Below are 288,358 nucleotides of genomic sequence, written 5' to 3' on the forward strand. Positions count from 1 at the left end.
TCTGAGAAACTCATCCATCTTCCCACAAATTTTTAACTTCATTTTTCTTTAGAGCTAAGTATTATTCTACTTTACATAAGCCAAATCTTCATTATCTAGCTGGGGTGTGGATGGGGGATGGTGGCACACGCCTTTAATCCCAGCACTCAGGAGGCAGAGGCAGGCGGATCTTTGTGAGTTCAAGGCCAGCCTGGCCTACAGACTGAGTGTCAGGATAGGCTCCAAAGCTAAACAGAGAAACCCTGTCTTGAAAACCAAAAAAAATAATAATAATAATAATAAAAATAAATAAAGAAAGAAAGAAAGAAAGAAAAATAAAGAAAAAGAAAGTAAAAGAAAATCACCTATTCATCTGTTGATGGATAACTAAGCTGATTACAATTCTTTACTATAGAAAATTAAGCAGCAATAAACACTGGGGTATAGAGAAATTTCCAAACTGGTTTCTATAATGTATTAAATTATATCCCCACCAGTATTCAATAAGGTTCCTTGCTCTCTTCAACCTCCCAGGTATTTCTCAGATTTGTTGATGATAACCATTCTGACTGGAGTGAGGTGATATCGCTAAGTACTTTTAATTTGCATTTCTATGAGGATCTAGTACATTGGAAACTTTTAAAAGTGATTTTTGGCTTTGTATATTTCCTTTTTGTAAAACAAAAACAGAATCATTTTTCAGTTTGTTCATTCACTTGTTGATTGGCAGTTTTGCTCCCTTGGTACTTAATTTCTGTGACTGTAAATTCTGGATATCAATCCTTGGTCTGAAGTGTAGCTGGTAAGCTTTTCTCTAATTATGTTGACTGTTAACTGCTGACTCTTTCCTTTGATGTAGAGAAACTGTTTATTTCCATGTAGTCTCATTTGTTGATATTTGGGGTTAGATCCTGTGTGGTTGGTACTCTATTTAAAAAGTTCTTGCCTACCCCAGTATCTTAAAAGGGTATCTCTTCAATTTTCTTTTAAATTTTTCAGAGTTTCAGGCTTTAAATTAAGGTCTTTGATAAATTTTTAATTGATTTTTGTATAATATGAAAGATGCAAATAAAATTTCATTCTTCTGCAGTTAGAAATCTAGTTTTGCCAGCATCATTTATTAAGTTGGCTATAATTTTCCAAAGTACACTTCTTTTGTCAAAGTTAAGTGAGAATAGATTTTTTTCTGTTTTATTTCCATGTCCTTTATTCTATTTCATTGATCTACCTGCACGTTTTTTAATGGAAGTACCAGGCTTTCTTTATCACTGTTACTCTGTAGTATAATTTGATGTTGGGTCTTATGATACCTCCAGCAAATGTTCTTACTTTGTCTGTTCATGATCTTTTCTGGTTCCATATGGCTTCTTTTAATGCTTTTTCTAAACCTGTGAAATATGTCTTGGCTATTTTTAATAGGTATTGCATTAAATCTGCACAGTAATTTTTATATTACAGAATTTTCACAGTATTATTCCTGCCTATCTAGGAACATGAAATACTTTTCCATTGTCTAGTATATTGTGTGAGTTCCCTTTTCAATGTCTTGAAACTTTTCTTGTAGAGGCCTTCCACTTCTTTGGTTAGATATATTTATACATACTTAGTTTTGGTGAGAGTCATTTCAAATGGAATATTTTTCATAATTTCTTCCTCAGAGAATAGACTTATAGTATAAATTAAGGTCACTGATTTTTTATATTGATTGTTGTACCCCTCCAACTTCACTATATTTATTAGGTCAAATACTTTTCCAGTGAACTTAGTAGGGTCTTTTAAGTAAAGAATCATGCTACTACAGATATGGCTAGTTTGACTTCTTTCTTTAATATTTGTATCCTTTTTGTGTCTTTCTCTTATCTATTTGCTATAGCTAAGGCTTTGGTCACTGTATTGAATGAGAAATATACCCATAATATACTAAGTTTTTCTATAAAAAAGTGACAAACTATTTATTAGATAAATGAGTAAACCTATGAAAATATAATCCATTAAAGATATACTAATGGTCAATGAACATATGAAATGATGTTGTTTCTCAATAGTAACCAGGAGATTGCAAAATGAAACAGAAATCAAATGCCCAATGAGTTGATAAAAATTGCTGATAACATGCAATGTTGCCTAGAGTGTGGGAAACTTACTACACATTATTGGTGGGAATTTAAATACATATAACCATTCTATTGGATAATTTGGAACCATTATATGTAATTCTAAAATGCAAATGTACTTGGATACAGTAATTTGACTTACAAAATGCTTGCACATCTGTACAAGGATGTTTATAGTTTTAGAAGATTATAAATAACCTAATGGTCCATCTGTAGTAGAAAGATTATATAGACTATTATCTTTTGGCGGTGAAATACTACTGTACCACTGAAAATAAAATATATTTCCATGTCACAGTTTAGGTGAATTATCTAAGTAGCATAAAACATAGGCTATGACCTCATTTTAATTTAAGAAATGCCTCAAACACTATGTATGTTTTATGTATGTGTTTGCACATTCATAGGAATATTTCTGGAATGATCCACAATGCTCTTGGCTTTGAAGTTGCCTCTGAGGTGCTGGTAGAAAATGGAAAGCACTGATGAATAAAAAGCTTTCATTTTTCTTCAAATACATCTCTGTGGTTGGCATCAATGAAATTGTATTATTTTGCTGTTTGGGAAATTTTAAAAGTTTGAAATAAATATAAGGTGATGGTTTGGGAGCTTTTATTTGGGAAATGAGAAACTGTAGGTAAGGGAGAAAGCAGTACCAAAAAAAAATCAAAGGCAAGTTGAGATTATTTTGATACCTTGGGTTCTAATTTCATTCCTGTTGCTATGATGAATGCCATGTACAAAAGCAGCTTTGAGGAGAAAGGGAGATATTTAGTTTACAATTTCAAGTTACAACCCATTGTGGCAAAGCAGTAAAGGCAGAAACCTAAAGCATCACACCTGTAGTCAAAAGCAGAGAAAGCATAAGCTCATCTTTGATTCCTTGCTGCTTACACTTAGTTAGCTTTCTTCACTCTTGTCTACTTTAGGGCCCAGCCCATAAAATGATGCCACTTTCATTTAAGAGATTCCTACTTCACCTCATAATCAAGTCAATACTCTCCAGTAATCTCCACAGGGAAACCTCATCTAGATAATTCTTTATTGAAGCTTTCTTCTCAGGTGATTCTAGGTTGTGTCAAGTTGACAACTGAAACTTAGACAGCACATCTTGGCATTATAGGTGTGACTTTAAAGACACAATACATCAATGCAGGAGTTTGTGCAGGCTCTTGTGTCATCAGGGCAGATAGTTTTGCAGTACAAGTATATATATGAATTACACCTCTTACAATTGCAATTGGTAAATGAGAGAGTTACAATGGTGTAAAAGACAGCAGTGTGAAAATCGCCAGAAAGACCATCAATCCACTGTGACCTGTTGGAAAACCCAGAGCTTACAGGGAAATCTGGAAGGTACTAATACCAGGCTACTGAAACTGGACTGTTAAACATTTATGATGTAGTAAACAATGGAAAATGGTTGGTTTTGCATGGCTCCACTGATTCTGTGAAATTTCAGTCAGGCATCTGGTGGTCACCATGTTTTTCTTGGTCAGCAAGTCCAATAATAGAGAAGAAGAGACAGAAGAGGAACAGGGGAAAGTGAATACAACATGGAGACTGTCCATACATTAGTACTGTCTCCTCACACTCTAACCAAAGATCACAGAATATGTGTGTGTGGGTGTGTGTGAGATGAATGGGTGTGATCAGCTGTTTTACTTTTGATACATTTTTCTGACACCTCACTTTTGGTCAATTCTAAGTAATTTCCATACAGAGAAGAGGATTGTTGGGAATTGTGATTCCCAGAATATTCAAGGTGACAAAGAGAACAAACTAGCACAGAGCCTACTCAGTCATTACTAAAGAGCAGTAAAAGCACTGCCTACTGAAGGGGAAAACTATTCTCTTGTTGAGGTAAGACTGGAAAGAGGTCTCTATTTTGAAGCCTTCTTTAATCTGAGCCAAGTCCTAAATTTCTTGGTTTAGCTTTAGGACTGTCTGGGCTACAGACTCATTTCTAGATTTCAAGGTCTTGAACAAAGTGATTCATAATGGTAATTCATTCCTGCCATTTATCAGCAATTTTTCAATGAAGTACTGACAATATGAATGGTGCTGAGCTAATGCATGGATACAGATTAGGTAAAACCAAAGTCTCTGCCCTCTACAGTTCTCATTCTTGTGACTGAATCACAAACAGGAAGCACACATTTACAGAAAAATGTAAAAGTTGTCTGATGTGGATGAAATTTGAGAGGTCAGGAATCACTTTGAGCTCCAATGGACAAATAAATAGGACTGAACTATGTAGGTGACATGAAATGTTGGTGGTTTTAATGAAAAGAAATTTGCAAGCCAAAGAAAAGGCAGGGCCTTCACTGACCAGAGGTGAAAAATTAGGAGAAATCTTTGTATTGGCTGATAATTATAGTTCAATGGAGGTTGTGCTCAAAGGTTACTAGATTACCTAGATAATGGTATATTCATTAGGTTGGCAGATTGTATTGGTTGTATTGGCAAATAGGGTGTTTGGATCAAGAGTTGACTAGGAGTGAAAGCCTCCTACTTATTGTTACATGGGATCTCAAAATGTCTCCCTCTCCTGTAATTGGGGATTGAGATATAGGTCAAAGCCCAACAAGTTGTACTTTATCAAGTAAGAGGGTTCTGAAGCAACAAACGTGGTGGGTAAGTGCTTGCATGTTAGAACGTGTGCAAAGTACATGACAACATAGTTTCTTTTCCAGTATTAACTTGAGGAGGCTTTAGAGGGCAGAAGGACAAAATTCCACTGTATCTCTAACTTCAGCCAAAATATGCAGATTCTTAATGCTGGCTGAGTGACAAAGTGTCACCAATACCAAAGGCTTTGGGCAAGATACTGTCAAACTCAGTTTCAGATAAAGATTTGAGTGGAATTTCTGTGTTAAAATGTGAGCAAAGCTAAAAAACTGTGGGTCAAAACGGAAGAAGAAACTGGGGTGCCTGTCATTGACAATGACTCTTGCATGTGCAAAGTTGCCAAGTTCCTCTCCTTAGTTGGTAACTTCTGACATATGATATCATGGGTCAGAAGGACTCCTACATGAGCACTGAACCTCAGGGCAGGTGAGGTATCTGTTTCTGAAGTATCCCCATACAGCACAGTCACCTCTTTGGATGACATGGAGAAGATCAGGCTATTTGTCTTCCTCGATGAGACACACATGACCTCCAAGGAACATCTGGTGCTGAATGAGTAACCTTGCATCACACCAGAAACAAAAGGCTAAGAGAAAGGTGATGCAGATTATATTTGAGACCTCCAGCACTCTGAATATCCAGGCCATGCTGTTTTCATATGCCTCTGTGTGTACCACTAGCACAGTCATGGACTTTGGCAATAAACGTCACCAATGGAGTTCTGATTTACCAGGATTGTACCCTTCCTTATTTACTCCATCTTGTGTCTGGACTTGGCTGTCTGGGAGGTAACAGACTACTTCATGAAGGTCCTGACAGAGCAAAGTATGCCTTCATCAACACTGCTGTGTAGAGAATTGTGCTGTCAACAAGGAAAAGAAGTTCCATGTTGCCAGAGACTTGGAGTAAGGAATGGCCATGGTTTTCTCCCTGTCGAACCTGGTGAAGAACTGCAAGCTGCTTGATAGTTAGGTGACTACCAGTGTCAAAGAGCAAGCAGTCTCTGTGTCCAGAATCTGCTTTGGAGTTTTGATGTATCCATAGATCATATTCACTTTGATGATAAGGTATGATGTGTACATCAACAAAGACCTATAAACCAACTCTGTCCTGGCTGATGGCACTACTATGTACTCAGGGTATGACAGCATGCCAGCAGAGATCACAGTTTTGGCACACATCATAGTGAAGTTCATGATCATAATTGCCCTGAGCAAAGGTACTTAGTGGGTTGTTCCCTCTTGGCCTTGATATCCACCTTTCAGAAGATATGGCTCAGCGAACAGGATTTTAATGAGATGGACCCCTGAATCATCCACTGCAAGTGCTTCTAGATGGACTGAGTGGGTGCCAGACATCTATTGCATTGACCCAATTCTGTAGTATCAATTTGCTCTAGCAAATTTATGTACTTCATGCTAGTGTCATGAAATTTAAATAGGTATTTGAATAGAAATTTATCCTCAAAGTTTGCATCTTATATCAGTTATAGACTGTAAAACTTGTTGCTGATTTTCTGGCCTTGAATTTAGGTTAACTGTTTCACTTGTATATGTCTAATACCATGTCCATGTCTATCTTGGTTTAAACCCTTCATCAGTATGACTTGGTGACTTGGTGGCTGAGAAAAACAGCTATGGAAAAGAAACCCACAGCTTGGAGGAACTGTGTGAGCCAGCAGCGTGTGATCTGTGCAGCGTGTTAAAGTCAGAGCTCACTATTCCAGGATTTCTTGAGGCTTGCAAGATTTTCTCAACTAGTTGGCACTTCCGTTTTACCAATCTGGGTAGGGAAATTCTAGCCTTTGGGCCCACTGCCCATTCTGCTGTTTTTCTTCCTGCCCAACATGAGTTGTTACTTACCTTGAGTTAAGCATGTTTTCATTTACACCTGTAAATGTATTCATCCTTTTAATTTATACAAGGTATTTGGTACTCGATTCTTTAAGTGATGACAAAAATGTTTGTTTTTCTACTATTAAATAAGAGCATTAGGTCTCTGCAACTTGTCATTATACATAGAAAAATAAAGTATTGTAGTACACTGACAGATAAAAGCAATCACTGATAGATTTGAATAAATAAAATTATTCTACAGATAGAAATATCATCCATACTACTGAAGAACCTAGGAAGGCCACAGTCTAAGGTAGGATGTACTTTGTACCAGAGGGGAGAACCTGTACCAAATTGAGCTGCATTGAATATGGCCTTGAGCTGTCAGAGTGCCAGTCCTAAAATACCTTGGTTTCTGGTCTGTGGCTGGAATTTACAAATATATTGTTAAAATGAAAGTGAAAACATAAATATATTACATAAATTCTCATTTAAAATCACACAATAAAGGAAAAGCAAAGATTTTCTTTAATATACCTTCCACCACCAGTTTGATGTTCAGCTTCTCAAAATTTTATGAGTTTTACTATATATATATATATATATATATACACATATAAATAGTACATATATATATATCATCCTACTCTATGCATCGTTTTACAACTTGTTTTATACATTAAACAATATATGTCATAGCAATTTTTGTTGTTGTAATGAACAGATCTCGTTTTACATACTTGCATCCTATTCTATTGTTTGAATAAACCAGATGATATAAATGTTCTCCTTTTTTTCTTTCTCCCCTGCCCATTTTTGTGCCTCCAACTTCCCTTCTTCTGAGATTACAAAGAGTAATACAGTGAGAATGCTTACAAATGCCTCGTTCTGCTCATGAGCAAGAATTGCTCTGGGTAGAAACTTGAAAGTAGAATTTCTTGGCTGAAGAACATGCTCATGTAAATTTTAGGTGACTGCCAAGTTACATAATTAGAGTTAATGAAAGTAGAGAAAGACTATTAATGCTGTCAGCACTCATTGGAGTTTCTGCTTTCGACTCATTTTTGCTTCTTTCAAGGTTGTTTTTCCTTCGCTTCTTCATGAGGTCGCTTTTGAAAATTTTAGCCTATTTCAGAAAAGCAAAAGAGAAAAGTAGCCCTGCGTCCACGTGTTTACATGATTTTGGGGGGGGGGGGTCACTAAGATGCCCCCTAGTGGCCACATGATGTCAATGCAGCCCTGGCTGCCTGGGCTCTGCTGGGGATCCAGGGAAGGCAAGGGTAGATTTGTTCAGGGGTGGGTGCGGTGTGTGTTTGGGGGGGGTAGGGTGGGGTGGGGGTTGAAGTTCATGTTTTTAGACTTAAAACATAACTACACACACTTTGCTCTACTTTGGGGTCTTGGACAGCAAATTATTTGTGTAGTTCTTCATTCTCCCCCCCAACTCAAGTGAAGCAGATGGAAAACCTGTGATTTACAGAGGAATGAAATACTCTGAAGAACTACTGCCATCTACAGACCTAAAAACTGCCCTCCAACTTTTCCTAAAGATTTCCCACAGGCCTCAATTGACGTCTTTATTTATTTCAAATTATCCTTGTTCTTTCTAAAATCTTGAAAGTCAAAATAACAACAACAACAATGTGTGAAAGATTCCCAGTTTTATAATTCAATTATTGGTTAGTGTTTTTAACCTCTCCTGCTGCAATTTTGAGTCTTAGTGTTTTCCTGTGCATATGTTTGTCTATACTAGCACATTCAGTTTGTACATCTTTTACAGCGTGCAAAGCACTTTCATATGCAACGTTTTATTTGTTCCTTGTAGCAACATCTACTGCCACTTATCTCACTGAAAATTGTATTCAGGGAAGTTCAGTTAATGCCTCAAAATAAACTGAACCTTGATGTAATGAATTAATTAGAAATTTTGCCTCTGAATATAAATATATTTTCTTAATTTTTTTTCTCTGAAGACGAGGAAACTAAGTCTTGCATTTTGAGTTCCATAAGGATTATTGTAAACAAACTTTTGGTGAATAAGATAAACAAATGGAAGATGAGGCCAGCTTTGTTCTCCGGTTTTAAAGAGGAGACTCCTTAGGTATAACAGTGAGGACTGAACACTGTCAAGTAGCAAGCAAACCTGTTCCCTCAACAGTCCAGTTCCATCAGTACATAGACTGAGCTATTGGCCAGCATGGTCTGCAGCAGTCTGTCTCTGTGGATGATTGCTGCCTGGCTCCTTTTCCCAAGAGCAAGCTTTCCTTGTTTACTGGTAGTACACTTGCTGGGCTGCAGCCTTTAGGGTTTTTCTTGGTACTGATTATGTCAAAATGGAGTTTAATAGTAAAGTGACCATAAAGCCTTACTCTCCAGCTTTCAAGGTATGTGTTATTTGTTGAGTGTGTGTAATTAGCCCTTTACAAAATTCATATAATCATTAGGGAGCATTATTTCCAACCGATTTTAGAGATGAAACTGAAGCTTGGGCTCTTAAGCGATTTGCTGAAATCCACAAAGCTTATGCATAGCAGAGGTAAGAAATGAATCCAAGTTCATCTGATTTCAAAACTCATTTTCCTAATCATTTGAAGTCTTTTGAGAAATTTCTCACATACACATTCTGATGGTTCCTAAAAGAACTTCTTAACATTTCCTCACCGTGGCCCCAATACCTAGTATAGACAACTTAAGGGAAAAAACTCGTTTTGGCTCATGTTTTCAGAGGTGTTGTTTCATCATGACAGGTAGAATAGAATAGTTCATGCCACAGCAGACCAGAAAGCAAAGGAAAGGTGTGCCCATTCCTGTTAGAATGCTTCTTGTTTCCTTTTTATGGCTTCTTTTTTCCTTTATTACTCTCTGGGGTTCCAAACCCACATTATGGTATTAACTACAGTTAGAACAAGTCTTCTCGTCTTAGATAATTCTTCCCAGAAATATCCTCATTATCATATACAGAGGTATGGCTCAACGTGTCCTAGGTGCTTCTAACTCTCATCAAGTTGATATAGAAGAGTAACCATTTCAAGAACGCATACAACTTATCAGAAAAGCAGAAATGCAAGAGCAACAATTGTCTTTGGTTTAAATGCCAGCTCTTTAACAATGGACACATGCCTTCCAAGTATAAATTGGAATAAGTTCTGGGTTTCTCAAATTTAAGTCCACATCTTAGTTTTACCTCTCCTCTATGCCTTGGGTTCCTTGTCTGTAAACTGAAGATATTCATATATAGCTACCCTGGTAGGTGATTGTGAAATATTAGCTAGTGTATACATGTAACTTAGGAAGTGTCCAACATTTTGATACTATAGTATGATGGTGTGCTCTGAAAATGTTCATAGCTACTTGGGGATACATGCCATCCACGGGGCACAGATTGGACATATCTGAAAATACTTAGAACTTTTCTGGTCAATAGAAGTTATTTTAAAATCCCATTAATGAAGATATGGAAGAAATCTAGGCATTTGTTCCTGTCTTTGAGTAGGGGAGTAAAGATGACACTTGCCTAGGTAAAAAGAATACAAAACAGCAGTAACATTGGCTACTAGTAATGAACTATTACTCAAAAGGAGTAACATAGTGAATGTATCGGCAGCTATTCCTTTTCATTGCCAACCTTGGAAAGGTTTATTATGTGGTGTGTGTGTGTGTGTGTGTGTGTGTGTGTGTGTGTGTGTGTGTGTGGTGTTGAAATCCACTTCATGTACACACCTCAAGCACTCTGTAAAATTGTTCTTTTGCTTTTCCTTTGCATTATCCACTGCTGTCCCTATGAAAGGAACCAGATATTCTTCACTTGTACTTTTGATTCATTGACAAATAAATCTTCCTCCTTGGCTGCTTGCATATGAACTGAGCAGTGGACATTCAGTATAAACTTGTAATTAATGAATCACTAGCATTAATTGCTGGCTGTGTGTTGTAAGCTCAAGTTACCACAATAAAATAACAAAGACAGGTTGACTTGTACAAATGAAATTTATTTTGTCATATTTCTAGAATGGTGGTTTTTCAACCTTCCTAATGCTATGACCCTTTAATATAGTTCCTCATGCTGTTGTGACCCCAACCACAAAATAATTTCATTGCTACTTTATAACTATAAATTTACTTCTGATGTGAATTGAATAAAAATATCTGATATGCTACCACTTAGGGCTGTGACCCACATATTGAGAACCACTGTTGTAGAAACTGGAAAGAGCAAGCCAAAATTTTCCCTTGTATGACTCATGCAAAGAGACCTCTCCTTGGCTTGTATGTGACCTCTTCATCACAATGCCTTCACAAAGTGCAAAGAGGCAGTTCTAGTGTCTGTCTCTCTCATTTTCTGATAAATTCACAAATATAACCATGAGAGTTTCAACTTCACTACCTCATCAGAATCTAATTACCTTTGAAAACCCATCTTCAAATACATCACATAGAGTAGAGGGGTAGTATATGAATTGTTAGTGTTAGGGAGTTTTGATGCATGAATGAAGAGGGAACAAAGTTCAAGTGATAGTAAGTCATACATAAATATATGGACCCAATGACTTCAAGTAGCCCCAAATCAAAACCATGTTGTTAGTGACCTGAGTCACTCTTTAGCCCATGCTAATGCATGGTTCAGCACAGACATAGTCAACAGAACTCCTAAGTACTTTGTTTAGTAAGAAGAAGAAAGTCTTCCTTTTACAGTTATGATTCGGGAGACACATTGCAGGAACAGTCTATTTCACATTACCAGTCTGTCCAGAGCATGACATGTCAGTTAACTTTGCAATTTACTAACATTTTAGTGAAAATATTCTCTTCCAAATAATTAGATGTGGTGATTAGATGCTTAGGAGTTTGCTCTGTAAATACCACTAAAGAGCCTGGAACAATGAGGAAAGCTTCCATTTGAGTTGTTGGTGGAAAGAGAGGGATTGGGCCGTTCCTTAACTTCCAGGACTATTGATTTAGAACAAGCATTAGGTTCCCAGAGAGACATGGGTGAAAAGGTGTTTATAGGAGCCATTAATGAATCCACAGGGGAGATTGAATTATTTCTCTAATAACATGGTCCATTTATTTTTAAGATCATTCGTGGGTTCCTTATATCTTCTAGTATGCGGAGGAAATAAAGGAAAGGAATATTTCTGTCCTCGACCCCACCTTTAGATTTTGGAGAATTTTTGCCCAGAGGAAGACATAAAGACTCCAGAGAAGCACAATCGTGCTGTATATATGGAGATGGCATTTCAAACATGATCATATGAATAGAAAAATTTGGATATTATTATATCATTAGTATACAAAGAGTTCTCAAAGATTAATAAAATAACCAAAGAGATAAGCAGACATTTACACATAACAAAACCAAGGACTAAATAAAACTGGCCAACAGAAATCATTGAAAATAATATTGAACTCGTGCTTAATTAATGTTCAACACAGTAACAAGGCTTAAAAAATTAAAAACAAGCCATCATAGCCAGTTTTGACCAGGTTAAAATAGAAACAAAACCTATTTTTCTTGGAATTATAAACTGTCATAACTTTTTTGAAGAACCCTTTAAGGACATATATTTTAGCCCAGTGTTTTCACTTTTAGCTCTTTATCTTAAGAGAATAAGTGAGGATGCACAAAAGACTTGTTTACATCAATGATTGTAGAGGTGAAAATTTAGAAGCACCTAATTATCTCCAAATTGGAAAGTGGTCAGATAAATGATGCTATAGGCCTATATTAGAAACCTATTCTTCCTTTAAAAATCAGGGGTTTTGATAAAATAAAGCATTCATGATATCATAATATTAAAATAAGAAAGTTACACATAAAGCTGTGTATAAGCCTGGGTGGCAGGGTACCAGATAATCTTTACTTTCTTTTCTCTGGGCTTTTATGTCTTTTCCAAATTTTCCAAATTTCATACAGTGAATATGTGCTGCTTTTGTAATTAGAAAAAAAAGCAACAACAGCAGCACAGAAACTATTAAAAAAAGACATTCAAGCTTGTTTCTGAAAGCTAATCTTTGATTTAATTTTTTTCTCTTCAAATTTAAACACAGTCATTTCCTTTGGAAAATGAGCAGAAGTAGTTTAATTGTCTGGTGGGAGAAATTAGATAAAGGCACTTTTTCTGGGGCATAGGGGAGGAACTATCCTAATATAAAATTGTTCCATTGTAAAGCATATATTCTACACTGGTGCTTCTTTGAAAGACTTCATATTACCAGTTTAAAAAAAGAACTGTTTTATTTAGATATAATTCACATTCCATAAAATCACTCATTTAAAGTATTCAAGTAGGGTTTGTTTTTGCTTATGTCATTTTTGAAATCCTAAAGTTAAAACCTGACCCCGTCATCTACCCCAGGTTCTAATAACCCCAAATGAATTTTGTATATGTATAGACTTATCTGTTGTGGATATTTATTTTAAATAAGATTACATGATGTAAGAGCTTCCACTACACTGTATTCAAGCCTCATCAATACTAACATGTAGAATATTTCTGAGCCATTACTCTTCATGGCTGAGGAATACTTCAAAGTATACAGAATGAATCTGTGTCCAGTTGTAACTCATATTTTGCTTACCCATTATGAGTTGATAGGCATTTCAGTTGATCCCACTTTTCTGGCTTTCATGAATATTGTTGACATGAACATTTGCATGCAAGTTTTACCTGAAAATATGTTTTTGCTTTTACAGTATGTACTTGGAATTGCTATATCATTTGGAAACTCTATGATTAACCTTTTGAGGAAGTGTCATACTGTTCTTAAAGTGATTGCATCATTTTACATTCTCACAAGTTGTTTTTCATTTTGCATTCTCATAAGCTGTCTTTTGTGTAAGAATTCTAACATACACATGAAGAGATGTGTACAAAGACGATTATTTGTAATAGCAGAATATAGAAGAATCAAATACGCATGAATAGGATACCAGTTTGGTCACTTAGATTATGGACTACTGTGTGGCTAATATAAACAATGAATACAATGAATATATTTATATCTATCTCCATCTCAGAAAGAAAAGTTATCCAATAAATACCAAGTTGGAAAACCAAGCTGTAACCAGTGAATTTGATGTTATTTACATTTACTTGAATCAAATATAACTATTATACACCCATACACGTATTTATAGAATTTCTGGAAGAATATCAAAGAGATTATTTGTACTTGCTACCATAGGAGGGTAGGCCTGGGGCATATTGGTTGTACTTAAAAGTATAATCTGTAGAGAAAACTTTCTTTCCAATCTAAAGACTTCTATGAATTAATTTCCAAGTGCTATATATTATTTTACAAAAAGAGAACTTCATAAGAAAGTCTAAATAGTAAACTTAACTTTGTCTCTGCTGCAGATTGTTCAAATTTCATTGTTCCTACAAGTTCAGTATGAAGAAAGTCCATAGTTAACAGTCTCAACATCAAATTATAGTATACAGTTTTCGTTTTTATTTTACTTTATTTTTATTTATTCTGTCTCTTTTACATCATGTATCTTGATCTCTCACCTTCATTTCCTTGTCCCTTTGCAGCTACAGGGTTGGTTGGCCCATCAGTTCTTCCCTCTTCTCACCACCATTGTGAGCTCTCCAGCATTGTCCCGGCTAATTCACCTCTTGCAACATTGAGTGAGGGGTGGGACCAGTTCTCCTGAGGGGTGGGGCCAGTTATCCTGTTTTCATGTCCTCAGAGTCAGCTTTCCTACACCTACGCCATCAGGGCCAGCTCTACTGTGCTACCCCAGAGTGTTGCTGCTGGTGAGGGGCATGGACAGCCCTCCTGCTCTTTTGATCTGACAGCCAACTCCTCCTTCTGTCTTGGGCATGATTGGGCAGGGGATACAGAGAAGGCATCTCTCTTCTGCCCATGGTGCCTCATGTCAGGTGACTAATAGGGACCTATCTCCCTTGCTCACAACTTCAGGGCTGGTTTGATCACACCTCACAATCTGGATTGACTCTATTGTGTTGCTCAGGTGATGGAGCTGGGCCTGTGCTCCCAAGTGTTGCAGCTGGTGTGGGGCGGGGACAGTTCTGCCTCTCTTTTGACTTCTGGAGCATTTCTCTCACCTGCCTCAGGTATTGATGAGTGTGTGTGTGTGTGGGGGGGAATCTCTCCCCAATCTATGATGCCTCATGGAAGATGAGAGGTGGGGATAAGTCTTCTGTACTCACTACTTCCGGGTTGGCTCACCCATACCCTGCAAACAGGGTTGCCTCTATTATGTTGCCCAGGTGAGGTTCAGGGTTTGTTCTCCTGAGCGTTAGTTACAGATGCTTGGAGGCAGGGACAGCTCCTCTGCTCTTATCACCTCAGGGGCCAGTTCTCCCACTTGCCTCAAGCATTGATGGGTGGGTTAGGTAGGACATCTTTTCCCTGCCCAGAATGCCACAATACAGATGAATAATGGGAACAGCTCTCCTATGCTCACAACTTCAGGGTTGGCTCCCCCACACCTGAGCCAACAGTTAGCTTTATTGCGCTGCCCAGGCTAGGAGGCCATGCACAATCTTCTTATGTCATTACTCAAATTACACTTCATATAACAAAATACCAGAGGCTGAGTAACTTCTGGACAAAGAGGTTTATTGAGCTCATAGTTCTATACATCTAAGAACCCAGACCTAGCTTCATGTTAGCTATGGTGAATGTTCCTGGCAGCTGGCACTACAATGGTGGCAGCATAAGGGAAAGAGAGATCATATGGCCAGACAAGGGCTCAAAGAGCAGGGAAGGCCTCTTTTATAGTAACTTGATCTTTTCAGAACTGAATCAAAATCCTGAGAGACCTATCTTAATACATCCTAAGTGTACGTCTAAGAAGTTAGCCAAATCTTAGTAGGTTTCGCCTTTGGTTTTACATCTCACTTCACCGTATTGGGTATTAATGTTCCAAAAACACAAGTGCTTAGGGGACATGCTCAGGCCATGTAAAAATAACCCCCACAATTCTGTATTCCTTCATAACACATTTGGACCCACTTTAAAACACACGTGTCTTGTGGTTTTTCTATTGTACCTAGATATGCATATGAGTGCTCTGTCAGCATGCCTGTTTGCATGCCAGAAGCAGACATCAGATCTCTTATAGATGGTCGTGAGCCACAATGTGGTTGCTGAGAATCAAACTCAGGACCTCTGGAAGGGGAGTCAGTGAGTTCTCTTACTCATTGAGCCATCTCTCCTATTTGCATTTTCTAAATCAGAATAATTTGCTAGTATGATCAAAATCCTAAAATTACTTCAAAGTTAGAAAATTTACCTGAGCAATGTCAGTCAGAGACCACATAATGACATGGGGTTAGGGTTTTATCATTTAAAATGAGTCGGATATTGACCAAAAGATGTGCAGACTGCTTCTTTTTTAAAGGGATTTGTATTTAAAAGCCCTGTTGTTGCAATAGCCTTGATGAAGGCCCTGTTAAGAGCAATTAAGGGAAAGCTATTTCCTTCTGGTTAAGAAAATAGACTCTACATTGGGCCTAGGTAGAGATCTAGAGCTGCAAGTGACCCAAAACACAGAAGAGCTAATTCGGTTTAGCATGTCAGTCACCTGGCCAAGGGACCACTCACCAGGAAGGTGGAATTATCTAATGCCGTGCTAAACATATGGGAGGAATAATTATCTACTTAATGAGATAGCATACTGTTCCTTCACAGAATCCATGCTCTCTGCAGTTGCAGTGGAGCTGCCTTGAGGGATGGTTAAGTATGCTCAGAAACACCGAACTTTTCCTTTTCCCTCTTTCCTGCCTCCTTTGGATACTGGGCATAGCCTAAGTATGGTTTCTCTTGTACTTTGGGCCTTTTCACTCTTTCTGTTCTCCATTGTGAATTTAGAGGACATAACTTTCCCTTCATCTTTCTCCTCTAAGCAACAGCTAAGGTGTATAGTTTACTTGACCTGTGGTTTTTCTTTTAAATGCTAATTAAATTCCTTAAACTTCTTACTTAGTCTGTTCTTAATTTTTTTAATAACTAGACTAAGAGCCCCCAAGGGAACTCAAATTTTGCCAGTGATGTGGCTTCTAAAGTGGGGCTTCCCAAAGTCTCTAGTAACAGTGTGATATGAACTGTGACAGTAAAGAGGTAGTCAGTACAATTGGCAGTTTAGTTGGCCATTCTTGTACTAGGAAAACTTGGGTGGCTTTAGTTTTCAAATTAAGAACTCCATGAAATCAATGATTTGTGCACTAGATATAGTCAGGATGTAAATTACTCAGTAAAATATTTTTACAATTGATTGTTTCTATCAGTTCCTTTCAATTCAATAATAAGTAATGCAATCAAATATGTTTGGATTGCCAGGCACTATGCCCATTCCTGTGGTAGATGCAATTATAAATGAGATAAGGTCCCCAACTAGGGGGATCTAGTTTTGTATAGCAACTTTCTTTAAGTTTTCCCTTTTTAATTCAGTGCATATCTTGCACATTATCAGTTATATTTTTGCTGATCTTTTAAAGGCTTAAGAGGCAACTGGAGCACTAATTAAGTGGCCTAATTCATTTTATAGAAACTGGAGAAAACACCTGGGGAATGGTCCAATGAAGAGCTGAAGCACTGTAAGTTTCATTCATTTGCTTCTAGGTTTTTTCATGAGCCCTGAAATCACCCATACCCTAGAATAGCTATGTTTCCCAGTGCTTTCTAAAAATAAAGTGTTATGACAGGAATACTATGTTCAATTGACCTCTTGTAAAAAGCAGACAAATGAAGTCTGTGTGCTCTGAATGAAAAGTATTGACCTTACCTGTGTTACAGCAGTTAAGTAATCACTGGTTGGCCTTTTGGCAGATTCAGCGTTCTTACCACTTTAACAGTTAAGCAAACCTATGCTTGAATGGATTCTTTACCTCATATCATGTTAATGCCTTAAGTGCAATGTGTTAGTGTTTCTAACACCTGATGGAAATTGATCTTCTTGTGATCAACTGGTAGAGGTAATTACAAAAAAGAGGGGCCTCAGTGTACTTTCCCTGGTTTGCTTCATATAATGTCCCTGCTGGAGCAGTACCTATCCATAAGACTTGGCTGGTGACACCTGTGTGTTTCACTGCAGTTTTGGGTAGAGCATATTTAGGAGCATCCATAAGGAAGGACGCCATTGATTTGTCCACTTTCAGCAATGTTGCTAACTTGCACGTTCTTCTGGGAAAGGACCTGATACTCTGCAGGAAGGCAATGTGAACAGGCTGTTTTATAGGAGGTGCAAAGACAGCATATCTTGGCCATGGTTTTCTAAATGGCATATTTCAAGAGTTCTGAAGTTGGATTTGCTATTGTTTTGTGAACATGTTTTGCTGGGGGACATGACCAATTTAAATGAAAATGGAAGGTGAGCATTTTTGTAAGTTTGAAAAATTAACAGTGGCAAAATATTCTCTGCACCTAGTCTACCTGATAAGTGGGTTGATCATTGGCAACACAACTTTTAGTTACTGAATCTGCATGAAGTTAAGCTGGAAAAAAAATAGTGATGCGGGAAAGAAGGATTTTCCTGCCCAATAATTGCTTTTTCTTGATTAATATGCCAAATTGTGTACATTCAGGCAAGTTACATCTTAACTTTAGTTTCCTTGTCTGTGTAGTGAAGACAATCTTTATCATGAAGAAGTTTTTTTAATTGTTTGCTTGTCTAATTAAAAACATGTATTTGTATAGAATCATTCAAAATGTCAACAAAACAGTTGCACTGTTGCAATTAGAGTGGTGTTCAGTTAATGGAATAATAATTATTTTCATATAAGATGTATCAGGGACAGCTGAAGATGAGAAAATAACTACCATTCTCATATCTAACTACCTTGTGGAGTGCTTTAAATTTATTTGATGAATTACAGCCCCCAGACTGTACCAGACAAGGTTAGTGGCTATTGAATATATTACTAAGACAGGGATATCAAAAGAAATATTTAGCAATGTGTTAACTATTCAAAATAGAAAAGAGAGGGGGTGGGGAGTGAAGAAAGAAGGAAGGAAGAAGAAGGGAAGGAAGGAAAAAAATTGTTGCATGTAGAGTTGTTTTTAGGACTGCTTATATAAATGAGTTTGTGATACAGAGGTGGAATTAGAGACCAGATTTGAGATGTACTGTGTTTGATAGCATACAACACACAGGAAAAGGAGGGGAAGAGAGCACTTCATTATAAGATTCCATATTGTTACCATATAAAGGTCTGGGTTCTCAATATTTGCTCTTCTCTTTGCCTAATATGCTCTCTCTAGAGTTTCCTATGTCAATGACAACGATCTTAAAGAAAATAAAATGATGGTGTGTTTCCCTGACAACTTTGTCTCAGTTGGGGTTTCTATTGTTGTAATGAGATACTATGAACAAAAAGCAAGTTGCAGAGGAAGGGGTTTACTTGGTCTAAACTACCATATCATAGTTTATCACTGGAAGAAGTCAGGACAGGATCTCAAGCAGGGCAGGAACTTTAAGGCAGGAGCTGATGCAAAGGTCATGGAGGGGAGCTGTTTACTGGCTTGCTACCCATGGCTTTCTCAGCTGCTTTCTTATAGAACCCAGGACCACCAGTCCAGGGATGGCTCCACTCAATGGGCTGGCCCTACTGTATCAATCACTAATGAAGGAAATGCCTTACAGCTGGATCTTTGGAGGCATTTTGTTATTGTTGTTGTTCAGTTTATGTTCCCTCCTTTCAGATAACTCTAGCTTATGTCAAATTGACATAAGACCAGCTAACAAAAACTCCTATTTCACTTATTTAAAAGCATTTATTTCTCTGAGAACTGTCTCCTTAAATGCCAAGCTTCTTAGCTTACCACTCAGGGATCTCTATGATCTTCCTACATCTTTATACTTCATGCTTATTTTTATGTTTATGTCCTTTATGTTTTACTCCATTAGTTTTTAGACGATTGAACTGCCCACTGTTACTGGGTCAATAAATATTCACTCCTATAGTTACCCTCTTCTGATGCCAAAGGGTTGTCTTTTCCTCATTCACATACTCACACTGCTCAAAGAGGAGTGTGGTAGTCATGTCCAGGTGATAGTCCCCTAGATTAACTGTTTCCCCTTTGAATGATGAGTTCTTATGCTCACTCATATTACAAAGCAATGTAATACAATTTGTTTCATTGTATGTGCTGGCATTACAGTTGTCACAGAGGCACTTACTAAATATCTCGTATGTTCCAGGCACTGTTCAAAAAACTGAGGATATAACAATGAACAGGAACTGGAAAGAACTCTGAAAGTAGTCAGATGATTTTGAGTACTGAGTTCACCTTTCATCGGAAGCTATGGTGTTTGGTGCAAAAGTTAATTAATCTCTTAAGCCTCATATTTCTCCTTTGGGAAATAAGGATGATTACACCTCACAGAGTTATATAACGTAGATGATGCATGAAAAAATCATCAACACATCATTTTGTACTTTTTAGTATTTTAAAATTTTATTTAATTTTTACTTTATATGTGTGCTATTTGTCCATGTATGTGAGTGTTTTCCTGCATGTGTGTATGTATGTACTCTATGTGCAGTGCCCACAGAGGACAGAAGAGGGCATTTGATCCCCTGGCACTGAAGTTATAGACTTGTGAGCTGCCACCTGGGTGCTGGGAAGTGAACTCAAGTCCTCTGACAATTACTTTTAACTCCTAAGCCAATTCTCCATCCCTAAATTTTTATTTTATGTGTATGAATGGTTTGCCTGCATACATGTGTGTGCACTGTGCGTGTGTGTGGTGTCCCTGGAGACCAGAAAGGGGTGCCACATATCCTGGAACTGGAGTTTTGGAATGTTATGAACTTCCATGAAGATGCTGAGAACTGAACCCTGATATACCAGAGCAGCAAAGGGTCTTAACCACCAAGTCATCTCTTCAGACTCTGTGTTGAACTTTAAGAGATACCCATACTTGTTACAATTACAAAGAATGTGAAAACAATTAGGATAAACAATATAAAATAATTACATTTCCCAAGGTTGTACTTATCTGCAAGTTGTTTATTCACTTTAAGTTACACAGAAGGCAACAGTAGCTATTAGATGCTAATACTTCCTGTATGCTAAATGGCCTTTGTAAATTATCACATATCAGATCATTTGAAACACAGTGTTCTTGTGAGTGTTCAATTGAAACTCTATAAAAATACTTAGCACAGAATCTTACATATATTAGCTCCTCAGTTAATGGATTGTATCAAATAAGCCATTATTTCTACTTTCCAAAGTTGTTCAATAATGCACTGAGTGCCCAGATAGTCAATTTTTTTAAAAGAAAATTTAATATATACACTTAATATATGAAGTAGCCATATTTACATGTAATGAAAACACCTTGGTGAATGAATCCTGGGATTCATATGTGCTTTATTCCTCTGATACCCTCACTAGCATATTAGCTGCATGCCTTGGAAAAAGTATAATTTCCCTAGCTTTTTTTCCTCTCTTATCTCTGTTCTAATTGATAATTGTGCTTTGTTCATTTTTTAGGACAAAGTGAACTATCAATAAGTACATGGATAAATAGTTACCAATGTGTACAAAGGTTCATTTACTTTAAAATTTTAAATCTCTATTTTGCATTTATTTCTCTATGTGGGCATGTTTGTTCATGTGGCATACACATGTATGTATTCACATATATAGGCCCTCCAGAGGTCAATTACAGGTGTCCTCCATAGCTTGCTATTTTACTTTGTAAGACAGAGTCTGTTAACTGGACCAATTGGTTGCTGTTTCAGCTAGAGTAGCAGGCCATAAAGCCCCTACAGTATGCTTGTCTCTGCAGTCCCCAGTGCTGGGGTTATAGGAACACACATCATGCCCAGGGTTTGACTGGGAATCTGGTCTCAGGTCTTCTTGATTGCCCAGCAGGCACTTTATCCACTGAGCCTTCTCCCTGTTCCCTAGAGGCACATTTCCAATAGATCAAATTCTGGATACCATAACAACCCATGTATGCATTACTATTATTCTACAAAGGGGACACTGAATCTGAGGGCTATGAACATCTGATGATGGGATTTTACATCTCTGTGATAAGGTTCAGTATGTATGGCAAACATTCAAAATGCAGTTGAAAATAAAGAATGACTATTGAATTAATGTGTCCTTCACCCTTCCTACTAGATTCCTCCCCTTGGCACCAATTTCTCATCAGGGAAGTCCCTATCCTTTCTTTGTTTTTTAAGTGCTGAGAGCCAAAGGCATTGCTGAGAGGCTCCTTTAGGCAATGACATCCTAGTTGAATGCCATTAAGCAAGTCTCTCAACAGAAGCAATTTGGCCTTTGGGTCATCTGATGCCTCATTTTCTGATGACTGTTCTGCCCAAGGCATCAAGAATCAGAAGCTGCTCAGTCTTAGCTGAGTGGGTTTTTGTGCCTTGAGTAAAGCCTACAGTAGGGAGGAGCAATACTTCCATCTCTGAAGATGATGAGCTATGACTAAAATTGGTAACTTTCATGCACTAGCAAGGAAACATGTTTAACACTGTTAAGTTTGAAGTTTGAAACCTATAAATAGAATTTGGGTCATTTCATGTTAAAAGCAAAAACATTTGTTTTCATGATAACTATGTGTTAGTGGCCTGGACAAGTAGGGGGCAATTCTGTTTTAAGGATGTTAAGCATGATTTAAAGTGTTTTCTATTGCTGATTGAATTTATTTGCTTTTGTAGCTTGTGTGCAAGCTCCTGTTTAGGAGTGTGTGTGTGTGTGTGTGTGTGTGTGACCTTTTTAGCTTTGTAGCACTTTAATGCAAATGAAATTTAAGTGGGGGGGGGGGTTGCAAGCAAAACCAACCTAACGACAATGAAATCATTTTCTAAATATGTTTACAATCAAATATTTCCCTCAATAATTTGATTTGTAGGAAATGGCAGAGTGCAGCATTTTATACAGAAGCTTTTCAATAATTCATCCTCATCTCATTGATGTGCAGGCCTTTGGCTAGGTTGGCAAGTGCAATAGGTGCTCTGGCACAGGGGAGAAATTCATTTGAGCCCTTAAATCAATGTATCCCCTGTCTGAGCCACCTGTCTCATGCTGCTCTAGATTGTGCCTAGATCCTGAGTACCTCTTTCCAGGGTACTGGGGGACATTTGAAATTTGTGGTTTTCTCTTCATTCAGCTTCCTTGGGAGGTTGCATTTGCACAGGCCTTATGAAATTGTACAAATCATGAAATTCCTCTATAGAAATGTCTTTAAAATGATACTCAAGTGTGTATACTTGGTGGGGAGGCACATGAGTAAATGGGGGGAAACCCTGAGAGGTGCCTATTTCAGGAATATCCTCCACCAGCTGAAAACATAGCCTTTTGGTTGGTTACAGGGTAAAGAAAAATTGAATACATAAGTATTGATGGGACCGAGAAACACCCGAGAGTCCCCAAAAAAGAACTAGTGATGGCAGATCTCTCAGGGTTTGAGGCAGCCTGGTTTACAAAGGAAGTTCCAGGCCAGCCAAGGCTGTATAGTGAGATCTTGTCTCAAAAAAAAAAAAAATGAAAAAAAATAGTAGTGTTTTCTTGGGGAGAGGACATTGCACTCTGGTCATGGTTTCTCATAGAGCTTCTGAAAGATGGGCTATCCCTGGCTTTTAGGTAGATATGGGTAAAATGCTTTCCAAGTTAATTCCAGAAGGAGACAGAATAGAAGGAAGAGGTGGGGAGAATATAATCTAATATATGACCTGATCGCAATTAGAGTCCTAGAGTCCTCAGGCAGGAGTGTGCCAAGAATTTGGCACTCAGAGATGCCAGACAGTGATTATATCCTTTGTAATAATAGGCAAGAGACATGAAGTATGCTATTGTGCTGCTGCTGCTGTGAAACTTTGTGAAGCCATTGATCCAACTTCAATGAACCATAATACTATTGATTTGGTGTCAGATTGCTGGTAGGCACTTGAGTGACAGCCTGAGTAGATGTGATGTTACATTTAAATTGTCCTTTTGTTTGCTTTCTAGCTGTCAAAACCCCTTGATAGAATATGTGCTGCCAAGTGCCTGTACAGTCCTTATTAGAGTTCAAGTGCCAAGAGCATGTCTTGCATCATTAAACAAAATGGTGGCTTGTGGCCAAATTCTATTGGTTAAAATGTGTAATATTTGGTAAGACTGATTTTCTCTATCTCAGGAAGGCATAGTGTTATTCCTTCTTAAACTGGAGAGGTTTGATGTAAGCCACTCTTTATTCCTTCATCTTAGTGGTAACTGAGACCCAAGTCCTCTAAGTCGAATTCCTGGTTATGCTGGGACTGAGGAAAACTTTTACTGGGCAAAGAAATCTAGCTGTTTGAAACTTACCTTGAGCTATCACAAGAGAAATGGAGAAAGAATCAGCAAAACAAGTCTGACATTTTCTCCCCAGATTATAAAGACGAAATACACCTCCTATTGGTCAAGATATATGTGGTGATATGTTGTTGTTTATGATATAATAAAGTCACTGAAGATATGAGAAGCAAAGTAGCCACCCATTAGCTCTTACCTCTATATCAGACTTTCAGGGTGATCCTGGCTTTATGGATTATTCTCAGCATGGCTGGGGACTGAATGCTAGAATCTGAGACCCTAATCCTATCTTATATACCTCTCTAATGGTGAGCTCTGTATCTCTTTTAGACTGATTCACTCTCATGTAGCCCTGGGTGGCCTCAAACTCACAGAGATCCATCTGCCTCTGCCTCCTGAGTCCTGGGATTAAAGGTGTGTGCCACCACCACCTACCTTCTATGCTTGTGGCTAGCTTTGCATTGTGATCTCCAGTGGCTTTATTAGATCATAAGCAATGTATCACCACAGATAGTAAACTATTAGTTCAGTAAGAATGTGAAGTAAGAAAAACAAGAGATATGTGAACTCCTGAAGAACATTCTCTGATGGCTTTAAGTCACTCAATGTTTTTACTTAGTGCTCAGAAGACAACAGATGCCATTGCCCTAGAGATGCAAGAATAAATGGCATCATTTGTGCTGCTGGTGTTCAAAATGTAGTGTATAGCTGCATATAAGTCCTTTAATTCAGCACTTATGAGGCAAAAGCAAGCAGATCTATGAGTTGGGGGCCATCCTGTTCTATATATTGAGTTATAAACCAGCCAGAGATAAATAGTAACATTCTTTCTCAAAACTCAAAAAAGAAAAAAACAAAAGTCAAATTTAAAATGTAGTTTAAAATGGATAAAAAGACCAAATAATTCCAATGACAAATCCTAGATGTACTGACATGTAAAGGGACACCATATACTGCAATAGAAAGGACATATTCTATATTTGTGGGCCTGTAATTAAATTGAAATTAATCACTGAATTTATTTGCCCCTTCTGTAAATAATATTAATAGCATGTAAGTTAATGAGTTATTTTTGGATGAAATAATATTGTACAGATTGAGATCCTAGCTTGGTTCCCAACACTATTCAGTACTTAGTTATAGTAATAAAGGTTGGCATAGTGCTGGTATAGGAAAGCCCAGTGACAAGTGTACAAAGGGTGATTAACAATAGTGAAGATTCATTAGCCATTAGGAGACCATGGCAGTAATAGAAGTGAAAAATGATGGCATTCAGGAACAAAGTAGGTATGGAGAGGAAAGGACAAAGTGTTATGTTATAGCAATAGAGATGATGTTACTAGATAGAAATGAAAATAGGGAAAATATTAATCATGTTTCTTACTAAGACAATTCAATAGCTAATGATGCTACTCTTGAATTAAGGAGAAATAGAAGGTTCTTTGGAATGAATTACATGTGAAATATCCGTAGAATATTTAAGTGTGTATGAGATGCACAATAAGCATGCAATTGGATATATGAAAACAGAGATTAGCAGAGAATCAGGCCTAGAGTTATAGACTTTAAAGGCATCAGTATGATTGAAAATTAGACTGTTAGATATCTTACTTTGCTCGGGCTACTATAACAAAATACTTTAGCCTTGCTAACTTATAAACAGCAGAAATTTATTTCATATGATTGTGGTGGTTCTAGCATATTTGGTGTCTAGTGAGAGCCTGTTCCTCATTACTGTGTCCTCAAATGATGAGATGTCCAGGCTTCCTTTTATTCCTTTTATAGCAACACCAATCTCATTCATCAACTCTCTGTCCCTGTTCCCTACTCACCTCCTCAAACCCTCACTATTTAATGCTGTCTCACTTGAGGTTATGTTCTAACATACTAATTTTGAGGCAACTATGAACATTCAGACAAAGAATGATGTGAGAATACAGCCAAAGCTGAATTAGGGAGTCACAGTTTGTCAGCCTCCTTCTATGATCAAGACTCTTCCTGTTTTTTCCAAAGAGAGATTCACAGGGTCCATTACAATTTTTACAGAAGTTTTCTGTTGGCTCAACTGATTTCTAAAGGTGGGTCCTATGAAATGTGTAGGTGGCTTGAATTTCAATATGTCTGTGTATTTTTTTTAACAGATAGTAACAGAGAAGTATAGAGAACTATCATGGAATTGTCAAAGTCACACAGCCGGTACCAAGCTCAGAACTCTTTGCACACCTGCCTATGCCAATTCCTTCTTCAGGATCCTTTTTGAAATGGAGCTAGCTAGTCCTTTGAATCTGATTATGGCATTGTGAAACACGCATGCCTTGATCTCCATGCCTATAATGACATGAATTGTTATTTAGGGCTGTCCATGTTGGAAGGGAAGGGGAAAAGATAGGAGATGGAAGAACTCTGATTTTTTTTTTCAAGCATGAATTGTAACTGTAGACACCACATACAAAAACAAATCTGTGGGAGATGATGACACTACGCTGCTGAAAGGCAAAGAAAGAGGAGTTGAAGTGAGGAGAGCTGAAGAGTGGGCAACTTGTTGTTGGTATAAAAAAAGCATGAGGAAAATACTGCTCAAAGAACCCAGCATGGAGTGAGAATCCCAGTAGACAAGAGAAACACTAGGAGATGTTTTGTGAGCACATGTGTACTCAGCAAGTGGCTTGTTTATTTCCCTTTCTTCCCCTTTGGAAATTTGTTAATGAAGGTCCAGCAGCAGGAGATGTGCAATCCATTTAAGAATGACAAGGATCGCTAATTCAGGATTTACCTGTGCTTGCTGGAGGTGAAAGCCCCTGCTACTATATTATTTCAAGTGAATGCCTTGGATCCATTATGGATGAGTTGTCTGGCTAGGCCAACTCTTGGAGTTAATACTTCAGTCCATGACAGGAGAAGTAAAATCCTGAACTGGATTTCCATATTTGTCTAACATAGAGACAGGCAAGAGCCTGAAGTAAAAATTGAAGCCTTTGTTTAAGGAAGCACGCTGAATTTCAGTACACTTCATTTTCCTGATTGAGTGGTTGAAATGCGACCCCCCCCCCCAATCACATTGTGAGGTTAAATACAATTTGTGCTGGCTGTTTTCAAGGAGTGAACTTTAACCTGTTTGGCATTAGCCATGCACAGGACTTTTCCCATCACTCCCAGTGGATCAAGAAAGCTTGACTCAGCACCAGGAGTTAAAATACTGGTTGATGAGAATGTTTGCTTGGTTTCTTTGCTAATCTGAATGCTGGGAGCAGGTGCTTGTCTGGCAGTTCTGAGGCCATGGACTATCTTCATAACAGCTAAGTCATGATCGTCTAGCCTAAGGCCTCTCCATAGGATATTCCTGCTTGGCAGACCTGTCATGGCCTGGTAAATAGGCTCACAAGCTAGCATCTGAACTAGTCTGCGAGCCTTATCTCAGTCCCTCAACTAACCCGCTGCAAACAGACACTCAACTTCTGACAGAAGCAGTGGGAATGGGCCTTTGATTATAGAGAAAATTATTTAATGCTAAACCTCCAAATTGTATGCCTTCTTCCTCCATCATCTTTTTAAAATTTTCCCAGCTCTATCTGAACCATGTGCTCCCATCATGGTCAGGTTGGCATTTAGAGGTTCTAAGCACTAAATCTAGCTCCAAAATAGAAGGTATAATACACTGTAAAATGAGAGTAGAAAGCCCAAAAATTTGAGCTTGTTTTTAAAATGCCAAATATGAAATTAGCATCTTTTTGGCATATTCACATAATTTACACATGGTTCCAGGTTGGCTCTAACTATAGCAGGGATGCTACACAAAGGCTATCTAAATTACATATGTACAGGTTCAGTATTCCAAAGATCATAAGTACTTTTTCCAACATATTTTAGAGGATACTGTATCAAATAAATATCCCTTATTTGAATGTTCCAGTCTGACCCTAGTAAGTCCATACTATCATTCAAGATAGCTGTATCTCTTTTGGGAAGAACTAAGGAGAGCACAACTGCAAATACTGACCCAGATCCACCAAGCTACCGGGATCCCTTTCAGTGATTAAGAAATCAAGTCAGTATGATTAATCAAAGAAATGGACTATTATGATATTCTCAAATGATCAGATTTACAAATTTCCTTAAAAGTGTGGCCTGACCAGCCAAAAACCTGACAGAGATGAAACAGATGATCCCTGGTCCTATCCCACTCTAAGTAGCTATTGTCAGTGGATACTTATTGAGGGAGGTAGAATAGTTTGTTCTTTATTGAGGATATGACCATGAATAGGTTTTCTATGCATCACAGAATGGTCTCACACCCATGCGCATATGAACAACACTAATTTGGCATAGCTCTATCTATAAAGTACGTGAAGATGGGAGGGGATATATTGGGGCAAATATAGTGATAGGTATAAGTATAAAATGAGGGGTAGATATGATTATATTTCATTGTATGCATGTATTAAATCCTCGAAAATAAAGAAAAAAATAAAGTGATAATTGATGCCCATCTGTTGTTTGGGTAAACCTGTAGTAAATGTTTTGCTTGGATGCCTAATTTTCATAGGAAATGATTATCCTAATTTGAGTGAAACCACTACTGAAGGGTAGGCATTTGGGACTGAAAGAAAGGATGGGGTTTCTCAGTATTGTGGTATGGCAGATCAGTACAGCATTAAGGTCATGGAGTAAACAGAGGAAACTACGCAAGGATTAGGTCAAAGGTGTATTTCTTGATTTGTGTGTGTGTGTGTGTGTGTGTGTGTGTGTGTGTGTGTGTGTATGTGTCTGTGTGTGTTCATGAAAACCAAAAGAGGGCATCAGATCCTCTAAAACTGGAGTTAAAAACAGTTGTGAGCAGCCATGTGGATACTGGGAACCTAATAAGTTTCCTCTGCAAGAGCAGTAAGTACTCTTAAAAACTAAGTCTCTTTGACTTATATTTCTTAACTTTATTTTTATTTTTTCTTTGTGTCTTTCATATAACAAATCTACATGATGTCTCCTGATCTCACCCATCTCCCTCCCCACAAAAATAAAACAAAATAAAATTTAAGAGAAGAAAAGGGGAAAGGGAGAATCTTATCATGGAAGCTGCAGTGTGATACAGTGAGTCACGCCTACCGCCTCCCCCCCCCCCCCATAGATTTTTACACTGAGGCATTCATTCCAAACAATCGTTCCTCTGGTTCGAGGTCCCTGAACTCTGGTATACATAATTGATTGACGCTTGTGCCCTCAATGGGACTCTTCCAGAACATCTTGTTGCTGCCTTCTGTTATGGAAATCTTGCAGTGCACACCTACATCCCTCCTTCCCCGTGCTCCAGGAGATCACAGATGGGATGGATGTTGGGGTGGGCAACACATAAGCCTGATTCTGGGCCTGAGTAGTTGCACAGTTGGTAAGCCTGCCAGCTCTCCCTTGTCTTCGCCACCAGGGTGAGCTCTGCACGGTTGCCTTGGTTAGTTCACCTACTGCAATAATAGCAAGGGGCGGGGCCATTTTTCCTACTTGCCTTTCACCTCCTCAAGGTAGTTTCTCTTACACTTACACCTTCAGGGCCAGCTCTACTATGTTGCCCAGGTGAGGTGTAGGGACTGCTCTTCCAAGTGCTGCAGCTGGTGAGAGGCAGGAACAACACTTCCACTCTTATGATCTTAGGGCCAGCTCTCCCACTTGCCTCAGGCATTGATGGGGGCTCATCTTTCCCCTGCCCATGATGCCACATGATAGACAGTAATGGGGTCAGCTCTTCCATGCTCACAACTTCAGGGCTGGCTCACTCACACTTCTGCCAACAGGGCTGGCTGTACTGTGCTGTCAGGTGAGGTGCTGGGTCTGCTCTCCTGAGGATTGCAGCTGGTAGGGGCAGGAACAGTTCTTCCACTTTTATGACCTCTCCCCTTTGACTTGTATTTTAGAGAGACGAAATAAAATATTTTCCAAACAGCTTGTAGGATTGTAAATGTGGGTGCACAATTTCACAAATATATTCTGTGTTTTTATTTTCCCTAAAGGTACAACTTTTACGTGTATAATAGACAAGGGCAAACACAGGGCTGTCAGTTTCCTGAGAAGGAAGTTGAATCAGATAAAGTGGCATTCCTTGGTAGAATAGGTTGAATGACATCTTCTGCTCTAAATTCCATGCTTACTCAGATCCTGTGAGTTAAGTGTTATCTGGAAAGAATGTCTTTGCAGATGTAATTAAGGTAATTAAAATCAAATATTAGATTAGGATAGACCCTTTTCTTGTAAAGAAAAGGAGGTACAGACACAAAGAGAGCCTGTGATGGAAAGAACTTCATGTGATGGCTGAGGCAGACATTCACCTATAAGAACGCCACCAAGGACTGATGGGAAGTATCAGAGATTAGGAGGGACTCTTCTCTAGAAGCATGATGCAGACTCTTCTCTAGAATTTTCAGAGGGACCATGATCCTTACAACAATTTGATTTTAGACTTCTATCTTACAAAATTGCAAAGAGGTTTTGTTGTTTTAAACTACCAAATCTGTAATGATTTTTATGCTTTATGAAACTCGTTCCTCAAGATTTCACACATACTTTCTTCATGAATTAAGACTGCCATTTCTAAACTCTTATTGCAGTCCTTGTCCTCCAAGGTACTTTGATGCCACCCTATGAATACTTTTCTTCATATTTACTCATTCTCATAAGTGAAAAAATGAGTCTTTATTATTAGTATTCAAAGTATTTTGTGGTTTTAGAATGTGGTAATTGAATAGTAGTATGTGACAGGTTGGAATATTAAGAGGTCAGAGTGTAAAACTCCATAGGTGATGTCCAGAGGCGAAATCTGCTATATGGGGCAATCTATGGTAAGTATCGTACAAATTTTTCTTCTTTGACTTTTCCCCACTGAGACTGACTCTAAACAGAGCAGTAATAAATACTAGCTATCTCTGCTGGTAACCCATAATATAATTATGATAATGATGATGACAAACACTTATTAAGCACCCATAGTGCAAGATATTACTTCCTCAAAATATGTGGAACACTAAATCCCCACTGTCATAGTATTTATCTTAGTGCTGGCACAGAATAGGAGTTGATAGTTTATGATCTATTAATGTTTTTTAACTGATCTGTGCAAACAATAAGCTCAGATAATTCTGATATTATTCTGTGAACTAGTCTTTACCAGTATAGCATGATTACACTTTGATTGGAAATTGTAGAAATTATGGATTCAAATATTTAATATTCCAAAATATGCTGAGCACATAGTATTTTACTAATATGGAAACTGAAGCAGAGGAAGATTACAAATGTTCTCAGTGTAGTGGGTTGAACAGTGACCCTTTTCTGTTTATGTCCACCCAGAACCTGCAAATTTGATCTTAATTGGAGATAGGAACTTTGCTAATACAATTGAATTTAGAGATATCATACCAGATTTGTTGTACTGAATTATTGTAGTTATAAAGTTTTCTATATTGACTCCTTGAAGGTAGTAGCAGTCTTGATGTTTAAAATGCCACTGATAGTCTTAGAACCATATACCAGCTAGGAACAATGACACATGTCTGTAATCCCAGCTTCTTATGCATTTTAGGCCATTCTAGCTCTCTGCTGCATAGACAGACATTGTCTGAAAACAACATGAATAACTTTTAATCTACAACACCCAGGAAGTGGAGGCAGAAGTATCAGGAATTCAAGATCATCTTTACTACATAGTGAATTCCAGGCCAGATTCACTATGTTTCAAAATGCCAAAACAAACAAACAAAAAAGATTCCTGGAATGGAATAAATACACATGGTTACATGGTGGTTTGAGTGAGAATGACCCAATAATTCATATATTTAAATGCTTGGTTACCAGTTAGGGGAACTATTTGGGAAGGATTAGAGATGTAACCTTGTTGGAGTAGGTATGTCTTTGGAGATGGGCTTTGAGGTTTCGAAAGCCCAAGCCTCCCAGCCTCTCTCTATTGTCTTGTGCATGTGGATGAAATATAAGATCTCAGCTACTTCTCCAATGGCATGTTTGCCTGCCTGCTGTTGTGGACTCACTCTCTGAAATCTCTCTCTGAAACTAAATCCCAATAAACTCTTTCTTCTATAAGTTGCTTTGGTCATGGTGTCATTTCACAGCAATAGTAAAGTAACTAAGATTGGCTAGTAGAAGATAATTTTAAAAATTATCCTCTATTTATTTCATTGTATACATGTATCAAATTCTCAAATTACAGAAGAATCTCAAAGATGAAAATAATTTTTTAAAATCCATAATTTTAGTTATTTATGACAGGCATTATATTAGATATTTTTCATGTATAGCCTATTTTATTTCTATGATATCTTTATGAAGTAGACATTCCTATCTTATTTAAGACAAGAAGGGATAGAGACAGAAAAATACCCAAGGTAGTATTGCTTATTGGTCACTTAAACCAGATATCTCTACCTCAATGTATCTTGTCAATTCTCAAACGGTCTCATTTTCAATCCTGTGTTTAATTATCATATTACATTGTTACAATGAATCAAGCTTTTCTGCCTTGGTGGTTTACTGTTCTTAAACCACAGTTCAGGGGCTATAAATTTTTATATACACTAACAAATATCACCTAAATATGTACTTCATTAACATTATTAAATGAATAAAGAAAACATTATTCAGTTGTGAGTGGCTGAAATAAGTGACTTATATAAAAACAAACATTATTTGTAGGAGTCTAAAGTATTTTGATTAGAAAAGAGGTCCAGATATTCATGAGGACTGGTGATCATTTGTATCTTCATTTTATGTAGGTGTCTTAAACAGTGGAAATGTATTTCTCTCATTTTAGGAGTCTAGGAAATATTATCAGATATGTCCAATTTTTAACATTGTGACATGCCATCATCATTTGAGAACCATGAATTAGAATTATTAAGAATTTTAAAAATCCTGAAGAATTTTTATGCTTGTTTTTTTTTAAGTTTATGGGTTTGTACTAGACCACATTTATAGTTATCCTGGAATCCATATGTGTGTAATAGTTAATGGGCTGCATGCTGGACATGAGAGCAAGATACTGGCATATTTTATGTCTCATAGGTATCCTGTTCCAAGCTATCATCAGGTTACCTTCTTGTTCTATCTCACTAGAGAAAGAGATCATCTCTTTCATAAGGGTACTAGCTTCATCATGAAGGCTCCATTCTCATGACCTAATTTCATCTAAAAGTTTCCACTCCAAATAGTTACTTTGATATTAGTGTTTCTAGTGTTTTTCAGTGGGGATACTTTTTTGAAGCAGAAGACCACAAAAGAATAGGTCAGATCCATCTCTGATCTTAGTGACATGAAAATCTCCTGGGACCTTAATGCTGTAGAGTGGCTAGCCAGAACACTCCTAGTGGAGTTGATGAACAACAGTGGGGATAAGCTTGATGGAAGCTCAGTTACCTGTTGTGACTTCACATTTCTTCAATGATCCCAGGCATTTATAAAGGCTGAGATGCTGCAAGGCCTAGCAGTTAGTCTTTACTTCTAGAAATAGATCTGTACTACAGCTGGGGTAGAGAGAATAGGGACTGTCCTCACTTTACTCCCTAGAACCAGTCACCCACAGGTTTATTCTCTTGTCTGAAAAAAAAGTATTTTATTTAAACACTTGTGTGGGAGGAATACTTGTTTTTATAGAATAGGGTTTGGATTTTCTCAGGTACTGAATACAGTATACAAAGTAGACAGTAATGAATCCTTAAGCAGACCTTTTGTACCCTTTACCAGTCATAAAGTTTAATAAAGCAGTAAGTACATTAGTAACCTAGGTCTGACCAATGGTGGGGAATGTAAAATCTAGTGGTCTAATGGCAGTAAATCTCTTCTTATGGACATCTTGCCTGAAAACACGTAGCTATCAAAGTATACTGAGAACCTCTGTGGTAATTTCCTCTAGAATCTAGAGGTATATGGTAAATCTGCTTGGCCTTCAGCTTCCTGTCGTTCCTGTGCTGATGGTCTTGCTACTTACCTTCTTGTATTCTGTCTATGCACCTAGCAACTGGTTTGCGACAACTATGTTTTTGTTTTTTCTTTATATTGAGTCATGGCAGACGATTTAAATAATGCATTTAGTTGCCTACTATACTATATTCTTTGTGATTAGGAAAATCATAATGGTTGCCTTTTATAGATAAATGACTCCTAGTGCAAGATGGGCAGGTAATTTATTTTAGGCCATTTGTACTACTATGACAAAATATCTGGACCTGGACCTGGGCCTGAGCAATTTATAAATAGCAGAAATAGAAATATATCTCCTAGTCTGCCCACCAGGAAATTCAAGACCAAAGTGCTATAGTTTTACTATCCACTGAAGATGATTCTCTTCTTATTATATTATGCTATGTTGTTTGTCTTTCAGTGTACACAAAGGTTGTGTAATCATATCAGAATGGATGAATAGGCAAAATTAATTTTTAAAAAACTTGTTTTTTGATGTGATAATTTCCCCTTGTCAGTTAATTATTTCCCAAAGATTCAGCTACCTCTTCTGACATACGAATGTTGAGGAGCATACGTATTCAAACAATAACACTGATATAGAAAGGAGTGATTCTCTGAATGTTGAAGCTATCCCACCTGTCAACCCTAAAACAACCATGTGGATAGTCCCAAGATTGTATCATCTTCTAGATCCACTGTTCAAGCCAAGCATTTTTTGAGTTCACATGGATGATTGGTTGTCAGTGTTGGTCATTTGGTTTCTTTTAGACATATATTTAATTTTCATTATGCCAAGTGAAGGCTTAAAATGGGATAACTCAGGCTGGGAACATAATATATATCTGATGGAGTTATAAAATCTGACACAAGTAGAAACTTTAGAAGTTCATGGGAGAATTCTGTTCCAGGACCTTCCGTTACCAATATTACATAAATCCTGTAACACAAGGTTTTATAATTATATGTTGGGGTCCTCAGAGTTAAACATTTTTTTCATTGTTACCACTAGGCTTCATACTAATCACTGTCTCCTGATTTTTTTTTTTTATTCTGTATAACCTTTGGCTATGGTCTTATTGTATTTTTTCTTCTAAAATCTTCTTAGTCTAATCTTCCAGCAAACATTCTGAAGAAAATAAGGTCCATTTGACAGGTCATCCCTTGAGATTTATGAATCCTTATCAATGTATCCTGCCTTATGTGATCTGTAGATCTATTATTAAATGTTTCTGCAGCGAGGCCTTTCCTGATCATGGTTCCCTGTAATTCATTTCTACTACCTCATTTTTGGTGTAACATATAAGAAAGCATGCTCTAGAACCATAATTCAGTTTTCTGGCTTTGGCCATCAAAGCTACTCAAAGCAACCTATTTGGTCCCTCCAAACCTCAATTTCCTTACTTTCCTAATGCACATATTAGTGTGCTTTTCAGAGTATTATCCTGAGAAATACAGTGTAAAAATCATTCAGGAAAGTAGCTTACTGAACCTTTATCCTCTTCCTTCTTTTCTTCATCATCATTGTCATCATCATCATTTGTGACTAGTTTGTGCCTTTCATATCATTTGGTGGAAACTGAAATTTCTATAAATTTGTTTGAATCTTTCCTTTTCTGTTATGAATATTGCATTAAAACAGAAGTCACAGTTGCTTTGGTCATTCATTCCATAGTGATTATCACACAATAAGAACACAATGAACATTTACGAAATGAATGAATGAATGATTATGTAATGCAATTTTCCTAAACAATTCGAATATTATAAAACTTGTTTCTCCATCTCCTAGTACCATAAAGTCCATTGCTGGTTAGAGTGCAAACTTGTACAGTCACTGTAGAAATCAGTATGGCAGTTCCTCAGAAAATTAAGAATCAACTTAACGTTGAGACACTGCAATACCACTTTTGGGCGTATACCCAAAGGAGACACATTCACATCACAAAGACATTTGTGCAACTATGTTCATAGTAACACTATTTGTAATAGCTAGACCTGGAAACAACCTAGATGCCCCTCAACTGAAGAATGGATAAAGAAAATGTGGTACTCTTACACAATGGAGTTTTACTCAGCTGTTAAAAACAGGGGAACTAGGAAATTTGAAGCCATATTAATGGAAATAGAAAAAAATAAAAACAAAACAAAAACCATCCTAAGTAAGGAAATCCAGACCAAGAAAGATAAACATGGTATGTACTCATTAATAAGTGGATACCAGACATACAGCAAAAGATACTCAGCCTACAATGTACAATCCCAGAGGAGCTAGAGCCCTTTTCCAGAAACAGATGCAGGAATCCACAACCAACCATGGGGCCAAGCTCCTGGAGTACAATGGAAGTGAAGGAGGAGTAATATATAAACAAAGGAGTCAAGACCATGATGGGGAAACCCATAGAATCTGCTGTAATTCTAGTCTGACAAATGGGGAACATGCATAAAAAAGCAAAAAATTAAAAAGGATCAAATATTGATAGAAACATGAAGGTCAGTTCAAAGCCATCCTTGAATAAACTATTAAAGTTCAGGGTGGGCTTCATAAGGTCCTGTGTCAAAACATACAACACAGACCAAACAAGTAAACACAATTAGTTAAATCTTGCCAAGATAGTTGATACTGAAGGATGTATCACTATGCATTTATAACTTTTTCCATTTATGCTTTTTAAAATAGTTTTCAGAAGTTCTGATATTTTTATTTTATTATGGTCAATGCTAAGAATGCTATTATACATAAATACTACATAGTACAGAATAGCAGAAAAAAACCTAGGGATAGTTCAAAGTTGTTGAAAATTTTGTTTTGATCACAAAACAAAATTAGTTTAGTAATTTTATGACATTCAAGTCAGAAACTCAGGAAATAGTTATTAAAATAAACATTCTGGACAAGCCTGGTAGCACATGTCTGTAATCCCAGGACTTGGGAAGCTGAGGCAGGAGGATTACATTTTGAGGTTAACCTAGGCTACATTGTTACTTGATGGTTAGTTAAGTGAGGCTACACAGCGAGACTTTGTTTCAAAAATGGTAAAAATCAAACATTCTATCATAATAATACAATACAATTAAAAAAGATATTAATTTTATATATGCTGAGGAAGTATGGTAGGAAAATATTAAAAAGCTTTTGCTTTCTGCAAATATAACATTATGTTTCTCAAATGCAAAAATAAATGTTATATGTATACTTATTCCAATGCAAGTCATAACCACTGTGGTCCTGAATGTGAACTGATGTGTTTCAAAAAGCATTCTTTTGTGGTTCATTGCATACTAGTGCATGTATAAAGTGTACATAATGTGTACTAAATGCTATAGGTACAGTAAAATCACAGGTTCCAGCAGGCATGCACTGCTAGAAACACCTCAAATTTACTACACATCTTAATTTCAATTAATTTTAGGTTGTTATGTTATGCATTCAAATATTTTGTCCAATATTGTTCAAATATCTTGCTATACGTTTCATACTGCTGACTTCCGTCACAGAACCCCATATAGGATCATAGGCCATTTTATGAAGCCAGGCCTTACAATATCTGGATGTCAGTGTTCCTACTGAATCTCAGCAGCCACTGCTCATTATGCTGCATTGGTGTACAGGGTACTGGAGTTGGACTTGCAAAAGAAGTGAGCTACTTTAATTTGTAGATGAAACAGACAAAGGTTGAAGAAGCCAACATTAATGCTTTGACATTAATCACACATCAAAGAAATGATACTCAGTTATTTCACAGCACAAAAGTCTTTGATGACTAATTCTTCATCATAGCAATCACTTCCATATAATAGCCTGCACCTGCTCTTACAACCTCAACTTTCATTATCTCTTCGATAAACTTTCCACAAGATCCCTGTGGTCAGAGGCTTCCTCTTTACCAGTAACCTGAAATTTTGAATTTTGTAACTGCCACATTGCATCGTGATGTTCTATGAATAAGACTATAAATCTCAATAACTTTATGCTTTATGTTAAGCATGTATAATGTGAACTGCTTCATAGGATTTATTTTATTGGCATCATCTCTTGTAATCTCACAATTTTATGAAATATGTACTATATTAATTTGCCTAATGCCATGAGCCAGATTAAAGGTAGAGCCTATACATGAATCCTGATCTGTATAGTCACAGAGCTTGTATCCCTAATACCTGCACCACAATACTTCAATAATGTTAGTAGAATAAGTGCTTGAGCCAAAAATTATATTCTTCGCTTCTTCAACACATGACTTATGGTAGTGTATATGACTTCATAAGCACCATTTAACTCATGGGAAAGGCATTCCCACAGCTTCTCTGTTACCAATATTCCCTGTGCATCAATACTGGACATTTCTGCTGAGATAAATATATCACTGTGTTTGTGCTTCATTTTTTTAAAGATTTATTTATTTATTTAATGTTCTGTTTCTTCATGTATGCCCTTATTCCAGAAGAGGGCATCCGTTTCCACTATAGATGGCTGTGAGCCACCCTGTGGGTGCTTGGAATTGAACCAAGACTTCTGGAAGAGCAGCAACTTCTCTTAAACTCTGAGCCATCTCTCCAGCTCATGTTCTTCTTTTTTAATATTGACAGGCAAACTTGAAGCACATGGAAGGCAGGACCCACATCTCCAACTAATATATCTTATCATTAGACAGTATCCAGGGTAGGTAGAGCAATTAATTTTCTAATGAAACTGGCTTAAAATTGGGATTGATAGTTGAATTAAAATTTATAAATAATTACAATTGATAATTGATCTACATCACACATAGATGTATCAGAATGCGAAAACCCTTTAGTGTATTAGTAATGGAATGAACATTTGAAGAAACAGAAAAGTAGTTACTCACTGTCATAACCATTGTCCTTACAAAGAAATTTGTTTCAGAGACTGAGTTATCTTTCCTTGTCTAGATCTTAGACCACATCATGGGAACTTGAAGAAATCAAGAATTACTTGCACAGACTGAACAAATTTACTTTGCATTTATAGAGTAATTTTCATTTATAAAGTGGCTTTACAACAACTGGAGATCAAACACTGAGCAGGAAACCTGGGGGAGTCTTCAAAGGTTTCCTGACAAGTAGAGGCGGCCTTTAGTAGGAAATCTTTGGTTAAACTTTAAGTTGAGCTCCATTTCTCATGAGAGGATCAGATTTCATTAATCTCCAAGTTCCAAAGTTGTCCATGAACACTTCTGTCATGGATGTTGACAGCTATTTATTTCTCTGGGAAAGGAAAACTAAACAAAACATGTTTATTTTACTTCCTTTAGCTAGGAAACTCTAATTTTATATTGGAACAGATTAATGGTCCACTACATAAACTCAGAACCTTGAGTTGCAAAGGGAAGGGGACGTGTGTGTGTGTGTGTGTGTGTGTGTGTGTGTGTGTGTGTGTGTGTGTATGTGTGTTGCCTGAAATGAACAAAGAAAGATTTGAAAGCCAAACACAGTGACAATGTAATTCCAGTGCTTGGGAACTTGAGGCAGGAAAAAGGCAAATTTAAGGTCAGGATGGACTAAATATGGAGTTCCTGCAGGGAAAAAAAAACATAATGAAAAATAAAAGAAAGAAAAGATGTTAAACAGATGTTAAATTTGGTTTTATAAATTCTCTTGAGTCTTAATGGTAATTGTCACTGCTGGGGTCTTACTCTGGTGGTCTCAGACTATGAGATTAAGTATGCTTTCTTATTGAAAAATCTCTTGGTTATAGATTATGAATCTACACATCTATATAATGTTTAATGAAGTAATTTATAATCTTTCTATATTAGAAAGAAAAGTCTGAAGAAGATGTCTTCCTATATACTGGACTGAAGAAAAACTCTTTTAGTTTTTCCCCAAAGATTGCCCTGATCTCTGCTATAGTGCATGCAATTTGATTATCTCACTAGTGTTTGCTTTTAATGCATGAATAACAAAATTATTAATAGCTATAAAATTATTCAAGTCCTTAAAGATGCAGTCACTATCTTCTTATTTATGGTCCTGCACTGTAGTAGATTCTCGGTCGATTAGAAGTTGCATACCAATTTAAATTTTTAAATGCATTTTCTATTAATGTAATTATGTCCACTTTTGTTCCCCTGTACTAACATCAGAATAAGGGTTTGCCTGTCTCTCCCACCACCATGAGGGTAAAAAATTGGATCTGCGTTCTTCTCCTCAACTTCGGGCTGAGTCCAGTCTTTTCCACTTTACACTTTCTTCACAAGTGACCCTGCTCTTGACCCTGTATTTGCAATCTGAGAGCTAGATGGGGGTGGAGAAAGAAGAGGATGTTCTGGAGCTTAGCAGATGGATCCCAAGAGCACAATGGCTTACCAGCCCTCCTGTGATTGTTGCCAAAACGCCTTCCTGTTTTTCAAAAATGTCTCGCCCCATGCTCTTTTGTTTTGTTCTGCTAGGAGACTGCAGTTCTGATTTTGCTAGGAACCAAATTTGCCTTTTCAAAGAAATGCAACTGTATGCTTTGGTGGGTAGCCTGCAAATTTTTTTCTGCTTTCTCTCTTAGTTCTACTTCCCATCCCACCCCACGTGAACTCCACTGGTTAGCTCATCTCATGAAACATTGATTTTAGAAGCTGACTATTTGCTTTTGATTGTTTGGCTGGGGCAGCAACGAAGTCATTGATGGATCTCATTTTGAGCTATCATCCTGTCCACTCTGTTCGGCCAGCCTTCCAGAACTGATTGCCTGTTCCCCCAAATGAAACTGCACAGCCAGACATCAAGGATTTCTGACATTCCACAGTTTCCCAAGGCAGAGAACATGGAGAGCTACACTGGCATCAAGCTGGGCCCACTTCCCACTAAGATCATTAGTTCTCTTACAAACCTATCATTAGGCACAAGACTTAATTTGTTCACTGCTGCCTAGTCTGCCATCTCAGAGCAGATACTGTCTGGTACTGATGTTGCTACATTTTGTGAGCTTTGCTGAAAGACACCAGCTAATCTTAGAGCAGCTGTGGTCTCCTGTATTGCAGGACACTCTCTCTTCCCCCTCTAACCCCTAATTTTTAGAAGAAAAGTCATTGGCCCTCTATGGCCATTCTGGATCCAGCTGCAGGAAACAGATACAAATTAATATGCCTTTTCCCCAAGCCCAATGCACTAGTATGCAAACTCTTGGGCCCCAAATTGGAATGCTTTCCCAGATGGCAAGGCATTGTTTCCCTCACACTCAAAAAAAAAAAAAAAAAAAAAAAAAAAGTGCATAGCTTCCCTATTGCCTAATGATTTTTTTCTGTCATTTCTGCTCTGTTTGTCCTCCTTTATGGTGCTCCCTCTGCCTCCTTCTGGGATCTCCCTCTTTCAGTTACTTGCCACTGCCCCAGGGCTTGTCAGCCTGAACAGATACTGTGCATGGTGCTGTTAGTGGCATACGTGACATGCCTTTGGTACTTAACATTTCTAGGCTGGGTACTGTAACTGCAGCTGTCAAACTGACAGTTCCTCCTGTTTATTAGTTTTTGTTTTTCTCTTTCCCTCTTATGTTAACATTAGTCAACACTAAGTTTCCTTGTTTAGTGAAAAAAAAAAATCAGTTGATGGAGCAGCCAGAACTCCTGGGGAGATACAGGAGGCCACTTCTGAGTTCTGGTAGATGCTTTGGAATAGTGAAGTGAAAAATCTAGAGCCAACTTGGCTATCTAAACTTAAAAAGCATTCAGTAACCTCAGTGCCTTGCTGAAATCATCTTTTGCCCTAGATGTGTAAAGAAGCTCAGGATATTGGCTCACCAGTTTTACTTTTTATTCCTCTTCTAAGTTGTTTTTGCTGTTATCACTCATTTGAATGTAATGTGACCAGGTACTATTGTGTATAATCCACATACTCTTTCAGCTCTTTAAAAGATCTTTTTCCTCAAGTCACGTAAGCATTTTCAAAACAAACTGTAAGAATGGACATAGGTGCACATATGGTTTTCCAAATATATATTTGGAAAGTTGGTCTTCGGGGCATATTTTGTAGAGCCTCTTTCAGCACCCCAAACCATCCCTTTTTGTAATATTTCTGCTGCAGTTCTTACTTTACTTGAACCACCCTGGCAGAAGCAGAATTGGCTTAAAGACAGAGGAGTCTAGGTCGAGAACCAAAAAGCTCTGCTCACAAAAGGAGTTCAAGTCTGAATTACACAAGTACAGAGTCCCTGGGATCCTCTAACTAGGTTGTGGCATCATGGATTTGGAGCAGTGATGAAAATTCTTAAACAAAAATAAAAATGGATTTTTCTTCAAAGGAAATATCCCTAGTTTTTAATTCCCTCTTCTTGGGAAGCATGGTGGTACAATTTTCAATTTTTTGGAGGTCTCTAATTTGGTAACCCCTAGCTTTCAAGGTGTCAAAAGCCTTTTTCCTCTGGGAGGCTGTGGCATGTCACTCTTATCCTCCTTCTTCTAATGGATGAGAGAGGCAGCAGTGAGAAATCTGGGAAGGATCTGATCAGAGTGCCTTTGAAGGGAAAACTATCTGTTTTCAAATGTGCTGGTATTGGTGGGAACAATAACAGTTGGCATGAGGTTGCACCTAGGAAACTGGCGTTTGGGATCTTCTTGGAGAGAATTCACATGAAAAGACAGAGGCTGTGATGCTGAAAGCCCAAATGGTGCTGTCAAAACTTCACAGGTGATCGCTGTAGGGTAGTGCAGAAGGTGTTAGAGAGCAGTGTCATTTATTGAAATGGATCTGCTGCTTTAGCTTTTGCTAATTAAATGGTCCCCGTGATGTGTGTTTATTTGGGGACAGTTATGAGTCTGGCAGCAGCAGGGGTTTGGTCCTGTGGGGAACAGAATTCCTAAAGAGAGAGGGCATAAGGCTTGGGGGTCAGGGTTGACTCAGCTTCTCCAAGGATGCTGGCCTTGTCAAAATGGGAAGACTTGGAATGATTAATAGCCTTTTAGTCTCCACTGTCCATGACCTTTACTGTGTTTCTTGGAAAAGGCAGGCATTAGGACCACAGTGAGCCATTTTAGCACTTAAGAACACTTTCTGTGTTTTGTTTTTGTGCTGCAACTCCTGCTGTCACTATTTTCCTTTGTAACAGGGCAAAGGTTGGGTGAGGCTTGGCAAGAAGAGAAAGGAAAATGTACAACGGACCTCAACATCTTTTCTTGCCTCCCTCCTCTGTCTCTAGCTTTCCTGGTGTTCCAAAAGGGTCAGAAACAGCATGCATCATAGTGGAAGCCACACCTCATTCCTGCTCCACAGGCCCATATCCCTGACTTCTGCTCTTGTTGCCCTTGCTTCAACTGCCTGGGTCAGTGAGGGTGGGGGAGGGGAAAGTCACCACAAATTGAACAATCATTTGGAGTAGAAGGGATTAGGATTTCAGGAAACTGTCACCATGATAAGCCCCAGCTTTGTTCTTTCCCAGGGAATATTTACAGTGCATAGAACTACATGCTGTTATTCAATTAATGAGCTAAATTTTGATCTTCACAGGGACAAGGTCCATCTTTAGAAAACCCGTTAGTTCCTAACACAATGCTGGGCACACATCCAGTACTTGTTATTTCACAAGGAAAGTGGTTGAGTTTTGTATAGTGAGGTCATCTTGGCAAATCACTGGGTTGCTCTGCAACTCAACTTCCACATCTGCAAAGAGTTTTTCCCTCCCAGGGTTACTGTAAAGCTTAAAGAATATGACGACTTTAGTAAGGACACTTTCCAGTTTCCTCCTGCCTACTCACTTTCATTCTTTTCTTCTATGTATTTTTGACAGTGTATCCCAAGCCAGGAGAGTAGATATGAATTCAGGAAAAGTGAAGTTGACTTTGTCTAGCTTTTAAGTAGATTCCCCTTTTCCCTTAGAGAATGTTGCCAGGCAGCCAGTCAAATTATTTAGGAGAATGGGATGCTCACGAGATGAAAAAAAAATCAAGCCAGAATGCATCCAGTGTTCTTCAGCAAGGTCAGAGATGAAAAGAAGGAAGAGATAGAGAGGTGGGGAACAAGAGGCACTGGAGCGAACGCTATTCTTATGGGGGAGTGAAACCAGTAATTTCGTAAAATATATCAAAATGTTCCAGGTATACAGTCTCTCATATCCTGGTATCTTAGTTTCTGCAATCTATTTAAACTTTTCTTAGCAGAATTACCCAACGTTTCCTAAGCAGACTTACCCTTCTGTGTCTTGGGGCAGCAAAAGTTACACTCACACATCAGCTTGATTTAAAGGTAAGGATCTCCCCATTTTTGTTTCTTTTGTTAACATTTTGGACTATTTTAGTGGCATGCATGAGATTCTAAGGACAAAACCACAATGCCTTTACCAATTTTGATTCTGACCTCAGTAGCCTAAGGAACTGACTTGGCCTAGAAAGCTGTGGCAGACTGTGAAGCTTGTACCCAGAGCCTCCTGTTTCTCGACAGCATTAAGATGAAAAACGAAAATACCAGAGATAGTCACTAGATGGCCCTCTTGTGTCTCTAAAGAGGCCGAGGAGGCGGGGATCCCTTCAGTATTAAAGTAAGCAGAAGCTAAATGAACAGAACTTTCTTTTTTTTGTTTTTATTATCTACATGCAGATGCTTTTATTCAGCTAGCTAATAAATTTCCGATAATGAAGGTGGTTTGGCGCCCCTCACTTAGTTAATAGTACTGTTGAAATGCAATATTCTCGGGTATGTATTAGGGGGAAAACACCGAATCAGAAAGCAAAGGGTGGTAGGATTATCTACAGACATAGAGTGGGGGATGGAAGAACTATTGTGTGTGCAGGGGGTTGTAACTATCTCTGTGAGCTTGAGGGTGGAGGAGGTGATGGGAAAGAAGGGAAGCAGATACATACGCCCCCTGCCTCTCTCAGCATTTGGCCTTCTGTAAAAGGAGTTTGGTAACTGAAAGTACTTTGGTGTTCTGCTTGGAATAAGAGGGGTGCCTGGAATGTGAGCAGTGAGCAGGAAGCCGAGGAAATGGTGCCATTGTGCTAGTGAAGAGGTTTGTCTTTGCAAAGCAGAACATGTCTTTACAATGTGATTGCAATTACAAAGGTAACGACATTCTACATGAATTGAATTCTCCTATTTATCTTTAAAAAGACAACATAATATAGACATTCTATTAGCACTCCCCAAGGTAAGAGGTCCGCAGTCTTTGTAGCTTGTTGTGTGCATCTTTTCAGATGCCACTGCAATGTTAATCATTTTACCTGAGTAATTCTTCCATTTCTCATTACCTGGGGGATTGTTAATGGCCGAGACTACTTCTCAGACTCTTTGCTCCCGCTCAATCAAGCCATGGAGGCGCCAGTTTACTTTTATTGATCAGCGGGTTCCTGACAGCCTTTGCCACAAGGAAGCAGCATCATCCTTTTTTAACTTAAAGGGGAACAGATCGCCTTAAAGTTTACAGCAAAGAGCTTCTAAGCATAGCACGCAAACATTTTAGCATGCTGCTAATTGTTCTGTTTAAATAGTCCCAGCAATATTTTAGAAAGCTGCCAAACACGGAACTCACATCCCGTGATCAGATAGCAAACCCATTTCAAATGCCTTTTTAGACCTTTTTAATTAGACCAAGCTGCACTTCATTCCCACTCTCTGACATCAAAGGTAAATAACTATGATAAATCAAATGGAACCCTTCCTTTAGCAGCCCATGATGTGCGCCCATGCCGCCTGCCATGTTGTCATTCTCTTCTTCTACTTGCCCATTTCTCTAACTGTGTCTGCAGAAAACCGGGCGAGCAACGGGACTCCCTGAAGCCACCCTCTCTTCCGTCTACCCGCCGCTCTAAATTATCAAAATGAAATTATTCTCACTGCAGATGCCTCGATTTTCTTTTTGATGCTCTGGGCTGAATTACATTCTAATGTGAAGCAACCCCCGCGAGGCAAACGGATCAGGAGCTTTCCACTTGGCCTTGGCTGCACTTTCAGAGGGTCTGGTCTCAACCTCACTGGCAAAAATAATCCCCCCCCCCCCGCTTTTTGTGGGAGGAAGCTGTCTTCCCCCTCCCCACACCAAGGTAAAGGCTGATAAACTAGCTTTTTTTTTTTTTTTGGATGATATATTCTTTTAAGCAGCTGGGTTGCTCTCAGAAAGAAGATGGCAGTTTTGAAAAAAAAAATCCATTATGTGTTCAAATGCGTTTTTCCTTTTCATGTTTAATGTTTTTTAAAGGGCAAAAGCGATTCTCATTTTGAGCCCCAGGCTTGGGCCAAAGTCGCTGAGCTAATTATGAGTTTGTTCAACCGAGACTCTCAAATAATAGAGACTACTAACTCAGAAGGAAGGTTTGCTTTCCCAAAAATTGTGAATTCAGAAGCTGTCCCCCATCCTCAATCTGTAATAGTAATAATAACGGGAAAATTTGACGTCGAGTGTGCTTTTTTTTTTTTCAGCTCCTGCTCTTAATTAAGAAAGAGCCTTAGATTTGGGCGGGGAGGAGTCCCCCTCGGTCCCTAGTGTGTCTTTGGTTCAGAAGCTTGATGTCAACCCTGGCTACCGCCGGCCTCCCTTTTCCCAGCATTGACATGCTGCAGCTGCCACCGCCGCCCAGGGGGAACTTGCATTCCCCAGAGATACCAGGCCCCAGGGGAAGGTTGAGTGCCCACCACATCAACGTGGGCTCACAGCTGCCAGGGTACTCGGGTGATGGGCGCGCCCACTCCACAGCTTCTATCCCGATCCAGGCTCTCCTGGCACAGTGCGGCGTGGCGTGGCGGCGTCCGCTCCGCTGAATTTCTCAAACGTAGTTTATTTATAGGGAGCTAAATTATCTGACAGGGTTGGGTGAGGGGCGAGAAAATGTACCCAGAACCCAGAACCCTTGGAGTCTCATTTTTGAGCCACTGATCTCATTTAGACTTGACTGAACTGGACTGGACCAAAGCCCCCCTCCCTCATCTCTCTCTCTCTCTCTCTCTCTCTCTCTCTCTCTCTCTCTCTCTCTCTCTCTCTCTCTCTCTCTCGTGTGTGTGTGTGTGTGTGTGTGTGTGTGTGTGTATTCCGGGGAGTGCCGCATCTTTCCAGTGAGGAGGGATAGGGATGATGATTTGGGTGGATGGCGGCCTTGCCCTTCGCAAAAGTGAAGACGCACTGGCCAAGAGCTTGATGAATGACCATCGCGGGGGCGCTTGCTCCTCTTTTTTCCACTACCCGAGAATAAGAGAAAACAAAAACAGAAATGCAGAACGGTGAGACAAAGGAGAGAGAAAGAGAGACAGAGAAAAAGGGAATGGTGCATTTAAGATAAGAAGATACCTGAGGGAGATAAACAACAAGAAAATCAAATCCTCATTTTTTCCCGTATTCTCTGCAAAGAGGAGATGCAAGAGGCTCTCAGTTCCTAGGTGGACTGAGCTTCAAAGACAGCACACCTCAAGTACAGCCCACCCTCCCTTCCTTACTCCGCTTGTCCCGCGCCAGTCAGCCCCCCCCCCCACTCCTGCACTGGCTCTGCTGGGCAGGGTACTCTACTCGGTCCGGCCGGTGTGTAAGTTTCCGCTTGGCCCCGCCTCCCCTCCCCTCCCCCCCTCGCTCCTTGGTCCCGCCCCAAGACCGGAGCCCGCTGGGCGGAGCGCTGATTGGCTAGTGCGTGGCGTAGCCCGGCTCGGCAGCTCCGGCTTTCTCTGGCTCTCTCCAGACTCCGTGGCCAGTAGTTTGCGGCAGCAGGAAGAGGAGCAGCAACAGCAGCAGTAGCGGCGGCGGCTGGCTCAGAGGGGAGACGGACGAGCCAGCGCAGACGGCAGCACCAGCTACTGTTCACCATGCCTGGCTTGCCTGGGGGGCACTGGCATCCCTTTCCCTAGCCCCTCGCGGGCCCACGGCTCGCTATCCTCTCCGGCATTCCAGCTGAGCCGATTCATCTGAGATCGCAAACCACCCACCCTAATCCCATTTCTTCCTGCTCTCTCATACTCCACATTCACACTTCCCATCCACACACTCACTCTTCCTCCCTCCAGCACATCCGCACGCAGTCTGACTCTGACACTCAGACCTCCCTAGCGCTCTAGCGCCAGGGAGGGAGGAAGCCCTAAGCAGGGCGGGCAGACAGCGCTTCTCCTGGAGGATGGGATCCAGACGCTCGGGCAAGTAAACTTTGGAGGCGACAGAAGCGAAGCCATCGACCCTGGCGGCTGCCCAGGCGGACCCCAGCCATATGCAACTGAACTAAGGAGGGTTTCCTGTGGCCGCAGCGGCGGCGGCGGCGGCAGCCGCGGCTGCGGTCCTTGGAGCGACACCCCAGCCCAAACCTGGGGAGGCGAAGAAACCTCGGGTGCCAGCAGCTGCAGCCCCGCCTCTCCTGGCCGGTATTGTAGTAGCTTCTCTTCCTCACCTTCCCATTCCCTGTACCCTTCCCCTAGGGCAATTGGAAAGAGCAGGACTTTGATTTTCTTGGACAAATTGCCATCTTCCCATTTTCATAAACTTGAGGCGGAGGCCTGGGATGCGTAGGTAACTTTGATTTCGAGATATAAACGCGCGTAGCCCCTAAACTGCTCTGTGGGAAGAGCCCTGTACCCATCTCGGATTCTGGGCAGACTCGCCCCCCACGCCCTCGGAAGCCAACCTCCGCGCCAGGGAGAGCTCTCTCGCTCTCCCTTCCCCCTTCCACTGCCCGCCCCGGGACAGCCCTCCAGCTCAGCTAAATCCCTGGGCGCCCAAGGATCTTGCCAGGAACTCAGACTTCTGTCTACGATTTCCCCTTTCCTCCCCAACAACCCTCGAAGAGGCCAGAGTGACTCCCCCCCACCCCCGGAGTCCGGAGGGCGCGTACGGGGCGGGAGCTCCCTCCGCAGTGAGCTGGGCGCGCTGGGGGGAGGTCCTTGCGCATGCCAGGTGCACAGACTCCGCGCTCGCCTGCCCCAGTGCCGGTGCGCCGCAGCTGGTCCCGCAGCGTCTGAAAGGCTGCGCTCCCATTGCCTTAGGCGTCCGCGCCCCAAGTACGGTCCCGACTCTGCAGCTTGTGGCGGTCTGGGGCGTGTAAGCGCCACTCGACCCGCAGCCCTGAGCCGCTCCAGCCAGTCGCACCCGGCTAACTTTGAAGGGGGAAAACTGAGTAGCCGGGCTGGAGGGAGGGGGCTCGGGGCCGCGCGGCGCTCCCTCGGCCCCTCGGAGCCCCCGGGCCCCCAGAAAGCCCCCTCCGAGTCCACTGCAACCTCAGCATTGGAGCCCGCGCGGGTTCATCCTGCGCGCCGCCGGGCCGCCCTGGGCGGGACTCCTCCCGCGGCCTCTGGGGCCCCGGGGCGCGCGCAACAGGCGGCCCGAGCAGGCGGGAAGCTGGAGCGCCGGCGGCGTCGGCCTCGGAGGGGTGTGGAGAGGCGAGGCCAGGCAGAGCCCCGCGCAGCCATGGAGTCTCTCCTGCTGCCGGTGCTACTGCTGCTGGCGGTACTGTGGACGCAGGCGGCCGCCCTGATTAACCTTAAATACTCGGTAGAAGAGGAGCAGCGCGCCGGGACAGTGATCGCTAACGTGGCCAAGGATGCACGCGAGGCGGGCTTCGCGCTGGATCCGCGGCAGGCTTCTGCGTTCCGTGTGGTGTCCAACTCAGCCCCGCACCTAGTGGACATCAACCCCAGCTCAGGTCTGTTGGTGACGAAGCAGAAGATCGACCGAGACCTGCTGTGCCGCCAGAGTCCCAAGTGCATCATCTCGCTAGAGGTCATGTCCAGCTCAATGGAGATCTGTGTGATTAAGGTGGAGATCAAGGACTTGAACGACAATGCTCCCAGTTTCCCGGCCGCACAGATTGAACTGGAAATTTCTGAGGCAGCCAGTCCTGGCACGCGCATCCCACTGGACAGCGCTTATGATCCGGACTCCGGTAGCTTTGGCGTGCAGACCTATGAGCTCACACCCAACGAACTGTTTGGCCTAGAGATTAAGACGCGGGGTGACGGTTCGCGCTTTGCTGAACTCGTGGTGGAGAAGAGCCTGGACCGCGAGACACAGTCACACTACAGCTTTCGAATCACGGCACTCGACGGAGGTGACCCACCACACTTGGGCACAGTTGGCCTAAGCATCAAAGTGACTGACTCTAATGACAACAACCCGGTGTTTGGAGAGTCCACCTACTCAGTGAGCGTGCCTGAGAATTCACCTCCCAATACACCCGTCATCCGCCTGAATGCCAGCGATCCAGATGAGGGCACCAATGGCCAGGTGGTCTACTCCTTCTACGGCTATGTCAATGATCGCACTCGTGAACTCTTCCAAATTGACCCACATAGCGGCCTAGTCACTGTCACCGGTGCGCTAGACTATGAAGAGGGACACGTGTACGAACTGGATGTGCAAGCCAAGGACCTGGGTCCCAACTCTATCCCCGCACACTGCAAAGTCACCGTCAGCGTACTGGACACTAATGACAACCCGCCAATTATCAACCTACTGTCTGTCAATAGCGAGCTTGTGGAGGTGAGCGAGAGCGCCCCCCCGGGCTACGTGATTGCCCTGGTTCGGGTGTCTGATCGCGACTCGGGACTTAATGGACGTGTGCAGTGCCGCTTGCTGGGCAATGTCCCCTTTAGGCTGCAGGAGTATGAGAGCTTCTCCACTATCCTTGTTGATGGACGGCTGGATCGCGAACAGCATGACCAGTACAATCTTACAATTCAGGCTCGAGACAGCGGTGTGCCAATGCTGCAAAGTGCCAAGTCCTTTACTGTGCGCATCACTGATGAGAATGACAACCACCCACACTTCTCCAAGCCTTACTATCAAGTCATTGTACAGGAGAACAACACTCCTGGCGCCTATTTGCTCTCTGTTTCTGCCCGCGACCCCGACTTGGGTCTCAATGGCAGTGTCTCCTACCAAATTGTGCCATCGCAGGTGCGAGACATGCCCGTCTTCACCTATGTCTCCATCAATCCCAACTCTGGTGATATCTACGCGCTACGATCTTTCAACCATGAACAGACCAAGGCATTCGAATTCAAGGTGCTTGCCAAGGACGGCGGCTTGCCCTCCTTGCAAAGCAACGCCACTGTGAGGGTCATCATCCTCGACGTCAATGACAATACCCCAGTCATCACCGCCCCACCCCTGATCAATGGCACTGCTGAGGTCTATATTCCTCGAAACTCCGGCATAGGTTACTTGGTGACTGTAGTTAAGGCAGACGATTATGATGAGGGTGAAAATGGCCGAGTCACCTATGACATGACAGAAGGTGACCGTGGTTTCTTCGAAATAGATCAGGTAAACGGAGAAGTCAGAACCACTCGCACCTTTAATGAGAACTCCAAGGCTTCCTATGAGCTGATAGTGGTGGCCCATGACCATGGCAAGACGTCTCTTTCCGCCTCTGCCCTAATCCTAATCTACCTGTCCCCAGCTCTTGATGCCCAAGAGTCAATGGGCTCTGTGAACATATCCTTGATTTTCATTATTGCTCTGGGCTCCATTGCTGGCATCCTCTTTGTCACTATGATATTTGTGGCAATCAAGTGCAAGCGTGACAACAAAGAGATCCGGACCTACAACTGCAGGTAGAGCCAACTTTTTTTTCTTTTCTTTGGTGTTTTGAATGAGTAAGGTGTGTGTATTTGTGTCTGTGCCAAAACCCCAGTGCTTTTGATTCCTACTTAAATGCATGCAGCATACTCATAGTGCTTCTTTGTGGAGGGTGAAAAGTTTGTGACAGTCCAAGTTTATCAATTCTTTTGATCTGACAATTTGCTGGAAGACAATCATTTACTGTTTGAATGGATTCTGTCACATAATGATGATGAGCAGAAAAGCAATTATCATTTTAAAATTTGCACAGCTGCCTCCAATGAAGTTAAGGTAGAAAAAAATGAGAGAGGTGGAGGGAGGGAGAAGCAGGGAGTGAGAAAGGAGGGAGGGAGACAGAAAAGAGAGGGAGAGCCAAAGAGAGACAGATTTTCATATTTTTAGCAAAAGTTCTATGTATCATGGTTTGAGAGCTTGGTTTTCCTGGAGCAGTGATTTGCAGACAAGAACTGAGGGGAGATGGAGTACTGACAACTGCCTTGTCTTGCTGTAGGGTTATACTAAAAAGAAAGCTGGGGAGTAAGAGTTTATGATGGGAAACAGAGTAGGAGGAAGAGAGAAAGCAGTGTGTGGGGAAGCAGGTCATTAGTGGTTTTTAGTGTATTCTTGGCTTGTTTTGTATGTAGTCCCCAGACATCTGGCTATACAAAGTGAAATTCTGTCAGGCATCTGTATGTTTTCAAATATCTGCTTGGTTGGTGTGTGAAGTCCAAACATTCCAATGAGAGACAAGGCTTTGCATCCAGATGTCTCTTTAAAAATACCAATCTTCTGGAGTTGGCTATTCTTTCCTCTAATGTGGGACTGTGCTGTGGCATTAAGATCTGGTCCCTACCAGTGGATGTCACTATGGGCTATTGTGTTATAGTTTCTCTGAAGTGTGTGTAGGATGTGTGTGGGGGTGGGGAAACAAGAGGAGAGGAAAAAGAACAGAGGAGAGAAGCTTATAAACTTGAATGACATGTAATGTAATATTTTTTTTAAAGTCTTGATTAACACATTAGAGATTCTTGTTGAAGAGTTCTTGCAAATTGATGGAAGAAATAAGTCTAAGAATTTCTAGAATCCTATTTAGGATAATGCATATAATTTTTTCCAGCAGTGTCTCATCGAAACAGTTGAAAAAAGTTATTTTTATTTTCTTTATTTTGCTGAAATGAATGGTGCTGCTATTTCTAGCCAAGGTGTGTGTGTGTGTGCTTGTGTGTGCTTTCAACACACCTACACATCCACTGTATCTTGTGCCATCTGTGCTTGCATGTTAATCAGTCAAAATATGTTCATGTAGGTCCGATTTGTATCTGACACCATCTGAAATATACACTTCTGTGAATCAGAGCTCCCTGAATATGTAACAGCCATGCAATTATTGTTTCCCTTTTACTATTCTCTGCATTACACAAGTTAGTAGACAAATGCTAACCACACATGAATATCAATCAGGTGCCATAAAAGAGCAGCTGCAATGCCTCATAAATGCTTTAATCCTGTTACTAGTGAAATGGCCGTGACTTTTCTTTCCTTCAGTACCAAGTCACTTCAGATGGGAGAAATGGAAATTAATACTGCTCTTACCTTTGAAACCTGTGACTGCCATGGTGATTTTATAGGAGAAAAATGCAGGGTCAATAAAATTATATATATATGAAGATAATGATAGAGGGGGGCTCCTTTGAAGCCATTTTCTCGGCATAAAGTAAATGCATAAGACCCTTTCCATGATGAAAAAGAAATCAGCTTGAGATAAAGATATTGAAGGCTTTGCCATTTCTTGGTGATGTATGACCAGAAGTAAGAGCTCTTTCTGAGAGCTTGCCAGGGAGATCATTAAACAGTGAAGAGAGCATTTGAATTGGGGGGGAAAAAGTGCAAATCTCAGTGCTCTCCAACTTCACCCAAATGTGGATTTTGTAAAGCACTCTTCATTGCTATGCCTTGCGATTAATGAAGTACAGTTTAATTAAATAATTGGTCAATACAGAATGGGCTGTGCAATGAATGCCTCAGCTGAATAATTGGATGGGGTATTGCCAAACTTACCCATCATTGGTAAACAAAATGATTAGAACTTCCCATTGATTCAGTAAACAGATTAGAAGAGAAATGTAACCCTAGTCCTGAGGTTTGGGGGATTTTATCTGTTCTTCAGCCTCTGCATCATCAATTTGCCATCATTTCAAGTCAGACTGGGCAGAGAGCAAAAGGGTGAGATGAAATAAATTGCTTAGCCCTAGGTAGATCCCAGGAACAGAGTAATAATTTGCCCTGCTAGATATGGGTAGATACGCAAACTCACTGTCTGCTCAGACTTCTTAGAATCCTGAAGTTCAGGAGCCTATCTTTCTATGTGATTAAGCAGGGGTTCCTAGTTCTTTGCTTCTGTAGCAGAACCTCTTCCTAAAATGTATTCATTTATGAGACTTGTGAGATGATCTGCAATTGTGGCTTGAAGGCTCTCCCCCCCCCCTTTTTTTGTATTCTGATGATTAGCTTTGTTGAGTGAGAATGCAGTCACACTCTTTCCCTTGTAAAGCCCAGCCTGTATTATTTATTAACCTTATTGTTTTGCTGATTATTGCTTAGAGATTGAATTCTCAAACAATAAGTTGAATTCATTATGTGCAAAGTAATTCATGACATTGAGGATCTCGCTACATTTTAATGTATTTCTTTTGACAAATATCTTAATGCTTGGTGCACGTTCCTGGGTCTGTGTCAGTGTTAATTAAATTGAGCTTTTTATGTTCCAGTTGCAGCACACCTGCTTTTGTAGGTACACCTGAATGGAGAAGGATGCTGAATGCACTAACCTTTAAATTCCTTTGCAGTAATTGTTTAACCATCACTTGTCTCCTCGGCTGTTTTATAAAAGGACAAAACAGCAAGTGTCTGCATTGCATCTCGGTTTCTCCCATTAGCGAGGAGCAAGACAAAAAGGCAGAGGAGAAAGTGAGCCTAAGGGGAAAGAGGTAAAAAGGCATTTCCCCTCATTCAAATGGGTTTGGCTATCAGATTTCTCTAGGAGAGGAGGGGGAAGGGTGGAAAGTAGAAGGGAGCTGGGCTAAGGCAGGGAGGAGGGTGTGGATGAGCACAGCTAAGAGCTATTGGAGGACAGGGTCTGAACCTCTACCCTAGTCTAAAAGTGATCAGTTTAATTGCAGAGGAAGCGAATCCATGGTGTTTGCCCCACTACAAACTCCTGGAGGCTATTCTTACTTCCCTCTGTATCCTTTTATGCTAAATTGGCACTTACTTTTTACTTCACCCAAGATGTCCTTTGGTTTCCAGCAAAGCTTCAGATTTGAGCATTTCCATGCTCTCTCCCATAGGCTCAACTTTCCCCATCCTCCACTCCTGCTCACTGGCCACTCACAATGAAAAATTCTGAATCTAAAATATGAAAATTATTTTGGGAGGGGATGGTGGGAAGTTAGTATGTTTAATATGAAGACTTCATGGCCCTCAGCTTGTTTTCGCATGCAAAAAGCACAAGGAGAAACCCGATGATGTAATGCGCCAGAATAAGGAGCTGGAGCAGAGATGGGGTGCAACCCTCTGGGGTGCTGATTGTTTATTCATCAGTGTATGGTCTGGGAAGGTGTTATCTATTCGTACTGCCTTTTCTGTCACATAGAATTGCTGAGTACTCCTATGGGCATCAAAAGAAATCAAGTAAGAAGAAAAAAATTAGTAAGAATGACATCCGCCTTGTACCTCGGGACGTGGAGGAGACAGACAAGATGAATGTTGTCAGTTGCTCCTCCCTTACTTCGTCCCTCAACTATTTCGACTACCATCAGCAGACACTGCCCCTGGGCTGCCGACGCTCTGAGAGCACTTTCCTGAATGTGGAGAACCAGAATACCCGCAACACCACTGCCAACCACATCTACCATCACTCCTTCAACAGCCAGGGCCCCCAGCAGCCAGATCTGATCATCAATGGTGTGCCCCTGCCTGAGGTGAGTGTGGCTAAGTGGTTTTGTGAGGTCTTCCAAGATCTCCTTCTGAAGCTGCTTGCTATACACCATGGGCCATTTTGGAGGCACATCTCTTGTCTAAATCCATTTCCATACTCAGTATTGGCTAATAGTGCCTTTTGGGACAAAGAGTGATTTAACATAGAGGGCTTTTGTGTTAGGGGTGGTGTTGGGAGTCTGAACTCAAATGATGTGAGCATTGGCATTTCTTCATAATGTCCCTGCATAGTAAAAGATTATTCCACTTGTGGCAGATATGTATGCTCAAAAGCCAATGGTACCAGCTTGGAGACTAAAGCACTTTTGCCTTGCCAAGCAGTGTTGAAAACGAGTTTAGCTCTGTAATGTTTCCTCTCCTGGTTCAGAATCCTAAAGCCACTCCCCACTTTGTGTTTTTCTGCTCATACTACTGTTCTCTACCGTCTTGCTGAGACTATGGTTAAAAGAATGCAAGTAATAAAATTTCAAAGTCACATTGCTGTTTCTTAGTAGGTTTGGTTATAATGTTTGATGGTTGAGGATGTTGAAATGGTCACTAATATGAATATTGTATGAAGTAGCCATGAATTTGAATCTACTGTTTCTCTTCAGTTTGTGTGTTTTCATGGAGGAATTTCAAAAAACACAATCTGGTCAAATGTTTGTTAGTTATTGAAATATTTGGGGAGAGTAGGGTGGTGATAATGCCAGTGATGGTGAAAGAGGCGGAGGGGGTGGAAGACTAAAAACAAGTCCTTAAGTTGGTTTCATTTTCGGTTAATTGCTTAACCCTCCCCCCAATTTGGGTAGAGATTTGATATACTGGGAGCCATGTTTTCTTTCTGATCACTACAAAAGCTATTTTGTAGATTTCAAGTTCACTTGACAGTTTTTCAGTGTACCTTTACTGGCACCATCTCATCAGCAACTTATAATCAGATATCTTGGTAGATTTCTTTGGTGGAAGGGGAAACAAAGGTTGAGAGATGCTGAGGAACTTGTTCAGACTCAGAGAGATCACACAGAAAGGAGGAGTAGATCACCTTGCCCTGTACTTGTTAATGTTTGAGTGTACTTTCTGCCTTTAGAAATGATTCACACTGACAAACCTAGGCAATCATGTGAAAATAAGTGAACTGTTTGCATCAGTTTTGTAGGGCAAAGGGTAAGTAGGAACATTTACATTGTTGCATTGTATCTCCTACTTCCTGGAAAATAATTCCTACCAGAATTAATAACACAGAAAAGCAGTATTTTTAATGAGGAACTCATAACATTCTGCTGTCAATGAAAGCACCAGCATTCAAAGTACCTAACTTGATGAAGAGTAATTGAAAGTCTAGTATTACGTTGTGTAAATTTACTTCTAAGTATTAGTAACCCTTAGTACTACTAGGGCCTCAACCATAAACTGCTTGGAGAGATACTGTGGACCACTTATATAGTTCAGCCACAGAGATAGAGAGGTAAGGTTTGTAGTGGAATCAAATAGACCATGATTTTGAATCTAGGAGTCACCTTTTTCTATGGAACCTCTCTGAGTCTGTTTCCTCATCTACAAAAGTGGCACATCTATTATTGAAAGTTTTTCCAAGGAAAAATAAAACATTATGAATTGTAAAGAGTATGTGTGATTCATAGGTGTCTCTAAAAAGGTAGAATTTCTTTTTTACTTGAAAATTGGAGAATCACCATTGGCAATGGGCTATTCACTGAGTATGTCTCTCCAGGCTCTTATATCTAAATAAGAATTTAGGCTGGCTCTGTGTAGATAATACCTACAAGGTGGTTTAGCCAGACCATTGATTCATAGTGATCATGGAATAAGGAAGATGAGAAGAGCTACCATTGTGTATTCCATTGCTGGTTTGTTATTGCTTGGGGAAATGGACAAAAAAGAATTGAATCCTGAAGATTTAGTGATCATTTTATGATCAATTCTAGTTTTTGAGAAAAGGAAGGCATGCTTTATCTATTAATATGTGGAAGAAGCAGGAGATAGTAACTATGATTTCTTTGTTCACCTTCATCTTGGTTTCCTTTTTGAGTTTCTCCTAAGGGCAGGATAAAACAAAGAATTTCAGAAAGCTAAATTCTCAGTTCTGATGCTTTCCTTGACTCTCAAAGCCAGATATCCCCCTTTTCTAACAAAATTGCACAGATCTGGTGTGTAGTGTTAGGTCGAGGTTATATATATATATATATATATATATTTCCAGTACATAGTCCGAGAGAGTTCATGGCCAAGCATCCACCAAGATATTTAACTTGTATCCATCATGGGGTTTTGAATAGGGAAAACGACATTTGTCTTTTTCTTTTAAACTAGAAGCTGTTAAACGTTGATGGGAAGAACAGGAATGACTCATACTTTTGTTCAACTGGTATTTGTTGAATATGTGTTCCTTGTAAGGTGCTGCTGTAGGGTTTGTAGTTCCAGAGACAAAACAAAACAAAACAAAACAACAATGAATGCAATGAATGCACATTCTAATGAGGCCAGCATGTAAACAGGTAGTTTGCAATATGGAATGTTAAATGTTACTATATTGTGCAGTGGAATTCCTAAAATAATAATGTTCTGATGTATGTCCTACTTTTTTACTTTCCTCATTAATTAACTATTTCATACACAAAACAATTCATTTATGAAGCAGTAATAGTACTGAATGATAAGTGCTATGATATAGTAAGTAGATTATTCTTAAGTCATGGCATTAAAATTATTCTTTATGGTATTTCATGAGACCATTTCTTGTTTGTTCATTAACTCAACCAACTAGCACTTATTGCACGGTTAGACTGTGCCAAATACTGTATCTGCTGTTGCTAGTTATGCAAAGGTAAAACACAGGATCTTTGACATTAGATAGCTTAAGAGAAACAGACAAATAATACGGTTTCAATTCTGGATGATGTCCTTTTCCTAAGCATCTGTGACATTCTTACTCTTCAGATAGGGATCAAAGGCTACTGTGTATTAGATTCATATGCTGTGTTACCTTTTATGACACACACTTCCTTTATTACTTGTACTGTGATAGGGCTTATTTGAAATAGTAATTAGACAAGTGAGTAGACTCAGAACTACTGTGCTTGCCCCTTGCTGCTTTCACTCCATGGAACTTTGAAATGGATCACCAGTGCATTAAATCAAATCACTAAGTGTTTTTGTAACGCTCAGTGTCCCTAGCTATGTAACAGGTAGCTTGGAGATCTAAATAATGTAAGAGGAAAGAAACATCTGCCCTCAAGAGTGTTCACAGTTTAGTTGAGGAGCCAAGACCAAGCAAAGGATTCAACTGCCAAGCAAGCAACACAAAGATAACCGTTGACCACCTGTTCTTTTGTATGCTTCTTAGTATTTCTTCTAAGGCAAGCCTGATACTGTTTTTATGTAAATTTGCTGCTGAGCTGTCTTGGCTTGGTGCAGATTGAAGAATTGTGGCTCAAACCAAGAGCGATGTGCATGTTATCCAGGTGTTCTACCACTAATTAGCCTTAGCCTTTTCATCCATAAACCTAGTTACATTTGAACAGTGTCAGGTCAAACAACATGGGAACATGAGTTTGAATGTGGTTAGGTAGGTTAGGTAAAGGGACTGGAGCACTGGTCTAGAGAATTGGAACTTACTTCTTGTACTGCATAGATGCATAGATAGCCTCCTATAGAACTGAATATGAATATTTTCCTGTCCTCTGCTGTTGTTTTGGATTCCAGCTATGACAATTTTATGGTTTTGTATATGAATATGAAGAGGTAAAGTGGAAGGTGTCTTTGCTGTTTGCAGAAGGCCAGAAGGCTGTTTTTTTTTTTTCTTTACTTTTTGTTTTTCTTTTTTTTTTTTTTTTTTTTTTTTTTTTTTTTTTGAGTTAGTGATGCTGTGCACCTTTTAAATATTTTAACTTGGAAGGTGAGATTCACATTCCTTGGCATCCTAGTTTATTTAGTTTATAGACTTTATGTGAGAATGAGGTGTGTGTGTGTGTGTGTGTGTGTGTGTGTGTGTGTGTAATACAAAAGAAAAAAGTTGAAAAAGAATTGTTACATTTGTTAGTTTGTTAATTTTTTTCTGAAACTATCTTAATTTGTTCTGTGAATCCTCAGTGTGCCATGTTTTTTTCCTTCATCTGATATTATGCTAATGGAAGCATGAATAGTGAGTGAGTGCTTCTGGGTCCTAGAAAACATCATTCCTTTGCATATTATATCAGCATTCTTGTATTGCCCTTTGCATTAGTAGTTGGCTCTGGTCATTAGAGGGAGCAACTAGAACTCGTGTTTTTTCCCATGAAGAATGGGGATTTGGGTAGAGTCTCTCTCTGTTTTCTTTCAGGATGGGTGAAGTGGTCCAAATATATCTAACATTTGTGAGACTTTTAAAAATTTTAGTTTCTGATCTTGAATGATTTGGAGCTGACAGTCTGCATGATGGAAAGTAGGCAGGAACTTCCAAAGCTTCCATCTGGTTGCAGGGGAATTGTGTTTTGATATCCCAAAATCTTGAAATTTTCTCCTTGTGTTTTCAATTGAAACCATTTGCTAGCAAAATGTAGCATCTTTGGTGCAAAATATCTGAATGTGTGTGTGTGTGTGTGTGTGTTTGCTTTAATGCCACTTTTTTGTGCAACAGCTTTGTAAGTAGTAATGTAGCAGAGGAAGAATGTGCAGAACAAGGACATGTATGACCGGCAGGAATGATGCTTCCAGTTATTCTCAAAAATATTTAAATCATGGCTATGTTATGGAAAATACAGAAAATAAAATATCATTGAGGCCTTGAAGAAAAAATTCAAAAATGAAAGAAATAGCTCCACATACTTTGTTCCTTAAAACAAAGAAGTTAGGGATTTGCAATGAGTTGAGAAAAATTTTGAGCTATGGATAACCACAAGCCAATCAGACAGACAACAGAACCAGAAAAGTGATAGAAACCTAATATGGTGAAGCTAGTTTGGATAGTATGGATACCAGAAAGCACCATTTGCAGTTAAGCAAGCCAATAAACCTTTCCTCCAGTGAGATTAATTTTTTTTTGTTTCCTTGTTGTGGGATCTTGGATTCATTGAAGTCAAAGGTCAACAGAAATCCTGAGGCTATAGGATAAAGCAGTGGGGAAAAAAAATGCATCCCCAAAATGCCTTTGGATTTCTCCAAAACTTGAGGACTTTACTTTTACCAGTGGATATTCTTGGGCCACCCATTGCCTACAGTATGTTTACTGGCCTGGTTCACTTCTAGCTGAGGCAGTGTGTTTCCCAGCGGGCATCAGTCAGCAAGATGTGTTCCAGAATAAACTGTTCCTCTGTCGTCTCCACGCAACTGCTGCTGAACTGAGTTAGTTTACATTAGTATTTGCTAATTTATTATTATCATTCCTTATTGGCAATTAACTGGTTACCTGAGAGATCATCTCTCTCCCTGTACACCTTCACTGAAGTTGAGCTTAGCCAGAGTGCCTGCTAATGATCCTGAGATTTTTCTCCCCAGGGGTTTGGAGGCAGGACATTTTCCAGAGAAAGCTCTAGGGCTTTGGAATTCCTCTTATCATGGGACCATTGTGGTCCAACCTGCTTTTCTTCTGTTATTCAGACTTACAAAGGGCTGTCCCATTTCCTCCCTAAACTCACCCTGATTTACGGTTGAGCCAGTGTACTGTGCCCAGATGATGTTGAAACATGGCAAGTAGGAGATAGCTTACCAGGAGTTAGAGGAATGCAAATAAATAAATAAACAAACAAACAAACAAATAAATAAATAAAATAAAAAATAAAAGAAATATGGAGTTACATCCTGGCAAAACTAGATAGTCTTTCATTTATGGTACAGCATTAGATCTGAGGTTCCTGCTTGGACTTTCAGATGTTGACCCATCCACTTTTGGGTCTTAGCTTCCATGGCCTAGGGGAGGTCAGGCTTGGTTGGATAGTGTCTCAGATGTGGATAAATAAAGGCATGTGTATAAGAGTGCTGTGTCTGAGAGGTGGGAGCTGGTGCCAGAGCAGCCATTTCCCACCATGGAGAAGAGGCTGGCTATCTTGATATGTGACTGGCTGGCCTTTAATGTGCACTTCATTTACTTCAAACAATTGAGAGGTTTGAAGTGAAAGTCCCAGAGGGTCGGTTGTTTGCAGAGGGAAATGCTCTTCAAGTTTCATTTCCTGTTGAGTGTGAAGAGTGATTTTTGTTCAGACTGCTTAGTGGGGTCACCAGCTTCCAGTGTGCTCATGCCTTGCCTCCCTTGTCCCCCAGAGAAATGATGAGCAACAGCCTTGTCACTGGTGAGAAGGCTTTGCCAGCTCCAGGAGCTTGGGTTCCCATGAAGAAGCCTTTTTGGCTCGTGTTTAGTGTTTTGCTTAAATTTTTGGCTGCAGCCACAAAGCTCCATAGAATTCCTGGAATAGCGGTCAGAAGGGACTGACTCTAAGGTCAAGAAAATGCGGTTACAGAAAAGGCAAATGTCTTGGGCCTGGCAGCACAGGCTGTGTCATCACAGTTCCTGGGAGCCTGAGACAGAAGACCAAGCCATTCCTGGACTACTGAGTGAATTCAAGCCCACCCCAAGCAACTCACTGAATCCTCATCTCAAAGTAAAAACAAAGGAGTTGAGACTATATTTCAGGCGCACACATGAGATCCTAGATTCAAAGCCCAGTATTTCCCAACCCAAAGCAAATGACTTACCCAGGGGCATATATTTGTGACCAAACTAGACCAACTAGACAGTAGTTCCTGAGGAGTGCATTGTCTCTCAGAACAGAAAACAAACAGTCCTCTCAGGAGGATCTGGAGATAAACCACTGTTCGTAGGTGTGTTCCTGAAAAGCTGAGTTTTTGTTTTGTAAATTCTACCTTTTGCTATCTAACCAGGGTGACCTTCTGTATTTAAAGAAACCTATAGTGGATTCTTTCTTAAGGGAAGGTCCCTGATGTTATATGAACTATCAGCTCTGAACTGGTTTCCTTTGTAAGTCTAGTGTTTTACATATTTTGTTTGCTTAAAACATGGCTCATTACTGTGGCAAGATTTATATAAGTGTTGAAAGCTGGGCCAAATTCTTTATTCCCTTGGAAGGTAACTGACCTCTGAATTCTTATGGGTTAATTCCTGGTTGGATTTCACTTACTTAAAAATGCCATTATGTAATAGTTAAAAATATATAGGATCCAGACCAGACAGGTTCATGCCACATAGATTTAACAAATATTTATATTTATTTGCTACAGATTAAAAAATTGAAATAAAATGTATAGCTTTTCCGGTTTAGTCCAGAAGTTCCCTTCCAGCTGCACTCTTCCTAAGCTTATGTATGGGACAAACTTGCCTGGAATGTTTCTAGTTCTTTTGACCTTCTTTGTCTTCTTGAATTTATTATGTTTCCCTTGAGGATGTAAGAGCTCCTCAGGTCAATAAAGATTCCCTAGATTAGGTAGAACCCAGAAATTACTTTGAAATATGAAAGGATTACTTTATAACTTTTGTTTAAATTGAGTATTTGGGAAGGGAGAGAATGGATTTTCAACAGAAATGAGACTGACAGACTGACAGACTGACAGACTGACAGACTGACAGACAAGTGATAGGAGCAGTTACCTTGAGACCAGTGCATGTTTGGGATTTAAACAGATAAGAAGTTTGATGTTAAGCCTGTGTGCTCCTTGAGCTCAGCATTAGTAGACTAGCACCAGGGTTTCTTACTGTCAGATGCTTAAGCACTGTCTTCATGTGCATAGTCTTCTGATGCTCCATTAAGCCTCTGAGTGCCAGGGTGGCCAGTTTTCAGCTTCTCCCACTGGGCCCCATCTGGCCCTTGTTCTGTGGCAAGCTGCTCTCCTTCAGCACCACCAGGAACTGGCCTTGGCGGCGGCCTCAGCTTTCTAGACTGTTTGCTGCTGAATTTGATTTCCAGAGCATGAAGGGCACCTCTTCTTATATTGTATTTTGTTCTTCTGAACAAAATGGATTCCTTGCATGATCTGGCAGGGGGAAAAGTTTAATAGAAGAGTTAGATACTTCTTTACTGTTTGGTGTGTGTGTGTGTGTGTGTGTGTGTGTGTGTGTGTGTGTGTGTGTGTAGAGAGAGAGAGAGAGAGAGAGAGAGAGAACAAATATTGTTTCTCTCTGCCTTTATGATAAGTTTTTGTGACCTAGGCTGATCATAGACATGTCTATGAATTTTAGATTATCAGAACCATCTTTACTCTCTTACCCTCTGCTAGTTGCCTATGTGACAAAGACAATGCTACACCACTTGAATGTGTGGCCAAGGATAGACCTTTAGGGAATGACTTTCAATTCAGAATTCTGAGTTAGATGCTGACAGATAACCACTGCTGCCCATGAAAGCTCAGCTTAAGTATACCCTATAGTGAATATGCATATTTCTTTGAAAATTATTGGCTGAGGACTTTTTTTTTTTGTATCTTTTGAGTTTGTCTTTGCTTAAAACCCTCCTCTTTCTCACTAATTCTCATTGTTTGATTTGAAGAAGTCTGACTGGTTTAGACTGCCAAAATGTATAGGTATTTTCCTATAAAATCATTTCTGATGAGGATGCATGTGTAGGGAGACCACCTGTGGTCAGACGTATTGGTTTAACCCTTGAGCGATTTTTGAGTAACTAAAAATTTCTTTGTTATAACAGTAAGTTTTCAAATTTGACACCTGTGAACGGGGTGTTTGCATTTGGCTACAGGTAGTGCTTATTGACCTAAGTAGAAGACAGCTCCTCATCAGTGTTGTCAGCCACAGAGACAGTAGTGAAGGCATGGACACACTGTACTCATATGACCGACATTGACTGTGATTTGCTATACGGATCACTTATTCAATTAGTACTTTTCCATTTTCTCAAGTATAGATTTTCACGTGACAGAATATGCTGATGGTCACATTTGTTCCTAAGAGTTCAGGAAAGAGAATATGTTGACTTCAGAATTAAATAATGATTTTAAATTTGCAAAACAATCTGAAGTAGTTACAGCTTTTTAGAAACAAATATCAAATTCTATAGAAGAAACACCAATTTTCTTCATGGCTTGTGAGATTGCTATTGGGATATGTATTCTTACATCCTAGGTCACTCTTTAATTTTGCTTCCACTGGTAATTCTTTAGAAATGGAAAAGGGGGTGTGCTTCATTGCAGTAGCAGTGTGGTATGGGTATACTTGAAGTGGAAAGAAAACAAAACACTTTTTTTTTTTTTTTACAAACTGCATTCTCTGATGATTAGCTAAAGAAAAGTTATTAAAAGCTGCCACATTATCAAGGCTGTGACATTGGGCATTATTGCATTATCTACATCTATCAACAGGTATTCTCAAGAAGAGATCATGGTAAGTGGAGAAAAATCTGGAACTGAAAAGGTTTGTGATTTTGCATAGTCTCATAATTGGGAACACCTGATCAAAAATGTATTGGAAACCTGAAACAACTCTCTGAGCCTGGGAAAACTCCATCAGTACAGTTCTTTCTAGAGTATGACTGACCCTGAATCACTGTATCCCCAAAGATGACAATATAACAATCTGCAGTCCTATGATAAGGGGAAATATACCAGTCAAACAGGTGAAAGAACATTCAGAACCTCACAGAAAGGAGTTTTGCTTTCTTGAAGCATGTTATTAGTAAGAAATTCAGAATAAAAAACATCAAGAATTTTGAAGAAGGCAAACAAATACCAAATTTTACCAAACCTGAAAAAATATGTAAAGGGTCTGGGTCAGTGTATCCGTTTCTCATTCATCTCACCTCTGAGAACAATTTTATAGATTTCTGCAGTATTGGTTTGAAGGGCTTCATAAAGCTGACTGCATTAAGATTTGACATTAATGCCCACTTTGTTGGTTGTATTGAGGGTAAGGGGATTAGCTATGGCTAGTACCATGACTCTTTAGCTTTATATAAATGAGGATATCTTATTCTCTGTGTAGTCAGTGTTGAGTATTAAAACACAATACCTTCATCATCCAAGTATGTCTTTTGGTCCAATGCCATTTCTTCCACAAAGGCATCAACGAATGTCATCATCTTCTTTCTCTTCATATGTATTTTGTTCTAGGGATGAATAGAAGATGGGTCCCTCTTGCCTGACCAACTAGGATTTTGGTGATTCTGTTGGTGATTTTCACTCTACCTAAACACTCATAATCTGGAATCTAGTGGGCTCTCCTTTTAAAGTTAGCTATTCTTGAGAAAGGCTTTATGTATCCTGATATATTATCTTATATTTTATACTAACAAAGGCCAATGTAATGGAATAAGCAGCTTTTTTATTCAATTCTAAGGTCAATCAAACCAAATTATGCAACTTTTAATACAACTATTTGAAGCTTCCACTTGAAAAGTTTTCTCATTTTAATGCCTTGCAGCTGAGATAAATATTTCAGCTACAATTCATGTTTAACAATATGTTTCACCGATTGTCATTCTTTGTGGGATTTGTTGGCACGACACAGTTCAGCTTGGCTTTTCTCATTTTGTTGTTTGCTATAGATTATCAGCAAAGAGCCAGAATTCAATAAAAATGTATTTTTGTTGTTGTTATTTTTAATTTCAGTCCATAGGAGGAGGCTAACTTAGCCTCACAGAATCAATATGGGGCACTTGGGGTTTTACTTGAGAGCCAAAAAAAAAAAAAAAAAAAAGTAGGTTTTCTTGCATACTGGATTTGGTTCCAGAATTATTAAACCTGATTCTTGTTGGAGGCTGGTAGATTGCATTCAGTGGGATTTGGGATGCTGTTTGCCGTAAGACCATTTTTCTCTTTCAAGAGTCAGTGGCTATTTCAGGGATAGGGGAAGTCAGTAGATATCAATTTGGGAAGTGGTGTTCTACTGAAACCCTCTGAAAAATAATTATCAGAAGTCTTTTGGGAGGCAGGTCAACTGTGTACCATTCCCTTTGTCCAGTGTCTGCTGTTCATTGACTATCTTTTGCAACAGATGAATTTAGCTCTTTAGTGGTTAAAGAGCCCTGCTCTTACAGGGTATTCAATTATTCTAGATAAAACCTGGCTTGCTGTGATGATTTGCTTCAAGAATTTAATGAATGGAAGTACTGTTTAGTAGTTAGACACTTTAAAAAATAATTTGGCTTGAAAACATCCACCATTCACCAGCCACTAACTATTTGTAATCATTTTTTCTTTACCATTCTTGTACTCAGATCTGAGAAACAGAAAGAATAGGAAGTATTTCCCCTCATAGCTTAGATTATCAGTGGTGACACAAAAAGGGATGTTACTAGATGGTGTTACATAGTTTGTTGACAATTAAAAACATATTTCCATTATACCACAAAGTAAGTTTTTCTGAAGCTTAAAGAGATAAATATGAAAATGTGATAAAATTACTAGAAATCAAATATCTAATTTTGAAAATGAAGAGGAAGTTGAAATAGGCACAAACCAAAAATACCTAAAGCTCTTACTATATAGAATTTAGTGAAGTCCATGTCTCAGAGATTCATAAGCTATATTAAAAATATAATATATAACAATCAAGAAAGTGTATTTCTTTATTTGGTAAATGGGAATCTTATACATTTAACTTGATATTTTGGTGTCTGTGCACTATGAAATGATATCCATAAACAATCTAATTAATGTATCCACCTTCTCATAGAGGTGTCACTTTTAAAATAATGAGAACACTTAGTCTTACCCTCCTGACAATTGTTAAGAGTATGATGCAGGGTTGTCAACTACAGTGGCTCTTCCAGCATCTCAGACATTTAGAATACATTTTTTATAGTCAAAACTTCATACTTTTTGGCCAGTTTTGTTCCTATTTTCCTCACTCACAACCTTAAGTGACTATCATTCTATTTTGCATCTATGATTAAAAACTCTATATTTATTAATTCATTAATTTTTCAAATATTTGTAGAGTGCATACTATATGCTAGACACTACTCAAAGCACTGGGGAGCTATGAAAGTGAGCAAAAGAAATTTTTGGCTCTAACATAATTTACATGTTTATAAGTAGAAGCAAATAAATAAGTAAATAAATTTATATGATGACATAGGAAGATAAGAAAGCATAAGCCATACATGTTGTATCAAGAAGGACTGATTTACAAAGGTCACAGGAGACATTTCAGATAAAGGAACACTTAAATAATACCCTTATATAAAACTAGCATCAATGAATCAATAAAAAGGTAAATATTATGGTATTTTCTTAGGAATCTATTAGATGGCAATAGATGTGTAAATATTTCAGTTTTAGCAATCAGATAATAGCCATGGCATATGAAAATATTTCAATTATGTTAATCAATAGAAATGGAATGGCATTGTTAATTTTAATTGCAAAAATGATGCACGCTTTTTACCTAAAACATCAAGTAATAAAGAAGTGTAGAAGATATAAGCTAAAGTCTCAACTTTGTCCTCACCAGCTTATTGACTAAAACAACTATAGTGAATAATTTAAAGAGAAAGATTTCAGATTTTATTTATCAAATTAACAAAGATTAAAAAAAAATAACCAATATTCAGGGGTGCCAAGAGCATGAATATTGCCACATAGAGTATAGACAGTGAAGTTCATGTCTTTCTTGAGGGCAATTTGGCAGTGCACATTAACAGTATTTCTACTTTTGTAATTTATCTTAAATCATTTTAAATTTGCATAGAAATTTATGGTGTTACAAGTTGTTAATCTCCATATAATTTATAGAACTTGGACATGGAAAATATTCACGTACCATCTTATATGAATGATTCAATATAATCACATATGTTATGATAATGTGAGGGGCATAAAATAATTTCTGAGGAATATTTTGTGATAGAGAAAAATGCTCATGATCTTCATTAACTGGAAAGAAACAGAAAAGAAAAGAGAACAGTATACACACACACTGGTTCCAATTGTTTTGAAGCAGAGAGAGATGTTACCAAGCATCAATTTATCTGAATATACAGAGATATATTGTATGATACCAGAAACCATGCTAACATTTTCCACAATTTATACATTTATTTGAACATGCAGTTCATTTGGGGGTGAAGCAAATTAGTTAAAAAAATAACTGTTAGACTGTACAGTGAGTATCAAGATCAAAGAGATAACATAGATAGATTATATAAGTTTTTTTGAGGAGACCTTTTGGTTTTGTGAGACAGGGTTTCTTTGTAGCCTGTTATAGAACTTGGTATGTAGACCAGGCTGGCCTCAAACTCACAGACCCACCTGCCTCTGCCTCCCAAGTGCTGGAATTAAAGGCATGGGCCACCACTGCCCTGCTAAAAATATGTTTACTTTCATTTTCAGTAAAATTTTGGCAGTTTTCCTCTTATATTTTTTTCTTTTGGAGGTTGCTTCCAATAAATAACTGACATAAAAGATTACATTTAAAACTAAAGATTTTCTTTAATGTTCACCTTTAAAATGTGGGAAATGATGTTAGGAAAAAAATATTTCCCCTTTCTTCATACCCACATGTATGTTCTTGCAGAAGTAGATTTCTCTCATTAGCTTTAGACCTTTGCTTTAAAAGTTTTAAGTTTTATTTTTTTAGGATGAAAAGCTTTAACATAGGAACTGTTAGCTGCAACCTGTACAGATTTTTAATACTGTAGAAATGCTATAGCATTACAAAGACCATTTTAGGCAAAGAGTTTATAAGCACTCATTTTAGTACCCAAGGGAGAGTTTGTGGATGTGTTCTTTGTTGTATTTTGTATTGTTTGATTTCATGTCCCTGTTCCTTAGTACTGAGACATACAGACTATTTTGACATGATAGTCCAACAATTTCATTCAAAAGAGAGGGATTTAATGAATTGGTGGTCATAAGATGTTGCAATTTAAAAATTCAAACATTTTTCAGTAAGGTAGAGTGAGATCAACCATTTTAAGACAGGCAAAATTTATTTGATTACTTCTCTAACTAGCTGTGCAGTTTTGAACCAGCAATTCAAAACACAACTTCCTTGTGAACAGTTTTTTTTTTCTCCCTCACATGGCAAGCCACACATCTAAATGTAAAATGTTTATTTTCGTGGATCTCTATATATGGATGTGAAAACTATAGAGATATTATGAAAAAATTATCATGGAACAAAGAAAACACATACAGATGCTACACCCATTACCCCACAGCAAATAGAAGAGAAGCCTGCAAGGTCACCCATATTGTGAATGAAGTGTTCGCCATTTTTTACTCAAAAACACTTGCAGTCTAAATCTGTAGACTGCCAATTACATAAGTAGGAAGTATAACTTTCATTAGGACTGTATTTCTTTTATATGCAGCCATTGAACTAAATGACTTAAGATTTGAATTGTAAGTTGTTTTTGTTATGACAAAATGCCATATATTAAAATAGTGATCTATTTTACTTTAGCACTGAAGGGAGTATAAATTGAGAAGAACCCCTACCTCATTTGTAGGTTTCTTAATGTAAAATTATCTGAATTTGAAGAAATGTTGAGAATGTTAAAAATTGATTATAAACTGACTTAAAGAAAAGATTAATATTTTTCTTTGTAATGAGATGATGAAAGACTTTGGATTAGATGAGAATTTCCAGGAAATAAAAATAATTAATTGCTTTTAAGCCTGGATTTAGAATAAGTTAATATAGTAAAGCATAGGATAAAAATATGTAATATTATGTAAGTTTATATCACATGAAAGTAAATAGAAAGAAACCTCTATAAGGTAATGACAAAAATTAGGAAATGTATTTATTCTCTTCATATTTAGATGTGTTACTTACATGTTGATATCTATATGATATTTATGAAGGCCCAATTCTAAACTTGTTTATGGATCCTGGATAGCTCTAAAGTTCTTGCTGTACCATCTACCCTCCATCTTCATGACTGCTGTTGCCCCAAAACAGGCATGATTAAATGTTGTATCTGAGAAATTTTGTTCACTAGTTCTGACATAAAGGAGATGGAGACATATAAGAAATTATGGATATACAAGAGCCCATTACAACAAATGGTGATTTATTAAATGTGTTGATATCTTTCAAGACACATCTGTTAATATCATTAGGGAGTGAATGCATTATAGTATCTGGTTTTCACTTGACAATTATTAAGGAATATGTTGCTCTCTGGGGGGAAGTGGATTGGATTCTAGTGTCTTTTATGATTGTTTTTATTGGTTACTCAATATGAAATCAATTCATTTCACTTGTGAAATAAAATGAAATTTTGGTAATATTTGAAGATATTAAGTCATCCATAATTCTATCCCAAGGTAGCCACATTGACATTCTGTCCAACTCCTGAGACAATACAAAAAAATGTTCAGCAAATGTTTGTTTAATTAATGAGAAACCCTTCAAATCTTCAATGGTTTTAATGTTGAGATATTGTTTCTTTTTACCCTTACATTACATTATGAATATTTTTGAAGCTAGTTCATATTTATTTGCTGATGTTCTGTACAAAACCATTAAACATCTGTTTTATTTATCAGGAAATCACTTTACACAGAGCTGCAGAATCTTTTAAAAACACACATGTTATTTTATAAAAAATGCAGATAAAAAGAATGAGGGAAAGCTACTTTACTAAGATATGGAATCCAGGAGTTATTCATCATTTCCAAAGGACAAAGCAAAGGTGTGAGTTTTGTAGTGCACACTGTATGAACTTTTGTGTTGGACTAGAAAATATCTCTAAGTAAATTTCATAGTTGCTGAAATATATTATAATATATTTTTATATTACATAGGTAGGGTTTGCCTATACTCAGTCTCTAACATTTAACCTTGAGGCTATTTGACTTTTTAAAAATTTATATTATATAAATAAAGCCATGACAAAATCCTTATATGTAAATCATATTATGCACTTTATCTCCTCAGAATAAATTCCATAGAAGTGAAGCTGTTTTCAACTCAAGGTTAAAATGTTATGGTGTTTCCCCCAGAAATGTGTATGATCTGATTTTATTGTAATAATAATATCATCACAATTTTCAGTGTTAGGGATCAATCCCAGGGCATAGAGCCTGGTAAGCAAGCATTCTACCACAACAATATACCTCCTAGTTACATCATTATATTTTTAACTATCACTGCCAATATGGGAAGCTTGGGGAAACAGGTAGTCTCATACATCCTTGGTGGGAGTTAAATTGGTATGAGTCGCAGTGGAAAGCAATTTGTCAATCTCACTCAAAATTGCAAACACACATACCCTTTAACCTAGCAATTTCATGTTTAGGGAATTAATTGTGTAGACATGGTTGACCATGTGCAGCATGATATATGCATACAATTAGCAATAGAAAAATTGGGAACTAGCAGTAGAAAAAAATAAAAACCAGTACTTTATATATTGATATACAAAGCTCTAAATATAATAAATGAAACAAAAAATTAGGAAATGTACAACATTTTAAAACTTCATTTTTAAAAGGAGGGGACCATTTGGAGTCCGGTTTCAACTTGGGTTAGTGTAACTCCTTCATGCAATAAACTGAAAAGAGCCATGCTAAAAAAAATGATGGGAAAAGAGAAGGTATACTTTGTTGGTTTTCAACTATATGAAAATGTATGTAAGAATAAATGGGCAATTAATTAGAGTAGATACCTATTGGAAGAATAACAAAAGAGAATAGGTGATAAGAGTTGGGGGGAGAATGATTAAATTTATAGATGAAAGTGGATCTAATATCAGAGAGACATCCTCTGACAGCATATGAGAACAGATGCAGAGAACCACAGCTAGACATTATGCAAAATGAGAGCCTAAATTGGAGGTCTCCATCAAATTCCTCACCCAGAACTCAGGAAATCCTGTGGATAAGATGGCAGAGAGATTGTGAGAAATCAGGAAAACAAGGCCTTCACAATCAATTAAGCAAGGTTCATGAGAACACAGAGACTTAAGCAGCAAGCACAGGGCCTATTTGGGTCTACACCAGGTCCTCTGCATATATGTTATATTATCTTTATGGGACCATTGACTGTGAGAACTAATGGGTTTCTGACTCCTTTGCCTGTGCTTGGGACTCTTTTCTTCCTGTTGGGTTGCTTTGTCCAACTTCAATATGAAGTTTTTGCTTCATCTTATGTTTTACTTTGTCATTTTTGGTTATTATCTCTTAGAAGTCCATTCTTTCCTAATGAGAGACAGAAAGGGAGTAGATATAGAGGGGAGGGGTGGTTGGGGAGCAACTGGGAGGAGTAAAGGGAAGGGAAATTATAATCAATATATAGCATATGAAAAAGAATCTGTTTTTTAAATTATTTCCAAAAGTTTATTTTCTGCCAAAATCTGTAGGAAATGAGCCCATTGTTGGGAAAGCCCCGAAAGACATCTGCAACTGATGATTTCAGAGATCTTCTGAATGATACATTCCACATTTGGCCTAGGATTTATACCTCATAAATTCTTTTTATATTATTATTTTTATTTTACATATCGATCCCAGTTTCCTCTCCGTCCTTCCCTCTGTCTCTCCCTCTCTCCCTCCTTCCCTCCCTACCTCTCACTCTCCCTCCTACCCTCCCATGCCCCCCAACCACCCTCCCATCCCATTCTCCCCCACTCCACATGTAGGGTGATGCCTTCCAGGAGGGGTCATCTAAATCTGTGAAGTCATTTGGAGTAGGGACTAGGCCCTCCCTCCTGTCTCTAGGTTAAGGGAGTATCCCTCCATGGGGAATGTGCTCCCAAAGTCCTTTTGTGCACCAGGGATAAATCCTGGGTCCACTGTCCGAGGTCTCTTAAGACTGTCCAGGCATTCTAACTGAGACCAATGTTCAGTGGGTCTGAGTCGGTCCAATGCTGGTTTCCCAGCTGTCAGTCTGGGGGCCCATTGGCTCTGCCTTGATCGGGTCAGCTGTCTCGGAGGATTTCTGTAGCCCGATCTTGTCCTCCCTCTCTGCATCTGGATTCCAGTTTGGGTCAGTGTTTATTTGTTGGTGTTCACTTCTGTTCCATCAGCTACTAGATGAGGGCTCTGTGATGGTGGATGAGTTAGTCATCAATCTCATTATCAGGGAAGGGCATTATTTTCACTGTTGCTCAAATTGTTAGTTGGGGTCAGTCTTGTAGATCTCTGGGCATTTCCCTGGCTCAATCTTCCTATTTCAACGTGCTTTCCTCTTCTCCCTTTCTCTTTCTCCTAGTTCCCTCTCCACTCAATGCCACCCCCCCATATGCTCAGGAGATCTTGTGTGTTTCCCCTTCTGTGAGGGACCTTATATGAATCTCTTAGAATTCTTGTATCCTAGTTTCTCTGGTGGTGTGAATTATAGGCTGGTGATCCTTTGCTCTATGTCTAAAATCCATGTGTGAGTGAATGTATACCATGTCCCTCTTTTTTTGACTGGGTTACCTCATTCAGGATGGTTTCTTTAAGTTCCATCCATTTGCCTACAAATTTCAAAAAAATCTCTTTTTAATAGAAGAGGAAAAATAAGAAAATGTATATCTAATTTTGGTTTAAATTTTTTGTTTAAAAATTGCTTTGTTGTTTGCTATTTCTAGTAACACATCAACAATGAATAGTTAATGTAAATAAACACACACACACACACATAATATGTGGTAAATCCTTTGTCTTGTTTAGTACAAATTTTTTTATTCAGTTTATTGTGTGACTTTTTACTGTGTGTTGAACCCCAGGGCACTGACCATGCTATACATTTTCAGAATGAACACATAGACAACATTTTGTCTTTGAATCTGTTATTTCTGTTGCGTTTAAGCCACAAAACTCATTCTTAATTCATATACAGTGTTTCTTTGAGTACTTTTATGAAATTTATTGTGCATATGTACAGAATTAACAATTACAGCTATTTGTGCCTGATTAGTTGGTTGATTCAGTAGTATTTATGACTCTTTACCCTCCATTTTCTGGTGCTTCTTAAAAACATTGTATTTCAAGTTTGTATATATGCTAGGGGCATTTTAAACTATACATATGCTTTGCATGGATCTATTTGTGTAGTCTTGTACTGCCACCATAGTGTTTTAATTATTAATAACTTTTAAGAGATTTTTAATTGATCACATGGAAAAATTTTCCTCATTCTTTGTTCTTTTAAGTACATTTAATTTTTTGGTTTAATTATCTCAGGTGAAATTTGAAATCTTGTTAAATTAAAAACTATTTTATTAAGGTTTTGACTAAAAAAAATGCCCAACAAATGAATAATTGGGAGTATCAGATCTTTTTATTTGTCATGTTTGGTTCTAATGGCATCAATATGTTCCCATAATTCTCATTACTTTTTTGTTAGGAATTTTGTGTGTTGAGCAGCTGCTTTCCTCTTACATCTCATCCAACAGAGGTGGCAGAGTCTGGAGGAGAAGTCTTACCTTATGCATCTCCATTTTGTCTTAAGCACTTCTTGGTTTTAGACATGGCTTGCTACATTAGGTGTACATGTAATAGTTACTTTGGTTTATTGTGTGTGTATGTGTGTGTGTGTGTGTGTGTGTGTGTGTGTTTAGAAGTTGCAATTGGTAGCTGAGTATACTCCCTTTGCCTCAGCTTGCTCACTTATAAAATAAGAACAGTACTGAGTACACTGCAGATCCATAGACTGTTTCAATGTGAGTGTTTAGGTGGCATTCAATAACTGTTTTGGCAACATCTCTCTTTCTCCAGTGAGCAATACACGCCAATGGTTCAACACCATCCACTTGTGAAAATAAGGAAACTTCCATTTATTTTAGTACTACAAATAAATTCCACTCCAGAACACCTTCCTATATTAGTTAGAAAAATGTCTTTTTAAATAACAGTATTTATTGTGCTCATACTGATTCCTTTAGGGTTTCTCATTGTTCTTCACTGTAAAGCTTTTTGATGGTTTCGTTTAAAGTTGGAGAAGGTCCTACATGAATTAAAGTTAGCTAGATGGGCTGGTGAGAGAGCCAAAAGCCCTTTTCTGCTGTTATCCCACTTGTATTTTCTTTCCAGAGTCAGTGGATATCAATTTAGGCCTTAATATGACATTTTTCAACCTTTCTCCTATGTGACTCTGTGCTGGGCATCTCCATTAGCTAGGAAGCTCTGGAGATGGCAATTTCATGGACCACTGGTTTGGGGTTGTGACCTGCACTTTAATAAATACTGCCTCCAAACCTTTCTTCTCTTCTGACTTGCTGCTTCTGCAGACCTGGGTTCTGTTTCAGGGCCACTGCTTTCTCTTCTTGCTTTCATGCAAGTGACGTACAAATGAATTTTAAATACCTAAACCATGGGGAAGAACTTCTGTTCCCAGGAATGTGCTCTGTACTAACACATCTGTCTTCACCCCAGGATATGAGTTCCTACTAGAAATATTTCATACCATGTTCTTAGTTTCAGGATAAAATATGTCAGAGGCCAAGGGGCGAGACTCAAATTCCACTTTGGCCACTTGGGGACCAATTTGTAATTTAGGGAAAGGCTGGGAGCCTTGGGAAGAGAGGAGAGCAAAAGCTTGATTCTCTCCTACAATATTTAAACTGGATGAAGTGTGTGAATCTTGAAAGAAAAACATTCTTACTGCAAGTGAACTGTTGCCAATGAAATAATAGGTAGCTGAATGATTTCTCAATATCATTCACACTCACCATACTAATGGAAGCTGCTAATAATACTAGGCACTATGTATGTGGAGACTCTTTGTATTGTCTTAATTTTCCTATAATTCTAAATGTGTTCCAAGAAAAAAGAAAAATGTCTTCATGTATCAGAGATCCCTACTAAAGTGTTTTCAGGAAAAATATATTTTGTGTTGTTTTAAAATATTCTAGTACAAAAATAATTAAGAGGGAGATAGATTTGAAAATGATTCATAAACCATTAGTATTTATCTAAAATGAGCAGTGAGAAAATGGAGTTTTAAGTTCTAGTCTGCTACAGTACCTTTTTACAGTGATAAAATTAATCAAAATTGTTTTAAAGTCCTTCACAAGTAGGTAGTTTGCTGTAACTATTTCCTACTCATACACCAGTTTTCTTTTTTAAATGGCTAGATATTTTCCCACTGGATCCAGCTGCTGAGTACCAACCACTCTCTGTTCATCCAAGTACAGGCTGCCTTTTCCCTCTTCTGTAGCTTACAGAGTTGTAATCCGTTCACATTTGATTAAAATGCTATCCAAACACAGCTCCGGGTTTCCTTTGAATTTGTACTGGCCTTGTGTACGGGGTAGGTTGTTGCTTTGCTGTAAACCACAGGCCCAGAGTAAACCTCAGCTGTGCTGTAGCTATTTTAGACGACAACTTTCTAGTTGCTTGTGTGTAATTGCCCATGTTACATCATCCTAACTATTGTGAAATATACAAAATGCAAAGCTTATCTAATTATTTGCATCAGGTGGAGAGCTCCTTTTGCATGTCTTTTTCGAATCAGTTCCTTACAATAAACAGATCACACCACTTGATTCTTGTTTTTTTGTTCAGGCTACAGGTAATTTGGTGATTGATAACGATGTACTAAGAGAGAAGTGGATCCTATACATTGTGCCCTGTAACACTGACAGTCTACCTAAAATGTTCCATAGGCTGTACTTTCTCCTAGTGAAAGCAAAGAGTCACGGGGTGAGAAACTCCTTTTATAGTAAATCAAGTAAACATAAACCGAAATGAAGTTTAATATTGCTGTTTTGGGTACTGGAGAAAAACAAAAACCAAAAGAACAGGAAACCAAAAAAGACCTACCTTCGAGGACCAGAAAATTTTGGTCTTCCTGGGGTTTCAGTTTTTCAGAGTTGTTGTTGTTGTTGTTGTTGTTGTTGTGTGTGTGTTTTCCCAATGATGTCTTCATGCCATAGAGAAGGTTTTAAATATTTCCATTGGTGCAGGGTGGTAAGTCAGGTATATAAATCTCCATTAAGCTCAGACATTCTGGCTTTGTCTTATGGTTGTTATACATTTGCAGGCTGGGTAATATCTTGTATTTACTCACCTTCTAGATAGAACATGAATCTTAAAATAGTATGTCTTTGGCATCAAACTTTAGAAATTACACAAAGCATGCAAAATAAAGAAGATGGCTCAAAATTTTAAAGATCAGATATAATTCTTAACCACTTCCATTTCTGGAAAACAGACTTTATAAGTACTGTATGTGACAATTAGACCAAATGAGAGTACCTAGAACTCAATATTAACTGGTTTGATATTAGTTGATAGGGTGTTGCAGGATACAATAAAACCATATTATCAAGATAATGTTTTATCAATTACTTGGTTTGCAAAATTAATAAATATAGTAGCATAAACACTTGCAGTGATAAGTTGTGGCAGAGAGAAGTGTTTTGATTTGGAATTTGAAAACAAAATTAGAGGTGATTGAAGCAGAAAGTAGGCTGTGGCATAAGATTTCTCCCAGCATGTCTTAAAATGACTAAGTATATCTGGCTATTTGAGAGGAAGGACACCCAGAAAACAAGAACTTTAGGGGAGATGCTTCACAAAGCTTTCTTAAGGGTTGAATCAATCCCAGTAAATCTTTTATGGTGATTAGGTTATTTTGGTTTATCATGGGTCTGTTTATATTCTAATTCCATGCTTCTCTTCTTTTAGAATCTAGATACTGGTTAAACAGTGGTAAGCATAGCTGATAAAGTTCTGACTTCCTGGAGTGGAAATATGAAACACCACCAATAAAAAAGTTCAGTATCATGAGAGAAAAGTATATTTCTCATGGGAGAGAAAAGTATGGAATTAGCGTTGTCATGTCTGAGCTCACCCTTCAAGGGTGAGGCCTGAGGTTTCAGGGTTGAGAGCTGTGATGGAATGGCTATGTGGATCTAAAATGAAATCTTTGTCTTAACCTCAGGAAGTGATTCTCTCCTCCTGTAAGATGGTCTGAATCTGAGTGTTGACATCTTGAATCTAACACATTGGTTATGAGAGCGGAAAGGAGCTGAGGCAGGAAGGTTGTGGTTCCAATACCAGAGTCTACCACCAATTCTGCAAAAAGCAAATTTATTCCTGAAAAGCAGTCTTGCAAAGAAATCTATTTCAAGACAAAAAAGAAGCAGCCTGCGTCCAGCTTCAGATGGCTGATTTGTAGGGACAAGCCTTCCATTCACTGCTGCTCAGTGGTCTTTGGTATTGACACTCAAACTCACCCACACATACTTGGGGGTGGTGTGTTGATGCAGCTTAGTGAAAAGCTGTATGTGACACATGCAAAATTTAACTAGTCACATTAGTGATGTGGAATCAGAAAGGGGTAATGCAGCATTTATGATTACTTTCTTGATTGGTCTTTATATTAATTCAAGAAACTAGTGTTCAATCCTTCACCTCCCAACCCAGACACACAAAGTGCAGACTCCAAAGGTTTCTTTCCTTCCCTGTTTTCTGCTTCCAGTGTTTCTTTTCCTTTTTTTCCCCTGTGAAGTTCTGCCTGAAAGTCAGCAGAGGGCGCACAAAGGCACCAAAACCCAGCCTTTATTCCCTTGGCCACAGTAATTTTATTGTCTTTATCTTATCTTTACATTCCTCAGAGATAGGAATGCATTTTTTCTTCCTTTTTCGTTGTAATACTTCCATCAAGGACAAGCAGTTTCCCCTTGTTTTGTAAGGGTGGGTCAAGGCTACTGTCTGATTCAGAGGGGGAAAAAAACTGTTCCTGAGATGTGTATGTATGTTTGTACATACCTCCCCCACCCCGTTGTGTGTATGGTGTGTGTGGGGGGAGGAGAGGAGATAGAGAGAGAGATATCTTGGGAGTTGCTAGTATCCTACGTGACTGGTTTGGAAAGGACTTGTTTTGCCAGTAGCAAAGCAGACAGTCTGGGCTCCTCTTTGCTCTCCTCCGGCTGTTGTCCTGCTAACAGCTGCCTGGCTTCCTGACATATCCTAGTAATGAGGCTGATGTGGCCAGGGGGAAATTCAGCTTCTCCCCAGCGTGACTTCCTCATTGAATCTGTCCCTTGCTGCAGACCACAGAGGATGGTCTCTTCTTAATAGTGTGCCCTCTTCACTCTGCCCAAGGTCAGAGCATCCAGCTGTGGTCTGTCTGTCTGGGTCCAACATCACTCACTGGCCACAGAGAAAGATCTGCATTTGTGTTTACCAAGTCTATGGATAATATGTGAGAGGCAGAGGAGCGCCAGTTTAAGCCCCTACAAGGGTGTCTTTGCATGGCAGAAGTAATGAAAGTGGAGACTTGTTTGTGTCAATGACATAATCAAAGAAGACACCCTGAGCCCAGCTTCAGGGAGTAAGGAGGTGTGTAGCTCAGTGTAGTACTCTGACAAGCCTCCCCTCCCCACACACTTCACATCCATCTGCCCCAAGCACCAATTTCCTTCTGATGTCTTAACCTGACTTTTTTCTAGTCTGCTCAAATGATTCTGGTGCCATAAAGAATTGCCTAGCTGCTCGTTGTTACACTGCCTTGCACATTAATACATGTGCAGGACACTTTATAACCAATTAGTCTCATACTGATAGTTATATGTGAGGAACAGGTACAATTTAGTTTAGCATATTCTGCCCATGTATAGAATCAAGCATAGTTATGGTTTCTCATAAATAATGGTCATGTCATCTAAAGTCGTTTTTTCCTCATGTAAATTTTCTTACGGTGGCTGAGCTTGGAACAGAGCTATATGGAAGAACAGATTATTAAAACAAGCAAACAAAAAAATCAGGATTATTTTCCACTTTAATGTTTCACAGCATTTCCCTTTGGGGTGCTAAGGTATCTGCTCTTTCTTAGAGGTCTACTTGGGCAGACCACATGCTAGATTCTGCTCCCAACAGAAGCATTATTGCTTTGTGTGCCAGCACAACACTAATAAACACAAAGGGCATTTACCAAGTAACTGTTTGTGATAGAGTAAGTGTTGCTGCTAGCTTGCTCACTTTTGGATGGCTTCTTCACAATGGGAGCAGCATTGGGAGTTGGGCCCAGGCTTCTCCTTAGTCAAATAAACAACTTCAGAAAAGTGTTTGTATAGTCAGGGTCGTTTTGACCCTTCTCAAAAGACTTGCTCTGCTGAATACTCATCCTGCTTGATTTTGTGTTTGTGAACAAAGAAAACTTCCAGTGACCAGTCTGGTTAATCAGCAAAGCTTATTCCTTCTTCACTACTAGTCTATATTGGGTTTCCTTTTACTCCAGTACATTGCATTTCCAATCACATCAACCCCTATTAGGCTGTCTACATTCATAGTAGATTAGATTCCCTTACACCTTACTGCCTAGCAGGATTTTTCTCTCCATAATGGGTAGAGTATTAGGTTCCCTTACATGAGTTGCTGCTTGTTAAGTTGCATTTGGTGTTGTGTAGTATCAAATTCTTTATCTCATCAACAGTCACTGGGTTGCTAATTACACACTTGCAGATTTACTTCTCTTGCACATTCTCTGATGTGCAGCTCTGCACAAGCTCTGACCTCACACTTTAGTGCCTCAGGCAGTTATGTCTGCTCACAGATTCAGTTTACTTCTGCTGTGTGGAAGCTGAGTGATGCAGCTTTTGCAAAGGAATGCAGAATAACCTATGTCCTCATGGAGTATAAGCTCCTGGAGTGAGGCCAGGGCAGAGTAGTGTGTAAGATGAAGGACTCCTACATGAAGGGTAAGTGTTGGCTTTATTCCTTTTCTAGAAACCACTTGGTATTTGGCATAAATCCCTTTAAAAGGCAGCATGTTCATTATAATGACAACTCTCTGTCCCATAACGGAAAAAAAAAGTAGTACAATTGAGTAAAAAAACATCTAGGAGAATCCACTGAAGTTATTGACAGAGTTGGGTCTTTTAAAATATTCTCTTAACAGTCTTATTTTCTTAGGGACTTAACACAGCATGGGGGCTCTAAAAGATAGTCATCAGGCAAAGAGAAATAATTCATGTGTGCACTGTTCTCTAACATGGCTCGACATGCTTTGACATAAAATATTGTGCAATTTTGTTCATCCCTGGAAGTTAAGGATAAAAACTAATACAATGTGAAGTGAGTCATTGTTTCCCACAGGCACCCAGAAGTGGAAGAAGCATTAGCAGTGGAATTTTAGCTCTTGAGAGTCTCAAGTTGGGGGTAAACTCAGTCTCACCTTTCATAGTAGTGTGACCAGTGTCTGATTCCTTCCTCATGTTGCTTCACATTCCTTGACCTCTGTGTCATGACTTGTTCCAGATGCATTACTGTAGCATTCCAGTAATTACCACCAACGGACCTTCCTTTTTTGCATTTGCTGTAGTTAAAAAAAATCCAAGTTTACTGGCAACAAAGGGATGTGTTTTGTGTCTCTTTCTGCCAACTCAACTGGAGTGATTCACTAATGGCAAATTTCTAATTTGATGTGAACTGTACTCATAGTCTAGTCTGAAGCTTGAAATAACAAATAGTGATTTATAAAGAAGCATAGCAATAATTAAAGTTATTTGACATAGTCATTAAATAAAAAGACAGATGTTGGCTGGTTATTTACTGCATTTATTTATTTTTTATTTTATGTGCATTGTTGTTTTGCCTGAATGCGTATCTGTGTGAGGGTGCCAGATTACCTGTAACTGTAGTCATGGACAGTTGTGAGCTTCCATATGGATGCTAGGAATTGAACCTTTGGAAGAGTAGCTGGTGTTCTTAAACTCCGAGCCACCCCTCTAGACCCTACTTTATTTATTTATTTATTTAAAAGATATTTTTGAGACAGGGTCTCACTATGTAACCGTGGTTGGTCTGGAACTCACTAAGTAGATCAGGCTCACCTCAAACTCAGAGATTTGTCTGCTTCTGCATTTGAGTGCTGAGATTTAAGACAACCCAGCTTATTATTTTTTTTTCAAAAGGTTTTTCCTAGTTTTTCTTTATTCTAGAGAATTTTATACCTGTATACAGTAGAAAATAATCTTATAATCAAGTCCTCAGTTCTCTCCTCCAACTCTTCTATGTTATCCCCAGTGCGACCCCTGCCAAGTTCATGTTTTTATCTGCTTTGAGTCCATTGAGTACTGCCCATAAGTGCCTGTGTGTGGACACACCCACTGGAGTATGGGCAACCTATGGGTGGCCACATCCTCAAAAGAGAATGATTCATTCCCTTTCAACAGTTCTAAACTGTCAATGGCTCCTTATTAATGGGTGTGGCTTGGGAAGCACCTCCCTGATGTATGTCAGAATTTTGGCTGGTCTGTTCTTGTTCAAGTAACCACAATTGTTGTGTGTTCATGAGCGTGATACCACATCGGTCCACAAGACAGTACCCCAAAACATTCCTCCCCAGTCTCTTGTGCCATCCTTTAAAATGCCTGAAAAAAAAGGGAACCAGAAAATAAGGCAAAATGGAAAGAAGCCACTTCTTCAATACATGCAGCTTTTATATCTACTCAGAAACAGTGCATTCCAAAACACAGAGTATAATATCCATATTTCCTAATCTAACTTGCTTAGTGTAAAGGGATTTTGCTAGGATGAAACATGACAGCAGTATTCAGAATTCATTTTCCAAAGGTCTGCTACTATTTGGAGCATTTGGACCATATCATTGTTTCATTAGAATAACATGTTCATCTTCAAATAAAATGACTTTTTGTTTGACCATAGTCATCACCAGTAAGATAGGGAGATTTTCTTTTTGGAAACTTACTTTATTGTGTAGGCTTTACACACACATCTCATCACAGACCTTCTCCTTTCTGAATACTGTTCCCAACCTTCTGACCTCCTTTTATGCAATGGCCTATCTTCCTAGCCTAACAAATTCTCTCACCAAGACATGCACTTTCATAACTCAAAATATTTCGTATTTGATTCTCTTTTGAATCTAAGACTTGTGATCCTAACATATGGAGTATAGATTCAGAGAAATATTTAGTTGCAAAATACCCTCATTGTTTCTTGGATATGCCTTCTTTAACAGCAGATTTTCCCTCTTTTCTCCTCCTGCTTGTTTTTTTTTTAATCTATAAAGACCATAGAGTCAGTCACTGCCTCAAATCCAACCACCCCCTTCACATTAATAGCATAATGGTGAACATTCTGTACATTGCCTGTGACTCACATAATCACCATGCAAAATGCATCATTCATAAATTGTTTAGTGCGACCTTTTGCACAGTAGCACTAATTATTATTATCACAGAAGCCCAGTAAACTAGACTGGTAATTATCAGGGATTTATTTGAATGGACAGCTAAGCTATTCTTGGCAAGTTAGTCAAAGCAGTTGTCATGACAGCCATACAAATATGTCTTTTGAATTGGGTTAATTAGGGTAATTAATATCTGTTATTTGGCCCCCTTTTCCCAAGGTATTGCCTAGGCGTTATCAAAATGGGAGAAGTGAAGTTTGAACAAAAGTTTAAAACCTTCTATGGAAGCTACTTTTGAAATGAATGAAAGTTGCCTACCCTTCAAAGGTGGCTCCCAAAGCCTTATTTTTGTTGGATGTCTTCCTTCTCTGGGGTGTTTGAGAGTCAGCAAGCACAAGGCACACTGAAAAGGGATAGAGTTAAGAAGAGGAGCTAAGCAGTTCCCTGAGGCCATTGCTTTCCTCTCACTCAGTCACCTGTGAGAGCTCTCCAGGGACCATCCCTCTGCCTTCTACTTTTATCATAGCCCTGCTTTGTTTTTGGCTCATCTAGAACTTTCTTGCCTTGCTTTGCAGCCTGGACACAGTATTCCTTTTCCTGCCTCTTTTTTTTTTTTTTTTTTATTCACAGGAAGTTGGGCGTTTTTCTCACCTGGGTTTCTACCCCTCTGAGGCTTTCCAAGTTTTAATATTGTTGGAGGCCTTTTGTCTTTAATGCCTTGGGGATCATCTGATGTTGCTTGATGGTGGTTTTGCTCTTTTGTTTTTCTAAGAAACAAACAGGATGTAGCTGTGAAGATTTCTCCTTTTGTTTCTCCTCCCCAAGTAGACAGACTGGAAAGTCCAACATCTCTGAATGTTAACTTGTTTTCCTTCTGTTAGTGCAAAGGAAAAAGACATGACAAAGGAAATTGGTTTCCCTTAATGAGGTCATTCTTGCAGAGGATGCCATTGTTCACAAAAGGAGTTGGAGACTTCTGGTAATGGTTTTAAATAGAAAATTTATTTCCTATGTCTTTCCTAAAATAAGATGGGCTATGAGAAGCAAACCAAAGGCATTATTTCAATATCTAACCTGTGTCACTGAATGGATTTTTTTTTCATGTATTAACTAAGTTAATCCTTACAAAAACCCTAAGAGCCTGGCTTGATATTTGAAGAAACCAAAGTGTATATAAGTTGTGTAATTTTTCTGATGTCTCATATAATCAAGACTTCACTCAAACCAGGTCTTTAATACAGAGTTCTTTGTCTGTATCAGCTTGAACACAAATCAGCCCAAGATTTTAGGATTTTGCAAATTCCAGGTGACTTGTTCATGAACTGAGTTCTATTGAACAGAAATTCTCATTCTTTATTCTCTCTGTTCCTGTCTCTCTGTCTCTCTCTCTCTCCCTCCCCTCCCTCTTCCTTCTTTCTTCCCTTCCCTTTTCCTCCTTCCTCTCCCCCCATTCCCCTTTCATTCTCTTTCCTTTCTCTCCTCTCTCTGGCAGTTGAGACATCTAGGTTAGAAACTGGTGTTCTGCCTGACCCATAAAGTTCAAGTTTGGGGGGCAATTCTACCTAAATAGCTTTTAAGAGAGGGCACTAGGCCTTAGAAATGAGCCCGTGCACTTTCTTCCAGTGCCATGCTAGAGTCTCATGAACAGGAAAAGGTGGTATGTGTATGTGTGTGTGTGTGTGTGTGTGTGTGTGTGTGTGTGTGTGTGTGTAAGTGCCCTGTTGAAAAAGACAAGGTAAAGTGTTGCTAAGAGTGTCTTCGTGGTGCTAAGAGTTCACAGGATACTACTCAGAATGCACAGGATATAAAGAAGGTGGGAATGGTTCTCTCTGAGCATCTATGGCCTAGTAAGGCAGGTATCGGGTCTATGTGATTCCATCTTGTAAAGTTGAAAACAGGAAAAAAGGGAGGGGTTTCTAGACCCATTTCTGTTATGTATTGTCACCAAATTAAAAACGGGTGATTGTATCCTGCATTTAACGTTTAAACATTTAACACAACCATTTGCCTAATACATAGAGAACATTCACTCATTTGCCAAATATTTATGGAATGCTTAATTTATGTGAGAATCTATTTCAGAGCTCCAAGTACAAGAAATAAATTGACAAAGATTTCTAACATCATGGTATAAACGTTGTTGTAGAAAGACAGGGATATTACAGCCAATAATGGAAATGCAGTACTATCTTGGAAGATAAGTGTTATGGAAAAAACACACCAAAAATAAACAAAATGTGATTGTGAGGAGTGGAGAACATCTGTAAATTTAAATGAACAGGTTAGTTAAGTCTTCAGTAAATCTTAATTTTGTTGCTTATCACTTTACACAGTCTTTCTTTTCCAGTTAGGCTGATGATTCCCTCACATGTTTGTGCCACTCCTTTGTACTCTTGTATTCTACTAAGCCCCTTTATGTACAAAAGGGAGTTACCTTTAGAAATCTAGAGCACAATTCAGGAAACATTAAAAAGGATCACACAGATAACTGCTTGCAATCATTCTAAGTGTGGTAAAAAACCATACTCCTGTTAACACATAGATATTTGGGCTCATTGGGCTCCAGTGGGATGACCATTGCATGATGTGATTGCAAAGCAGCAAGCTTCAGCCAGATTAGGCTGTGAAGGGAGATCCAGGAATTTGTGATTTCAGTTGGTTGGTGGCCATAATTGCACATAGATACCATGAACCTATAACATAGCTAATCACTGGCATTTTATTTTAAACATATTCATCTTTACACAAACAGACATGTTTATGGGTTTGTGTAAAGATGAATATGTGGTGAACTTTGGAGCTGCTGGAAAACAGACTTAGGAGGAGGGCAAGCATTAATGAAGGTAATGGCTGGTTTTCACAGCAGACTTGCTATTCGTTTTTTCATGTTCTTTCATTGTGCCTCCAAATCTTCAAAACCCTTTAAAAGTGAAAAATTATAGGACAAAGTGCAACATTTTATTTTTAAATTGTAGAGAGCAAAGTGTTTTAATGAGGAAATATATTATTCTCCTACAAACCAAGGGCTAATAGTCTGGAACTGGTACTTTGGCTCCCTAAAAAGTCCAACAAGACAAGCCAATTATGGACTCTGAAACATTTTTATTTTTAGTTCCTTGTAATAGCAATTCATTCTCTGCTATGGTACATTAACTGGGAAACCAGTTGAAATGAGAGTTTTGGCACCTTTAGAATAATTGACTATATTTACTGAATTCTTAATAGTGTAGAGAGTGGGCGAGATAGAAGAACAAAAGACTTGTCCAAAAGATGTGCAAATAGAGAGTTTTGACTTTCAATAAAGGGCAACAATATGGGTGTCTAGGGAATCCTGTTCCTCTGCCATTTTACTTTCAGTTTACTAAGTAGGCAATAGATTAGTTTTGCTGCTTTCTATTTCTACTGTGATATGGAGTTGTTTTGGTGAGCAGAAATAATTAATTGTTTATAAGTGAAGATCTGGAAGTCTCCAATTGTCTACATTTGGGCATATTGATGACCTGTGTACTGACCTGTTCACTTGACTTTTTGTAGAATTTCTTTTCTTTGAGAGATTGGTTACTTTGCCTTTTGGTCTCATTTTCCTTCAGTGTCTCTACTTGCCGGTCTTTTTTGGAATTAGTCTCTGATGCCAGTTTAGAGTGGAGCTGAGAAGGAGTCTTTAGAAATGGAGATAACGCTGTAATGGACAGCTGAAACAAATGATATATTTGTGTTTATGGGGACATTAGCCCCTTTGAAGTCTTTCCCGATCAGAATACATCTGGACAACAGTGTTCATTTCTGAATGTTTTCTCTTAAGTGGAACACTCATGGACTACAAAGAACTTTAATCAAGGTCAAGAAATGGGTAAAAGATGTGGAGACTTGTCAGTTGTCCATTGTGTGATTGGGGAATTTTCCCTTGTGAAGTGCTCTAGATCACATTTCGTTATTAAAAAACAGGTGTTCACCACTGAGAATAGAAGAATTCTACGAGGGTAGGACTAATGGTTGTTATGTTGTCTTCAATCTTCTTGACACCTGCTGTATTTGAATGTATTCCTCAAAATGAATGTGTAAGAAACTTGATCCTCATTGCAGTCCTACGAAGGGGGACATCTGAGAGGTTCTTAAATCACAAGGGCGAAGCTCTTGTAAGTGGATACATGCCTTTATTGTGGGAGCGGGTTCAATACCACAAGAATTATTTTCTTATAGAAGGACAAGCTTGTCCTACTGTTGCTGTCTGTCATCATGTAATACCTTCCATTATGTTATGGCAAGAAAAACTCAGTCAGATGCTGTCATTATCTTTTTAGATGTTTCTGCCTCCAGGATTGTAAGACAATAAATTTCCGTTCATTATACAATTTCCCAGTTTCAGCTATTCTGTCATGCAAAACAGAGTAAGATAACACCCTCTGCAGACTTATAGTGGTATCCTTTAGGTGCTAGGAAGAAAGTAATGACTTAGGAAAACCTTGGATGTTAACTTGTCTTTTAGAGATAATTGAGAACTGTATAACATAAAAGCTTTATTTCATATATAATAGTACTTGATCATGTTCACCTGCTCTATTAATACTCTTTCTTATTTTCCTTAACCCATATCCCTGTAGCTCCATGGAAGAAAAATTGGAGATATTTCAGTGTTATGCATTCCTTTTAAAAGGCACATGTGGTAGTAATGACAATAAATCTGAATTACAGAAGAAATACTAATCTATGTAAACAAAATTTCAAAAGGCAAATCCTATGAAATAGTTAATTGCCATAGAGTCCTAATCTTTTTAGAAAACAGAACAGTGAGCAGTCATTCATTGGATAGTGACAGGGTGATTAGGGCTCTATCAATATAATACACGGAATGCATGAGGGTAACCCAGTAGCACTTGAGTTTCTTTATTGAGTAAAAGCACAGAACTAGCTGATCAAGACTAAGAGAGAGAGAGAGAGAGAGAGAGAGAGAGAGAGAGAGAGAGAGAGAGAGAGAGAGAGAGAGGGAGAGAGAGAGAGAGAGATAACATAAAAGCCATATCCTTAAGCCATATAAAAAGAGAGAAGAAAATGCTGTCTCTCTTCCCCATCTAATGAGCCAATGTCACAGCTGACTTAACTGATAGGGCTAAGAGCCCATATGATCCACTGAGGAAAGTGAAGGTCTCCAACTAAAGGCTACTGCCAGAAAGGGCTCCAGTCCCCTCTTTTTATCTTGGGGGCTAGAGTAGGTTTTAAAAGACATAATTCAAGCTAGGGTCTACTTGTCTCAGGACTCATCCTTATTCAAAACCTGCAGAAAGAATTTGAAAGTCATGAAAATTTGACCACCAGAGAAAACCTTTACTGGCTCAAAAATAAATCTCCAAGGTTTCATTAGCTAACCCTTCGGACATTGATTTTTTTTCTTCACTAGTATGGAATTTAACTTGTCCTCCAAACTTTAGAGAAGAGCTAATCCAAATCCAGCTATATTTGTGGTTGTAGAGAAGTCCCTTGGTTTTGTTAAGCATGGCTTATGCCTTTTCTCTTTCCCCATACTGTTATCTGAATCACAAAATCAAGAATTAGACCTAGAGCAAAGCACCCTTCTTTTAAAGCAAAGGTCACACCCAGTTCAGTTTTCACATAGGTTACACACGTCTGAAGGAAGTTTCCATGACACATGCTTTCATGGGGCAAGGACTTGTTCTCTGTTGCTTTCTTCTTCTCTACATATGTTATAACTGTGGATTTTATGTTTGTGTTCCCCCTGCTCCTCCCAACTTACAAGTTTGAACCTAAGACCTAATACAATATTATTAACAGGTGGGCCTTTTACAGGGTAAAGTTGTGAGAGTTCTGCCTGTATGAATGAGATTAGTGCCCTTATAAAAGCCCTTAAAGGATTAGCTACTAGTTTCTGCCTTTCTGCTTTCTACCATGTGAGGACATAGTATTTATCTTCTTTGGAGGATGCAGCAACAAGGTACCATTTGGGAAGTAGAGAATAGCTCTCACCAGACATGCAGTTGTTTGGTACCTTAATGTTGGGTTTTATGGCCTCAAAAACTGTGGAAAATCAATTTGTGCTCTTTGTGGATTATTTGATCTTAGGCTTTTTTTGTTATAGCAGTATAAACAGACTCAGATACCAACAACAGAATCACCCACTGTAATTGCCTCTTCATTTATTCTCAGCCACATATTAAGAGTGCTCCTGGAGGGAAGTCTGTATCCTTAGCACTGACCATGGAACCTGCACCTACTCTTAACAGAATCTGTTAAATTGCATATAATTTTTCAGCATCAAGTTATCCTAGCTACCATTTGTTCTGCAATATTCAAGTACGTCCAGAATGAAAAAGGCAAAACTTTTCACTTGTGAGATCTTGGAATGGTTGACCATTTTTTGCTTTCCCTTCTACCCTCTGATTGCTTCTATCTACCCTTTTGTATCAGTGGATACCTGTAGTTTGTACAAACATAGATCTTAAACATGGTATAGGAACTTCTGTGACTTTTATGTCTTTTGACTTGTTCTGGTGGCTTTGTCATTGTAGTATGGTCAAATTTGATTAATCAAGACTAACTTGGGGGAAGGCCAGGCAGAAGTATAGATAGAAAGTAAATGCAATTTTATTTCTTTCAAGTTCAAAGAGTAATAAGAAGTAGACTAACAAAGTCCTTGCCAGGACGTTTGGCCAAGCATAAGTCCTTGGACCTGTTTTAATGAATAAATAAGAGCAATGTGCAATTAACATATTTATTATTTGTAAATTGCTTCTAAAGTACTTTAATTTATTCTCTTAAGTAGTTTAAACACTTCCCATGTGAACTTGTTTACATCACAATTTGCCCGGCAAACCTTTTAAAAATTGTGTAAGGCTGTCTGTTTCTATCAGAATGATCATCAAATTATGAATGAGTGAAGGCCCAGTCACAAACATGTGACCCTAATATGGGTGAGTCAAGTAAGTCTGTGGTGGATGCTATTAGGATGTGGGCAGAATAAACTCTTCCTTTCCTACCTAGTAGTTAGTTACCCACAGTTACCTGTCCAATCCTACTATGAAAGAAAAATGGCTTCTTGGATGTAGTATTTAGCACCAATCCAGCCCCTTTAGCTAACTAAATGCTGGAGAGATTCCACAGAGGCAGTAAAAATGAGAAAATTTACCTTTTGGATAATCTCCCTATGATCAAAAAAACCCACAGTGGGCAAAACTAATAGAAGATACTATATTTTGATTGCAGTTTATCTCTAGTAATTATAGATGAGCAATTTAAGTGGCAACCAAGCAAGTCATTTGCTAGAATGAGGCTGTATTTCAGAGAGTTTTATCATTCCACATCTCCCAGTCACTAAGCAAAAGACAGTTTGTTTCCTTGGGTAGATCATATATTCTCTTTCTACAGTTACCCTAGGCACAATTACTTTTCTTAAAGGACAGAAAATTGACAAAATGTGATTTATAAATATCATTTGCACTAAATTTCACCTTTTTCCCCATGAGAAATTTAGCTGAGAGGACTTTGAGCATTAGGTTTTATTCTTCTGGGGCTTCTTTGGAGAAATAACAGGAAAGAGCTGAGCAAGTGTAAAGAGATGAGCTATGACGTAGTGCTGGAAGAGATGAGTTCTGCACTCAGGCCTAGGTTTCTAATAACTGGTTGTGCTCATAGGCTTGTTATCTGTGTTTGGGGTGGGGGATACATTTAGGGCTTTAGAGAGAGAAAAAAGAGAGGGAAGAAGGTAGATGAGGTATTAGATAATGGCTTAAGTCCTATTGAATTTTGGTGATCTTTGGATATATGATTTTGTCATGGTCCTGAAACCAAAAAGGAATTCATCAAAGTTCACAGTAGATGGCATATCATTGTCAGGATGAAGTGATGATTTTAAAACCTTTCCAGGTGACCACATTTGGCAATCAAGACACTGAAAACTCTGAAGACTCCATCACAAGCTGGAGAAAGAATTAATTAATATTGCATAAAAGGATGTAGTTCTTTAATTTATGAAGGATATATTTCAAAAAGGATTTAAAACAAAACAGTAAATACACCAACTGAGCTTCTGTTTCCTATTCTCTGTGAATTTAGAGCTCACACCCCTTGTTTGGGAAGCAGGGGTATTAGGATCTTGCTCTGACTCTTTTAATACTCAGCTACTTAACCGTGGATTCAGACACTCTGTGAGCCTCATTTTCCCCATCAAATTAAAAGGAAGAATACGACTTTGCCTCTTCACTTCTTAAGACTTAACAGTTGATACAAGGCTCTGTAAAAAGTGCTTGTCACACCAATACTGGCTATTATTGAGAAAAATGTTTTATAAGTACAGTCAGTGACACCCGTAATCTTAAAGATGTTTTAAATTCTATTATACTGTAAAACACCCTGTTTGAAGAATTATATTGTATTCAGAATTATTTGTGTTGTATATTGGCATATTACTAGGAACAAATGGAGGTCACTAGTTTGTTATTTTGTTAGGCTTATAAATGGTACTTTGGACAAATGAAAATGATGGAAAATCAGGGATAAGGAAGCATAAAATTCGGGTTTTGAATTAGGCCATTCCTCCCTCCTACTTAAATTCTCGAGAAATGTTCAAACACACACCAGTCTCAGAAACAAAATAGTCAATCTTGAAAGAGCATATAAAACTTGACATTCTTGATTCAATCTCAGGACGAGACTGGTGACAGATATCCCTATCCCAGATGGTAGCTAATCTGTTGACTCCAGTCTGTGAATACCTGCTTTGTGCAAGTAACACTGATAGGCCCTGAAGATACAGTTCAAGCCTTAACTGGCCCAGTGTCTGGCCCAGTGTGGGCAGTATGTAAATAAGCAATACAAGGAATTCTGTGATATGACAGAGGTGAGTATATTCTATAGGTCACTAAGTGTGTCACATTTCAGTACTAGAGAATGCTGAGTCACAAGCCAACAGCTGTTCTCTACATTCCTGCTGCCACTAGACCTTTCTGTAGTGACATAAATGGTTTACAAACAGAACTGTGTCCACTAGCTGCATATAACTATTGAGCTCTTGGAACCCGGGTACTATGACCAAAGAAAGAAAACATAAACTTAATTGTGTTTTTTTTAATTTAAATTCTAATTGCTGTGTGCATCTATCCTATTAGATAGTGCAGCTCTGAGGGAGTGGGCCCATAGTTGGTGCTGAGTGGTCTCTGGTGCAGCTGTGCAGTCCTTTAATCCTGTTTTCCTACCTACAGACTAAACTAGACATCCAATGGCTCACTTCCAGCTGACAGCTCTGAATTATGCATGCTAATGTGCTTTACTTAACCTTGTGATGAGTTTTTTTTTAAAGAAAAGATATTCTATGACAGTTAAATCATAACAAAGGAAGAAAATGGGGTGAAAGAAAACTAGTTTATAACAGTTTCTAAAATGTCTCATACCGTACCTTCCACATGATTTTTGATAGTGTAAGGTCATTTTTACTCTAAGCTTGTTCTCACTCATTCTACACACGCACATACACCCACCCACACACACACACACACACACACACACACACACACACACACACACCCCACAGTCCTATATGACAAAAGAGAGATTGTTTACCATATTTTTGTTGATAGCACAAGAATAAGATAATATATCCCAGCAGGAAAATGTAGAGAAAAGTATTTATCAGTGAGAATTTAGTTAGAAGTAGAATAAATATTCAAGAAAAAGCAAGTTTATGAGCTAATAATAAGACATATCACGTGTCTGTGGAATTACAGTTTTAGAAAGCATTTCACATACATTATTCCATTTGTCCTTAATAGCAACTTTATCAATGTGGTTACAACAGGCATTTTCTTTTTCCAGTTCATTGATTTGTAATTCAGGAAATTAAGAATTAGGGAGATTTCATGATATTAACAAACCTAACATCTAATAAGAACCATCTTTGCCTTTATTTGAAAAGCTTTCTTTGAGTTAAAAAAATGTTCTATGATCTTTTTTAAGCTTAAAACCATCTGTGTAAACTGTCTCCAGGGTGACTTTTTGCCGCAAGTGTAGCAAGTTATACCAGGGAAAGCAATTTAAACATCTAAACACAACACATACTTTTTTCCCTCGTGTGTGTGTTATGTATGTGTGTGTTAAAAAATTACTGTCACACCTATTTGTACTGATTTAAGCCCAGACCAAATAAATGTCTTTTCTTAAGCACACATATGTGTCATCTTGGCACTTGGTAGGCAGAAGGAAATGAGTTCAAAGCCAGCCTTGATTACATGAGTCTACATTGCAAAATTATCAGTAAAACAATAGAAATAAAGTAGACAGAAATATGGAGCTATCCAGAAGAAGGAGTGAGTGTAGTATTTAAGAATGAATGAAAGAAAAGGAGCCCTGAATCTACTTGGAAAAAAGATCAGGGAAGTACTGGGAAGGGGGGTGGCTAGTAGAATGTGGGCAAAAGAAGGATGTCATAAATGGCTCAGGTTGAAGAGCTGTGCTGTCTAACACAGCATGGTGTTATGTTTCTGACAGTGTTCATTTTTGACAGTTGAGTTTGGAATTCTTCCTGGGTTTTGCTGCTGGGAATCTGATCATAGAGGGAGAATGAGGAGTTCCCCCTCATTATTTCTTAATCTTCCTTTGGGAGGAAATTGACGTAGTTGTGTTCACTGCCCTTGGACTTGTCATGTTTAAGCAGGCTGGGGATTTCTTTCTCCCAAGTAGTATACTCAGTCAGCCAGTCCTAATTACTTCTACTTCATCGAATTTTCCAGAATCTTAATGAGGTATGGCCTGGTGGTGTGAGCATGGGACCTGGCGTGACTAGTCTCAAATTCTAGTGGCTGAGACTGAGTGCCTCTTTCTAGTAGAGGGTGAATCTCTTCACTCCCTCTGTCATGCCATTAGTAGAGTTAATAATATTTATTTAACTCATAATGGTAACAGGAGGATTAGCTAGTTCGTGTTAGTTAAAAGGCTTCCAGGAAAAGAATGGCAACTTTTGTGCATTGTGTTCATTTTCAAATGTTAATTCTTATTAATAGGAAGCACCTGCTCTATTGCAGTCATTAAGCACCTCACCGAAGTCTTGCTGGCTGAATGATAAGCAAAATTCTTCAGTTCTGTGCCATGAGCTCTAGAGAAAATGTAGCTCCTGTCAGCCTTAGTTTACAACATGGGATTTTTTTTTTTTTTTTGCCTGTCTAAAAATAATCCCTCTTCTTCATGGTTTCTATAAGGTTTAGTAATTCCCCTCTCTCCAGCAACCCTTTATATTTACTGTTACTAGTGTAGAATGGCTATTATGTCTCAGCTGTGGGGGGAAATGATCCCTTTTTATAAGAGCCCATTAAACCTTTTGGAAATCTTGTGATAAAAGGTTCCATCAGACAGTAGTCTTTTGCTGAATTTCTATCTTCAATATGTGCCAAATTTTGTATGTCCTCCCCCTTCTCACCCGTCTCCCATGTGGAAACTGAGAAGTTCTGTTGAAATTTGGGAGGACAGGTGGGGAGTTCTTGAGAATGAGTTAACATTGCCACCACAACTTTCGAAAGCTCTTATTACTTCTCATTTATAGCTCATAAAGTTTCTCCCCTAACATCACTTTTCTGCAATGCATTCTTTTGACACTAGAAACTGAAGGCTACTGTGGGTTTCATTCAGTACCTAATAATTTGTATAGACTGAAGTGCTCTTTATTTAAACTACAGTCATAATTAGGAGGTTGCCAATGTTAAGCAACCATGCAGCCTCAATTTTGAGAAATGCTTATTGTGCTTCATTAAATTTGAAATTAGTACTTAGAAGTTCAGAAATAATCTACGCAAATGTATGTGGCATCAAATGCATATGAATGCTGCATGTGTGCATGTTTCTCTCCATTCATCCTGGTTCACTGAGAGTCTACTCTCTTTGCTATAACAGTAACAAGAATATCTTCAACAAAAGCAAACCATGGAGTCTCATTGATCACAAACAAGAAAATGATCTATTGTATCCAATTAGCAAATATCAATATTAGAAGTGAATGCACTCGGTATTTTAAGATGGGAGATTGCTCCATTGTTTCTTGCCAGCATGGTCACATGTCAGAGAGTTGAGGAACATGCTAGTACAAGGGAAATGAATTTAGAGTGAGTGATATGCCAAAGACTGTTCCTCTTTTACCTTTACATAAGCTTGTGGAGGCAACTGGGTTTTAAGTGATGTGTAATCTAAATAATGACATTGGGGTTGGAATTTGGGGTGTTGTTTTGGCCCACAGGGGCAGGGCCACCTGCTACTTACATTCCAAATATTTTGAAAGTCTTTTCAGCTGACAAGGCTCACTCAATAGAAATTGTACTCTGCAGGCAGCCAGGTCTCTCTATAGCTGCTAAGTAGCAGGGAATTGAACTGGTAACATAGAATATAATGGAAAATAATGGACCACCTTGTGTTCCCATAGTGCTGAGCCTTCTCTGAATCACAGGAGCTCAGGATCCAATGTAACTCATATTGTAGATCTCTTATGGTCATTGCTGGTAAGAGGTCTTAAATGGATTTTGTTTTCTTTGCATTTTTGTTTGTAGTATGGACAATCAAATAGATTCTTATTGTAAATTATGTAAATTTTATCATATAATAGCTTCTGAAATTGAACTTAAGGCTATAGCAAGTTATATTTGTTCACATTCTCAAGATGGTTATGTTTGCCTCCAAATGACAATTGAAAAGTTCATCAAGTTTCCAGGGAAGGAAGACATGCATCTCTTAGTTCACATGACTGGGGTCTGCAGTTAGGTCGGGGGAACTATTTTTAGTTAGTGTGCCAGTTGTTAAGTGACAAGTTTTCATTCCTTTGCCTAACTGATAGACTACATTCTACTCATCCCTTCATTAGAAGTAGCCAAGAAATGTCACTCGGAGTGAAAACAAGTATGAAACAGGCTGGTTGCTTCACTGATGATGTTATGAGCCTTATATTTGTTTTCAATTTCAGTTGTAAGTAATGCCAGGAACAGTGTTCCTGGTGGTTTTCCTGTCATCCTCCTTGTTAAGGCATGTTCCAGCTGAGTCAGTATTTAAACTGGCTGTAGTACTTATCCCGTGTGTTTTTGTTTTTGGCTTTTAGAGGGATGAAGGGTAACAGTTGGCACCTGCTTGTAAACGGCTTTGATATTTGGAGATGAAAGCATTCTGTGCTAGTGCCTGCCTGCAAAATAGCTTTAATGTGTTGTGGCTCCATATTTGGGGTAGTGCTTTAACATGTAGTTGGGATGATAGCTACTTAATCCTTGAGTTGAATTTTATGTATGTAGGATGATGTAGTTTGCCTTCCATGTCTTCATTTTGTTTGTTCTTAACCGGCATTTACTCATACTGTGACCTTATTGATTTTGTATTGTTACATATGGTAGGCATTAAGTGGCTCCAGAGAGAATTCTGTGAGCAGATCCTGTATCAGAGTGTATTGTGTCCCATCAAAGACTTAGTGAAAGGTTCAAGGACCTTATGCAGAAGCCTGTATTTGCTTGCCTGATGGTACCACATTTAAGCCAGTCTTTAAGCAGGACTCTTGCATTGGAATTGTACAGATTCCTGCAGAAAACTATGAGACTTGTTAATGAGAGCTTTGTTGGAAAAGGACATGGATTGCTCTTCAAAAGACACAACATAACTTCAACCTGAAGAGAATAGGTTTTCCTAGGACATCTCTGTCATGTCTAGGTAGTGTGACAACATCAGTAGGACCATTCCAGAACTTGGAATGATCAAGAAAGGATGCTACATAGGATGCTCTTTCAGTTTAACTTGTTGTGTGTTAACTATGTATCCCATGTTACTGCCCTGTTCTGAAACTCAGTAGTAACCTACAGTTCCCTGTCACATATAGAAAAGTAGGTGCCACATTGTCAGGTTGTGTCTCAAAGGTCTACAGAGATGAATACTTCTCATAGAATTTTTATCTACCCTAATTTAGAAAAAAAATGTCATGGATTATCATTACCATATCTACACATGTTCAGAATAGTAATGGGTTTAGATAGACAGAAAATACTTACCTACATCAACTTTTATCCCTGACAATAGTATTTAGGCTGTAGGTACTTATGAGGTTGATGTTGGCTGAGATAAAAGAATGAAGATGGTATGCAAGATTGAGGCCTTCTGAAGAAAATATGACTACTCTTGGTTAAAAGAATCAGTCATCTACCTTCACATGTGAGTAGTCTTATTCTTAATCACGTCCATATTTTCTCTGGTTATTCTCAAAGCATCACATGAGGTCTTGCTTGCTAACTATCCAGGGTTGTAGCAAAGGTTCCTCAAAAGAGAGCTTCTAGCCCAGTTGGAATACTGACATGCTACATGTGAAATAGTCAAAGACATTGAGAAAATGCATAATTGCAAATTCAGTATGTAATCAGAGCATGAGAACATGATAAGCATATGAGGTGATGAGTAATGGGCTTGAGTGAAGGTAGAAATGAGGAAGTAAAGGTCTTATACCAGATGCCCCCTTACCTAAGGGTGATTCATTCAGATTTATGCTAACAGTAAGGAATCACTGTAGGTCTGAAAAACAGAAGTGTCGTGATGACAGTAGTTAACAAGAATGATTATCCAAATAGCATTTTACACAATGGGCTGAAGCATAAAAGAAATAGAAATGAAGCAACAGTGGTAGGTGATACAGACTGTGGTGTAGTGGGATATTCACTCCACCCCCCAATGGGTGTGGTCAGTGCCACAGATGGAGACAAAGTGAATATCCCACTACACTGTGGAGATAATACTAAGAGTACAACATCAACATCTGGTCTAAAATCTTAAGAATTATGCAATGTTTGATAGGAGAGAGATGTTTCTTGCATTTATGATGTGTGTTATGCACATGTAACAACTACAAAGGCCATTTTCTGTGTGAATCACCCACCATGATCAAGTTGTTAAGATGCTATTTAGTTCTATAAAATACTGATATAATTCCTTAGACTGAATTATAGTGGCTTTCATACAGTTATATGCATGCATGTGCAGGTAGTATGGCAGTCTTCCTCTGTGTGTCTTATCAGGCTGATGATCCCTGGAAGGAAGTCTATTATCCGCGAGCTCCTAGAAGTCATGGCTGTTTCTTAACCTTAGTGTTTGGAGCATAATTATTGCATGGATGAATTAATGAGTTAATTCATAAGAATCACTTTGTTTAGAAGCCTAGACATTTTGAGTTTGAAAGAAAACACTAAGATCATTTTGGTTAATCCCACTTTGAAAATGAATAGGTTAAATTCTCTAGGAATAAACTGATCAATCCAAGGTCATCTGCTAGTGAATGACAACCATTTAGGTTTTCCTCTTGACACCTGTTCTTTATAGTCAAATTGTGTGCATACCTGCTTGCTTTCAGATATGTGCATTTGTGTGTCAGAATTGGAGCTTGGTTATGTATAAAACATCAGACTGGTTGATAGTTGTCTTTCCTAGTGATAGGAACTCTGGGATAGTGTCTTTTATTCTGCTGCCAGTAATTCCTATTTTAACTCTTCCTGTGTGGATGGATGAGTCTTTGAATATACATTCTACCTGGAGGCACGTTGGCTTTATCGTTATGCAGAATTTACATTTTCATTTTTGTGTGTTAGGCATAGAAGTAGGAGAAAGTAATTTGTCAATTCATAAAAAAACTTGTAAAATGATGGTCATTTGAATATCTAAAACAGTATTCAATTTAGGAAAATTTTATGGGTCTTTTCATCATTGATCAGTGAACAAAAATTATCATTATTGGAAGTTAGCTATTAAGAAAACAAGCAGTAATTTAAAATCACTTTGCTGTGCATCTGATTTGGGGTTTCACTTTCCATGTTTGAATTACTAAGACGACTTAAGAGTTAACCATTTAAGAAGAGTGAATTACAGTTGTAATGCTTTTCAGTTGGGTGGGATTTGAAAGGTGCAATTGAAAAGATTGTTCATTTTAAAAATAAAAACATTTAGGTCCGAAAATCTCTGTTTAAATCCAGGAGTCTGAAACCTTTTTATAGCTTGTTGTAGTGGCCTGGGGATTTGTGCCACCGGGCAGAGTCTAGTCCTGGATATTTGCATTTATTGGGCTTCTTTCTCTTTAGGTTTTAAGTCTCTTCTAGTGATAAATGTGGTACTGAGAGAACTGCAGTCACTCTTTGAGAGACTAGGGCACAACTCAGTGAACTGTAAAAGTAATACAAAATGACAATTAAAGTAGGGCATTCTCTGTTACCTTGAGGGCCTGACAAAGTAGAAGTATTTGACTTCTGATGTGCCAGACTTATTAACAGAAATATAACATATCACCCACCCTCAGAGTCTCACTCTAAATTTCATTTATCCAGAAGGATGCTGAGGAAAGAATGCGACAAACAAAGTGGGTGCCTAAGCAGGTGAAACATAAAGAAACTACAAAACCCAAGGTGCTGCACAAAAGTAACTATATTGTAGCTCACATAATTTCTGTTTTAGAACCTATACATCTCCATGCTCTCACCTCAGAACTTATTAGCTCATTTTCTGGACTGTGCTCAGGTGTATAATTTTATAGTTTTCAAGAACATAGCAGAGTAATAGCATTGAAGGAAAAATAGCAAAAGGGTCCTAAAAAGCAACAACACTTAGTGTTCCCCTTCAAGTTAAAGCTGTGAGGCACCCAAAATAGTTTTTTGGGGTCATTGAGGGTACAGTTTAATCTTGCACATCTTGGTATTTTATGTTTATATGGACACAGGGCAATTTGGTGATACATTTCAGAAACAAGTATGAAAAGTTGAAATAGTAGGGTAGTTTCAGTTGTTAAAGAAGAAAATTTCTAACCTCTAGACATTTCAGCTAGCTAGAAATATTAATTCTTTAAGGGCTATAGAACAATCAAGTTTTTATTAATTCAAGACAAAGAAGTCTACTCTTGGTGAATTTCTAAGAGAAAAGGGCTTCTAGTCAGAGAAGGAATTTTTGAGTGACATATTTCCCATCAAGACTAGAAATTAAAGTTTGCTCTTGACCCATTTTTAATGTCAAAATTACATTTTCAGAAACAAATGTTGTTCTTGTCTCTTTGCTGTATTTCTATGTTAACCTGGCTGTCTCATTAGAGATAGGGACATTTCCTAGTGAAATTAATGTGACATTTAGAGAAAAAAATTCTCTCTCAAATGTTTCATGTTATTTGCCATTTAGAATACTTAGAGATGGGACTGGAATAATGTCAAGCAAATTTTGATTAAATAAGGCTAACCAGGAGCTAATATATTCACACACAAAAGTAAAACTCTGATATTATTTCTTGAAAAGTATGTTTCTTCTGTGGTTCTTTATCCAACATTGAGATGACCCTGGCTGATAAACTTCCAGAAGTTCTATCATATGATCAGTGGAGAGCATAATATGATAATCAGCTTCTATGAACAAATGTGGGACATTTGGCCAAAGCCTGTAGCTAGTTCTTTGTTTATGACATTTGGACTTTCCCATGGAGGTGCCTTCGATTTATCAGGGAAACATTAAAAATATTATGAATTCCAGGCCAATTTTCTTAGCATCTTTGGTACATGATACTTTAAAAAAATTCCTAAGAGAGACTCATGGATTGCCCTAGGAAGGGGAATTAGATCCAATCTATCTAGGTAAACTGGCTGTGGGAGCATGGTAGAGGGGAAGGTGTAGGGGATGAGAACATGAGGGAATGGGATGATAGAGCTAAGGGAGGGATAGAGTGGGAGAGCAATGAAAGAGGTATCTTGATAGAGGGAGCTATTATGGGGTTAGGGAGAAACCTGGTGCTAGTGACATTCCCAGGAATCCACAAGGATGGCTCCCAGCTAAGACTCCTAGCAGTAGTGGAAAGGATGCATGGACTGGCCTTTCCCTTTAATCAGATTAGTGAGTACCCCAACAATTCTTATGGAGTCTTCATCCAGTAACTGAAAGAACTAGATGCAAAGATCCACAATCAAGGACCAGGTTGAGCTCTGGGAACCCAGTGGAAGAGAGGGATGAGGGAATATATAAGAAAGGAGGTCAAGATTCCAAAGGGGAAATCTACAGAGACAGATGAACATGGAAACTCGTGAACACTGTACCAACAGCTGTGGAGACTCCAGGGGACCGAGCTAGGTTCTCCATATGTGGGAGACAGCTGTGAAGCTTGGACTATATATGGGATCCATGACAGTGGGACCAGGATCTATCCCTGGTGTATGAACTAGCTTTTTGGAGCCCATCCCCTATGGTAAGACATCATGCTTAGCCTTAGTGCAGTGGGGAGCCGCTTGGTAGTGCCTCAACTTAATGTACCAGACTTTGTTGACTTCCCATAGGAGGCCTTGCCCTTTGGGAGGAGTGGATGGGGGGGTGGGCATGGAGGGAGGCAAGAGGTGAGGAGGGGTGGGATGGAGAACTGTGGTTGGGATGCAAAATGAAATAAAAAAAATTCTGAGATGATTCTGATATATACTTAGGGCTGAGAAACACTCATTTAAGATGTGCAAGCTGTTCCAGTTCATTAAGAAAAGATGATTTCTTTCTCAGGGTGCTCTAAGTATCACTCTTAACTCCACTAGATGAGGGAAAATTGATTCTTTCAGTGCACAAGAATTGGATTGAGTACACACCTGGACCCAGTATGAGACAAAGCTTTTTGTACAGATGCATGTATTTGTGTTAGGCTTGCATGTGTGTATAGGCCCGAGGTTGATGTCAGGTATCTTCTTCAGTCATTCTCTATCTTATACATTGTGCCATGCTCCTCACTGTCCCTGGAACTCATGGTTTCAGCTGGTATGGCTAGTTAGCATGATCTGGGTATTCTGTGTTTCCGCCTCCCAAAGGATTACAGGTAGGCTGCCATGTACACTTGGCTTTTATGTAGGCCCAGGACATGCAGAGTCCAGTCTTCATGCCTATATAGTAAATAATTTACTTGCTAAGACATCTCCACAGTCTGAGCTAGGATTCTTGATATTCATAAATGTAGATCCATAATATAACAGGTCTTCATGGCTAGTTAACTCAGTTGTTCTGAATGTAGTACTGAAGCCAGTAGTGGATTCTGTTCTCATGTGAATGATTCTGTTTCATAGAATTGTTTCTGTAATTGCAACCAAGCTACTTCTTTATGGACTGAAACTGTAAAGGTAAAAGACAATGGATGAGGTGGAATAGCTCCATTCATTCTCAGAAATTTGGTTCTAGAATCTGTTTTACTAGGATGCAGCATGGCCCATCTGCTGCTTTGGATAATGGAACATTCACATTTGGAGTTCAGGATTCACAAGACTGGGGACTTTACTCATCAAGTTTAAATAAGAGGGAAGATAGAGGAAGACGATAAAGTTAAATATTTTTCTACCTTGAATGTCATATCATGCCTTTTGCATCTGTCAATGGTTAGCCAATCTGTGAACTTCGGTGAGTGGGGAGAATTGTTACAGTATTATAACCAGGACTTTCTGGACTTTACTACTAACTCATTGACTGTGAGTGGGATACCCCATGGTAAGATAGATTATTCCCTTAGGAATCAAAAATTAGAGATAACATGAGAGATAACATTTGCATGATTAATTATTCCTCTCTACTCAGACATGTGGTTCTTGCATGGTACATGGATATTACATCATCTCAAGTCACAGAGATTTTATGCCTTCACCTGTGCACACATGTAAATTTTTTGTTGGAAAGTATGTTTTCTTAACATGATGGAAACTTAGTATGTTGCTCCTGATTTTTCTGCAAGACTAGTCAATACCTTCTACTTTTTTTCTAATGCTTTTCTGCCACTTTACATGTAAAGATTCAGTAAGTTTGGACTTGTTTCTTTACAAGAATGAAGTGCATCTCTGGTTCTACTTACGATGTCAAACTCCATAGAAAGCAGTTTTGGTGTGGAATCTCATTGTGAGCCTTGATAAATGACATTGAATTTCTCTTTTGAATTCTTGTTTCTATGGTTTATACTTCACATAGGAGGAAACTAAGGCACAGAAAAATTAAGTAATTTAACAAAGATCTTACTATGAAACAAGGAAGCATAATGCTGAGTGCCCAGTCAATTCCCTATTTTGACAGGGTAGCATGAGCTTATGGAGATGATAACTTCTTGTTAAATTGAGTATTGCAGCCAGATGGTGGTGTTGAACACCTTTAATCCCAGCACTTGGGAAGCATAAGCAGGAGTATCTCTGTGAGTTCAAAGCCAGACTGGTCTACAGAGTGAGTTCCTGGACAGGCTCCAAAGCTACAGAGACACCCTGTCTTGAAAGTCCAAATAAATGAGTATTACACTGAATATAGTAAAACAACCCACACTCATCACCATTTTGCCGATTGTTTTGGTAAAATTAATTGCATCAAGTGTTTCTTCTGAATAACATATACGGCAAATACTAAGGTCATATTTTTTAAGACAGTCTCTCCACTTTTGTCAAAATCTCAGCATTCACTTGCTAATCAATGAATTAGAAATGGACTGACCATTTTTGTTTTTATTCTTGCAAACTATTTCTTCCAACAAACTATTTCTTCCAATATCATCAGAAGATACTTGTGTTAACACTGAAGGGTATCTAAACATTTAGACAGACACAGTGTAGGTAGGTATTACACAGGCTGTCTTCAAGTGAGGGCCAAGTAGGGAACAAGGACATGTGTGTGTAACTACTGGACATCGGTGGGTTTTTGTTTCCTTCCTCGATCTCTCTCCTTTTTTCCGTCCCAACTATTTAGTGCCAACTTCCTACCTACTCTACTCTATAGATATCTAGGGCCCCCTTACCCTGACTGTTGGCTGTTTAGTGTCCATGTGGTAGCTGGATCTGCTGTTACCTGCCTCATTTTTCTCCTCTACCAAACTGTGAATCTTTGAATGTAAGGCCTGCATCTAACAGCCTAGTTCAGTCAGTGTCAGGCAGGTAGTCACCTGAAAAGAATCTGCTATTTTGTTCACTAGACAGCTATTGTATTTCCATTTCCAGGCATTTTCAGTTGAAGTGATTGCAGAAGGCCTCTAAAGAATGGTAGGAATACCTGAATGGCAGGATGAAGGAAGAGATGTGTTTGGGCATTTAGAGTTCATACAAAGATTCGAAATGCATTGTGCTTTTAACATTGGGTGTAAGATCAAGTTTTCTAGGACACTGACTTTGGTATAGATGCTTCCTTGGCTTCTACCCATTTTAAGACTGCCCCCTTCAATCTGTCCAGACTCCCAGTGCTCAAAAGCTGTTTTCCCATCTCTTTCATCTTTCAGGTACCCTGCACTTGCTTTTGTAAAGCCCTTGTTCCAGCCAGCTACTGTAACCAGATTACACAGTAGAATTTTAATGATAGGAGCTGAGACAGATATTTGCTTGCAAACTTCATGTTTCACATGAAAGGCTTTGGTACCCCCTGTGGACTGCCCTTTACCCTGTTTTGGGCATAATACTTGTTTTTCCTTTATATCTGTGATAAAATGAAAGCTATCCTGTGTAACTGATGCTGAGCAAATGTCTTAAAACAAAGGGAAGTGCAGTATTTAAATCCACAGTGGGGGATTACCTTGCTGCATTTCCATATCTTTGGAATAAATATTTTAACATGTTAATTATCTACTTCTAATAAAAATACCTTTGAACTTATAGTCAATTTGATGGGCATAAAATGGTCTTCACTGGGGAATGGGGAGCAATTAGTTTCTGCAACGATTGTGAGTCATGCTGTCTCTTGTCTCTAAGTGGTTACATGGTCAATAGCCAGCCATATTCTAGAGAATGTTTGTATCAAGTCCACCCTGGTCTGCAGGAGTAAGATGCTGCCTTTGGCGGGCACTTGGGGGCTCCAAAGAAGGCATTTATCAAACTGATGTCCCATTACTGCTTTGCATAGTAAAATAATCCTTTTATGTAGAACATTTGGACTCTTACTATGAATCATCTTTTAATCTTTTTCTTCTTATTGCAGACTGAAAACTATTCCTTTGACTCTAACTACGTGAATAGCCGTGCCCATTTAATCAAAAGGTATGTTGGTTTGTTTTCACATTCCTATTACTTAGCTTGATTTAACATAAAAACACAAACCATTAATTTTTAAGAATTGTGGCCCTTTAGATGTTATGGTGAAACTGTGGCCCTTTAGATGTTATGATGAAAGCCTATGTGCTTATGGTAGGAAGTGTAGGAAATGTAGAGAAAATATAAAAATTAAGGATCACTGTTAATTACCTCGTACAAAGAGAACCACTTTTGGCCTTTCATCATATTTATTCCCATCAAAACATATGCAAAATTAAAAATGAAATTGGGATGACCTAAAATATTTTACTGGTGATTTGAGGATAAATATTAGAAAAGTTAGAAATCTTTCAAAATCATACTGTTATCCAATTTTTTGTTGCTACCCAGATTAAATCATATTAGGCCTCAACTTTTGTTCTCTTGTGGAGTTTGTAGTGTTATGTTCTGAGATTGTTACTATTTTGACAGTTCTGAAATTTTAAAGATGTTTAAATGACAGATGAAATATCTTTTTATAATACTTCCTAGATGAGAGAAGAAAAGAAAATTTTCCAATTTAATATCTGTCAAGGAATTTTGAAGTGTTTTTGTTGATATCTGAAATTTGTATGATTGTTGGTTACAACTTAGGTGTATTTTGAGTACAAAGCAGAGGTGAATATTGACAATATTCCACCTGGTATGCTGGGCCCTAAATTCTTGCAATTGGGAGGAAGATGAGATTAGGTAGAATGAAGCAAAGGAGAGAACTTTGTGAGTAAAAGTTCCCAGAAGTTGACCGTTCAGATGATGCCTTTATTGCTGTTTCATGTAAATATCCTCTTGAATGGTCCAGTTGTTATTCTGCAGTTAAAATTAAACACTAAGTGTGTTTGTTAAAATAATAATAATAAAGCAGAAGAGCAAACAGGATTTATTAGAACTGCAGTGGAAAATATCTGAAAATTCTATTATTTTGCTTGCATAATCATATAAATTTATATCACTGTAAAAGTGTGATTCAAAGTGAAGGCAAAATCATTGCTTGTTGTACAAGAATCTTGAATTCACATCTAGCTTAATTTATGATGTTTTAGTAACCCCAAATCTATGGTATATTTATCTGTATTGGTTTGGGATAGCCTATGACCTTAAGTGATGATCATTAGTCATCTTAAAATGGCAGTCATAGCATAATTTAGAAAATTTTGGAATTGTTGGGAAGAATCCTTTGAAATCTAAGTAATTTATTTTAGGAAGAAAGGAAAAGCCTTTTTATATATACTGATTAGAGGGGCTTTGCAGGAAAATACTGCTTTGTTTCCTGCTTCAGGACTGTTATTTTCAAAGCTTCTTTTTGAACTGGTAAAAACAGTGGTTTCCTTGATCCTTACAGGTCTCTGGAGCTATCTCATTCTGAGTACCTAGAAATTCTCTGACTATGTTAAACTGATAACATGAGCCTGATTTTTATAGCCTAGTAGAAGGCTAAGACTCCTGGGGACCAGCACAACTATCCAACATACAAGGCAGACTTATGAGATAAAGACTTATGTTAAAGCATTTAGCTTTGGGGATACATGTATTTCCATGATAGCTTTGAGACTTACTGGAAACCTCTGATTTTGATTAATTACATTACACATGTATTTTTTTATACATACATGCGCACAAAAGCTACATCCTGGATTGAGTGAGCTCTTGGAGGAAATATCTCTAGATGTGGCCTGAAATCAAAGATAACAGTTTGTTTACCAGGGACCACCTAATTAAGAGGAAACATTTGAAAGCTTGGGAACACATACAATTTTATCAGGTCTTAGAATTTATGGGGCCAGCTGCATTTATGTCTAAATGCCAATGTCTTATAAAGATACAGGATATTTTGTGTGCTATCCTTTTCAAGAGAATAACCACTACAAGTATAAAACAGGTAGAAATTGCAGTGGTAACTAATATAACATTGATCCCAAGGGATAAAGCTGTGGGAAGAGTGATCAACTGGCTTGCCAAGTTGTTCAACAGATTTATATATTTTCCTGAAGACCCATATTTGAAAAAAGGTCATAGACAGGAAATTCTGAATCTTGTTATCAGTTTTAATTATATTAGTAAATCTGAATTTTTTAAATGTCAGGCAAAGTTTAGCCTAACTCTTAGAATTTGATTCCTATACATTTTTTTATCATCTTATGTTCAATTTCTAGTCACCCAAGAACACTTCTTAGAATGTTGTTTTGGGCTTTCTTGGCCAGACTCTTGCACACAGACACTTTTTATTCTTTCACATGTGTCTACATTTGGTAGTTGAGCACTGGCCATGTCTGGTCAGGACTTCTATATGAAATGTAAAAAGATGGGGGAAAGATGCATTTCATTTTTCTGAACAAAAAAGTTGAAAATACTATTGAAAATACTCATTAAGAGAAACATGGGAGAAGTAATAATGACTTCTGGTAAGTTGAGGGTTTCATAGGACAGTCAACACCTTAAACTCCATCTTCTATTGTCTGATTTTCTATTATTGGCATCCATAAGGGGTAATCTTAACAGAAACCCAAAGGTGAACAAGGTTTCATAGACATGAATCAAAATTGAAAAGCATGAGGTGTGGATCTGGAAGGGACAAAGAAGTTCTATGATTCTCCATCATTTTCTGTATGGAAGAATTCCAACATTATATCTCTAGTTTAATATTTTTCTATAACATTATACGCAACCAGAAGGTGGTTTCTGAGAGAATCCCAGCTTAGCACAGCAAGTGAGGTTCAGGGTTTTTCTTCTTCCCACTATGTTTGTATCCTTGTTATCTTCTCAAAGGAAGGAAGGCCAGCAGTGCTACTTTGCCATGGCTGCAGCATTCTTTCCTCAAGCCTGCTCTCTGCACTGCTGGCTAATATCTACTCCTGTAGTGCTTTTGGAGCCATATCAAGCAGAACATGAGGCTGCAGCTCAAAGAAAACACAATAGTGATTGAGCAGCAACACATAAGAAGCAGTTTATAAAGGAAATGAAACCTGGCTTCTAAGCTATGCATGGTGATTTTCTTTACTGCCAAAACTATCCCAGAGTTCTGTAGCATCTGGTATGTGCCATGTATATAGCAAATATTTGGTACACATTTTTCAGATAAATAAGAAAAATGAGTAGAAGGAAACATTATCATTTTCCTATTAAAATGAAGCAGCAGTAAACTTTCTTTTAAAACAGCAATTTATAAACAATAGTGTGCATCGGTAAAGGCAGTCTTTCATGCCATCCTTAGAGAAGCTTTGATTTTAACAGGTTCCAAAGTGATTAATGATAAGGTGGTCCAGAAAACACTCTAGATTACACTTCCTTAAAGCCAGTTACACTACTCTTTTGAATTTCTCTTCCTAATTGCAAATAGCATTCCCTAGGTATGTGGGATAAACTATTGGAATCTGTATACTTTCAGATTATTCTCTTTTGTAAAAGTAATGTTTTAAAGGACACACATAGGTTAGTATTAATATAATGTTCTTTCAGTAAGCATATGTAGATGAACTCTTGTGTATAGAAACCTGTTCTATGTGTTTTAAAATGAACTTGTATCTGTATTGTCCACCAGTGCAGTAATAGAAGTATTTGCATTTACAATATGATTGGAAACAGGTGCCTCTAATTTATTGTCCCACAAAAGTTGTTTTACAAGTCTCTAATCTCCCAAGAGGCACACAGGTAATAAAGCAAGTGAAATCAGCATTTTTTTATGCTTGGCATAAATTGTTGTTTTGGGTGAGTAGCCATTTATTTACTAGGCTGTTTTACTGTTTGAAGCATGTTGCTCACTGCTTCTTAAACTGCCTTACACAAATCCATTCATTAAGCCACTAAATGTTCTTACAAGATCATACTAAGAGGAACTTAGTTTGTCAGATCAGCAAACTGATCTTTAAATGAATTGACTATCCCAAGGTTTGAGAAGGTAGTGGCTATCTATACCTTTGATTTTTCTCCTATTGCTTACACCAGCAGTTCCTTAAATCCTAGTAGCTAGTCCTTCAGTTTTAATATTTTATGTCTTTTTTGAGTATTAATTAATTAATTGATTGATTGATTTTACATGTGTCTTCCCATCCCCTCCCCCTATCTCCAATCTACTCTCCACCCACTCCTCTTCCATTCAGAAAGCAGCAGGCCTCCCAGGGGAGTCAACAAAGCATGCATATTGAGTTGAGGCAGGACCAAGCTCCTCCCCCTGCATTAATGCTGGGCAAGGCATTCAAGCTTAGGGAACAGGTTCCAAAGAGCCAACTCATCTTGTTCCTACTGCTAAGCGTCCCACAAAAGAACAAGCTACACTACTGTCACCCAGATGAAGAGGGCCTAGGTTGGTCTCCTGCAGGCTCCCTAGCTGTAGGTCCAGAGTCTTTGGGTTTCCACAAGCTCAGGTCAGCTGTTGTTGTGGGATTTCCATCATGATCCTGACCCCCTTGCTCATATAATCCCCCTCCTCCTCAACTGGACTCCCAGGGCTTGGTCCAGTGCTTGGCTGTGTGTCTCTGCTTGTGCTTTTATCAGTTACTGGATGAAGGCTCTATGATGATGTCTTTTTGTAAAAGCAGAAACAAAGAAACAAACAAAAAGCAGAAGCCCAGAGGTAGATTGCAGCATTCTGATGCATATAAAGTGGATGACCAAAATTTTAAGAGGCAGATCTAAAACCAATTAAGAGAAATGAGATAGAAATCACCAGCTTCCAGGAAGATAAGAGAACTTAGTGGAACTAAGCATTATGCTTAGCTTGAAGATTTTAAGAAGCCAAGACAAAATGAAAAGTGCATCAAGTCATATAGTTTTTTTTTTTTTTAATCATTCAATAAAGCAAGGGCACATATTTGACATAAGAGATATTTTTTCTGTCTCTGAATTTTAAGTGAAATAGAATGGACAATGGCTGACAGTTGTTTTCAGAAGAGAGGAACATTCATTAAATAAATATTCTTATACCAATCTCATAAAAACCATAGTCATATTGTTTAATTATAATGTGAATGAGCCATTATAATACAGAGTACTGATAATTTTAAATAATGATAATTTCATTGAAAACTGATTTTTATCTGGTTCTTCATACAAAGTATCTCCCTGAGTCCTCAGAATGGTCTTGCGAGGGAGACTTTAACAAGACAAGGACATTGAGGATTAGATATGGAGCCCAGAATCACATAAACAAGTGGCAGTTTTCAGGTTATCCCTTTACCTAATAACTCCAAGTTCAGAGGTTTCTCTTGCACACTACCTTATAAGAATACTAGTGAAAAAATGGAAAACTTGTCTTCCAGGAGAGACTTTTCATCATTAAACTTTGTTCGGATCATCACTGGCATCTAATGGGCAAAGGCCAATAGGCCCATTAAACATCTCATATGGCACAGGATGTACACAACAAAGAATTATGTGACCTAAAAATTCAATAGTGCCAGGATTAAGAAGCCCTTTGCTAAGGAATGGCCAATTACATTTGTCTTTAGACTGTTTCATTCACCATCATATATCTCAAGCAAATTTTGGCAACTGCTAAAATGCATTCAATTTAGACTTGAGTTCTTTGGCTTAAAACGGCAGGTTTTGTGCTGAGGATTTAAAGAGCTGTTCATTATGTTTCAGAACCAGATGATATAGGTTGAAAAGCTAATATATGATATAAAAAATGAACAGCCTGTAATATCATCTAGGCAGGTTGTTTGTTCTCTCTTGAGGTATATGAGTGTCTATAGGCAGGGCCAATTTTTGTTTCTAAAATAGAAGCTTTGAAACTATTTAAACATTGCATTAGTATATACAGGAAACCAGAGTCTGTACAATGGAGCTAGAAATGGTGAAACACCTTTAAACTATGAGTTTCCAATTGGTCTTTTAGACCATAAAATAACTGTAGGATTTTCTTAAATAGACCTGCATTCTGGTAGGTTGATATGACCGAGTTGTCTCTGTGATGTAATTTGGAGGAACTAAGTGAACTGGCCTGTTCACTCAGCTGGAATTTAGTGACTTTGATGCTCTGATATATTTTCTGAAATAATGAACTAACAGGACAATGCTTTGCATCATTAAAGCCTTTACTTTGTAATAATCATGTCTTTCCAGTTATTGCCCTCTTGATCCTTCACTTTTTGTGTTTATGTCACTAAGCAATGAATATTCAGGTTAGTCATGTGTTAAGTTTCTGCGTGTCCCTTTAGGAAAAACGAGCAGAGTGACAGTGTATCCTTGTTTCCATGGCATAGCTCTTTACCATATGTAGTGAATGTGCATATGTCTTTGAGAGGTAGGTCTGGGAATGTTCACAGTTTTAGATGCTGATTCATGCAGTGTGGAATCTTCACAAATTTTGTGCTCTGTCACCAATAAGCTAGAAGGCCAGAGAAGATGGTGGTATAATTTGAAACCCTGAGAATTAGAGAGCCAATTGTAGAGATTCCAGTCTGAGCCTGAAAGCCTGAAAATGAGGAGCACTGAGTATGGGAGAATGTTATGTCCCAGGTCAAACAGAAAGGATATTCAACCTTTTGCCTGTTGTTCTTTTCAGGTCTTCTTCAATGGATTGGATGAGTCCTACCAACACTGGGGAAAGACACATGCTTTACTCAGTTCTTCAATCTAAATGAAAAATCTCTTCAACTAACCCACTCAAAGACATGGTCCAAAATAAGGCTTAACAAGCTACCTTGATCGCCCTTGGTCCAGTCAAATAGACACATAAAATTGACCCAAACACCTTCCTTGCACCAACAGTTTCCTCAGCTACTGCCAGTCCTTCTTTTCTTTGAATTGGTCCCTCTGCCACTTTTACTTAAAACTGACAGGGGAGCCATGTGGTGTGATAGTTTAGGTTTGTAATCCCAGGATGGCAGGAGGAGGCTGATGAAGGGGTTTATCACAAGTTCAAAGGCCAATGTGGGCTATTTATCAAGTTCCAGGTTAGCCTGGGGTACAGAATGAGATTCTGTCTTGAAAACAAAACAAGCAATCAAACAACCAGGAAACTGACCTGGTTTCTCCAACTAGGATCATCCTTTTAATTTTAATTACACTATCTTAATTTCTGCCATTTTAGCTTTTTATAGTTGATGATTAGTAGATATCTCTAGAGAAGCAATTTACATAATAGTTAAGATTTAAACACTGATATTTGACAAGCTGGGATTGATCTTAGAAGTACTACACTTTTTTTTTTTTCTAGCAGTGTGACCTTGGGAAAGCTATTTAACTTCTATGTTTCTCTGTTATCTCATCTACAAATAGTAATATTATTATCACCTTTTCCTTATACAGTCTGAATGGCTTAAAATGTTGATCTCTTAAAACAGTAAGTCATGAACAGTGATTTCTCAGAAAACGTTGTCTATTTCTACTTTACTTTAACTGTATTGATGACACTCTTTAGAAGTGGTTTTAGATTTCTGTCTTCTTCCACCTTGCCTGTAGTGAAACACTAAAAAGAAGCAAATAAAAATATTAGCTGTATCAGCATCAAATATTGAGAGCCTCTCTTTATTGTTAAGTTCTATTATCTTCAAACAGAAATGTCTCTCCTCCATATTTTTATCCTTTTGGAAAATCTAGCCACTGCTGGCTCCTTACAGAGCTGACATCACCCTGGCTTGGAACAGTTTTAAAAATCAGATCTATCACAGTTGTAAATTAATATACTTTCTTCAACCCAGCAGCTCCACCTTCAAGGACCTGGAGGGCAACAGCCTAAAGGATAGTGGGCATGAGGAGAGTGACCAGACTGACAGTGAGCATGACGTCCAGAGGAGCCTGTACTGTGATACTGCTGTGAATGATGTGCTGAACACCAGTGTGACCTCCATGGGATCTCAGATGCCCGACCACGGTAAGGGATGGGCAATGTTAAGTCAAAACTATGCGTTCCAAAGAAACCAGAGTCTTTCTAGACATATTGTACTACTTTACTGCAGTGCACATGTCAGCAACATTTAGAGAGATTTGAGGTGTTACAACATTTATCGGGTTATGTCTACATTCTTATGAAATGTTGGGGCATTTTATAAGGTGATTAAGGTCACTGGATCCACATTCCTTTTTATTAATAACTGCATTGAGCACATAGGACTTAAGCAGATGCTTTCTTATCAGGAATAAATGGTGTTATACTATAGTGCATGGATTCAGCTGATCAATTAAATGGCGTAGTATGCAGCTTTAATGAGGCTAGAGGGGTGGGGTTTATTTTCTCCTAGTTTGGCAAACTTTTTTCCAGAGACTCTGTTCTCTGCTGACAGATTTTGTAGTCTTTTCTGAGGACAGAAACCACTAGACTTTCCATTTTGCCTACAGGGCTGCTGTTCCAAAACCATGGAGCTACTGCAGAAGTCCAGGCCATTGGTCATAGGGGAGACAGGCTAAGAGAATGTGACTGAGTCAATACAAAGCCTTCTGGTATTGTGAAATGAGTGAGTGTCAGAGCACATTTGAGGAGACACATCCTGTGTATTAAAAGAACCTACTTCTATGATCCCAGAGACAAGTATACTTGGGAAAAGTGCTCTTTAAAACTGTGATAGGCAGAGACCAGAATATGAAAACACTAGAAAGAGTTCAGCTAAGGCAGATTTTCATATGGACTTGGGCACAAATGTCATTTTCAATATTTTACTGACGTAAACATGGTATGCAAACAGACTGTCTTTCCCAATTAAGAAATATGAATTCAATTTGGTGTTTAGGCTCAGCGAAGCTTCAGAATGCTTGGCTGTGTCTTGAGAAAAGCTAGTCTTATGCTCAGCTGGAAGCCCTACTGTTAAAAGTCTTGTAGATGAGAAAACAAAATATGGTGATTACGTGCTGGTCTTCAGCTGTCTTATTTCACTGTAAACATCATTAAATTCTTTTGTTTTGATTTTCTAAATGAATCCAAAAATGCATGATTCACAAAACAAAATGTTTTTCAAGGAAAAAAAAATTAGCCACTGTAGATTCTATTAAATTGTCTAATCCATTCCCTCCTCAGGAGACTCAAGTGTCAAAGTCTATAATATATAGTGGTCACTACCAATTTTACCCTGCTTCTTTCCTTAATTGGAGAATGGTGATATCTGCAGAGATAATATACTTTCTCAGAAACCTTACTATATGACTAAGGATGAAAAAATTAAACATTTATATAGCAAAATAGAGGTAATTTAATTCTCAAAGGATACAGACAGATATGTATCATTTCCTACTCATATGTATCTCAAAGAAGTGCATTCTTCATTTAGATCAGAAAGGTTTTCTGTTAGATTCCCTCTAAAATGAAATGACTCCAGGAAAGAAAATAGTTGTAATTGATTCTTGCTTTATGCCTGGCTAGACCAACATCTGTTTTAATTTTTGTCACATTTCTCGAGGAAAACAGTATCAGTGGGTTGCAGCTTGATGTTTTGAGTGTTTGTTACAAATGGGTTGTGTTATGTACTGTGTAGATTGAATATTAGAAAACAAATATGTGACAGTACCCAAAGACTCTTTTACATAAAAAAATGATTTCATACACACTCAGATATGTAGACACTTTTTTTTGATATACCATTTTGACAACATCTTTACATTTCATTTTCTTGTATTTGATTTACATGCTTTTATTTTCCTTTTGATTTTTGGTGTTCCAGCAATGGCTAAACTTGGAGCTAACCCTTGATCTGGTCCTTTTCAGTTTGAATGACAAAAGGAATCGAAGTCTTGTTTACATCTCAGTCTTTATCTGTGATACTTCACAACATCTGATAATTTTGTAATGATATGTAACTGTGTATTCCATATCAACTCCAAGCTTCCCACAGACACTGTGTCACCAGTTAGCTTAAGTTGATTATTCTGCAGCAAAAACCAACAGCTATTACAGCCATTAGCATTTTATAGTATTTATTGTCCCAAACCTGCATTCATGTGAGTATATCTTATTTTATCCTAAGGGTTAGTAATTGAAAGACACTCACTGGGTGAATTCACACAACATGCCTGATCTTGAACTGAATCTGATCCTTCTTTTGGTTTGTGAGAATCATTGCAACATTATACCAAATGCTACCAAGGAAGGTTACCTTATACCACTGTATTGGGGACTTTGGCTCATCTTGGATGTCATAACTATGGATCTTTCTTAGGACATATCTACTTTTAACATTAGTATTGCCTATTTTTCTGTATATATGGCGACATGTGTTTGATGGGAAATCACAGGAACATCAAACTAAAAATGATTTTATGTTCCCACTTTTTCCTTGAGCAAGCAGGAATGGCTTGTTTATGATCACATATGTATTGTTAATATTTAAAAGGGACAAATTATATTTGGTCCACTCTTTTTGAGAGACATTGGAGTTCCAGGCTTCATTGTACTGCCCCAAGTTTCTTCAGTATTTTTATAACTTTGCTACAGCATAAGAATGCTCAGTGTGAATGACAAGGTGATTTTCTGTCTTGAGTATGGGTCCAATTATATTAGTTTTCAGTAGCTTTTCTAGGATATTCTTTCTAGGCATCAAAATCCCAGAACCACTATATTCAATGAATGAGGAGACTATTTAAAAGACTTTCAAATTCAAAGGTCAAAACCCTAGTTACTAGAGAGTTTGGACTGTATTGTGATGACTTCACACAAATATATTTGTGAGCTGGGTCAGAATGTCAACAAAAGAATGATAAGAGCCTCTGATTTCTTCTTTACTTTTAACCCTGGCACCTCTCTTAACAAGTTTGAAACCAGGTCAGGACATGGGTGAAGTTGCTGAGCTTAATTCCCTGGTTGCCACAGAATTCTAAATTTATTTGTCATTTATATCATGCCCATGAATTAATGGGGCTTATCTAGGTTTGTCCCCAGTCCTGTGGATCTTGTGGCTTTCCAGAAAGGAAGATAATGGAACATTCTTTAACTTGTGCTTTCTCTTGACACACTGTACTGTTTAGACTATTATCTCTCAATTGGTCTCAAATTACTTTGAGAACAAGTAAGTGTTGTCACATTTGGCAGGCTTATCTTCTGACTTGGCTCCTGAGGTGATGTGATACTGAACTTAGAAGTCACAATCACATCTCTTAACCAATGCTTTCTCTATCTGATTTTATTCAGTAAATTTACCACCTTCTTGACAAGTAGGATGGAGAGAGATAGCAGTGCCTCATGGTTTTGTTGCATAATTGAGAGAATTAGCAGATTGGATCTCTCCTTGGCCAATGTTTCTCTGAGATGAGTAGTGCTGGGACTAGTAGACATTTTGCTCCCCTCTAACCTTTTACACGAGGTCATTTGTGGTGATGAGGACATTGCATTATGTTTAAATATGTAATATGGATATGAAACTGAAGTTTATGGGGATCATAGCTTAGAAATATGCACTAGTTCCTAGACCAAGTAATTTGTTTCAAATCACACTCAATTTCCTTCCTTATGATTTTAATTATTGATTATAAATTCATTTACTGAAAAGATGACTGTAATTGCTCTAATATGCACCTAATTTGGAGTTCACTACAACAGCGAGTTGGTTTCTTTCCCATACTAATTGGTATCAGATAGAAGCAAGGCACAGAAATTTAGTGATGCTGATCTGATTTTTACATCCAAACACACCCAAATGCAAGATAACCATTGCTTTTTGTAAAGTGTTAAGGTCTTCTGCATTTTTACTTGTTTATTTACAGAGCTTATCACGTAAATATCAGTCAACATATTTTCTGCATAAAACATGGATCATAAGAACTTGATTTGCACCTAAGGTGACTGCTGCTACAAAGTTGTGATGTAAATGTCCCATAGTCTTCATTCCATCCACAGACTGGTGTCAACCACAGTATATTAAGATGTTTTCACTCTCACCAATGTGGAATTTTATTTTCTTTAGTCTTTTAATGAAATTATAATTCAATGACTGAACATCTTTCTTTATCTCCTTATCTATCCCCCAGTATACCTCTCACCTCACTAAATTTCTAAACACTCATGTCAATTAATCTCTTGACAAAGCAAGGAGTTCTCAGTGGAGAATGTTTTGTGACATTGCAAAGCAGTGTGCATCTTGGCTCCAGAAATTGTAGCATGGACCAGATGTTCATAGAGTAATTGAAAATTCCATTTTATCAGAATAGTACTTGCTGTCAAAAAGTTTTATTTTTACTTCAACAAAGAGGTTGATTAGATCCCCCTAGACCTGAATTAGCATCTTTGAGGCTAGATACACTGTTTTGCAATTCATGTGGTTATTTCATCCCTAGTTTTGCTCCTATAAAAACCTTTAGAAATATTTTCATCTTCTTACAAATGGACCCACTGAAATGTTTAATTGCTTGAACATAGGATCACGTTCATAATGCTAATACATACATAGCTATCAGATTTATCATTTTTTCCCAGGTAGCATAGTATTTTGTTATTAAAGAGGAAAATTCAAAAAATCATACTACATTTATTATGTATTTCTGTGAGGGATAGAAAGACGGAGTGGAGAGAGAGGAAGAGAGAAAGGGAAAGGAGGGGTGGATATATATATATATATATATATATATATATATATATATATATAGAGAGAGAGAGAGAGAGAGAGAGAGAGAGAGAGAGAGCTTTTTCAAGAATGTAGTGACAAACATTTTCAGGTCAGAGGACAATTTGGAAAGTAGGTTCTGTTCTTGTACCATACAGGTCTATCAGGCTTATCAGTAAAAGCCTGTACCTGCTGACCCATCTTGCCATTTGTCACTCAACAATATTTTTAAGGTGTATGGCATTGGAAATTGAATGTGTTAACTCTGCTATTATTGACTGCCAAAGTACCTTTTTTTTTTTTTTAACTTTGCCTCATTTATGGTATACTGAGATGACCTCATTGATAGAATTGTTAATATTGTGACAATGCAAAAGACTAAGAAAGATCTTATTTTATGAAAACTACATGACACATATTTCTTGATGTTATAATTTGCACAATAATAATTGGAAAACATTTAAAATATATACTTGCTCTGAGGTTGAATTTCCTGTTAATCTTTGTTTAATTTCACCAGAGGATGCTTTCTTACCTTGCTGGATTATGGGTATTCAATTCCTTCTTCATCTTTTTCTTTTGATACCCAGAAATATCTTTTGCCAGTGTCAAAGATAACTTTGAAGTTAGGAAGAGAGATAAGTAGAGCTTTTATTTGTTTCAACTATATTGTTGTATTAAACAATAGGATCCCTATGAAAGCATTATTAATATTTTGTTGGCAAGACAGTCATTGCAATAAAAAGTTGCTCTTAACTAGTAGAAACATCCATGATGTAAGCACTTTTTCATTAACATTATTTTGGTATAAGCCTTTTGATCAGAGAATTTGTTTTTACACTTTATTATCAGTTTCTCCATGCAAGTCAATTTGAATAAAACATGCTGTTTATCTTCTTTCAAATAGGAAAATTAATTGCATGTGTGTGCACACATGTACTCATGAGCATGTGAGCGTGCATGTATGCACACACACACACACACACACACACACACACACACACAAATGCCCAAACAAATGTTTTATAATGTATTTCGAAGTTACAGTTGTTTCATATTCAAGGTCTTTTAAAAATTTACTATTAATACCAATTATGATCAAATAATCATTTTTCATCTAAAAAATACCATGTACTATCTTGATTAGGTTGCATTATGAATTTTAGTGTTTCTAAGCACTAGAGGATAAAGGACAAAGAGAGCTCAATGAAAAACTCAGAGTTTGATTTGGTAGGAGTTTATGGACCAACAGCATAAATGGTCCAGTGTGGAATAGACTGCCATATGATCAGTGAAGAAATCAATTCAGATCATTTGAACTGGAAAGCAAAATGCATTTTAAAAGATACTTTGGTGCAGTGGGATCCCATTGGAGAAATAGCAGGAAGCCAGACCTCAAGATTGTATGCTAGGTAAAATTATGCTCTATTTGGGTGATTGTCTAGGTGAATCTTTTCCAGATGTTTCATGCAAAAGTAAGTTCTGTCAGCCACAATGAATGAATATGTTGTCAATAGGGTAACAGATGAGAGCAAAGTCAAAATGTTGGCTTTTTAAATTTTTCCCTCTCATGACCTTATTTCACTTCTAAAAAATCTTTATAGAACTTGAAGTATATATGTACACCAAAAAATTATACAAATAAAACGTTTCCTGTTAATAAATCATAGAGAATTTTATTTAAAATGTATCTTGTATATACACAATTTTACCATTTAGTAAAATGAAAGGAAATTTATATTTGAATAAGATAAATGTAGTTATTTATTTTTACATAGAACTAAATATTGGATGAATACATTATAGTGTAGGATACAGAAAAATCTTAACTTTTTCAGAGTTGACAAATACTTAGATTTTATAATCCTCAATGAAGAGAACACTGCTTTGCATAAAAATATAGCATAACACGGTAGAAGTATGTTTCTGTCCATTTCAGAATTCTTCTGTATTATGTCTTAATTCCAAGCCAGAATTCATTTAATGATTTTTTTAAAAAATGAAACTCAAGTCAGGAACTCAAACATCATCTTTCAAAATAAAATAATTTAAGGCAATATAATTCTTTTTTTATATTATAAATTTGTTGGCTGATGGCTAGGCTTCTTACTGGCTACTTTTCTCTTAATTATTAACCCATAACTATTAATATATGTATTTCCACGTGATCTTGTCTTAACAGAGAATGCCTGGACCCATTACTCCTTTGGCATGGCATCTTTTTTCTAGGCCTCTCTCTGCCTTCCTTTCCCCAGCCTTCTCCAAAAGCTACTAACTTGGTATACTTTGAGGAATGATGGCAGAAAATTGTTAAATAACCTTTGTTTTGTGTGATTAAGTCATGATGTTTCTAGAGCAATAGTGTAATAAAAACTGATTTTCATATCATTTGATATTATGACCAAAGTGCTTCAGGTAGTATTAAGTGATGTTGGGTGGCGTCATGCTATGTACAGTGTGAAGTGTTTATGTTGTTTTAAGAACTGGAGCTGCAATGCTATTATAGGATTCAATGTGAACCAGCACTGCCTGAATTTAGATTAATTTTTGGTTTTTGTTGTGTGTCCAGAGACATTTTACTATTGTCATTTTTTTTTTTACAATCTCTGCATTCAGTAAACATAAATCTATATGGGATTGGACCCATAATATAAAGGGCTATAATACTGACTGCTTCTCATGCTCAAAAGGCGCACAAAAATAGGAAGATCATTGTCCTTTTTGAAGCTTGTTTTTTATGTAACTTATTTCTGTCTACAACATTATGGCTAAGAACCACAATAACCCACCAAGATAGAGAAGCATGAATCTAAACATGGCATTTGAATATTTGCATTTTTTCTGGTTCTTTCTCCATTACTATATTTACTATGAAGTAAATATGGGGAATTAAGTATGGTTACAGTTTAAGAAGCAGTTTAAAGAATATCAGGATTATATACCATCTTTTTATTATGTGGGCACTTACAAAATGGTTTTCTTTTGCATACATGTTTTTCTTTCATCCAGAAGTAGGTTTTCCCCTGGTGTTTATACTCTCAGTCTTCACTTGACGTCTCATTGCTAGTACACTTTGAGCCAGGGAAAGCTTACCTGGTACACCCACATTACAAAGGTAAATTTTCTGCAAGGAAATGTTTTCACGTTTCCTTCATATAAGATTTTCCCCACATTGAAACTCCATCTTGGAAAGAAAGGAAAAAAATAGAAAGAAAACAAAACAAACAAACAAACAAAAAAAACAAAAACAATATCAAAAAAACAAAAAACAAAACCCAGCAATTACAAGAACAGACAAGGGTTATCCTGGCTTTTAGGACCAAGAGAAGCATTACTTGTTAGAATACTATACACAGGTTCTTGTTTAAAAGGTCTGAAATAATCTAGGCTTTGGGCACACATGACCTTCTAAAACTAGAGGTGATTGGAAATGACAAACTTTTTTTTTTTTTTTTGTAACTGGAAAGAATAGTAGTTCAAAAACCAATTATTCTGCTAAGGTAAGAGATATAGAATTGTTCTTCAAAGTTACTTGAGAAAGAGAGTCAGTGAGGGACTGGGGGGATGACTTAGCTGGTAATGACACTTTGTGTTCAAGCTTGAGGGCCTGAGTTTAAATCTCCAGAACCCATAGGTATGGGTATGTTTCCTCACAATTGTAGCCCAGTCAATGTGGGGAGGGGCCAGAGACAAACAGATTGCTAGGGCTTGCTGAACACCAACCAACTTCTGAGTTTATTGGGAGATCCTATCTCAAGAGGATAATAAAACACAGAACACTGGACACCTTTCTCTTGTCTCTATGTGTGCACAGGTGTGTACACTATCCCTTCTCACATGTTTGTACACCCACTCCCGAGAGAGAGAGAATCAGTTAACTAAATAAAAAAGAAAAAGAATGCTGATGAAATGTCCTATAGGAGTATCCAGCATTACCTTTTGAGGATAGGCATGTATGAACTCTGGCCATTGCTTAGACATAGGCAGGCCAGAGATGTACTTCGTTTGTCTAGGTATGGACAAGCTGGCATGTAGCAGAGGTGACATTAAGAGCCCTGAATCCAGGAATGCTAAATTTTATCAGAAATGGACTCTGAATTCCTAGTGCCACGCTGAAGAGACTTTCTGAGAGACACTTTGTGTTTTAAGGGTAATCAGAAATAATAGTTATACTCTCTTATCCTGTACAAGTTTTGGCAACAAACAGTCTGCTAAACAAAAATAATAGATATTATTTAATTGTAAGTTTTGTTGTTTTTAATCTTAGTAGTACTCACTCCAGTGGCAAATGAGACTACTTGCAATCCCGTCTCAATTTAACAGGAAAATTTCAATATAGTTGAGGTTGGAAGCCTATACACAAGTTTATGGGCTTCTAGTCTAATGGGTTAAGGCCTAGTGGCTTTCTAAACTATGGCCTAGAATATAGTCTATATAAGTCTTGTGGGAGTATAATTGAAATCTGGTTTGAATAAAAGGATAATTTATAATGCTGTTTCTTTTAAGTGAAAATCAGTAAGCATACGTTGCTCTAATTACCTGGAAAAACTTGGTAGCCTTAATTGATTATAGCAAGGCAACTTCCCAGGCATTAGTTCTCAAATCCAAACTTCATGCCAGAGATCTTTTTTCCAACTCTCTACTGCCATTATCTCTATCTCTTTATTTTTCTCCCCTTCGAATAAACGACTTGCTTTCCTCCCTGCTCTTTTGTCTGTAAAATTACCAACCTTAGTGAACAACAGAATCTTTCCGTTTGAATACATGGAAAAGAGGGAGAAGGGGAATGATGTAGGTTCCAAGATATTTAGACTGGTCAAACTGTTCCAAGCCATCACCACCTGCTGTTTTTAATCATTAATGAGGCTGTCAGTTAGCTTAATCTGGGAGATGAACCAAAAGAATGGTTTTGATTTTAATTTAATTGAAAAATGAGCTTATTGAAACAAACAAAAAATGCCTCCAGCTTTTCAGAGTGAGGTTGTACCCTGCTGATAAACCAAGGCAAGTCAGAGATAGAAACCGAACCCTCATTGATATGCAAAAGTAAATTATTTTAGACTTGGGTAACTTTAGCTATTGCCATGACTAGCCAGAAAATTTAGCCCTTTTAATTCAAGCATTTATTGCAGACATGCTGCATATAAATATCCGCTCCATTTTTCTTTCTGGGAGACAAACTGATGTACAAAACAGTTGAACAGCTGTGTTAATGATAGAATACAAATTGATGACAAAGTCCAGAGTGCAGCTCAAAGTACAAATTATTTTTCTGGACTCAATGCTCATCAAACTGTTTGTATATTTCAGAAAAGTTGAGTGATTATTTGTGAGTTCTCTATTAAGCCTGAGTTTTTGTATGTGTGATTTTGCTTAGTGGCAAAATGAGAACTCAGAAATACAATGCCTAAGCACCAAGCGAATTTCAAAGAACAATAGGCAGTTGTGCAGACTGTCACTGTAGAAGGTTTCAATATACCTTTTTGAGTTTCACCAAACCCTTTCAGATTTATAATTGTTTTAAACTATATTGGACAGAAGGGAAGGGAATCCTTCCTTCTTTGATGTAGAAAACATTACTTTTGGACACTAGTTAATTTGAGGGTAGGTATATCAAATCACACTAGTCTTTTGCTAACACATGTGAACTATTTCTAAATTCAGCGGCTAAACAATCTATTCAGCTAATGAGTCTGTGAAAAAAGACTGAACTACCAAAGCATCTACCGAGAAACAACCTTTCAAACTCACCATCTCCTAGTTATCCTAGTTATCTTTGCTGTTTCGTTTGTGATGTTAATTAGTGACGTTAAAACTAGCTGTTCCATCATTAAAAAAACAAAACAAAACAAAACAAAAAACCAAACAACAACAAACCCCCACACACAGTTTAAGATCTTGTTGGTACAGTACTTTCCATTATGAAGGGAAAATGACTGACCATTTAAGTTTGGATGGTTAATCTATATTTTTCTGGCAAGTAAAATGCCAGAAAAGAGCTGTGGTCATATAATTTACGATGTTTTCCAGATTCTGGTAGTACAGAAATGGAAAGCAGACTGTTTCCACCATGTATACATCATGTATGTGTTGATGCTCAGAAGGTCCAATCCCCATGCTATAGCCACAGCCAGCCTGCTTGACAACCTGTCTACTTTGACATTTGGACTGAATTTCTCTTGATTGCTTAAATGAAGTTAAAGTTGTATTTTCCTTCCTGTGGGACAATGAGCCAAGGAATGAGTGTTGTAGTTTTGGAAGGAGGAAACATCTTATTTATTTATTTATTTATTTATTTATTTATTTATTTTATATAACCAAGTCCATTTAAATGAAAACAAACATTTATAGACAATATTTGGGAATTTGGGCATCGTTCTTTCCAAACTACTTCCTGCTGGTAAGTGGCGCTGTCATGGGGGATTCTAAGAAGATGCAGATATCCTGGCTGTAGTCTGCAAGGCTGCTTTGTCCAGCTGTTTTGAATGTAGGATCACTTGGTACTCTGTTTCAGGCGGTCTGGCTTGATCAAACCACATCAGTCTGGAAGGAATCCACAGCTTTTCATTTTCTGTGGAAACAAAAATAGAACTCCTTTTCCCCAGTAACTTGTCCTTGAACTTAAATTTTGGAGTCAGAGCATTTTTTTTAAAATTTATTATTTTACATGTCGATCCCAGTTCCCTCTCCCTCTCTCCCTCCCTTTTACCCTCTCTGCCCTCCCACATGCACCCTAGCCACACTCCCCTCCCATCACCCACCCCAATTCCATATGTAGGGCAATGCCATCCAGTTGGGGTCATGTAGATTTGACAGGTCATTTGAAGTAGGGACTAGGGCTTCTCTCCTGTCTCTAGGTTAAGGCAGATATCCCTCCATGGGGGATGTGTTAGCAAGGTCCTTTTGTGCACCAGGGATACATCCTGGCTCCACTGTCTGAGGTCCCTTAGTCTGCTCAGTCCTTCTGGCTGAGACTATTCAGGGGGTCTGAGTCAGTCCCATGCTGGCTTCCCAGCTATCAGTCTGGGATCCTGTTAGCTCCTCCTTGCTCAGGTAAGCTGTCTCTATGTGTTTCTGCTGCCTGGTCTTGTCCTAGGAGGAAACATCTTAAAGTTGAAGTGTTGCTTAACTCAAGGTTGTCAGATGGTCCTGCCCAGCATTCAAAATATTATATTTGCATGTAGAAGATGGAAGAGAATATTATTTCTCCCTCTTACTTTTCCATTCTACTCTGTTTGGTATTTCTAACACTTGCAAAGAAGTATAACATTAAAGAAATAACATTGTGAACATTTGAAGCATGTTGAATCCTGTGTTTTTGTTTATCCATCACCACCACCCTTTAGTGCTTTCTTTCTTTTGTATTTTAAATGAAAAATATCTAAAAATAATCAATTTACAGATTCTGTAGGACTGAATATCTAGATAAGGAATTATCTATCTCTTAAATGAGATTTACAAAGCTAGACAGTGTCATACTTGATTTAGAAAAGGAGAACATCTTTGAGGAGAACGATATTTATCATCATCCAGGATTTTTTCCCCCAGAACTCTATGGTTCTAGATTCTTTTTTTTTTTTCTTTTTGTATTTAAATTTGAAACAAGGTTGTTTTACATGTCAATCTCAGTTCCCTCACCCTCCCAGCCTCCCCTATTATCCCTACCAATCCCCAGCCCATCCCCTTTCTGCTCCCAGGGGAGTGTGAAGCCTTCCATGGGGAGTCTTCACAGTCTGTCATATCATTTGGAGCAGGACCTAGGCCCTCCCCCTTGTGTGTAAGCTGAGAAAGTATCCCTCTATGTGGGATGGGCTCCCAAAGTCCATTCCTATAATAGGGATAAATACTGATCCATTACAAGAGGCCACATAGACTGCCCAGTCCTCCTAACTAACACCCACATTCAGGTGGTCTGAGTCAGTCATATGCTGGTTTCCCAGCTATCAGACTTGGGTGAATAAGCTCCCCCTTGTTCAGGTCAGCTGATTCTGTGGGTTTCTCCAGCCTGGTCTTGACCCCTTGCTCATCACTCCTCCCTCTCTGTAACTGGATTTCAGGATTTCGGCTAATGTTTAGCTGTAGGTGTCTGTTTCTGCTTCCATCTGCTACTAGATGAAGGCTCTAGAATGGCATTAAAGGTAGTTGTCAATCTCATTATCATGGAAGGACATTAAAGGTATCCTCTCCACTATTGCTTAGATTGTTATTTGGGCTCATTCTTGTAGATCTCTGGGCATTTTCCTAGTGCCAGATTTCTCCTTAAATCTATAATGGCTCCCTCTATTATGGTAACCCTTTTCTTGTTCTTCACCATTCTTTCCCTGTCTCAATCTTCCTGTTCCCTCATGCCCATCTCCCCATCCTCCACTCCTTTCTCCTAATTCCCTTTCCCCTCCATCCATGCTCCCAATTTCCTCAGGAGATCTTCTCCCATTCCCCTTCTCCAGGGGACCATGTATGTCTCTCTTGGGGTCCTCCTTGTTTCCTAGATTTTGTAGCAGTATGAATTGTAGGCTGGTAATCCTTTGTTGTATGTCTAAAATCCATACATGAGTGAGTACATAAAGTGTTTGTCTTTTTGTGATTGGGTTCCCTCACTCAGGATTCTTTAGAGCTTAAAATTCTTATACCAGAAATTCATTATTTATGGCATCCTAAATTTCCACTGCCATTACACCATTACATTTGAATCCCTTTTTTTTTTTTAAATTTTTGAGACAGAGTTTCTCTGTGTATCCCTGGCTGTCCTGGAACTCACTCTGTAGACCAGGCTGCCTCAAACTCATAGAGATCCACCTGAGTCTGCCTCCTGAGTGCAGTGATTAAAGGTGTGCGACCCCACTACCAGGTGAAAGTTTGAATCCTAACAGTCTCTGGAATCACTGTGATGAACACAGGTTATAATATATTATTTCTCCTTTATATCAACTATAAATGTTAGATAAGCATAGAATTAAAAAGTCCAAAGAATGAGAGCCTTTTACAGTAAGGAGTAAAGTCAGACTCCTTATACACTGAAAAATGTACAGACTCTTAGAATGATGTGATGAGAGAGAAATGAAGTAAGGTACACACATCTGTGGTTGAAACTAAGATTGGCAGAGACATAATGAGGTATAATCAAGAATTCCTGTAATATGTGTGATGTAACACTCAAAGGTAAGCCTGAGAATTCTGCTTCTTATTGGAATCATCTTGGCAGACAGTATCCTATAAATACATGGTGTAGCTATTATGAGCTGGCTCTAATGAGAGGATACAATTATTTTAATATTAGTCCATGCTGGGCAGTAGTGATTACTAGCTCATGCCTTTAATCCCAGTACTTGGAATACAGAAGTAGGTGAATCTCTGTGAGTTTGAGTCCAGCATGGTCTACAAAGTGAAAGAGTTCCAGGACAGCCAGGGCTTTTAGACAGAGAAACCCTGTTTCTAAAAACAAAACAAAAATACTCCATGATATTCAAGATCAACATTGCCAGTCTTGCCACACAGCATAGTGAAAATGAATACAGACATTGAAATATGGCAAATTTAAGTTCCAGGTTAACACTGGGCAATCAATGGATGTGAAGTTCAGTTTAGTTTCTCATCTGCAAAACGGGAGAATGACAGAAATTACTTATCTGGGCAATTGTGAGGTGATTCAGGGAAAACACTTTGTCTCTTTTCTGCCAAATAGTAGGTACCCAAAACATAAACAATAGATTGATTGAGTGAGCTAGCTTCTCCATTTTGTTTGACATCAACCTCCCTATTCTCCAAACTCCTTACATACTTTCTGTTGTCTGAAATCCTTTGAATAGAGGCTGACACATTCCATTATATAACTATAGTTCGAATTTCAGGCATCTCATAGGAGGAAAGTGAATGTATGTTTTTATATTCATATTATTTTAAATGACTTATATTAGATTTGGTTCCAAACTGGGGATTAGGAAGGGAGAAGGCTGGATGATTTCTAGAGGTTGAATGAAGTCTTAGAGGAGGGAAATGCATAGAAAATGGAGACCAGACAACCTCACCTGTTTGCCCAGAGCTATCAGTGTCTAAAAGATCATTTGACAATTTACCCACTGTGAAATGTGTAGATGTTAGAAAGCTACATTCCCTATCCAGTCATTTTTTGAGATATAAAAGATTATAGGATATACAGGAAAGATTTGAAGTGAAGTCTGGGATAATTTAAATAAAAATGTATGTATTCTGGCACCCTAGTGACGTAACAAATCTCTGGTGGCAGTGACTCTACTCAGCCATTCCTAGGTCTTGCCTGCTCTCCTCTTGCTTAATTGCTCTTAAGCAGTTGATGAGTGGCACAAATCACTGTGACTCTTTTGTTGTTATCACTGTTCCTACATCATGGTCAGACTTTGCCCCCAGAAAAGAAAGAAAATACATCTTTCACTTCTAGTTTTCTTCTAAAAAGTCACCCTACAAATAACGAATATAAAGAATCCCTTCTGTTCTTTTTTCTCATCTAACAATGCAGTAAAAATGCCCAGTTCCTACCTGAAAGGTCATATCTCCTTGCCATATGAATGAGCTCACAGCAGGTCCATGGGGACACTGACATCTGAGAAATGATGGGAATTTATGTGCTTCTGGATTTCTGCCTTCTTTTTGGAGTGGGAAAAGTGAATTTGTTAAGGATTGGGGGAAAAAAACCCTTTCAGTCACAGGCTCTTACAAACTTTTAAAATCTTAGGAGACAGCCACTCATAAATGAAATGATAAGTGAAAAAATAATTCTACCCTTGCCTTCCTTGGAGTTGTTTATTTTGCATTTCTTTAAGTTACTCTCACCCTTACTGGTTCTATGCTATTGAATCTAGCTAGCAGGCTACAGTTTTGCAGCATAAAGTTTTGGCTTATGAAGGACTTTATGATGTGTTTGCATTTGTCAGTATACAAATGGAAAAGAGGAATAAAAGAGAACTGTGTTTAATTAAGCATATACACAAAAAACTTAGAACATAGGGAGCAGCACTATGGTTTTAAAAAGGTAGATTCATCGTGAAAATAAATTTCCTTTCATAATTTGACATTCCATGAAAAAATGTAGTTGGAAGTACATAACTTCTCTAGACCTAAAAATCTAAATCCATGTGCTATATGCAAAATATTAAAGGTCATTATACACCCCAAAATAATTTTATAGCACACATCTCAGTAGGATAAAGGACTTGGAATTTCTATATTATTTGTTTATTATGCTGCCCTGGATAAATCACTAACCTCTCAAAAGTTCAGCTTACATGTTTATAAGGTGGAATGATGAGCAGTATGGCTATGATCAATAACCATGGTGATCCTTATATATATCATACCTCTCCTTACGATACTGTAATTGTAAATCAGATTGCTAAATTGCATTTACCCTTGTGCGCTTCCCTTTCATGTCCTGTTGGTCTGAGCGCTTTCATCTCAGTGTGATCTCATTTACCAACAAGGGCACTGACCTAAGAGTCTGGGGCTTCAGGGTCTCATTACATTCCACATATTAATAGTTGTGGACTATACACATGTTACATGCCTGCCCAGATTTCCCTTCTGTATAATGAAGGTTATTTGTAGAATTTTCCAGGGAGATAGGTGGTGAGAATTGAATTAGATGGGAATGTATGACATTTAGCACAATGCCTATTCTTTAGTAGGTGCTCAAATGGAATTGCCAAAAGAGTCCCTATGAATCATATCTTATTTCAGTTCCCCTTCTCATCCATGTCTCTTACCCACTCTATAAGGAAAAATAGGAGTGTTGTGAGTAGCCTTGCTTGATCTGTGCTGATCTCTTCTTTACTTGACACTCTGTACTTATGTCCCTGCTTTTGTGCTTTTTGCCATGCTAATTCATGACTTGCCTGTTTTTTTTTTTTTTTCCTTTTCTTTTTAATGCAGAGAGACTTGGTAATTGTTAAAGCCCTTCCACTGCTGAGCTTTCTTTTATCTGATTTTGGGTTCAGGGCACAAACTTTTCAGATTCCTGAGCACATAGCCATTTGCTAGTGGGTCTGTAATGAGTGCCATATTCAGGTTAACAGATGGTATGGTGTGCTTGCTTTGAGGGGTAATTGTTCTTTCATCTTAATTTCCTCCCTTTGGCATTCATTTGTTGGAAACAGCTCAACGGCAATGTCATAAAGCTTGGGGTTAAAAAAAATTTGAAGTAGCAGGTCACTTGTCTGTCAAAAAACACAGTTAAACTAAATTCTGGTGAAGGTCTACCAGAGGAGAGGCTTTTGACCCTGGCATTAAGGATCAAATAAGTATTAAGAGTACAGTGGACTTAATTTTCAGTTTATTCCCTCTTTCTTAGTTGTTAACTGTCTCTATTTTCCTTAATGATTAAGACACCTCTTTCTGCTTGGCTGACAGGTTGTACCTCTCACAGTTCATCTGTTCTTCTGAAACTAATACTTGGAGCCCTTTCGTCTATGGGGCCATTGCTGTTTTCAGTGCAGTCTCTCATCACTTCCCTCTATATACTTCTACCTTGCTATTTCTTGTCCAGGTCTTTAAGTCTCCTGTCTTCAGGTTAGCCTTGTTCTAATGCTCTTTTCTTTGAGGGACAACGTCATATGCTTTATTTTATAGGAAATGGAGATACAGTCGATGACACAGAAACTTTTTGCTCGGCTTTCCCAAGTTAGTTATCTGTTATTGAACAGTATTTTGTGACTTCTTTCATATGATAGAGTTAGTTTCCTTTTTACTTATTCCTGTTTCCCACACAAGTCATGGGTACTCTCAAATGAACAAGTGTTCATCAACTCATGCTAAACACTACTGAATAATATAACTCATCTACCAATGTTTGTTTCCCAGGGAAGTTCTCATCCATGCCTTTCTACAGATGCTAGTTGTGAAATGATTGACTGTAACACAGAACACAGATCAGAAATAAGTTTCCGCTGCCTACATATATGACTGCAGGTTATTGTTTTTCTACTTGAAGTCTTAAAGGCAGGAAGGTTCATCGTTGGTATAACAGGGCTTCTTCTTCCTGTTTGGAAGACATGTTGCTTCAGGAAAATGCAGCAGCATCTAGCATGATGACAAAAAGATCTGGAAATAAGAAGGATTGCTATGAACCAAAGCAAACAATGGGTTTGCTTTAACTACCCAAAGGGAAAAGGTTGTTAGTACCAGGTGTATCTATTGCATCAGCATCCTTATACTTCTTGCCCTTTCACTTTCTTACATTTTATATTGAATTGGCCTGCTGCATTGCTGGCAATCTGATTTTCCACAATATGCTACTTGAATCACAGCTTGACTCTTCCTGCTTTCCTACTCTATCCATGCTGGTTTCTTGCTCCCATTGGTATATACTCCATCCCCACACCACACCAAATGCCTGTTAAAATCAGTCTTTGGTTTCTGTTCCTCATCATTTCCTCTAATTGGATCAAATTGTGCATTCTTTTGTGCCCCATTGGAGTATAGGTTTCCTGAGGCATAGTTATTCTAGATTTGCTTTTGTTTGGTTGAGAAAGGATCTTGTTCTGTAGCTCAGGATAGTTTTGTATTTGTGATCCTTCTGCCACAGCCTCCCTAGAGCTAAGATTACAGGCATGGGCTACCACACCAGGCTTTTGTGTGTGATGGTGTATATATTCGTAACTTGGAAATAACCATTTCTCAATGATGATGCAAAAATACCTTTCATATTGTTAAAATATACCACGGTCATCTGGATTTGTAAATAGCAATTATTGTATCTCTCCCCACCCTTTTTATTGTTGTTGTATAGATTGGGGCAAAGTCCTGTTTAAATGGATGGATTGAAGTCCTGGATCTGCACTAACTCCTGCCATAATTTCCAGGACCTTTCTTGCTCTTTGTGAGCCCCTCACTCCTTTATCTCTATTGTAGGGTTGGCAACTTGGAGGGGATCACTGTTACTAATGTCCTATTTAACTTATTAGAGTTTACTTTACATGAAAATGTTACTGGGGGACTCTAAGTTTGAACCTTTTTCTGTCTCTATAGAACAAGGTGAATCAGGAAATTTGAGTCTTAGTTATGAAGCTTTTGGGTGTAAAAATCCTTCCATTATTCTGAGGGGCATACGGATAAAATAAAATTGGTCCATTTAGGTTGAGTTAAACATTGTGAGATTCTTCCTCATTTTTGGCTTTTATTTGCATGTGTTTAGCTTTAAGATGTGTGTATTTTTGTGGAAGTGGTCCTCTTTTCCTTATACATCCAATTCATGTTCTCCTCTTCCTTCACCATTTCTGAATAGTTTGCAATTTTCAACTTAATTAGGTCTTTCCCCTAAGTAACAAATGCAGCTGTTTCCTCTCTGATGATTTGGCAGCTGCCTCTGCCTTTCTCAAAATGGAATGATTAGCTTTCCTTTGATTTCTTAACTGGCCATTAGTTCAGGACTACTATCCCATTTCCTGTATGTTAGACCTACCAAAATCCTATGGCCAGAGTTGTTCCAATTTACCTTGAGGGCATTTAAGTCTTTTGGAGACATAATGCATATGGTATGTGGGCTTCATCAATCTTTCAGAACTGCCTTTACCATACTATTTCCAGTGATTCTATTGCTTAGCCTTTTGAGATACTGATCTATGAAGAGAACTTAGTTTAGTATCCATGATTTGGTTTTAGTGGAGAAATGGAAGATAAGACACCATAAATATATTTTGTCCTTGAATTAAATGGGCCTCATTTGTCACAGGCTCTCTACTTTGGTTTTAAAGGGCTCTCTTGCCTATCCATCTTTATTTTTTAGTTTTATGTACCTCTATTTAAGAAAGTGATTGCTTGTTTTCTCTAGGTGTTTTGACTTTACCTATTTCCAAGGACTTTAATTTTATGATTTTTCACTTTCATTATTGGGATTTCCTCTTACTGTGTCTTTCTTTTGTTTTCACAATATAAAGTCAACATCTGTATTCCTCCTTGCTTCCCTTCTCCCATTATTCTCTCTGCTAATCAACAGCAAGACTTTCTGGACTGTTGGTTTAGTACTTCCATTCCAAATGTGAGTGGTGCAGCCGCTTTGGTTTGCCGGTCCCAAGTGCCTCATTCAGTTTAATTCTGCGTACTTAGCATATTAGACATCTTGTCGATATTTCCTGTCTAAAGTCTAGTTTTTGAATTTTAATGTCTTCTGCATGTATGTGTTTCTATCTGTTAAAGGATGAGATCTTTAACAAAGACAGTAGCCCTGTGCCTAGGATGAAAAGCAAGCACCAGTGAAATAGCATTTCTCACATTCTCTGGCAAATGCAAGGCTCAGTCTTTGAGACAATGTGTGCATAGTGTAACTATATCTGTCTTCCTGCATCTTAACTCCACTTGAGAATCTAAGCATCAAATACTGTTTGTACTGTTTAGGTTTTTATACTCTACCCTATCACTAACCCTTCTAAGCATAGCCCCGTTTTCACATCCTTTATTTGCTTTTTCCCTACTATCCACATAAAAAAATTGATTTGTTCTATGCTGTTTCTTTAAGGTCCTAACTATTTCCAGGGTCTTCTTAAATTGTTCTCCCCTTTTCAAATAGTACTTGCATCTTAATGTGAATCCAACACAAAAGAATGACATTTGGGTCACACGTGTAGCCTAATATGGTGAGGTCTTTAAAAGAAAGTGTTTCTTAGTATCCTTTTCTTTGTAGTCCACCAGTAGTTGGATACATAATGAAGTATGAGACCAGCTTAGACTCCACAGCTCCCAATGAGTTAGAGCTTTCTCTGTGATTACATCCAAGGTGTATTGAATTCTCCCACATTGCTATACAGTTTTAAAGCTCAGCGTGCTTTTCTTTTTTCTTTCAATTATTCCACCAATCTCAAGAGGTCAATCTTATTAGTCTTTTCTTCCAGATTGAAAAAAAATCCAATATGTCATGGTTATTTTAAGTTACTTCCATGACAGTGCCATCAAATCTCAGAGCTCGGACTGAGAGGCAGTTTTACTCCAAAGCCCACAGACTTAGAACCCTTAGCTAGACTGCCCTTAGAAGGGAGTTTCCTTATATACAAGTCAACTTTACTGAGAAAGACTAGCCTCTGATGTTCTGTGGAGGTGTAAACTTTCCCTTTGATGTGAAACAAGTTAAGTCTTGAGTGACTCCAGTAAATATGGGTCATGCCTCCTTTTTCTTGAGAGAAACTTGGCTTTGGATAAATGGTTGGAGCAAAAATGTTTGCTTAAAAAAACAAAGCAAAGCAAAACAAACAAACAAACAAAAAAACCCCAAAACTCCAGCAACTTGCAATCTTCGGATTTCTGTGGCTTTAGGCTCTCAGTACAAATACAGTGTCAAGCTAGGATCAACCTTACACCTTATCTTTTCTTTACTTTAGGTACTGATGGGGCTGTTGGGAGGGCTCCTTGGCATTGGTGAACTGGAATACGACAGATTTCAGGCAGGGGATTCTATGAAGGGGAGAGCATTCTCATCTATACTCTCAAGTGCCAGACTGGCAAGAAACCCTGCTTCACCAAAGTCATTTACCCTGTCATTTTTTAGATAATGATAAAATGAATTCTGAAGTGGGTGGTCGTGTTTTCTGGTAGTACTGCTGTTCCATCTGGAGGAAGTTATCATTGACGGCTGCTTATTTAGTAGCAGATAGAAAGCCTCACGCCTTTGGGCTGCTACAATCATGATAATGAACATTCTGCTCAGACAGAGAGTGTTCAGGCTCTTTCCCAGTCACCCTTATCATGACACTGGGAATTTAATACATTCATTTATTCTTCTTTCAAGAAATAGGATTAAATTCAGAATGGAGCGGGGAACAGTCTTAGTCTTCTGTGCATGATTTTCAGGGGCTGTGCAGTTGCAGTTCCAGCTGTGTAAACATGATTGCAGAACTTAGGTATTGTCTAGTGGGGGAGGATTGCAATTTGGGTGAGGCACACCATGGCTGGGATAGAGCCAGACATTCTTCCACCCACTTTAGTCCACACCCTGCGGGGTCGGCTTGCTCAGCTCCTAGAATCAGAAGTGAAGATGGGGCAGCTGGAGTTAATTATAATTTTTTATAGCTTCATATCAGTAGGGGGTGGGAACTACTAGGCAAGGGTTAGGAAAAATCATATCCCCATGATACTGCAGTAGGAAACAAAGAAATGGGAGGTATTGGACAGAATAAGGAAATGTAAAATATTAAATACCACAAAAAAAAATCTAAAAATGCCTGTTAAAACTGCAGCTAAAATTTCATTCTATTTGTTCTTCCATGTGGTGACAGGAATGAAGTGTGGGTAATATTTAGTTGATTGGAGAAATTTGTTCTTGTATCCAGTAACTGGAATCAGCTTTGTTCAGATTTAAGTTATGAATTAATATATTTAATCTTACAGACTTCAAAATCTGAGCATTATTATAGAATACATGTTATTTCTTAAAAATAAATACAAATATTATGGACCATCCAACCTTTCCTTCATGCCTCTCTCCACAGTTATACAGGAAGTTGGATCTGCTCAGTTCAGTGATCAAAGTCTTAGTGATTTAAGAGGCACACAGGCATACATATGCATGACCTCCAAAACATGATCTTTCTGAGGAAATAGTAAGCTTTCATGATTTTCCCTCACTGGTTAAAGAAGTGATAGTTGGATTCCTAATGGGTGTGGATTTTAGGACACATTTGTGATCAGGAGAGAAAGAAAAACATTACTTTTTCAGTGTACTGAAGTGTCATTGAATTTAGGTATAAAGAAGTTAATGATATTAATTTTTGATGCAACTGGTTGTTGAAGGACTTACTTCTGATTGGGTTTGAGCCTGCTGCATGGCTGGAATACAAACTTGGTCAAGAGCCTCTGGCTGAGGAGGCCACAGGTCCAGGGTTGATAGGATTACATCCTATCAATGTTTTGCTAAACGACAAATTCTCTTACAAGTATTTCTATTTATACTCATTGATTAGTGTGATACTTTCAGCCTCATTCAGAGAAGCTTCTTTTTGCAGTGGGTGACAGTTAATGCAGAGACTCATTACTGGACAAAGTACTGAGAATAAGCCATGTTGAATCCTCAACCCTAAAAAGGGCATCAGCATCAACCTTTCCCTAGGCCCACGGAGCACCAAAAAAAGGGGAGAAGTGATTACAGGAGTGTTATGACATGCTATCTTAGGACATAACAAGTCTGCTGCATTCATGAACGCACAGTAACTGTGGGTATGTGTACAAGACCTTCACATACAAAAAAAAAAAATGCATGAAAGTAGGAAGAAGCTGGTTGAGAAGAAGGGAGTCAATTGTAGTGGGAGTGGCATAAGATAGTAATGGAAATGGATGGGATCACAATCCTATATGCATATAGGATTTTTATAAATTACTAAAGTAAGATCATTTTCCTGGGCTGTTCATTTCAAATCATTGTCTTTGAAAATGTTTATATGATGGGAAGCTTTGAATTGAGAAAAGAATGCTGAGTTGAGAAAGCACTGAGTTTGAGTCATTCTATAAGAATTAAAAAGTAGCAAAGTGAAGAAGTTCAGTAAATTACTGTTGATGATCAATATTGGGATGCCAGTGAAGTCAGAGATTCACTAAAGACATCTACACACATATAGGCATTCTTTTGTTTAGTCGATGTGGAATCAAAAAGAGATGGAAACATGCCTGCAGAGTACCCAGCAGGAAATATAGGGACCCTTCCATCTTTCATCATATTCAACTGACATGTGGGAAGTCTTGTCAATATTGTCCATGTGTTGCCTCTGAAACTTCAAACTGAGATACCTATTAACTGTGCTGCATGCTGTAATTGTAGCATGTGCAGAGAATCCCATAACACTTAGCTGGTGGATGCCTGTCTGAATCATTAAATGTGAGCATTATTGGTGCCATAACAGCATTGGAATTCCTGCAACTAAAAGGGAAACATTTGGCTTGTACTTCATTCACAATCACTTACACTTAAGCTATTGATACTTGATTGGGATCTGTAGCCTGCTGGGTTTGTGCCATAGACTTCTAAACATATTTGATGAGTGGAACAGACAGTGAGGCTGTGGGTTTTGGCAAGCTATGGCTCCCATTAGTCAGGCTGACTGTGTCTGACACTAAAGATTCCAATTCACCAAGATGAAACTTACTTCTCTGGGTTTTGGCTGATGGCCCAATGATCTTGACTTGAAGGGCAAGCAAGAGAAGGCCAGTGTTACATTAAGCTACCAGTTTCCATTGAGCAAATAGTTGAGTAGTTTACTGAACTGGATTTTTTTCCTTTTGGAAAAATATAAATTTATGGTACCATTTTAAAAATTGAAGATATTGCTAAGATTTAAAATTTTTGTTTTATGGCAAATGTTAAAATGTGAGCTCTTTCACAGGGTATGCAGACTAGGAAATTTTATAGTTAATATTCCTCTCCTTAAAGTTTTTTTTCTTAATCTTGTAAGCAGTGTTGGTAGCATATACTACTAAGAACATTCCAGACACAGCTGTTTCTCATAATAGGAGGGTTCCCACAGAAATGTCAGGCATATTGAAGGGTCTTTGGCGGGAAGGAGGAAGTGTCTCTAGAAAATGGACTGTTTCCATTATCAGTGGTTTTCCTGGCAGACACTTGCCCATTACTGTTGTCTTTCCTTCACTCCCTGTAGTTCAGGGCGATATGAAATTTTTAGCAGAAAGATTTTCTATGATAAGGAAGGGCTACAAAGATGAAGGAAGAGAAATGAAGCCTGGAGAGAGACTTTAAGATGACTGGATATTTTGGACACAGGAGAAAGGAGTTGAACACTGTGTAATGGAGACAAGGAAGATGAGATTCAGACAGGAATTGGAATTAATCCATGAAAGTACTTAATATTTAGAGGTTAGAGTAAAAGTTTCATTGAACAATGGAAGCTTCTTTCATTCAGTGTCTATAAATATGGTGAAATTTTGTAAAGACAATTCAGTCTTAAATACACTGTGGGAACTGACAGTGGACATTTCACAGGCTTGTTCTTTCTACTGCATAATCAGTGTGCTATTCCCCTGTTCTGAATAATCTATAGCATATGGTCAAAAGAAAGCAACTAGTACAGATGGATAGTTTCCTCTGAGGTGAGTTCAAGAGCTTTCCTAAACAAAGGGGAGATGTGAGCATCCTCTCTAACTTCTACTGTTAGTTTTTGTTTTGTTTTGTTTTGTTTAGAGTCTAAATAGACTAGCTGACTTTGAACTTGTGAGTTTCCAGCCTTCTCTCACACTGGTGATGTCATTATAGGTGTGCACTTTCACAGCCAAACACATTTACATTCTGTGTAGTGGAGGCTGGTCTTGAAATCCTGACTTCCCTGCCTGTACCTCTCAAGTGCTGGATGATAGGTGTATCACCATGACCAGTCACATCTACTTTCTGGACAATCTGTTTAACAGCTCTCTTCAAATTGTTCTGGCTTCTTCCAAGTTCTTGGGTAACTGCTGAAACATTTAGATACTGTGATTATTTTAAATTTTAAATATTACTTAGTGTTAAAGATTTTTTTCCTGGACCTCTTGTGTCTAGTTGGGTGGCACAGAAGGAAGGCAAGCCCAATCTTCATTCCCTTTGTAAACAGCCATGCCAGAAGGAAGGTTCTTTTTAATAGCATGCAGACAAGAAGATACATTTTTGTTTCAATCTGTTGAACAGCATAAAAATGCTTCTTAAGCACTGGATTCACATGTGTCCTTTTACACAAGGAATTAGATTCATTCCAAAAGTTTGTCCTAGTAAAATTATTCCTCATGAGTAGTCTGTTGAACTACTATTGATCTCCTATACTGGGTTGAACAACTGAATGTTAAAAAATGTGAACTTTTCAGTTTGTACAAACTCTGTACAAACTCTGATGAGTGTAAAGATTTTCCAAGAGAAGAAAATCACTTATTGGTGCCCTTGTTCTATAAATATTTTATCCAGGAAGTTATGTTAGCATTACAACTCTGTGTACAACTTCCCTCTCCTTTGCACATGCGCTCTCTGTGTGTGTTCAGATTGTTCTTTGAATGCTTCCTGAAATCTTCTAAATACTATATTTATATGCCCTATTCTCTTCCTTCCAAAGCTCTCCACTGCCAGCCCAATTCATCGGTCTGTGGATGTTACAGGACTTGTGCTATGTCTTAATATATGAGTAAATGATCTTTATCTCTTTAACTCACCATCATTTGCATTTTTCCAAAACTGATTATTTCATCTGTATTTTTAATAATAATACATATTGGTTCCTGTTCATAAATGATTGAAACAAATAAAAAATTGAAGTTGAACTAAGAGGATAAGAAAGCTATAGGTCCAAAGAAGCTTTTTCTGTAATTAATAATTTCAATTTACTCTCAGAGTATTTTCATGCTAAAATCCAACATTTCATGTTAAACACTTCTTCACCTGTCTTCAAACTGCTAAATTTGAATATTAAAGAATGGAAATCATGTAGGTTTGAATGAAGCTTCCAATTCTCTACTCTTAGTACTCTCCTGTTTTCTGCACAGATTAATCAAGTCTTCTCTCATTACTGCATGGAATTTGCTAATTAGCTCTATGTTTCATAGATCCAGTCATGAAAGATACACATTTAACCAACAAGGGGAAAATGCAGTAAGATTGGAGTTTAGTAGATACAATTAAAAAGTTTATGCCAAGGGTATCTGCAAATGGTCACAGTATTTAAACTTATGAGTCTCTTTTTCAGCAATATTTTGATTTGTCCTCTTGTCTTAATTTGTGAATGGAAATAATTGTTAGAACTAGTAGTGGTGTAAGTGATGATGTGGGGAGTGGGAGAATGAAGAGAAATGGAGGGGTGGATTTATTTGGCTGGTACCATCTAGGCTTACTATGCCTATCAGTTTCTACAAGATTTTTTTTTTCTAGAACTGTCAGTGTTTTAATTTAGGTTGTTTTAGCCCAAGAGATTTTCTGCTACTCCTGATGGCATAGTTTTGAATCAACTCAAGAAAAACCCTCAGAGCTGTGGCCCAAATAGATGGCAAGTCTTCTTTAATGCTCTTTGGACCCTCCATTTTCTGCATAATAAGTGAGGAGTTGGGAAAGGTGATGGCAAGTAGTGAAACATACATGTGTTAAAGGTATAAGGGTTGTTTCCTTCCGGATATGATCATAGGGCAAATGTAGTACACCCTTACATCTTCAGACTTCTTCAAAGAATAGGTTAATTGATCTTTCTTCTGAATTTGTGTAATTGATTTTGAGGCAGCACCTAAGAACACATAGTCTGCTTTCCTCTAAGTGGAGTGATTAAGTGGACAACCCAAAAAGAAAAGAATGATTCTGTGCAGTTTTAAAGAAAATAGCAAAAGAACAAAATTGAGCACTGTCCATGAGAGATGGATAATGACAAGTAAACAGAAGGTGATGTTTGATCCCTTCAATTTTAGTATTCATTATTCATTGTTATTATTCATAAATTCTAGCACAAATGTTAGGTCTGCACCCCAGTGACACATTTGCATTTTATTTTAAGTTGATTTCTACCTAGTTGTGCAAATAAGGACTTCATAAGTTGAGTGCTTTTCCTGTGTTGCTTATCATCTTCATCTACTTACTTCTATATGTTTACATTATTATCCCCACCATCTATTTCACTATTCTACTCAATATTCCACTCCAAAAAGATTTCTAGCATGGAAAAGTGATATTTGAATATATTTCCCTAAGGCAATCAATTTACTTTTAATTTGTCTGGAACTAAGCTTTTCTTTGTTGCAAGAAAGAAGGACTGAAACTGCTATAAAATTTATTAGCTTGCAGGAAGATATCTGAAATGAATTTTTTAATGATTGTGCTGTTTGCTATACCCAGAAGCAGTGTCATCACACTACAGCATTCCAGATGGTTGCTGAAGTTATACTGAACCACCAAGATAATGCTAAAATTTTCTACAAGGCTTCTGTTGGTAACAGATAGTCTACCCTGGGTAACTAATAGCTACCAATGCTCCAATATTCCTGCTTACTTCCAGTGATTACTATTCAGCTAAAGACATGGCATGATAGCCTCTTGAGTCATTGCAAGAGACAATGATTAGTTTACTGAACACTTTATTTACAAATTTGAATGAGTGATTGGAGAATTACCAACATAGTCTTTTTAATGTGTCCCTTAAGTCCCACAAAGTGTTTGGAATTAAAAATAAACACTAAGGAATCTAAAATTTAAAATTTCAGTGTTTATTGACACATAGCCATTATTGTACTTTCCACAAAACCAAGTGTCCTGGGACTTAACTGAAGGAAATCTCAGTTCCTGTTAAGGGGAACACTACTGTTGGATGTTCCTCCTACCTCCAACATGAAATTTTCATTTTAAAAATGAAAGTGCTTTGTTTTCAGTGCTGGGTGTCAATGTCTGAATCTCTAATATGCTGGGCAAGCATTCTTATCATAAAGCAACTCTGCTACAAGGGAATTTTTTTCCTTCTAGTTAGCATACCCTGTCTTCCTTTATCTGACAACATCACATATGCCATCTTTACTGTGTGTTTTTGTCTCAGGTACCCAATAGCTCAAATCCATACCAAAGTGGCTTTTTTTTTTTACAACTCCGCAATGAACTAATTGTTTGTCTATCTTTTCTGGGGAAACTAAATTATAGCTGTGTTTAGGTTCAGAGCTCCTGGGAAGTACAACGCAAAGACTCCACCAGCAGCATACATACTTTCTGAATATGTGAAATGATCTGACTCTGTTTAATCTATACAAAATCAAACAAATTGATCAAAGTTTTCAGGGACATGACTAAGTGCTGTAAGAGTCTTACTTGTATGGGCTAAGGGGCTTAATTCTGTAGAGAATCTTACAGCGAGACCCTTGAAAACAGTCTCATGTCATTCAAAATTGCAGTATCTCAGTGCTCCACATCTCCACATCATAGGGAATAGTTCAGTGACCTGTGTCATCCCATATTTTATCTGTAAAGATGCTTTTTCCAATGGTTTCGAAGCACTTAGATGAAGCCCAGCACTTTGTCACACAATTTTCTTTTCCATCACAGAAGACAAATACAAAGATCTTAGTCTACTTAATCTCTGCTTATCTCAGTCACTGTCACCACTTCTTATTTCTCTTTCTCAATTTTCTGGGTAGCCCTTTGCTTCATTTCCTTGCTCCCCATGAATCAGCACAAATGATTTATGCTTATACACATCTTGATATCTGTTCTTTATGGACTGAATTGAATTGAGCCCCAGTACAAAATTGAAAATGCCAGGAACTTTTGTGATTTGCAAAATGCAACTTAGTTCATATGAACTGCACATGCCACACTGTCATCTATCATAAATATTAAATTCTCAAGCACTTATACTTGAATATGTTTTAACTTTGTCTCTTCAACCAGCTCAGCACTAAAGATTCCACTGAAGATAATTTGATTTCTTTTAATTCTGAAAGGGCCATCTTTTAAATCCATTTCCATGTTCCATTGGTGGTAAGTGAATTGCAGGTGATCAGACCATGCACCAGGAGAAAGGGTTATGCACCACTTGCCATCAGATCCTAGCTATTGGATGGGTCAACTAATGTTGATCTGTTAAATTATTTGGGACAAGGTTGGAACTCATGAATCTTTTGAGCTGCCTTCTCTGTGAAAAGCCAAAACTAACCTTTAAAGAATTACTAGTGTTTATCAACTATTCGGAAAATGCCTTGCTAGGCTATCAGGACTGGCTTTTTTCCTCTTTTGGTCTGTTTTTGGCAGCATCAATTTGCCATTCTTGGTAACTTTATTTGATACCCCATCCCCACTCTGACCCCTGTGTTTATTCTTCCCCACACCATAAAATTTGGGTCATATGTACTGAGTGTTATTTAAATTACCAATGGGAAAAAATTGCCTCAATTTGATAAAAGATCCTCTTTTTACCACTGAAATTTCTTAATATGTATACCTAGATAAATGAAAAATGTAGAAAATTGTCTCCAAGTGATAAGGACTGGTTTGCAGAGAACACTTTTTCATATCTGTCAAATAACTGCACATCAGTATTTCAAATGTCAGTCACAATTCTGCTACCCCTCAGATTCTGTCTGCTGTGTATCAGAGCACAGTGCTCTGGGGTAAAGGTCTGTTAATAAGTAGGAGTCTAGAGAAGTAGAAAACAAAATGATTTAGGGAAGGAGTAAAAGCAGAAGGGAGTAAAATGCAAGTAGCTGTTTGTAGTAAAGCCTGTAATGCTAATTTCATCAGAATTAGATTGGCTACCAGATGGCTTAGTACTATTGGCTCCCAAGTCTATAAAAACTGTGTTAGCCTTCATGGATGCCCCTTTACATGTTTTACAGATGCTGTTATGGTTATGCTTTATGAAGTGAGTGTAATTCCACTCACCTCTGACTTTGAGAAGTTGTTATTGAATATTTTTAGATAATTAGAAGGTGGTTTTCTCCTTGTATCTAAACATCCAAGCAGAGCAAATTCTCAAAATATCAACTAGATCCAAGCAAACATAGAATGACTGAGTCCCATAGTGATTCCTGCTCTTAGCTGTTCTTCAACATTCCTGTTCATCTCTTTTCTTTTTCATTGAGCCCACTAGTGCTCTGAATTTTTGTCAAGTTATAGAAACAGGATAGATTTTTTTTTTCTTCAGACTCCAAAGGCATTGAAAAATCTTCCTTTAATAATTCTTCCTTTTGGCAATGCCTTGCATAAGAGATTGATACATAAACTTTGTTATGAAGACTTGTAATATTTTTTGGGGAATAATATTGCCAGAGTATACTAGCTTCTCCTGCAGATCTGGAAGACTTATCTTATGTTGTATTATATTAGTCTTGTATTTTATGAGAATCAATGACAATTTTTAGACGTTAAGAAACTGATATTTGAACATTAAGCTCATAGACTATGCATTTAAACTCAGTTAAAGTTATTAATTTATCACAGTACAGTCATTGCTAACTATCAATAGTATAAGAAATTTCTAGGTTGAAACAATTATATTTTCCATTGGGTATCAACTGCATGCTAGAGCTCATGGGAACCACCCCAAACCACGTGTCATTTGACTAAGGTTTCTCAAGTTCCACTTTTATTGCCTTTGACAAAGTGACACAGATTACTTTTTAGGTTTCTAAAATGTTTTTATTAGCTAGAACATTTACTTCGAATTTCAGGAATTACATCATTGGCATAGTATCTTGAGGATCAATCTATGTTTCTTTTTGTTCTGTCTGTACTTTTTTTATCATTCCATTAAGTTAAACTGTTATTCACTATTTATCTGTAGTGGGCTTTTTGCTAGTTTTATTGGGTAGACAAAAAACTAGGCTGACATAGTTTTTGCTCATTTAGAGCTTTAAAAAGCAAGCAAAGCATACATGACAAGTAATTTCAGGTGGGATAAGTGCTAAGAAAGAGAAGTTCTATGAGCCCTATCTTAGTCCAAGGGATCATTGAGAAATTGAAATTCTAGTTGGGATTTCAGGAATAACATCATCTACCATGACTTGTGTTCATCTATTTGAAATAAAGTCTCTACCAAAGAAAATATATACCCTAAATAAAAGGAGTCTATTTTCCCCTCTTTTATAAGAGGTGTTCAGATCTAATGAAGCGGCTATAGATTTTCAGTATCCCAAAGTCCTTGTATCTTTCTGTTTTGCCATCTATAGGCTCATGGTTTTCACAGAGTTAATGCATTGCTATTAAGATAGATATTGCAATGTCTTTAATCCCAGAATTTTGGGGCAGTGGCAGACAAATTTATGTGGATTCAAGGTCAGCCTGGTCTACAGATTGAGCTACAGGACAGCCAAGGCTACACAGAGAAACCATGTCTCAAAGAACAAAAGAAAAAAATAGATATTGTAGCATAGTCACTATGACTTTGCTCCAGATAGGACAAAACAGGAGAAAATAAGAACAAATACCCTCATAGATAGGCCAGTTCTCTTTCAAATTTTCATAACATCCTGCCTTCATACGGTTTGATTGATCTTACTTGTCATACTTGTCTTGAAAAAAGTCCAATGATTTTTTTTTAAAAGTGAAATACATTGTCATCCCTAATGGAAGTGGGACTCTGTTTCTAATGATAAAAATAGGTATTTTTTAAAAATCTCTGCTTCAGATGGGTAGAAAGTTACTCAAATGGAATACCAATCAAAATCGTGTTTCATTTAAAGATACTTTTCATGTGTATGTGTGGGAGTATAGGCCATATATGTCTAGGTTCCTGTGGAGTCCAGAAGTGGGCACCAGATTTCCTGGTGCTGGAGTCACAGTCACTTGTGAAGCACCTGACTTGGAAAGTAGGATCCAAATTTGGATATTCTGAAAGATCAGAAAATGCATTTCACCACTTAGCAGTTTCTCCAGTCCATCCCAAATTTTCTTGTTTAGGTAAAGGTGACCAATTTTCATGGCCCTTACCTTCTTCATAATCTTTGCAGTAATGCCTTTCACTATACTTTACAAAAATTGACCCAGTCTTGGTTGTAGATTGTCTTGCCCATGGCTTTTTGCACAATAAGTTATGTAGATGAATAATGGTACTACCCAGGAAGCTTTTCTGATTAAAGTATCACTTGTTTATATGTTGGATTACTGTTGCTACTTAGAATCTGCAGTAGTTGGAACTCACTTTACATTTTCCTATTTGGAAATCACTTTTAAAAAGGTAACTGTACCCTTGAACTGTTTTAGTGTTGGAGTCTTGTGTTTGGTCATTAAATTTTTTGAGATATTGTACTAAAACTTCGAATCACAGTAAAGAACTAGTGGTGTTGTTGACCACATTCATTGTTACTGAACACCTATAGAAACCCATGAGAGCCTCTCAGCTCTTCCATTCTTCCAGGACTCTGAAAATTTCAGCAAAGTCAGAGTTGGCTTTTATTACTTTGGAGGGACCATGGATAGACTCTATTGTTGAAGCACATTGTTTGCCTTTATCTGAAAAAACAGCTGCTTTGTGTCTCAAAGACAGTGATAATTGCTGTACAAACTTTTGATGTTTATATAAAACAACATATTCTGGTCCTTTTCTATCTGTATTATTTCTTTATCCATCATGACATAATTATAATTGTCTGTTAAACCTATTACAAGTTTGTGAGACTGATGTTTTGATGATTTATTTGTTGTTTATTTGTTGCCAGATGCTTGGAAATTCTCTCATCAATGTCCTGATAACAAAAAATAACAGAATTATTGATTCTGTGTAGATTTCAGGAGCCTCATCTCTTCTTATTCTTGTTGTTTGTCTAAGACAACTATGCTTTAAGTTAAGACTTTTCGACACTATGATTTATGTCCTTCCAAATTTATGCACCCACTTTGTATTTTTTTTCTGATTTGTAAAACCTTGGGATAACTTCAGAAGTAGGGGGGACTAGTTGACAAATTCATTAGTCAACCTTATTCATGTGTATGCTTTAATTAAAATCACTTGCCTTGGGACTGGAGAGATGGCTCAATGTTTAAGAGCAGTTGTTCTACTTGCATATGAGCAATGAACATTTCCCACCACCCATATGGTACCTTAAAATCATCTGTAACTCCAGGTCTGCAGAATCCCCCACCATCTTTTGGCCTCTTCAGGTACCAAGCATACACACAATTTAATTACATACACAGAAGCAAAGCACTCAAAAATGTTTAAAAGAAAGAAAGCCTTAAAAAATTACCTGCCTTTACACTTCTGTATATGACAGTGAGTTTGAATGTTTACAACTATTTGTGGGTTTTAGAATCTTACACTTTGCCTATATTTAGGCCAATAATTTCAGATAAAGATGTAAGAAAGTATCAAGTCACATCTATGCTTTTTAGGGACACCTTACAGGGAATTATTAAATCATTAGCCTTTTAAGCATGAGCTAGCATACTGAGTATTTGTGATGGGTGATACAAAATGGCTTCTCTCAAGTTTCACACCTCTGTCCAACACCCAACTCTTATAATTGCAGCCACATAATCTTTATTTATACTAGTCATTTTATTTTCTTTTTTACAGTCTGTCTTTATTGATATTCACAGAGGTATCTTTTGTGGTGCTGTTCTTACATATAATGTTGCAATGAATTTCTTTACTAAACTTAAATTATGAATTGGAGTACATTTATTCTGTCAGTATTAACTATGACTTCTCTCATATAAAAAGTGGGTATAAATATCACACAAATATCATGGTATTTGAGCCAAAACTGATAAACAGCAATTCACTATTTATGGTATGTAGTTAAGGAAATATATGTATATGATTTACATCCTAAGTGAGAAATTATTAATAAATGGGACTTTTAGATTCATGTCATTACTTGCATAAGTGAGAGAGAACAGTGAATATAAGCTCACATAATTAATCTAATAATTATTATTGTACCTCATGTGCAACTGAGATGAACTTAGCAAGCTTGGTTATTATGCTTAGAATGATTACATTTTTGAGGTTACTATGTTAGTTTATGTTTTTTTCTTCCCAGACAGTGATTATTTTTCATTTATGTAGTTGATAAACAGTAGGCAACTCAGTTTTATTTTTTTGCGGGGGGGGGAAGATTCTTCTGAGAAATCTGAGTTACTACTTCTTTTTCTAGATTCATAACATCTAGGAGGCAGTGTGTGCTAGAGATCTAGACTTCCTCATTGCTATTCATTTGAAGCAATCTAGAATGGAAAAGGAACAACATACTTGGATTTGAGGGTAACACATGGATGGGATTCTCTTATTGCATGGTGGTGGAAATGACTCAGTCTCAAAATTTAAAGAGAGCTCCCTTTAGACACACACACACACACACACACACACAGTATAAGAAATAAAATGTCGATTGCTTTGGGTAGAGTCTACTTTACAGTGGCTCACCATTGTTATACTCTAGAATGTAAGTGAGTGGTCTGTAGTATCAGTTTAATGATCGACTAGAATCTCCTCTTTTTATCTGCTCACATGGTCATGATTGCTCCATGGCTTAGAAGCCAAGGCCTCTCTACCTTTGTGCCTTGGTTTAAGAACAAAAGGAACAACATTTATGTTGCATTCTGGATTTTTGTTTTTATCCTGGCTTCTAGAGATACTTGTTTTGATTTATAGAAATGGAAGTCAATTATTGAACTATGTATATTTTTACTTCTTCAGCATCTATCCCATCCTCTCAAAAGCTGGCACTAATTTTTCATAGCTGTTACTTGAAAAGTTATGAGATGCACCTTAAAAGTTAAGGTGTTCTTCTTCAGAAAGCTCCAAAGCTGTATATTTTGTTGTACTATAACAACCCTTGCACCTCCTGAAGAAAGCACAGGACTTAGATGAAACTGACAGGACATGTACCAACTCTTCTATTCATGTATTTGGAGCTTATACAAAAAATGCCTTCTCTAAATGTGCAAACATATTGCTATTATTTTCATATTTTATGCCTCCCCAGGAACATATTCATGTTGAATTGTGATAAAGTAGTAGATAGCATCCCTTGGAGTTTGCAAGGAAGGGCTATCAAAAGGGGTTTGGCAAACCCTTCATTTTTCACATGCATGGCTATTCATGCAGTCATGATGTAAAACTGTGCTTGCATTTGAAGAATTGTCCTAGCTCTGTGGCAGGCACTTCTCTTGTTACTGATGATGCTCATTTGTTATTTGTTTTCAAATATGCAAAAATCTGAGTGCATCATTCTTAAATACTGAAATGGTTCAGGAAACATCCATATTAAAAATGTTGGTAATGTCTTCACCCAGTTACTCAGAGTTTTCCTTTAGTCAGTAAATAGCTTAAATGAGGACAAGTGCCACAGTTGTCTTCAAATCTATACTCAACATGGATAAAATCTTTGCTACCTAACTACTTTCAAAGCTTTTCTCTCATGTGTCATTTCTTCTTTTTTTGTAAATAAAGGAACCAATGTACACACACACACACACACACACACACACACACACACACACACACGATACAGTACACAAGGCGGTGTGTTATGTATAGATTCATTTCAAGAAAGCCCCTTATATATTAGCTTCTTACTCTTACAAAAATGGAGGTCACAGCACAGCATACAGTTCCAACGGCTATGTTCTCTCTGTCTCTCTGTCTCTGTTTCTATCTCTCTCTCTCTCTGTGTGTGTTTGAATGGTGGACACAGCTATACTTAATTTATATGCATTCACATATGAATTCCTTTGACGTTTTATTTCTTCACGCCTTCCTATCTCTTCTAGTACTACCTAGGGTTTTACTTTTGTAATTATTAAGCTGATCATATTGTGAAACATTGTACAATATGATGAAAATTTACATTAGGTCATTGTTATATAAGAGTGTTATAAACATAAATTAAGCTGGAAATTTTGTGCTATAAATAAACCATTTTAATTCATGTTTATTCAGTGGTCAGGTAGTTGTTAACCCTTCATCCATGCTTTGATAAAGTAGTTTTCATAGAAAGCTCCTCTAGGAGTTAAACAAAAGAATTAGCCCTGAATGCACCTGAGTTGGAAAGATAAAACATATTACTGTAATAATTGGGAAGTCTAACTGACAAGATCGTCTTTGGTAGGTCTAAAGCAATCAACAAAACACACACACACACACATATTCTTATTTTACATTTTGATCCTAGTTAGTTCCCTCTCCATCCTTCCCATGATGTCCCCTGCCCCCATCCTATCCACCCCCACTCCACAGGAAGGGTGATGCCTTCCAGGCGGGATCATCAAAATCTGTCAAGTCATTTGGAGTAGGGTCTAGGCCCTCCCTCCTGCCTCTAGGCTAAGGGAGTATCCCTCCTGGGAAATGTGCTTCCAAAGTCCTTTTGTGCACCAGGGACACATCCCAGTTTCCTTAGACTGCCCAGGACTTCTAACAGAGACCCACGTTCAAGGAGTCTGTGTCAGTCCAATGCTGGTTTCCCAGCTATCAGTCTGGGAGTCCATGAGCTCCCCCTTGTTCAGGTCAGCTGTCTCTATGTGTTTCTGTAGCCTGCTCTTAACCCCTTTTCTTATTACTCCTCCCTCTCTGCAACTGTATTCCATGAGTTCGGCTCAGTGTTTAGTTGTGGGTGTCTGCTTCTGTCAGCTACTAGATGAGTGCTCTATGATGGCATATAAGTTAGTTATCAATCTCATTATCAGGGAAGGGCATTTAAAGGTGGCCTTTCCATTGCTGCTAAGAATGTTAGTTGGGGTTAGTCTTGTAGGTCTCTGGACATTTCTCTAGACAAAACATTTAAGATTTAGTAGCATGTTTGTCTTAGTTATGGTTTTATTGCTGTGAAGAGACTCCATGACCATGACAACTCTTATAAAGGAAGGAAAACATAATTTTAAAGGTTTTTGTCCATTATCATCATGCTAGGAACCATGGCAAATGCAGGCAGACATAGTGCTAAAGAAGGAGTTGAACGTTGTACATCTTGATCTGCAGGTAGCAGAATGAGACTGTGTGGCACACTGGCAGTAGCTTGAGACTTCAAAGCCTGCCTCCACAGTGACACACTTCCTCTAACAATGCCACACCGACTCCAACAAGGCCACACCTCCTAATAATGTCACTCTCTAAGGTCAAAACGTTCAAATACATGTGTCTATGGTGGCCATACCTATTCAAACCACCACAGGGGTGCACTGTGGCATGTTAATACACATATATAGCATGTACTATTTAAATCAATGTAATAAAATTTTGATCGACTTCTTGTTCTTTAGAGATTTCAACTCCTAATTTATTGTAAGTTGTAGTGCTGTTGCTGTTTGTTAGACTTCCAGGACTTGTGCTTTGTGCCTACTTCTATCACCCCTCAGCTGTGCCTTTCTTAGTTTCTAATGGCTACACTTTTACTTTTGTATCTTACTTATATGAGGGATATATGGCAGTTGGTTTTCTAGTCTTCGCTTATTTTGCTCAGTTTAATCTACTTTGCCTCAAAAGATAGGGTTTCCGTTTTGATTTCTGTTTATGGCTATAAAATTTCAGTAAGTGTCCATACCGAACTTTCTTTATCCATTCTTCTGCTGATGGGCAGCTCAGGTGATCCTGTATTTTGGCTAATGTTAGCAGTATAATGATATACTTGGTTTTACAGAGTTCTTTATCATTTTTATTTTCTTTGAAAATATGTCCAGAAATGAGAGAGGTAGATTAGGTAATTTTCCTGTTAATTTTTTTTTTTGAGGAACCATCTATTTTGTTCTCCCATTTAGCTGTGGCAATTTGCATTTCTACTAGATATATGTACATTTCATTAGGAAGTAGGTCCTTAATAAATGTAAAAATTACAAGAAGTACGGAGAAATAGCTAGTTTGTGGTTAATTAAATGATATCCAATATATAAGAGGTAGGTGTGCTTTTGTGTGTCTGTGTGTAGGGCTAATTGAAACTTGTGAGTTCTCCAGAAGTATTCCTTCTGATTGGAAATCTAGTCATAGCAACTTTATAAGGAAGTGATTGATTTCTTGGAACTGGTGGTTAAAAATAAATTATGTAATAAGTTTTTAAAGAGACAGCACAGTAATCTAAGTGGAAGCACCATGTTTTACTGGTGGGTAAGGTGGAAAGGGGTTGATAGTGTTCATAAAAATTATGGGCAAGTTTCTTTGATAGGGTGAGTATTGGATTCCTTACCTTGCTTCTACTTCCTCTTCTGTTGAATGCAGTTTCAAACCCAGGTGATTTTTCAGCAGTAGTAGGTGTTGATAAAATTGCTGACTCCCCACACCTTACACTCAGGATAAACTTTTAAAAATACTGTTTCATCATAACTTGTTTCATTTTAGGAATTTTGTTTTGTCAGCAGTGGGAACATCGAGGATCATTAAAAAAAAAAAGAGTAGTGTTTAGAAGTGTTTAGAGAGAGATTTATAGCTTTTTAAAAATTTGTTTTTTCACACTAGTCTCAAAAGTCAATAAATGCCTATCCAAAGTGCCATTTCCCAAAGGGTCCTATGAATACAAGAGAGATCTGAACATTGGGGGGGTTGCAGTGATTGCTGGCAAAAGCTGAGGAAATTAACGCCTTCCTTTTGTTCTTACAGACCAGAATGAAGGATTTCATTGCAGGGAGGAATGCCGGATTCTTGGCCACTCTGATAGATGCTGGATGCCCCGGAATCCCATGCCCACCCGTTCCAAGTCTCCTGAGCACGTGAGGAACATCATCGCTCTGTCAATTGAAGCTACTGCTGCTGATGTTGAGGCTTATGACGACTGCGGCCCCACCAAGCGGACTTTTGCAACCTTCGGAAAAGATGTCAGCAACCACCCAACTGAGGAGCGGCCCATCCTGAAAGGCAAGAGGACTGTCGATGTGACCATCTGCAGCCCCAAAGTCAACAGCGCTATCCGGGAGGCAGGCAATGGCTGTGAGGCTATTAGCCCTGTCACCTCCCCACTCCATCTCAAGAGCCCTCTACCCACCAAGCCTTCTATGTCTTACACGGTCGCCCTGGCTCCTCCAGCTCATGATCTGGAGTACCATGGCAACAATGGCGCCTCTCGACCTTCTGAAGCTGAGCCCCGTGGAGCCGACAGTGAGAAAGTCATGCATGAGGTCAATCCTATTCTGAAGGAAGGTCGTGACAAGGAATCTCCTGGCGTGAAGCGCCTGAAGGATATCGTTCTGTAAACCCATCTGGGGAAGTAGAGAGAAAGAAATCACACTGGCTAGTGAAGATGCAGCAGCTGCTCATTTTAATTGCTCACCAATAGTTGGTTCTTGAGTGGCTGCTGCACTGTAGAGCTTTCCCTAAATGTATTGTGTATAAGTGACTATCATTCCGTGACAATCCCTCTGGTTTCAACAGGCAGCAGGGGTGTTCAGTTGGAGCAAATTAGCTTTGGCTTGAGTTGTTCATGGGGCCTTGATGTTGGGGAAACAGAGGTAAATTCAATTGTGAAAAGTATTATGTATTAAGTGTTTGAATTTATATATTTTTATATGTCAAAATGATAATATAAATTACCATTGTTTGTGAGGAATTACATTTAAAAAAGCAAAAAGAAAAAAAAAAGAAAAAAAAAGAAAGCTCTGGACACCTTTAATAAGCTCGCCACCGTTTTTTGTAGTGTAGACAAGTTATTGGTCATTTATTGTGTACTATTCATTGATTCAGTGATGTGAAATCGAGCCCCCAAAAGGTTGTTTCTGAAGCTCGAGTACTTTCCAATGCCGCTACTTTGCTGTGGACGCCCCTGCTTTAAAAACCCTTTTGCTAGCTGTGCTGTTGTTGTATTTGATATTGCAAATTGCTATGTGTGTGGTGATGGCAAAAGGCTTTTAAAGGTTGATGTTTTCTTTTCTTAAAAAATAATAAAAATACAGACAAAAACAAAATATAGAAAACTGAGACAGCAAATGAATGAGCAACACCACACCTAGAGGTTGAGTAACTTGGTGGACACTCACGTTTTTAATCCATGTAGTGATTGTTCACCTTGCAGAGGATTTCTCCTGCCTTTCAGTCTTCTGCCCGGGTCTGTGCTAGATCATTGTAGAAAGTCAGTTTTGGATATGCTGCTATCTAATTTGCAGTTGGCAGAAATACTGTGCTGAAAATTTTATGAGATAAATTATTTTTTTTCTAATTTTCAGACCCTGAACAGGAAAGGTACTCCTGAACTTATTAGTTTTCAGGCTGAGAAATTCCCTGTCTCCAATAGTCTAAAATTCATGCAACATGACTGAGTCTATTTTGAGATCTAAATCACCATCTCTTTAGACACACACTTCCCGATTCAGTGTTTTCCCAATCATGATTGGAATTAGATGGTAAAGCACATCATGGGCTGGAATCCAGGGCTCCATGTTGCTCTTTACCTTAGGCTTATAAATAATGATAGAGTAAGCAGTATGAAGTGTACACTTAGGAAAAGACAGGTACTAACATCACTAATCTAATTACTGTGCCTTCTAAACGGAGACACTCAGACACTTGAACTCGTCTTTTTATGACTAATACTTTTTTGATTAAAAATGTGAACAAGAAATTATTAAAACAAAAATCCCGTAGATTTAGCTCCTTTTTGCTGTAGGCTAGGAATATGCCTTTTTAAATTAACAGACTAGCCAATTCTTTTTGTTGTTTTAAACACTGCACAAATACCGCCTTTTTATCATCTGTCTATTAATATTCACTAGCCAACATAGTATTCTTGCAGCCTAAGAATTCATTATTTAAAATAAACTTTTGCTCTATCTTTGTCTTAAAAGAATTGTTTCTAAAGAAACAAGTTTTTTGTTTTCTTTCTTTCTTTCTTTCTTTTTCTTTTTTTTTGATTCCCCTCTTCTTTTTGTAATTCAAGAACACTTAGAAAGAAAGCCTAGACACTAGACACTAGGGAACTAGAATTCAGAAAAGATTTTATTTTCTTAAGTTTAGGTAGATAAAGTCAGCTTTTTGAATTTTTTTCATTATTTTTACCTGAGTTCCTAGCTTTATACATTACTAGGAGCATTTACTTTTGTGGGATGTGGGAGGGTTGTAAGGGAGGGGATGGGTAAGTCACTGGGCATGGGGTTAGGTAGGGGAAGACGATTTCTGGGGATAAAAGGAACCTATAATGAAACTACAAATACATCCTTATTTTATATTCAGTTCTGAATACTACCTCATGCAAAATATTGGGTTGGCTGCAAATTTCTCCCTGACACTGACACAGTTAGAGACCTGTGCATCTTCTTCTTGCTTCATTTAATTTTCTCTCACATGTTTGTTTCATTTTGGTGTAGTAGATTATGAATTAGATATTTTTTTTCCTTTCAAGGGACTATTTGATTAACATAGTTAACTTTTTGAAAGTGCCCTTTAAGTTAGGATGACTGCCTATAGAATTTAGACTGATCTTCACCATGATCCATCTGATATTGTCTTGCAAGCTAACACCTCAAGGTCACTTTGTAGTCAGATTGGACAGCTTTCTTCAGGTGGATTTCTTACTCTGCTCGGTGGAAACTAGGGAGTTTGAAAGACTGTGGGAAGTGGAAAATAATGTTGGAGTGTAGAGATGCCACTGACTGACATTTGTCTTACCAGCCAATTAAAAACTGAGTAACAGTGGCATTGATTTTTATTTTTACTGTTTTTTTTAAACAAATAAAATTTTTAAAATTTGTTCCCAGAATTTAGTTTTAATTCCAAGCTTAGTCCATCTAAAATCATTGTTCTCACTGGGCAGTCAGAGATTTTGTTTTTCAAACGTTTTATTCAATATGTTCGGAGTACTCTCTCTCATTAAGGAAGTATCTTTCCCCCTCCAATTATCTGATGGAAGTGCAAGTACATTCTAAGAGGGCTTTGTAGGCAGGTTCTACAGGCAGGCTGTGCTTGCAAACAGGACTTTCGTGCAAGGACCTTAAATTTCCCATCAACTTGGGATTTTCCCCCTCCCTTTTAAACACATGTGATGAAAAGCTACCAAGGCCAGTGGAATAGATATTTTCCATTTCTGCAAACATGTTTCACACTTAAACATGTGGGAACACTTTTAGTTCCCAAGTCCCAGGGAGTTCTATTCTACTCATTCTGATGTCCCTTGGTAATGAAGTGTGACATGTGTCAGAATTTCCTGGTCAGGTAAACTTCTTTATTCAGTATAGGGAATCTAGTTTGCATAGATTGATTGCTTTCTCCAAGCACAGGAACATGCTATTCAAAAAGAAATGGGGAGATGAACCACAATGCCATGTGGAAATTTTTCTTTCCCCCATGCAGACTAGTAAATTAACCTGTTCAGGATGAAACTTAGTATTTCATTGATCCTCTGAAGCCAGTAGAAAAAGTGAGGGTCTGTCTTGGTACTGAATAGATAGTGGGTTATGGAATCCAGTAGTTCCTGCAAAACAGTGGTTCTCAAAGTACCTTAAGCAACATCACTTAGGAACTTCTTAGAAATGATAATTCTCTATCCCTGCCTAAAATGGTTGTATAAGAAATGTGGAGCATTTGGCACAGAAATCCACGAGTCAGTTGCCCACTCAAGTTTGAGGGCTTGGTAAAGCACAGGTTAGTAGAGCCTAATCCTTAGAGTTTCTTACTCAGTTGTTTTGGGGTAGGATTTCTTTTCCTATTTATGGGTGCCTAGGAGATAGTGATGAGACAATGCTCCAGAGGAAACTTGCCTCATAGGACTAATTGCATCTAAGGTGGCCATTTATACAAATTTGTTGGTATGATGATCATATGAAAGATGTAACTCTAATCTTTGAAAATTGAAACCACCCAGAGTACCTTCCAGATCCTGCTGTCTCAGCATATGGCTACTAGCAGGGAATTCAGATGATGTTTCCCTCTACACCTACCATACCACTAAAAAGCAAACATAAATGGTCCACTTGAAGTAGAAAGACAAGGGGCGGTTTAGGGAGAGGCAGGGATGGAAGGGATAGCTTTTTTAGGCATCCAAGATGGAGAAAGGATTATTACTGTACATAATCCATTTTATGGGGATCATTTTGATGCTAAATGTTCCCCCAAGGCATTCTTGACAAGTCTGGTCCACTTGGCTCTTTTCACAGGGTAATAAGACCCTTCTGACTTTGAAAAACTGGCATAAATGAGCTGAAGAAGTCCATTGTATACAGTCCTAGTGTTTGCCTTCTTGGTAAAAATTACATTTTAAGGATGTCATTTCATGAGTCAAATTGTATCTGCTGACACTAAAGTGTATTGAGATGTTGTTCTTTAGTTTAAGTATGTATCAAAGTAATATTCAAAGGGGATGTATGGGGGTGGGACTGGGACTGGGTGGCTTTATATTGATAATGAAATATTCCAGAGCAAAACACATTGTCCTATTGAAGTTGTTGCAGCTCTCTTTGTTTTCTTGTGAAGCTGGAATTGGCCCGTGGGTCACTTGTTGTGCAAAAGTGAATTAATTTCAAATAGGAATCACATAGCTTTTGTAAAACAAAGAAAATCAACCACCTTGTCTGAAGTATACATTGTAAGGCGCTCTTGGTAAAGAACAACCCAGAAATACCTGATCTTGATTGGAAAGCATTGTAGGTCATTAGGGAAATCTGATGATGCTGACTGTTGCTCCAGCTGTGTTGGCAATTAAAGATGACCTTGTTACTAACTGAGTGTTGCTGTCATCCCTAGCAAACAAACCAGCTAACACCTTTACAGCACCAGTTAAGTAGATGTTTACTGACACTGGCTGGCATTCAGCTGAGGAAGGCTAAGATACAGACTAATGACCAAGAGCCAGACTAGGTCTAGCTAGAAATTCAGCAACAAATACCTCCTTGTACTATTTGAATGCTAAGGTATTAGTTGCAAAAGGCTTACGCCTTCGCTCCTCTAGTGAGGGGAATGAGCCTGATGACACTATTACTGTTTACCTGTCAAACCAGGGTGGCAATTTAGAAGGATGCAAGTACAGTATGTCTCATTAAGCAGTCTCTGTTGCTGATTATATGAAGATGAAATGGTTGTATATGCTGATCTGTATGTTATGTACATTTTCACAGTGATTGAATCATTGTAAAAACAAAAAAGACAAAAAAAGAATAACCACTGTCTATTTTATGAAGATGATAAAGCAGCTTTATTAAATTATTACAGTTCTGTTTTAAATGGTGTTACCTGCCACATTGTTTCCTTTTATCTGGTGGTTCTCTGTTTCCCTCTTAAATGTGTTTTCTCTGCTTCAAAAATTTAATGCATTTTAGTATTAAAGGCTATTATGGAAAAAGTATTGCGATTTTGGTGAAATGTTTCTTGGAGAGTGTTTTTGTTTTTCCGTGATTGGGGTGGAAGCAGCTCAGAACTTGAAATTAACCAGCTCTTGGTGGGGGTCACTGATGTTCAGGCAAGAACTTGGTTTTTCCTTTCCCATTTCAAACTTTGAACTTCCTAACAGAGAGGCCTCTTTCTGGATCCAGGCACCAATCATTTACATTGTAACCTCTTCTATTGCCAGAAACATCAATAATGTTATGGAAGGAGGGAAACCCATTTCACATCCAGGATGCTGAAGATTTTCCCACGAGTGACTTCAAACAAACACACTAAAATTATTCTTTAAAATAAATCATTTCAGGGGCCACTGTACAGTGGCACGTATCTGCAGAATTAATTTTTTAAAAGGGCAAGCTTTAATTGAGGCTGTCATTTGGGAAAAAGAGAGTGTAAAACAAATACAACCTGGCTGCCCCTTGATGCCTTCAGGTTTGAAAATGAAGCATCAGGAGAGGTTCTGGCTTTGTACATAACAATGCTGGAGAGGAAGGTCTGACAAGTTCTCTTTATCAACAATTATTCAGTGGTACTTAACACTAGGGCTGCAAGAATTCATTCCAGCTGCAATTGGAGGGGGGTGGCTAGAGGCTAGGGGGCACATCAGACGGTTACAAACAGTGCCTTTAGTTGTTAAAGGCTAAATTGCTTCGGCATGACCTATTCTTTCCAGACAATTAAAAGTGATCTCAAGGAAATCTACTGTCTTCCTGGATCTCCATCTTCCTGTTATCTCCGCTCACCTGTATTAAATTGAGATTGTATCTTATTCACCAGAATTAGCCCTAGAGTCAAAGCCATAGACAGAGATTTGGTACTGCATTTTAATAGATGTTTCATCAGAATGCAAACAGACATGCTTGGGCACTGGAATAGCATCCACTGGCATATGTACAGATGTTCACATGGTCTCACAGATGGAAAGGCATATTAGAAAGCGACTAGTCTGTCACTGGCCTGGAAACAATTAAGACACAGAAAGTCAAAGGAATGTTTCTGGGTTAGCCTGCACCAAAAACACAAAATAAAGTTCTTGGAATATTTTACATCTACTATTATTATTATTTTTTGAGTGGGGAAGGAGGAACAAAGAAGAGAAAATAAATTCTAATATGATGAAGAACCGTCACATGTACAACAAAGACATTCCCTAGGGCATAAAAATGATCACTGCCTAAATATGGGAAACTGACAATGTTATATAAGCATAAACTCAAAGACTGTCAATTTTAGAAACAAAAACAAACTAAATTATCTGCTCCACAGTAGGAACAAGTACCTGTGAGGTACTTCACATGTGATATTGGCATGCTGTGTTTGGAGTCTGTGGGCTTATGGGATCGGTACTGGAGACAAAATATGCCTAACCACTTTCATTATTTTACTTTGAGAGTGTAGACATGATTAAAGATGTTCATCACTTGGAAGGTGATAGGGCTTCGAAACAAAATTCTTTAGCATAAGAGAAGATGGGTGTTGCCATTATAGTTATAATCCTATATTTTGGTGTCTCTTACACATGCCTGACACTTTAATTCTCTACTTTTTTCTTTGTAATTTTATCAGTGTATATTAATTATACAGAATAACACTTCATTATAACATTTCCACATATGTATATAAGGTACTTTGAGCATATTCACCTCATATATTATTATTTCTTCTCCAAACATTTCCTCTTTCTTTTACACATCCTTCCTGGGTCCCATTTTAGTTTCATATGTTTTGATTCCATATCCATACCTTTTACATATAATAAAAAATAAGGAATACTTTTTTACGGGGATGGTTTGTTTCACTTACTATAACATATATAGGTCCACCTATTTCCCTTAAAGATCACATACTGTTTTCTTCTTTATGGATGAGTAAAACTTAATTATGCATATATACCACAGTTTCTTCATCCATCCATTTTGTGGTGAAGCATAACTTTGCCATTGTGAATAGTGTCATGATAAACAGGGGAATGCAGATGTGTTAGTTATTTTACTCACTGTAGTGGTAAAATACCTAACAAGAAGCAAATTAAGAAAAAAACCTGGCATGTTTTGGCTTTTATAGTTCAAGAGGATACAATTCATTGTGGCAGGGAAAGCATGGCAGCAGGAGCACATGGCTTCTAGTCAAATTGCGACTGAAGTCAGGGAATAGTAAGTGATGAACACTCGGTCTCAGCTCCCTTTTTCTCTATTTTATTCAGTCTAGGACTCCAACCCATAAGATGTTAATGCACATTTTGACCATGTCTTCCTATGTTAATTAATTTAGATAAACATAGATATGCCCATGCCCAGAGATTTGTTTTCATGATTATTCTAAATCCCATCAACTTGATTAGTCATCAATAGCAGATATTTCTTTTGTATGTTGACTTGGATATTTCACAGTATATACATAGGTGCTTTTGCACTCATGCATGCACCCATGTGTTCGAGTGCACATGCACACTTGTGAGCACACACACACACACACACACACACATACACACACACATCCAGAAGTGTTATGACTCTTCATTTTAATTATTTTTTTCTGAGTAAACTCATTGCTGACTTCCATAGTGACTGGACCATTTTTAATGCGGAGAAGGAAAATGGATGGGAAACGGGTAAACAAGAATCTCCCAGTTACCCGCAGTTCTTGGTATAGTGACTATATATTGTGTTTTAGAATCTTAATTTCCTCCAGATGCCAAAGCATTGAGTTCACTTTAGTTTTCCAGGTCCTCTAGTATGGATCTTTGTCTCAAAGCAGAGCTTTCCCTATCTTATAAGTATTTCCACTGTCTCCCCTTTTAGTTTCTGAAGTTTAGCTATGTCTGGATGTGCTAGATCTCCAGAGACTAGTAGAGAACCACTGTATTCCAAACACTTCATAAGCATTATCCCCACAGAAGCTTTTTGTTTAATCACTTGTTTGTTTGTTTTGTGTGTGAGTGTGTGTGTGAGAGAGAACATACTGCTGCTGGCATACAAATGTCAGAGGAAAAAATTGTGGGAGTCAGTATTTCACCTTCCCCTTTGTGTGTCTTGTGGTTTGAATTAAGGTCCTCAGGGTTTTATCTACTGAGCCATTTTCCCATTCTCAGGACAGAATCTTGTCCTCAAGGCAACCTTGCATGGGAGATGATGATATCTCTGTTCTATATACAAACAAATTGATACTCTTGGTGCTTATGGGAGATTGTTCAAGGAAACATGTTTACTAAATAGAAGTGCTAAGATTCAAAGCCATGTCAATTTACTAAGAAAGTATTACTCTCTTCAACTACTCTTCAGGGACCAACAAACATCCTGATAACTTCTTCTTGGATAGAATTTTAACAGTGGGTGGTGCTAATTCCTTGAGGCATTTATTTATTCATCCTATAAAAAAATACAGAAATTTAAACAAATCTTTGGGATCCCAACATCATGTCTCTGAGAAGTGATTGTCACAGTGGGAATTTCAGGCCAGGGTGCTTTTGATCAGCCTCCCAGGCATCTCCCTACTCCTCTACTCAGTGCCTTCCTTTCAAGTTGCATTAGTCATGCATGGCGGGACTGTGGCTCCTTTTAGAGTCTGTGCACTCTAGCTCGTCAACAGCCCTTGAAATAAAGGTCTGGTAACCCTATATTCTTCTGTCCCTCTGGATCTCAAACAATCTGTCAAGGGTGTATTCATGTGTGTTACAGGTCAGCACAGCTGGAGTCAGTCCCAATATATGTTCACAACAGGGATGGATTAGTTTTTTAAATGCAAAATGTTGGCAGAAGATGAGAGAAGTTAAAGGCTAAAAAGCAGTGTGCTAGTGATGATAGGGATGGAAGGCATGTTTGAAAAAGAAATTGAAACCACAGGGCATTACAGGGGAAAGCATGATAGAATAGAAAAATTACCTGGACAAAAATGGGTGATTCAGTTTTGAGCACTGGGTCACCAGAAAAATAAGTTGTTTCCCATGCAAGCTTCACAGTTCATGTGGAATTGAAGAGATACTGATGAATCCCCTGGATTCTTTTGTCTGATTCCCATAAGTCAGCCAGCATCCTGATAACGTATCTAAACTAGCAAGTGAGTTCAGACAAAGGTAAGTTGGGAGGAAAGAGAAATTTACAAGCCTTTGGTAATGAATAGAGCAGCTTCCTAAAAAAAGTCCTCACTTGATAGTTCCTGTTATTGAAGTGTCCATATCCAGCTTGATTCAGTGGCCCACCACTTCCTTAGTGTTGAATATAGCCCTAAGTATTTGGCCTGTTAGAGATGAGTTACCTAAAATGGTTAAGCACTGAGATGCTTTGTACATGCTATTATAATTCCTTCCTTCCTTCCTTCCTTACTTCCTTCCTTTCTCTCTTTTTCTCTTTCTTTATCTCTCTTTCTCTTTCTCTCTTTCCTTCTTTCTTCCCTTTTTACATACAGCAGACAAATATGGATATATTAGAAACTAAGATACATGTAATTTTTGCTTCCAAATCAATACCCAGGAATTGTCCTCAAAGTATACAGTCAACTTTCTTCATCCCCACTGTAATCAGTCTGGTCCAAAAGAAGCATCCTTCATCTGTGTAACTGAAATAATTTTCTAACTTGTCTCTTCTCATTCTCCTTTCTTCTTTCCATCACAAATTCACACTGCAGCAAGAGGGATTTTGCTAAAATACATCACCCGTTAAATCACACCTCTGCCTAAGATCTGTCAATGGTTTCACCAAGATGAAATCTAATTTCCTTAACATGGATTACAAGAGTGATTTTCAATTTTTGTCTGCTCCCTATAGTAAGACATTCATTTTACATCACATACTTGTAACTGAAATGAACATTTCACAAACAAGACTTTTCTTTGTTACCTGTAATGCACTCTCAGATTTTATATTCAACTCTAGACACAAAGGGTCAGCTTTTCCTGTAAGTGCCAGATAGTAAATCTATTAGGCTTTCTGGGCATATGGTCTCTGTTGCTGCTACTGTGCTTCATCATATTGTTGTTTAATTATTCCAGGGACTTTGTGAATTCTCCACAGAAACATCCCCTTCTCACAGGGCAGAGTATCCCATCCTATGACCTGGGTAGTAAATGCTCCAGAGACCTGTCAATATCACTCAATGCCTTATTCTCAAGTCCAAATAGTGGATTATTTCTTATTAACATACCTTTTATATGGATATATTCTTATTTTTCAATTGAAATACAAATGAAGCTTTTTAACATTGATTAGGGAGCCAAGAGCTATGAAAGAATGTTTCCCATCACAAAAGGGGAAGAAAATCAATGAGTCACACAATAAATTGTGTGTCTCTTTTTCTTTCTTAATATAGATAAAAAATTTACATGAATGTATATAAATACATATATTGGATAGAGCATAATTTAACACAAAACACAATCTCTATCTTCCCTTCCCAAGACTAACCTTTTCAAACAACACAACACAGCAGAAACAAAAATACTTATAGTTCATAGTACATGAGCTTGACATTTTTAGATCATGTTATCTATACCTTATACATCTTGAAAGAAAATGTTGCAGTTTGAATCTTTCTGTTTTTCTTTCTTTTTCCAAAAACTAATTTTCTTTCATGAATCATTTCATACTGATGTTTAGCATTACATCTAGGATGTCAAGCCAATTATTTTCCTCTTCACCTGACATTGACTTTCTTCTATCTGAAAGGACTATTCTCTCTCTAACCTTCACAAGCAATATAGCTGTATCCAGTTTCATTGTACTATAATCTCAAATGCTCTTTAGTCACAGACCCATTACAAGTATTGCAAACTTTGAGGACATGGAGGGAAGGGGCATTTTTTGCACACCAGATTCAGTGAAGAATGGATTTGTACAAAGGCTGGACAGTTGGGAGAAGTGGGTAAGTTTTGCTAAGATTTATATATAAAAATGAAGTACTGAAGTAGGACAGTAATAGTGGTATTTATAGAATTCAAAAACAGAGGGCTGGAGAGATGGCTCATTGGTTAATGGCAATTGCTGCTCTTGCAGATGCCCTGGATTCTGTTCCCAGCACCTACATGTTTGCTCACACAGGGGATCTGATACCCTTTTCTGGCCTGCCCCAGCATCAAAGACAAACCGTGCACATATATGCATGCAGGCAAAGAACTTATCCACATATAAAACCATAAAACAAAAACTTTGCAGATGTTGTTACCTGATTGAAGAACAGATGGACAAATGTGAGTAATTAGAAATTGTGAAAAGGGGAATTTACACATAAAGTTGATGGTATCCTATTTTCTTTCCTAATTTATCTGCCTATAGTTTAACAACAACAACAAAACACAGGCACACACACACACACACACACACACACACACACACACACACACACCACACCACACACACACAGAGAGAGAGAGAGAGAGAGAGAGAAAGAGAGAGATGGAGCTATGCATACATACCTGACATGCACACTTATTTTCATTTTTAATCCATTGGTTGATTAAACAGCTATTGAGCACTTACTAAAAGATAGAGCTGTGAGAGGTGCTAGGGATACAATAAAACACAAAATTCTTTTTCCTCTCAGAATTTACACTTTACTGAAGGAAGACAGATCATAAATACGATAAATGGATTGAATACATTATGCCATATTGTGAAAAATGCTAAGGAAAGGAGAATAAACAAGCGGAAAATAAATAGGAATATTAAATGCCTATAGGGTTACTGAACCTTTAGCTAGGTTTTCCAAGGTAGGCCTGACCGACAATTAATTTAATTTAATTTCTTTTCTTAATTTAACTTTTTTAATTCTTTAATAACTTTTTATACTTATATAATGAATTTTAATCCTTTTCAACACCCTTATTACTGTAACATGAAGAATAAAAACCCAGATACATGTATTGGGGTTCAAGCTTCAAGCTGAAGATCAGCAAAGCAAAGCTGCCTGCCACTAGCACTTACCTCTATCTTAGCTCAGACCAAAGACCTATCCTGGAACTGCTCCAGTCTTTACTGCTCCTCAGATTCACTCAGACTGCCATGCTCTTCTCAACGTGGCTAGAGACTAATTCTCTAAGAGTGACTTTGCTTCTTCCCTTTTTACCTCCCAAATGCTGGGATTAAAGTTTTGTGATCCCAAGTGCTGAGATCACGTTTGTGTGAGCTGTTTCTTTTCAGGACTGGATCAATTTCGTGTAGCTCAGTGTGGCCTTGAACTAACAGTGATCCATCTGCTTGTCTCGTGAGTCTTGGGATTAAAGGTGTGTGCCACTACTGCCTCACTCTATGGCTTGCTAGTAAGGCTGCTGGGATTAAAGGTGTACATCCCCCATTGCCTGGCTCTGTGGCTAGGATAGCTTTGCTTTCTGTGCCCTCAGGCAAGCTTTAATAAATCATAAATAATATATCTCTTATATTCCTTCCTCTTTAGCTGAAACATTTCTTCCTACAAGTCCCTCGTCTACTTTCATGTCTTGTTTTTGTATATGAGACACTGAAATTATAGTTTTTTGTTTAAGCATGAGTGGGAGGTTAGCAAAGCAATATCACTGTACAAAATGAGACCCTTCATCCCTAAGCAGCTATCAATTGCCAAGATCCCAGAGAAAGGGGTGAGATCTCTTGAGCCTCTCCTCTATCCTAAAGGAAATGTTGATGGGTTGGACCTAACTTATGCAAGTCTTGTATAGGTAACCACAGCAGCACCAAATTAATGAGTGCAAAGGCTATGTCATATCCACAAGAGACATTTTTGCTTTTTCTTTGGCTCTTCTATTCTTTCTACCACTTCTTCCATGATATTGCCTAAGCTTTGGAGGACTTGCCATAAATTACTCACATGGGCCCAAGTAATCCATTGTCACTTATGCTTGGCAATTTTACCAGTTTTCAGTGTCTACATTGACTACTGTCTTCTGTAATAATATAAATCTTCTGAAATGAATACAATGGCTATAGACATAGATGTTTAGAAGACAGTTTGACAGTAGCAAGGTGACCTTGTGAAATAATAGTGTGTTCTCTGATGTGCCTATGACCTCTCCAGCTATGGGCTCTTAACTAGGTTTTCAATATCTATTCTCTCTTGAGGAATGGACTTAAAAACTAATCAGAAAGCTATTGCTTATGCCCATAAGTGTCATAGCAGCACTGTAACAGGTGGTATAACTTCACAAGATAATTTCTATGTAATAACCTAAAGAATCAAATATCTATATGAGTATGAGGTCAAGAAAAAGGAGGAATCTTCAGGTTTTCAGCAAGGCAGTGAATTGGTAAATTGTAGTCTAGATGAGATACAATGGGAAGCTGAGCCAAGGTGGTGGTTGTGGAGTGGGTGGGAAGTGATCCAAGGTGGCTGTATTTTTCACCACCTCTTTGTACTACCATCACAAAGGCTAATACTGGTGTTTGACATCTGTAGAAATTAAGATAAGATGTTACATTTGGCTTGCCCTTAGAGTCCAGCTAATCAGGGCTCTGAGGCAGGAGGATGAGGATCTCTTGAAGCCAGGAGTTTGATGATAGCCTGAGTAGCATATGAGACCCCTACTCTAGAGGGGCAGAAAGGGAGGAAGAAAGAGAGAAGCAGAGGGTGGGGAGAAGGGCAGTAGTAAAATGCTAAGGAGGCTCAATGTTCTGGTATGTAAAGCAGAATAGGTAATGAGAAGGTGAGGAAAGATAGTGTGAGAGGCCTATATGGTAGAGTAAAGGCTGTGATTTACAAGGTGTTTTTAATTCATTTTTCAGTGTCAAATGTTTCTGATTACATAGACCATCCCTGTGCATTTCTCTTTACATGAAGTCATGTAAGATAACTTGATGAACAACATTTTGAAATAACAAACTTGTTCTCTTTTATATTTATAGAGTAGGGAGATACTTGTTCTTCTCCAAGCTACATGAGGCAAAAGGAAATTCTAATTGGTTTTGGGAAAAATAATAATTGCTTAGTACAGCCCCACTCTTATTTGGAGTGGAATATAGGCAAAGTCTGCTTTGTAATTACCAAGTGTGTGATACCCACCTATGAGGCTAAATCCTATCTGCTGGCAGCCTAGAAATTCTTCCAATTATTAGAAGGTTAGTGACTGTCAAGGAATTTCTGGAAACTGGGCTTAATCTTTTGAAGTATATTATGAAAAGCTATGTAGGAGGGCTTTTCTTGGAGCCACTAGTTCACAGAAAAATGATAGAGACGTATTTAATTATAAAAGCTCAGCCTACAGTTTAGGCTTGTTCTACTAGCTGTTATGACTTAAATTAACCCATTTCTATTAATTATGTGTTGTTGTAGAATGTTATTTTAAGGTGTGTTGATTTTGTTTATGCTCTGGAACATTTTGTTTAATGATGCAAAGCTGTGTTTGATTAAATAAAATTCACCTGCAGTCAGGAGACTGGATCAGCAAGTAGCTGACAAGAAGTTGTAGGGAGGAGCCATGTTGAAACAATATGAGGACTTTTTGGGAGACTTGAAGAGGTAAGCAAGGTGAGAGGAAGCAGGATTATACCTCAATGTTTGAATCTTGAGTGCTTTATCAGGACAAAGATTTAAATAGTTTTCTTAGTAGCTTTGAAAGAGTCAATGCCTGAGGGAACAGAATTTCCTCAGGCTTTGGATCTTGTGCCCTAGTCACTGCTGGTAGTAGCAGAGTGGCAGTTGCTGAATAGGATAGCCATAGGTTAAAATGTAGCAACATTTAAAAAAGAAAAACAACAATGTGTTGCTATGTACTCATGGCTTTTACCTCTTCTCCTGCATGTCTTGCTCTCTCTCTCTCTCACTGCATGTGGCTGGTTACTCTGCCTTTCTTCTTGCCAGAGCTATCTTTCTCCAGAAATCCATGCTATACTTCCTGGCTAGCTATTGGCCATTTATATTTTTATTAAACCAATCATAGTGGCATATCTTTACAGAGTATAATCAAATATCTGGCAATATTTCTCCCTTTTTGTCTAAATAAAAAGAAAAGGGTTTTAACTTCAAAATAATGAAGCTATATACAATTAGTAATCATGTAAGAATTATATTTAGAATGTCCAGTCCATTAGTATTTGGCAAATTTAGAGAAAAATGTTCCATTATCTATGCTCACTTGATGAATGCAAAAGTTTTATACATAAACTATTTTCTATCATAACTTGTATTACCATTTTAAAACTATCTTTTTAAGGCCTTAAAACATTTTCTCAGATAAACAATTTAAGCTTGTATGTTTCTCAACCTTATTAATTTTACATTTCTTACATAAATTTCTTTTTTTGAATTGGTAACAAGGAAAACTGCAAAACTTTAACTATCTAGTCTTCAACCCCCTCAAAGAACTGAAAGGATGTAATATTACCTGGGTAAACAGGAAGTGTATAGTAAACAACTTAAAAAACTAAGAAATTACAGAGACATCTGGCTGTGTGGACAGTCGTCCCTAGGTTCCTCTGTAATATTGAGGGATCCATAGCCTAGAAAGCCTGGAAGATTTTCTTTGAAGCAGGAATTTTGAAGGATTCTTCTGTCTTGTCTTGGTAAAGTTTGGCAGCTATCTTCTTTTGTTTCCTATTTGTCAAATTTGGACAGCATTCTATTAGCAGTTGAGGCAAGTTTCTTGGCCCATTGACTAACATTGCCACAAATTAAGGCAAACTCCATACAGAAATTTGATGCACATCATCTTTCCTGAATTAAATTTGTGCTGCCACTATCATGAAAAAAGGTCTATATTAACAAAACATTTTAAATTCTGCATTTTGTAGGTCTTTCAAGTGTTTGAAGATCGTTTGTCTATCTAAAATATATCTATTTAACTTTGAAAACATACCTAATATGACTATATATTTGATTATTACAGATACTGATTACTAACCCACATTTCTTTATAAATTGCATTTTAGTTTGCTGGTTCAAAAAAGTAACTTTTTAAAAAAGGGTTTTTAAAAAATATTATATTTTTTTCTTATTTTAAATATCAATCCCAGTTCCTTAACCCTCCCATCCTCCTATGTTACCCACCCCCTCCTCCCCATCACATTCCCCATCCATTTTCAAGGGAGGGTCAGGCCTTCCAGGGGGATCATCAAAATCTTTCAAGTCATTTGGGGTAGGGCCTAGGCCCTCCCTCTTGTCTCTAGGCAAAGGGACTATCCCTCCATGGGGAATGTGTTCCCAAAGTCCTTTCAAGCACCAGGGACACATCCTGGTTCCACTGTCAGAGGTCCCACAGACTGTCCAGGCCTTCTAACTGAGACCCACGTTCAGGGTATCTGGGTCAGTCCTATGCTGATTTCCCAGCTATCAGTCCAGGGTTCAGAAGCTCCCACTTGTTCAGGTCAGCTGTTTCTGTGGATTTCTTCAGCCTGGTGTTGACACATTTTCTCATCACTCCTCCCTCTCTACAACTGGATTCCAGGAGTTTGGTTGGCTCAGTGTTTAGCTCTGGATGTCTGATTCTGTTTTTATCAGTTGCTGGATGAATCCCCTAGGTTGGCCTGTGAGGTAGTCATCAATCTCATTATAAGGGAAGGGCATTTAAGGTAGCCTCTCCACTATTGTTCAGATTGCTATTTGGGGTCATCCTTGTAGATATCTGGACATTTCTCTAGTGCCAGATTTCTCTTCAGACATATATTGCCTCCCTATATTATGGTATCTTTTCCTTGCTCTCCTTTATTCTTCTCCTGACTCAATCTTCCTGCTTCCTTATGTTCTCATCTCTCCTCCTCTTCTCCCCTTTTCTTTCTCTTAGTTCCTTCTCTACTCACTGTACCTCCCCCCCCCACTCCCAATATGCTCAGGAGATTGTGTCTCTTTTCCTTTCTGTGGAGGACCACGTATGTCTCTCTTAGGGTCCTACTTATTTCCTAGCTTTTCTGGCAGAGTGAATTGTAGGCTGGTGATCCTTTGTTCTATGTCTAAAATCAGTATGAATGAGTACGGGCCATGTTTGTCTTTTTGTGACTGGGTTACCTCACTCAGGATAGTTTCTTTACTTCCATCCCTTTGCCTGCAAATTTCAACATTCCATTGTTTTTTTCTGCTGAGTAGTACTCCATTGTGTAAATGTACAACATTTTCTTATCTATTCTTCAGTTGAGGGGCATCTAGGTTGCTTCCAGATTCTAGTTATTACAAATAATGCTACTATTAACATAGTTGAACAGATGTCCTTGTTGTATGAATGTGTATCTTTTAGGTATATGCCTAAGAATGGAATTGCTAGATCCTGTGGTAGACTGATTCCCATTTTCCTGAGGAACCGCCATACTGATTTCCAAAATGGTTGTAAAAATTTGCACTCTCACCAGAAGTGGAGTGTTCCCCTCTCTCCACATCCTATCCGTCATAAACTGTTATTGGTGCTTTTGATTTTAGCTATTCTGGCAGGAGTAAGATGGTATCTTAGAGTTGCCCTGATTTGCATTTCTCTGAGGGCTAAGGATGTTGAGCATTTTCTTAAGTGTCTTTCAGCCATTTTGGATTCCTCTATTGAGTTCTTTATCCCAATTTTTAATTGTATTATTTGGTGTTTTGGTGACTGGCTTCTTGAGTTCTTTATATAATTTGGAGATCAGCTTTCTGTCAGATGTGGAGTTGATGAAGAGCTTTTCCTACTCTGCCATTTTGTCTTGCTGACTGTGTCCTTTGCCTTACAAAAGATTTTCAGTTTCAGGAGGTCTCATTTATTAATTGTGGATCTCAGTATCTGTGATACTGTTGTTATGTGCAGGAAGCCTCTCCTGTACCAATTTGTTCAAGGGTACCTCCCACTTCCTTTTCTAAGAGGTTCAGTGTGGCTAAATTTATTTTGTGGTCTTTGAAATTATGTTTTGTGCATGGTGATAGAACTAGATCTATCTGCACTCTTCTTCACACCAGCATCCAGTTATTCCAGCACCATTGGTTAAAGATGATTTCTTTTTTCCATTGTATAATTTTAGCTGTTTTGTCAAAAATCTGGTGTTCATTCATGTGTCGGTAAATATCAGGATTTTAATTTGATTCCATTGCTCTACCTGTCTATTTTTGTGCTAATACCAAGCTGTTTTCAGGACTGTAGCTTTATAGCAGAACTTGAACTCAGGGATGGTGATGCCTCCAGCAGTTCCTTTATTGTACAGGGATGTTTTGGCTATTCTGGGTCTTTTTTTTCATGTAATTTGAATATTGTCCTTTCAAGGTCTGTGAAGAAATGTGCTGGGATTTTGATGGAGATTATTGAATCTATAGATTGCTTTTGGCAAGAATGCCATTTTTACTATGTTGATCCTACTTATCCAAGAGCATGGGAGGTCTCTCCATTTTCTGGTATCTTCTTTATTTTCTTTCTTTAAAGATGCAATGTTCTTGCTATATAGATCTTTCACTTGTTTGGTTAGAATTACCCCAAGGTATTTTATGTTGTTTGTTGATATTGTAAAGCATGATGTTTCTCTGAATTCTTTCTTTGCCACTTTATGGTTTGTACATAGTAGGGCTATTGAGTTTTTTTTTTTTTTTTTGAATTAATCATGTATCCTGACATTTTTCTGAAGGTGTTTATCAGCTGTAGGAGTTACCTGGTAGTGTTTTCTGGTCTACTATCATCTGCAAATAGTGAAAGTTTGATTTCTTCCTTTCCAGTTTGTATCCCCTTGATCTCCTTTTATTGTCTTATTGCTATAGCTAGAACTTCATGCACAAAATTGAAGAGATATGGAGTATGTTCAGCCTTGTCTTGTTCCTGATTTTAGAGTAATCGAATTAAGTTTTTTAACATGTGATTTGAAGTTTGCTATTGGTTTACTGCATATTGTTTTTATGTTTAGGTATATTCCTGTTATCCCTTATCTCTTCAAGACCTTTATCATGAAGGTGTATTGGAATTTTTCAAAGACTTTTTCACCATCTAGTGAGTTGATCATATGATTTTTCTTTTTCACTTTGTTTATATGGTGGATTACTTTGATAGATTTTCATATGTTGAACCATCCCTGCATCCCTGAGATAAAGCCTACTTGGTCAAGGTGGATGATTTCTCTGGTGTCTTCTTGGATTCGATTTGCCAATATTTTATTCAGTATTTTTCCACCAATGTTCCTGAAGGTCATTGGTCTGTAGTTCTCTTTCTTAGTTATGTCTTAGTGTTGCTTGGGTACCAAGATAATTGTAGCCTCATAAAAATAATTTCCAATGACCCTTTCTGCTTCTATTGTGTGGAACATTTTGAGGAGTATTGGTATTAGCTCTTCTTTGGATTTCTGGTAGAATTCTGCAGTGAAGCCATCTGGCCCTGGGCTTTTTTTGGTTGGGATACTTTTGACAAATGTTTCTATTTCATTAGGAGTTACAGGTTTATTTAAATTGCTTATCTGTTCTTTATTTAATTATAATAAGATCTCTATCCGGAAAATTATCAATTTATGTAAACTTTTTTGTTTAATTTTGTGGAGTACAGGTTTTCAAAGTATGACCTGATGATTCTCTGGATTTTTCAGTGTCTGTTGTTATGGTCATCTTTTCATTTCTGATTTTGTTAATTTGCATGCTCTCTCTTTGCTTTTTTGTTACTTAGAATAATGGTTTGTCTATCTTGTTTATTTTCTTGAAGAACCAAACCTTTATTACATTTCTTTGATTTTACTTTATGGATTTCAGCCCTCAATTTGATTATTTCCTGTCATCTACTCCTCAGGGGTGAGTTTGTTTCATTTTGTTCTGGAGCTTTCAGTTGTACTGTTAATTCCCTTATGTCACTATCTTCCAGCTTGTTCATGTGAGCACTTAGTACTATGAACTTTCCTCTTAGTACTGCTTTCCTTTGTCCCATAAGTTTGGGTGTGTTGTGTCTTCTTCTCATTAAAATCTATGAAGTCTTTAATTTCTTTCTTTATTTATTCCTAGACTCAGGAATGGTGCAATTGAACTTTGTTCAGTTTCCATGGGTTTGTAGAGTTTCTGTAATTTGTGTTGTTGAATTCTATATTTTTTATTTTACTTATTTTTTTTACTTAATTTATTATTTTAGATGTCGATCCCAGTTCCCACTCGTTCCCTCCCTCCCTCCCTTTTACCCTCTCTGCCCTCTCACATGCACCCTAACCACCCTCCCCTCACATCCCCCACCCCAATTCCATATGTAGGGGAATGCCATCCAGTTGGGGTCATGTAGATCTGACAGGTCATGTGTAGTAGGGACTAGGGCTACTCTCCTGTCTCTAGATTAAGTTAGTTATCCCTCCATTGGGGATGTGTTCGCAAGGTGTACCAGGGATACATCCTGGCTCCACTGTCTGAGGTCCCTTAGACTGCTCAATCCTTCTGGCTGAGACCCATATTCGGGGGGACTGAGTCAGTACCATGCTGGCTTCCCAGCTATCAGTCTGGTGGCCCATTAGCTCCTCCTTGTTCAGGTCAGCTGTCTCTATGTGTTTCTGCAGCCTGGTTTTGTCCTCTCCATCTGCATCTGGGTTCCAGTTTGACTCAGTGTTTATGTATGGGTGCTTGCTCCTGTTTCCAACAGGTAATAGATGAGGACTCCATGGATAAGTTAGTTGTTGACCTCACTATTTGGGAAGGGCATTTATGGTAGCCTTTCCACGGAAGCTCAAATTGTTAGTTGGTGGCAGTCTTGTATTTCTCTAGACCTTTCTTTGTGTTCAATTTTCTCTTCAAACCAATACTGGCTCCCACTTTAATGTTCTCTCTCTCTCTCTCTCTCTCTCTCTCTCTCTCTCTCTCTCTCTCTCTCTCTCTCTCTGTCCTGTCTTCTATTCCTAACCGGACTCAATCTTCCTAGTCGCATGTGTTTTCCTCTCCTCCCCCTCGCTTTCTCCTACTTCTCTCTCCATTAACTGCCCCCCCCCCACTTCCCCTGTGCTCTGGGGGACTTATCCCTTCCCGGTTCTGTGAGGGACTTTATATGAATCTCTTAGAATACACCTTGTATCCTAGTTCCTCCGGTGGTGTGAATTATAGGCTGATGATCCTTTGCTCTAGGTCTAAAATCCATATAGGAGTGATTACATACTATGTTCCTCTTTTTGTGACTGGGTTACCTCATTCAGGATGGTTTCTTCAAGTGCCACCCACTTGCCTGCAAATTTCAAGATACCATTATTTTTTTCTGCAGAGTAGTATTCCATTGTGTAGATGTGCCACATCTTCATTATCCATTCTTCAATTGAGGGACATCTAGGTTGCTTCCAGTTTCTTGCTATTACAAATAATGCTGCTATGAACATAGTTGAACAGATGTCTTTGTTGCATTGATGTGAATCCTTTGGGTATATGCCTAAGAGGGGGATTGCCGGGTCCTGTGGTAAACTAATTCCCATTTTCCTGAGGAACCGCCATACTGATCTCCAAAATGGCTGTATGAGTTTGCACTCCCACCAGCAGTGGAGGAATGTTCCCCTTTCTCCACATCTTCTCCAACATAAATCATCATTGAATTAGCCATTCTGGCAGGAGTAAGATGGTATCTCAAAGTTGTTTTGATTTACATTTCTTTGATAGCTAAGGGTGTTGATCACTTTCTTAAGTGTTTTTCAGCCTTTTTGATTTCCTCTATTGAGAATTCTTTCTTCAGTTCTGTACCCCATTTTTAAATAGGGTTATTTGGTGTTTTGTTGACTAGTTTCTTGAGTTCTTTGTATATTTTGGAGATCAGCCCTTTGTCAGATGTAGGATTGGTGAAAATGTTTTCCCAGTCTGTGGGCTGTTGTTTGGTCTTGTTGACTGTGTCCTTTGCCTTGCAGAAGCTTCTAAGTTTGAAGAGGTCCCATTTATTAATTGTTTCTCTCAGTGTCTGTGCCCCTGGAGTTATGTTCAGGAAGCGGTCTCCTATACCAATTTGTTCAAGGGTACCTCCTACTTTCTCTTCTAAGAGGTTCAATGGGGCTGGATTGATGTTGAGGTCTTTGATCCATTTGGACTTGAGTTTTGTGCATGGCGACAGGCATGGATCTATCTGCAGTCTTCTGCACACCCTCCTATAGAGCTTGGACCACCCACAGCTACAGATATTGAACCTCTGCCTCACATAAGCCCACCGGGGACGTACCATAGACAGAGGGGAACCCCACCAACACGTACTTCAAGAAGCTATGGGAAGATGACAATACAAGAAAACACCTAAACAACAGAAAGGCAAGCATGACACCACCAGAATCTAGGGAATCCACCCCAACTAGAACGGAACACAACAATAAAGCAGAGGAAGCAGAAGGGAACGACTTAAAAATTACCTTCATAAAAATGATAGAGGCCATCAAAGAAGATGTGAGAAAAATCCCTTAAAGAAATGGAAGAAAAAACAAACAAAAAAGTGGAAGAAATTAACAAATTCCTTAAGGAAAGTAAAGAAAGTACAGAAAGCCAAGAAAAAACAATTAAGCAGGTGAAGGAAACGGTTCAAGACTTGAAAACTGAAATATAGAAAATAAAGGCAACAGAAATCAAAGGAATGCTGGAAATTGAATTCTATATTTAAAGCATTATTGTCTTATAGAATACATGGAGTTAATCCATTTTTTTTAAATATCTGTTGAGGTTTGCTATGTTTCCACGTATGTGGAGCTGAGAAAAAGTTTTATTTTTTTATTTGGATGGAGTTTTCTATAGATGTTTGTTAAACCCAATTGGGACATAACATCTGTTAGGGTATTTTTTTTTTTTTTTTTTGTTAAATTTCTGTCTGTTGGTCCTTTCTAGTGGTGAAAGTGGTGTGTTGAAGTCTCCCACATATCCCTCAGTTTGTGTTTTCTTTATTGTCTCTGTTTCCGTTTTCAGGTCCTGGACTGTTTGAATTGCTTCCTTCATCTGTTTGTTTTGTTTGTTTGTTTTCTTGGATTTCCTTGCTTTCTTTATGAGGTTTGTTGGTTTCTTGCATTTTTTGTTTCTTTTTTTTCCTTCTATTTAATGGATTTTCTCATAACATCTTTGAGGGCCTCTATCATTTTCATAAAGTTGTTTTTAAGGTCATTCTCTTCTGCTTCATCTGCATTGGGATGTTCATGTCTTGCTGGTATAGAATCCCTAGACTCTGGTGGTTTCATACAAGTTTTTCTGTTGTTGGATGTGTTCTTATACTGTTGTATTACCATCTCTTCTTCCAGTGGGTACAAGTGGGTTCTAGCCTTCTCTTCTCTAGGGGTGGTTGGATAAGCAGGGCAGGAATGGCTCCTGATGTTGAGTCCTTTGTTCTGCCTCCAGGTCCCTCTGGGGAATTTGGTGCCAGGCTACATTGCATTTTAAAATGAGCTGTATAAGCAAATACCCCAAAGAAGAGTAGAAGCTTCTGTACAGTATATTGTAACAAAAATAACCTTAAATTTGTATCAATATACAAAATTCCATACCAATGTACAATATTTGTGACTAGTAGTTGTTCAAAAGTAGACTCAACAATCCACTCTTATATCCCTTCTTTTCTATGCTATATCCTCCCTTTTCCATTTCAGAATAATATTCCTGAATCTAATCTCCTTTGTTAATTTTTTATTTTCTTTCTTTTGCTCATCTCAAATAACATCTTGTAACAAACCCCCATAAAGGATTAAAAATATCCATAACTCATCGAGTAACCAAAAAGCAACCCACTTTACCTCTTGGGAATGTGGGCATCATGTTATCTAGACTGCTTCCTGTTGTCTGGGGGAGATAATGGTCAAGGCCTAGCATGTCCAACTGTATCACTTGTTGTCAGACTTTGTGTAATAGGAAAGAGTAGGGCTTATCTGAAGTCCTGACTGGGATAGTGAATGAGACTGGACCATGTCAGTTAGCTGCCTTGAAACTGTCCTGAGCAGTTTGTAGCCCCAAACTGATCTTTAGGTGGCATTTGTCAACTTAGTGGTGTTACCACAATATGGGTTGAATTGTTGTTGTGATATCCCATCATCCTTTTGGAAACATCAAAGTTTGTTGTTATGAATGGTCATGTTTCAGTGTGGAAAACATAAACATTTTAAATGTCAGATTCAGCAGATCTCAGAAATGTTAAATGACCACAATTTGTCAAGTACATCTAGGATCTACAAACTTAATTCTTAGTTAGATGATTCATGTTCAAGTCTGAAATCATGTACAGGAATCTGGATGAAGACTTTTTGTAGAATTAGTATTCTATAAGACCATGAATATCACAACAGCATATATATAAGTTTCCTTTGTCACAAAAGAAAAAAGTATAAATACCTTATCAGTCTTCAACATTGGGCAAGTGCTATAAATGGAGTTCTGATACAAGTAGGTTAATTTCAAACTCCATGATTTTTAATCAGCCTGTTTAATTCTATCTCCCAAAGAGACCATAGTAAATCTTATAAAGGAAAACTTTTAATTGTTGTGGATTACAGGTCCAGAGGTTTAGTCCATTATCATCATGGCAGGGCATGGTGGCATGCAGACAAACATAGTGCGGCGAAAGAGCTGAGAGTTTATCTTGATCTGTTGGCAACAGGAAGTGAACTGTGTGCCACACTGAGTATAGCTTGAGCATAGGATACCTCAAAGCCAACCCTTCACCAGTGACACACTTTCTCCAATAAGGCTACACCTATTTCAGCAAAGCCACATATTTCCTTTCAAACCAACACAATACTCAGTGTTGAACAAATAACAATAAAAGTGAAATAAGGGGCTTTAATTATGGACCTATGATATTTCTTTCATGTCAGCTGTTGATTTGATCATCAGAAATTTTACATTTGTATATTAAATAAGTAAAAGGGTTATGTATGATCAGACTTTATTAACAGTATATCATGAGGGAGGACTTGCTTAGACTATGGGGATGAGTTTTATTCAGTTTATGTGAAAATATTTCATGAGTGCATAAGCTGTACTAAATGCTGTATTTTCTTCTGATGGAACAAATAGTTATAATGGCTCATCTTTTCAAATTAGCTAATTTGAATTTCCAGCATCTGGTGAATATCCTTTATCTATATCCACTCATTTGTGTTGCACACTTATTGTGTTCTCAGCACTGGGCTTGTATTGTTAAGTAAAACAGAGAAAATAAATTCTTCATAAAATGTATTCTCTAAATTCTTACAAACACATTTATGAATTTGATTACATTATTAACACCATTGTATAGATCGGGAAATGAAGGAGAAAGATACATATCTCATTGAGTCCAAATGACAGAGCCAAGCTTCAAGCTAGGTAGTATAGTTCCAGAGACTGATTTTACCTATTGTACTCTGTTGCCTTTCAAAGACAATAGAAGGATGGGGATGTAATTTTGTGGTAGAACATTTGCATAACATGTGCAAGACCTAGAGTTTCATCTTCAGCACCACAGTGGCAATATAAGTTTTTGGGACTCAGGCTTAAGGGATACATGGGTTGTTTGAGGAGACAAACAAGAGAATTAAGCATTATAACACAATAAAATTAGCAGTAGTTGCTATCTTCTGAGTATCTAATATGTTGCAGTCCTTGTATTAACAGTTTGATCTTGGGTGGATTAGATGCTGCAGTGCATAAAGGTTCCCAGTACCAACTCTGACAGCCTAATTTTCATCCTCATGACACACTTGGTTATGGAAGCAGAGGGAACCAACTCCTGAAGTTATGCCCTGACCTTTACATGTACTTCTAGTGATATACATAAACTAAATGGATAAAAAGTAATACAAAATTAAAGAGTTTGATGTTTTTGTTCATTCATTTAATCTTACTTCCAACCCTAAAGGATTAGTAACATTAGGGTCTCCACTTTACACGTGAGCTGAGTCCTATGTCTTTCCACACTATAATGTTATACATACTACACAAGTATTTGGAATACATACCCAACTGCACAAATGCATACTTTGTCTAAGAGAAAACCAACTTGTAATGTCCCCATTCCCAGCAATTGTTTCGATTTACTTTGAAGACACTAATATAACTTCTTGATCTATGGTAATATGTTCACACAATAGGAGCTATGTGTTTTGCCATAAAGACTTTGAAAGGCTAACCAGGGTGTTTAGTCTCTGAAAGATTATGAGCCTCATGTTTCCAGAAGTACTATCCTAGAGGTCCAGGCAGCTTTTGTAATGCTTTGATGAAGTTACTTTATGGGCTAAATGCTTTATTTTTACTTATATAGCTCACAATTCAAATCCAGCTTACTCCTGCCTTCTAACCTTCTAACTGAGTGACACTGGGCTAGGTTCTTACATTTTGTGTAACTTAATTTCTGTATGTATGTATGTATGTATGTATGTATGTATGTATGTATCTAATAGGAATGAAAAGTTTAAATTAAATGTTTACAATTGTTGTCCTATGTTGTGTGAATTTGTGTGATTTTTGTTTGTGTATATGTATTTTTGAATCTGTGGGTGTGAAAAGGTAGACTCAATCTCACTGTTTCTAATATTGCCATATAAATTAACTACAATATTAAAAAGGATCCTTTACTTGCCTTTCATTATTTACAATTTTCTCTTCTGAAAATGCCATGTGATAGAATTCCATATAAGGCTGTGTTTCATATCTATACTAATAATAAAAGTTCTCTCTTGACCACATTTCTGTTAATTGCAGAAATAGCTTGCTATTTATTGTCAAATGTTAGACAACTTTACATTCACCTCTAGTTAACATATGACAATTGAACATTAATATGTATTGCTAGATGTTGCAATTTTACAGAGCCCAACTAAAAATGTTTGGTGCCTCACAATCTGTTGGCACAGAAAGTGTAACAAAGAAAATGACAGGAAAGCAGATTAAAATGGATTCTGATGGTTCATCTTTAAAAGGGAAACTTATTTCCAGAGAGAACATCTGCTCCCAATGGAGAGTGTGGGGCTATAGTTGGGGCTGCTATAGTTTTAGCAGATGGAAGTGGTGTGGACTACAAATTCACAAAATGTTAGAGACTCAAGTTTGTCACCTCGCCAGATTGCTTCCTGGATAGTGCCTTGTCTGGCAGCTTTAAACCTGCTAATGTAAAGTGAATACACATTGTCATCTGTGTAAGGACCCACCCATGAGTCAATTTCAACATTAATCTGTTCACTAGAGATCAGGACTCCTAGATAACTACATGTTTCCCTGTATTTTATGTATGGCAATATCAGAGTCAGTTTGTCTAGATCTATTAGTGTGAATTGAATGTCAAAGTTAGGGCTATAGAAATGAGGAAACATTCAATCAGGTAAATTAACCCCCTTCTTAACCATGACATGTCCTTTCAACAATCAATATGGCTTTTGCCAATTTTCTTTTTCTTTTTTTAATTTCTCTTAATATATTGTCCCAGATACATATGGCATTAGAAAAGCTTAATCTCCTGTTAGAACAAAAATGCTTCACCAAATATTAATGATGCTTGATTCTAATAACCAAGTACATTATTTAACAGTGCTAGTTTCATAGTTTGTTGGGTACCTTAGCGAAACCCTGACTACACATTTCCCAAAGCGATGCAATCAGAAAAAACAAACAAACAAACAAACAAACACACTTAGAATTTTACAATTAACATATGTACATTTATGTTCTGAGCATAATGAACAATACAAAAACTTAAAGGATAGAAATTTGTTCTTGAAAAGTTCATTGAACATTTGATAAGATACAGTAAACCATAAAAATAATACAATGCAGCCGGGCAGTGGTGGCACATACTTTTAATTCTAGCACTCGGGAGGCAGAGACTGGTGGATCTCTGTGAGTTTGAGACCAGCCTGGTCTACAAAGCTAGTTCCAGGACAGCTAGGACTTTAACATACAGAAACCCTGCCTCAAAAGAACAAAAAAAATTAATAAATAACAAATACAATGCCCATAGTAGTAATTTCAGTGCACCTGATTGGCTTTATGGTAAATTATCTTTATAATGGTATATTGCTTTCTCTCACTTTGTACACTATACAATTTGTAGTAATAAAGCCTTCTCTTCTATACATACATCAATCCCTAGGGTTGGCACCCCCCCACCATGGGTTGCCCCTCCCCTGTTGATCACCAAATAAGAAAATGCCTTACAGCTGGATCTCATGGAGCCATTTCCTTATGTGAGACTCCTTTTTCTCTTATTATCAGGTTGTGTCAAGTTGACATGTAAAACCACCCATTGCAGTTTTAGTTCCTTACCACTCTGAGGATATATTAATGTGCTGCTGTATCTGGGAGGCATCACTATAGTCTTCTCCCTCCCCATTGGCAGGAGCTGGTGAATTCCCTCCAATGGTACATTAGAATCACCCAGAAACTAAAACTCAAATTACTATCTTACAATGGAGTGCAGCTGAGAAAACAAGAAGTTCCAATTTTCTTTCCTTTTTTTTTAAACAAAAGAAAACAGATATCTCAATTATTAAAAAGATTGCCCGCTCTTCCAGAGGACCTGGGTTCAATTCCCAGAACTTACATGGCAACTCACAACTCTCTGCAACTCCAGTTTCAGGGGGCTTGACACCTCATATACATTCAAAGTACTGATGCCTGTAAAAATAAGTAAATAAATAAATAGCTGGTTGGTGGTGACATATGCCTTTAATTCTAGCACTTAGGAGGCAGAGGCAGGCAGATATCTGTGAGTTCAAGGCCAACCTGGTCTACAGAGCGGCTTCCAGGACGGGCTCCAAAGTTACAAAAAGAAAATGTGTCTCAAAAATAAAAGCAAATAATTTTCCTCATACAATATATCTTGATTATAGTTTTTCCTCCCTCTATTCTTCTAAATTTCTACTCACTTCCCTTCTCTTCCAGATCCACTTACTTTCTGTATCTCAGGAGAAAAGAACAGGCTTCTAAGAGATAATAACCAAACATGACAAAATAAAATACAATAAGAGGAAGCAAAACCTATCATAGTGAAGTTGAACATGACAATCCAATAGGAGGAAAAGAATCCAAAGAGCAGACAAAAGAGTCAGTGACTTACTTGTTCTTAAAGTCAATAGTTCCATAAAAATAATAACCCAGTAGTTATAATAGATACATATAGGATATGGTGCAGACCCATGTAGGTACTGTGATTTCTGCTTCAATCCTTGAGAGCTCATATGCATATTGCTCAGTTCATTGAGAGGGTCTTGTTCCTCCATCCCCTCTGTATCTTAGAATCCTTCTTTTGACTCTTCTGAGGGATTCACTGAGTTCTGAGTGGAAAGATCTGTTGGAGACCTCCAATTTAGACCCTCTTTCCAAATAATGTCTAGCTGTGGGTCTCTACATCTGTTCCCACACCAAAGAGACTAGAACATAGGGCTGAAAGGCTCCATGTAGGCACCAGTTGTGCATCTCCATGTTCAATCATTTGTGTGGGTGCTGTCCTCGGCAATGGAGCCTTGCTCTCAGTTTTTGGTGAGCCACATTTTTGTCTCAGCATCAGTTTGAGTTGTTTGGGGAGTTCTGTGGGACCCCCTTAGCCAACAACTCAATTGAATGCAACCATGTCCTGTCACTGAAAGCCTGTCTTGGCTGCAAGAGATAGCCAGTGGAGACTCTATTCCCCATTACTAGGAGGTCTCATTAGGATCACATAGAATATAGGATGTTTCCACTGCATTAAGTTTCCACACCACTCCCAAAATGCCACCCAATTCCAGTAATCTCTCTCCACACTCTCTTCCTACATCCTATCTCCCTATATACCTGATACTTCCTACTCCCAATTCACCCTGTCCCCAGTCTATCTGTAAAACCTATTCTATTTACCTTCCCCAGAGAGATCCAGGCATCCCTCCATCCCTCATTTTTTTTCTTAACCTTTATAAGTCTACAGTTTGTAGCTTGGTTATCATTTACTTAATGGCTAGTGTCCACTTATAAGTGAATTCATACTATATTTGTCTTTCTGCATCTGGGTTACCTCACTCAGGATAATTTTTTTCTAGTTCTGTCCATGTCAATATTTTTTTAAAGAAAAAAAGATTTGTAAAGTTCCCTTTCACATAATATCAGTAACCTCCTAAATATAATATACTTTTTGGCCTTCTTCCTACAAGAACTTCCACACCTAAAACTCAGGGAACATCATGAAGTAGGGGGCAGAAAAATCCTACAAACCAGAAGATCAGTGAGTATTCTGTGTGAGATTGTGTCTCCTTGTAACATCAGAAGTTACACCCATAAAGTTTCACTAATATGACTTTCCAAACATGAGTTGAACAAAGACATGCTAGTTTGGTAGGGAGTGGGGAATGGATGATGTGGCTGCAAAACTCACTTGAGAACAAGAACTATAGTGGAGTGAAGGATGTTGGGAAATGGAGAGAAGGTGTTCTCCCTGACTTTCAGTCCATAGTTGATGGGGGAATATCCTTCTGTATGTTATGAATATATGTTTCTCATATTGGTTGATGGATAAAGCCGTTTCATCTAATGGGCAGGCAGGAACTATAGGTGGGGCTACCAGACTAGGAAAATTTTGGGAAGAGGAATGTGGATAGTGAATCATGGGAGTAATGAATCCCAGGCATTCTCTGGTAAGCCAAGAAGAACACATGGAGATAAACAGATTAATAGAAATGAGTTAGTTATTAAAGTACAGCTAGCCAATAAGAATTCTGAACCATAGGCCAAATAGTTTATGATTAATATTAGCCTCTGTGTGTTTATTTGGGACTAAATAGTGGTGGGACTGGGCAGGACAGAAAATTTCATTCACAAATAGTTCTTTCAAGATTAATGAAATCCATATTGTATTAAAAATCTTATTGTAATTTAATAGTGCCTTGCTGAAATAACTTTATCTGTTAGTAAGTTTCTATTGTATTAACTTACTATTGTGGTCAAAATTAGAAAATATAATGCCTTTTAATGATCAAGCTAGTTTCTTGAAGTACTTTACTAGAATTGCATTTTGAGTGTTATAAATGACACAGCAGATTTATTTTTTCAAAATGACAATCAAACTATGATTTGGGAGCCTCTTAAACTTTTGGCTGAAGTGCTGTTTTTATCTCTAGCAAGAAATGACAATATATTGAATATATTTGACTTAATAAAAATGGCTGATGGGCTAATGGACACTAGAAATATATAGTGGGATTAGATTTAGATAAGAGAGTCTAGTGATTCATGTCTGCTTATCAAATAGTGTTTCATTTAGAGTTATGAAGATGTCATAATAAACACACAGTTATGATTTTTAGTAAGCATCAATAAAATAAGATGAATGAGTGGTGAAAAAAGCCATAACCAGAAGAGATTCAAAAATTACTGTAAGTAGAAGATATTTCATTTGTGTTCCCTTTGTGTCTCTTTTTACACAATAAAACTTACAACCACACTATGGCAATAAATTCCCTGTACCATAGACATATATGAAATGTCCTAGAGATACAGAGACATTATAATATTTGATGGTCACAAAAATCTTGATTATGTATATACTGTGTGCAAAGAACTATACTAAATGTCCTTAGAAGAATAAACAGGGAAATTGGTAGTGGTGTCTCTTTTACATGTATTGTCATTAAAAAGGCATGCATGGGGTGGGGAGTATCTGAGAGCCTTGCCAAGTGTGCTTCTCCTGAGCCCCTTTATTCTCTATACTTTTGAAAGTTCATCAACTTGTGCCAGTCTGCAGCTCTAAGACAGACTGAAGAGGCTGTTTTATAGCAACAAGATTTCAGCTTAAAGAGCCAAGCAATGGTCCATGTATTAGTAAAGGTGAAATATGTTTCAAGGTAATAGTACTACTGTCTGGTCAGTCTCTGGAACATAGAAATTTGAAGTGCAATGTGTATGTTTACAGATGTATGATAACTAGAGACATTAGATGTGAATTTGGATAAAAGGATGAACATATACATTTCATGTTTTTTTTCCATAGCTATAGTTGTGATGATATCTTAATTGTAAAAATAAAGGTTGTCTGAAGATCAGAGGGTAGAGCTTGCCACTAGCTAACCATAAAGTTCTGGAGGTCTGTCCATATTGGTTGCCAGAATGCAAATGGGGTTCTAATTGGTTTAAACAATACAAACACAGAGTCAGATATAGAGGAAAATGCTGAAAGATCAGAGAGAAAAAGGAGCAAGCCAAAGCCACCTTCACCTCATTAGCATCTCCACAAAGAAAGGAGCTATTTCCTATTTCTTCCTTCCTATATCCTCTCTCCATCCAGCCATCCAGACCTCCAAACACACACACACACACACACACACACACACACACACACACACACACCACAAATACACAGAGGGAGAGAGAGAGGAAGAGAGAAAGGGAGAGGGAGAGGGAGGGGGAGGGGGAGGGGGAGGGGGAGAGGGAGAGAGAGAGAGAGAGAGAGAGAGAGAGAGATCCAGCCGGCTTTGCCTTTGGTCTACTTTGAAATTGATTGTTAGTTTTCCATTATTTGTAGAACTTTTGTTTCCCCATAAAATGTTTGGGATTCTGTCAACTCTAGCTAGGGAACCTCAATGTGGTAAAATTAGTTTTTAGGAAAGAAATGCTTAGATTTATTTCATTCTTTATTTTCATTTTTGAATTAAATATCATTACATCATTTTACTCATTCTCTTCCCTCTCCCCAAGCCCTCATGTACCTCCTTTCTCCCTCTCTTCTTCAATTATTGTTAAATATGTAAATATGCATAGATACATATTTACACACATACATAATTCTTAATACAGAAATACAACTTTCTTGGTGCATATTGGTACATTTACAGCACAACTCCCTTACTGAAGCTTCAGGAACGATCATAGATGAGGAGGTTAAAAGATTCTAAGAGCCAGAGGACCAGAAAGTTTGCTGTGAGATTGTGCCTCCTCCTAGAAATGTCAGAGAAGCTATTTCCATGAAGTCCCACTACAATGGTTGCCTAAATAAGATCTTTCATACTTTATTTAACATTTGTTCTTAGAGGGAAGATGCTGAGTCATCCCATTTCCATTAATAGCAGCATGCCACTGATAGATTTTTCTTATTAGAAGTCAAGGATGGAAGAGTTTATCAGAAAAAAGTAACAGCTGAGAATATCATTTATTTACTACTCCCATGCTTTGCTTTAATTGATTTACAGGATTTTTCTCATTTGCTCCTCTCAGTACTCCCAAGGATTTAAATAATATCATTACCTGTACTTAGTATTTAAGACAGCTGAAACCATATATACTACATGACTTATATATCAGTCTTAAGTGGCAAAGCTGTTTGTGTGTCCCAAACAGTATGGTTTTGGGATCAAACACCCTTTGACTCAATCGCTCCACTTCTATAGAGTTGTGACCCAGTCATAGCCATTGAAAAACAATCTCCCAGGAGGAACTTTGGTGAGTTGCTGGAGGTAACATGCTCCATCTGAAAGCAGGCTGACCTGGATTCTTGGAAAAAGAGCCAGCGCACAGGTCTAAGGAGAAAAGCGAAGCAAACTGCAGAGATACTCATGAGACTTCTGATGATAAACACCCACCATATGGTCAAAATGATTCCCACCACCTCCCAGTGAGGGAAGCAGACACTTTGAGTATGAAATGCACTGTTTATTTTCTTGTGCAGTGGTTTCAGTTCAAATTAAATGTTTCACGTCAGACAAGGAACTAATAACAAATGATCTCCTCCCTCAGTGGTGCAGTAACAAATATGTAGTAATTTGAAAGCTGGGAAGAAAATTATCACTCCCAAAGATGCAATAAATATACAGTATGTTTAGAGAGTCCTTTGATGAAATGAACACTGAAGGTGCTGCTAGCGGTACTTCTGCTTAAGAAAAAAAAAAAAAAAAAAAAAACAGCCCAAATAAAAATAAAAATAAAAATAATGAAGCAGCATTTAAAAATGCTGTTTGATCTGTCAACATTTTGTTAACATGTAATGCCTTAAGGACACAACTTAGAAGTAGAAGCTTCAGTGAAACAAAACCTCATTCCCTTACATCACAGAAGAGAAATCCAGCAAGTAGAACAGTCAAACATAGCATTTTACAGTTTGAAAGTAACTGAAAAAGACTGGTTGCTTCTGTCCCTTTCCTTGTTTTGGTTGGTCTCAGTAAAAGGGCAATAGTCATTTGAAGGTTTCTTCAATGAGTTGCCCTTATACCTGCCCTCAAGACTGATTTCCATTCTACTCTTTTAGCCTTCACCATATCCTGGGAGTTCCATTATTTCTGACTCTCTGCCAGGCTCCCTGCTTCAAAGATTATATCCCTTGTATTTGATTGCATCTGGCCTTGTTCTAAAGCATTAGTGGAAATAAAAATGACTCCTACTAGTGTCTGTTCCTAGGGAGAGTCCAAGGTTAGGTCTCTACAAAGGGACTTGTATACTTAAGCTTATCATGGGCACCTTTCTTTCTTCCTGTTGCAACAAGCTGAATGCCATGGCAAAAGACACCAGCACACTAAGTCAGAAATGGGCTTTCACATTAACTATATTTTTGAATTTTGAAATGTAATATATTTACAAGAAGTTGTGTAAAATGTGCATTCAACATTCAACCCCACTTCTATAATGTGATTATATGGCATGATATGGGATAATATTTTAATGTATGTATATAGATCTATCATGCAAATAGCTTCACAAACTATCATCACACTCAATACAAACAGTAGTTTTGTTACCATGTAGTAACCTCATGCTGCCCTTCTGTTGCCACCCATTACCTAGAACACTGTCAATAACTGGTTTTTACTAATTATATATTATACATTTCTATTTACATATTACATCTCAATAACATTGTACAAATGGATTAAAACAGCACATAAGCTATTTATTCATTATAATTCACTTGATATTCATCTAACATGCTTCATGTATCAATAATTGTTAAGTAATATTGTACAATATGGATATACCACAGGCTGTTTAACCTTTATATGCTGAAGGGCATCTTAGGTGTTTCCATTTTTTGGCTATTACAAATAAAGTTTGTATAAAATTACTGCAAAAGTGGTTGTCATTCATACGGTAGTTGAATATTTGTATTTATAAGAAACATACTTTTTAAATTTCAAAGTGAATGTATCAACTAACATTCTCATCAACAACATTTGGTTGTTGTCACTATATTTAACTTTATACATTTTGTATAAATTTATACAAATTATATGTAATATGATAGATATGTACATATATATGGGGTGTTATATCTGCAAACATGTTTGTGTTCATGTCTGCATGTGCATGTGATTGTGGGTGCATATGGAGATCAGAGGTCAACATTGGGTGTTGTCCTCAGCCAATCTCTGTCCTATTGTTTGAGATAGGGACTGACATCTAACCTGGAGCTCACCAATCATATTCAAACCTTATTTCATTTTTCTACTACTCCTGACCCCTTTAACATGTGTCCTTCCCAAATTTTTAATTTTTTATTCATTGTTTTATTTTACATATATTATATACCACATGCACAGTGACCACAGAGTCCAGAAGAGAGTGCTGGATGTTCCTAGGACCAGAGTTACACAGAGTTGTGAGCTGCCATATGGGTGCCTGGAACTTAACTCTGGAAGAGCAATCAGCTCTCCCAAACACAGATTGAAGCCTCCAGAAAATGAACTTTTGAAGAATCCTGAAGTTATAATGTAGTAATTTCAAATCTTGAGTGTTTATCATAATTATTCAATTAATTTGAAATAAACACTGAGGCTGGAGAGATGGCTCATAGGTCAAGAGCATTCATTGCTCTTGCAGAATATCTGGGTTGAATTCCAAGCATTCACATGATGGCTCACAGCCATATGCCATTCCAGTTTCTGGGGAGGTAATGTCTCCCTCAGACTTCTATCAGTACCAAGCACATGCGTGGTAAACATACATACATGCAGACAAAAACATTCATACATATAAACTAAAATAAATAAATAAGTAAATAAATTAAACAATTATAGGGAAGCTGGTGCCAACTTTCTAAAAATGGAACTGAACTACTGTCATGGAACTTTACCTCTCTAACTGTCTGTCTATTGTTTACTTATTTACATGCATGGATGTTTTGCCTGCCTGAATGCCTGTAGAGGTCATAAGAGTTTGTAGGATCCCTCTGGACTACATTCACAGGTAATTGTGAACAACCAAATAGGTGTTGGGAATCAAACCCACGACCTGTGTGAGAATAGAAAGAGCTCTTAAATTCTGTGCTATCATGCCAACGTCCCTTCTCAATTTGTTACACTTTAAAGAAACATAATCTGCCTGCATGTATCCCTGGAGGACAGAAGAGGACACCAGATCTCATTACAGATGGTTGTGAGCCAGCCCGTGGTTCCTAGGAATTGAAGTCAGGAAGAATAGCCAGTGTTCTTAACTCTGAGGCAAATAGCCACAGATAACACTAACCAAACAAGTGAAAGACCTATAAAGTAAGAACTTTGTGTTGTTGAAGAAAGAAATTAAAGAAAATACCAGAAAAATGGAAAGATCTCCCATGCTCTTGGATAGGTAGGATTAACATAGTAAAAATGGCAATTTTGCCCAAAGCAATCTACAGATTCAATCCAATCACCATAAAAATCCCAACACAATTTTTCACAGACCTTGAAAGAACAACCCTCAACTTTATATGGAAAAACAAAAGACCCAGGATAGCCAAAACAACCCTGTACAATAAAGTAACTTCAGGAGGCATCACCATCCCTGACTTCAAGCTCTATTATGGAGTTATAGTCCTGGAAACAGCTTGGTATTGGTGCAAAAATAGACAGGTAGACCAGTGAAATATAATTGAAAACCCTGATATTAACCCACACACCTACGAATATCTGATTTTTGAAAAAGAAGCTAAAATTATACAATGGGGGGAAAAAGCATCTTCAACAAGTGGTGCTGGCATAAGTGGATGCTGGTGTGTAAAAGACTACAGATAGTTCCATATCTACCACCATGCACAAAACTTAAGTACATATGGATTAAAGACCTCAACATAAATCCAGCCAAACTGTACTGTACCTCTTAGAAGAGAAAGTGGGAGGTACCCTTGGACAAATTGGTACAGGAGACTGCTTCCTGAACATAACACCAGTAGCACAGACACTGAGATCCACAATTAATAAATGGGACCTCCTGAAACTGAAAGTCTTCTGTAAGGCAAAGGACATAGTCAACAAGACAAAATGGCAGCCCACAGAGTAGGAAAATGTTTTCACCAACCCCACATCTGACAAAGGGCTGATCTCCAAAATATACAAAGAACTCAAGAAGCTAGTTATCAAAATAAAAAATAATCCAATTAAATAGTGGGGTAGAGAACTAAATAGAGAATTCTCAATAGAGAAATCTAAAATGATTGAAAGACACTTAAGAAAGTGAACAACATCCTTACCCATCAGGGAAATGCAAATAAAAACAGCTCTGAGATACCATCTTACTCCTGTCAGAATGGCTAATATCAAAAATACCAAAGACAGTATATGCTGGAGAGGATCTGGAGAAAGGGCAACACTCCTCCACTGATGGTGTGAGTCCAAATTTGTACAGCCACTTTGGAAATCAGTGTGGTGGCTCCTTAGGAAAATGGGAATCAGTCTATCACAAGATCCATCAATTCCTCTCTTAGGCATATACCCAAAAGATGCACAATCATATAATAAGGACATCTGTTCCCCTATGTTCATAGGGCATTATTTATAATAGCCAGAACCTGGAAGCAGACTAGATGCCCCTTAACTGAATAATGGATGGAGAAAATTGGGTTCATTTACACTCAGCAGGAAAAAACAATCAATGGAATCATGAAATTCACAGGCAAATAGAACTAAAAGAAACCATCCTGAGTGAGGTAACCCAGTCACAAAAAGACAAACATAGTATATACTCACTCATATATGAATTTTAGACATAGAGCAAAGGATCACAAGCCTACAATTCACACCAACAGAAAAGCTAAGAAAGGAGAACCATTAGAGAGACATACATGGTTCCCCTGAGAAAGCATAGGGACAAGACCTCCTGAGCAAATTGGGAGCATGCGGGGAGGGGAGAGGGAGTTAGGAGAAAGAAAAGGAGAAAAGAGGAGGGGATGAGGGAGCAGGAAGATTGAGTCAGTGGAAGAATAGAGGAGAGCAAGAAAAGAGATACCATAATACAGGAAGCCATCATAGGTTTAAAGAGAAATTTGGTACTAGGAAATGTCAAGAGACCTACAAGAATGACTCCAACTAACAATCTAGCAATAGTGGAGGCTACCTTAAATGCCCTTGCCCGATAATGAGGTTGATGACTATTTTACATGCCATCCTAGAGCCCTCATCTAGTAGCTGATGGAATCAGAAGCAGAGATAAGTAGTTAAACACTGAGCCATATTTCTGGAATCCAGTTGCAGAGAGGGAGGAGTGATGAGCAAAGGGGTCAAGACCAGGCTGGAGAAACCCACAGAAACAGCTGGTATGAACAAGGTCAATGAGCCCAGGCTGATAGCTGGGAAACCAACACAAAACCTACCCAGACTCCTTGAACTTGGATGTTAGTTAGGTGGACTGGGCAGTCTATGGGGCCTCTGGTATTTATCTTCCTAGTATACGAATGGACTGTGGGAGCCCACCACACATAGAGGGATACACCCTCAGCCTAGACAAAAGGGGAAGGGCCTAGGCCCTGATCTAAATTATGACTGATATTGAAGATCCCCCATGGAAGTTCTCACCCTCCCTGGGGAGCAAAAAGGCGATGGGATGAGGGTTGGTGGGGGTCAGGGGAGAAGGGAGGGTGATGGAACTGGGATTGACATATTAAACAATCTTGCTTCAAATTTAAATAAAATATTATCATAAAGAGAAAGATAATGTGGGTATAATTCTTGTTGTTCACGTGTGTATGTGTTTGGGGTCATCTACTGTGGCCCAGAAAATCTAGTAGGAGCCAGGCTCCTAAAAAAAGAAACTTTCCCTCTTCCAATAGCCATCAAGTGTCAGTAGCTCCTCTGGTAGCTGAAGTGCCTTACTAGACCCTACCTGTGGGATGCTGGAATTTTAAATGGTTTCTTATTGTGCACACAACTACTGCTGCAGTCAATTCTTATATGCCCCATCTGTGTCACATCCCAGGAGGCAGCATTTCATTTTGTCATTATTGCTTTACATATGGTTGTCTAATTGTTCTGTTATTAAAACACTGTTAAGAGGACAATATCTATTGACTCACTTTTGCATTTTTGTGATAAATCAGTTTAATGTGTTTGTGGGGTTTATTTCTGGATTTTCCATATACTTCTTAAATCTTACTTTATTGATGTGGTAAGCCTTAACAGCAGGCAGAATGCTTTCTTATCCTTAATATTTTAAAGAAAAAATTCCATTTTCTACTCTTTTTCCTTACTCCAATCAAGAGTACACCCATGAGCAATTTTCGTACAGGTAGCCTGGCTCAGGTTGAGAGTTCATTCCATCTCCCATGAATGAAAAGTGTGCTTTTCAAGAATGAACAGAGGAGATGATTTCATGTTGGAATTGTAAAGTGCACAACTTAAATTTTCCTTGAGGAAGAGAATGAAACAATCAAAAGGTATGTTTGGATTATTTTACTTCTATCTCTTCAGAATATACTCCCAAACACCTCAGCCTAGAACCACAGACATTTTACCAACCCAAAAGATACCCTACTTTGAATGGTACTTTCTCTGATTGTTATTGAGGAAAGTCCCCCTGTCTGAGTTTTGTCTGTTTTAAAATTCATCTGAAGACTACAAGGGTCAAGCCACAGACATTATTAAAAAACAAAATGGTTACCTGCCAATAATTTTATCTTTATCTTTCTAGGATGGTCTATTGAATATCAAAGGAACAATTACTTTCTGTTAGTATTGCAGAATTTAGGGAGTACTAAAAGACCATATTGTCCCTATTGTTTTCCCACAATCACTAACCTTGATTATAAATTGCATAAATCTTTATAACATGCAGACATCTGTAGAAGGACTAGTACAAGATTTTTTGATGGTTTGTATTAGTGAATACAGATATTTCAGCAATTGTAGAGGTTATTTTTATTTTTTTTTAGTATAGAGAAGAAGGAAAGATAGCCCATAATGGTACAGGGCACTGAAAGCTAGAGGGGGTCAAAGGATGGCCTAGAATGCTCAGATCAGTGGTTCTGGGAACACACTGTCTTGTTTGTAGTCCTTTCTTATGGAAATGTCACCATAGTATAGTCTATCTTTTTTTTCTGTTTTATACCAATGACATAATAATAATTTTTTATTTATATGGTTATCACTGTAAAAAACAAACTACCAGCTCGTTCATTGTTTTTTATGTATGCTGAATTATATTGATCATGTATTTATTCTCAGTTTGTCTGAAGAAGTTGAAAGAGGACACTTGGAAAGTTGCCATGCATGCAAAAGTAAAGACTCCAATAAATCCAAAAAATTGAATCATGTTCATTTACATTTTATTACATGTGGCATAGTTCAATTCAGTTCAGTTTAATCCACCATTTATTGCCCGTTAAACAAATGCTAGATTCTGGTGCTAAGTGTGTGTGTTCAGACAAAACAGAATCTCTTCTGTGATAATGGTACTGACTTCTGAGTTAGTCATTTTATTCATACCAGGCTAGGAATCTAAAGTTTCAAAAGTAAAGGCAAAAGGCAAGACAATGATCAAATAAGGATGAAAAGGAGATTTTTGGAGCAAAACACATCTTTTTGCATCATACTTCTACATGTTCCCTTGATGGCAAGACCATAATTTCCTTGCTATTCCTTGTCTGACATGTCAGCAGTGGATCAGAGGGCTGCAGAGAGAAAGAGTGGGCTGAGAAATGATAGACTAAGATAGAATGATAATTGTACATTCAGCCTCAGAGTAAGCATCTATCAGAGGAATTCATTCCTGAGGATGGCCCTATTAAAAGCCCCATACTCTTGCTTTCTGTGAGCTGTATAACAGAATACCCATTTTGTTTTAAAAGAAATGCAAGCTTGTGCAGATTCTGTGTCAAGCTGTGTAAGTGCAAATGGGCTGGAATCTTAAAACACCTTTGGTGGCTTTTCCTGTCATGTTGATCTATTGTGTTGTCTGGCTAACCCAACAGTAGCCTTGCTTCAGAGAATGATGTTATCTAGCTCTTGGATCCAATTAAACTTTGAAAAGTAATTAAGAAGAATCCAAATCAAGCAGGAGTGAATTTATACATCATATGCCCAGCATCTTCAAGCCCTTCCCAGGCTTATTCTCAGAAGTCACACACCTTTAAAACCAGTAAAAATTTAGGCAAAGTTACTGCTTTCATTCATGAACATGTGTGGATATCCCCGATCTCTGGTCACTGTGATAAATCTGACTAGTTGACATCTTAAACTTCCTCAGGAATGTCTAGCTATGTCTCAGACTACACAGGTAGAAACTGATGGATTGGTTGTTCTGGTATGTTTCCTGGTGTTTAAAGCATAGACACTCACTCAGGAGAAGCTACATATTTCACTTCCCCAAATTGTGACAGAATGGTGAGGCTGTGAGTTCAGCCTAAATCACACTTCTGGACATGACACTGACAATGGTGTGGGTATGAGGGAGATAAAGTGAAAAAATGTCAACTTGATGCATCACGACTTACTGTATGCATTGCATTCCTTGTAAATCATGAGACTTCTTAGTGGTAAGGCAAGTTAAAAGCAAGCACAATGACTGATTTAAGTGCCTGTTAAACAAGATCTTCTTAAGGTGATGCTTCCAAAGCATGCATTTCTTGGTTGTTCTCTGATCTTCTGCTCATAGGTTGTGTTTATGAAACCCAGAGGCAGTGGGAAAATACTTTACTCTCTCCTCTCCCAGACGTAGTTCAGGCAGTAAGTGAAGTGTTTATGGATTACAGACTTGGAAGCAAGTATTACTGTGGGCAGAAGAACCTCTGGCCAAATATTTTCATAGTCAAGTAACTTAGGTGCCAACTTAGGTCTCTCAAGCTTTTTTCTTGGGCATTGTTTTGGCTTCCTTCTTCTGAATAGAAGTAAGTAGAGTGGGAATTTTATTTTTTATTTTTTAATTCAGTCTTTGGGAACAAATGCCTTAATTATTTTTCATTATATTAATTTTCATTTATATTAAAAACTATCTTATTTTATAGCCAATCTCAGTCTCCCCCGACCCCTTCCTCCCATACCACCCACCAACCCTCCATTCCACACACCATCCACTGCCCTAGGAGGTTGAGGCCTCCCATGAGGAATCATCAAATTCTGTCACATTATTTGGAGCAGGGCCTAGGTGCTCCCCCATGTATCTAGGCTGAGAGAGTATCCCTCCATGGGGGAATGGGCTCCCAAAGTCCATTCGTGCACTAGGAGAAATCCTGGTTCCACTGCCAGAGGCCCCATAGACTGCCCAAGCTTCCTAACTGACACCCACATTCAGGCGGTCTGGTTCAGTCTCATTCTGGTTCCTCAGCTATGAGATTTGGGTCCGTGTAGAGTGGGGATTCTTATGATCTACAACATGTCAACATTTCTGATCAAAAGATTCAGTGGGGCCATATGAAAAAAATAGCTTCTTTGATAATCAAAGGAATGAAAATTATAATACTGGAATCTCAAGATCCAACCCAAACTGAAACATCACAGAAAAAAAATGAAAATATGTAGAGCTGGGGAAAGCATGATGAAATAGGCATGTTCACATGTGAGTGGAGTTATAAACAGGCAAAAATTGGTAATGTTCATACTTTTGATGTAATAATTTAACATCTGCATATCCCCAGGGAATTGTATTAACTACATAAAGTTTTTATATTATATATGTATATATTTACACACACACACACAAACACACACACACACACACACACACACACATATATATATGTATATATAAGTTAAATATCAGACAAAGCCAAAATATATTAGTGTGGGAATACATTTAAGTACCTTATGGTTTATACACATTATTTGCTACAAGACAGTAATTAAAATGTGTTTACAAGGATATTTTAATAACATGGGAATATACTTACATTACTACTTTAAATGGAGAAACTAAAGGACACAAGTCTCTATATACATGGTAAACACAATTAATTTAAAATATACATATGTAGTAAAACATATTGAGGGAAATCACAGTGATTCTGTGGGTTCATTTGTTGGGTTTGGATGATAACAATTTGATTAGCTTTACATTTTGGGGGGATTTTCCTCCTTTTTTTTTTTTACATGGAATAAGAATCACTTTTTTGAGACAGAATCTCAGTTATCTTTTTCTGCTCTTCAATGCACTCTGTGCCTTGAACTTCTGATCCCCGGACTCTACCTACTCAGTCCAGTTAATGAAGTGCTCAGGATTAAGGTCAAGGCTACGTCCATTTTAGGCAAATATTCTGCTTACTGAATTACATCCTCGGCTCCACACAGCTGCTATGTTTGGGGAAAAAAACTTTCATTACCTACACACAGGAAGGAATAATTAGAAATTGAAACTAGTAAAGAAAAAATAAATTTGGTATATTACAGGGGTTTTATTTAACTATGTTCTTCCTGTTTCTCTCATCCCAGGAGTCGAAAAGCAGTTCTATTTAAGTTTCTTGCAATGTGACCCTGTCAACACATTCTACATACTTTTTCCAACTCTGTGTGTAGCTAGTTCTCCTTGGAATATACACAGAGAAACTAAAAATCTTTATTAATAGTTGCCTTCTATTTAGCATTTACTGAGTGCTCAGAATTAGGCTATGTACTTGAGATTCATTATTTCATTTAATTATCACAATCCTTTAAGAGAACTTGTGCTGTTATGATCATTCTGTAGACCTGAAAATTGAGCCATAGGAAAGTTAGACAACAGTCTCAAACATATGGCTAGTCAGCAGTAGACCGAAGATTCATGCTAAAGTCTACCTTAATTATTGTAGATTTAATGTGATTCTTGTTTTCAGTAAGTAGATGAATAGTGAGGCTTATGGAAAATGTTTCAGATTAGATACTTTTGCTTGATGGTGTTAAACATGGAGGTAGATAATTTTTGTTTTATGATGTATGAGAACTGTGCAGCCATGCCTGAGGATTTTTTATTCTATTCCACAGTTTCATGGTGGCCAAAAATAAATTAAGCGTTGACATCTCCCTTGCAAATGCTCTAAGCAGGATGATAGTCAGGAGCTCATATCCTGCAGTATTTTCTTCTCATTATGCTTCAAATATCTTTCACTAAAGTCTCTACTACACAATTCTTCTCATGTCTCTCTTAGGAAGCAATATTCCAGTAGCCTCTCAGATATGTCAGCATGTCTTATAAACAAAATATGTTGATGATGCTTTTATTATGGAATAGTTTCATTAATTTTTGTTTAATTAAACATTTTGGAAAGGAAAAGTAATTTCTTCCAGTGAAAAGGCCAGGCTTGGTTGCTGCTCCTTGTGAAGGATTTGGGTTTCCTATACTCAGGGTTCTTCTCTTGTGTTACAACTTATTGTATGTCAGGTGTCATGTGTCTTTGGGTCAACTTTTAAATATTAGGATCTGGAGAATGGGGCAAAAATGTTTATACTTTGATTATTGCTGTTTTATGAACAATAATGTCCTTTGTTTGTATCCAAAGAGTTATATCTTCTGCTAACATTTATAACATAATGCCAAACAAATTCATCCAAACAAATTCATTAGTTTGTTAGTAGGATAAAGTTCAAGATCCTTCAGACCCTTCACAACTCTTTATTCTCATTGATCAAATATACCCACTTTTGTCTAAAGGTAGGTGGCATATCGTTTGTAATACATAGAAAACTGGAATGTTTGACTTAACTTACAACATATTACCATGAAAATTTGTGCTGCATTTTCAGTTTGGGTTTCTTTATTAACTAATTTTTATTAATTTTGTTCTTTGAAAATTTCATTCATGTATGAAGTATATTCAGATTGCTGTCACTCTAACCCTCTTTGGAACCTCCAGCACTGTTATTCTACCTTCTTCACTACAAGTACCTTTCCCCATTCAAATCTTTTAATCTTGTTTTGTGACTGGCTGAATTTTTACCAGAGCCATATTTGTGTATCCATGGATTTGGAGCTATCAAGTGCAGAAAATTGGTGAGTTTATAACCAACAGGGCTTGTCACAGCAAGTGCCATCATAGCAGGGAGAATTTGACATTTACTTGAGTACAGTATCAGCTGAAGACTCTTAGCTTAAGAGAAAACACCATTTTGTTTGAGTGCTTGATATTAGACATGATTTGTGCCACGAATGTCAGAATTTTGTTAGATAATAGTGGTGATGGCTTGGCTGGTAAGAAGATATCCTAGGCAAAAGAGTGATACATTTCAAGATATCACATGCAGAGATTAACATGTGTGAGGTACTGCTTTCAATCCCAACACCACAAATAAAAAAAAAAGTGTGTTGTGTGAAAAGTCCCAGCATATTTAGGGAGTGGTAAATATGACCTAACTTTTCCATTGGGTGTAATCTTCTAAAAGCGTATACAGCAATGACACAATACTGGAATTTATAATGAGCTCTGTGAATTTGTGAAAACAAAAGGATTTCATCAATCCCCTACAATGGTACCACATGCTGCATGTAAAAATAATATATGCTGTTTAATTTACAGTGTCATATTATGTAATTATGTAATGGCTCAGGATTACATGGAAGTAAAATGGTTGAAATACAGCATAATATTTTGTGTGAAAAAGTTTCAAAATTGAAAAAATATATCATTAATAGAAATTTTGTGATTAGGAGAAAAAAAATCAGAATCAGTTGAAAACTCTCTTAAGTAGCTACCTATACTGCAGAGAGACGAGAAACACATGCAAAAAGTCAGAGGCATCTTTTGAAGAACTGATGTATTGAGAACCATTTTTACATTTGAAAAGAATCCAATGTGTGCTATATTCCCTATTAGCCATGATTGCCAATGTTGGTTTTTCCTTTTTCTTTTCAATTCCATTGACAGTATGAGCTTGATATGACTAGTCACTGAATTCATTTGTCTCTTTGACTCACTTTGAAAAGGTGATTTTTTTCCAATTATGCTTAAAAGTATATCATATCATTCTGTTAGTGTTATTTAATACTAACTAACTAACTAATATTTAATATATTGCTATATGTAAAGTATGTTTCTTAAAAACCAGCAAAGTGTATACAAAAAAGTGAAAAAAAAAGAAAAGAAAGAACTGATGCAGTCTTTTGTAATGTATTTCCTTGCTTCTAGAAGATTTTGAACTTGATGTTTCTTATAGGTGTTTTCAGCTCTGATATTTTACTAGCATAGTAGTTACCTCTAATCACATATAAAGGATCTTGCCTTGATCGCTGCTTCCTTCTGCAATTTAACACACATGCATACTACATACTGGTAATATGGTCTACAGATGGGCTAAGACAAAAACTTCATCCCAGCTTAATTTTTTCATCTGTAATTTGTGTTAAAGTTCTGCCTTCCCTAATGTAGTTTTTTAGTTTACCCCTTGTATGTGCTGCATCATTCTTAAGTGGATGAGGATGGAAATAGGAATCATGATGGAACTAGGAATCAAAACGTTTATAGTTTTAGAACTGACATTTCATGTAATAACTGCCAGATTATTTTCTTATTCTATGAATTCCATTAGGGTGAATTCTTATTTCTAGAATTTTTCCTATCTTCATTTTTATTGCCCTATCAAATGCTTTATCCATTTCTGTGACCTGAGATTGCTCCTTTACACAGCTCACGGAGGCATGAGGGTGAGACCAACTGCAGAGAGATCTCCAAGTTGTCAGCTTTCATTTTGGGGCTAGGCTTTGTCAATTCCTTCAAAATTCTGTCACCGAGGAGTGTTACTGCAGCACAAAAGGGTGAGATGAAGCCCAGTCTCTTTAGAGCCTGTCATTTTTTATGTCTTCCTTTGTGATAGATAGAAAATGGCAATAGGCAAAGAATCGTGTTCCGTGTAAGCCTAGCACAGAAGGGCACTGAGAAATGCATCAAGTACAGAAGTTGAAACCCTGATGGAGGTTCTTCTATTTTGGAAAATACTGTATTCCACATAATAACCTCATAATCAGCAATGCTAGTCATAATGCCTCTTTTATATTTTGTTCCTCTCAGTTTTAGGCATATAAGATGAGAAGGAAGGATAAAACACTTGGCCAGGAGAAGTTTGATATGTCCTTTAGAAAAGAACTATTTTAGGGGCTGAGAACTAACTTTCAATATCATTTGCAAAACAGCACACAAGTGAGTGCAAATTCATGTGGTGCAACTAGTTTCTCTAAATTTAAAATATGATGACATTGAAGAAATGTTAATAAGAAAATACTTTCCAAAAGATATGGATTTTAAGCTAAGTTTTGAATGATTAATGTTCACAACATGTTTACACATGTCTCCTGGTGCCATTTTTTATTCAGTTAAGTATTTAACTACCATCTTTTTTATCATAGCTCTATACAGGATGCATTGGGGATGCAGAAAGGAAGGTACAAAACTCTAGCCACACCTTCTTTCCCCAGGAACTTCAGGTATTCTAAGGAGGTTCACGCATTCTCCATTTCTGAGCAGATTTTGAGCACGTATAATACAAATATTGGTATACTGCCAGGGGCTGTTTAATCTTCCAGAAAATAGATTTTGGGCGGAGGCCTTCCTTTGTTACTTCTAAAACCTCGAATTCTGCATGAGGCTGTCTCTGTTCCACAATGGGCAAAGGGGAAAAGAGCAAAAAGCTAAGCGTATTAAAAATATTGTGCCCTTGAAAGTAGCTATATTTAAAAAAAACTATATTTATTAGGTGCTACTATTGTTTATTCCCTGGAGTAAAATGCCTACAATAAGAACTGATAGGAATCTCATCCATGAAGTTAGCCTAATTGGGAACTACAGATGACTGTCTCAACTTCCCTGGTGAATTAAAGAAATACTAGAAAATGGAAAGACCTCCCATGCTCTTGGATAGGTAGGATAAACAGTAAAAATGACAATCTTGCCAAAAGCAATCTACAGATCCAATGCAATGCCCATTAAAATCCCAACACAATTCTTCACTGACCTTGAAATAATAATAATCAACTTTATATGGGGAATAAAAGACCCAGGATAGCCAAAACAACCCTGTACAATAAAGGAACTTCAGTAGGCATCACCATCCCCGACTTTAAGATCTACTACAGAGCTATAATTCTGAAAGCATTCTGGTATTGGCACAAAAATAGGCAGGTAGACCAATGGAATCAAATTGAAAATACTGACAGTAACTCACACACCTAAGAACACCTGATTTTTGACAAAACAGCTAAAAGCATACAATTGGAGGAAGAATAAATCTTCGAAAAATGGTGTTGGCATAACTGGAGGATGGTGTATAGAAGATTGCAGATGGACCCATGTCTATCCCCATGCACAAAACTCAAGTCCAAATGGATCAAGGACATCAACATAAATTCAGCCATACTGAACCTCTTAGAAGAGAAAGTTGTTGGTACTCTTGAACAAATTCGCAGACTTCTTCCTGAACATAACTCCAGTAGCATAGACACTTGAGATCAACCATTAATAAATGGGACCTCCTCAAACTGAGAAGCTTCTGTAAGGCAAAGGATACAGTTGACAAGAGCAAATGACAGCCCACACACTGGGAAAAGATCTTCACCAATCCTGTATCTGACAGAGAGCTGATCTCCAAATGATATAAAGAACTTAAGAAATTAGTCAACAAAACAACAAATCACCCTACTAAAAACGGGGGGGCGGATACAGAACTGAATAGAGAATTCTCAATAGAGACAATCAAAAAGGCTGAAAGACATTTAAGAAAGTGCTCAACATCCTTATCTATCAGGGAAATGGAAATCAAACCATCTCTGAAATACCATCTTACTTCTGCTAGAATGGCTAAAATTAGAAATACCAATGAAAACTTAAGCTGGAGAATATGTGGAGAATGGGAAACCCTCCTCCACTGCTGGTGGGAGTGCACATTTGTACAGCCATTTTGGAGATCAGTGTGGCGGTTCCTCTTAGGCATATATCCAAATGACCCACATCCATGCAACAAAGACATCTGTTCAACTATGTAGCAGATTTATTTGTAAAAGCAAGAACCTGAAAACAACTTAGATGACCCTCAACTGAAGAATGGATAAAGATGTGGCACATCTACACAACGGAATACTACTCTGTGGAAAAAAAATCAATGGAATATTGAAATCCGCAGGCAAATAGATTGAACTAGAAGAAATCATATTGAATAAGGTAACCCAGTCACAAAAAGAGGAACATGGTATGTACTTACTCATATATGGATTTTAGACATAGAGGAAAGGATCACCAGCATATAATTCACACCACCAGAGAAACAAGGATACAAGGTGTATTCTAAGAGATTCATATAAGGTTGTTCACAGAAGGGGAAAGGGACAAAATATCCTGAGCATATGAGAATTGGGGGGACAGTGAGTGGAGAGGGAACTAGGAGAAAGATAAGGGGAGAAGAGGAAAGCACATGGAACTAGGAAGATTGAGTCAGGGGAGGAATAGATGAGAGAGAGAGAGAGAGAGAGAGAGAGAGAGAGAGAGAGAGAGAATAAAAGAGGGAGCCATTATAGATTTGAAGAGAAAACTGAGCTCAGAGAAATGTCCAGAGATCTACAAGACTGACCCCAACTAACAATTTGAGCAACAGTGGAAAGGCTACCATGAATGCTCTTCCCTGATAATGAGATTGATGGCTAACTTATCCACAATCATAGAGCCCTCATCTAGTAGTTGATGGTAACAGAAGCAGACACCCACAACTAAACAGTGAGCTTAACTAGAATCCAGATGCAGAGAGGGAGGACAAGACCAGGCTACAGAAACACACAGATAGCTGACCCGAACAACGAGGAGCTAATGGTCCCCCAGACTAATAGCTTGTAAACCAGCATTGGATCGACTCAGATCCCCTGAACATGGGTCTTAATTAGAAGGCCAGGGCGTCTAAGTGGCCTTGGACAGTGGAACTATGATGTATCCCTGGTGCACTAAACATTCTCTGAGCACATTCCCCATGGAGGGGGGAATGCCTAGAGGCATGAGAGAAGGCCTAGTCCCTACTCTGAATGACTTGACAGATATAGATGACCCTTCCTGAAAGTCATCACCCTACATGTGGAGTGTGGGGGGGATGAGAGGGGAGGGTTGTTGAGGGACATGGGAGGGCAGGAGAGAAACAAAGAGGGAGGGAGGGAGAGGGAACTGGGATTGATATGTAAAATTAAAATGAAGTAAATCCACTCATTCAAAACTCAACATATAGCTATTGTAGACGTTTCAATTCAATATGTGATGCTCAGCTGTGCTTTCTCGCTTCCATTTGAAATCTAGTTTGCTGTTTTGCAGGACAAACACAATTATGGTCTGTTTTTGCATATCTAAATCTTCTTGGAAGGTGTAATAATGCCCATGGAGAAGCCTGCTATCTTTCAGTGCATTTGTGAATGGTGATTTTATCAAGGACTTGGTTTAAAAAATAAAATTCAGTAACATACCTGATTAGTTATTAGGATATACCATAATAGGTAATAGTGCTTATTAGGCAACAGACTCAGAATTCAGAGAACAGTGATTATTCAGATTCATCATTACTTGTTTACTAAGAATTATGACAAAAATTCATATACAATGTTAAGGCATATGTGATAAGTTCAATAAGAAGGCTTTGTTCTTTTAAAATTCACTTCTTGAAACTGCAAAGCCTGTCACCAATATAGAGAGGAGGACCTTTTAAGATACTCAATATTTATAGAATTGCTTTCAAGCTGGCTTTGTTTCACTTGCTTTCAACTATTTCTTGACTTCCTGGTTGTTGACTTTCACTCTTCCTCTCATTTCTGTCTTCTGAGTCTATGACTTGTATATAAAATTGTCAGCTTGACATTTTCACAGGAGGATTGCGTAGCTTTTTCCAAAGTTAAGTGGCCAAAATTGAACTATCAAGCCCCTGTTGTTCTAATACAACCTGCACTTCTCCCAGTTTTTCTCATCTAAAGTGTTACCACCATCTGTTTATCTTCTCAAGCAAAAGGTCTTTGTGTGTTTTCTATTAGAATCATTGTTTTTATTTTTTTTCTATACTGTGCTACTTAGGATGTCTGCACATAGTAAGGCTTATTAGGTATCTATTGAACAGTGTGTTCTGCTTATTAACATCAATTCCAGTCTTTTAAAGCTTTATGCGGCTTTGACCATTAAGGTGTTTTGCTCCTTAGTATCTTCTCCCTTATTGTCACTACTCAAGTAAGCTTTGGTCCTGAGGTAGTACTGATAGATTATTTTAAACATTTAGAGGATGGGAGAATATAGAAGATTCATAGAGGAAGAACAATCTTTTTACTAGGAGAGGTAGAAACAAAGGAATGAGATATTTTTTTCTCTCTAAGATGAAATGACTGAGGGACATTGTAAGTACTTTGGGAACTCAGCCAATGGACCAATCTTACAAGGGATAGAATTGAAGCTACAATTGGAAAAGTAGGCTACTGGTAGTTTTTGGAGCGAAAAAATCCCTTAAAGTCATTTGGGAAATATGAACCTGCTTGGGAAAAATATGCAATATGACCTCTTCACTAAAACTGTTAAACCATAAATGAGAGCTGCATAGACAAGAGTATGAAATTAAAATCTGTTCCATTAGGTTATGACCAATTTCCATGTGAAATGAGTGTAGCTTAATTTTACAGAATTTCATAGAAACATTCTACTTTTGACTTTGTTAATATTTCTTGTTAAAACTCTTCACATCCTCACCATCCACTCTAATGCACTGCGAAAGTCTATAAGTGCAATTACTCCCCTTGTATTCTTATGAATACACATGTGTGAGGGTCACTCACTCTGTGGACATTACACTTTGCCCCTAGATATGTAGGACAAATTCAACCCAACCATAAGAGAAATAAAGTGATTAAAGGGAAGGACTCTGGTTTCCCTTCAGACATTTCAGTTAAGGAGCCTCCTTTGGACTCAGCATCAGGGAATAATTAGTGTGTGTTATAGAATCCTGTGAATTATTGTTTTATTTCAGGAAGAATAATTATAGTTCCTAACTTGAAAACATTTGTGTTAGCAGCTCCCTTCTCTGAATTGAGGGCCACCCAGAAAGTTTCCACTTTCATAGTGATTATTTCACCAGATCCATCTCTCTCTCTCTCTCTCTCTCTCTCTCTCTCTCTCTCTCTCTCTCTCTCTCTCTCTCTCTCTCTCTCTCTCTGGACAAGTTTTCGCTTTGGGTGGGTTACACTGAGATGACAATCTTCCTGTAGGTACTGAGCCAACATGTGTCTTTCATGAGTCCAATAGAGGAATGTTATTTTAATTACAGACTGATTCATGAAGACTAGAGACCTGTGTTCTAGAATTTGGAAGCTCATCATGTGGGGGGAAAGTAAAGGGAGCAGGCATTTTCTAGAGTTTTTGAGGACAGACCTAGGATTTATGGGTAGCTGTGATGAAGAAGCAGGCTTGGGTTTATTATAATAGTTATATTACAACCAGAACTACTGAGAAAGCAGGAGCCTCCAAATCAGGCCATGTCCTTTGTGCTCCTGGAACTATTTCTTTTTTCACTTAAATTTTATCATATATATCTATTATTCAAAATGATAGATTTCAAAATCATATTTTTATCCAAGTGTATTATGCACTTTGGCCATATTCACTCTACATCAACATATCCTGTCCATTCTTAACTCTCACTAATCTTCCTCCTCCCCCAAAGTGTCTCATCTACTTTCACATCACATATATAGATAATTTTATATAGATGATATAAAAGCTAGGATACACAAATGAGAGAAAATATGTAATACTGGAATTTCTGTTCTGGCTTATTTTGGATAAGTTTTGGTGGAAAAATATACTATAATCAGGATTCCTACTAAATGGGTATATTTTAGTTTCTTTTCACTGAAAAATAAAAAAAGAGTAGCCATGTGAGATTGTAGATATGTTAATATGCTTCACTGTAGTAACTTTTAAATTATCTGTATATATTCCATAACATGATGTATACATTAAACTCGCAATTTAGTTTGGTCTACTAAATTACTGTGTCTTGTATATTAGTTTTATTATGCTTGAATTTTTTTCTGTAATAAAAGTGAAAATGAGAAAAAATGTACTTGTTAGGGTTGTTTCAGGATTGAGTGAAATCGAAAAGTATATAAAACACACTGAGTGTTCTATAAATGTTGCATTTAAAATGTATTATTATCAATTGTGTGTGTGTGTATGAGAGAGAGAGAGAGAGAGAGAGAGAGAGAGAGAGAGAGAGAGAGAGAGAGAGAGAGATAGTATGTGGAGATCCAAGAACAATTTTATGGCCCCTTTTGTCTTCTTCATGTGTATATGGATTCCAGGGATTAAACTCAGGTCCTGAGGTCTCCAGAATCCTATGCTATGTGTCTTTACCTGCCTAAGTCACCTCACTGGCCAATAAGTGCTACTTTTAAAATGTATCAATGTGAAGATTTAAGAGACTATAAGCCAAGATACATAGTATTTGCTACCCAGTTGTACTTCACATACATAGAAGATTCATAAGGCAGAGAGTTTGCTTTGTTCTCTGATCCCTACAATAAGAAGTCAAGTAAATGAAAACCGATGTTTGGTATGGGTAAAATTAAATATCCTTTGAGTTTCACAACTTCCTAGATTCCCCAAAAGGTCGGGATTGTAGTGGTCTTAGGACAAAATTCAACAATGGCATAAAGTTTATGGGAGGCTTCCATTCATTTTTCATTTCTTCTGAAAGAAATTGTGTGTGTGTGTGTGTGTGTGTGTGTGTGTGTTCACACAGCACACATGTGAGTGCATATGTGCATATGTCTCTCCTAAGTGACTGGGCACAGCTGTGTTGACACCTTGGACTAAAAATGTAAAGCCATAAATAATTAGTTTTAACTTTTGAAAATAAACAAATTCAGTAATTAGGCAAGGAGTTGTGCAGAAAATGAGATTAGAGATAGCTTTTAAAACATGGACATAATCAGATAGCAAGACTGTAACTTTTGCAGATGCACAGAGATTGGAAAGAGATCTTTGAAATTAATTCACTCTCCTACTCAGTTTATAAATTCTCTCTACCACATCCATGAAAATTGACTATCTCATGATCACAAATACTAGTGAATCTATGGCAGTGAGGAAGAACTATTATATGCTGTTGGCAGGGATGTAAATTAATAGAACCACTTTGAAATGACCATGGACTTTCCTTGAAAGCCTAAAAATTGAGTCCAACCTTAATATTGGAGCTTTTGCCTTGTCTTATGTAACTTATATTGTTGTGTTTGGTTGTTATCTCTTGGAGGCCTGCTCTTTTCTGAAGGAAAGTGGAGGGGGGAATGGATTGGGGAGGTGCTGTTGAATGTTTGTTAAAGTAAGTAAACGTTTTTTTTTTTTTTTTGCATTGCAGAGTAATTGCTTAATGATATAAAGATGTGTTACTTTTGTGTATGCTGTATTTGTTTAAATAGGTAAAGATGTATCGCTGTTTTACCTTGGCTGCCCAAGGCACCTGATTGATCTAAAAAAAAAGCTGAATGTACAAAAATAGGTAATAGAGGGATAGGCAGGACTGGTGAGCAGAGGGAATAAGTAGTAGGAGGAATTTAGGCTCAATAAGAGGAGAAAAAGAGGGAAGAAGAGGGGGAAACACCTGGGGCCAGCCAGCCATGCAGCTTCCAGTCAGATAAGGAAGAAGCAAGAAAGTGGGAAATACAGAATGAAAGAAAGGTAAAAATCCCCAAGGCAAAAATTAGATGATAAGAAACAGGTTACAGTGAGTTATAAGAGCTAGTTACACAAGCATAAGATAAAGCTGAAAATTAATAACAAATAATGAGTCTCTATGTCATGATTTGGGGGCTGGTGGTCCAGGAAAACCTGATACAAGAGAGAGGAGCTGATGGAGTAGAGGGAGGGGAAACTATGGTCAGGATGTATTATATTAGAGAAGAATCTATTTTCAATAAAAAATGAAGTACTTAAAAAAGAATCATTTATGATCCAACATTTCCACTTCTGGATATATACTCAAAGCTAAGTCAGTATGCTACAGAGGTGCTTGTGCATCAGTGTTATTTATCACACTTTTCATGGTAGCCCACTCAGTCTATTTGCCAATCAACTAATGAATTCATAAAGAAAATGTGGTACCTATACATGAGGATTTTTCAATGACTTATATGTCACTCAGAATAAGATTCTTTATGTTTGTTCATATCGTGATGAATAATAGGATTTCTCTCTCGTTTTTAGGCTTATATAATCTGTCTCTATAGCTATTCCATAATTTGTAGCATTCATCAATTGATGGACAGATGGTTTGTTTGTATTTCTTAGTTACTGTGAATAATGCACTAAACACAAGGATACAGATGTGTGTTTGGTAGACTGTTTTAATTGTACACATATATGGATGTATATATTCATGAATATGATTGCTGGGTTATATAATGAATCTACTTTTAAGTTTTTGAGGACCTTGATACTGTTTTCCATAATGCCTGAACTAATTTACATTCATACCAGAAGTACATAATGATTTCCTTTTCTTCCATTATTTGTTATCTTTTGTCTTTTTAGTAATAGCCATTCTTAATGAAGTTAGGTAATATCTCAAGGTGGTCTTGACTTGCATTTCCTTCATAATTAGTGACATTGAACCCTTTATTCTTGTCTATTTCTCTATCTCCTTTAGGTATCTGGCTGGGTTTTGAATTTGTCTACCTTTTCTACTCTTGAGTTGTATGTGAATTGGTTTACCTTTTCTACTCTTGAGTTGTATATTATCTCTATATATTTTGAAACTAAAAATCTTATGAATTATAGGGTTTGTAAGCAGTTTTCTGATCCATAGGTTGATGATTTCAGTCAATTTCTCATTTGCTATGCAGAATATTTGTTTGATGAAGTTCCTTTATTTCTTTTTGTTTAGTTGCCTGTAATTTTTTGTGAATGTTAAAATATCATGGTAAGGACCAATGTCAAGGTTCTTACCTTGCTTCATTCTCTTCTAGGTACTCTATGCTGTCCTATTTTACATTACCATCTTTTATCCACTTTGAGTGCACTTTGGTGTAAGGTTTGCATCCATTTCCATTCTTTGACATGTGAAATCCAGTTTTCTCAACAATACTTATTGAAGAGAGGATTCTTTCCTCATTGTGCCTTTTTGTGCTCTAATTGAATTTTATCTGACTATACATGTTTAGACCTAGTTAGCATGCTAGTATTTTTCACACAGGTTTGCGTGGTTTCAGACTCACACTTATTCACTACAATGCTTTCCAGATGTGCAATGCTTCTTAGTTATTCTGTGAATGGAAATTCTTTGTTAGCTGAAGATTATTTTATAAAATGAAGTTCACTTTTAAAGGTTCAGCCCTCATACCTTAGGATTCAGGGAATAACCCAAGAGGCTTGATAAAAAAAATGAAGAAATATGACTGTGGAAGGGCCCACAAAATTACATTTTAATAAAAATTGACCCTCAAGTAATACTGCACCTAGAAAATCTTCATCTACTTTATTTTGAATAATTTTAATTTCAGAACAAATAACCCCCTCAAATATACAACACCCAAATCTGCTACTCTGTGAGGGAGAGGATATTTCTGCAATAAGACACCAAGGACATAGAAGAAAACCACTAAGCAGAGAGACAGTTGGGTCAGGAGCAGTTAATACTCCTGAGGAAGCTATGGAAAAATTATGTAGAGGGCTTCAGCCTCCAGGAGGATCTCTAACCTAGTTCTTCCATGTGATGTGCATCCTAATTACCAATTACCCTCAAGTGGAAGAATCTCATGAGGAGCAGCAACACTGGGCTCCTCTCCTGTAACCTAATCTTCATCAGTACTTAGACCTAGTTTGATCATGCAATAGACACAGTTTGAATGGGCCTGGAGATACGCAAAAGAGAACCAAGAGTTGAGAAGTTTCAAATGGCAGACCTCCAGGTCCTCAACAACTTTGTCATTTTTGTCCTCAGCATTCTGCTTCAGGGTCTACATAATGGCTGGTTGGCATTGGTGTCTAAGAGCTTTTGGCAAGCATGTGACCCATGTAGAGTTGTTTCAAAATTCCTGCATCTTCATGGTTCATTCCATACTGGATGTGCATCCATATGTGCTTCTCATAATATAATAAGCTGAAGACATGATTATTGGAGATTGTCTCCTTTTCAAACTTCTTATCCAAGGTCTCCTTCATGAGCTTACAGAGATTCATACACTTTGCCTTGCTCTCAAACGTTATTTTCTTCTCTTAATCCTCTGGTAGCTCCTGAACTTAGTGGTAGTCAATAGGCTCAGTCATGTATACCACCTCAAAGCTTTCCTTCTGCACATGCTCCACAAAGGCAGTTTGGCACACTAGAGTTTTGCATTGACCAGTCATGTGTCTGTTTCCTGTGAGACACTTATTTGGCATGGAAGTCATTTCATCTCTAGATTGAGAAGTGTGATGATACAGCAGCTCAAAAAAGCACCACACATTAGGGAAATCTTCAACAATTCCAAGTTTTAGATTCTAGGAGAACACCTTATAAAATTCTTTGTAGTTCTTTTGTTTTCTGACACCTAAGAGACAAACTCAAATTTCTTCAAAATTTTTTTGTGGACAGCTTTCAAGATCTTGCTTTTCTCAGGAGATTCTCAGGGGTACATACTCTAATCAATCAAACCATAGATATAGTTGAGGCATACAGATACAAGGTCATCACAGCTGTCCATGATGAACACAAGATGGATATAAGAATTTGAAGTTATTTTTCTTGTTTTCAAAGAAGTTACAGGAATCCTGCTGGGGGAAGAAGATCAATCAATGTTCTGAATTCTGGCCAATCTTCTACAAAGAAGGAATTAACTTCCAAGTGGTCTTCCCATTTATTCGTGAAGCACTTGTAGAATACACCATTTTCATTCTGAATGAAGTCATCATGGTTTCTGGATCCAAATGTGCTTGGTTTTAACCAGTTCTTCCTGATCAATGCAGTGTTCCTTAATAGTTTTGGTTTTCCAGTTCTTTCTCCCTCCCTCTCTCTTTCTTTTTCTCTCTCCCTTCCTCTCATAACCACCCACTACCTGACCACTCTCCCCTCCCATCCCCCCCCACACCACATGTAGGGTGATGCCCTCCAGGAGGGGTCATCTAAATCCATCTAGTCATTTGGAGTAGGGACTAGGCCTTCTCTACTATCTCTAGGTTAAGTGAGCATCCCACCATGGATGATATGCCCCCAAAGTACATTTGTGCACCAGAAATACATCCTGATTCCACTATCCGAGGTCTCTTAGACATCTCAGGCCTTCTAGCTAAGACCTATATTCAGGAGGTCTGAGTAAGTCCTATGCTGGTTTCCAAGCTATCAGTCTGGGGGTCGATTAGCTCCTCCTTGTTCAGGTCAGCTGTCTCTATGTGATTCTAAAGCCTGGTCTGGATTCCAGTTCTGCTCAGTGTTTACTAGATGAGGGCTGCATGATGGTGGATAAGTTAGTCATCAATCTTATTATCGGGGAAAGGCATTTATGGGAACCTTGCCACTGTTGCTCAAATTGTTAGTTGGGGTCAGTCTTGTAGGCCTCTGGACATTTCTCTGAGCTCAGTTTTTCTCTTCAAATCTATAATGGCTCCCTCTTTTATTCTCTCTCTCTCTCTCTCTCTCTCTCTCTCTCTCTCTCTCTCTCTTCCTTCCGTCTTGTCTATTCCTTCCCTGACTCAATCTTCCTAGTCTCACATGCTTTCCTCTCCTCCCCTTCTCTTTCTCCTAGTTCCCTTTCCACTCCCTGCCCCTGATACTCTCCATATGCTCAGGATATCTTCTCCCTTTCCCCTTCTGTGAGGGACCTTATATGAATCTCTTAGAATTCTCCTTTTATTCTAGTTTCTCTGATGGTATAAATTAAAAGCTTGTGATCCTTTGCTATATGTCTAAAATCCATACATGAGTGAATGAATACATACCATGTTCCTATTTTTGTGACTGGGTTAACTCATTCAGGATGGTTTCTTCAAGTTCCATCCACTTGCCTGCGAATTGCAAGATTTCATTGTTTTTTTTTTCCCCCACAGAGTAGTATTCCATTGTGTAAATGTACCACATCTTCTTCATCCATTCTTTAGTTGAGGGGTATCTAGGTTGCCTCTAGGTTCTTGCTATTACAAATAATGATGCTATGAACATAGTTGCGCACATGACTTTGTTGCACGAATGTGGATCATTTGGGTATATGCCAGGTCCTGTGATAGACCGATTCCAATTTTTTTGAGGAACTGCCACACTGATCTCCAAAATGGCTGTACAAATATTCACTCCCACCAGCTGTGGAGGAGTGTTCCCCTTTCTCCACATCTTCTCCAACATGAGTCATCATTGGTGATTCTAATTTTAGCCATTCTGACAGGAGTAAGATGGTATCTCAAAGTTGTTTTGATTTCCATTTCCCTGATAGCTAAGGATGTTGAGCACTTTCTTAAGTGTCTTTCAACCCATTTTGATTGCCTCCATTAAGAGTTCTCTATTCAGTTCTATACCCCATTTTTTAAAATAGGGTTATTTGGTGTTTTGTTGACTAGTTTCTTAAGTTCTTTATATATTTTGGAGATCAGCCCTTTGTCAGATGTAGGATTGGTGAAAATCTTTTCCCAGTCTGTGGGCTGCCATTTGGTCTTGCCAACTGTGTCTTTTGCCTTACAGAAGCTTCTCAGTTTGAGGAGGTCCCATTTATTAATTGTCAATCTCAGTGTCTGTGCTACTGGAGTTATGTTCAGGAAGCAGTCTGCTGTACGAATTTGTTCAAGAGTACCAACCACTTTCTCTTCTAAGAGGTTCAGTGTGGCTGGATTTATGTTGATGTCTTTGATCCATTTGGACTTGAGTTTTGTGCATGGCAATAGACATGGATCTATCTGCAGTCTTCTACATACCAACTGCCAATTGTTGCCAGCACCATTGGTTGAAGATGCATTCCTCTTCCCATTGTAAACTTTTAGCTGTTTTATCAAAAATCAGGTTTTCGTAGGTGCGTGTGATAATGTCAGGATTTTTTATTCAATTCCATTCATCTACTTGTCTATTTTTGTGCCAATAGCAGGCTGTTTTCAGGACTATTGTTCTGGAGTAGAGCTTAAAGTCTGGGATGGTGATGCCTCCTGAAGTTACTGTATTGTACAGGGTTGTTTTGGCTATCCTGGGTCTTTTGTTTTTCCATATAAAGTTGATTATTAACCTTTCAAGTTCAGTGAAGAATTGTGCTGGGATTTTAATGGGAATTGCATTAAATCTATAGATTGCTTTTGGTAAGATTGCCATTTTTACTATGTTTATCCTACCTATCCAAGAGCAAGGGATATCTTTCCATTTTATGGTATCTTTTTAATTTCTTTCTTTAAAGATACAACGTTCTTGCTATGTAGGTTTGTCTCTTGTTTGGTAAGAGTTACCCCAAGATACTTTATGTTGTTTGTGGCTATTGTAAAGGGTGATGTTTCTCTGATTTCTTTCTCAGCCCCTTTGTCGTCTGAATAAAGTAGGGCTACTCATTTTTTTTTTTTTAAGTTTATCTTATATCCTGCTAGTTTTCTAAATGTGTTTATCAGCTGTAGGAGTTCCCTGGTGGAGTTTTTTGGTTCGCTTAAGTAAACTATCATAACATCTGTAAATAGTGACAGGTTGACTTTTTTCCTTTCTAATTTGTATCCCCTTGAACTTCTTTTGTTGTCTTATTGCTTTAGCTAGAATTTCAAGTACAATATTGAAGGGATATGGAGAGAGTGGGCAGCCTTGTCTTGTTCCTGATTTTAGAGGGATAACCTTAAGCTTCTCTCCATTCAGTTTGAAGTTGGTTTTTGGTTTACTGTATATTGATTTATTATGTTTAGGTATGTTCCTGTTATCCCTGATCTCTCCAAGATCTTTATCATGAAAGGGTGTTGAATTATTTCAAAGGCCTTTTCAGCATCTAGGGAGATAATCATGTGTTTTTTCTTTTTCAGTTTGTTTATATGGTGGATCATGTGGATAGATTTTCCTATGTTAAACCATCGCTTTAACCCAGGGATGAAGCCTACTTGGTCATGGTGGATGATTTCTCTGATGTGTTCTTGGATTCGGTTTGCCAGTATTTTTTTGAGTATTTTTGCAACAGTGTTCATGAGGGATATTGGTCTGTAGTTTTCTTTCTTAGTTGTGTCTTTGTGTGGCTTGCGTTTCACGGTGATTGTGGCCTCATAAAAAGAGTTTGATAATGATCCTTCTGTTTCTATAATGTGAAACAATTTGAGTAGTATTGGTATTAGCTCTTCCTTGAATTTCTGGTAGAATTCTGCATTGAAGCCTTCTGTCTCTGGGCTTTTTTTTTTTTTTTTTTTTTTTTTTTGGTTTGAAGGCTTTTGATGACTTCTTCTATTTCATTAGGCATTATAGGTCTATTTAAAATATTTATGTGTTCTTGATTTATTTTTTTTAAGTGATAATTATCCACAAATTTGTCCATTTCCTTTGAATCTTCCAATTTTGTGGAGTACAGGTTTTCAAGGTATGGCATGAAAATTGTCTGGATTTCCTCTGTGTCCATTATGTCCCCCTTTTTTGTTTCTGATTTTGTTAATTTGCATGTTCTCTCTCTGCTATTTGGTTAGTTTAGATAAAGGTTTGTCTAAGTTGTTGGTTTTCTTGAAAAACCAATTCTTTGTTGCATCGATTTTTTGTATTGTTTTCCTGATTTCATCCTTCAAATTGATTATTTTCTGGCATCTACTCCCCTGGGGTGACTTTGATTCTTTTTGTTCTAAGGCTTTCAGTTGTGCTCTTAATTCTCTAATGTGACTATCCTCTGTTTTCTTCATATGGGCACTTAATGTAATTAACATCCCTGATAGCCCTGCTTTCAAGGTGTCCCATACATTTCGGTATGTAGTGACCTCATTCTCTTTGAATTTTAGGAAGTCCTTGCAATCTTTCTTTATTTCTTCTTTGACCCAGGTATGGTGCAATTGTGCATTGTTCAGTTACCATGAGTTTGTAGAGTTTCTGCGATTTATGTTATTGTTTAATTCCAACTTTAAAGTATGGTGGTCTGATAAGATACAGGGAACTATTCCAACTTTTTTGTATCTGTTGAGGTTTGTTATGTTGCCTAGTATGTGGTCAATTTTAGAGAAAGTTCCATGTGGAGCAGTGAAGAAGGTATATTCTTTTGTGTTTGGATGAAATATTCTATAGATGTCTGTGAAATACAATTGAGACATAACTTCTGTTAGTTCTTTTGTTTCTTTGTTAAGTTTCTGACTGGTGGTCCTGTCTAGTGGTGAGAGTGGGGTGTTGAAGTCTCCCACTATGAGTGTGTGAGATTTTATGTGAGCTTTGAGTTATTATGGAGTTTCTTTTATGAATGTGGTTATCTTTGTATTTGGGGCATAGATGTTCAGAATTGAGACTCTGTAGTGTTAGATTTCTCCTGTGATGAATACAAAATGACTGTCTTCATCTCTTTTGATTGATTTTGGTTTCAAGTCTAACTTGTTAGGTATTAGGATAGCCCCACAGGCTTGCTTCTTGGGTCCATTTGATTGGAAGTTCTCTTCCCAACCCTTTACCCTGAGGTAATGTCTTTTATGCAGCAGAAGGATGGATTCTATCTTTGTATCCATTTGTGTCTGCTTGTGTCATTGTTAATGCTTGTTTGATTTTGCTTTGTTGTTGGCAGTGGTATTGTGAATATATTTGCCCTGCTTTACCCTTGGGTTCTGGTGAAGTGGGATTATCTATTGCCTATGTCTCTGTGAACATAGTTAACTTCCTTTGCTTGGAGTTTTCCTTCCAGAACTTTCTGTAGGGCTGGATTTGTAGATACGTATTGTGAAAATCTGTCTTTTTCATTAAATATCTTGTTTCCTCTGTCTATAGTGGTTTGGGAGTTTTGCTGGGTAGAATAACCTGGGCTGGCATCCGTGGGCTCTCAATACTTGTAGAACATCTATCCAGGACCTTCTGGTCTTTAGAGTGCCCATGCAGAAATCAGGTGTAATTTTGATATGTCTGCCTTCATATGTTACCTGGCCATTTTTCTTTGCTGCTCTTAATATTCTTTCTTTATTCTGCATGTTAGGTGTTTTGATTATTATGTGTCAAGGGGTCTTTTTTCTTTGGTCCAGTCTATTTGGTGTTTAGTATGCTTCCTTTTCTTCACAGGCATGTCTTTTTTCAGATTGGGAAAGTTTTCTTCAATGATTTTGTTGAATATGTTTTCTGTACCTTTGAGCTAGGCTTTTTTGCCTTCTTCCACGCCTGTTATCAGGTTTGGCCTTTTCACAGTGTCCCACATTTCCTGTATGTTTTATGTTAAAGATTTATTGGATTTAAGATTTCCTTTGGTGGATGAATCTATTTCCTGTAATTTATCTTCAGTGCCTGAGGTTCTGTCTTCCATCTCTTGTATTCTGTTGGTTATGCTTGTATCTGTAGTTCCCGATTGTTTGCCCAGTTTTTTTATTTACAGCATTCTTGTAGTTTATGTTTTCTTTATTGTCTCTATTCAAGTTTTCAAGGCTTGAATTGTTTCCTTCACCTGTTTAATTGTTTTTTTTCTTGGATTTCCTTACTTTCTTTAAGAAATTTGTTCATTTCTTTTAATTTTTTGTTTTGTTTTTTCTTTTATTTCTTTAAGGGATGTTCTCACATTATCATTATTATGAAGATATTTTTTTAAGTTGTTGTCTTTGGCTTCATCTGCTTTGGCGTGTTTAGGTCTGGTTTGTGTAGACTCCCTATATTATGGTGGTGTTATGCTTGTCTTTCTATTGTTAGGCATTGTCTTGTATTGCTGTCTTTCCATTGCTTCTTCCAGTAGGTGTAGGTGGGGTCTCTCTCTCCCTCTATGGTACTCACCAGGTGGGCTTAGGTGGGTCAGATGTTTGATGTCTGTAACTCTGGGTGGTCCAAGCTCTGTAGCAGGTCTCTCCTCAGGCAGGGGCCTGGCGATGGGGATCAAAAGATCACTCTAGTAGAGGCTGGGCGAAAGGTGTCAAAGATCCAGCAGGCAGGGACTCAGGATGGTACTGTGGGGATATGCAGATATCTGAGAGAGGCCTGGAACTCCAGCAGAGAACTGGTGGTAGGGGTTACAGATCTGGCAGGCACAGATTCAGGGTGGTCCCATGTGGATAGGCAGATCTAATGTGCTCAGAGCAGCTCCAGGAAGTTATCCAAGGGTGGCAGGATTGTTGGATCCACCCTCTATAGCAGAGTCCTGGCGATAGGGGACAAATATCAGGCAGCAGGGACTCAGGATCATCTGGTGTGGATAGGCAGATCTATCCGGGCCCTGGAATTCTCCAGCTGAGGCCTCTAGCAGAGGCCTAGCGATGGGGGTCAAAGATCCAGCTGGCAGGGACTCAGGTTCTGTGGGGATAGGCAGATCTCAGGGAGGGGCCTGGAACTCCAGCAGATGACTGGCAGTGGGGGTCAGAGATCAGGCCAGCAGGGATTCTGGGTGGTCCTGTGTGGATAGGTAGGTCTAGTGTGCTCAGAACAGCTCCAGGAATTTCCCCGAAGGTTGCAGGACTGTTTGATCTGCTGGTTTTTCTTTTCTTATATATTTTTACTTTTCCATCTTCCTCCTCTGCCCCCATATTTCCAATATTAAGTTTCTAATTCTTTTTTGTTTCTGATTTTTACATATTTTGTTTAGATAGTAAATGCTTTTATTGTTTTGAATCCTGATTACAAGTCACATGATAGGAAAAACTGGAAAAGGTGATTTAGGAGCATGTGAAAAAAAAGTCTACAGCACCTTACAAATACCCCAGAAAGGTAGGCATCCGTGTTACAATGGCATTTGTTCAGTGGTTTGGAAAATTTTTGGTTATTTGTATTTTTCCTTGTTAAATGACCTTTCTCCTTAAATATGCTACACAAAGAGATACAAACAGACTGATGATAATTGATAGTCCAAAGTTTTGAGGTTAAACTGAAACCCCTAACATAATTCAGTCAATGAGCTCATAATACTAAATTTAAACGAAACTTCAACCATCTTTTCACTTGAAAGTCAAAAGAGCTATTACATAATTGTCATGAATCCACATGCTCTTTCTCCTCTTTCCCACCTTTCTCTTTACCTGCCTCATCAACAGTGGTCTCCTTCTCACCTTCCTTCTCCAAATAGAGAATGATGGGATAGCCTATGAAATGTAAGTGCTTCTTCACCACTCCCTTAATCATTATATCATTCAGGTATTCTGTCTGATATTATTTGAAGTGAAGAATAATTTTTTGTACATGGGCCAATAAGCTGACTGTAGTATGCCATGTAGGGAAGTATCCACCAGCAGAAGACTCCGTGAATACTGTTATTTTTTTGGTTTGTTTTGTAATTACAATCAATTTCTGTGATACCAGACAAGCAGAAGAGCATCCAACCTCAATCATGGACATGTCTGCACCAGCCTGCAGATTCTCCATGAACATTTTTGTGCCAGGCATGGTAATGGTTCCCAAGTTATTTATGAAGTCAGTCTTGGTCATGACAATGCCTGTGCCCACCAAAGTTAGCCTGTCCCCTGAGGGCGGAGGATATTGTCAATTTCCAGGTCTCCACCACTTCCCAACTTGAAAGGGTCTATCAGGCTGCCATAGTGAATCTTGAAGCATCAGAGATCAACTCCTAGGGAAAATTTTCCTTGTTCCAATAGAAAGTATTGATGATGAGGAACATGAGCTTGAGATGTTTCTGCCTGAAAGATGATTTCTTCTAGAAAGGCACAAAAGATCTTTACATTCTGTTCTTCATGGTCTACTTCCTTAGGTGTCTTGAAGGAAAATCATTAAGGAAGTACAGAATGCAGTGTGTGAGGACTAAGACTGTCTCACATGTATCACCTGGCTAGTGAGGTGGTGAGGGCTGATTCCTGGCTGCACTTTAAAGAACCCACCACTATGTTCTCTATGAGATTTTTTTATTTTTTATTTTTTTTTATTTTACATGTCGATCCCAGTTCTCCCTCCCTCCATCCCTCCCCCTCCATCCCCCCTCACATGCACCCTTACCACCCTCCCCTCCCATCCCCCACCCCAATTTCACAAGTAGGGTAATGCCATCCAGGTGGGGTCATGTAAATCTGTCAAGTTACTTGAAATAGGTACTAGAACTTCTTTCCTTTCTCTAGGTTAAGGGAGTATCCCTCCATGGGAGATTTGTACACCAGTAATTCATCCTGGTTCCACTGTCTGAGGTCCCTCAGATTGCTCAGACCTTCTAGTTGAGACCCATATTCAGGGGGTCTGAGTCAGTCTTATGCTGGATTCCCAGCTATCAGTCTGGGGGCCCGTTAGCTCCTTCTTGTTCAGGTCTGCTGTCTCTATGTGTTTCTGCAACCTGGTCTTGTCCTCTTCCTCTGCATCTGGATTCTAGTTCAACTCAGTGTTCAGTTATGGGTGTTTGCTTCTGTTTCCAACAGGTAATGGATGAGGGCTCCATGATGGTGGATAAGTTAGTTGTTGATCTCACTATCTGGGAAGGGCATTTATGGTAGCCTTTCCACAGTTGCTCAAATTGTTAGTTGGCTGCAGTCTTGTAGGTCTCTAGACCTTTTTTAGGTTCAGTTTTCTCTTCAAACCAATAATGGCTCCCTCTTTTATGTTCATTCTCTCTCTCTCTCTCTCTCTCTCTCTCTCTCTCTCTCTCTCTTATGAGATTTTTAACCTGTCTTCATTTTGCTATTTGTAATGACTAAAGGTACTTAGCCATTATCAGTTAGTGTAGCTATTATTGACTTCTCCTCCACTGTCACCTCCAGCACCAGCAGATACAGTTGTCTTCTATTTTTAAGCCACTTGATTGACATGTTATTCTTCTAAGGAACACCTGTGGAAGGACAGGCCTTTCTTCTGCTATAGGGACTGCTTGGCTGTCTTCTTAGCCCACACAAAATCAACAAAATCAAGCAGTTCCAGTTTTCATTTCATAAAGTTGTAAAAATGTAATTAGCCACATGTTTTTAGATTATATGTTATGAAAATAATGTTGTTGCTTTGGGACTATCAACCTCACTGAAAACATGCTATTTTTCCTGATGAATTTACCTTTCTTTCCCCGATGATGATGTTGCCTGCCATGCCCTTTTAGGGAGGGTGCAGAAGCATTCAGTTTTCTTAAGGGGCTGGTCACTGGAAGTTTGACTATGCTCCAGTGAGTATATGGACAACATAAATTGGACTTGGTGAATTTTTTTTTCTTTTTCTTTACTTGAGGGAGAGGGCTCCAGGGTTGAGAGAGGACCTGGGAAGACTGGGAAGTAGGTGTGATCAGGGTGCATTATTAGAAATTCCCAAATAATCGTTAAAAATGTTATGTTGTAAGAAATATTGTTCCCCTACTGGATGAACTTGTGGCAAGAAACATTTTGTGCCTTGGGCTTAGCTGCTGTACCTTTTATATTATTTTGATGGTGAAGCTAGATGAATACTTGCCAATAAACAGTATAGGATTTCAATAACTTCAGCTTGGAACTTTCATGTTCTACTCAGCTGCTTTAGAAGATGGGAGATTATTCCTCATATGATCCTAATGTAAGCTTTTGAAATAAAATTTATTACTTATATTTATACATTATTTATCATGTTTGAGATATGTAGTTAAGCAATATTCTCAAGTACAAATTTGTCACTAAGTCATAGAGCCAGGGGTGGGGGTTTGAACCAGTATGACACAGCTTTCCTCTTCTCAACCAGTATTCTGTATACCTTATCATAGAGCCAGGGGTGGGGGTTTGAACCAGTATGACACAGCTTTCCTCTTCTCAACCAGTATTCTGTATACCTTATTGAAACAAGCAGTCAGTATCTCATGGGTAATATTTCAGCATTTGGATAGAGATTAAGAATTTACAGGTGGGGTTGGAAGAAAAAGAGACTTAATCCTGTCAGAATTTCTCAAAACCTTTTTTTCCTAGCAGATGTCTGTCTTTTTTCATTTTATATTAATAACTCTTTTCTAAATGCTTGTTTACTTAGTAAACAGTTAATGATAATGCTTTCCACCTGTAGTCCTAAAAAAAAGGATTAAAAGTTAAAGTGCAGTTATAATTAATGTGCATGAAAATGAAAATTGTCAAATTAACCCAGAATATTATGTCAACAGTTTCTGCATAAAAACAGGCATGGATAATTAGGTACACTGAGGAGCCTATGGCCTCACAGTCACTTTGTGCCTCATCTCTATATGGACAGTATCTCTGAGGGCAGTGAGAAAATAGCAGTTTGAAATGGACTTGGGTCTTAGCATTTCTTTCTTTTCTTTTCTGCTACCTACCAAATTTGTGCAGGACAGCCCCATTTCTCTAGGCGTTTATTCCTTCCTTAATTTTAGAAATTTAAAAGTGATCTAACTGAAAAAAATGTAAAAGCACATTATATCAGGATCTGTAGCTAATGTCTGGCAGTATTTCAAAAAAGAAAATAAAATATTACCACACATAATAGAAAAAGAAGTTTTTTTTTATTTTGTTCCATGAAATTTTATTCATTTATTTCAATTACCTTACAAAATAACAAGCTTCCTTATGGCATTTCCATAACGCTTATATTTGGTTTGCTCTCACCACCTCCCTATCTCTCTACTCCCTTCTCCATCCCTGGTGTGCCCTTCTGCCTCCAATATTTCCATTTATATTTTCATGTATCATGTGTTCTATTGCCTGTACAGCTACCCTTACAGACTATTTTTTCCCTGTCATTTATTCTTACTGGTTTTGTTCTTAATACTATCTTTTTATATTTAAAATGTAATTTTTAATTAAAATGTAATTTAAAAAATTGAATTGCAAAAAAAAGACAAAGGGTGATGCTTTAGTATTAATTGTGAACTTGACACTGTTTACAGTAGTTTAAAAGGAGACTCTCAATTGAGATATTGCTTAGATCACATTGGCCTGTGGGCATGTTCGTATAAGATTGTCTTGCTTATTAACTGATGCAGGAAGAACCAGCCTGCTGTGGACAGCATCATCCTTAAGTAGTCCTAGGCTCTATAAGAAAGTAAGCTAAACCTAGGCCTGTGAGTGAAACAACAAGCCGTGTTCCTCTATGGTTTGTGCTTCAAGGTTCTTCTTGAGTTCCTTCCCTGAATTCCCTCAATGATGGACTATGAAAGTATAAACCAAGTAATATTTTCTAAAGTTGTTTTTGGTCATAGTTTCTTATCACAACAATAGAAACTAGAACAAAGGAAAAATACAATTTATTCCTTCACTGCCTACTCAAGTTAGGATTTACTGTTAAGGTTCCTATGTATCATTTTAGAAACTTTCTATGCTTATGTAATATTTATGCACACACATGTGCATAAATTTGATTTTAAAGTGTTAATACTGTCATAGTCTGTATACAATCTGATAACTGGAAAATGGTACCTTATTGTTTCATTTTGTATTTAAGTATAAGTGAGTTTGAGTATGCATGTGTATGTTCACTGGTGATTTCAATTTCTTATTCTATAATCTGCTCATTTTCTATTTACTTCATTTTTCACTGAATTTTAGTAGCTCTTTAAATATGAAAGAATTTATTTTCCTCTTAAATGAAAAACAAATATTTTTTACTCTGTCATTTGTCTTCTGTACTTTAGTAGTATTTTTTTGCCATATAAATGATTTAAATTTTTATGTAGCCACATTTATCAAATATTTATTCATAGATTCTGAGTTTTATATTCCCATTTTAATAGCCTTTTCCACCCCAGTATAATTTTTAATATTTTACTCATGCTTTCATTTAGTCCTTTTTTTAAATAAAATTTTAAGTTTTTATTTAAAAATAATTACTGAAGGACTTCATATGAACTTGAGGCAGTAAGTGTTCACTAAAAGGTTATGTAACTCTTAAAATCCCAAAAGATATTTCTAGATTTGAGAAATAAAGACGGAACTCAAAGTTGGAACACATATTATAAGATTTAGATGCTCCAGATATAGGCAGAGTTTGTGGTGTCTGGTAAATATTTACTCCATAAAGGATGGTGACTGTTGTGTTATATTTCACTTTGGGCAGCTCTTCACTGAGTGATGGCAAGTGTCTGAAGAAGGCAGCTTCTGTAGTAGTATGTGGTAATGGCTGCTGAGGTGTCTACTCTGGTTGCAAAGGGTAGTGGTGTTAATGACAGACATATTATCTCATTCCTGCTGTTGTATAGCACTTATCTCTAGTGACTTTGTCCTTTGGTCTCACCATTGAAGAGGCACAAGTTTGGAATTACCTTCCCTGATTAGCTATTTATTTTGTTGTAGACCATGGAGCCCATCTACAAACATTCTTATAATCTGAAAACAATTAATTTTCCATCTTAATGATCTAAATTATATCATGTACTTTGAGTAAATGTGCATACATTTTGTATACATGTAGCAAAATAAGAAGTGGTTTCCATGTATCTTTCAGAAGGATATTGAACTTTGCAGTAGATTACAGAGAATTCAGTAGGAATTTGAATTTGTTGAATATAAATTTCTGGGGTAAGAACAGTTTTATTATTGTTTTTATGTTAAAACATTTTCCAGTTTTTACATTGTAACTCATTTATAAGAATTAAAAATTTAAAATAAAAATTACCTATGTGTTTTTCTATTTTAATGATATTTAACAAAAGTCTTTAGGTAGGTCCACCTAAATAATATTATGATTATATTCAGGACAGCCAGGGAGTGCATAGAAATTTTGGGTCAGTCTGGATTACATAGCAATATCCCATTCTTGAACTAAAACAACAACAAAATAAAATTTGACAGAATACAGTGTGGTGTTTTGAAGAAAAATGTTCCCCATGGGCTCATGTATTTGAATCTTGGGAAGAGGTTATGGAATTTTTAAGAGGTAGAACCTTTTTGGAGGAAGTATGCCATGGGGAGGGCAGGCCTTGAATAACAACAGATGTTAAGGTAGCATATAGAATATAATGCCATCTATATAAAAGTAAAATCACCAGGAAGACTAAATACCCTTTTTGGATTGTACTATATATCTATGTATTGAATTTTAAAACCAGTACATGGATGTATTAAAGTCTAAAATAAGGACACTAGATATCTTGGAATCGAGAGAATGGAAGAAGTTTGGCAAGGAGATTCAGGAACAATATACAGGACGTGTTGATTAATACACACACACACACACACACACACACACACTTTGTACCTATACTATTCTGTCACTCAAACATTTACTAGTTGAAAGACAACAAACAACTAAAATGACTAAATATATATCTATTATCATACCAAGTAGAGACAAATTTGTTCTGATTAAATTTTTGCTAATATCATTCAGTATTTGTATGTATGTTTATGTGAAATGTGTCTCTGAGTTAAGAGGACAACATTGGCAGACTGGCTTTTTCATGTAAATGATGTAGGGGAGAATTAATTTATAACCTTTTTTAACATCTTAGATTCTAGAAAGTGATTTTATTTCTAGATTTATGACTTCCTTTCTCCATCTTCAAACCTGCAATAGTACATTTCTCTGACTATTCTCTTGCAGTCATTTTTGTTTTGCCTTGGTCTTTGACCTCCAGAGACTCCCATGATTGCATTGAATTCCACCTATAAAACCTAGGATAATCTCCACATGTTAAATTCTTTCACTTGAATCACATCTGCTAAGATATTTCCATTACATTAGGTAATATATTCATAAATCTCAGAGTTTAGAGAAATTTTACTAGGGATCATTATTCTGCCTAATACTACACACATCCTTATCCACATACCCGCACACACCACTTTACAATGGGGTTATATTCCAATAGTAGGCACCATGAATGGAAAATATCACTAAAATACATGCATGCACACACACACGCACACACACACACACACACACACACACATGCATATATACCCATTTAAAACAGTCAGATGAACAGAGATATGAAATGCCTTTTACACTATCATAAATTAATGAGCAGTAACATGAGCATCCAAACTGGGTACCATCTCATATATGCATTTAATCTACTATGAGATACTGTCCATAAGATGTGTCTGTGTCAGGCACTATGCACTTGTGAACAGGATTAGCCATGTTCATGGACTTTGTTCTGATCAAAGTTGACTTAAACTGTAATACTTGACATGCAATCATTTAGGTTCATTTGTCTACTGCAGCAGTTAGTCATGTCAATAAAGAAAATTCCTCAAGGAAAGCAGGAAAGATATTATCAAAGATTAGAGTTTTAATGTTTGTTCAGGATATTTTAAGTCTTAATCCTGACCAGACTACCTCCTTTTCAACATTCTACAAGGAATGTCATCTGCTGAAATATGAACAGAGAAATAACATATTACTGTTGAGTTTATCAGAAATTTTATCATCTTAATATAACATCACATTGTTACTAACTGTAGTAGATGGGAGGGAGAATTAACAAGTAGCATAAAGTTAGTCAAGAACTGGCCTTATATGTAAGGTTATGAATGACTGATGTTTAAGCCAGCTTTTAATTTCTCAGGAATAACCAGACTTTGACTAGCCAGATCACACCTCCCTTCTGCTCCATGCCTTCTGGGTATTTCTCTGGTACTTTGATAGCTACTTGATGTATGGTAAAAGCGTTGGTGGGAGAGAAGTTTATAATGATTGGCTCAATACAGGTCTTGTTGCCATCTGTGGATGTATTCTTTCTCCATTAGTTTGGCTAGAGAAGAAAGCGCCATTTGGTGCTTTGCCGAGGAGACACATGCTATGAGGGTAATTTAAGGATTCTCTTTGCCAATAATCCTCTTCATATCACAGAACTGGGGATTTTTACTGGGCTTTCAGATCTAGGTGCAGTTTTCTATATTCTCAAGTTGTGGATTTGAGCAACATAATTACTTGATGTTAGCAAACAAGGAAACTGCTGTCTCTCAGAGCAATCTGGGATAACCACTTCTAACTAAGTTGAAGCTGTTCAGACAGAGTTCAACTGTTTGGAACCCAACTTTGAAATGATCCCAAGTTGCCACTGGTTTGTTAAGTGACCTTCTCTGGCTGAATAGATATTCTAATGATGTCTACTGATGTGTCTTTTTCTGAGAATACCGAGATTACTAGGAAAGTGGGTACTGCATCACCTAGTAAGGATGTCTGCTTTTTCAGAAAGATTTCATTTAGAAATATCATGAGAGAGGGGAGACATTATGGATACCTCATTGTGGCTTTATCACATCTTTGGTTTCTTACAAGGTGGTTAGGAAGGGCTCAACTTCCAATGTAGTAATTAAGTAGTACCTAAAGATATGGTTCATGAGCATTCAGCAGGGGCTGACTGTATTTTGCTATAGGTTACCTTACCAATACTAAAGTGATTTGTTTGAGGGGCTTCCTGGGGAGGTGGAGAAACAAGTGTTTTCTTCGATTAAGATCATTGAATCGTCAATGGAAAGTTTTTTCCTGCTTCATACTCTTTGTAATATAATAATGCAGTTAAATTGTTCATATACTTCTTATTCAGTGCTGTGACAGTTGTCTTTCTTAATCAGTGGTTTTACATAATTAAAAACATTATAAACCTAAAATTAGAGATGAATTCAGACGTCTTTGACTTCTCCTTGGAGAACATCTGCCTATCTTTAAACAAACCTGAGCTCTTCCCACATCAGGCAGAAATCATCAACTTGGACATTCCTTTGTCTGAAAATAGACTATCAAAGCTCCTTTCTGGTGATCCTTGTCTGGGATTAAATTAACTATCCAAATACTCTTCTTCATGATTAAAGGACTCAGAAATTCTGTCTTACCTGAAGATAGGTGCAGTTCATAACTTCTATGCTTGTGTAATTACTAGTAGCTTCCATTTTTGTATCCCAAATGTAGAAATATGAATTCTACCTTCTATTCTACCCCCTGAAAATGACTAAGCAGTCAAACCTTGAATACCATGCACTGTGTTGCTCTGTGGCGACTACATTATCCCTGGTTCTGGTGATCTTTTGCTTTACTATATAGCAGGGAGAAGCAAAGAATTAGGCTAGAATCAGTTGCAAGAAAACTTACTAGTCACTGAATATTCAGATGCTATCCACTCTCTTGAAATATAATAATTAATAAACGTCATTCTTTTTCAAATAGTGCTTCCATGCTAAAGTGAAATTTTGGGTTTAATGGATTTCACTCAGAGGAAACACCTCATTATTTCAAATGCCTTTGAATCAGGATAGCAAAGAGCTCCTTTCTTACATAGATTTTATTGTCTATAACACCTATCCAGATTCAATGTCTTAAAATTTCATTATTTTATTTCATGTGTATGTGTGGTTTGCTGATGAGTATGTATGTGCATTGTGCATGACTGGGGCCTGCAAAAGTCAGAAAATGGCATTGGGTCCCCAAGAACTAGAGTTATGGATGGTTGTGAGCCATCATGTGGGTTCTAGTACAAGCTCCTTGCAAGACCAACAAGTGCTTTTAACCACTATGCCATGTTTTCAAGCCCCAATCCAGATTTTTGACAGCCTTTTTCACTTGACAAACTCATTGCCACCAGCTATGTGGCAAATTACATCTGACAGAAATGATCTGTATGTGAAGTGTTTGTAAAACATCATAACCACACTTGAATTGGCTTTAGTGTAGTTGATCAATGTTTGGCTTACAGTATATTTAAATATAGTATTTGTATTAATTCTTTTAGAATTTCATATATACATAAAATATATTGTGATGATATTCACCACTCTAATCCTCTGCCCAACTCCTCCAAGATTGACCCTTTACCCTCCCAGTGACCCTCCTAACTTCGTGTCTCATGACTCTAACAACACAATCAGTCCACTATAGTCACCCAATATGGCCAGTTACCCATAGTGTCCTGTGTGTGGATCCATTCATTGTTGCATGATCTTGACCTAACAGGAGGCACAATTTTTTTTTTTTTTTTTTTTTTTTTTTTTTTAGAGAAAACTGACTCTCCTCCTAGTATCCGTTGAATGACAACTCCTCAGCTTAGAATGGAGGCTCATGAGCTTCTCACTAATCCATGCTTGAATGTTGACAGATTTGATCTTGTGTGAGTCTTGCATAGGCAACCATAGGTGCTGTGAATTCTTGATTACAGTGATCCTGTCATTTCCAGAAGATACAATTGCAGCTAAATCTTTCCTGAGCTTCAGCTCTGACAGTATTTCTGTCCCTTCTTCTATGATTGTCTCTGAGTTTTATGGATACACACACACACACACACACACACACACACACACACACACACACACACAGAGTTATAGATGCCCCATTTGTGGTTGTGTATGAAGTTGTAGCTTTTAAAAATATATGTGAGCACTTTATCTTCAAACCAATATTGGCTCCCTCTTTTATGTTCTCTCTCTGTCTCTGTCTCTGTCTCTCTCTCTCTCTTTCCTATTTTCCATTCCTAACCAGGCTCAATCCTCCTGGTCGCACATGCCTTCCTCTCCTCCCCCTCATTTTCTCCTACTTCTCTCTCCATTCGCTGTCCTCCCCCCACTTTACCTGAGCTCTGGGGGACTTGTCCTTCCCAGTTATGTGAGGGACTTTATATGAATCTCTTAGAATACAACTTGTATCCTAGTTCCTCTGGTGATGTGAATTATAGGCTGGTGATCATTTGATCTAGTTCTAAAATCCATATATGAGTGAGTACATACTGTGTTTCTCTTTTTGTGACTGGGTTACCTCATTTAGGATGGTTTCTTCAAGTGCCATCCACTTGCCTGCGAATTTCAAGATACCATTATTTTTTTCTGCAGAGTAGTATTCCATTGTGTAGATGTGTCACATCTTCATTAACCGTTCTTCAATTGAGGGGCATATAGGTTGCTTCCAGGTTCTTGCTATTATAAATAGTGCTGCTATGAACATAGTTGAACAGATGTCTTTGTTGCATGGATGTGAATCCTTTGGGTATATGCCTAAGAGGGGGATTGCCGGGTCCTGTGGTAAACTAATTCCCATTTTCCTGAGGAACTGCCATACTGATCCCAAAAATGGCTGTATGAGTTTGCACTCCCACCAGCAGTGGAGGAATGTTCCACTTTCTCCACATCCTCTCCAACATAAGTCATCACTGGTGTTTCTAATTTTAGCCATTCTGGCAGGGGTAAGATGGTATCTCAAAGTTGTTTTGATTTGCATTTCCCCTGATAGCTAAGGATGTGGAGCATTTTCTTAAGTGTCTTTCAGCCTTTTTGATTTCCTCCATTGAGAATTCTTTCTTCAGTTCTGTACCCCATTTTTTAATAGGGTTATTTGGTGTTTTGTTGACTAGTTTCTTGAGTTCTTTGTATATTTTGGAGATCAGCCCTTTGTCGGATATAGGATTAGTGAAAATCTTTTCCCAGTCAGTGGGCTGCCGTTTGGTCTTGTCAACTGTGTCCTTTGCCTTACAGAAGCTTCTAAGTTTGAAGAGGTCCCATTTATTAATTGTTTCTTTCAGTGTTTGTGCCCCTGGAGTTATGTTCAAGAAGTGGTCTCCTATACCAATTTGTTGAAGGGTACCTCCTACTTTCTCTTCTAAGAGGTTCAATGTGGCTGGTTGATGTTGAGGTCTTTGATCCATTTGGACTTGAGTTTTGTGCATGGTGACAGACATGGGTCTATCTGCAGTCTTCTACACACCCTCATCCAATTGTGCCAGCACCATTTGTTGAAAATGCTGTCTTTGCCCCATTGTATAATTTTAGCTGTTTTGTCGAAAATCAGGTGTTCATAGGTGCGTGGATTAATATCAGGATTTTCAATTCGATTCCATTGGTCTACCTGTCTATTTTTATGCCAATACCAGGCTGTTTTCAGAACTTTAGCTCTGTAGTAGAGCTTAAAGTCAGGAATGGTGATGCCTCCCAAAGTTCTTTTATTCTATAGGGTTGTTTTGGCTATGCTGGGTCTTTTGTTTTTCCATATAAAGTTGATTATTATCCTTTCAAGGTCGGTGAAGAATTGTGGTGGGATTTTAATGGGGATTGCATTGAATCTGTAGATTGCTTTTGGTAAGATTGCCATTTTTACTATGTTTATCCTACCTAACCAAGAGCATGGGAGATCTTTCCATTTTCTGGTATCTTCTTTAATTTCTTTCTTTAGAGTCACAAAGTTCTTATTATATAGGTGTTTTACTTCTTTGGTAAGCGTTACACCAAGATACTTTATGTTGCTTGTGGCTATTGTAAAGGGTGATGTTTCTCTGATTTCTTTCTCTGCCTCTTTGTCGTCTGAAAAAAATAGGGCTACTGATTTTTTTGAGTTTATCTTGTATCCTGCTAGTTTGCTGAAGGTGTTTATCAGCTGTAGGAGTTCCCTGGTAGAGTTTATTGGGTCGCTTATGTAAACTATCATATCATCTGCAAATAGAGACAGTTTGACTTCTTCCTTTCCAATTTGGATGCCCTTGATCTCCTTTTGTTGTCTTATAGCATTAGCTAGAACTTCTAGTATGATATTGAAGAGATATGGAGAGAGAGGACATCCTTGTATTGTTCCTGATTTTAGAGGAATCTCCTTAAGCTTCTCTCCATTCATTTTGATGTTGGCAGTTGGTTTGCTGTATATTGCTCTTATTATGTTTAGGTATGTTCCTGTTATCCCTGACCTCTCTAATACCTTTATCATGAAAGGGTGTTGAATTTTGTCGAAGGCTTTTTCCACATCTAGGGAGATAATCATATGGTTTTTCTTTTTTCAGTTTGTTTATATGGTAGATCATGTTGATAGATTTTTGTATGTTAAACCATCCCTGCAATCCAGGTATAAAGCCTACTTGATCATGGTGGATGATTTCTCTGAACACAAAGAAAGGTCGAGGGAACTACAAGACTGCTCCCAACTAACAATCTCAGCTTCCGTGGAAAGGCTATCATAAATGCCCTTCCCGGAGAGTGAGATCAACAACCAACTTCTCCATGGAGCCCTCAACTAATGCCTGTTGAAAATAGGAGCAAACACCCATACATAAACACTGAGTCGAACTAGAACCCAGAAGCAGATGGAGAGGACAAGACCATGAGGTAGAAGTACATAGAGACAGCATACCTGAACAAGGAGGAGCTAAGGGCCACTAGACTGATAGCCGGGAAGCCAGCAGGGGACTGACTCAGACCCCCCTGAATATGGGTCTCAGCCAGAAGGTCTGAGCAGTCTAAGAGACCTCAGACAGTGGAGCCAGGATGTATCCCTGGTGCACAAAAGGACTTTGCAAACATATCCCCCATGGAGGGATAACTGCCTTATTCTAGAGATAGAAGAGAAGCCCTAGTCCCTACTTCACAGGACCTGTCAGATCTACATGACCCCAACTGGATGGCATTCCCCTACATATGGTATTGTGGTGGGGGGTTGGGAGGGGAGGGTGTTTAGAGTGCATGTGAGAGGGCAGAGAGGGTAAAGGGAGGGAAGGAGGGAGGGAGGGCTGGAGGGGAGGGAGGGAGGGAGGGAGGGAGAGGGAACTGGGATCGACATGTAAAATAATAAATTAAAAAAAAAAAAAAACGCTTTGACTCCAAAATTTAAGTTGAAGAACAAGTTACTGGGGAAAAGGATTCCTCTTTTTGTTTCCACAGAAAATGAAAAGCTGTGGATTCCTTCCAGACTAATGTGGTTTGATCACGCCAGACCGCCTGAAACGTAGTACAAGCTGATCCTACATTCCAAACAGCTGGACAAGACAGCCCTACAAACTACAGCTAGGATATCTGAATCTTCTTTGAATCCCCCAAGACAGCGCCCCTTATCAGCAGGAAGTAGTTTGGAAAGAACGACGCCCAAATTCACAAATATTGTGTATAAATGTTTGTTTTCATTTAATTGGACTTTGTTATATAAAATTAAATAAAAAAATATATGTGAGCACATAAATGTGTGTATTCATAAGCTCATGCACACACACATATACAAAATCTGTGAAAGATTCTTTTGGGGGGCTACTTCTGGGAGTAAACTGGATAGATATTTTTAAACAAATATATTTAAAATTTGAATAATATAGCTTATTTTAGGACACTGGCTCTTTTCTGACACTTGCTTAGGAAAAATATAGCTACACCTCTGTTGGAAGCCTCTGACTCCCTAGAGGCCAGGCTAGCATCCTGAGCCCTAGGTAAGACCCACCCCCCGTGAATGACTGTCCAACATAACCCCAACTTCTCCTAATCTCCTTGCCACTATGTCCTGGCCCACACTTCTGGCAGAAGCCACCTCTATCACCAGAGGCCAGGCTAGCATCCTAAATCCTAGGACCACCTCCCAACATGCCCATGGTTGCACAGCACAACTCCAACTAACTTTCTCTTTCTCATCACAGTATCCTGGCCCACACCTCTCATAGAAGTCTTTAACAACAACAGAGGCCATACAGTTCCCTAAAAATCAGACATGCCACTCCCACCGTTGTCCCACCCATGTCTGCCCAACATAACCCCAACCATCTCTCCTCTACTTAACACTCACCTTGACTCTGGTTCTCAAATGCTGGTATTTTAGGCCTGAACCACAGTTTTCATTTCCTTCCTATTGATGTCAAAAATTCCCTGATATATACCTAAAGGGGGAAAGGTTTATATAATTTTAAAGTTACAGTCTCCATTATTTCAGAAGAAGTTGGTGGCTGGAGTTTGAAGTGGCTATTCACATTATGTCCACAGTGAAAAGACTCTTCCATTTGACATTGGCCACAATCATCACAGTCACCATTCGCCATCTCAATTACCTTTTTAATTTTAGTAAAACAAAATATTAATGTCAATACACGAGAAATAATACAGGCTTGTCAATTTTTCTTTTGCTACTAGTGAAGTTAATAAACAAATATTTAATATTTCTATTATCACACTTATGTCCAATATAAAAAAATGCTAGATATCCAGAATTTAAAAAAAATTTGAATATTTTATCACAATGAAAATTTTGTTATAGTTTCTTCTTTTTATTTTTATTTAGATAGTATTGGCTTTTGTCACAGTCAAATAAATGTCTTTGGATCATAGTATAGGAACAATTGGTTAAGTACAACTGCATTAGTTTTCAGTAGAATCAAGGTAAACCTACTGAAGATAATTGGTTTCCAAGGACTCTACAACTTGGTAGAAATAGAGATGAGGCTAGAAAATTGGACTTGTGATCTTTTCTTTGAATAGATCAGATGCCACTATAAACACCATTTTAATAAATATATCTTAAGCAATCTATGCAAGTTTAGGACAGTGTCTACCTGTGTAAGGAGATGATTTGTGATACATGGTTGGTTGGTTGAGTTGATTTAATTTATTCTTCTATTATTCAGCTGTCTTTTGCAAGAGTAAGTACAGGGAGAAGTTAAATATAAAAAATGGATTTTTCAGTCAAAAGGTTGCAAATAAATGCCTCAAATATATTACTGTCTAAAAATAAAACTTTACCAGGGGCTTGAGCACTTGCTTTTAATCTACATTTTTGGGGGAGAGGCTGCCTTTTCATATCAGTTTAAACATTTGTGTTGCTTTAGAATCAGTGAATCACATTGCTTCAAATGTATAAATTTTAATTGCACAACAAATAACTATATATGGCATATGTAACTCAGAAAATCATAAGAAAGAAGAATTGAAAGAGCACATGTCTTCTCTTTGTTATCAGTATTCATACCACAATTAACAGATGGCTGATGTCTCAGTTATCAAAAATTTCAAATCCAGTACTAGCTTATAGAGCTAACTATGCATACTTAGATAGACTCAAGGAGGACTGTGTTCAAAGAATGGAATAGGGAGAATTTTATTTTCAGAATAATCAGTCTATGCCAATGTTGCTTATATAATATTTTGTGAAGGATTCCAGAAAGAGCTATAACCCAAATAATGGTAAGCCTGTTCCTTATCATTGGATAACTCCTATAAAAGAAAAGAATAAGGGGTAGTATATCAATGTTTACCAACTAGGTGGTCTGCAAGTTTTTTCTCAGTCTCTTCAAGAAACATTTTTTTTTCAGGAGAAAATGAAAATAATTCAGTACTTAAAATCCAGAGGAAGAAAATGGAGACTCCTCCAAGATAATTTTTTAAGGAGAGGAAGACTCTCTGGTGTTGTCTTGATCAACATGGTGATAGTAGAAAGGAAATTTGGACACTTGCTAGTACTTGTGAGAATGGTATGGAGAGTTCTAAAAAGACAGGCTACTAAGCTATACAGGGAACCCAAATTTTACACCACCAAATGGTTTCCTTTCTTTTGACACACTATTAAGCAATTCTTTGTAATCACATTTGTAAGCAAGGAGATGATAAGGTTTTTCATGCATTGACCTCCTGGAGGAGTGCATATTGTTTGAGTGGGGTGGAGTGCGGAGTGGGGCATTGCAAACAGAGATAACAGCAGAAATTTGCCACAGAGGTAGTCTGCCATTTAAACTTAGGCCAATGAGTGGAGTACTATCCAGGGCTTCATGGTTTATGCAACTCTGATGGTTTGAATGAGAATGGCCCCCATAAACTCACGTGTTTGCATTCTTCAGTTAGTGGAACTGTTTGGGAAAGATTGAAGACTTGATCTTGTTGGAGGAGGTGTGTCACTGGAGATTGGTCTCTGAGCTTTCAAAAGTCCATGCCATGCCCAGTCTTTCTCTGTCTTCTACCTACAGATCTTGAAGCTAATAGAGTTCTAATATGGAATCAGTACCATGCCTTTCTGCCTTCCACCTGGATGTACTAACCCTCAAAAATTGTAAGCAAGGCCCCCCAAAATGCTTTCTTTTATAAGAATTGTTTTGATCATGGTACCTTCCCACAGCAACAGAACAATAACTAAGACAGAAACATTCTAAAACTTGTAGTAAGCCTCTCTATTTAATGGTATTCCATGTCATAGCCAAGACAGATATTATTCTTATCTTATAGATAAAATTTGGAGGTTAATAAGTTTTAAAATAGTTGTCCTAGGAACAAAGACTATAAGTGGTTAAACTGCATCAAGAACTTATGTTTTCTGAATTAAAACCCCAGTGTCTTTTCCATAACTATGGACACCCAGTTTTCTGAAGCCTCTTAATTTAAAAAGCAAACCAAGGACTCATTTACTCACAAATATCTGTGGTCCTCCTCTGCATTAAAATGGGTATAGTGTCTCCCCTCTAGACTAGCCAGAGTCTGCTGTCAGGGAGTTCTTAATACTGTATGAATATATTGAGGTTAATTGCTAGAGGAAAAGGATTCCTTGGATGATTTATGGATTCAAGGATGTAGAAGGACATAGAATCACATCTTTGTAACAAGCTGCCTGCTCTAACATCTGACTATACAATCCATTTTCCTTTTGGTAGATTTTGATAGCAGCCTGTAATTGTTAGAGCATCTCAAATATAAAAATATAATGTTATTTCTAGAATTTCCCTCATGTAGTATTTATTCATCTGGGTGGTTTAATTATATTTGCTTAAGAATTCAGTCATGTATTGCTGCATATGGAACCTCTCAGAGTTTCCCTGATTTTCACTATATTTTCTGTTTCTTTCCCATTTTCCAGACATAGTGTTACATTATCTAATCAAACAGTTTTTAGTGTAACAGACCCCTAGGTCTTTCAGCTACCTAACATAAATTTGTTTTTTGTATTTTCTTCCCATTTTAGTTGATCTTTTCCGAACTTAATATACTTTGTAAATGTTTCTCTTAAAACATTGAAAACAACATCGCAAATGTAGTTGAACTGAAACAGGGTATTTTCAGATGATTGCTTTTTTTTGTGAAATGGGAAAACTTTGCCTATACTGGCATCTTTAACAATCTCACTGCTGGCTCATATTGATCTTGAGGCCAACTAAAATCCCCAGGTCTATTTCACACAAATGATCATCAAATCTGGTCTCTCCCTATGCTGTATTTGTGAAACTGACAGTTTGAAGCTGAATGCTGGAGTTAGTACAGATTTCTGTTGAAATGAATCCTTTCAGGTTAAGTCTTTTATCCTGGCTTATTGAAATCACTGCTAATCTTGATTTGGCCATCCATCCTATTGACTACTTGTTTACTTGTTCTCCTTTTTTTTTTTTTTTTTATTGTAAAATATTCACATTTTATAGACTTGCCCTCTTTTTTTTTTTTTTTTTAAGGAAAACATTTATTTGAGGCTGGCTTATAGGTTCAGAGGTTTTTTTTTTTTCTCTTTTTTATTATTTATTTATTTATTTATCTATTTATTTATTTTATATAACCAAGTCCATTTAAATGAAAACAAACATTTATAGACAATATTTGGGAATTTGGGCATCATTCTTTCCAAACTACTTCCTGCTGGTAAGGGGTACTATCATGGGGGGATTCGAAGAAGCTGCAGAAATCCTGGCTGTAGTCTGTAAGGCTGCTTTGTCCAGCTGTTTTGAATGTAGGATCACCTGGTACTCTGTTTCAGGTGGTCTGGCTTGATCAAACCACATTAGTCTGGAAGGAATCCACAGCTTTTCATTTTCTGTGGAAACAAAAATAGAAATCCTTTTCCCCAGTAACTTGTCCTTGAACTTAAATTTTTGAATCAGAGCATTTTTTTTAAATTTATTATTTTACATGTCAATCCCAGTTCCCTCTCCTTCCCTCCCTCCCTCCCTCCCTCCCTCCCTCCCTTTTACCCTCTCTGCCCTCCCACATGCACCCTAACCACCCTCCCCTCCCATCCCCCCACCCCAATTCCATATGTAGGGGAATGCCATCCAGGTGGGGTCATGTGGATCTGACAGGTCATGTGAAGTAGGGACTAGGGCTTCTCTCCTGTTTCTAGGTTAAGGCAGTTATTCCTCCATGGGGGATGTGTTAGCAAGGTCTTTTGTGCAACAGGGGTACATCCTGGCTCCACTTGTCTGAGGTCCCTTAGATTGCTCGGTCCTTTTAGCTGAGACTCATATTCAGGGGGACCTGAGTCAGTCCCTTGCTGGCTTCCCAGCTATCAGTCTGGGGGCCTGTTAGCTCCTCCTTGTTCAGGTAAGCTGTCTCTATGTGTTTCTGCCGCCTGGTCTTGTCCTCTCCATCTGCATCTGGGTTCTACTTCTACTCAGTGTTTATGCATGGGTGTTTGCTCCTGTTTCCAACAGGCATTAGATGAGGACTCCATGGATAAGTTAGTTGTTGGTCTCACTATCCAGGAAGGGCATTTATGGTAGCCTTTCCATGGAAGCTCAAATTGTTAGTTGGCGGCTAGACTTGCCCTCTTTATTCGTTCAGAATAATATAAAGCTTCTTGCTTATGGAAAAAGGTAACAGCAATTACAGATAGCATCATGGAAGAGGTAAGTTTTGTCTTGTGTTTTGATGGAAATAACCTACTCCCTCCCTTCTTCCTGCCCCCCTCCTTTCCCTTTCCCCACCCTCCATCCAGGCTTTCCATGGGGGGGGTGGTCAACAAAGTCTGGCACATTACTTTGAGGCAGGACCAAGGCCCTCCACCCTGTGTCTAGACTGAGCAAGGAATCCCTCCAAAGAGAATGGGCTCAAAAAGCCAGTTCAAGCACTAGAGACAAATTTTGGTTCCACTGCCAGTGGCCCCACAGATTGCCCAAGCCACACTACTGTCACCCACATTCAGAGGGCCTAATTTGGTCCTATGCAGGTTTCCCTGCTGTCGGTCCAGAGTCAGTGAGCTTCCACTAGCTCAGGTCAGTTGTTTCTGTGGGTATGTCCAAACTGGTTTTGATCCCTTTGCTCATATTATTGTTCCTCGCTCTCTTTGACTGGATTCTGGGAGCTCAGTTAAGTGCTTAGCTGTGGATTTCTGCATCTATTTCCATTAGTTGTAACCAATTATTTTTTGTTTTTTGAGACAGTGTTTTGCTGTATAGACCTATCTGATTTTGAGCTGATAGCAATTCTCCTGTCTCAGTCTCCCAAGTGGTGGGGTTTTAAGTGTGTGTCATCATAGCTAGCTTCATTTATTGATAAGTACAATGAATATTGATTGGCTTACTATCATAACCTCTACATGGTTAAATATGTTTGGGACATATTAGCAACCTTAACCATTATAGTAACTGTATTATGGTAACTACAGTTATTTGGAGAGAAAACCCTTTTGATAGATAATTTTAAAATGTACTTCATACCATACACAGAAAATTTATTTCTCAATCATAAGTTTACTTTTATGCTACCCCTCACACTTAAAGTGGAGTTGAATTCAACTGAACAATTATTTACTTATTAAGCACTGTGCTAGGTACTGAGACATGATTGTGTAAAAGAAATATGTTGTCAGCTGGGAAAACAAACAAACAAACACAAAGGAAAGAATGAAGAAAGGAAGGAAGAAACAAAGAAAGGAAAGAAAATATGTTGTCTGTTCTATAATAAAGCTTTCTGCTTGCTGTGGATAAGGGGACAAGCAAGTGGGTAATTATACTAGAGTGTGACATGATATGGGCACTAAATTATATTCCTTTTGTTTACAGATAGAGAAATCTAGTAGTTCACACTGTGAAGAGGGGTGGCCAGGAACAGCTTTTGGGTAGAGTGACATTTTAGAAAGATAAGAAGGATAAATGAGAATAAAACCAATAAAGTGACTGAATCGGAATATTTTAGGAAGAATTAATAGTTCATGAGAAAGCCTGAAGGAAAGACAAAACATGGTATATTGGAACAACTACAAGTAATTTCTCAGGCTAAAGCAGAGAGTGAAAGTTTGAGAATTGCCTGATATGTTAATTTGTTTTTTCTTTTGGTGAACTGAGTGCCAAGTTTCCATCATACTCTTTTCCTTCTTAGGAAGCTGCTTTAAGAGACACATTGCTGCTTGCACACTGTGCTCTTGCCTTTAGGACAAGAATCTCCTTGTCCTAAGCACTTAGTGTAAATGGTTGCCAAATCAATAAAATTATACAAGACTCTTTCTTTGTCAAAATTCTAATTTCCGAATTGTAATATTTCCTTTAACATATAGGATAATTTTTTCATTTTCATAGTTTGCATACAATATATTTTGATATATTCTTTCCCTTCCACTAATGTCTCCCATATCCTTTCTACCTACCCAACTTCATGTTCTATTTCTCATTCTCTCTAAAATAAAACCAAAACCAAAAAATGGTTTTTGTTTGTTATGGGATTTTTTTTAAATATACATTTATAAATTGAAAACTTTACTCAATGTTTCTAAGCTGTTTGATCCTGGGAAAGAGGTTCATTCTTTATAATCCTTGATTCTGCTTGCCTTGTTGAAATAAAACCTGTATAATTGCTTTATAGCAAAAACAACCATATTGTAATTAAAACACACGACAGGCATAGCTATGTTGTGCATGCACAGTATATATTTTAGTGTTAGTGCTAAGGATTTGGCTTTTATAGTAAATGAAGTTAAGTTACCTTCAAAGTTTGGCTCTTTACAAAGGATTTGAAAGAATGTAGTACCTATGAAATGGTATTGTTAAGGAGACTTAAAACGTCTATGTGATAAGAAAATGGGCTCAAGACCAGGCTGCTACAGAAACCCACAGAGACAGCTGACCTGAACAAGGGGGAGCTCATGAACCCCCAGACTGATAGCTGAGAAACCGGCATTGGACCGACTCAGACCCCTTGAACATGGTTCTCAAATAGAATACACCAGGATGTATCCCTAGTGCACAAAAGGACTTTGGGAGCACATTCCCCATGGAGGAATATTCCCCTATCCTAGAGGCAGGAGAGAAGGCCTAGTCCCTATTCCAAATGACTTGACAGATTTTGTTGATACCTCCTGGAAGACATCACCCTTCCTGTGGAGTGGGGGGGCAGGGGTATGGGATGGGATGGTGGTTGGGGGGGAGGAAAGGAGAGAGAGAGGGACAGAGGGAGACATGGAGAGGGAACTGGATTGATATGTAAAATAAGAAAAAAAATCATTAAACTGTTCATTTAAGAAAAAAAAAAAAAGAAAAAAATCTGTGTGAGCTATGACCTAATGACTGGGTTTTCAAGGAACATGACTACAAGGAAAGATTATGAAATATGAATAGATGCCTAAGGCATATGTGTTGAAGAATTCATTCTGTGAATAGGGTTATTTGGGGAGAAAACTTGTATGTTCAGTTTAAAACTCTGAGATTTTTCTCTAAGGCTTCTTTTGTTCCTCTGATGTAGTAGATCTTTGGGGGGTCTGAAGCCCTATCAAAGGTGGCAAGCATTGTAGCTAGACTTAGTTTGCAGGGATGCCAGGGGGTAGATATTATGCTTGCATTTGTATTAGAGTTCTAAGCCATGTGCCTCAAGGAGAAGATAGAGAATTCCTTTACTTTACATGATAAGCTATCATAGACTATAACAATAATCACAGCTAAGGTTTATCAAGTACTTAGTGTATGCCAGGTACATTACATCTGTGATATCATTATACATGTAGTTAAACTTGATAGACTATGTACCATAATTAGTAGCCCTATTTTATAGGTGAAAGAATTAAAATGGAAAAATGACTATCTTAACCAAGATTCTACAACTAAGTAGTGGCAAAGCTGGGGATTTTCCAGCCTTCTTTGATATTAAATCTACTATTAGTAATCATGCCAGTAGAATGGATTATATGGAAAGTGTAAAAACTTCAGTCAAAACATCAAGGATATCCTGCTGAAAGGCATAGACTTTACATCCAAACATACCACGTCCAGTCTTTGATGGATAATTTAGAAGGCTTGTGACCTGGGGGTAAATTTCTTAATGCTCCTTAATGCCAGTTGACAAATATATAAAATTAAGGTCATGTCCTATACTTTGCAAGGTTCTTGTGAGGATTAAAAGCAACAAGTTAATCAAAATGTCTAATAGAGAGCCAAGAAGATCACATGGATGGAATAATGTTGCCTGCTTTGATAATTAGAAATAGTCAAATTAGATTATTTAGTAGCCAGTTGTTTTGGGGATAGGATTAAAACAACTGCAGGTGACTCTTTAAAGCAGGCCTAACACAGTGTGTGACTTTCAACCTTTTCTACCTCATACATCCATAGCTTAGTCTTAATGGAGGCAATAGAAATGGCCTTAGTTGTATATTTTGGAGATTAGCCCTTTGTTGAAAATCTTTTCCCAGTCTGTGGGCTGCCGTTTGGTCTTGTCAACTGTGTCCTTTGCCTTACAGAAGCTTCTAAGTTTGAAGAGGTTCCATTTATTAACTGTTTCTCTCAGTGTCTGTGCCCCTTGAGTTATGTTCAGGAAGCAGTCTCCTATATCAATTTGTTCAAGGGTACCTCCTACTTTCTCTTCTAAGAGGTTCAATGTGGCTGGAATGATGTTGAGGTCTTTGATCCATTTGCACTTGAGTTTTGTGCATGGTGACAGACATGGGTCTATCTGCAGTCTTCTACACACCCTCATCCAATTGTGCCAGCACCATTTGTTGAAGATGCTGTCTTTGCCCCATTGTATAATTTTAGCTGTTTTGTCGAAAATCAGGTGTTCATAGGTGTGTGGGTTAATATCAGGATTTTCAATTCGATTCCATTGGTCTACCTGTCTATTTTTATGCCAATACCAGGCTGTTTTCAGAACTATAGCTCTGTAGTAGAGCTTAAAGTCAGGAATGGTGATGCCTCCCAAAGTTCTTTTATTCTATAGGGTTGTTTTGGCTATGCTGGGTCTTTTGTTTTTCCATATAAAGTTGATTATTATCCTTTCAAGGTCGGTGAAGAATTGTGGTGGGATTTTAATGGGGATTGCATTGAATCTGTAGATTGCTTTTGGCAAGATTGCCATTTTTATTATGTTTATCCTACCTATCCAAGAGCATGGGAGATCTTTCCATTTACTGGTATCTTCTTTAGTTTCTTTCTTTAGAGCCACAAAGTTCTTATTATATAGGTCTTTTACTTGTTTGTTGTTAAGTGTTAGGAGAGAAGCCCTAGTCCCTACTTCACATGACCTGTCAGACCTAAGTGACCCCTACTGCATGACATTCCCCTACATATGGAATTGGGGTGGGGCGATGGGAGGGTGGTTAGAGTGCATGTGAGAGGGCAAAGAGGGTAAAAGGGAGGGAAGGAGAGAGGGAGAAAGGGAGGGAGTGAGGGAAGTTGGGAGGGAGGGAGGAAGGGAGAGGGAACTGAGATCGACATGTAAAATAATAAATTAAATTAAAAAAAATGCTTTGACTCCAAAATTTAAGTTCAAGGACAAGTTACTGGGGAAAAGGATTTCTATTTTTGCTTCCACAGAAAATGAAAAGCTGTGGATTCCTTCCAGACTAATGTGGTTTGATCAAGCTAGACCATCTGAAACAGAGTACCAGATGATCCTACATTCAAAACAGCTGGACAAAGCAGCCTGACAGACTACAGCCAGGATTTCTGAATCTTCTTCGAATCCCTCATGACAGCGCCCCTTACCAGCAGGAAGTAGTTTGGAAAGAACGATGCCCAAATTCCCAAATATTGTCTATAAATGTTTGTTTTCATTTAAATGGACTTGGTTATATAAAATAAAAAAAAAGAAATGGACTTAGTTGTAGTATCAACTTCAACTCAATTACAGTGCAACATAGTATTAATGCCCCTCCCCCCAGTGTTTCAGCACTGCTGGACCATGGCTTTCTTTCAGAGTACATGGAAATAGAGCTGTAGTGCATAGGGAGCTAAGAGGACAAGTTGCTTTCATATATGCTCAGAGAGAAAAGTGCATCCTTAATTTGTGTCCTATTCACAACACATCACTATTTGTGCAGTTAAAAAAAAAAAGAATCTGTGTATCATTTATGTTGTATATTATTTGCTGGAAACTTGAACTACAGAGAGAAACTGAGTTCAATTTCTTTGAATTCAATAGCAGCAAACCCACTTATTTTCATCCTTTTGTCTGGGAAGGTAAATTCTTTAGTACAGTGCATTTTCCACACAACCAGGATATGTTGGTTGTGTTTCAGTGTTGAATTTTCATGCCCTTGCTTTTCATCAGAATCAATTACAAAGCCACAATCATGAAAATAATGAGAACAGATATATGGTTCAGCATGTCTGTATTATGAGTTGCTAGCTATTCAAATAAAACTTCAGGGTTAATCTCTTTACTCACAATTTGCATTTTTCCCTTTTTGGCCCTACATATGCTGAGAAATACTATTGTCACACAGTCCTGCACTGCATGCCTCACATGTCCTCTGAGGTTTGAATATGATGAATAAAACAAAAGAGGGAGAGAAAGAGCCAAGGGTAAAGTTTTCAGAGGAAAGAATCTCAAGGTGATTCATGCAGCTGAGCCCTGAAGAAGAATCTGGCTTCCACATGCACAACCATTCACAATTACCTGAAAAAAAATATCACAGAGTCAAGGGTATCTGTAAAAGAGGATGAGGAAACTTACATCTCTACTAGTTAATAAAGGGGTTAGGAGCAATGTGAGATTATTTTCCCCTGTTGAAATTGGTCCCTAATAAGCTATGTGTCTCATTTCTCAGTTAGGTCTTCATTCCTGAAAACATAAAGTCTAACATAGAAAATAGTTTTTCTGTGAGGCTTGAAGGATGTGTTTTTGAGCACCTCACACAATACTGGACCAAGTATATGCTCAGTAATGTTAAGAATCTAATTAAGGGGAGCATTTTACAGAAATAACATTGTGCCAAGAGCTGATTGAGAAGCTTAATGTATGATTTTGGTTCTTAAAGCTTTTCATGCACTGGTAGACATGAGACCCACCCCCCAGTGAAGAAAGAAGCTGCATTATTGATAAGTATAGGAAAATGCCAAATAATGGGTGTAATCAATGAGGGAATAAGCTAGCTGTCATTGATCAGTATGTATGCATGAAATTTATACCTCATAGCAATTATATAAGGATGATGCTATAACAATTCCCATTTTACAGATGGGGAGACTACAGATACAGAATGACTTTGTCCTAGATAGAGTCTAGAATTTTTCATTTTCTTCCAAAGTCCATATTCTTATGGCATGCAATCTACTTGTTTTATGGACAAATGTTGGGAGAACCCCTTAATTACTCAGCATCATTCATGATTTCGTGTGTTCCTTGTTAAATTTTTACATATAACATATTAAAATATAGAGGCTAAGGTCAAAGACTGTGGTTATTAGGTTTGTTAAGTTCAATTTCTCTCTGTCTCTCTACTATCTGATTTTCCTTTGGCAATCCACTAGTCTCTCTGTTTCTTCAAAACACATCAATGAATCTATACAATTAACTTATAGAACTGTCTAGTGTAGTGCAAATATATGGGATTGCTATTTATTTTAGTTTTCAATCTGTATAAATCCCTATGAAGGAATGAGGACATATATGTAGGTATAGTCACTTTACCAATGAGGGGAGACTTTGAGAGATGAAATATCTGGAAAGTTGCCTGAACTGTAAATTCATGAGCTGGCATTCTAGGTTTCTTTCCCCCTTATTGTTCACTTTGCTTCCCCCTTATTGTTCACATATGACAGTTGCTCAGGAAAGGGAAAAGTCTGTGTCAGCTGAGGTGATGTGATTTGAGAAAGGTTTTTCTTTGGAGGATGTCACGAAAGGAAAATGTGAACAAGAATAAGTGTAAGAAGCCTGGATAAAGAAAGGAGTGTGTTGAGAGGCTGAGGGAGACCCAGACATCTCTCGTTTCAGAAGAATCTGAGGTGTGAGGAAATCTAGCTCTCCATTCGTGACATGAAAGCAAGTGCAGGCCTGTTCAAAGGAGCTGGCTTTCTGGAGCCACGACAGAGGCTTTGAGGGCAGGAGGCAGCCCTCACCTACCCCAGAAGAGAAAGCCTGAGGAAAGCTACAAATAAATGTGAAAGTAATCTCCTGGAGAAAGGTACCTGGAATCAGAAACCCCAGCTACCAGCAAGCAGGTCTGGTCTGCTTCTGGGTGGTTCCTCCGGTCACATATCTAACAGACAGGGGGATTTCCAGCAGACAAACTGGCCCTTGAAGCACCAATTTAGGAAGAAATGAATCCAGTGGCTTAATTGAAAATTTATAAAAATATGTACAATTATAAGTCCATTACATTGTAAAGCACAACATCCCCTCCCCCACAGAATGATCTAGCTGCCACCAGCTTCCTTCCCTGCACAGTTGAGTCTCCAGGGGGCCATTGTTTTAGCAGTTTGGCTATCTCAGCTGCTACTGCTACTTCTCATTTCCTCTATTCCTAAGTCTCCAGTGGTGTGACTTGGGAAGCCAACCATGTCTTTTTTGTAAACCTGCCAATTTGCCTCTGTGGCTGGTAAGCGTTGCTGATTTATGCCTGGGAGTCTGTTTAACTGGGGTTTCTGCCTGCCTGAAGCTTCCAGTGGTAATAACCCTCCTAATTAACTCTGTTATTCTTTACCCTTCCTCCTCAGAGCTTCTTTTGAAACTCTCCCAACTTCAGATGACTCAGATTTTATAGAAGCATTTTTTCCCCAGGGAGGAATTTCTTTAGGCTTGGTCCAGTCCTTCAAGTCTCATATCAGCACCTGCACTACATGCATTTTGTCCTGAATCACAGTGTTCCTGTAGAGAATTGTCTCCATGTATCACAATTACACACATTCTTGAGCTAAATGACTTTAGAAGAACCCACTGAGAAAACTCATTGGTGAAAGAGCTTATAAATGGACTTAATTTACCCTTCCTAAAGTAAGTGTACCTGTGCCTATTAACTCTTAAAGGGGTGGTATGCTGAGCTACAGTAATGAGATCCAGAAAGAATTCTCAGAGAACCATAGGAGGAAGTTCAGAGTTGGTTTGGCAAAGGAAATGCTTTCTTGCATTTTTGAGATGCAGTTGGGAGCTGTTTTGACATAAATTAAGAAATGACACTTATTTATACTGGCTTCTCCACGCATGATTCATTAGCTGCGTGCAACTATATCATTTATGTATCAGAAGGGATGCTGCTAACTTCAGAATTCTCTACACCCATATGGCAAGAGGCAACACAGATTTTTATATATGTATGTCATGATATTTTTCCATGATTCCTGGCCAATGAATGGATGATGTGGGGTCATTCGTATTAATAAAGAGATCAGAAAAAACAGGTAAGAGGCCTTTATTTGGGTCTTGGTAGCATGGAAGAGTGAGACAAAATTGATTTCTAATCAGGAGAGGGCTACATTGATTCATTAGGGATTAGTATTTATGGTCTACTTGCTTTCTCTTAATATGGTTCTAATCACCCTATGTGCTGAAAACATGAACCAAACATTTTATATTTTTTGCTTTACAATCTTTATATTAATGTGTTGTTTTGATTCATTGCCATGTATGTAGAAATAAGTCAAATGTTCATATACTCTGGCTTAGATATCTCTTTTCTTTGGGTTTCCATTGGCAGGTCAGCAAAATGCTTGTTTATTGGCAGGTGTCATATTGTATCAGGTGGAAGGATTAAATGGGGAGGTAAAAAACATTGTCTTCTTTTTAAATAAATTCTGGGTGTCTATGAGGTTAACTTAATTGGATAGCATGATTTGTCACAGCAGGAGACACATTTATATGATTTTCACATCTAGTTTTTGTCAGTTGTTTAAAAGCAGGAATACAGAAAATAGGGGTTAAAATGAATAAAGACTAAAAAAATTGCAAGGTTTTTCTGGTAAAAATAAGCAACACATTTCAACGTTTAAAGAAAGTTTAAACAATGGATCATTGACTTGAGACTGGGGAGGAAGGAAAATAAAACCAGAAATGGATTAATTGATTGACTTCTGTGGTTTCGAGGTGAACTTTCTCATATAGACTCATGTATTTGCACACTTGGTCCCTAGTTAGTGGTGCTATTTGGAGCTATTATAGAAATTTTAGAAATTGCAGCCTTGCAGAAGGAAGTACACCACTGGGGATGAGCTTTGAGGTCTTATAGTCTGAGCCCACTTCCTATTCTTCTCTGCTTTCTATGTGAGGATAAAGACTTCTGCTGGGTGCGAGAGACCGACGGAGTGTGGTTCTAAAGACCAACATATTTGTGAGTGATATAGAGTCCAAGAAAAGACAGTGATTAAAAAAATAGTAGAAAAGCTATTGTTATCTCTTCTAGAGGAGAGATGTCTATAAGAGAGTTTGTACTGCAAAGTTTAGGGTTACTAGATTTTAAAATAACCTACCTATTTTAATGCTCCATACAGAGACTTCCATATGAAGCCAAGATTTTATGGTTTATGAGAGCCTCTTTGGAAAAACACTGGTTCCATACACATTCTACAAACTAATTTACAATCATTATCACTGCAGTCATTGATGTAGAGTGTAAGAGAACGGGATTTTGCAGTTGTTTTGTATACTGTACCTGTGGGATAGGGAAATTCAATCATTGCCATTTGCAAAGAAGGGTACAGACAATGGTTCTGTGGTCAAATTGAACTCAAAGTTATTGATTTTATTCTTTTTAATTGGCTATCATATTCTAATCAGATGATGATGTACGTGCTGCATGAACCTCCCAAGGGAATTCCCAGGAATCCAGACTGCATAGTAGTGGTAAGTGATAACTTTAGTAACCTTGCTTCCCTGTTAAGGGCAGTCATTGGTCAACTCTAGAACTAAATGGCCTTTTCATTTTGGTTTCAGGTATATTTAATTTTAACTCATTTTTAGCCAAATATACTGTGAATGCTGGTTCTCGAATGATGCTCATTTATATTTGCTTCTTATGTGACCGTATTTTCCATTCTTTTTTTTTATACCTTCAAAATATGATGTTTCACCATTTTTGAATTTGTCAATATTTCCTGATCGTGTCTAGGTAGACTTTTCTGTTCCACATTTTACTACTGATTTGATAGCCAATCAAAGATTGGAACACTGGTAGGATCAAACTATTTTCTAATAATTATAAACAAGTTTTATATGAACTTACAATACTGATGTATGAGGGGTGCCAGGATATAATGCTTTCTTTAAAGGTTTTTCTGTGGCTGACAATGAGTGAAGGTTGTTTATTATTATTATTATTTTTACTGTTGTTATTAATCTCAGCCCAGAAAAAAAAAACATGTTTTTCCTTCATTTCCCAGAATATTATGTTTTTATTTCTTTTACCATGGTAGTAATTTAGATGAGAATACAAACCCCACAGAATATTTGGTAATTTCCTTTGTAGTCAGATGATTTAAAGCTACCAGGAATGAGTATTAAGACTCTAAGCACACTATACATGCTACAAGGGCAGGATTTTGCTTCTGGTATGGTCTCTTCATAGAGCAGGTTCTGTCTTGCATGGTTGATATGGACAAGGGAAAAGAATGCCAATAAGAATGTGGCTGCTCTCCACAGCAGTGGCTTTGTTTAAGCTATAAATTGCTTAGTGTGCACTCAGACACTATAAGGAGTTCTATTTCACAGCTGCATCTTGAGACTCCACCATTTTAGAGTACTTCATAGTTGAAGTAAGAAAATAAAACCCACTAAATAATCTTATATTTGGTCCTTCTTCCCATTTTCTGGCTGTTAATGTTCTGGGAGTTTGTGGGAAGGCAGTTTTTATTCTTAATTTTTTCTCTACAGTAAGTGGCAAGAATCTCTCAGGTGTGCTCTGAGGGTTCTACTAGTTCCCTCAAGGAAGTCTCAGAAATGACTGTGACAGATGCCCACACAAACCCTCAGATAGGGGAAGATGAGGTGCCTCTTCACACCTCTCTGTAGTTTCTCACTTGCTCAGGGATGCTTCCTTGAACACCCGCAGCCCATCTGTTCTTCCACCAACCCCATAAAACAGTATTATTAATAACATGTTTCTCTTTCATTTTCTTTGTGGGAGATCAGTTTAAAATTTCTGCCTTGTCTTTCTCAGGTATACTATATGAATACTGGAAACATAATATAAATATTGTTTCCCATGGAATTCCATCTTGGGGACACATTCAGCAAGAGTACTTGCTTATTGTTTTTAGAGCATGGAATGCACTGGATGGAAAGCAGTAATGAAAACTCTTGCATTGTTCATGCACAGAGGTATCAAGGTAAGCATTAGAGTGTGTCTGATGGGCCTGAACAATTGTCAATAAGTTCTATTCTGGAAAAACAGGGTTATCTTGAGCTTTATAAATATGGTGGGGTCCCTAGAGGCTGATGAGTTGAGTCAGAATATGTGCTTTAATGACCACATACTTAATGGATTCAGAAGCCTTTAGATCTGTAATTTGGACCCTTTACCAGAACTCAAATAAATGCTGAATTTGGCCATCAATTGTGTGTTCAAATAAACCTGTACCTCTAAGTCAATTTTCTAAGCTAGCCCTTTCTGGGCCTTTTGACCCTTTAATGGTAGCTATTGGTTATTTGTTTCCCTGTCTTGACTCCTCCTGAACATTCCCATTTCCATAGATTCTAAGGGAGTTTCACTTTTATCCTGCAGTACCCTCTTACATACAGTTCATTATCTCATGAATTTATTTTATTTGACTTTCTAAAAAGAATGAAGAATATTTTAAATATAATAATAGTCTCAAAGTCATTAGTTTGATAAACTGACATGTTCCTCAACCACAGACTGGTAGAGGTACTTGTACCTCTTTACTAAAAGTCCCAAATTGGATGGGTGCTTTTTAAAATATTCTCATTTTCTGGTTTTAACTTCTAATTGTTATTGTGATTTTTTTCATCATGCTACTCCTGTAACATCTTTCACTCTCACATCTTTATGGTATGAAACTAGCTCTTTTCTACTTATTTCCTGATTCTTTTAATTCTTGAGAAATTATTAAACTTGGATGACCAGGCTCTGAGTAAGTGAAATTGTCTTTTGTGAAGCAGAATATAAATGGATCTATTGTATTCAAATTCTCTGTTAATGTTAATTTTCTGTTTTTTCCATTGACTCTTTTTTGGGTGTTAACAAATCTTGACCCCTTTGCCATGACATGATCTTGATTGCACTGCTGTTCTCAGAAAACTTTTAAAAAGTGTGTGTTCCAGAGACATCATCTAGGTAATAAGATCAGCTGCTTCAAGCTCCTGCCACCTTGACTTCCCCACCACAATGGACTGTACCCTTAGAATTGTTGATCAAAATAAGCTCCCCTTGCCTTAAGTTGTGTCTGTCTGGGAGAAAGTAAGGCAATTATTTCTAGATAATAGGTAGCATCATTTGAGGGATTGTTTTAGGGATACTAAAGAGGTTTTTTAAAACTATGAATAGTTTCTGACTTTGTGACCTCTAACATTTTCTCATTATGATGTATTTTCTAATATTGTTTTTAAAAAGATGGATCAGATTTTTATTAGAATAATCATTACCATGGAAATGACACTTCATTAAGAATCATTTACTTTGATGCCCTGACTAGTTTACTGTTTAGTGATAAATTGATAAAGCTTTAGGCAGCCTCTAGGTAATAACGCTACACCTTTCAGGTATTGAGACCGCAGAAGTCTCTCATGAGTATTTTCAATCACACTGGTGGTATTTCGTGCCTTTGTTGTTTAGTTTATCATTGGAACTTAAATTGTTTCTGACAAAGAATGTTAATGAGCAACCCAGATGATTTTTTTTTTTTTTTGCTAAACTTCCAGATGACTCTTTACCTTCATTTCCCCATTTCTTCTGTTTATTACACAGACTCTTTACTCACACAATCTATCCTGATTATAGTCCGTCATGACTCCTTCTGGTTTTGCCCTACCTCCTCTCTCCTCCAGACCTACTGCTTTCATATCTCTCATGAAAAAACAGGTTTCTACAGGATGAAAATCAAACACAAAAAAATATAGTAAGACAAAGCAAAAACTATCATATCCAAGTTGGACATGGCAAACCAACAAGAGGAAAAGAGTCCCAAGAGCAAACACAAGAGTCAAAACCTGACTTGTTCTCACAGTGGGGAGTCCTATAAAATACTAAGCTAATAGTTTATAATACATACACAGAAAACCTGGTGCAGAATCATGTCAGCCTTGTGCTTGCCATTTCAGTCTCTTTGAACACATATGGACCCTGATTAGTTTAATGTCTATTTTGTTATAAATTAAAATGGCCACTCCAGCTTACATCTTTTTCCAACCTTTAACATGTGGTAATATCTATCTCTGATGTTGAAGTATGTTTCTCAGATGCAACAGAAAGATGAATACTGTTTTCACGTCTATTCTGTTAGCCTAAGTCTTTTTATTGGGGAATTACGAACTTTGATACGAAGAGATATCAATGGCCAATGATTGTTGGTTCCTGTTGTTTTGTTTTTGTTGGTGGTGGCAGTGTTTGTGTATGTGTGTGCTTCATTTCTTGTTGCTTTGCTGGTGTGAGATTATTTATTGCCTGTGTTCTCATGGTTGTAGTTAACCTCATTAGGTTGGTTTTCCTTCTAGCACCTTCTGTAGGGTTGGGTTTGTATGTAGATACTGTTTAAATTTCACTTTATAATGGACTATCTTATTTTCTTCATCTATAGTGATTGAGGGTTTTACTAATATAGTAGTCTGTGATCTACTAAGAGTTCCCAGGATATCTGTTCAGGGCCTTCTGGCTTTTAGTGTCTCCATTGAGAAATCAGGTGTAATTCTAATAGGTTTGCTTTTATATATTACTTGGTCTTTTTTCCTTTAAGTTTTAATATTATTTCTTTGTTTTGTATGTTTAGTGTTTTGATTATTATTTGGTGAGGGAACTTTCTTTTCTGGTCCATTTATCTGGTTTTCTGTATGCATCTAATATCTTTATAAGCATCTCCTTCTTCAGGTTAGGAAAATTTTCTTCTATGGTTTTATTGAAAATAGTTTCTGGGTCTTTAAACTGGTATTCTTTTTTTCTGGGTATCAGTAACATTGTTTATTGTGTTTTAAAATGTCTCTGTATTATTTGTTCATAGGAAGGGTTTAGGAGAAAATGTTGAAAACATCTCAGCCTACTAATTGTTGACTTTAGTACCACACACTGGGTGGGATTCAGAGAAGTCCACAGAAGTCCTTCATTTATGATGTTGCACTATCTCAAAGTTTAGTTTACCCACATTGCAGGTTTCCTTAAACAAGCAAGCCCCTGTTGATTCCTAACCAGGAAAAACAACAATTACTCACAAGTAGAAGCAAAGCTGATTTTTAAACTGGTATTCTTTTCCTGTCTGTATTCCTATTATTCTTATGTTTGGTCTTTTCATAGTGTCCCAGATTTTCTGGATGTTTTGTGTCAGGAATTTTTTAGATTTAACATTTTTTGACCAATGTATTAATTTCTTCTATCATATCTTCAACACCTAAGATTTGCTCTTCCATCTCTTGTAGTCTGTTGATGAAACTTGCCTCAATTGTTTCTGTTCAAATTCCTAAATTTTTCATTTCCAGAATTACCTTAGTTTGTGTTTTCTTTATTGCTTCTATTTTTATTTCGAGGTCTTGGACAATTTTGTTTCCTTCAACTGGTTTTGTTTTCTTGGCTTTCTTTAAGAGATTTATTCATTTCCTCTAATTGTTTGTGCTTTCCTTTCTTTGAGTAATCTATTAATTTTCACTTTACAGAACTCTTTAGTTTTCATATAGTGGGCTTTAAGGTCTTTTTCTTGTGCTTCAGCTATATTGGAATAGTCAGGGCCTGCTGGGCTAGGATAGCTAGGCTTTGGTGGAAACATGTTGCCCTGGCCATTATTGATTTTGTTTTTATGCTGGTGTCTTGGTATTTCTGTTTGGGATGATTATATATCTAGATGCTGAATTCTAGATTTGTCTTTGTTGGGTTGGTCTTTTGCTCTTTGCTTCTGTTTCCTCTCTGGATTTTTGGCAAGTGTTATGGCTGTGTCCTGTCTATTTTCCTAGCATACTCAGCTGATGTGTTCACAGGGAATGCCTGATGGTGCTGGAGGCTGGGATACTGGGTTGAGTTGGTAGAAGGAAGGTTGTAGGAGAAGGTATTTGTGATCCCTTAGGGGATGGGGTCAGAGGGGAAAGGCAGATCATAGCAAGTTTCCTGCTACAGAGCTGGGGATGAGACTGGGGGCATTGACTCTCAGGAGCAGTAAGAGGTGTAGGTCTGTTTTCAGTTTACTTGTTTCCCTGGGAAGAGAGGCCCTCAGATTGGCAGGGGTGCCTGCTAGGGTTAGAGTCTGGAACAAAGCAACAATTTTGGGGAGGAAGGTTTGAAGGGAAATATCCATGGGATCCATAGACGATGAGGGGGGCAGGGAAGGTTGCCAGTGGTATTGTATTGTAGATCTGGGTATAAGACTGGGGGTATTGTCTGGGGAATGGGGTGGGGGTGAGAAGGTCTGAGGGGAGCCTATCTGCTTTTCTAGTAGGTGTGGCCTGTGGTTGAGCAGAGGGTGCCTGCTGTAGTTGGGGGCTGGAATAAAGTGACCAAGGTAGGGAGTTTAGTAGAGGATGGTCTGTGGGATGCACAGGAGATGTGGGCAAGAAAGGCTGCAATTGGTTTATTTTCCAATCTAGGGATGAGCCTAAAGAACTGGATTTGGAGTGAAGAAGTGAGTGGTATCTTGAGTTAGGTCACCTGTTTCTCTGTTCTGCTTACCTGTTGTGTTCCAAATGAATGAGACTTTGTTCTTTCTTTTGGTCCAAATCAGCTCCTAAATGATTTTTTTTTAAAAATTCTAGTTGCAGTGTGTGTGTGTGTGTGTGTGTGTGTGTGTGTGTGAGAGAGAGAGAGAGAGAGAGAGAGAGAGAGACAGAGAGACAGAGAGAGATCTACCTATCTGTCTGTTTGTCTGTCTGTCTGTCTATCATTTATCTATCTGTATCATCTATGTTATGTTGCAGCAGAGTGCCTGTCAAATCTTAGTGTGCATATGTCAGAGTGCGTGTTTTATGCTCTGAATTTCTGAAAAAATACCAGTTTATTCTGACATTACAGTTTGTTTGATCAGGGTGTCAGTCTATAACAGATTATGGTGGTGACATATCCATTTTTCTTGACCTTCTACTTTCTAAACAAAATGATGCTTACTACTAAAACCATTTGCTATCTATCTGAAGTACTTTTCTTTACATGCTAGGGAAAGGGGTTGATATTGAAAAGGCTGAAAGTATGTAAGTTCATGTATGCTACATAAGTATTCTAGATTGTTAGATGCCATCTGTGATAATTTTATCGATCCTCATAGAGGACAGTACACAGTACACTTCAATGCAAATAAAATGCACTGAATTGGAAACCAAAGTTACAACTCAGATTTCAAAAGGTGTGTGCTTGAGGGAATACTTGTTTTTGATGCAAATGCAAGCCAGAAGTACTCAAGCAATAATGCTCCTTGAAACATCCTTCAACTAATATCTGAAATGAATTTTGTGCAGTTTCCTTTATCTTTCAGTTCATATGAATTTCTCTAGAGTTCCACAATTTTGGTTTCCTTTATCATCATGAGTTAGATGATTTTCCCCTTTCTTTTATTTCTTTCATCATCCTTTTGCTCTCTAAATGAGTGTTTCCCGGGAACTACTTTATCCACCCCTTCCTGCCCCCCCCCACAGGGTCAGGATGTGTTCCTGTGGAATTCAAACTAAGAACTTTACTAGAGATAGCTTTCTTATTTTGTCAGCATGGTTAATTAGGAGATACACCTTTTACCCTAAATACTAGCATATTTGGCTTGATTTGTTAAATCATGTTAATTGAAGAGTCACAGGTTTGATTTTAACATGACTGAAGAGAAATTGCCATTTGAAGACTATAAAGGATCTATAAATTGAGTTCATTAGCTGTAGCAATTTCAAACAGTGGCTTCCAGTATTGCTATATTTCTTTTGTTCTTCAGTTAAATTTGAAACAAGTTTGTCAATCCCAGTTCCCTCCCATCCTGTCCTCCCCTGTTTTCCCCACCAACTCCCATCTCATCCTCTTTCTGCTCCCCAGGGACTGTGAGGCCTTCCATGGAGAGTCTTCAAAGTCTGTCATATCATTTGGATCAAGGCCCTCTGCCATGTATCTAGGCTGAGGGAGTATCCTTCTATGTGGAATGGGCTCCTAATGTCCATTTGTATACTAGGAATAAATACTGATCCACTACCAGAGGCCCATAGCTTATTTCTTTTGTTGTTTTTCAAGACAGGGTTTCGCTGTGTAGCTTTGAAGCCTGTTCTGGAACTAGTTCTTGTAGACCAGGCTGATTTCGAACTTAAAGAGATCTGCCTGCCTCAGCCTCCCAAGTGCTGGTACTAAATGCACACACCACCACCTCCTGACTATTTCTGTATTTCTAATCAGTTTTAGAATGTCACTTCATGCAGAATTGTTTGTGAAGATGCTTAAACACAAAGGAATGATGAATTTTACATACCAAAATTCTGTGTGCTTCATGTTAACAAGGTACTCATGAATTGAGAACATTGCACATATTAGACAAAAATAAAATGCTAAATGAGTCTTTAAGGGTAACACTGGCTATCTGGACTGTCACTCACGAAGGTGACTTTTGTACTAAAAATCCCATTTTAGTCCTAATTTAGTACTCAGTTGTCACCAAAATCACTAATAGTGCAACTGCATAGCATCTTCTTTGGATAACTTCTTCAGTCTAATAGGAGTTCCATAATTAAACATTAGCATTCTGCAGTGTGTGACTCTCACTCTGACTGTAGACTGTATCTGGAACTCATTGAGTCTTTGAGTCTTTCTCTTGTGTTTGGGGTTAAGAGTGTGGTAGGTACCACATTTTGAATGGACAACCACATTTACTTTTTATTAGTTTTTTTTTTTCACTAAGAATGACATATAAAGGTCAGTGGTCTGGTTCTTATTTTGACCATCAATACTGATATAGTAAAATTGTGTGAATATATACCTTAAGACTTTCTGTACGACAGTGTCACACAAAAGTTGTAATGTTAGGACTGTGCTTTATATTACACTTCTCCAATTTTTCAAGGAGTAGTTTATGTTATGTAAAGTGCTTTTATATTTTAAATGCTCCATTTAAATTAATTGACTAATGAAATTAATGAGGGATATATATTATTCTGGTTTATATAACAAAATACCACAAACTGTGTAGCTTATAATCAACAGCTGTTAGATACAATATTAAAGCACTGGCTGGTTCTAATTCTGATAAAGGCCTTCTTTCTGGCTCCAATGCAGTACTTTCTTGCTGCATCCTCACATTTGAAAGGAAAAGAGAGCTCTCTGGGGGTTTCTTTTACAAGAGAACCAATATGACCCATGGGAAACTGACCTTATGACCTTTAAAAGGTTGCTACCTCTTAATACAATAACTTCTGTTGCTAGGATTTGAATATATGAATGGGCGTGTGATGTCACACTCAAACCATAGTAACATGAACGATGAATTTTAAGAAGTGTCTATCCTCCACATATTACCACTTGGAACAGCACGATTAATCATGGGCCATTTAAACTTCTTTCCTAGTTATTATAAATCTAATTTTACAAATAGAAGGTTTACAAGCTCTAGGATGTTTATCAAAAGCTCTCTAAACTCACTCTCTTCTTCTAGCTCTAGTAAAGAGTAATTATTTGGGTCTGGACAACTTGCATTAAAATTGTAGCAGGATACTCTTTATGTACTTAAGTTGTGTGTTACATTTTCATTTCCCCAATATTCCAAAGACATTTTAATTTCAACAATAAGAAATGATCTTATTATCTGTTCTAATTTAAAGTGTCTTGGAAAAAGACTTCCTAAGCTACTTTTTTTTTTTTTTTTTGTGACTGCATGATCAACCTCAATACTTGATTAATTTGCCAGAAACTGTGTTACATTACAGATTCATATGTGGATGGACAAGTTTACTAATTCCTTCTGCCTCATGTGAAGCCTGCTGCTGCTGCTGCTGCTGCTGCTGCTGTTTGTTGAGTGATTGTGCTAACATCCTACCAGGCATGCATCCCCTCCGTCTCCTTTTTCATCAGTCTAGGGTTTTTTGTTTGAAAGGAACAGCTTTCAAAAGACTATTCAGAGTCTCCCTGTTTCTTGTGTTCTTAGCCTGGCTCACTGTTAAGCTTCTCATAAAAGCACACAATTTTCAGAAAGCCCATAAAAGGAGCTTCTTCCTGGTCCATGTGCAGGCGTTCCTTACATCACCAACTCTAGCATTTGATGACTATTGTGTGAATTGAAATGAGAGGCATGTCTTTCTTTCATTGATTATTTTTAGGACACATTCAACGAGGCCAATTACCTAAGGAGAATGGCTGTCCAATTGGCTTGTTACCTAGGGCAAATGCTTAAATATATTTGGAATATCAATATATGGAATACTATCCCACACTATATTGAAAACACCACTCTCTGTACAGCCAATAATATTGCTAAATAAGAGTTACAAGTATTTTCACTTTTGCATCTTTATGACATACAAATCCAATGTATGGCTCATGTGAGAATTATGATTTCAACTTGCCTTCAGTGTGAAGCTATAGCATAGAAATTTTTTATACATGTAACTAATGGTTTGGGGGCTTTCTTCACTGTCTTATATAGATAAGGGAACAAAGGTCCTTAAGAACACATTGTTAAAAGATTCACTTATTGAGCACACACTTGGCACTTAATAGGTACTTCCTAAAATTACAGAACACACTTTTAGTTTTTTTTTTAATCTCACTAAATAACCAATTTTTCTTACCTATTTTACCAGATCTGTTTTTAGACACATTTTGAAGAATAACTATTTGTTCTAAATTATGTTTAAAATACTCAAACAACCAAACAAAACAATTCCACAAGCAACCCATAAAACATAATTTTGCTCTTTCTAATACCACAGATCCTCCTACTCTCCTTGTAGGTTACTGTGGCTTCTTCTAATAAGAAGCTATTGATTGGCTGCTATGTTACAAAGAATGGAAACAGCAAAGTAGTCCTGAATATGGTTGAGAGCAGAAGACTGAAGGAGAGCTATCTCATTTTGGAATTCCAGTAATAAATAATATGATCACTGTTTTTGAAAGAGTTCAGGGGAAATAGGAGAGGAACATGATCTGGGGGCAGTGACCCTTTGTGAATGCCAGGAAATGTTTCCCAAGATGATGAATTACCATGATTTTATATAACAGTGTGGATTTGTCAGAATTTGATCATTTTACTGTTCCAAGAATCAAATAAACCACTACAACAAGAAACTGCCTTTTTCTTTGAGCAAGGATATGCTCAGCAATATGAGCAGGTACAACAAAGGCAAGGCAGTCAAACAGACACATTACTTAGCCAAGTCTCTGTTTCTCCATGCTGTTCTAATCAGACGTGGGTCTGATTAATAACAAGAATGGTTCCACTCTAACTTTCATGGAACTCTGTCAGTAATATGATAAAGACACTTTCTGCTGAGGAAAAGAGAATCGATAGCTTTGGATACTTCATTTTATAGTTATGGACAATAATCCTTCAAAATATAAACAGAAGAAATTAAAAAACCCTAAAACCCAGAAGCAGAAATGATTAATGAAGGAAGAAATACAGAAAGGAGGGAAGAATTAAATGCTTTGTAGACTGTTTACTTTTTAAAAGGTAAGGGGGTTGGTGGAGAGGATTTTAGAACAGCTGAAATATGGTAGATTAATATTTTTATTTACACTTTCCTATGTTGTGGACTAAAAGAATGTTTTCTGATATTAAATAGCAACCTTCATGATAGAAAAAAAGTTCAAAGCTGATATTTTTTCATGTGTCACATGAAATAAATGAGGGCTTTTATGTTACCAGGCATGTCAACACATTTTTGCTCCATTGGTAAATTTTTGTTAGGTAAATTAAATGTTCTGAGTGAGTACAATATCAGGGCAAAATTTACCAAGGCCATTAATCTTCATGCGTCAAGGTGGTCAATTCTTTGTTGAAGTAGTTAAACTGGAATATTTCCCCAGTGGAATCATGCCTTTACAGGAACATTTCTTCTCCCTTTGGAATTTGCAACATTGGGGTACTGCCACATTTTCTTTATCCCTTGTTTACCAGCTGGAATTGAACATTTTTTGTTTACTTGTTTATTTCTCTTTACAATGACACTGCCAGTTCTACTAAGTTTTGGATCACATCACTGAAATTCACTCTTGAATCCCCAGAGTGCAGGCACTTACTATTTATTCAGAGTGACTTAACATTTGACTACTACATGTATTGGCACAAAACTGCCATTACATTTTGCTCCAGGAAAACTTGATAGTTTCTTTATCACCTCTTGGGCACATATGTTCAAAATATCTTGATGTTTTTTAGTAAGAGGCACAAAAAGTACTTAACACCTACAGAAGTGCATCCTGGAACTAATAAAGTATGGTAAGGGAGCTGTCATCACACCTCTTACAATCATATTTTCACCTGTCTTGTGTGTCAGCAACCAGAGGCTCCTAGGCAGTGTTCACCAATGAAGAAATCTCCTTGGCAAAAAATTTACTTTGGAAAAATCTGTTTTGCACCTTTAAAAATACTTTAAGAGAAGGCACACATCAGCATTGGTTCATTCAGCTATGATTCTTTTTCACTGGGCCAGGTTCAACAAAAGGATAAAAGGGAGATGCTTTTTGTTGTTTGAATTTTAGTGATTAAACAACCATTTCTATTGTCTGCTTTTGAGTTTTAACAAACATTGTTGCTACAGCCATAATTACTCAATTTTGTTTTTGTTCTGCTGAATCATTTTTTATTGAAGAATGCCAAGCACAGGGAAGATTACATACACACATTGAATTTAAATAAAATAACTCCAGAATTCAGTAGACAAAAGAAAAAAACATTAATAATGGAAAAATAAGGCAACTGATTTCTCCCTTGGAATTTGCATTTTGCCACTCACATTTTCATTCTCAAGTCATGCCAAAGTTATTATTGTTTTGCATGTGTTAATATGAGAGATACTTGATTTTCAAATGAAAGATTTTAATGATCCACTTTTATTCTGTTTCATTACAAGGAAAATTAGGAGCATTTTGTCATGCATGCTCACTCTTGTAATTTCCTCCTCTGTTTTTTACTTCTAATTGCCAAAAAAAAAAAAAAAAAAAAAAAAAAAAATGGTGGGTTTTTCTATTCTGACATCAACTAAAATGGGACTGGACCATGTTTGCAAGAATAGTGGCTTCAGTTTTTCTGTTTCCTTCTAAGATCCCCCAACATTTTCTGTGAAATTATGGATAGCATAAAACTTATTCCTGTCCTATCACAGCCCCTTTCATTAAACACTTCCATATAATTGAGGGGCTATATGGTGGTACCTGTTAAGGATCATTTAACAATTATTTACAATATGTCAAACATTGCATAAGAATTCCACACAGTTCTGCTTCATTTGAAGGACAGGTGATCCTATAAAGTAGATATCTTTACTATGTCTAATTGTGAACAAACTGGAGGCTAAGAAGACAGCTTTATCATTAATGTTCTGGCCTTGTAAGCACAGGGACCTTAGCTTCAACCCTAGAACTCTCATGCAGAAAACTAGGAATGGTGGTAAGCACATGTACTCACACTACTGGCAAGACAGAGCCTGAAGGACTCCTGTGGTTCTCTGGTCCATGAGCCTAACCAAATCTGTGAGCCCTAGCCCCAGATTTCATGGAGAAGTTTTGTGTAGTGTGACTTCTAATTGGTCTTAACAATAAAAACCAAGAGTCAGATATTAGGAAGTGAAAACTAAAAGATCAGAAAAACAGAGGAGCCAGCCACTAGAGCTCTTGCCTCTACGAAATCCTCATACTGAAAAGAATGCGAGCTTCTGTCTCCTCCTGCCTATATTCTCTTTCTGCCCAGCCATCTCACTTCCTGTCTGTCTATACAGACTTCCAAACATCTATGATTAACTAGTGGCTAGCTCCACCCTCTGATCATCAGGCAATCTTTATTTGTTAGAGTGTAAACAAAATACCACCACAGTTCTGTCTCACAAAATAAGACTCCTGTTTAACAACATGTGGAGATGATCTCTTGTCTTCACATGCATGAGCAGACACCATGAACTTCCTTACATACACACCCTACCTCCCAACAAATAAGCATAAACAAAGGACCACGCATACACACCCACACGCTCCTTTTCCATATATACACACATGAGCACTTAGTTTTAGGAAGGTACAGTGATTTGTTCAAGGTCACAATAAATAAATAATGGAGTTTGGCTGCCAACATTTTTCTCCCTAACCAGTTTGTAACACCACATGCATGACTAAGAATAATACAAGGGAATATGTCTTAGGATCAAATCCATAAATAGATCTTACAAATGTACATGTTAGATAGGAGTACTAGTCAACATCTCTCCTAGCTATGTGCTCAGATGGGTGTTATTCAGCTGTATAATTATGAATTCAACTTTTGACTTGACATTCTTAAGTAATTCAGCTAAGAAACTCCCTTCATAGCTTTCTAATAGTGTATTCACCAACCACTGAGAGAAGAATCAGGCACAATATGACTCTTATTGATTAAATACTCTATACAAAATGAGATGTGGTACAGAATGTAGAGTGTTAATGTTTACATTTGGATATCTAAAACTGGTGTTTGAGCGCACAAATGCCAACTGCAGAGCCCTACGAGAAACTGTTATTAGTTCTGTATATCTGAAATTGGAAAATGATTATGTGTTATATGTTCATACGTTTATTCGTGAGAACAGTTATATGGTGTCAATTGGTGAGAATAGAATCATAAAATACAAGGGAGGTATTGATCAGTTTCTATTAAACACATTCATGCTAGAGTATTAAGATATCAGGAAGGTTTAAACAGGGTTCAAGTTTAAGGACAGAAAACATAAAATGGCTCTTATCTTTTTTTGTTTGTTTGTTTTTCAAGACAGGGTTTCTCTGTATTATTTTGAAGGCTGTCCTGGAACTTGCTCTTGTAGCCTTTTAAGATAAGTTAACATGATGGGAAGTCTTGAGAAAGGATGATTATCTTTTGAGAAGAGCATAGAAGACAAGGCAGGAGTAAAGCACTGGCTTTCCTCAAGTGAAGGAGGGAAAGTACTCTACATTTACTTAGTGTGCATGCTCTTTAGTCTTGGTGGCCCTGTAGATGAGTAGAGAGGCAATGTAGAATACTAAGGGAGACTGTCTGGGCAGGACAAAAGAAGGAATGTATGATCTAGAAGCATGCAACTTCAGCTCCAATTATAGTTCTGACATTAACTAGTTGTGTGGCCTTGGGAGAATTATGTTACCTCATTTTCTTAATTAAAAAATCGGAATGTCAATGGTATTTAACTCATAGGGCTATTATGAAAATTAAAATGATGTATATTAATTATTTAATGCAGGTTTATATGTAGTAAGAACTTAATAAGAGGAGCCTTTTCTATTTTATGTCTTTAGTGTGATGATATCTATGTGACTGCATCGTTGTTGAACAAGGTAATAATGTATCGTGACGTTGATTCTTTGTGCCTGAGTTTGGTATCAAAAGTATCAAATGTATTTTTCATGACATTTTTTGGTGTGTGGGAGGGGCATGCTGAGAAATGAGTTTTGTTTGACAAGAAATAATTGGAAATGGATTTGTCTGTTAACATAGAGATTCCAGATTTAAAAAAAAAACAAACAAACAAAAACTCAAACAAAAAAAAAAAAAACTCTGTGGTTATTTTATGGTTGCTTATTTCATTTTCCTCAGTACCCACTCCTAAAAAAATATCCCACATTTCAATCTTCATTCTAAACCCACTAACCAACCAAAGGATAGGATCTATTTTCCTTGCTATTCAGCACTATTTAGAAGGATATCTGGGAAGTGGGCAACAGGGAAAGAAAGGTAGGCCATGCTGAGCCTAAAATGCTGGTAGAGATCCAGGATGACATTGATGACTTCAGCACTGGCTTTTTTGATAGTTGCAAAATAAAACCCAATCTGTCATGTAACTAAGTGAATTCCTTTTAAATGTTGATTTCTACTCTCTGTGCAAACCAAATTCCTTTTATTAAGTTTAATGTTCATTCCAGATGTTAGTTTTGAAAACATAATTTCCTCTTGAGTGGAGGACCAATCCAAAATCATGAGAGCAACATATTAGTCTGATATACGTGCTAATGAGTCAGCCCAGAAATCTTGTAATGTTAAAAATGTATATTAAAACTGAGCTGTGGTGGTGCATGACTTTAATCCCAGCATTTAGGATACAGATGCATGCAGATCTTTGTGAGTTCAAGGCCAGCCTGTTGTACAGAGCAAGTGCCAGGATAGGCTCCAAAGCTACACAGAGAAACCCCCCAAAATGTGTATTAAGTCAAATTTACAGTAGATAAGACCAATTGAATGACAGGCTAAGAATTTAGGGTTACCTCTTTCATTTTATGGATATAGAGGCTGACATTTAAATCTCATAGGTCCAAAACTTAGTCTGATGAATGCAGAATATTTTACTTGAATCTAAAGCTAACATGTTGTTAAGTTGGAAATATCTGCAGCCATGGTTGAGGGATGGCTACAGATAGGGCCAGAGTGGTTGTGGATGGTTTCAAATATTCAAATGTTCTTATTTGTATCCAAGCTTTCTAAAAGCAGTATTAAAACTTGCCTCCAACTTATGAATGACTTGATACTGAATAGCTGTCAGCAACAAACTGTCAAGGTTGTAGTGGAACAAAAGTAGGGATATTGTGCTTTATAAAAAAAAGCCTCCTACACCAGTGTCGGACACTAGGGAAACAAGTTTCCCTCAGTATGTCTATGCACTGGTTCACAGATCCTGATGCACAGTTTTTTTTAAAAAAAAATACATTCATACTCTGTTTTTCAATTAAAATTGATGGTGAAATATCTTCCAAATTCAACATGCTTTATTTTTCTAAAATATTTGGAAGGCCTGTGAGATAATTTAAGTGGGTGTTTAAAAAACCACCAACAATAATCATAAAACCCACACTGATTGATAAAAAGCCCCACCCTTATACCAATTTTTGAAAGATAAGTGATGTGCCCAATAGTCAAAGTTTGGGAATGATACTCCACCCCTGTAGGTATAATTTAAAAGCAAGAGGCACTCAATGTACTCATGGAACAGTTTAGTTCCTTTGGAATGCTATAATATGAAGAACAAATTTCATAATTACATTAGTCCAAGAAGTCGTATACATTAGAAAACTAGCTTCAGTGCATGTTATGTACTAAAAAAAATGCTAGCTCTATTTGTATCCTGTATACTCACAAAGACAATGCATTCAGCAGTGAGAGTGATGCATTAAGAACATATGTGGATGGCTTGTCACATTTGACAAAGAAGTTAAAATTATACAATGGTAAAAAAAAAGCATCTTCTTCAAATGGAGCTGGCATAACTGGATACTGACATGTACAAGATTGCAGATATAACCGTATCTATCCCCATTCACAAAACTGAAGTTCAAGGGAATCAAAGACCTCAACATTAATCCAATCACACTGAACCTCTTACAAGAAACAGTGGGAAGTGTTCTTGAACACATTGGTATAAGAGACAATTTCCTGAACATAACACCCATGGCACAGACACTGAGGCCAACAATTAATAAATGGGACCTCCTGGAACTGAGAACCTTTTGTTAAATCAAAGGACACAGTCAAAAAAACAAAACAGCAGTACACAGAGTGGGAAAAGATATTCACCAACTCCACATCTGATAGAGGGCTGATCTCCAAAATATACAAAGAACTCAAGAAGCTAGTCACCAATTAAAAAGTGGGGTACAGATATAAATAGAGAATTCTCAATAGAGGAATCTAAAATGGCTGAAAGGCACGTAAGAAATTGCTCAACATCCTTAGCCATCAGGAAAATGCAAATAAAAACTACTTTAAGATACCACCTTACACCTGTCACCATGGTTAAAATCAAGAACACCAATGACAGTTTATTCTGGAGAGGATGTGGAAAAGGGAGAACTCTCATTCACTGCTAGTGGGAGTGCAAATTTGTACAGCCACTTTGGAAATCAGAAGGGTGGTTCCTCAGGAAAATAGGAATCAGTCTACCTCAAGGTCCAGCAATTCCACACTTAGGCATATACTCAAAGGATGTACATTCATACCACAAGGACATCTGTTCAGCTATGTTCATTGCAGCATTATTTGTAATAGTCAGTATCTGGAAGCAACCTAGATACCCCTCGGATAAAGCAAATGTGGTACATTTATACAATGGCCAAATGCCATTCACCATGCTGTACCATTCTTCTCTTACTATATCTACTACAGAAATTTTTTTCTTATATTTAAACATTTTCTATTTATTCTATATTATACTCATCCTTCAACCTTTAAGTCACACATGGGGAAGAGACTGTATAAAATTGTTCTCCATTTATTTTAATGTTCAGTGTAGTTCCTAGTAGGTAATGAGTAAATGCTTAAAGAATAATAGTCAGTGAACTACTTTATGAAATATGTTCCCTTAGGAGATAACTTGTCAAGTATCTTTGAACATTTATATGTTCAAATCAATATCTTCCTAAAATGCCTGAATTGTAAACCATGTACAATTTAGTCCCTGTAAGTGTGGGGTGACAAATCTGTTGATAGGATATAAAGAAGAGAATATATATATATATATATATATATATATATGTGTGTGTGTGTGTGTGTGTGTGTGTGTGTGTGTGTGTGTATGTATGTATATATCTCCAAGAAACAATATTATAAGCCGAGACTACTTTTCTTAAATATTGTTTTCAAAGACTCACATGAAAAAGGAAATATAATTTCTTCATGTTTACATCTTATTTTTGCACTCACCTATATGCTAAAGATTTTTCATACATGTAATTCCCAAACTATGGCTCTGGATACCTTAAAGGACAAATGTGTTCTAGCCAAGAGCTTAGTCACTTATTCAGTTAATTACTCATCAATATTATTGTCTGGAATTACCTTTAAATGTTCTCCTATCCTGTTACCAAGGTGTCATGTCTAAATCAGAAATGAGTTTGACATTTTTTTCACAACTCCCCTATGGTTCTGGTTTATCACTACCTACAAAATCAAGAGGAAACATTTTAAAACTGCACAAGTGCTATGCATTTCCATTTCTGTTTTCACATGTATTATTTACCTTTCTTCTCTTCTGACTAAATGTATACTTCAACAGATTAAAGGGTTGTTGTAAGCGTGGTTAAGATATTTATTCTGGTATTCTTCCCTGCATGGGTAGCTGCAGATTGATTCTACCTTTTTCCTCAGTGTTGAAACTCCCATTGAACCTTCTTCACCAAGGCTTATAGTAAACAACCAAATACTGTTTGATCCAGATTACTGTTGGTTGTTTGAAATTCATCTCCACATATTTGCAAGTGGCTCCTTTGTTGGATACTCCTGAAACAGCTTTTTACAAATCTATCAGTTAGCTGGCCAGAGTTTGACTACTAAAGTGTCTATGGTTCCTAGAATGCATTGTAGTCATGCATTTCTGTCTGTACTGCATGGAATATACTCACCTTTTTATACTCTACATAGAATTCTCCAAGTACCGGAAAGGTTCTTGTCAGAAAGTTTCCCAGTGCATTTGTTTCAGGTAAGTCAGGGAGAATAATTACTGATCCTGCTTTTAGTAATATTACAATTCCCTATATTGTCTGCCTTCATGCATTTCAACACTGCTATATGGTGACTTGCTTAAAAACGTGTATTATTCATTTCTCCAAGCCCAAAGATGAATGCCACATATACCATCCTGTCTGTGAAATCCAAGAGTACTGACAGAAAAAGAAGAGTAAACCTAAAAAACAAAGGAAATGAAGAATTAAAGTTAAGTACATTTTTCACATTATATTTGTTTCCACTTACATGTCCCCATCATCTTTGGGCAGAGAAGACCTATACACTCTTTATATAATGTATTCCTTCATGACTTCTGTGACTCCTTGGCATGAGTGTTGCAGCTTTGATCACCAAACAGTAAAACAAGACATTTAAATTGAAATTTGACCTTCCAATAAAATAGTTCTTTCATTTCATAGATACAACTAACTCCTGCCTACTGTTAAAGATATCTATTTAACTCGGGAACTCAAGAGCTAAACTCAAGTGTTAAGGTTTCATTAAATGAATCATCATGCTGGCTTAAGTCAATAGTTCACTTATTATTTAAAGGCTACATGACCCTCTTCTAAGTGGTGGCTCCCCAGGGATTATTATAAACTAAAAGTCAGTGTCCTGTAATCCTCCCCAAAAGATTTTTTTTCACTTTTACATATCTAGTGCAAAGTCATCCTTTAAAGAGCATATTTGAAGAATAATTTAAGTAAGCACATTTGCTATCATTTCTATTGCCAAATTGTGAATTCATCAAAACTACTATTCAAAATCAGAGTTAGAAGGGTCCTATTCTCTGTATGTGGTTGAACTCACTCTGACAGTGGCGGCCCTATCACTGGGGCTTTAATGCTTTGAGTAAAAAAAAAATCAATAAAATTTATTTTAATAAGTATTTTTAAAGCTAAAAGAAGTGGAATAGTTATCTCACAAAGACTACTTTCTTTCTAATTCTACACACACACATACATACACACACGCGTATATATATATATACTTCCTTACTCTCCTTTGCTTTAAATATGCTATAAGGTGGGAAGCTCAGGCCAAAGGGATGCCTTAGTTCATGATTTCTAAATTTTCTGTACGTTCAGACTATCTGCAAACTTTGCTAATATGCATACTGCGAGGTTTTCACTCTATTTCCTACTGAGCTGAGATTCTAAAAGCCAGTGCTGAGCTGGGTGGGGAATGGCAAGCTGCACATGTATCTGTACTTCAGATGATTCTGATGTGAGATGCTATGGTCACATTGTTAGAGACACTAGCTTCGTTAAAGAACAAGTGAGAGTAGAAATTCCAGGGAAGTGAAGACATGTTAGTTTGTCTGGGTCAACTACATCTAGTCCTATAGCTGAATCTTTTGTCATTTGATGACTTCATGTGGTTTTATGGCACACTGGGCTAATTCCTAAAGTTCCTCCCACATTCTATGTCATCTTACCTCCAGTTAAGCTTTTTATGGATCTACATATGACTTTATAGCTATATTAAGTGATCTTTTTTTGTTGTAAGACAACTGTGGTAAGATGTTACCAAGGTCACAAAAATTTCTTCACTCACTATAATGAAAATAAAAATTGAGAGGAGGCTTGCTATATACACACCATGTTAAAGCTCATCTCTCAGACATGGAGCCATGCTGAAGACATGTTAAGCGATGACCCATATGTATAACCATTTTTTTCATTTTTCTTGTGCCCAGGCAACTATTATTCACTCAAAAATAACACAATGGAAATGTAGGACTATGGACACATACACTTAGTAGTTCTTCAGGTATATTTTCCTAATGCCTGAAGTTCACTTCAATTGTTATAACATCCCCTGGTGCTGACATCATGTAATCTTTATGAATTTGAACCTATGTAAAAAGACAGAATCAAGAGTTACTTTGAAATAAAAAAAAAAACTGTTATTTAGAGTGGGAGTTGAGGAGACAAGGGATGAGTTAAAGCAGGAAGAAAGTATGATTTAAATTAATACATTACTCATGTATGAATTTTCAAAAAATGTAATAAAACCCTATTTAACTTAGATTATTTCAAGGTAATCTTTGCAGCAATGGACATGTCATGTGAGTAGGGAGATTTTTGTTGTTGTTGTTGTTGTTGGTACTGCAGTCCTACAGTTTTCCTGTGTTCACACCACTCATAAAACTGTACAGATAGGCATTTTTAAGAATCAGAAGAATAGTATCAATTGAAATGTATGGCACCACCATGAGAGACCTCCCCTTTTCAGTTTTTAAAAGAGAACATATGCCCTAGAAACCTATTTGTGGCTATAAATGTGAATTACTTAAAATGTGAAAATTAATAAGCAACGCAGACTCCACTAAATGAAGTAGACTGAATCTTCTATTCCTCTCCAGATTACACATCCTAGTCTCCAGAACCTGTGGTCACTTTACCTTATGTTATGAAGGGGACTTTAAAGTTGTGATTACGGACCTTGAACTGAATAAATTATACTGGATTTTATTGTTCTAGATTATTTGTGTGGAGCTCAGATAATCACAAGTGTGATTATAAAAGGAAGGCAAGAGATCATATTGAGTAGCAGGAATAGTGATGACAGAATCAAGATGTTGAGATCCAGATGACCTCTAGAAGCTGAAAAAGAAGGAAATAAGGGTCTTCCACAAGGAATCTCAAGCTGTTATTGCCTTTATTTAAGTTCAGTGCCAGTGATAGTGGGTATTAAATCTACACACAGCTTTTTTTTAATTTTTTTTTTTTACAAACCAACCACAGTTTCCTCTCCCTTTTCTCCTCCCATTCCCCATCCCTCTTATTCCTCCTTCCATCCACTCCTCCTCCATCTCCATTCAAATAGGGTAAGGTCTCCCATGGGAATCTACAAAGTTTGGAATATCAGGTTGAGACAGAGACCAACTCCTACGTCTTGTATTAAAGCTGAACAATTCTTCTCACTTTAGGTTCCAAAGAGCCAGCTCATGCATCAGAAAATGCCCTGGTGCCACTGTGAGGGGCCCCACAAAAGTCTAAGTTACACAACTGTCACCCAGACACAGAGGACCTAGTTTGGTCCAGTGCCAGCTCCCTAGCTCTCTATTCAGAGATCATGAGGTTACACACATCTTTTTAATTAATTTCCAATATTATATATTATATTGCTCTTTCCTGGGTCATCTTGATTTGGATGTTTTGAACATTCAAATTGTTAATTCAGATTTATAGGATAAAGGTGAGAAAATATAGGGCACTTCTAAATGTGTCCCAGGGGGAAAAAACCTACATGGAATCAATTAAGGAGTTTCAGGCTAACAAATTGATTTTGAATGGCACAGTATGATCTATGAACAATCCATCCATCCCAATCCCTTTGGTCTGTGTGAGTGATTTTATGTTCCATTATTTTCCAGTTAAGTTTCTGTTACAAATTTAGTTATGTCAATAAATAAATAACATCTATTACAGAATTTTACAATATTTAACAACGACTTACCATTTATTTATTCTTTTTATTTATTTATTTATTTATTTATTTATTTATTTTTTATAACTAAGTCCATTTAAAAGAAACAAACATTTATAGACAATATTTAGGAATTTGGGCATCGTTCTTTCCAAACTACTTCCTGCTGGTAAGGAGCACTGTCATGGGGGATTCTAAGAAGATTCAGAAATCCTGGCTGTGGTCTGCAAGGCTGCTTTGTCCAGCTGTTTTGAATGTAAGATCACCTTGTACTCTGTTTCAGGCGGTCTGGTTGATCAAACCTCATTAGTCTGGAAGGAATCCACAGCTTTTCATTTTCTGTGGAAACAAAAATAGAAATCCTTTTCCCCAGTAACTTGTCCATGAACTTAAATTTTTGAATCAGAGTATTTTTTTAAATTTATTATTTTACATGTCGATCCCAGTTCCCTCTCCCTCCCTCCCTTTTACCCTCTCTGCCCTCCCACATGCACCCTAACCACCCTCCCCTCCCATCCCCCCACCCCAATTCCATATGTAGGGGAATGCCATCCAGGTGGGGTCATGTGGATCTGACAGGTTATGTGAAGTAGGGACTAGGGCTTCTCTCCTGTCTCTAGGTTAAGGCAGTTATCCCTCCATGGGGGATGGGTTAGCAAGGTCCTTTTGTGCACCAGGGGTACATCCTGGCTCCACTTGTCAGAGGTCCCTTAGACTGCTCGGTCCTTTTAGCTGAGACTCATATTCAGGGGGACCTGAGTCAATCCCTTGCTGGCTTCCCAGCTATCAGTCTGGGGGCCTGTTAGCTCCTCCTTGCTCAGGTAAGCTGTCTCTATGTGATTCTGCAGCCTGGTCTTGTCCTCTCCATCTGCATCTGGGTTCCAGTTCGACTCAGTGTTTATGAACGGGTGTTTGCTCCTGTTTCCAACAGGCATTAGATGAGGACTCCATGGATAAGTTAGTTGTTGATCTCATTATCCGGGATGGGCATTTATGGTAGCCTTTCCATGGAAGCTCAAATTGTTATTTTATGGCAGGACTGTAGTTCTCTAGGCCTTTCTTTGTGTTCAATTTTATCTTCAAATACTGGCTCCATCTTTTATGTTCTCTCTCTCTCTCCCTCCCCCTCCCTCCCTCCCTCCCTCCCTCCCTCTCTCTCTCTCTCTCTCTCTCTCTCTCTCTCTCTCTCTCTCTCTCTCTCTCTCTCTGTCCTGTCTTCTATTTCTAACCGAACTCAATCTTCCTAGTTGCATGTGTTCTCCTCTCCTCCCCCTTGCTTTCTCTTCCTTCTCTCTCCATTCACTGCTCCCCCACTTCCCCTGTGCTCTGGGGGACTTGTCCCTTCCTGGTTCTGTGAGGGACGTTATATGAATCTCTTAGAATACACCTTGTATCCTAGTTCCTCTGGTGGTGTGAATTATAGGCTGGTGATCCTTTGATCTAGGTCTAAAATCCATGTATGAGTGAGTTCATACTATGTTCCTCTTTTTGTGAATGGGTTACCTCATTCAGGATGGTTTCTTCAAGTGCCATCCACTTGCCTGTGAATTTCAAGATACCATTATTTTTTTTTTTCTGCAGAGTAGTATTCCATTATGTAGATGTGCCACATCTTCATTATCCATTCTTCAATTGAGGGGAATCTAGGTTGCTTCCAGGTTCTTGCTATTACAAATATTCTTTTTTTTTCTTGCTTCATTTCTTTCTTATTTTTATTTCTGAGAGCATACTTCGAGATGAGTTTGCTTCTCCTTAGCAATCATTTTCTAAAATGTATTTATTTATGTTTTTCTTATTTTACATATCAATCCCAGTTTCCTCTACCGTCCTTCCCTCCCACTCACCCTCCCTCCCACGCCACCCTACCATCCTCCAGTCCCATCTCCTCCCCCACTCCACATGTAGGGTGATGCCTTCCAGGAGGGGACAACAAAATCTGTCAAGTCATTTGAAGTAGAGACTAAGCGTTATCTCCTGCCTCTAGGTTAAGGGAGTATCCCCCCAAGGGGAATATGATCTCAAAGTCCTTTTGTGCACCAGGGATACATTCTGGTTCCATTGTCAGAGTTCCCTTAGACTCCCCAGGCCTTCTAACTGAGTCTATGTACGGGTGTGTGTGTGTGTGTGTGTGTGTGACTGAGTTGGTCCAGTGCTGGATTCCCGGCTATCAGTCTGAGGGCCAATTAGCTCCTCCTTGTTCAGGCAAGCTGTCTCTGTAAGTTTAAGAAGCCTGGTCTTGTCCTCCCAAACTTCAACTAGATTCCAGTTCCTCTCAGTGTTTATCTGTGGGTGTCTGGTTCTGGTTCCATCAGCTACTAGATGAGGGCTCTATGATGGTGGATAAGTTAGTCATCAATCTCATTATCAGGAAAGGGCATTTGTGGTAGCCTTTCCAGTGTTTCTCAAATTGTTTGTTGGGGTCAGTCTTGTAGGTCTGTGGACAATTCTCTAGAGTCAGTTTTCTTTTCAAACCTATAATGGCTCCTATTTTTATGGTATCTCTCTTTCTTTCTTCTTTATCCATTCTTTAGTTGAGGGGCATCTAGGCTGCTTCCAGGTTCTTGCTGTTACAAATAACGCTGCTACAAACATAATTGAACAGATGTCTTTGTTGCATGGATGTGGATCATTTGGGTATATGCCTAAGAGTAGGATTGTTGTGTCTTGTGCTAGACTGATTCCCAATTTCGTAAGGAACCACCATATTGATCTCCAAAATGGCTGTACAAGTTTGCACTCCCACCAGCAGTGGAGGAGTGTTCCCCTTTCTCCACATCCTCTCCAGCATAAGTTTTCATTGGTGTTTATAATTTTAGTCATCATTGCAGAAGTGAGATGCTAGCTCAAAGTTGTTTTTATTTGCATTTCCCTGATAGCTAAAGATGTTGAGCACTTTCTTAAGTGTCATTCAGCCATTTTGGATTCCTCTATTGAGAATTCTCTATTCTGTTCTGTACCACACTTTTCAATGGGGTTATTTGGTGTTTTGTTAACTAATGAGTACTTTGTATATTTTGGAGACCATCCCTCTGTCAGATGTGAGGCTGGTGAAGAGTTTTCCCAGTGTATGTGCTACCATTTGGTCTTGTCAACTGTGTCCTTTGTCTTACAGAAGCTTCTCAGTCCGAGGAGGTCCCATTTATTAATTGTCGATCTCAGTGTCTGTGCTCCTGGAGTTATGTTCAGGAAGCTGTCTCCTGTACCAATTGTTCAAGGGTACATCCCACTTTCTCTTCTGAGAGGTTCAGTGTAGCTCGAGTTATGTTGAGGTCTTTGTCCGTTTGGACTTGAGTTTTGTGCATGGTTATAGACATGGGTCTATCTGCAGTCTTCTACATACCATCATCTAGTTGGGCCATCATCATTTGTTAAAGATAGTTTCCTCCTTCCATTGTATACTTCTAGCTGTTTTGTCAAATATCATGTGTTCATATGTGTGTGTGGGTTCATTTCAGGATTTTTGATTCAATTCCGTTGGTCTACCTGTCTATTTTTTGTTTCAATAGCAAGCTGTTTTCAGGACTATAGCTCTATAGTAGAGCTTGAAGTCAGTGATGGTTATGCCTCCTGAAGTTCCTTTATTATGCAGGGTTGTTATTTCATATAAAGTTGATTATTATCCTTTCAAGGTCAGTGAAGAATTGTGCCTGGATTTTAATGAGGATTGTACTGAATCTGTAGGTTGTTTTTAGCAAGATTGTCATTTTTATTATGTTTATTCTATATATCCAAGAGCATGGGATTTCTTTCCATTTTCTGTATCTTCATTAATTTCTTTCTTTAAAGACACAGAGTTTTCGCTATATAGGTGTTTTACTTTTTTGGTGAGCATTACTCCAACATACTTTATGTTGTTTGTGGCTATAGGAAATTATGAATATATTTGCCCTGTTTTATCCGTTGGGTTCTGGTGAAGTGGAATTATCTATTGCCTATGTTTATGAGTGAAGTTAACTTCTTTGGCTTGGAATTTTCCTCCCAGAACTTTTTTTAGGGCAGGATTTGTAGATATGTATTATGAAAATCTGGCTTTGTCATTGAATATCTTGTTTTCTCTGTCTATAATGATTGAGTGATTTGCTGGGTATAGTAGCCTGAACTGGCATCTGTGGACACTTAGTACTTGTAGAACATCTATCCAGAACTTTCTGGCCTTGAGACTTTCCATGAACAAGTCAGGTGTAACTTCGATAGGTCTGCCTTTATATGTTACCTGGCTTTTTTGTTCCTTCATAATATTCTTTCTTTATTCTATATGTTAGGTGGTTTGATTACTATGTGTCAAAGGGTCTGCTTTCTTTGGTCCAGTATATTTGGTGTTCGGCATGCTTCTTGTCCTTTCATAGGCATGTCCTTCTTCAGGTTGGAAAAGTTTTCTTCAATGATTTTGTTGAATATGTTTACTGTACCTTTGAGCTGGGCTTCTTTGCCTTCTTCTCTGCCTATTTTTCTTAGGATTGGCCTTTTCATGGTGTCCCACATTTCCTGTATGTTTTGTGTTAAGGATTTATGGGATTTATGATTTTCTTTGGTCAATGAATCTATTTCCTCTAGTTTATCTTCAGTGCTTGAGATTCTCTCTTTGATCTCTTGTATTCTGTTGGTTATGCTTACTTATGTACTTCCTGATCATTAACCCAGTTTTTTTTTTATTTCCAGCATTCCCTCTTTTCTTTATTGTCTCTATTTCAGTTTTCAAGTCTAGAACTGTTTCCTTCAACTGTTTGATTTTTTTTTTTTTTTTTTTTTTTGGCTTTCCTTACTTTCTTTAAGAGATTTATTTATTTCTTCCAATTTTTTGTTTGTTTTTTTCTTCCATTTCTGTAAGGGATTTTCTTACATTGTCTTTGAAGTCTTCTATCATTGTTACGAAGTTATTTTTTAAATCGTTCTCTTCTGCTTCATCTGCTTTGGTGTTTACAGGTCTGGTCGGCATAGAGTCCCTAGATTCTGGCCGTGTCATGCTTGTCTTTTTATTGTTAGGTGTTTTCTGTTATTGCTGTCTTCCCCTTGCTTCTTCCAGTTTGTGCAATTGGAGTATCTCTCTCTCTCTCTCCTACTCTCCTGGTGGGCATAGGTGGGTCAGGAGTTCGATGTCTGTAGCTTTGGGTAGTCCAAGCTCTCTGGGAGGACTCACCTCTAGCAGGGTCCTCCAGCAGAGATCTGGCGATAGGAATCCAAGATCAGGCATGCGGGGACTCTGGGTGGTTCTGCGTGGATGGGGGCCCATTTATTTATTCTTAAACATATATTATCCATGCCTGGTGTATATGTGTCAAATACCTAATACTCGTTTACAGTGAATAATGTAGGTATTATTCATTTTGGGGGAAGGGATTTATATTCCAATGAATGACAGATATATTTTAAAATCTGATTCACAAGGCAGGTAAAAATTTGTGTCAATTTTTTAAGTAGCAGAAAATAATAACCATGTTTCAAAACAGAGTAATAATAGAGATTGTATTACCACTTTAGATAGATTTACCAAGAAATCCTGTTCTAGGGAAGTGAGTACAAGTCTTCATATAAAGAGTAACTAAACAAAGGGATATTCTAAGCAAAGAAAAGAGTTTGAGTGAAATGTATTAGCTGGATTATCTTGTCATAATTTAGTACCTGAAAGTAGACAGTGACTGGGAGGAATAAATGGGATGCTACAAAAGGGATAATGACATAAATGTTAGATGGCTTAGGACTAACAAACAGATACAAGGGAATTTTATCCTAAATATAAAGAGAAGACATTGAAGCATTTTAAGTAAAATAGTGACATAGTTTATGTCTTAGCAATTAAAGGTATTGTATAGAATTAGTGATGGAAATGTGAACTAGAAGGCAACCTAGGAAGGAGAAGCAAAATTGTGAGAGGTAGCTGAGATAAAGAGCTTTTGATGATAGAAGATCAGCTGTATATATTATCCCTCACCATTCTGTTTGAACACTGCCATTTATTCAGTGCTGGGGCTACATTCAGTGAGATCCTAGTGACAGTCCAGTGTCAATTGGATTGCTTCTTGGATGCATTAATACTGACTAGTGCAGCCTTTCATAATCTACTAATGTCTGATGATTTCTAATTTATTTATTGTGGTGGTTTGAATAGAAATGGTCCCCACAGACACATGTGATGTAAAGATTGGCCCATATAAAGTGACATTATTAGGAGGTATGGCCTTGTTAGAGTAGGTGTGGACTTGCTAGAGGAAAGTGTCACTGTGGGCCTGGGCTTGAGGTTTCATATATACTCAAGCTACACCCAATGTGATACAGTCTCCTTCTGATGCCTGTGGAACACTATGTAGATCTCTCCTCTCCTTCTCTAGCATCCATGTCTGCCAAAGTGCTGCTATGGTTCTTGCCATGTTGATGATGGACTAAACCTCTGAAACTGTAAGCCATCTCCAGTTAAATGTTTTCCTTTATAAATGATATTTTACTATTTATTAATGTTATACTATTCAACATTTTATAATACCCTGCAAGTACCCAGATTAAATACCACAAGGAGAATCAAAGATGTATGAAATGCTGATGGGAGATGTCATTCTGTATATGTTTCTCATACTGGTTAATAGTAAAGCACTGTTGGCCAATAGGAAAGGAAGATAGGAGGGACTAGGAGACAAGGAGGAAATAGGAAGTAGGGAGGAGGAGTCAGCATGGAGAGACCAGGGTGACCAGATGCCTGCCTCACTCCCCGGTAAGGAGACCACGTGGAAATACATAGAAATGGGTTAATAATTAAGACAGAGCTAGCCGATAAAAAACAAGTAACCGGGCCAACAACATTGTATCAAATATAGAGTCTCCGTGTATTATTTGGGGCTGGGGCAGCGGCAGGACTAGACCAGGTGGCAGGCGGAAAAACCATACTCCTTACAAAATGCTGTTCTAGTTATGGAACAAACCAAGTACTAAACACTGACCTACAGTATTTATTACTTATGTTATTTGTGAAACAACAATACTAAATTACTTTATTTGTTACTTTGAAAGTTGACTAAAGTTAGTCCTTATTTGGGTTTTTGCTTTTATGACAAACATGGTTGTAGTTATATATTAGCTAGAGTTGAATTATGTCAAAGATATTCTTATTCTATATTCTTTACTATGTTGGGAAGAATCAAACAGCTGATGGTTTACGTAACTGAGTGCCCAACATCTCTACTTTTGTTTTGTCTTTCTACATGAGCATTTTACATAGAAATGTATGCATAGCTGGCCTTCTTACATGAGGGCTAAAGCTTCCTAGAATTAGAACCCAAGAGACAAAGCAGAAATTCAGATTCATAAGTCATGTCTATAATATTCTATTTACTGAAGCAGTCACAATAACCCTCCAAGTCTCAAGAGTATGATATTAGGCTATATTTCTTAATGGGAGAAATGGCAAAGCATTTACAATGATGGTTTATTATTACTAAAGACATAGTTCTCCATTTTAAAACTAACTATGAAGCCAGCTAACTAGCTAATTAATAATACTACAACTGGAGATAAAAGCAAAAAAAAAAAAAAAATGACAGCACTGGAGAGAATTGTGTATATTTACATACATTATATATTTTCTAGAAGCATTTCTGTGATACTGTCTTCATCTGGATTTGCTGTGCCATAAGAGAGCTGTAGATTATCTATCTACCCTGATAACCAAAGTAACTGGGACAGTTACTAGTAAAATCATTGAATAACAATGAACGAGGCATTCTATTCAACAAGGTAACAGTGAGTATTTGGTTTAAGATTTTTTTGGTCATAATCTATTAGTCCAGTAAGTATCACTAAATATAGTAGCAGTTTATAATGTCTGAATACTGAACTAAAGTAAATAAATTATTTTTCTGATTCAACTTTCTTCCTTCCTTCATTCCTTCCTTCCTTCCTTTCTTTCTTCCTTCCTTTCTTTCTTTCATTTTTCCTTGGTTTTTCGAGACAAGGTTATCTGTATTGGTTTTTGGAACCTGTCCTGGAACTAGCTGTGTAGACCAAGCTGGCCTCGAACTCACAGAGATCTACCTGCTTCTGCCTCCCAAGTGCTGGGATTAAAGGTGTCTGCCACCAATGCCTGGCTCAATTTTCTTTACTTAACAAATGCATAAAATTATTTTAAGAAAACTAAGCACTAACACTATAAAATTTGAATTACTTTAATTTTGTGAAATTAGTTTTAATGAACACAATCAAACAATACCATCTACCTTCATAAAAGAGAATGCTATTTAACCCACAATGCTTCCTGTCCTGTCTATTAATTTATGGTCTGGAAAAGATCAATGAACTCTTTTCTGCTGAAGTCTCCAACCCACCCCCACACAAAATTATATGAACTGACCAAAACAAAATTAAACAAATAACATGCATTTATAGTTTTTGTACTTTCTGATGAGCTCATAGGAAACATCTGCTACTGTATGGAGTACATTTAAAATTGCATTCAAAGATATATTTTAAAGGACACTGCATTATTTTTGGATGTTATTGTGGAGAGATAACTCTGTTATTTGCCCTATTAGAATGAAGACCTATTGATTAAGCAAGAATGAACATTACTAAAATTATACATAGGGGTCAGAGATTGAAGAAGTGTATTTGGATATAACAAATGCAGCACTTTGGCCTTGTATGTATGTATGTATGAAACTTTCAAAACATTTCTTACTAATGTGTATGATTAATATTAATTAACATTTTTTAATTAAAAATTTGTATCTATGAATGCTTTGCCATTTGTATGTATGTGCACCAAATGCATGACTCATACTTGCGGAGGTCAGAATAGGTGATCAGCTCTCCCTAAAACTGGAGCTACAGATAATTGTTAACTATCATGTGGGTGTTGGGAACTGGACCATGGTCCTTTCTAAGAGTAGTAAATGCACTTAAACACTGATCCATCTTTGAATACTATGAAGGAAGTGGTTGTCATGTATTCTGACCTGTTTTGATGCCTAAAATGTTTGTGCTGCAGCCAAGGGCCATGCTGTTACCAGGAGCCATGTGGATGTTCATGGTTTGCATCCTCAGGAGGTCATGGTTATGTCTACCTGTGTTGCCACAGAAGGCCATGTGAATGTCTGTGGTATATACCCTCAATTGGAGGCCATGATCCTATCAAAGGCCACGTGGAGATCTACATAGCTGCCTGTAATGGCAAGGTAGCTTCTTTTGCAATGGTATCAATGACTGCAGATACACAGTTGAGAATGAAAGACATAGAAGGCTTCTGTGATAACCCCTACTCCCACCTCATGAAAAAGAAGTAGAAGAAGGAGGAGTAGGAAGTGGAGGAGGAGGAGAAGAAAAAGTAGTAGTAGTAGTAATAGTAGTAGTAATAGTAGAAGAAGAACAACAATAGCAACAACAACAAGAAATAGTCTAGACAGGAAGCCACTGAAGAGAACTTTAAAAAATGTGAGAAAGATCTTGAAGTATAGATCTTCACAGTTAATGGCTACTGGTGGGGATGGGGTGGGCAAAGACTCAGTTCTTTTTAAGGGGATGGCCACTGGGAATTTGACCATGCTCTAATAAGTATATAGGCAGCACAAATTGGATTTGGCAATTTTTTTCTTTTTTTCTTATCTTCTGTTTACTTTTTTGTGAGGGGGTGGTCACAAGTGTGTGTGTGTGTGTGTGTGTGTGTGTGTGTGTGTGTATGTGGTGGGGAACATGGAGGGACTGGGAAGTGAATGTGATTGGAGTGCATTATGTGAAACTCCAAAATTATCAATAAAAATATGTGGGGGAAAACAGCAACAATAAAATACAACCAAACAAACAAAAATACAAAATGGAGAATGTACCATTATTTAGCCTTTTCATGGAGACTGAAGCATTCCATCCTGAAAAGAAGTTGATTATGGCGATAAATAAACCATTCAAATTAAGTTAAAGAAGTCTCTTAATCTCATACGATTCACTACGCTTAACTCCCATGAAGAAAATCACACCAATTATGGAGTTAGATGAGGTTTTGTTGAACTGAGGCACAAAGATCAGGTGCTCTTTAATGTTAGATATGCTTGTTGGTGTGCAGTGTGTTCCAGAGGTGTCCAGTGTTCATAAGCATATTCTATGATTGTTGGAGTTTCATGACAGCAGCTCTCTCTGAGTGCTTTTATGCCAGTAAGCAACTACTTCCTGATATCCCCATAAGTAACCCCAATAAAGTGCATTGGTTCAACAATGAACAAAAAGTTATGTCAGGTTGACATGCTGAGCCTGGCAGAGTGTAAACTTCCCATCTCTATGCCAATAATGAGATCTTTTTCATGAGCTGTGGACACTGTTTTTGAAACAGCAGTTTCCTTTGTATTGACACAGTCCCTGTAGGAGGGAGGAAGCACCTCATGAGACTCCTGAGAAAAACAAAAGTTCACAAGCTGAGGAAAATGAAAACTTGCAAGATTCTAGAAGGGCCCTCCACAGCTTTATAGATTCAGTAAACAACTGCTCAGAGAGCAAAGTCTCACCAGAAAAATCTACAGCGATGGTAGTTCTTGGATGTGTCAAGTTGCCTACAAACTCCAGAGAGCTTCAGGTTTGAAAAGTTCATGAGTTGCCATGCACATTGGGATGTATTTTTTTTTTTTTGTCATGCAACTGATTTTGAATCATCTCTACTCTGATGAAGTAACTCTTTATCACAAATTATACTAGGAACCCCACTGGTTCACCAAAAACGTTAGGTCAATTTATTCAAAAGACTTACTAATTTAAGCTTTCTTATCCATTTCAGAACTGCTGATTAAGACATATGTGAATATAATGGTATCTATAAACACTTTACAGGAATAGTTTTTATTAAAACTTTATTTTCAATTAAAAGTAATTAAACAAAAACCACTTTGTTTGGTCTGGAGAGATAGTTCAGGGTGTAAAGAACTTGCTGTACAAGCATGAGGACCCGAGTGTAGATAAAACTAGCCAGCACACAAAGTGAATGTATGTGTATTAGTGTGCGGGTTGGTTTTCTATGATCTTGAAATAAGCCAAAGTCATTTGGGAAGAGGGAACTTCAATTGAGAAAACACTACCATCATATTTGTCTGTGAGCAACCTGTAGTGAATTTTATTGATTTATGATTAATATGGGAGGTATCAGACCATTTGGGGTGGTGCAATTCCTAGACAGGTCATTTTGGGTTGTATAAGACAACAAACAGTTTGAAGAAGCCATAGGTGGGGCAAGCCAGGAAGGAGCACTCCTTTCCAGCCTCTGTCTTAGTTCCCGCTTCCTGGTTTTTGCCTTGACTTCATGCCGGAATTCCATTGATGATGGACTGTTATTAGGACACAGAAGTTGAAATAAACCTCTTCCTCCCTATGTTGTTTTTGGTTAAGGTGTTTATCATAGCAATAGAAACCCAAGACAGAAGCCCATACCCACATAAAATCCTGGCATGGTGGTACTCATCTGAAACCACAGAGCTGGTCATAGGGAGTGGCAGATCCCAGGGGCTCACTGGCCAGACAAGTTAACTAACAAAACAATGAAAGCCGGGTTCATTGAGAGATCCAAATTTAGGGTGTCTCAAAAATTAGGTGAAGAAGCAATTGAAGAGGATATCCATTGTTAATGTATGACTTCCACTTTACAGGTCTGTGCAGCGCTCCCTCACATATGTGTATACACAGACAGATGCATACAATATAAAACACATGATTTTGAGTGTCCAGTGAGTAGGACATGATGCATTAATGATGATAATATGTGACATAAACTCACTGCTATAGAACTTGTTACCAGTTCACTTTCATACTCCTTTCCTTAAGCAATAGAAGGGAATGTTACTTAACCTCTTAGGGGAAGTTGACACTTTCCCAGGTCTCACAGGACAGTCTCTTTAGGGATGGCTAAGAGATAGCAGAGAATGTTGCAATCCATGGAGCTTGTTCTATGTGTAGGCCAAATATATTGCTGCTTCCTCTGAATGTACACATACTAATGGTAAGAAGATGCTTGCATGGGGTTGCTGGTGGTGGCACTGCAAACTCAAACTTAATGCCTCTTATTTCATTGAAACTTCCAACTGAAATTTTTGTAAACTAAGAATGCAATTCATATTAACATATTAAATACGAGATGTGTTAGTACACAGGAAGTTGATTCATTATGCTGCATTTGGAGATCTGGAGAAAGCTATTTTTTTATTTGGCATTCGGACTAAAACAAATGAAAATGATGGCAGCTACTTTATCTTCTGAATATTTAATCCAATTCAAAATTGGGCCTATTTGGGGACAATCTCCAGATATGTAACACAGCTTTAACCTTAAACAGCAGGGTAAACAATGTTGTAAATCAAAAGGACAGAAGAAGCACCAATAATATTAACTATTTGTGTAGGAATTTACATAATATGAGTATCAACAAATGTGGATTTTATCTGCAAGACTTTTTAAATTTCAGCCATAGAAGAAATCCAGCTGTCTCTATGACAGAGACATTTCAACAAGCACATAGTTTTAGAGTGAGGTATCTTAAGAGAAAAACAGAAGTTACACAGTCACACATGAACATAGGTTTTAACTTCTGCACTTTTCTTCAGTCTGCAACCTAGAGCCAGGACATTATAGTTTTGCTTCTCTTCTTGAGAAACCTTCAGGAGACTTTAAGTGACCTATAAAGTTGAATTCCTTTCCACATGTTATTGAAAAATGGTAGTATAGCCCCTAACGTGTTGAAGATTTCTGGTCAGTGTATACTGAGATGAGCATTATCATCTTGAACTTGGCTGAATGAGGAGCTAATTTGCACCAGAGGTAGGGACAGTTGCAAAGTGGTTTCCTAGGGTCTTTCATGTATGAAGGTAGTGAGCCCACCATCTCATTTTACTCCTGAGTTGTGATTTATTCAATATGTCTAGAGACTTTTTAAAATGAGCTGAAGTTTTCAATAAAGGCCTTGCCTTTAAGATATATAACCTGTGATTAAAAATAACCCCAGCCCAAAGCAGAAGAATTTAAAACCCAGCCCAAAGCAGAAGAATGACCTTTGCAAAAGCAGTAATGGGATATTTTGGTTCCTTTTTTTACCATACTGAAATAGTCTATTTAATCCCGTAAATGCGGTAGAGGAAAAATGGGTGGCAATTAAGGAGACCTCAATCAGTACTGGATTCGGTTCATAATGAGTAGTCATTATGTCTTTGAAGTGAATATATACACAGAACACCTGGATGATTTCTGTGAACTGCGGAGGTATGATGCTGATGGTCATGTATGATAACATATTTACCCACGTATATCTTAATGAACACACAGCAATTGTAGGAAAAGTGTGTGTTGCCAGGAGATTAACTTAGTGTGCGTTCTCTTTGCGACTTGCTCTGAAGACATTCTTCTCACTATTTCCCAAATGATTATATTTCAAGTTTGAGTAGCTTTGAAATTAGAACTCATAGTCATTTGCCTTTCAACAAGACGGATTTTCCCTTTGAAAGACCAAGGACTTTATTTTATCACTTTTGACAATATCCCTTAGTGCTATTCAGATCTTTAATATTGGTGTGAAGGATGACCAAGCAACATTTTGTTAGAACTGTTTACATACTACAGCAAGGAATGTGACAAGTTCAGTAACTGGTTATTTGTAATTTGCTGTTTTAACAGTAATAGGTAATTTAAAAAATTATGGTGTGTATAATTTGTACCATATTTATTTTGTTTAAAAAACAAAATATTTCCCTTCCCATTATCAGCTCCTTAGATAAAGTGTTTTGAAGAAGGGTATACTGAGGTGAAGAAGTAGCTCTCTTCAGCTGCTTGACATAAATTATGTCTCCAACTATTTCAAAGGGGGAGAAATAGAAAGACAGCGAAGGGCCCAGGGTGGCAGGTGAGTACACTTGAGACAGATGTGCTTGAGGACTTTCTTCAAAGATACAAATCCATCCTCAGAAATTGCCTAGAAGTGGGGAGAGTTGGAAAGCCAGTTTCTTTCTCTGTGATGAGGTGTCAGGGACTAGTTGGCAGGCAGTAAACTCACTTGTACACTGAGTTTAGAATGGCGTGCTATGTTTGTTAATGCCACTGCTTCCTTTTCAACTGCCTGCCTACCTTTGTCGGGCAAGAGCCCCTGACTGCTGCTAAAATGTCAAGTGAAACAACAAATGATCTGCCAGTGCTTTCATGTTAGTCTTGTTTAGTAAGGATTTTGTTGATGGATTAGACCCCAGAAAGTATTAGAAAAGTGTACTTTTCTCCCTCTCTCTCCGAATTCTCACAACACTTTGTATTTCTGTCTAGTAGAGCAATTATTGTGCTGTATTATAATCATTTTTTGTTGGTTTCTCTCAGTAGACTGTGGATAATTTGATGACAGAGTCATTGCCTTTTTTATCCAGGTTCTAGCACATTTTGGTGCACATGGCAAAAATCCATTAAATGCTTGTAAACTGCTTGGTAGAATGGATGAGAAAAATCTCAATGGAGATTCTGATACCAAATAGTGACCACAACTCTATTGCCTATATGCTAGTTTTTTTTTTTTTTCACTAGACTTGATTTACTGGAGACTGAGAATACCACTAGGACTGGGTATTATGTTTTCTTTTCCTACAGGAAAGGGAGCTATCTGTGATCTTTCTCTCTCTCTCTTTAGAATAGAATGACTATGACTAGATAGTCATTTTCTCTAAAATTATGAGAGTTTAAGCATAGAACATTGAGCTTCTCATTGACTGCAATCTTCACATTTACCCCATATTTCTGTGATTACCTTATTAGATTAGTGTTTGCATCCTGCCCTATAGTATGAGACCACAGATTTTGCTCACTCTCACATCACCATGATCAAACATAATGCATGGCAGGCATTGTGTATTCTATAAATGTCGATTAATAGGGTTGGAAATACTAAAATGCTTTCTTTAGTTCATGTAGGAGGTCCCCCATTTTGGAATGCACAAATAGATGAGCATCAGTTTTCTGAATGTTCAGGTTTCCAATGTAAAATTTGAGCATCCAAGCTCCTTAAATTTGCATTGTTTTTATTTATTTTACTTGTATGAAGGTTTTGCCTGAATGTAAGTCTATGTAACACATGGACATGGTACCCTCAGAGGACAGAAGGGAGAGACAGAGGCTATGGAACTGCTATCATGACTGTTTATGAGCTACTAGGTGGGTCCTGGAATTGAATACAGATCCTCTGCCAGAAAAGCAAGTACTCATAACTACTGAGCTATCTCTCCAGCCTTCTATGGCTCTTTGGAAAAGGTCAAATAAAACTTCTCCCCATTATTTGACCAGATTATTGATTGCTTTTTAAAGCAGTGTATTCTCCAAAGGTAGCATGCTGATATTTAAAAGGGCCCAAGTTTAGAAAACTGCAGTTTTGGTCTCAGTGGTGCTTTTAATCTAATTTTTTTAAAAAAGTTAGTGTTTGGCTGCTACACATGCTTCTCTCAAGGGGAAAGGCCTTTAGAGTGGCACTTAGTAATTTAGCCATTAAGGTTAATGTTCATCTTCTCTGTCTATTGAAACTTCTAGAGTAGGCAGTACAAATAGCTTATCAGGTAGTTTTAAAGGTCATGTGCAAAGAAAAAAAAATCTTGCACTGCTCATGGAAATGTCCTTACTAATCAGTGCCTGCTTATGGGAGGAGGGGACTGAGGGACTCTCTCCGGTCATCTGTCTCCTCTTTTCCTCCAGGTCACTTTGTGACAGCTTTTGAGTTGTTAGCAGTCCAGCCTATAGGTAGCTAGCTATGCACCTCTCTACTTTCTATATTGGAGAGTCAATAAATGTGAAAGCATAAGCAGAACCCAAACCTTTCAACGTTCTCTCCCTCCCTCCCTTCCTCCTTCCCTCCCTCCCCCTTTCTTTCTTTCTTTCTTTCTTTCTTTCTTTCTTTCTTTCTTTCTTTCTTTCTCTCTTTCTTTCTTCCACCGGTAAAAAAGTATGGGCTGTAGCTGTTTCGAGGACGAAGGAGAACTCAGTTTTTAAAAATGGTAGCTCTGAGGCAAGCATTTACGAACCAGTCTAATAGCTCTTTCAGAAGAGTGAACAGTACCTTCAGGCTTATTGTGATTACTCACTGAGAGAGAAACCACAGAATGAGCCTATAATAATGATACAATGAAGAATGCATTCCTTTGCAGTGCATGCAATAGCTGCTTTGCATATGGATTCATTATTAAGACAAGAGTCTGTTTTGTTTTCTGTTTTATTATATGTTTCTGAAAGCATAGCAGCAGGGTTGGGGAATCATAGTTTATATAATCTTATATATTTTCAAAATCCTACTTATGAACTATTACATCCACTTCCTCTGCCCCTGCCCTATTCTTTTCAACCCTCAAGTCATTTCTGGGAATTCCTTCAAATAAAAGAGCTATTGTTGCTTTTTATTATATTCACCTCATTTTTCTTGCTAGAACTCCATAATCTATCATTTTTATGTTTGAATGGGCACCTGGGATTTACTTATGAGGAATATCAGAGAACTATTAGGGATAACTGAGCAGAATAATTTTCAAAGTTTCAGCTGAGGAATGAATGTACTATTGTTTGAATTTTAATTTCATATAGCACAAACAAATTCAATAGCTCATGGATACAGACTTACATTTTAGGTGGTGATCAACCTTTAGTACACTAGTGCCTCTTTTTTTATAATGTCTACTTTTGAACATGAAGCATAGTAGGAAAATCTGAAGATTGGAGATAGACAAGAAAGGAATGAGGAATTGGATTTTGATTACACTTAAAGAGTTCAAAGTTAGCCATTATCAACATTGTAAACTTTATATTTGATAACAGAGGATGAAACCTTTAACACCACAGTCTTGTAAGTGACGTTTTCAAGTAGGCCAGTCAGAATTATATGGAAAACTACTGTGTTTGAGGCATCTGTAAAGTGACAGATATCATATATACATAAGAGTACATGAGACAGGAAAGATGCCCTAGTCCCTACTCTACATGACCTGTCAGACCTACATGACCCCAACTGGATGCCATTTCCCTACATATAGAATTGGGGTGGGGGGATGGGAGGGGAGGTTGGTTAGAGTGTATGTGAGAGGGCAGAGAGGGTAAAAGGTAGGGAAAGGGGTAGGGAGAAAGGGAGGGAAGGAGGGAGGGAGAGGGAACTGGGATCGACATGTAAAATAATAAATTAAATTTAAAAAAATGCTTTGACTCCAAAATTTAAGTTCAAGGACAAGTTACTGGGGAAAAGGATTTCTATTTTTGTTTCCACAGAAAATGAAAAGCTGTGGATTCCTTCCAGACTAATGTGGTTTGATCAAGCCAGACCACCTGAAACAGAGTACCAGGAGATCTTACATTCAAAACAGCTGGACAAAGCAGCCTTATAGACTACAGCCAGGATTTCTGAATCTTCTTAGAATCCCCCATGACAGTGCCCCTTACCAGCAGGAAGTAGTTTGGAAAGAACGACGCCCAAATTCCCAAATATTGTCTATAAATGTTTGTTTTCATTTAAATGGACTTAGTTATATAAAATAAATTTAAAAAATCTAAAAAAAAAGTACATGAGTAGAAAACTGAATTATTCAGCTAGTGTTGGCTAGTTAGTAATGCTTAGATTTTTCTTTTCCAGTCCCACAATTTGCTCACTATATATTCCTGCTTTATGTGTGAATAGGTGAAATGATTCAAAATGCTACTTTATTATTCAGGTGTCAATACCTTTTCCTATATGCCATGCAGGGGTTGACTTCAGGGAAATTGAAACTAGTTTCATGAATGTGCAGTTCCTTCAGAACTCTGTAATCCTGGAAAGGTCAATATTTTCTATAGTATGTCATCTTTTGGAGGTCACCTTTAGAATCATGTTTAGGTTTGTTAGCGCAAAATACTCCTATGTATCTCTAAAATAAGTGTAACTTCATGGCTGTCATTTATAGACCAGATTTCTTGGATCTTTATGAAGAAAACTCTCCTTACTTGTCCAAAAATATAGGCTGGGTACCATGCAACTGTATACAAGGGATGACTATCATTAGTCTTGGAACTAAATTATAGGTGAAAGCTAAAAACCAGAATACCCCACATTTCCCTGTGAAATGACAAGTGTGAACACTGTCAGACAACCTGTACAAGAAAATAATTTAAGTTCAATAAAAAAATGTGAAATCACAATAGTTTTGTTAATGAATCTAGAAATATAAATCATGTACTTTAAGTTCATGCCCAGAACTGGTGACTAGTTCAATGACTATACCTCTGGTCCTGAAGGATGTTGTTGATTCTGCAAACATGTTTACAAAGAACTAATTTGATCACATAATACTGTAACTCAAACTTGTTATCAAAGCTCTATATCTAAGCTCATCTTTTTCTTAGGCAGGTTATCAAAATATCAGTACTTCGTACAAGGTGGTATACTTTACTATGTCTACAATATATAAATAACTACTTATGTTGAATTGTATTAGTAAATTATAAATTGACTATCTAGATGATTGAGATATGGAAACAGTAGTAAAATAGTCTATTACTCACTGTGAGTTGTGACACATGTCTACAGTCATTAACTACCTCCACAAAGTGTAGAATATTTATATCAATTCAAAAATTCCATTTTGGTTCTTTGCAATAAGATCTCAACTTTAATCATGCATTGCTGCATATAACTCTTGTACATTTGTGATAAATCTTTTTTCTAGAATTGTACTTAAATACAATCATATATATGGACACAGACATACATATTTATTGAGAGAGCGTCTCACTATTGTAGCCTAAGCTGGTGTTAAACTTGTTATACTGTTGCCATAGCCTCCTAAGCATTGGAATTACAAGGTTATAGAACAGGGCAAAGCTTTCTTGTATTGTCTGTTTTTTTTTTTTAATCAATGTTGCATTTATCAATAGTTTATCCATCTTATTGCTAATAATGTTATCTAATTTGTTCATCCAGTCACCATTTGATGTTCCCTGGAGTTGTTTCCACTTTTCCGCTACTGTGGTGACTGCTATTAAATTTTGGTGGACATGTATTTCCATGTCACTTGGTTATGGAATTGAAAATAAATGGATGGATCAAAAAATGTTGAACATAAAAAACTACTGGTTCCCTGAAGTAATATATACAGAAGCACAAGAAACTTGAGAGTTTTCTCTTGTTCTTTACCCTAACCAACATTTGATACTTTTTTCATCACTGCCCTTTTTCATGCAAGCCCTGTTTTGTGGTTAGTTGTGATGTGTCATATTGATTTTCTTTTGTAGATGTCAATGACTAATTTTGATTAGCATTTCTAACATGCTTCCCAAGCCATTTTTATATTCATTTGTGACATATTCATTCAACTCACCTCCATTTACTTATTATATTGTATTAATCTTATTAACAGAGTTACTTATAAAGTTAACACACAATTCTTTTACCAAATATATACTTTAAAATATTTCCTTATAATTCATGATATGCTTTCACTTTTTAAAATACTGGCTTTTGAAGAGTAGGTAGGTTTAATTTAAGGAAGACTCAATTATT

The 288,358-nt window shown here is 37.7% G+C and overlaps 1 protein-coding gene across 3 annotated transcripts; it reads left to right on the forward strand.

Moving 5' to 3' along the window:
* The first annotated feature begins 48,495 nt into the window (after window positions 1–48,495).
* Window positions 48,496–152,854, forward strand: Pcdh19 (protocadherin 19). 3 transcript variants are annotated; one of them, XM_051178828.1, is made up of 6 exons: window positions 48,496–51,241; window positions 54,095–54,235; window positions 54,901–55,228; window positions 105,133–105,191; window positions 112,862–113,034; window positions 151,645–152,854. In XM_051178828.1, exons 1-6 carry the CDS (start codon window positions 49,095–49,097, stop codon window positions 152,232–152,234), a joined length of 3,438 nt encoding a protein of 1,145 aa, XP_051034785.1. In that variant the 5' UTR covers window positions 48,496–49,094; the 3' UTR covers window positions 152,235–152,854. The 3 variants fall into 3 exon arrangements, with proteins under 3 accessions (XP_051034785.1, XP_051034786.1, XP_051034787.1); XM_051178829.1 differs by lacking the exon at window positions 54,095–54,235 and having other exon boundaries at window positions 48,650–51,241; XM_051178830.1 differs by lacking the exon at window positions 54,095–54,235 and having other exon boundaries at window positions 48,650–51,241; window positions 112,865–113,034.
* Window positions 152,855–288,358: the final 135,504 nt, after the last annotated feature.

Source organism: Phodopus roborovskii, unplaced genomic scaffold (assembly GCF_943737965.1).
Source record: "Phodopus roborovskii unplaced genomic scaffold, PHOROB, whole genome shotgun sequence".
Taxonomy (NCBI): Eukaryota; Metazoa; Chordata; class Mammalia; order Rodentia; family Cricetidae; genus Phodopus; species Phodopus roborovskii.

Coding starts and splice junctions, on each gene's coding strand:
- Pcdh19 (XM_051178828.1), top strand. CDS start 49,095: ATGGAGTCTCTCCTGCTGCCGGTGCTACTGCTGCTGGCGGTACTGTGG. Junction 51,242..54,094: donor ATCCGGACCTACAACTGCAG/GTAGAGCCAACT, acceptor ATTCCTTTGCAG/TAATTGTTTAACCATCACTT. Junction 54,236..54,900: donor GTGAGCCTAAGGGGAAAGAG/GTAAAAAGGCAT, acceptor TCTGTCACATAG/AATTGCTGAGTACTCCTATG.